At 45.1% G+C, this 288358-nt stretch overlaps 2 protein-coding genes across 3 annotated transcripts in view; both read right to left on the bottom strand.

Moving 5' to 3' along the window:
• Positions 1-39933, bottom strand: part of LOC147122387 (sterile alpha motif domain-containing protein 1-like) — a 138727-nt gene extending 98794 nt beyond the window's left edge. The window contains exons 1-2 of the mRNA XM_085978316.1: positions 39076-39933; positions 15353-15488 (exon numbers count right to left, since the gene is read on the bottom strand). Coding sequence (XP_085834442.1) covers positions 15353-15488; positions 39076-39780 — 841 coding nt within the window. The 5' untranslated portion in view covers positions 39781-39933. The remainder of the gene's footprint in view (positions 1-15352; positions 15489-39075) is intronic.
• Positions 39934-97744: 57811 nt separating this feature from the next.
• LOC147122386 (cAMP-dependent protein kinase catalytic subunit beta) lies at positions 97745-269664 on the bottom strand. 2 transcript variants are annotated; one of them, XM_085983507.1, is made up of 10 exons: positions 269176-269664; positions 131203-131264; positions 126883-127011; positions 122491-122589; positions 115468-115550; positions 109615-109741; positions 107397-107492; positions 106896-107018; positions 102970-103134; positions 97745-100192 (listed from the first exon to the last, which is right to left on the bottom strand). In XM_085983507.1, the coding sequence occupies exons 1-10, from the start codon at positions 269219-269221 to the stop codon at positions 100067-100069; spliced, it is 1056 nt and encodes a 351-aa protein (XP_085839633.1). In that variant the 5' UTR covers positions 269222-269664; the 3' UTR covers positions 97745-100066. The 2 variants fall into 2 exon arrangements, with proteins under 2 accessions (XP_085839633.1, XP_085839632.1); XM_085983506.1 differs by lacking the exon at positions 269176-269664 and adding an exon at positions 176432-176694.
• Between the last annotated feature and the right edge of the window lie 18694 nt (positions 269665-288358).

Below are 288358 nucleotides of genomic sequence, written 5' to 3'. Positions count from 1 at the left end.
TGTTTGGTAAAGGAACTAGCAGAATGGAAAACGCTTCTATGTTTTAAGCTCCAGGTCAGAAGTACCCAGCACAAAATTACTGTCTTGCTTCCTCCTCTTCATTTCATTTAATGTCTAAAGTTGCTGCGACCAAGTTGTCCTGCACCATTCACGTAAACACTTTAGACTCTCCATAAAACTGGTTAGTGCCCTAAACTCCAAGAAAATCTCATCTTTACCTTCTACTCACTCGTTTCCTTGTACATCACTCACTTGCATTCTTTCTCTGGTGTTTGTTGGCTTCTTGTGTCTTTCTCATCGGTGAGCCGTCTACCTCATTTGTCTAGTGTCTTTTGCTTGCCTTTCTTTTTGCTTCACTTTCTCTCTTCTGGTCCTTTACATAATGGTTCAAGTGCCTTAAATCATAGAATGATACACCACAGGAGGCCATTCAGCCCAGTGTGCCTATGCTAGCTCTTTGAAAAGAGCGCTCCAATTAGTCCCACTCCCCTGCTCTTTCCCCCTAGCCCCTGAAAATTTTCCCACCAAGTATTTATCAATTTCCCTTTGGAAAGTTACTACTGAATCTGCTCCCACCACCTTTTCTTCAGCAGGACATTCCAGATCATAACTCGCTGAGTTTTTTAAAAATTGGCATCTCCTCTCTGGTTCTTTTGCCAATTACCTTAAATCTGTGTCCTCTGGTTACCGACTCTTCTGCCACTGGAAACAGTTTCTCCTTATTACTCGATCAAAACCTTCGTGATTTTGAACACCTCTATTGTATCTCCCCTTAATCTTCTCGGCAGGAATGACGTATGAGGAGAGATTGTGTCGATTGGCTTATACTCACTGAGTTTAGAAGATTGAGAGGGATCTCATCGAAACCTATAAAATTCTGTCAGGCCTGGACAGACTAGATGCAGGAAGGATGTTCCCGATGGTCAGGGAGTCCAGAACCAGGGGTCATAGTCTAAGGATAAGGGGTAAGCCATTTAGGACAGAGATGAGGAGGAATTTCTTCACCCAGAGAGTGGTGAACCTGTGGAATTCTCTGCACAGAGGGCGGTGGAGGCCAGTTCATTAAATATATTCAAGAAGAGTTGGATATATTTCTTAAGGCTAAGGGATCAAGGGGTATGAGGAGAAGGCAGGGACAGGGTACTGAATTTGGATGATCAGCCATGATCTCATTGAATTGCGGAGCATGCTCAAAGGGCCGAATGGCTACTCCTGCTCCTACCTTCTATGTTTCTATGGAGAACAATCCCAGCTTCTCTACCCCCTCCACATAACTGAAGTTCCTCATCCCCAGTATTATTCTAGCAAAGCTCCTCTGCACTCTCTCCAAGGCCTTCACCTCCTTCCTAAAGTGTGGAGCCAAAATTGGACACAATACTCCAGCTAGGGCCCAACAGTGATTTATAAAGGTTCAGCATAACATCCTTGCCTTGGTACTCTTTAAATAAATAGCGATAAATGCACAGAAAACAGCTCTTTTCTGCTGAAGCCGTCCATCTCCTCAAATACTATGAGACTTCTACACGCTGATGCTCGGTTGCTCTAACTGCAGTGTGGCAGAGGCAGAGGCAATCAGCAGTCCAACATGAAAACCAAATGGTGGGGATGGGGAAAGACAATTACTATTTCCATTCCATTCCTTTATTTCACCCCCCCCCCCCCCCAAATAAAACACTACTGTAACTGCTTAGCAGCATTAACACAACCACTCACCTGAGCATTAGCGATATAAGGGACTGGCTGCTTGGTAAATATTTTGGTGATTGGACACTTAACAAGCCCAAATTCAACGATTCACCTGCACTTTGCATGAAACTCGGGAGTAAACAGGATGGAGTCGGAGACTGGGAAGGAGCCATTTTCTCTGTTTAATTGGCACCAGAATGATACCACTGGAATACTGATAACACGTCGTCATAGTTACTGCCCCAGCTGTTTGCACTTTACAGGCCTCCACATCTGCAAACTGTTGATTACTGGCGGTTTACCAGTTCAGGTTTTTAGGGAAAGCGAGCCTAAAGGTATCCCCTCCCTCCCGTTTTCATATTTGAAATCTTCCGCCAATCTCCCCCGGGCCTGTTGAAGTTTCATTGAGTGAGCGGAGATTTGCACTGGCACAGACTATTCCAAAATTATATTTTCCCCAAAGATAGTGACAGCAAACCTGCCACAAACTCAAAATACCCAACTCTTGCAAATCGATGATAGTCATTTTGATCTCGTCAAGAAAAGCTGGACTTAGCACGTTTAGACTCATACAAGGATACTCAGCACAGAAGGAGGCCATTCGGCCCACTGTGCCTTTGTCAGCTCTTTGAAAGAGCTATCCAATTAGTCCCATTCCCCTGCTCTTTCCCCATATCCCTGCAAATATTCCCACTTCTAAGTATTTATCCAATCCCCTTTTGAAAATTAGTATTGAATCTGCTTCCACAGTCCTTTCAGGCAGCGCAGTCCAGATCATGACAACTTGTAAAATTGTTTCCTCATCCTCGCCTCTGGTTCTTTTGCCAATTACCTTAAATCGTGTCCTCTGGTTACCGACCCTTTCGCCAGTGGGCTGTTTCTCCTTATTTACTCTATCAAAACCCTTCATGATTTGAACACCTCCATCAAATCTCTCCTTAACCTTCTCTGCTCTAAGGAGAAAGCTGACAGACCCAAGAAAGACCCAGGTCTGCAATTCTGCCACTGGTATAAAGAAACCAGAATGTTAGTGAGTCAGCTTATTCCTCTTTCACCTCTAGGACCAGAGGTTGAATCCAGATTGATTTGAGAGTGGTATGGCGGAGGGGGGGGGGGGGGTGGGGAGGTAAAATGAGTTTTTCCAGCTCCAACTATGGGGGCGATTTTGTCAATGGGGGTGCGTTGGGGGCGGGACTGCTGCTTGGCGGGTTGATGTCCCGCCTCCATCGATTTGTGGCCAACCCACGCTATTTTCCCTTGATTGACCTTGTTAAGCCCACCCAGCAGGCTTAGCAGGCCAATTAAGGGAAAGCCGGTTGCAAAGAGCATCAACGTAATTTTTGACAGATGAATTGTCATCGTTTGACAGCTCTGTGAAGCTGTCAAACACTGACATTCTCTGTAGTTCGATGAGGTCTTGAATTCAAGACCTCATCAAACTTTCTTTTACAGAAATTAGATGGTTGTTGCATCTGAGATTGCAACGGCCATCTGTCATCTGCAACACGGAGGTGCGAGACTCTCCGCATACACACTGACTGAAGCCTGCAGGAAGAAACAAAGGTAAGTACACTTTTACTAACACTTTCCACTTACCTCAGATACTCACCTCTCCACACTTGCAACCCATCACTTACCTTCACAGCACACTTTTGCACCCCTCGGGCCCCCACAGACCCAGTACTCGCCTCGTTGAGCTGGCAGGTTTTGGAGCCTTCGGGAAGCTCGCACTTGAGGGCAAAAGGGGATAATCCTATTTTCTGCCTGTTAACTACCTGTTAACAGAAAATTAATAGGCTTTAATCCCTTCCCGCCTCCAAGGAGATGGGACCCGGCGCGGGTCGGCTACCCACCTCCTGGGAAGATGGCATGGGGGCGGGTTGGGCACCCGCCCCCAAATCCTGCCCATTTTTCCGGCAGTCCCGCCTCCCCAGGGCTGGCAAAATCGCCCCTAAGTTTCTAGCATAAAACTAGCCACAAATGGCAATCTTACCGAGAGTGCTCCTTAGAAAGCCTGAAATATTTACACTGGTGCAGTAGGCGGCGCTCTTGGGGACTGGGTTCAGGCACATTGTTGGGGCAGCTTTACTCTCCACCTGTTCTGTACTATGCCCGACCTGGAAGTGCTTGATGCAATCACCAAATGTCAAAACAGAAACAGTTCCATTTCCCAACACCAACACTGATGAGCATTACATTTAAATAAAAAGAAATATTACTCTTATTCCTTCTTGCCATGTACTAATTCCGGCCGAGTGTTAGGCTTCAAGCGAGCGGTAGGCCTCAAGCGAGCACACCACACATCGAGTTTGAATTAAACAGCTTCCTGTTGGGGTTGCTCGCCCAGCGAGTATGGCTTTTAACGCCACCTTGTAAAAACCGCACTGTAGGTTAGCGGTCGCGCTTCACGCTCAGCGATGTGGAAGTCCCCATCCCACTTCCAAAACCTTTCCCTTTGTCTGGCTTTGGCCCAGAAGACCACCGTAGATAAACCTTTCCCAATGGTGTTCCACGGCTACACCGCCCGAGCTTCGTGTCCTCCATGCACCCAGAGAGCCTCAGGGGCCTTGTGTATTGGTTAAATCCATGCTCCCATTAATACACATGTAACTCCAGTTGCTGATGAAAACGGATCTTGGTGTTGTGATTGATGCACCAATGAGATAACAAGCTCCAGGCCCACAAATAGGTCAAACCAGCAAAGAAGAACTGAAATAACAACAAAATGCTGAAAAACTCAGCAGGGCCAGGCAACATCCGTGGAGAGAGAAACACAGTCAACGTTTCGGGTCGAAACCCTTCGGTTGCCTGGCCTGCTGAGTTTTCCAGCATTTTGTTGTTATTTTGGATTTCAGCATCCGCAGTATTTTGCTATCAAATAAGAACTGAACACTGTTATAGGGATGCATTGGACCCGGCACGTAGCCCACAGGCTGCAGTTTGGAACCTCGACTTATGGGACTTCTTAATGTTCTTCTGTTTTCCTTCCTTGTAGGGAAATATCTGACCTCCATGCTTTCCCTTTCCTCACAGCACACCCAAGATCACGGGCTCGATGAGTGGATAATCTTTCTGTCCTTTGGCAATGTACAAATATGGGAGGCCCCATAATGAAGCCACAGGAATTTCAATTCTCCAATGTCATGGTAGCAGATGATGGGTTTTTTTTTTTTTAATTTATTCATTCACGGGATGTGTGCGTCGCTGGCAAAGCCAGCATTTATTGCCCATCCCTAACTGCCCTTGAGGAGGTGGTGGTGAGCTGCCTTCTTGAACCACTGCAGTCCGTGTGGTGAAGGTACTCCCACAGCGCTGTTAGGTAGGGAGTTCCAGGGTTTTGACCCAATGACGATGAATGCGATATATTTCCAAGTCAGGATGGTGTGTGACTTGGAGGGGAACTTGGAGGTGGTGGTGTTCCCATGCGCCTGCTGCCCTTGTCCTTCTAGGTGGTAGAGGTCACGGGCTTGTGAGGTGCTGTCGAAGAAGCCTTGGCGAGTTGCTGCAGTGCATCTTGTAGATGGTACACACTGCAGCCACGGTGCGCCGGTGGTGGAGGGAGTGAATGTTTAAGGTGGTGGATGAGGTGCCAATCAAGCTGGCTGCTTTGTCCTGGATGGTGTCGAGCTTCTTCAGTATTGTTGGAGCTGCACTCATCCAGGCAAGTGGAGAGTATTCCATCACACTCCTGACTTGTGCCTTGTAGGTGGTGGAAAAGCCTAGAGAGTCAGGAAGTGAGACACCCACCGCAGAATACCCAGCCTCTACCTGCTCTTGTAGCTGGTCCAGTTAAGATTCTGGTCAATGATAACCCCCAGGATGTTGGTGGTTGGGGGATTTGACGATGGTAATGCCATTGAATGTCAAGGGGATGTGGTTAGGCTTTCTCTTGTTGGAGATAGTCATTGCCTGGTACTTGTGTGGCACGCATGTTACTTGTCATTTATCAGCCCAAGCCTGAATGTTGTCCAGGTCTTGCTGCATGCGGGCATGGACTGCTTCATTATCTGAGGCATTGCGAAGATAACTGAACACTGTGCAATCATCAGGGAACATTCCCATTTCTGACCGGGCTGGGGAGTCTAAAACCAGGGGTTTAGAATAAGGGGTCAGCCATTTAGGACTGAGATGAGGAGAAATGTCTTCACTCAGAGGGTGGTGAATCTTTGGAATTCTCTGCCCCAGAGGCTTGTGGAGGCTCAATCGTTGAGTATGAGATCGATAGATTTTTAAATATTAAGGGAATCAAGGGATATGGGGATAGTTCAGGAAAGTGGAGATGAGGTAGAAGATCAGCCATGATTTTATTGAATGACGGAGCAGGCTCGAGGGGCCAAATGGCCGACTCCTGCTCCTATTTCTTATGTTCTTATGTTATGTTGGAGGGAAGGTCATTGATGAAGCAGCTGAAGATGGTTGGGCCTAGGACACTGCCCTGAGGAGCTCCTGCAGCAATGTCCTGTGGCCGAGATGATTGACCTCCAACAACCACCTTCCTTTGTGCTAGGTTTGACACCAGCCAGTGGAGAGTTTTCTCCCTGATTACCATCGACTTCAAAATTACTAGGGCTCCTTGATGCCACACTCGGTCAAATGCTGCCTTGATGTCAAGGGCAGTCACTCTCACCTCACCTCTGAAATTCGGCTCTTTTGTCCATGTTTGGACCAAGGCTGTAATGAGGTCTGGAGCTGAGTGGTCCTGGCGGAACCCAAACTGGGCATCGGTGAGCAGGTTATTAGCGAGTAAATGTTGCTTGATAGCACTGTCGGCGACACCTTCCATCACTTTGCTGATGATTGAGAATAGACTGATGGGGCAGTAATTGGCCGGATTGGATTTGTCCTGCTGTTTGTGGACAGGACATAACTGGGCAGTTTTCCACTTTGTCGGATAGATGCCAGTGTTGTAGCTGTACTGGAACAGCTTGGCAAGAGGCACGGCTAATTCTGGAGCACAAGTCTTCAGCACGATAGCCAGGATGTTGTCGGGGCCCATAGCCTTTGCTGTATCCAGTGCGCTCTGCCGTTTCTTGATATCACGTGGAGTGAATCAAATTGGAACCTAGACATCATTTGTAGACAGACTGACAAAAAGCTACACAGTAACATTGTACAGCAGATCACCTATTTACGCTCCAATTAGCTATAGGACAAAGTCCCACCTCCTTGTTGCACGGTCCGCTAAGACTAATCTCCTCCTACCTGGTATAAATCAATCTCAGGACGCGAGGACGAGCTGTGGCCGAAGCCAGTCTCAAAGAGCACCCCTTTCCCCACTGCAGCAGTGTAAAATATTTCTACTTCCCACATCCGCCTTTCTAAAGAACTCTTTCAGCAAGACTGACAATGTGCAGCTAGTTTTATGCTACACCTACTAGGAACTCAACAGGGACTGCAAAAATTCAATATACGTACCACCCATCAGTTATTTGTGTTGTACTCGTCTTATCTCTGTTGCCCTGAATATGGATGATCCATACAAGTAAACCCAAAATGTGGCCACTCTGATTACTTGTCAATTACCATGATCCACACCTCCCGTGGAAGGAAGGGGGGGGGGGGTGGGCGTGGAAGAGAGATTCCACTATTGCAGATAACGACGGCCCTACTGTACTTAATAAATGTTGCGCTGAACTACAATGTCCACAGACCATTACCATGTAGTGGCAGGAAACAAACTTGTACTGAAACCCAATCTCTGGAATTCCCTCCCTAAACCTCTCCGCCTCGCTTTCCTCCTTTAAGACGCTCCTTAAAACCTACCTCTCACTTGTCCTAATATCTCCTTATGTGGCTCGGTGTCAAATTTTGTCTGATCACGCTCCTGTGAAGCGCCTGGGGCCGTTTTACTACGTTAAAGGCGTTAAATAAATGCAAGTTGTTGTTGTTGTTACACACCACAAAGACACACAATTCAAGTGGTAATTTTGTGAGATAATTGCATTTCACCGGCCTTCCACTCAGAAGTGGTTATAAATGATTTCCTTTGACCGAAAGGATCCTGAGCAGAATCTAAACTCCAGGCCGCAGCTCTCTTCCAAAGGACTGACAATGAGACTCTTGGGTCATTAACATCCTGCGATGTCAAGGCACCGTGCAGTCTGAAGGAGTGCTGCATTGCAGGAGGTGCCAGGGTTTAGGCGAGGTATTAAACCGAGGTCCTGTCCGTCTGTTCTGGAAGACAAGAACCATCCCACAGCACAACTCCAAGAGCACACAGAATTCTCCAAACAAAATAAAAGCACAAAATGTTGCAAACACACAGGCAGGTCAGTCAGCATCTGTGGAAATAACAGACGTGTGAGCGTTTCTGGTACGGACCCTGCTTCAAAACGGAATTCTCCTAATGTCGTGGCCAACGTTCCTCCCTCAACCAACACTCCCAAAAACAGACTCGCTGGTCATTTGAAATAAAAACAGAAAATGCTGGAAATACCCAGGTCAGGTAGCATCTGTGGAGAGAGAAACATTTTATAAAATTCAGACATTTCAGGTCGACGTTGCCATGGTTGCTTACATAACAGTCACTCTCCTTCAATAGAAAGCGTTCAACGACGGGATTAGGATCTATATTCTTCAAATATTTCTTTCACTTGTAATGCTCATCAAGATAAGCTGATGCCAGTGTTGGAGAATGGAACGCTTGCCCAACTTTTGAAAATCAGCATCAAGCACTCCAAGATCAAATATAACATGAGCCAGATGCACAGTAGAGCTTCCCCCTCCCCCACATCTCCCCGGAATTGCTATTCCACCCCCCTCGCCATTACCGAAACAGCCACCAATGGTGATTGGGCGATAGGTCGACACCATTATAACTCACTTCACGCAGGACCCGTACAGTTAACGAGAGAAGACTTTTTATCCAATTGGCCCGGGATTGAATTGAAACTCAGATGAAAGAGCAGTGATACATGACACTGCCCTTCCTGCTTCTAGTGTGTTGGCAAAAGTAAATTACTGAAAGATGGAATTCTCCATTTGTCAGCCAGATTCGTACAATCAAAACTTTTAGCACTACACAGTTTTTAAAATTCACTTCACTAAATAACCCTAGCTTGAAGGAGGTAAATCAAAAGAGATGAGAATCATCTGTTTAATTAGTAATGTAAGGTTTGCTTCATTAATTCCCCTCCTTGGGTTTGGAGTGCCCTCTGCGGGGTCCATTATGTTGCTTCAAAGAAGTGACCTTTACATGTGCGTACTTGAAGTGAACAGTGTCATACGGGCACAACTTGGGCTTCAGCCCATCAGAGTGAAGTCGGTGGTTGTAATCAGACCTATATTCGGCCCAGAAATTCGGGTCTCCACGGGTGAGTACACACGGGGTACTCACCCCTAAGCGCAATGGAAGTGCCGGTTTCCTGCATGCACCGCGTATGCGCGAGAAACCGGCACTTCCGTTCCCCTGAAAGAAGGGGTTCAGAAGTCGAACGCGTACGCCGGAGAGGCAGCGCGTGAGGATCGAACTTAGGTTTTTTTTGCAGGTTTTCCCGGGAGGGTAAGTCTCCAGAAGTTAGATATGTAAAAAGCAGTCGCAAGGCCTACTTTTTACAAGGTAAGTGGTGAATTAATTAAAATTAAAACATTTTTTCCACAGGTTTATTATTTTTAAATACTTTAAAGAAAGGTAAGTTTATTTTTAGCCCTGTTAGAAAATGTAATTAATTTTTTCAAAAATTTAAATTGTTTAAAATAGTTATTTCATGTAAGTTATAGTTTATTTTAAAAATGTGATTTTTTAAAAATTTATTTGAAGATTTAGTGATGTTTTGAGGCTTATAGTATTTATAGGTTTGACAGGTCCTGTCAAACTTATGAATGAAGCATTCCCTGCTACCATTGGCTCTCCATGGCTCACGTGATCCCAGGGGACACATCGAACTAACTGCGCCCCTGGGATACGCAAGCACTGCGCGCTGGCAGTTGGAGGAGGCCCAGGATCAGAATCCCACACGGGCCCACAGCTCAACGGCCGGCGCGGTAGTTAAGTGCAGGTCGGGGGCTTGCACCCGCGGGAAGCCGCCAACCCGAATTTCTGGGCCATTGTGTGCGCATGCACACACATACATACATGCTCGCTCTCTCTCTCTCTCTGAAGGAATCCAAATGCTGGCAACAGACACATTCCATTCCAAGGCACCTTGTATCAACATCAAGCACTCACACATCGGTTCAGCACATTTTGATACACAGCATAGCTTCACCTACTTTGACCCAACAGGGAGTATAAACTCTAGAAGAGGACCACCTACTACAACATAGTCTACGCCCCACAAAATCCATCCTGGTGGCATCTCCGATTAATTTAGCACCAATTAGTATAAAACTCAGGCCCCTGGGCTGAAAATGGCCAAAGCTGTTTCATGTAGGACCATTACAGACAGCAGACAGCAATAAGCCACCCTGTCAGTTGGGGCTACATTCAATCCTAGAGTTGAATGGCTAGTGCCCGGCCCAGTGGGTCGCACAGTGCCCGGTCCAGTGGGTCGCACAGTGCCCGGCCCAGTGGGTCGCACAGTGCCCGGCCCAGTGGGTCGCACAGTGCCCGGCCCAGTGGGTCGCACAGTGCCCGGCCCAGTGGGTCGCACAGTGCAATCATTCTCTGGCCTATTGTGCCACATACAGGAAACTTTGTGATATCCGGCACCGACGGGACCGGCGTGTTGCCGATCTATCAAAACTGCCGGGCATACAAAGTTAATGTTGAAGCATACGGAGGTTTTCATCTCCGTATCTGACAACAAACACTGTTGCTTAGCAACAGCTTCTAAAGAGTCGGCTGCAGCTGCAAGCGTCTCTAGCTGAAGCTGTTGCTATAGTTACAGACCGTGCAGTGCCTGACTGGGAAAAAAAAAGAACGAGAACTAAAAAAACTTATAGAAAACGGCTCCTGATTTTTGCCGTTAGATCGAGTATTCCGGACATACAACCTCCGGATAAACCAAAGTTTCCTGTACCTGAATTTCGATAACGCCTTGTCTCATCCTCAGGACATCCAAAAGCTCTTTAGAATTAATGGTTTGGTATCTTTGGGTAAGTACAGTCACTTTTATGCAAAAAAATGTGGCAAGTAATCTGGGAACAGCAACGTCGACAAGCAGCAATGAATAATCAGTTAGTCTGTTTTTGGTGATGTTGCTTGAGGGAGGAGTGTTGGCTAGGACACTGGGAGAACTCCCTGCTCTTTCTCAAATAGTGCCGTGGGATCTTTTACGCCCACTTAAACAGGCAGAAGGGGCCTTGGTTTAAATCTCTCATCCGAAAGTTGGCACGCCCAACGTTGCAGCACTCCCTCAGTACTGCACTGAAGTGTCAGCCTAGATTATGTGCTCAAGTCCTCAAACCCGGCACTAAGCTCATGGTCTACAGAGCGGTAGCGTAGTGGTAATGTCACGGGCCTGAACTAATGATCCGGAGACGCGAGTTCAAGTCCCACCACAGCAGCTGGGGAATTTAAATTCAGTTAATTAAATAAATCTGCATAAGTAATGGTAACTGACATGAATCAGTCATTCATGATACAAAGACTTATGAAATATTACTGAGCGGCCTGCGGGTGGCGCTGTCCAGGGAGAGTATAAATACTCGGGCACGGGCCCAGCTTGTGCAGGACATTCTTAACAGGAACTAGTGAAGGACACAACTAGACCTCCATGTTGTAAACCAGTTGATTAAAGCTTTGTTTAACGCTTAGACCAAGTGCCGAATAGTTTTCTTACGTCAGTGACCATGAAACTACCGGATTGTCGTAAAAACCCATCTGGTTCACTAATGTCCTTTAGGGAAGGAAATCTGCCGTCCTTACCCGGTCTGGTCAATATGTGACTCCAGACCCACAGCAATGTGGTTAACTCTTAACTGCCCTCTGAAATGGCCAAGCAAGTCACTCAGTTGGAACAAACTGCTACGAAATAAAATGATGAAACCGGACGGATCACCCGGCATCGACCTCGGCACCGGCTATGGACACGGCAACGGCACACCCAGCCCAGTCCACCCTGCAAAGTCCTCCTCACCAACATCTGGGGACTTGTGCCAAAATTGGGAGAGCTGTCCCACAGACCAGTCAAGCAACAGCCTGACAGTCATATTCACAGAATCATACCTTTCAGCCAATGTCCCAGACTCCTCCATCACCATCCCTGGGTATGTCCTGTCCCACCGGCAGGACAGACCCACCAGGGGTGGCGGCTCAGTGGTATAGAGTCGGGAAGGAGTGGCCCTGGGAGTCCTCAACATTGACTCTGGACCCCATGAAGTCTCATGGCTTCAGGTCAAGCATGGGCAAGGAAACCTCCTGCTGATTACCACCTACCGCCCTCCCTCAGCTGATGAATCAGTGCTCCTCCATGTTGAACACCACTTGGAAGAAGCACCGAGAGTAACCAGGGCACAGAATGTACTCTGGGTGGGGGACTTCAATGTCCAACACCAAGAGTGGCTCGGTAGCACCACTACTGACCGAGTCCTGAAGGACATAACTGCTAGTCTGGGCCTGCGACAGGTGGTGAGAGAACAAGAGGGAAAAACCTACTTGACCTCATTCTCACCAATCTACCTGTCGCCGATGCATCTGTCCATGACAGCATTGGCAGCAGTGACCAACGCACAGTCATTGTGGAGACAAAGTCTCGTCTTCACACTGAGAACACCCTCCATCATGTTGTGTGGCACTATCACCGTGCTGAATGGGATAGATTCAGAACAGGTCTAGCAGCTCAAAACTGGGCATCCATGAGGTGCTGTGGGCCATCAGCAGCAGCAGAATTTGTATTCCACCACAATCTGTAACCTCATGGCCTGGCATATCCCTCACTCTACCATTACCATCAAGCCAGGGGACCAACCCTGGTTCAACAACATGTGTAGTAGAGTATGCCAGGAGCAGCACCAAGTGTACCTAAAAATGAGGTGCCAACCTGGGGAAGCTGCAACACAGGACTACATGCATGCTAAAAAGCAGAAGCAGCATGCTATAGACAGGGCTAAGCGACCCCACAATCAACAGATCAGATCAAAGCTCTGTAGTCCTGCCACATCCAGTCGTGAATGGTGGTGGACCATTAAACAACTAACGGGAGGAGGAGGCTCCAAGAATATTCCCATCCTCAGTGATGGTGGAGCCCAGCATGTGAATGCAAAAGACAAGGCTGAAGTGTTTGCAACCAACTTCAGCCAGAAGTGCCGAGTGGATAATCCATATTGGCCTCCTCCTGAGGTCACCACCATCACAGAAGCCAATCTTCAGCCAATTCGATTCACTCCACGTGATATCAAGAAACGGCTGAGCACACTGGATACAGCAAAGGCTATGGGCCCCGACAACATCCCGGCTATCATGCTGAAGACTTGTGCTTCAGAACTAGCCGCGCCTCTAGCCAAGCTGTTCCAGTACAGCTACAACACTGGCATCTATCCGACAATGTGGAAAGCTGCCCAGGTATGTCCTGTCCACAAAAACCAGGACAAATCCAACCCAGCCAATTACCGCCCCATCAGTCTACTCTCAATCATCAGCAAAGTGATGAAAGGTGTCATCGACAGTGCAATCAAGCGGCACTTACTCACCAATAACCTGCTCACTGATGCCCAGTTTGGGTTCCACCAAGACCACTCGGCTCCCGACCTCATTACAGCCTTGGTCCAAACATGGACAAAGAAGCTGAATTCCAGAGGTGAGATGAGAGTGTTGCCCTTGACATCAAGGCAGCATTTGACCGAGTCTGGCATCAAGGAGCCCTGGTAAAACTGAAGTCAATGGGAATCAGGGAGAAAACATTCCACTGCCTGGAGTCATAACTAGCACAAAGGAAGATGGTTGTGGTGGTTGAAGGTCAATCATCACAGCCCCAGGACATCGCTGCAGGAGGTCCTCAGGGCAGTGTCCTAGGCCCAACCATCTTCAGCTGCTTCATCAATGACCTTCCCTCCAACATAAGGTCAGAAATGGGGATGTTCGCTGATGACTGCACAGTGTTCAGCGCCATTCGCAACTCCACAGATAATGAAGCAGTCCATGCCCACATGCAACAAGACCTGGACGACGTTCAGGCTTGGGATGATAAGTGGCAGGTAACATTCGCGCCACATAAGTGCCAGGCAATGGCTATCTCCAACAAGCGAGAGTCTAACCCCTTGACATTCAATGGCATTTCCATCGCCAAATCCCCACTATCAACATCCTGGGGGTCACCATTGACCAAAAACTTAACTGGACCAGCCACATAAATACTGTGGCAACAAGAGCAGGTCAGAGGCTAGGAATTCTGTGGCGAGTGTCTCACCTCCTGACTCCCCAAAGCCTTTCCACCATCTACAAGGCACAAGTCAGGAGTGTGATGGAATACTCTCCACTTGCCTGGATGAGTGCAGCTCCAACAACACTCAAGGAGTTCAACACCATCCAGGACAAAGCAGCCCGCTTAATTGGCACCCCATCCACCACCTTAAACATTCACTCCCTCCACCACTGGCGTACCGTGGCTGCAGTGTGCACCATCTACAAGATGCACTGCAGCAACTCGCCAAGGCTTCTTTGGCAGCACCTCCTAAACCCACGATCTCTTCCACCTAGAAGGACAAGGGCCGCAGACGCATGGGAACACCACCACCTCCAAGTTCCCCTCCAAGTCACACACACCATCCGGACTTAGAAGTATATCGCCGATCTTTCATCGTCGCGGAGTCAAAATCCTGGAACTCGCTCCCTAACAGCACCGTGGGAGTTCGATTACCACACGGACTGCAGCGGTTCAAGAAGGCGGCTCATCACCACCTTCTCAAGGGCAACTAGGGATGGGCAATAAATGCTGGCATTGCCTGCGACGCCCTGATCCCATAAACAAATACATTTAAAAAAAAGTAGTGATACCCACCCTCCTGTATGCTTCAGAGACATGGACCATGTACAGCAGGCACCTCAAAGCACTGGAGCGGTACCACCAACGCTATCTCCGCAAGATCCTGCAAATCCAGTGGCAGGATAGGCGCACCAACGTCAGTGATCTCGCTCAGGCCAACATCCCCAGCATCGAAGCTCTGACCACGCTCAATCAGCTCCGATGGACGGGCCACATCGTCCGCATGCCCGATACGAGATTCCCAAAACAAGCGCTCTACTCGGAGCTCCGACACGGCAAGCGAGCCCCAGGTGGGCAGAGGAAATGCTTCAAGGACACCCACAAAGCCTCCTTGAAAAAGTGCAATATCCCCACCGACACCTGGGAATCCCTGGCCCAAGACCGCACAAAGTGGAGGAGAAGCATCCGAGAAGGCGCCGAACATCTCGAGTCTCTTCGCCGGGAGCAAGCGGAAGCCAAGCGCAAACAGCGGAAGGAGCGCACGTCAACCCAAGCACCCCACCCACCCGCCCCTTCAACCACCGTCTGCCCCACCTGTGACCGAGACTGTAGGTCCCGCATTGGACTCATCAGTCACCTGAGAACTCATTTTTAATGTGGAAGCAAGTCATCCTCGGTTCCGAGGGACTGCCTAAGAGGAAGAAAAAAAGAGTGGGGAGGTGAGCTTTGAACACAAACTTGTGACACGGAGGCGAAAGTGCTACCAACTGAGCCAATCCATTTGTAATTCTAGCCCCCCCCACCGCCATCCCCCCCACCATTCAAACCCGTACTTAAAAAAACAGACAAACTAAAAACTCAACCTAGAGTGCTCCATTCTTCAATTTCTTTCAGTTCCGGTTCCATACACTCGCTGTCTGGAGAGGCTGCAACTGCCGCAGGGTCAATTAACGAGGCATTCGCTTCAACTGTTTTCTCTTTCCGAGTCCTCGCATATCCCTAGGAACAAGACACAAGAACCACAAAGGCAAGAAATCAGTGAAATACAGTTTCTCTCTGATTCTATGCTATCTCCTCATCTGCTTAAGCTCGCGATTGCCAAACCATCTTGAGCAGGCTGATGAATGTGCACAAACTGTGCACTGCATTAAGAATGAAAGATTTGCATTTATAAAGCGTCTTACATGAAATCAGGACGTTCCAAAGCGCTTTGAAACCAATTTTTGAAGTGCAGTCACTGTTGTAATGTAGGGAAGCGCAGTGGTCAATTTGCGCACAGCAAGCTCCCACAAACAACAGTGTGATAATCACCAGATAATTTTTCTTTTAAAGTGATGGTGGTCAAGAGATAAATATTGGCCAGGACACCGGGGAGAACTCTCCTGCTCTTCTTCAAAATAATGCCCTGGGATTTTTTTTTTTTTACGCCCACCTGAGAGAGGGGGAGAGGGGACAGGGCCTCAGTTTAACGTCTCATCTGCAAGACGGCACCTCCGGCAGTGCAGCCCTCCCTCAGCACTGCACTGGGAGTGTCAGCTTGGATTTTGTGCTCAGGTCTCCGGAGCAGGGCTTAAACCCAGAACCTTCTGACTCAGAGATAAGAACGCTACCCACTGAGCCACGGCTGACACCTTATCGTGAGATTTAATTGCAAACCTATAGTTTTGTAAAACCGCAAATGTATTTTTAAAAAGTCAAATCATTTGATAACTTCATTGGGAAAAAAAAAATCACTTCAGTTTTTTTTTTAAATATAAATCCAATGGAAATCAAACGCCTACTGTCATCGAAACATAGAAGATAGGAGCAGGAGTAGGCCATTCGGCCCCTCGAGCCCGCTCCGCCATTCAATGCGATCATGGCTGATCATCCAACTTCAGTACACTGTCCCTGCTTTCTCCCCATATCCCTTGATCCCTTTAGCCTTAAGAAATAGATCTAACTCCTTCTTGAATATATTTAATGAATTGGCCTCTACTGCCTTCTGTGGTAGAGAATTCCACAGGTTCACCATTCTCAGGGTGAAGAAATTCCTCCTCATCTCTGTCCTAAATGGCTTACCCCTTATCCTTAGACTGTGACCCCCTGGTTCTGGACTCCCCAGCCATCGGGAACATCCTTCCTGCATCCAGTCTATCTAGTCCTGTTAGTATTTCACAAGTCAGTTATATATACACACACAGACACATACAATATGTATACTCAAATACAAGGTGAATCACAAATGAAACAAGGCACCACCGCAAAAATCCATAACTTTCGTACAAGGTGAGGATCAAACGTTTGGGAAAAAAAATCCTTTCAACCCAAGTTCTCAGCTTGGTCTTAGTTGCGGTGTACAAATGCATTTTCTCCATCTCCTCACTTTAACCAGCAGATCCCTGTTGCTACCCTCCTCCAGTGCTGGGATACTTCTCCCGACCAGTTCTAGGTCCTGCTGGGGGCTTTGAAATATCCCGCTCTTGATATCTACCCTGCTCAGCTGTCTCCAATGTTATAGAAACATAGAGATAGGAACAGGAGTAGGCCATTCGGCCCTTCGAGCCTGCTCCGCCATTCAATGAGATCATGGCTGATCTTCGTCTGAGATCTTAGCTGATCTTACCAGTTCAGTACCCCGTCCCCGCCTTTTCTCCGTAACCCTTAATCCCCTTAGCCTTCAGAAATATATCCAATTCTCTCTTGAAAATATTTATTGAATTAGCCTTCACAGCCCTCTGTGGCAGGGAATTCCACAGGCTCACCACTCTTTGAGTGAAGAAATTCTTCCTCATCTCTGTTTTAAATGATTTGCCCGCTATTTTTAGACTGTGGCCCCTGGTTCTGTGCTCCCCTGCCATTGGAAACATTCTCTCTGAATTCAGCCTGTCCAGGCCTGCCATAATTTTATATGTTTCGATGAGATCCCCTCTCAATCTTCTAAACTCCAGTGAGTACAAGCCCAAACTATTCAATCTCTCCTCATAGGTCATTCCCGCCATTCCAGGTATCAGCCTGGTGAATCGCCGCTGCACTCTTTCCATGGCAAGAACATCCTTCCGCAGATGGGGCGACCAAAACTGTACACAATACTCCAGATGCGGTCTCACCAGCACCTTGTACAGCTGTAGTAAGGTATCCCTATTCCTATACTCGAACCCCCTTGATATGAAGGCCAACATACCATTTGCCTTCTTAATCGCCTGTTGCACCTGCATGCTCTCCTTCAGTGACTGGTTATATCGGCAGGAAGTTGGGCATCGAGAAGGAGAGCTGCCATTTGTCATGAATCTTAGCATTCATGGAGAAATGACTCATGAAGTAACACTGGGCGGCCAGCTGGTGGCGCCGTCCAAGGAGTATAAAAACTCGGGCGTGGGCCCAGCTTGCTCGGGACGTTTCTGTAACCAGGAACTAGTGATGTAACTAGAATCTCATGGTTGTGAAACAGTTGATTAAAGCCTTGTTTTATACTCAAACCAAGGGCTCAGTAGTCTTTTTACATCAACATTTAAACCAGTGCCTGAAGAGCAGAGCGGGGCAACAACTGGTTCTGTGCTCAGAGCAAAATCTCAAACAAGGCACCCCAATCCTTTAGCTCCAAACGGGAACATAAATTTCTAGTCTTATAAGCGAGCATATATGGCAGCATCTCTTTTCGGTCAGCCGTGGCTCAGTGGGTAGCACCCTTGCCTCAGAGTCAGAAGGTTGTGGGTTCAAATCCCACTCCAGAGACTTGAGCACAAAAATCTAGGCTGACACTCCAGTGCAGTGCTGAGGGAGCGCTGCATTGTCAGAGGTGCCGTCTTTCAGGTGAGACGTTAAATGAGATCTGCCCCATCAGGTGGATGTAAAAGATCCCATGGCACTATTTCGAAGAGGAGCAGGGGAGCTATCCAATGTGTCCTGGCCAATATTTATCCCTCAATCAACATCACTGGAAAAAAAATTATTTAGACATTATCACATTGCTGTTTGTGGGAGCTTGCTGTGCGCAAATTGGGTGCCGCGTTTCCCACATTACAACAGTGACTTCACTTCAAAAAGTACTTCATTGGCTGCAAAACGCTTTGAGACGTCCAGTGGTTGTGAAAGGCGCTATATAAACGCATGTATTTTTTTTCTTTCTTTCTGTTCCGGCAAACTTTCCCAAAAGACTTCATGTTGATTCATCTAAAGGAATACAGCTTTTATTTCTCTCTTCCACTTTTCCAAAGATGTGCGGGTTAGGTTGATTGGCCATGATAAAAATTGACCCTTAGTGTTAGGGGGGATTAAATACGTGGGGTTACGGGGATAGGGCTTGGGTGGGATGGCTGTCGGTGTAGGGACCGGGTGCTAGGGTTTGGATGATCAGCCATGATCTCGTTGAATGGCGGAGCAGGCTCGAAGGGCCGAATGGCCTACTCCTGCTCCTATCTTCTATGTTTCTATGTTTCCCAGTCAATTATCTCCCTTCCCTGAGGGCACTGACCTTTTTTGGGTTGGGGTACAGCTTCAAGGTGGCCTCCAATAACCTGCCCAAATAGCCAAGTGAGCCCAGATAGTGGGCTTTTCAACCCCAGAGAGCATCAGATCCAGATCGGATTCGGTCCTCATCGGACATGCACATTTCCAACAATCCAGGAGTGGGAACACTGTCTGACTTTCCCCTTCCTAACCTGGCAGGATTTTGGACAACTGCAGTGACCCTACTGCTGCCTGGGCTGAAATCAAAGGATCGAACTCGGAGATCTTCTCGCCCTCTACAGCTCAGCAATTCGCTGTTCACAGAATGATACAGCACAGAAGGAGGCCACTCAGCCCATCGTGTCTGTGCCGGCTCTTTGAAAGAGCTCTCCAATTAGTCCCACTCCCCCTGCTCTTTCCCCTGCAATATTTTCCCCTTCAAGTATATATCCAATTCCCTTTTGAAAGTTACTATTGAATCTGCTTCCTGCCCTTTCAGGCAGTGCATTCCAGATCATAACTCGCTGTGGAGGATTCTCCTCACTCCCCAATTCTTTTGCCAATTATCTCAAGTCTGTGTCCTCTGGTTAGCGCCCCTTCAGCCACTGGAGAGTTGCTCCTTATTTACACTATAAAAACCCTTCATGATTTTTGAACACCTCTATTAAATCTACCCTTAACCGTCTCCGCTCTAAGGAGAGCAATCCCAGTTTCTCCAGTCTCTCAACGGAACTGAAGTCCCTCATCCCTGGTACCATTCCAGTAAATCTCCTCCGCACCCTCTCCAAGGCCTTGACACCGTTCCTAAAGTGCGGTGCCCAGAATTGGACACAATAGGCAGCTGAGGCTTCTTTCTGTCCCTTAGCTAATTTCATATCCATGTTTAACTAACTTAGCATTACATAGAAACATAGAAGAGAGGAGCAGGAGTAGGCCATTCGGCCCCGCGAGCCTGCTCCGCCATTCAATGAGATCATGGCTGATCATCCAAATTCAGTACCCTGTCCCTGCCTACTCCCCATATCCCTTTAGCCTTAAGAATTACATCAGCTTATGGTCTCCCTCACACCTCAATAGAGAATATAAGATCATATTCAATTACTGCCTAGAACCGTAAGCTCGCGTACTCTTTTTGGGAAAAAAATTAGGATCATAAATTTGTTTCTCTGCATAACATAAGAAATAGGAGGAGTCGGCCATTTGGCCTCACGAGTCTGCTCCGCCATTCCATAAGATCATAGCTGATCTTCTACCTCACCTCCACCTTCCCACACTATCCCCATATCCCTTGGTTTACTTAATATCCAAAAATCTATCGATCTCTGCCTTGAATATACTCAACGACTGAGCCTCCACAGCCCTCTGGGGTAGAGAATTCCAAAGATTCATAACCCTTGGAGTGAAGAGATTTCTCCTCCGCTCAGTCCTAAATGGCCGACCTCTTATTCTGAGACTGTGACCAACGTTCCCTATAAGGTGCGTAGCCGCACACCTCTCTGCCGGTCCCGCACAGCCCAGGACTGGCTTTTTCCATGTAAAGTTTTGTGCGTACCCAAAAAGAGAGGGGGAAGATTGACTGTGACCCCTGGTTCTAGACTCCCCAGCCAGGGGAAACATCCTTCCAGCACTGACCCGGTCGAGCCCCTTAAGAACTTTATACGTTTCAATGAGATCACCTCTCATTCTTCTAATCTCTAGGGAATATAGGCCTAGTCTACTCAAATCTTTCCTCATAGGACAATCCCACCACCCCCCCAATCCCAGGAACCAGTCTGGTGAACCGTCGTTGCACTTCCTCGAAGGCAAGTACAGGAGGCTTTGGTTTATCCGGAGGTTGTATGTCCGGAAACCTCGATCTACCGGCAGAAATCAGGAGCCGTTTTGTTAGGTTTTTTTTCTTCTCGTGGCTTTTTTTTTTTTCCAACAGTTAGGCTCTGGAAAGTCTCTCTGAAGCTGTTGCTAAGCTACAGAGACGCTTCCAAGGTACGGGCCGACTGTTTGAAGCTGTTGCTAAGCAACAGTGTTTGTTGTCAGATACGGAGCTGAAAACCTCCGTATGCTTCAACATTAACGCTTGTATGTCTGGCAGTTTTGATAGATCGGCAACAGCTCGGTCCTGTCGGTGCCGGATATAACAAAGTTTCCTGTATATCCTTCCTTAGGTAAGGAGACCAAAACTGTACACAGTAAGTTTCATTAAAATATTGATTAAGCATGGATAATAGATTCCATACATCAAACTTCTGTGGTGGCAACCATTACAGAACCACTGTAATGGCTGATGCTATATATCTGCTCTCTCTCTCTCAATACCCAATTAACAATTTTTATTTAAATAACAAAAGTTTTGAAAACATCCTACACATTAAAGTGTCAAAAAGATTAAAAACAGAAAGCCAGTCATTTCAAGCTATTCTTTTCTGACTTGGAGCCCGTGGTAATCTGTAAACTTCCCTCACCGTACAACAATAAAACTCTGACTGACTCTCAGACCCTATTTAGGCATCTTTCCCATTGGGAATCCCCTCGTAGCGGCCAGGAAGGAACAAGTCAGCTTAGCATCACAATCAACAATTTGCATTTATAACGTAGAGAAAAACATCCCAAAGTGTTTCTACGGAGGTGCAATAATAAAAATAAAATAGACACCCAACCAAAAAAGAGAAAATATTAGGAGGGAAGCCCAAAAGCTTGTGGATTTTAAGGAGAGTCTTTAAAGGAGGATAGGGAAGAGGAAAGGATGAGGGGGGGAATTCCAGGGTTGTGAAGCACAGCCGCCAATGGTGGGGTAAAGAGAGGGAGGGGGATGGACAAGAGGCCAGCGTCAGAGGCATGAAGGGTTCAGCGGGGGAGTTCCAAGGCCGAAGGAAGGTACAGAGATAGGGAGGGGCGAGGCCATGAAGAGATATAGGCGCGAGGATGAGAATTTTCCTTGGAGCAGAGAAGGCTGAGGGGGGACCTGATTGAGGTGTACAAAATTATGAGGGGCATAGATAGGGTGAATAGAAAGGAACTTTTCCCCTTAGTAGAGGGGTCAATAACAAGGGGGCATAGATTCACGGTAAGGGGCAGGAGGTTTAGGGGGGATTTGAGGAAAAACTTTTTCACCCAGAGGGTGGTTGGAATCTGGAACTCACTGCCTGAAAGGGTGGTAGAGGCAGGAACCCTCACAACATTCAAGAAGCATTTGGATGAGCACTTGAAATGCCATAGCATACAAGGCTACGGACCAAATGCTGGAAAATGGGATTATAGATTAGATAGGGCTTGATGGCCGGTGCGGACGCGATGGGCTGAAGGGCCTCTTTCGGTGCTGTATAACTCTGACTCTATCATTTTAAATCTGAGGCGTTGAGGATCCAGGAGCCAGTGTAGGTCAAGCAAGGACAGGGTTGATGGGGGGAGTGAAGCGTGGTGCAGGATAGGTTTCCAATGTGCAAAGTTTATACAGGAAACTTTCGATTTACCGGCACCTAAATAACCGGAAATCTCGGTTAACCGGCAAAATTCAGGAGTAGGTTCAGGTAACTTTTATTACTTTTTTTTACTCCATTTGTTGCTGTGCAAGGGTGTGGCTCCAGCTGTTGCTAAGCTACAGAGATGCTTGCAACTTGTGGCCATTGTTCTGAAGCTGTTGCTAAGCAACAGGGTTTGTTGCTTTATACGGAGCTCTCCGCTCCGTATCTTTTACTATAGCGTTCGGTTATCCGGAATTTTTGATGAACCGGCACCACGTCGGTCCCGTCCGTGCCGGATAAAAAAAAAAGTTTCCTGTACAACGCCTAACGCAACTCTTGTACTGACAGTAGAGTTCTTCCATCTTCCTTGGGGTAGGCATTCAAAAACGTATTGATTTGCGTTTCAGAAATATTACAAATTATGATTTAAAAAATACACTGTCATAATTCTGGCAGCAAAGCTGCCAATCTATTAATGTATTTAAATTGCATGTAAACCAGTTTTTTTTTTTAAACTCTTGTGTGGGCATTCTTTCTACAAATATCAACACAACCCTGCCCTAACTCCCAAAGGACATCATCAGAGGAAAGTAATACAACAGAAGACATGTGGTAGTAAGTCAGCAAATATAGAAATATCACATCCCTGTGGAATCGGTGGGCTCCCCTCTCAAACCTGCTGCAGTCCGGGGACCCCATTAGAAAATCTATGAGGAAAACAGAAAGTCCAATGTCGAAGTCAAGAGGGTCATTTTGCAACCGCAGTTACAGAGATTAAAAAACAACCGAGATTCTGGAAATCTAAAATAAAAAAAAAAGAGGGTAAATGCTCGAAATGTGCAGCTCAGTCGACATTGGAAAAGGAAAGGAAACATTTCAGGGAAGCTGCCTTTATCTTTCTGACTAACCCTGCTGGGACATTTGCTGCATTTTATTTCTGTCCCAGAGATGGCTGAACGGGTCACACGTTCTCCGCTCCCTTCTCTTCAAAGCAATGCTGCCTGAAGGGGTACCCGCTCTGCAGGTGTGGGGCCTCTGCCAGTAACCACCCCTCCCAGAGGGGCCATGCTCAGGTGAGACTCCAGACAATGAGCATTGGCAGGGGTATTGTGTGCAGTTTTGGTCACCTTATCTGAGGAAGGATGTTCTTGCCATGGAGGGAGTGCAGCGAAGATTCACCAGACTGATACCTGGGATGGCAGGAATGACGTATGAGGAGAGAGTGGGTCGATTGGGCTTATACTCGCTAGAGTTTAGAAGAATGAGAGGGGATCTCGTTGAAACTTATAAAATTCTGACAGGACTCGACAGACTAGATGCAGGAAGGATGTTCCTGATGGTCGGGGAGTCCAGAACCAGGGGACACAGTCTAAGGATAAGGGGTAAGCCATTTAGTACAGAGATGAGGAGAAATTTCTTCACCCAGAGAGTGGTGAACCTGTGGAATTCTCTACCACAGAAGGTAGTAGAGGCCAATTCATTAAATATATTCAAGGAGTTGGATATATTTCTTAAGGCTAAAGGGATCAAGGGCTATGGGGAGAAAGCAGGGACAGGGTACTGAATTTGGATGATCAGCCATGATCTCATTGAATGGTGGAGCGGGCTCGAGGGGCCGAATGGCCTACTCCTGCTCCTATCTTCTATGTTTCTATGTCATGGGGGGGTGCATCAGAGCCGAACTCGATCCTGCCCATCCTTCATCAGCTGCCCATGCATATGCTGTTGTCAGCAGCATTCACTGAAGCGCAATCAGGAACAGGAAGGAAAGACTTGCATTTCTTTAGCGCCTTTCAGGACCACCGGACGTCCCAAAGTGCTTTACAGCCAATGAAGTACTTTTGGAGTGCAGTCACTGTTGTAATGTGGGAAACGCGGCAGACAGTTTGCACACAGCAAGCTCCCACAATCAGCAATGTGATAATGACCAGATCATCTGTTTTAGTGACGAGCCTTGGCTAATTTTCCCCCTACACCCCCACCAAAGGCTCTGAAGCCAGTTGCAACATCTCCACTGTCACCACAGCAGAGATCAGTTCAAAAGACCTGCATTTCTACAGCGCCTTTCGGGACCACCGGACGTCCCAAAGCACTTTACAGCCAATTAAGTTATTTTTTTGAAGTGCAGTCACTGTTGTAATGTATGGAAACACGGCATCCAATTTGCTGACTAATTTGCTGTATAAAACACTGGTTAGGCCACAGCTGGAATACTGTGTGCAGTTCTGGTCGCCACACTACAGGAAGGATGTGATAGCTTTGGAGAGGGTGCAGAGGAGATTCACCAGGATGCTACCAGGGCTGGAACGCTTCAGCTATGAAGAGAGACTGGGCAGATTGGGTTTGTTTTCCTTGGAGCAGGAGGCTGAGGGGGGACATGATTGAGGTGTACAAAATTATGAGGGGCATAGATAGGATGGATACTAAGGAGCTTTTTCCCTTAGTAGAAGGGTCAATAACTAGGGGGCATAGATTCATGGTAAAGGGCGGGAGGTTTAGAGGGGATTTGAGAAAGAACTTTTTCCACCCAGAGGGTGGTTGGAGTCTGGAACTCACTGCCCGGAAGGGTTGTGGAGGCTGGAACCCTCACAACATTCAAGACGCATTTGGGTGAGCACTTGAAATGCCATAGCATACAAGGCTACGGACCAAATGCTGGAATATGGGATTAGATTAGACAGGGCGTGATGGCCGGCGCGGACACGATGGGCCGAAGGGTCTCTATCCGTGCTGTATAACTCTATGACTCTATGCACACAGCAAGCTCCCACAAACAGCAATGTGATAATGACCAGATAATGGATTTTTGAAGTGATGTTGGTTAAGGGATAAATATTGGCCAGGACACCGGAGACACCTGCTCTTCTTCAAAATACAGGAGACTTTGGTTTATCCGGAGGTTATATGTCCGGAATACTCGATCTAACGGCAAAAATCAGGAGCCGTTTTCTATAAGTTTTTTTAGTTCTCGTTGCCTTTTTTTTTCCCCCCAGTCAGGCACTGCAAGGTCTGTAGCTATAGCAACAGCTTCAGCTAGAAACGCTTGCAGCTGCAGCTGACGGTTTTGAAGCAACAGGGTTTGTTGATTCACACGGAGCTTTTCAGTTCCGTATCTCTCAACATTAACGCTGGTATGTCCGGCACTTTTGATGGTACGGCACCAGCTCGGTCCCGTCAGTGCCGGATATCAGAAAGTTTCCTGTAGTGCAACAGGACTTTTACGTCCACCCGAGAGGGCAGACGGGGCCTCGGTTTAACGTCTCTTCCGAAAGACGGCACCTCCGACAGTGCAGCACTCCCTCAGCACTGCACTGGGGAGTGTCAGCCTGGATTTCTGTGCTCAAGTCTCTGGAGTGGGACTTGAACCCACGACCTTCTGACTCCGAGGCGAGCGTGCTGCCCACTGAGCCAAGGTTGACACCTAAATGAATTCATTTAATTCACGAACAGTTCATTCAACACAGCCCAATCAAACCTGGGAGCTTGTGGTCTGCGCGGCTCAGCTGCCCATCACCCTTGACAATGGAATCGTCAGTGGAGGTTGAAATCCAGCCCTGATTGCTGGAATAAATTCTCTCTCTGGTGATTAAATGACTCCACATTAGGAACAGGAGTCAGCCAGTGAGCCTGTTCCGCCAATCAATTAGATCATGACTGATCTGCATCTCAACTCCAGTTACCCACCACGGTTCCTTATCCCTTAAAACCCTTGCCTGACCTAAAAAGCTATCAATCTCAGTTTTGAAATTTTCAACTGACCGCGATCAGTCCAGTGCGCTCAAGTTCAGCAAAGTAAATAGCTCGCAACCGAGCATCAGGGAAATAATACCTGAAAACTGCGCTGCGCATTCCTCTGCTGTTCTCGCTCAATTATCTATCGTCAGCACGGCTGACTCCTCACAGCACAACAAGCTGGGTGGGTGTGTGTGCTGTGAGGAGGATGCCGAGAAACTACAGTATGATTTGGACAGGTTGGGCGACTGGGCAGATGCAGTATAATGTGGATAGATGCGAGGTTATCCACTTTGGTGGCAAAAACAGGAAGGCAGATTATTATCTGAACTGCAATAGATTGGGAAAAGGGGAAGTGCAACGAGACCTGGGTGTCCTTGTGCACCAGTCGCTGAAGGTAAGCATGCAGGTGGTTAAGAAGGCAAATGGTATGTTGGCCTTTGTAGCGAGAGGATTCGAGTACAGGAGCAAGGATGTCTTGCTGCAGTTGTACAGGGCCTTGGTGAGACCACACCTTGAGTATTATGTGCAGTTTTAGTCGCCTTATCTGAGGAAGGATGTTCTTGCCATGGAGGGAGTGCAGCGAAGATTCACCAGACTGATACCTGGGATGGCAGGAATGATGTATGGAGAGAGATTGGGCCGATCAGGCTTATACTCGCTGGAGTTTAGAAGAATGAGAGGGGATCTCATTGAAACTTATAAAATTCTAACAGGACTAGACAGACTAGATGCAGGAAGGATGTTCCCGATGGCGGGGGAGTCCAGAACCAGGGGTCACAGTCTAAGGATAAGGGGTAAGCCATTTAGGACTGAGGTGAGGAGGAATTTCTTCACCCAGAGAGTGGTGAACCTGTGGAATTCTCTATCACAGAAGGCAGTTGAGGCCAATTCATTAAATATATTCAAGAAGGAGTTAGATATATTTCTTAAAGGCTAAGGGGATCAAGGGGTATGGGGAGAAGGCAGGGACAGGGTACTGAATTTGGATGATCAGCCATGATCTCATTGAATGGCGGAGCAGGCTCGAGGGGCCGAATGGCCCACTCCTGCTCCTATCTTCTATGTTTCTATGATTTTGCAACCTGCACATACAGCATCAGTTATCAAAGCACAGCTTAATTACAAGGAAAGTGCAAGACATGCTGTCTTCTGCACTCCTGCTACTAAGGGTCTAGAGACAGCTAAAAATGCTGGATAAGCTGCAAATGTGTTACAGAGGCAAAAGAAAACATGTTAACATTCATGAACCAATTAGAGGGATTGAGAGGATTGGTTCCGTTAGTTTGAACACCGGTTACTTTTCAGAATTATATGTAACATACGGTTCCAGCCTGCACCAATTCTCCGCAGTAGCTTAGATTGCATTAACTTGAACATGGCTGACAATTCACACCCAATTAGAAAACAGAAGCGGTTGCTTCTTTCGCCACCAAGTAGAAAAGCTGCTTTTAAATTTGTGCGCGTGTTTCTCTTTCCTAGTTTTCTTCTCTCTTACTTTCCTAAAGGCACCGACTCCTGCTGGGGTAAAGTTCTACAGGTGCACCATGCCCTGGTAGCTATTCTTTGTGCCTGAGCTTACACAATGATTGCTGGCAGGCTACGCAAGCACCACCGCCCATAGCTGTTCCCACCAGACACCCATTTTCCCCAGCAGGGGTCAGTCAGGTCACTGAACTGTAATCAGGAGCAGAAACCCTCTGTGCTTTTTTTCACCTTTTGAACTCAAGGGCACTGAAGCCAATTGCAGCTCTGGCTGATGCCAGCTAATACAACACAAGCCAGGAATGGTAGCTGTGGTCTTCTGGCCCGCGCGGCTTAGTCTGTAGTGCCTTTACCCGCGAGGCCATCGAGAGCCACATGTTTCAGTTTCTACATGTACGCTGACGACACCCAGCTCTACCTCACCCCCACCTCTCCCGACCCCTCCACTGTCTCTAAATCGTGAGACTGCTTATCCAACATCCAGTACTGGATCAGCAGAAATTTTCCCCAATTAAATATTGGGAAGACCGAAGCCTTTGTTTGCGATCCCTGCCACAAACACCGTTCCCTAGCCACCGACTCCGTCCCTCTCCCTAACATCTGTCTGAGGCTGAACCACACTGTTCGCAACCTTGGTATCGTATCTGACCCGGAAATTAGCTTCCAACCATAGATCCGCACCATAACTAAGACCGCCAATTTCCACCTCTGTAACATTGCTCGTCTCAGCCCTTGCCTCAGCTCATAAGAACGTAAGAACATAAGAAGTAGGAGCAGGAGTAGGCCATACGGCCCCTCGGGCCTGCTCCACCATTCAATAGGATCATGGCTGATCTGAATCTAGACTCACGTCCACTTCCCTGCCCTCTCCCCGTAACCCCCAATTCCCTTATCTGCTAGGAAACTGTCTATCTCCATTTTAAATTTATTTAATGTTGCAGCTTCCACAGCTCTCTGGGGTAGCAAATTCCATAATTTACTACCCTCTGAGTGAAGAAGTTTCTCCTCATCTCAGTTTTGAAAGGGCAGCCCCTTATTCTAAGATTATGCCCCCTAGTTCTAGTCTCACCCATCAGTGGAAACATCCTCACCGCATCCACCCGATCAAGCCCCCTCACAATCTTATATGTTTCGATAAGATCGCCTCTCATTCTTCTGAACTCCAATGAGTAGAGTCCCAACCTACTCAACCTTTCCTCATACGTCAACCCCCTCATCTCCGGAATCAACCGAGTGAACCTTCTCTGAACCGCCTCGAGAGCAAGTATATCTTTTCTTAAAATATGGAAACCAAAACTGCACGCAGTATTCCAGGTGTGGCCTCGCCAATACCCTGTATAACTGCAGCAAGACTTCCCTGTTTTTATACTCCATCCCCTTGCAATAAAAGCCAAGATTCCACTGGCCTTCCTGATCACCTGCTGTACCTGCATACTAACTTTTTGTGTTTCATGCACCAGGACCCCCAGATCCCTTTGTATTGTAGCACTTTGCAGTTTCTCTCCATTTAGATAATAACTTGCTCTTTGATTTTTTCTGCCAAAGTGCATAACCTCACACTTTCCAACATTATATTGCATCTGCCAAATCTCTGCCCGCTGCTGAAACCCTCATCCATGCCTTTGTTACCTCTAGACTTGACTATTCTAACGCACTCCTGGCTGGCCTTGCACGTTCTACCCTATGTAAACCTGAGCTCATCCAAAACTCGGCTGCCCGTGTCCTAACTCGCACCAAGTCCCGTTCACCCATCACCCCTGTGCTTGCTGACCTACATTGGCTCCCGGTTAAGCAACACCTCGATTTCAAAATTCTCATTCTTGTTTTCAAATCCCTTCATGGCCTCGCCCCTTCCTACCTCTGTAATCTCCTCCAGCCCCACAACCCTCCCCGCCCCCAGAGATCTGCGCTCCTCCAATCCTGGCCACTTGCACATCCCCGATTTTAATCGTTCCACTATCGGTGGCCGTGCCTTTTGTTGCCTAGGCCCCAAGCTCTGGAATTCTTCCTGAACCTCTCTCTTCCTTTAAAACGCTCCTTACACCTCTTTGGGCAAGCTTTTGGTCACATGCCCGAATATCTCTTTATGTGGCTCGGTGTCAAATTTTGTTTTATGACACTCCTGTGAAGCGCCTTGGAACGTTTTACTACGTTAAAGGCGCTATATCAATACAAGTTGTTGTTGTCGAGAGCATTGCCGCCTAAGATCTAGGTTCCATGTAACTTATGCTGCACGTTAACAGGGCGCATTGGAGACAAAATAAATACAGAAAACGTTGGAAACACACAACAGATCCATCAGCATCTGCAAACAGAACAGATGGGTTAATGTACTGGGTGCGAATCCGTCACCATGACAGTCAGTTGGGCTCGGCTGGTAGACCCGTGCCTGAGCAAATTGTGAGTTCAAGCCCCACTCCAGGGTTCGAGCACAGAATCTCAGCCGATGCATCAGTGCAGCACTGACGGGAGTGCAGCGCAGTCAAGAGATCCCGTCCTTTGGATCAGCTGTCTAAACCGAGGCCCTGTCTGCTTGCCCCAGGGGTTCCGACGGACCTTAAAGATCCCGTGGCACCAGCCAAGGAAAAGCAGCGCGTACGTCCCGCGCCCCGTAATTTCTGTCAGCACCTACTCGACAACTGAAACATTAACTTGGCTCTGCTTTATAAAACCCTGGTTAGGCCCCAGCTGGAGTATTGGGTCCAATTCTGGCCACCACACTTTAGGAAGGACGTCAAGGCTTTAGAGAGGGTGCAGAAGGGAATTAGAGAAATACTTGCAAGGGCAAACATTTTGCAGGGCTATGCAGAAGAAACACAGAAGATAGGAGCAGGAGTAGGCCATTCGGCCCCTCGAGCCTGCTCCGCCATTTAATGAGATCATGGCTGATCATCCAAATTCAGCACCCTGTCCCTGCTTTCTCCCCATATCCCTTGAGCCTTAAGAAATATATCCAACTCCTTCATGAATATATTTAATGAATTGGCCTCTACTGCCTTCTGTGGTAGAGAATTCCACAGGTTCACCACTCTCTGGGTGAAGAAATTCCTCCTCATCTCTGTCCTAAATGGCTTACCCCTTATCCTTAGACTGTGACCCCTGGTTCTGGACTGCCCCGACCATCGGGAACATCCTTCCTGCATCTAGTCTGTCTAGTCCTGTTAGAAGAAGCAGGGCAGTGGGATTAATTGGACAGTTCTTTCAAAGAGCCGGCACAGGCACGATGGGCCGAATGGCCTCCTTCAGTGCTGTATCATTCTATGATATTTCCATTTCCATTTCCATTTCAGATTTCCTGCAATTATTTTTTCCTTTCTTTAAAAAAGAAAGACGCAGTAAGATATTTAGTTCAGACTAGCTTCCATTACTCAGCCCGGTTATTCTTCACACGAAAACAAGGGCTTAGCAGCTCCTCAGGGACAGGTCGGGGGCAGTGTTAAAGGAGGCTGCCCTGGCACATTTTGGTTGAGCACTGCTGTTAAAATCATGAAAAAGCAAGAATGCACCTAGACATGTCAGAGAGACTGGAGGCAAGCCCACAGGCTGCAGCTTGGCTTTCAAGTTGTGAAGGAAAATAAGGAAGATGCAGGATCTCTATTCATAACATTTATTTTATATTAAACGGTTGGGGGCAAGGTGGGGCGGGGGGGATGGGGAGATGAACATTAACTGCACCGCTCCTCCAGTATCTGGTCCAAATGGCTCTGCAATTCAGCAAAACTGGGATCAATTTAAGCAGCTTGGGAAATAAACAACAACAACTTGTATTTATATAGCACCTTTAACGTAGTAAAACGTCCCAAGGCGCCTCACAGGAGCGTTATCAGACAAAATTTGACACTGAGCCACATAAGGGGAAATTAGGGCAGGTGAGGTAGATTTTAATAAGCATCTTAAAGGAGGAAAGAGAGGTAGTGAGGTGGAGAGGTTTAGGCAGGGAATTCCAGAGCTTAGGGCCTAGGCAACAGGAGGCACGGCCACCAGTGGTTGAGCGATTATAATCAGGGATGCTCAAGCGGGCAGAATTAGAGGAGCACAGATATCTCGGGGGGTTGTGGGGCTGAAGGAGATTACAGAGATAGGGAGGGGCAAGGCCATGGAGGGATTTAAAAACAAGGATGAGAATTTTGAAATTGAGGTGTTGCTTAACCGAGAGCCAATGTAGGTCAGCGAGCACAAGCGCTCTACTCAGAGCTCCGGCACGGCAACAGAGCACCAGGTGGGCAGAGGAAACGCTTCAAGGATGCCCCTCAAAGCCTCCTTGAAAAAGTGTAACATCCCCACCGACACCCGGGAATCCCTGGCTCAAGACCGCACAAAGTAGAGGAGAAGCATCCGGGAAGGCGCCGAACACCTCGAGTCTCTTCCCCGGGAGCAAGCGGAAGCCAAGCGCAGGCAGCGCAAATCAACCCAAGCACCCCACCCACCCGCCCCTTCAACCACCGTCTGCCCCACCTGTGACAGAGACTGCAGGTCCCGCATTGGACTCATCAGTCACCCGCGAACTCATTTTTAATGTGGAAGCAAGTCATCCTCGGTTCCGAGGGACTGCCCAAGAAGAAGAAGAAGGATGGGCGAACGGGACTTGGTGCGAGTTAGGACACGGGCAGCCGAGTTTTGGATGAGCGAAAACAATGGTTTCAGTCTTCCCAATATTTAATTGGTAAGATTATTAAATTTCTCAGCACTGACTAGGTCATTCAGGTACAGAAAGTCTTGCATTTACACAACCGCAGGACGTGCCAAAGCATTTTACAACCAATTAAGTACTTTTGAAGTGCAATCAGTGGTGTAAATGCGCCAGACAATTTGCGCACAGCAAGATCCTGCAAGTGATCAGATTATCTCATTAAAATTGGTCAGGAAGCAGAGTACAACTCCCCTGCTCTTAGTGTTCTGGGATCAGTAATGTCCGCCTGAGACTGCAGTCCGAAAGGCGGCACCTCCCACAGTACTCCACTGAAGTCTCAGCCTCGATTTTGCACTCAAGTCTCTAGAGTGGGACTTGAACCCACAATCTCCTGACTCCAAGGCAAGAGTGCTCCCAACTGAACCACGGTTGACACCTAAGGTACAATGTCACGGTAATGCACGAGAAGCTATGAATTTTATCTGACCCATCCGTCTCCAGACCTGGCAGCTTTTAATGTCGCCAAAGGGTCCAAAGTGGAAGAGCATTAAGTTTTCTCATCATATTGTTCAGGTCGAGGGCGACACACTGAACACAGTCTGGTGAAAACTGCGGGCAATTGCAGGGGCAAAAGAAAATAATAAAAATAAACCATGTCTAAAACTAGAAGCATGAAGTAGTACATTTTAGAATTGGGAAATCCATCTTAAATAATTAGACTTAAAGAAAAAGTAATCTTGCGGGGCATTATAGATTTTTTTTTAGTTTATTCATTCACGGGATGTGGGCATCGCCGACAAGGCCGGCATTTATTACCCATCCCTCATTGTCCTAGAGAAGGTGGTGGTGAGTTGCTTGCTAGGCCATTTCAGAGGGCAGTTAAGAGTCAACCACATTGCTGGGGGTCTGGAATGACATATAGGCCAGACCAGGTAAGGACAGCAGATTTCCTTCCCTGAAGGGACATTAGTGAACCAGATGGGTTTTTTTTTAATGATAATTTGGTAGTTTACTAAGCTTTTTATTCCAGATTTATTTAATTAACTGAATTTAAATTCCCCAGCTGCCGTGGTGCGATTTGAACTCACAGATCATTAGTCCAGACCTCTGGATTACTAGCCCAGTAACATAACCATTATGCTACCGTACCCAATAGCAGCACAAGTAGATTAGACCATAAAAAAGGCAAACTGAATGCTTGATTTTTTTTTGGTATCTCGAGGCACAGAACACAAAAACAAGGAGGTGATGTTGTACGTGAACCAGGCCTTAATTAGGCCGGAGTTGGGAGCATTGTGCAGAGTTTTGGGCATTGTTTTATAAGGATATAAAAGCGATGGTTCACCAGGATGATACCAGGGGAAAATGTCTTTTCACAGAGAATGGTTCGAGAGCAAGCAGGAGACTGGGATAGGATTAGACTAGGGGAACGGTAACATAGTGGTTATGTTAAATAACAGAAAATGCTGGAAAAACTCAGGTCAGGCAACATCCGTGGACAGAAATTTGAGTTGACATTTCGGGTCGAACCCTTCTTCAAAACTGGAAAGAAAAGATGGATCGGAGGCAGGGCTGAGATCGGACAAAAGAATAAAGGAAACAGAAGAAGTAAAAAAGAGACAATGAAAGGTGTTAGAAGCTAGACGAGATGGTAATGGGCTGAGATTGGGTGTAAAGTGTACTGGCAGGGCAAGAGATAGCTGCCAGGTGTGAGAGTGAAACAAAAGGAAAGGGGGGGGGGGGGGGAAAGGAGTGGAAAAATTACAAGAAAAAATGAAATAGGGGCCGAGGTTATGGTCTGAAATTGTTGAACTCGATATTGAGTCCGGAAGGCTGTAAAAGTGCCTAATCGGAAGATGAGGTGCTGTTCCTCGAGTTTACGTTGAGCTTCCGTGGAACAATACAAGAGGCCAAGGACGGTGAGGTCAGAGTGGGAATGGGGCGGTGAATTAAAATGACAGGCGGCCGGAAGCTCGGGGTCCCCCTTACGGACTGAACGGAGGTGTTCCACAAAGCGGTCACCCAATCTGCGTTTGGTCTCCCCAATGTAGAGGAGACCGCATCGTGAGCAGCGAATACAGTATACTAGATTGCAAGAAGTACAAGTAAATCGCTGTTTCACCTGGAAGGGGTGTTTGGGGCGTCAACTCAAATTTCTGTCCACGGATGTTGCCTGACCTGCTGAGTTTTTCCAGCATTTTCTGTTGTGATTTCGGATTTCCAACATCCGCAGTATTTTGCTATCGTAATAGTGGTTATGTTACTGGATTAGTAATCCAGAGGCCTGGACTAATGATCTGGAGTATGGGAGCTCAAATCCCACCACGGCAGCTGGGGAATTTAAATGCAGCTAAATCTGGAATAAAAAGCTAGTGACCATGAAACTACCGGATTGTTGAAAAAACCCATCTGGTTCACTAATGCCCTTTAGAGGAAGGAAATCTGCCGTCCTTACCTGGTCTGGCCTATATGTGACTCCAGACCCACAGCAATGTTGAATGCCCTCTGAAATGGCCTAGCAAGACACTCAGTTGTACCAAACCTCTACCAAGTAGTATCATGGACTGCAGCGGTTCAAGAAAGCGGCTCACCACCACCACCTTCTCAAGGGCAACTAGGGATGGGCAATAAATGCTGGCCTTGCCATTCGCCAGCAAACAAATCTTTTAAAAAATGGTTCAGGTAGAGAAAAGCTCTTGACGGCCTCCTTCTGTGCTGCAACATCCTATGATACTGTACTGGCAGGGGCTATCCGACTCTGTAGTCCTTCAGGCACCTCCCGCCCAACGCTCGAGGAGGTGACATGATCAGTTCAGCCACAACTACAATGCTTTAGAAAATTCCATTTATGGATTCTACAATTGGCCTCAGTGCCTCTAGATGGGGGAGGGGAGAAACACAGAAACATAGAAGATAGGAGCAGGAGTAGACCATTCGGCCCCTTGAGCCTGCTCCGCCATTCCAATGCGATCATGGCTGATCATTCAAACTCAGTACCCTGTCCCTGCCTTCTCCCCATATCCCTTGATTCCTTTAGCCTTAAGAAATATATCCAACTCCTTCTTGAATATATTTAATGAATTGGCCTCTACTGCCTTCTGTGGTAGAGAATTCCACAGGTTCACCACTCTCTGGGTTAAGAAATTCCTCCTCATTTCTGTCCTAAATGGCTTACCCCTTATCCTTAGACTGTGACCCCTGGTTATGGACTCCCCGACCATCGGGAACATCCTTCCTGCATCTAGTCTGTCCAGTCCTGCCAGAATTTTATAAGTTTCAATGAGATCCCCTCTCATTCTTCTAAACTCCAGTGAGTATAAGCCCAATCGACCCAATCTCTCCTCATACGTCATTCCTGCCATCCCAGGTATCAGCCTGGTGAATCTTCGCTGAACTCCTTCCATGGCAAGAACATCCTTCCTCAGATAAGGCGACCAAAACTGCACACAATACTCAAGGTGCGGTCTCACCAAGGCCCCGTACAACTGCAGCAAGACATCCTTGTTCCTGTCCTCAAACCCTCGTGCTACGAAGGCCAACATACCATTTGCCTTCTTAACCACCTGCTGCACCTGCATGCTGCATGGAGGGGAGAGAAAAATGTGAGGATGCAGAATACGAGCCATTTGAAACGTGACATATAGTACGTGTGGTGTAACAACAGAAAATGCTGGAAATACTCAGCAGGCCAGGCAGCATCCGTGGAGAGAGAAACAGAATCAACGTTTCAGGTCTGGGACCCTTCATCAGAACTGGAAAAAGCTGGAGATGTAACCGATATTAAGCAGGTGCAGAGACGGGGGGCGGGGGGGGGGGGGTTAGGAGGGGAGGAAGGAATTGAAAGAACATCCTGTACTTTTGTAAGAGGCAGGAAAGATAAAATGTTGCAAATGGGAATGGCAAAAATCATACTGCATGAAAAATGGGGGCAGGGATAATTATCTGATATTGTTGAACTCAATGCCGAGTCCGGAAGGCTGTAAAGTGCCCAATCGAAAGATGAGGTGCTGTTCCTCGAGCTTATGTTGAGCTTCATTGGAACAATGTAATAGGCCGAGGACAGAGAGATCAGTGTGGGAGTGAAGTGGTGAATTAAAGTGACAAAGATTTCCAGCATCCGCAGTATTTTGCTATTATATTAGTACGTGTGGTGTGCTTGGGTGGGGAAGGAAAGTGACTTTGAGTCCCACCATGGGGTTTTCCTCATCATGTCTGTTGCAGACGAATCGTTAAGAGATTAATTGCCAAGATCTGTCAACGACTCCATTATCATTGCATCCCGCGATGGTACAAGGCAAGACTCGATGGACCTTTGGTCTTTTTTCACCTAGCAATCCCTACGTCCCAACGGTCCAGCCAGCATTTCCTCTCCAAACTGCTCGCCAGTGCTTTTGGCTGGAAAGTATATATCGGGATATCAGGCAAAGCCTCATGCACATGTCTCACACAGTCAAATAGCATGCCGACACTCATGGTCTGGTCTACATCGGAGCAGGAGGAGGCCATTCAGCCCCTCGAGCCTGTTCCGCCATTCAGTTAGATCATGGCTGATCTGTACCTGAACTCCACCTACCTGCCTCGGTTCTGTAACCTTTAACACCCTCGCCTAACAAAAATCTATCAACCTTAGTTCTGAAATTTTCAGTTGACCCCCCAGCCTCAACTGCTTTTTTGGGGAAGAGTTCCAGATTTCCACTGCCCTTTGTGTGAAGAAGTGCTTCCTGACATCACCCCTGAACGGCCTGGCTCTAATTTTCAGGTTATGCCCCCTTGTTCTGGACTCTCACACGTAGAGAGCGGTAAATGGAGGGCAGGCCACTGCCGTGCAACCATAAAGTACGTGTGAAAAGATAGAAAATCGGGGTGAAAAAAACATTTTAAAACATAAATCAAGGGCTGCTAACTCCTGCACCATGGGAATGTTAGCTGATGATATATATTTTCTATCTCAACTCTGCCCGCTTCCCGCAGACATGGTTGTGGATGAGTTAGTTTTTCACATCACCTGTCTGTCTACATTTCACCCCTCACCACAAATCAATGTAATCTATGCACAAAGGGGATTTGTTCCATGTTAGAAAGATACAAGCGCCCTACTCGCCTCATCACAAGAAAGCTTCAGTTTATGGAGCACCGATTCACAATACAACCAGTAGCACAACTGGAAGGCAAAGACTAATTTCAGTCAATGTACTCGAACCAAAAAAATTCATACAAGCAAAAAGGAAAAGCAATCAAAGATTGTGCATTCCAAACGTGACTCTCACAGCAGCTTCTGCACAATTTCAAGTGTGCAAAAACGTCAGACATAAAACATAACTCAAAACACTTGCAACTGCCACAGCCGTAAGCAGGAAAGGATAACAGAGACAAACCAATTTGAGAATGGCTGCAGTTAATGCTGCAATGACGAGAGCTGGCGTGCTCTCATGGCAAAATGCAGCAATCAAACAAACAGCCATGAAACGTTCCTGTTCCTAGGTCTCATTTTAGATTGTGTGAGAACATCCACAATGTATGCATCGCAGTAGAATGTCATGCAATGCAGGAACATCTACTCAATTATTGTAGCATTTAAAAAAAAAGAAAATTGGATATAAACAACCTTGACCTACAATTGCAACCTATGGGTAAGCGACTGTTCTTTTAACCAAATATATAAATGCAATTAAAAAAACAACCCCACTGTCTCTCCCCTGTCAGGATGCCCTGATTTAAGCTGCTCCAGCGCTTACTGCCTCACACCCACCTTGTCTCAGTTCCACAGCTCTCTCTCTCTCTGACAGGCCAGCCAGCCAGCTGTCAATCAAGGGCACCTGTTCGGCGCGCTGCCATCTGGGAGTTGTAGTCCGGCTCGCCATTTGATCCCACGTTAACGATGCAAGAAAAGACTACAGCCCCCAGCGAGCCCCGGGGGGAGGGGGGGAAGAAATACACGCAGCAATGGCAAAGGCTGCAAACGTCTCCTGCGCGACGTTTTACTTGCAGATAACCAGGATGACCTAAAGAATTCCTATAACGCTTTAGATTTTTTTTTTGCAAAAATGCATGCGTGATTTTTTTTTTAAATCATCCCGCGCGCACCCAATTTAATGCACATTTGAACCTCCGCGGTCCCGCAATATCGCGAATCCGGCACCGAGCGGGGATTCTGGGATCTGTAGTCCCCCCCCACCACCACCACCACCACCTCAGGTAGCAATGGGAGGTGGAAAAACTCTGGAGCAGAGTGCGTGCCCCCCCCCATCCGCCCCCACCCAACAAAGTGGCCCATTCCGGGTGAGAACATGATTTGTAAAAAGTGTCGGTGCAATTGCATTTAATGTTTCCTACCTGGGTCTCAGCCCAGCCTCCCCCTCCTAAAAAAAAAGTTTTCTGTTCATTGTGCAGTTTGTCTGGATTCGATACAAGTCCATGTATCTCGGCTGATAAACAAATGTGGAGTGGACGGTGCTCCGAGACCCCGCAAAATTCCGTGAATCTGTCCTGCGCTATCTCCTGTACCAATCCCATTATATCACTCGTTTCTATATTATTGCAACTGGATCGATGCAATGCAAATATATATATATATAGCTATTCTTCTAAATGAGCATATATATATATAATCTGGAGTTTAGTGGGTGTGTGCAGAATGTGAACTGATTTGTGTTGCTTGTTCCCTTTACTTCTCTGGCTCGCATCACTGAATGTCTGGGCACAGGTCACAGTGCGCTGCAATGCAAAGAGAGGCACAAACACAGAGACTGGCGGAAAATAAAATGCAGTGGTGTGTGTGTGGGAGGGTGGAATAAATGCAACAACACGCACAAAACACACTAAAATAAATAGAGAGAGACAAAAATGCACCAACCTTGTGGCCGGCGAGAGCCCGGGCGGACGCGGCTGCCACTTTTGCATCCTGTCTCCCCGCCACTTGCGGTAGCAAGTAATTGCCGGACGCCGTCTGGATCAAGGCGCCGCGGTTGATTTCTCGCTTCAAGGCGAGCCGCAGCCTGGCTTTGCCGAGTTTGCTGCCGGGATCCTGGGCGCCGATGTACTTCTCGATCTCTCGGATGGCCACCCCGCGCCGCCGGTCACTTTCACCTTGCGGCTGGGCCGAGCGCTGGCTGCTGCTACCGCCGCCGCTACCGCCCAGCACCGCCAAGTGTTGCTGCTGCCTCTGTCTCCGCTGTCTCTGGCCCCGCTGTCGCTGCTGCTGCTGCAGGAGCCCTTCCACCGCCCGCACGATCCCCCCGCCGCCGCCGCCGCCGCCACCGCCAGCGCTGCTACCGCTACCGACCTCCAAGTTAGCAGCGGCCGCCGCCACCGCTGGTTTCTTGCGCTGCTTGTTCTTGTACCACTTGGCCGCGTTGCGGTAGCTGTTGGAGCCTTTGTAAGCCACTTTGATCACCAGCTCGGCCCGCACCAGCTTCTCCAGCTGCTGCTGGGTCTCGGCCGGCGAGAGCCCGTGTCTGCGTTCAATCATCCGGCAGATCCGCTCCACGTCGGGTCGGGCTTTGCGAGAGCGCAAAGAGTCGATGGTCTCCAAGATCCACTCTTTGTATTTCACCTCCATTCCTAATCCCAGCCAAGAAAAGAGAAAAAATTGTATTTTTTAAAAATATAAACACAGCCAACTTAGGGGAAAAAAATGATGCCTAGATCCGTTGCTTTTGTAAAATGATGAAACAACTGAATCTTTTTTATTTTGCCCTTTCCTGCTCTGTTCTTCCAAAATAACTGTCTCCAAAAAAAAAGAGAAAGAGAAAGGCGGAAGATCAGTTGTACGCCTGCGTATCCGACCCCCCTTTCTAACGCACAAGGCAAATCTTCAGCGGAAAGAAGAAAAAAATTCCAAACGGGGTCTTGTTGTCAAAAAAAAAAATTCTTGTTACATTCAACAAGGAGCGCCGAGTCCCGGGAACAACTGCACGGCAGGGTTGACATTGCAAAAAAAAATGTATATATATATATTCCAGAGGTGAAAAAATTACTAAAAAAAAAACAAACTTGCAAACCAAAAGAGAGAGAGAAAAAAGTCTGCATTTGGGTAGGAAAGTCTGAGCTGGAATGAATGAATGAATGAAGCAAGGTCCGATGCGAGTGAGAAGTAGAGAGACTCTCACACACCACACACAAAAAGCGCAGCGCCTCTCGCATTGTCACCGAGACACCGGCCGGCGGCGCTTCAGCCTCGCCGACAGCGGCTGCAGCAGGTTCAAAATCCACAGAGAGACTTTCACCGACCTCGTACTATCCATCCCTCCATCCATCCCGACCCGGTGTTACCCGACACCGGGAGACCACATGCGCAACAACAAAACAAAAAAAAAATCCGCTTTCCCCCTCTCTCTCTCCAACCACCCGCCCTCTTCTTCTTGTATGTTGCAACATGATCGAAATTTGCAACAATTTTTGTACCTTTCGCCAGCTTTTTTGTTTAAATCCACGATTCTTCTCCCCCTCTCCAATATGTGCTCGCACAAACAAACCCCTCTCTCCAACACTCCTGTTGATCACAGAAGCTTCGACTTTGAATATTTGCTGGTCTTTTGTCAGAGATCTTCTAGTTTTCACGCTGAATTTGCTGGTTGCGATTTCCGCGCTGTTGGAGAGATTCAAGGCACACGCACACACAGACAGACAGACAGACAGACAGAAAAAGGGGGAGCTTGGTTACAGGCGGCGATGGAGGCGCCGCTTCTCAACACTTCCAATCCAGTTACCTTTTCATTGTCTCCGGCTAAAAAAAAATCCAGACAACTCTCTTCCCCCCCCCCTCACCCTCCCCAAAAAAAAGCTTCTCTGTAATGCGAGGGTGTTTATACACACATTCACGCACCGTATTCCCTCTTCAAGCTGCTGTCCACACAGTTTGCCGATCCAGATGTTTAAGTACTTCGGGAAATCGACGCGCATCACTCGCCCGGGTACTGTGTATGGATCACACACAAAAAAACCGTCTAACAATCACATCAGGGCAAGGGGATTTCAACAACAAAATATCACCCAGACGATTTTTTTTTACTAGCCTGTGTCTCTATATTAAAACAATGGGAGGAGGGTGGACAAGATGTGCACTAACGTGCATTTATATATTAAAAAGGAATTTCTATAGCGCCTTTCACAACCTCGGGACGCCCCCAAAGTGCTTTGCAACCAATGAAGTACTTTTTTTTTTGAAGTGTAGTCACTGTTGGAATGTAGGAAACAGGGCAGCCAATCGGTGCACAGCAAGCTCCCACAAACAGCAATGACCAGATCATCTGCTTTTTAGTGATGCTCGTTAAGGGGTACATATTGATACTGTATTATGTCCTCACCATGCCCCAAAGCATCTTCGCAACCAATTAATTACTTTCCAAGGGCAGGCATTGTGATGGCATGTTACAGAGCAAGATCCCACAGGCAACAACTAGGGAGGAAGTACCGGTTAATTGGTTTGTTTTGGTGGTGGTATTTGAGGCAAGAATGTTGGCCAGACTCACCAGGAAAACTCCCTGCTCTTCCGGAAACATTGTCTCAATCCGACAGGCGCGATCTCTGCCAGCGCAGTGCGCCCTCGGTACTGCACGGCAGCGCCAACCGCGACCCCGGCACTGAACTGGAGTGGGGCCTGAACTCGCAGCCTTCAGAAGAAAGAGTGCTACCAGCTGAGCCAAGCTGACATTCAAAAAGCAAGAGATCTTTGTGTCATTCTCATCCAAACGGCATCAGGTGTAGGCGATAACATACTTCAACGTCATTTAACTCAATGTTTTCGTAAACAAACAAAAGTTAGTCACTCTTTGATGAAGGTGGTGCCCATTCAAAGTGAGCTCCAGAATAAGCAAATATTTTGTACTGAGAGTAGATATTGATGCTTGCCCCACAATGCAGGTGATTGGGTGTTGCCAGGCATCAGTTTCGTTCTGGCCCTGATAACAGAACCACTGAACCTGGTGGTGCCAACTAGTGAGGGAGTTGGTGGATCGCCCCACCAGTCTCTGAACAATCACTCTTGCCCTTAATTTTTTTCTCACGTGCTCTTCTCCGTATTCACTCTCAATCCACTTCAAACAACTGTCGGCCTTTGTTCTTCTAAGTTGCCTTCCGAAGGAGCTCCCAATCCATGCCCCCACAAATCCCTGACACCCTTTCAACCCACATCTCTGCACTCTAAATCAGCAGCTTATCTTTCAAGTGCCTCGTCTAATCAAAACTGTGTCGTTGCATATATCTTTAAGTGGCTAAATGTGATTTTAATTAAGTTATGGAAATATACTTTCTGAAACCTCCTGCTAACATTGCTTACAATGTATCATAGAATCATAGTATCTTACAGCACAGAAGGAGGCCATTCGGCCCATCATGCCTGTGAAGAGCTACCCAATTAGCCCTACTCCCCCTCTCTTCCCCTATAGCCCTGCAAATTTTCATTATCAAGTATATATCAAATTCTCTTTTGTACTTTCCTTAAACTAGAGAACAGGCAAAAAGAAAACACATTTAAATGTCAATATACAGCATCTATATATTAAAAGATTTACATCGGGCTTACTTCCATTGTTAATTCCTATGTCCTCATTTAGAATGGAAAGTGCCCATGCAAACTTGTCACCCTGCCCTGTACTTAAACTCGCTCAACAGTGGAAGTGCTACAGCACCCCACTGGTGGGATGGTGTAACTACAGTGTGACAAGTTTACATCGGCTGTTTCCATAATAAAGGAATTTTTTATACAAATAGAAAAATAGGGACAGAATGTATGACTTTAAATAGGGACTGAATTACATCTGCATTCCCTTGAGCAATTTTTCCCCACCTACCAACTCTGCTTCACCAGAAGATGATATTTAGTTTTGACTCCCCATGTGCAATGCCACAGGACATCAACTTAATGAGATAAAATCATCTCTGGAGTCAATACTAATTATTGATTTTAGTTTCAAGAATACGGTGCTCTCTCAATTTAACATTTTTAATAAGCTTTTCATAATAGGGAGGGCTACAAGACAACAAAGTCCCTTTTCTTTTTAATTTTTTTTTACTTTTTCTGTCAAGCTTGAAGACATTGACTCCTTGTTGGCTACAGTTCCACAGGTACCTATTATCCTTCAGAATCTCACCCAAATTGCCTATGTGTGAACTTAGATAATAAGGGCAGGGTATTCCATTGTAGGGGTCATCAAAGACAAACCCAATTCCGTCCTTACCTGACATACACCTCCCAGCAGTGATCACTGGACAGATATCTGGAGAAAGGCGGCGGCCTACAGTGACACTACTATTCCCAGCCAGAATGGAGGTGATTGGGTAATTTCCCTGTCAATCACACCTGGAGACCGCACTGTTGAAAGTGACTGGGGTTGATTTAATGCACATAATTTGTATTGGCCCAGAACTTGGTGTCGGGGGCTTGCCGCGCGTGCAAGCCCCCGATGTGCACTTACCCGGCGCGCCAACATCTGAAACCTGGCCCGCAGTGGATTTCCTGTCAGTGGCCCGGCTCTGATGTCGGTGCGCTGTGCTAACCTGACCCAGCGGCGTAGTTAGTGCGATGTGCTGGCTGGGATCAGGTGAGCACTGTTCAGCCAATCAGGGGAGGGGAAACTTCATTCATAAGTTTGAGAGTAAGAACTCATGAAAAGTACTGCACCCCAAAACACTACTTAAACTTTAAATAAAATTTTAAAAAACATCCCAATCATTAAATTAAGTATAAATAAGTTTTAAAAAATAATTTAAACAATAATTTTTTTTTTGAAAAAAATAAATTTTTAATAAAAAGGGTCTAAAACTAAACTTACCTTATTGTAGATTCTTTAAAATAATAAACCTGTGGGGAAAAAATGTCTAAATTGCACTAAAACACCACTTACCTGTAAAAATACTTACGTGTGCTTTTTACAAGCGTAAAGACCAGAGGCCTTTACACATGCGCAAATCCCCTAAAACAGAGGAAATCCAAGACGCACGCGCTGCCCCCTACAGCGCACGCGCTAGCCTCTTCACCTCTTGGGTTAGAGGAGAGGAAATGCCAGTTTTCAGCGCATGCGCTGTGCATGCTGAAAACCGGCATTTCCTCCGGCCAGACGCGTGAGTACCCCTTCCGTACTCACACGTTTGGGGAGGAATTACTGCCCCATTATGTAACTATCCTCCACTCACTGCATTTTGCTGGAGAAATAATCTTGCTTTTATCGGGAGCCTCTGCTGCAGTTTTGGTCTTGAGTTCTGTTTGCTGTGGTTCATAGAGACCTTTTATATAGACTCTGTAGACTGTTTGCTGTAGTGCGCTGTTTAAACAGACTCTGTTTGCTGAGTAAATAGACTTTGTTTGCTGAAAAATACATTGTTTGTTGAGTCCTGCCAGAAGTCCCACCCCGCATCTAACTCATTGGCTGCTACAGTGGTGTCAATCGGCCAATTGCGACTCGAATGTTGATAGGGACAGATTGGGGTTTGAAATTGAGACCTTCTTAGTCTGTGTTAACCCAACTACTCACTGCTTACTTAGCTGAGCCATCAGGGCATTTTTAGCACCCTTCACTCAGAGGAGATAGTCATAGACCTTACAAAGATGCATCTGAGCTGATCGATGACAAATCAATTTCAATATAAACAGAGTTAAAATATTGCATATTGGAAGTAAAAGTAGGAGACGCATTTAATCCATGGACGGGATTGAAATTGCCAAAGGGGAAGTTGAAAGAGTCCTGAGGCATAAGCTGACTTACATAGTTACATCGAGTCTACAGCACAGAAACAGGCCATTCGGCCCAACTGGTCCGTGCCGGCATTTATGCTCCACATAAGTCTCCTCCCACCCCTCTTCATCTCACCCTATCAGCATATCCTTCTATTCCTTTCTCCCTCATGTGTTTATCTAGCTTCCCCTAAAATGCATCTATACTATTCGACTCAACCACTCCTTGTGGTAGTGAGTTCCACATTCTCACCACTCTCTGGGTAAAGAGGTTTCTTCTGAATTCCCTATTGGATTAAAAAAAAAATGTTTTATTCATTGATGGGATGTGGGCGTCGCTGGCTAGGCCTGCATTTAGTGCCCATTCCTAATTGCCCTTGAGAAGATGGCGGTGAGCCGCCTTCTTGAACCGCTGCAGTCCATATGGTGTAGGTACACCCACAATGCTGTTAGGAAGGGAGTTCCAGGATTTTGGCCCAGCGACAGTGAAGGAACGGCAATACAGGTCCAAGTCAGGATGGCGTGTGGCTTGGAGGGGAACTTGTAGGTGGTGATGTTCCCATGCGTCTGCTGCCCTTGTCCTTCTAAGTGGTAGAGGTCGCGGGTTTGGAAGGTGCTGTTGAAGGAGCTTTGGCGAGTTGCTGCAGTGCATCTTGTAGATGGTACACACTGCAGCTATAGTGCGCCGGTGGTGGAGGGAGTGAATGTTGAAGGTGGTGGATGGAGTGCCAATCAAGCGGGCTGCTTTATCCTGAATGGTGTCGAGCTTCTTGAGTGTTGTTGGAGCTGCACTCATCCAGGCAAGTGGAGAGTATTCCATCACACTCCTGACTTGTGCCTTGTAGATGGTGGAAAGGCTTTGGGGAGTCGGGAGGTGAGACACTCGCCGCAGAATTCCCAGCCTCTGGCCTGCTCTTGTAGCCACAGTATATATATGGCTGGTCCAGTTCAGTTTCTGATCAATGGTAACCCCCAGGATGTTGATAGTGGGGGATTCAGCGATGGTAATGCCATTGAATGTCAAGGGGAGATGGTTAAAGTCTCGCTTGTTGGAGATGGTCATTGCCTGGCACTTGTGTGGTGCGAATGTTACTTGCCACTTGTCAGCCCAAGTCTGAATGTTGTCCAGGTCTTGCTGCATATGGACACGGACTGCGTCAGTATCTGACGAGTCTCGAATGGTGCTGAACAGTGTGCAATCATCAGCGAACATCCCCACTTCTGACCTTATGATGGAGGGAAGGTCATTGATGAAACAGCTGAAGATGGTTGGGCCTAGGACACTGCCCTGAGGAACTCCTGCAGTGATGTCATGTGATTGAGATGAATGACCTTCAACAACCACAGCCAACTTCCTTTGTGCTAGGTATGATTCCAACCAATGGAGAGTTTTCCCCTTGATTCCCATTGACTTCAGTTTTGCTAGGGCTCCTTGATGCCACACTCGATCAAATGCTGCCTTGATGTCAAGGGCAATCACTCTCACCTCACCTCTTGAGTTCAGCTCTTTTGTCCATGTTTGGACCAAGGCTGTAATGAGGTCAGGAGCCGAGTGGCCCTGGCGGAACCCAAACTGGGCTGTCTTATATTGATGGCCCCTAGTTTTGGTTTCCCTTCACAAGTGGAAACATCTCTGCGTCTGCCTGTCGTTCATAAGGACTGAAAATCCGCAGGCCACGATCCCAGCAGTTATGTCAGGATCATGCCCACCAGTGCCTTCGAAAACCTCTCTCATAAAGGCTGATCTCTCCTGGTCTGATCAGACAAATCAGATATTTTATTGGGTTATCAGCTCATCTGCTCCTTGTCCCATCACTAAATACTGGAAATACTGTGTGTTCAAGCTGACACCAAGGAGGAATGAAATGGTCATGAATCAGTGAGTAAAATTACAGTAGTACCTGTCCAGAGTGACTGCCTGCGTACCTGAAAAGCTAATTTAGTGCTGTTGACTTAAGGAACACTCCAGCCTCACCCGATAACCATTGTACATTGCTCAGTACAAAGGAAAATGACCGATTTCAGGTTGTAATATTTCTTCTGTTCATTTTGTTAAAAGATTTGTGAAATAAAAAACTGCTACCAATCTTAGTGGGGAGACAACACATTCCCCATGTTCTCCTTTGTGACTGTGACAAAGGTAAACTATCCCTCCTCGTCCTTCTTGACTTGTCTGCAGCCTTTGACACGGTTGACCACTCCATCCTTCTCCAACGCCTCTCCACCGTCATCCAGCTGGGTGGGACTGCACTCGCCTGGTTCCATTCTTATCTATCTAATCATAGCCAGAGAATCACCTGCAATGGCTTCTCTTCTCACTCCCGCATCATTACCTCTGGTGGCCCCCAAAGATCTATCCTTAGCCCCCTCCTATTTCTCATCTATATGTTGCCCCTTGGCTGATGACACCCAGCTCTACCTCACTACAACTTCTCACGACCCCTCCGCGGTCTCTAAATTGTCAGACTGCTTGTCCAACATCCAGTTCTGGATGAGCAGAAATTTTCTCCAATTAAATATTGGGAAGACTGAAGCCATTGTCTTCGGTCTCCACCACAAATTCCGTTCCCTAGCAACCAACTCCATCCCTCTCCCTAACATCTGTCTGAGGCTGAACCACACTGTTCGCAACCTTGGTGTCATATTTGACCCTGAAATGAGCTTCTGACCACATATCCGCAGCATAACTAAGACCGCCTATTTCCACCTCCGTATCATCGCCCATCTCTGCCCCTGCCTCAGCTCATCCGCTGCCGAAACCCTCATCCAGGCCTTTGTTACCTCTAGACTGGACTATTCCAACACACTCCTGGCTGGACTCCCACATTCCACCCTACGTAAACTTGAGGTCATCCAAAACTCGGCTGCCCGTCTCCTAACTCGCACCAAGTCCCATTCACCCATCACCCCTGTGCTCGCCGACCTACATTGTCTCCCGTAACGCCTCGATTTCAAAATTCTCATCCTTATTTTCAAATCCCTCCATGGCCTCGCCTCTCCCTATCTCTGTAATCTCCTTCAGCCCTACAACCCCCCCCCCCCCCCCCGAGATATCTGCACTCCTCTAATTCTGCCCTCTTGAGCATCCCTGATTATAATCGCTCAACCATTGAAGGCCGTGCCTTCTGTTGCCTGGGCCCTAAGCTCTGGAATTCCCTCCCTAAACCTCTCCGCCTCGCTCCCTCTCTTTCCTCCTTTAAGACGCTCCTTAAAACCTACCTCTTTGACCAAGCTTTTGGTCACCTGCCCTAATTTGTCCTTATGTAGCTCAGTGTCAATTTTTTGTCTTATAATACTCCTGTGAAGCACCTTGGGACATTTTACTACATTAATGGTACTATATAAATACAAGTTGTTGTTGTTAAGAGTCAACTTAATTGCTGTAGATCTGGAGTCACAGATAGGCCAGACCGGGTAAAGACAGCAGATTTCCTTCCCTGAAGGACATTAATGAACCAGATGGGTTTTTACGACAATCCAGTAGTTACATGGTCATCATTACTGATACCAGCTTTTTAATTCCAGATTTATTTATTAGCTGAATTTAAATTCCCCAGCTGTTGTGGTGGGATTATGAACTCATGTCTCCGGATCATTAGTCTCTGGATTACTAGTCCAGTAACATAATCACTATGCTACCATTCCCTATGAGTGGCCCACTTATGTAGAAAATTGTCTTTTCAGTGCTGGTAACTGGGCACAAATGTAACTCAAGTTAATAAATGAAAATCTCCTCTCTATAGTCACCTGTTTTCTTTTTATTCATTCACAGGATGTGGGTATTGTTGGCAGGGCCAGCATTTATTGCCCATCCCTAATTGCCCTTGAACAACTGAGTGGCTTGCAGGGCCATTTCAGCGGCCAGGTAAGAGTCAACATATAGACCAGACCAGGTAAGGTCCTATAAAGTGCAAAGAGACCTGGGTGTCCTTGTGCACCAGTCGCTGAAGGTAAGCATGCAGGTGCAGCAGACGGTTAAGAAGGCAAATGGTATGTTGGCCTTCGTAGCAAGAGGGTTCGAGTACAGGAACAAGGATGTCTTGCTACAGATGTACAGGGCCTTGGTGAGACCGCACCTTGAGTATTGTGTGCAGTTTTGGTCACCTTACCTGAGGAAGGACGTTCTTGCCATGGAGGGAGTGCAGCGAAGATTCACCAGGCTGATACCTGGGATGGCAGGAATGACGTATGAGGAGAGATTGTGTCGATTGGGCTTATACTCACTGGAGTTTAGAAGATTGAGAGGGGATCTCATCGAAACCTATAAAATTCTGTCAGGTCTGGACAGACTAGATGCAGGAAGGATGTTTCTGATGGCCGAGGAGTCCAGAACCAGGGGTCATAGTCTAAGGATAAGGGGTAAGTCAGTTAGGACTGAAATGAGGAGGAATTTCTTCACCCAGAGAGTGGTGAACCTGTGGAATTCTCTGCCACAGAGGGCGGTGGAGGCCAGTTCATTAAATATATTCAAGAAAGAGTTGGATATATTTCTTGAGGCTAAAGGGATCAAGGGATATGGGGAGAAGGCAGGGACAGGGTACTGAGTTTGGATGATCAGCCATGATCACATTGAATGGCGGAGCAGGCTCGAAGGGCCGAATGGCCTACTCCTGTTCCTATCTTCTATGTTTCTATCAGTGAACCAAATGGGTTTATTTACAACAATCCGGTCATTTTTTTAAAATTCCAGATTTATTTAATCAACTTAATTAAAATTCCCCAGCTGCTATTATGGGATTTGAACTCATGTCCCATCAAAAGCATTAGTCGAGGCCACTGGGTGAATAGTCTAATAACATAACCACTACACTACCATTCCCATTGAATGGTAAGCTCGTCCTGTTTTCTGATATTCTGATAGAGGGGACAGCTTTAAGTTCCTCGGAGTCCACATCACGGAAGACCTCTCCTGGTCCCTCAATACCTCCTCTCTGGTGAAGGCGGCCCAGCAGCGCCTATATTTCCTAAGGAGGCTGAAGGGATGTAACCTGGCACCCCTGATCCTCTCTAACTTTTACCGCTGCACAATAGAGAGCATCCTGACAAACTGTATCACAGTATGGTATGGCAGCTGTAGCTACTATGACCGGAAAGCCCTGCAGCGGGTAGTCAAAACTGCCCAACGCATTACCGGCACCCGGCTACCGACCATAGAGCACATATACCAGAAACGCTGTTTACGGAGGTCACGGTCCATCGTCAAAGACCCTACCCACCCCAGCCACAGTCTGTTCACCCTCCTGCCATCTGGGAGACGCTACAGATGCATTCGCACCCGAACGACCAGATTTAGGAACAGCTTCTTTCCCAGGGCTGTCATCCTACTGAACTCCACAAATAAACTCTAAAGCCTGCACATCTGCCAATGCACTTTATTATGTTTATGTTAATATACTACAAGCCAAATGTATGTTGAATGTTTAAATGTCTTAATCCAAATGTACACTCTCGGGAGCCGCAAGCCTACATTTCGTTGTACTGCACTTGTGCACTAACAATGACAATAAAAGTTGATTTGATTTGATTTGATTATAACAGGGCTTAGTCGATCAAATACAAAAGGTACCTCTGGAAATCAGGGTGCCTAGATTTACTGTCTCATGTGTAAGGAGTAATGATCGACTCTCCCTGCCAGTACAGTAAGAAAATGAGTGTCTTGCAATCACATTGCAGAACAGACACCCCTTCTTAGATTTGCGTGGATGGGTAGAAACACGGTACCACAACTTACCAAGCCAATGGAACTCTGACCACCTGTGTTCAGACAGGAACTTAAGTTGCGACTGAAGGCCTGCTCCATCCTAAGGTTAATGAAATAAAGTGACTCTCATATTGAGACACATGGTTAACTGGATCTATGAACTGCAGTCAAAACTGAGAGCAGTAGGAATCTAACAGGATAGGAATGTTAAAGTCCAAGGTGGCCATAAGCGCCAAAGGAAAGTACTAGTGTTTGTGTATTATGAGTTTTGGGTTGCAGATTTGAAGGGATTTGAAGAGTGATCAAATTCCTTTCACAAAGCAGGAAATGCTGAGTTGCTCCACTAAAGACCCTCTCCCCACCCCATCTATGATAAGTGGGAAGGTCCACGGGAACAATCTCATGGAGCTGGATTTGGTTCTCTCCCCTTGCTCCACAGAGCGCATCTTGCAAGCAGTATTATATGTTTTCCATCTTATACACAGTCAGGTTGAAGCCCTGACCTTGACACTACTGTGCGATTATTTTCCACTTGCCATCAGTCAGTGTCTTTGTGGAAGGTAACCAATGAGAAGTTAATTTAGTCCTCTGAATAGTTAGGCAGTCAGCCATGACATGGCTGTGGCCGAGAGCCAGCAATCCCCTTATTTCTGGGACAATAAGTGTGCCCTTTCTGGGGAACGGGAAGAAAAGTCAAGGCTTCACGAGTGCTAATCGGCCTAGAATCTGTGGCACTTGGGTCTAATAAAGTCCACAGGGATAACAGTGGACCTTTTCTTCCTGTGTTTTTGAAACCACCTTGGGGATTGGGGAGAATGGGGCAGGAAGGAATTATAAAGGTCTAGCCTTTTTTATAGCTTAATTCAGGTGGCATAGAACTGAAACTGAGATGAGAAAGGAGACAAGTCTGACTGAAAGAGCAAGCAAGATCCAATAGGTTTCAGCTGAAAAGTCTCTTAAAGGGACAGGCATCTCTCTGAATTTCCTGATTGCATACCTTAGGGTATTGAGTGGAAGAAAATTGTTTTTTTTTCCTAGCTATCATGTGTGAATCTTTATGCTAGTTGGAAAATCATATTTTATTAGGGTAGCAGGCAAATGGGGAGGGCTGAAAAAACACACAAGCTAAGTGGCTGATTTAGTATTCAAATATTAAGAATTTTTCAAAAATAAATTGGAGAAAGCAAAAAAGCCTTGAAAGCTTGGATCCCCCCCACCCCCCCCCCCCCCCCCATCCACTGCCTTTGGGGGCAGGAGAATTTCAGATTTCTACCCTCCTCTGTGTGAAGAAGTGCTTCCTGATTTAGGATCATAGGAACAGGAGGCGGCCATTCAGCCCCTCGAACCAGTTCCACCATTCAATGAGATCATGGCTGATCTGTATCTGAACTCCACCGACCCGCCTCGCTTCCGTAACCTTTAATACCCTCGCCTAATAAAAATGTATCAATCTCAGTTCTGAAACTTTCAATTAAGCCCCAGCCTGAACAGCTATTCGTCGGCTGTAAAGCGCTTTGGGGTCTTCTGAGGATGTGAATTACGCTACATAAACGCAAGCTATTTCTTACCAGTCGGTGTCTGCTGTGGAATTTTTTTCCCCCCCGCATGAGATACCACTATCAGGGCAAAAGAAGTAAAGGAGAAAGTTTTTTTTAAAAAACCATCAGGAAAGCAGTGAAAATGTGGAAGAAAAGCTTGGATCCCAAATTACAGTAATACAAAATTACACAGCACAGCCTAGAAATTACAGCTGCACTAGAACATTTGGTACAAGGACAGGGCAAGAAGTGTAAATCACATCTGATGGGAGGTTGGTATCTCATTCCAATTGGCATCGTAGTGTTCAGGAAAAATAATGGAAATTAATTTAATTGAAAGAAATCCTGTTTGAAGCTGCACTGGACAAAAGAAGCCAACAAAGTTATTCTTTTCAAAGTTTCAATCCCTAATAGACGACGAGCAATTTTAATCTTCCAACTAAAATGGTTTTCAGTGAGAATATTAGGTTTGTGTCTGGAACGGATGGAGGTGGCGGGGGAGCAGGGTTGCTAGGGAGTGAAATTGGGTCAGGAAGATGTCAAGTCAGGGCCGAGGGAGGGGAGTGAAATAAGGCTGCTGAAATGTGATATTAGGCTGAGAAAGCAGCAGAAGTGGACCGGGATAGGCCTTTAGACGTTTACTTTTTAGCTTTGAAGCCCTTGTGGAAATGGAAAAAATTCAAAGCTCTATGGCCGCATAACACCACTAATTATATTCCACTGACTATCACGTAGCAGCAGGTAGAGTGAGGAGCACAGAGGCCCAGCAGTCTGAGAATTTCATTCACGTATTACTGGTTTAAATACATACAGTAAATGAGGGATAAAAGACACACTGAATGGTTATAGACAGTTCCATTTTTGAAACCCAATTACTTTAGTACTTCATTTATGTGGTACGCATGTGTGGCCATTTAACACGCTCCCATCAACTGATCCAAACAATTACTTCATTCCAAATACAGAGGATAAGAATAAAGTTCATTTGTTTTTGCATTTTGTTAAAATTCTCCACAACACTTGGTGGCTTATTATCATTAATTTATTCAGGACGCACCAATATTACCTGCTGCCAGAAATTGTAACCATACTATGATGGAACCGGGTTCAGTTGTTATAACATTTTCAAGTCAATTAGGCGTACCTGTGTCCCAAATTTAGATTTCAGTGATTTTTTTCTGTTCTCCATCACTGAGGCTTTGTTCCGGCAGCCATGATGTGGCAACAGCTGTTGCTATAGGAACACAAAGTTAATAGAGTCAGGGCTGACCCTTTTCTCCTTTTAGTGGAGGCCCTGCTTGGTACGGTGGGAGTTATAATCAGATTGCTGACCTCCCATTTTAGGCCCGTAAGCAGGTTCATTTTCCCACCACGCACAACAAACTTCAATTGACCACAAACAGGTCGTATGAAGAGTCGGAGCCCAGTTGCAGCATTTTAGTATTTAACAGAAAGATTTGGGGCAATCGAAAAAGTGATTTTGTTTCTGAAGTAAATGACATCAATAGTGAAATGGAAATGCTGTGGCAATTATGACATATTCTCTGAGGTAAATGTTATTGAACCAAATTAATCATTTTTGTTTTTGCTGGTTTTTTGGGGGGGCCTTTGTTAAGCAATGCCATTAAAACATAGACAGCAGGCTATTGGTGATAGCAATTTGCACTGAACTAAAAGACAGGGCAGTAAGAGCTACCAGGGACTATGTCTCTCATGCCAAACCTGCACATGTTCATATAGAATTACTGCTGGGCTGAATTCTTCAATTTAACAAACCATTTCTATTCCAAAATCACTTAACGCTTTAATAGACACAGCTGCTGGAATTGTTTCACGTTTCCGGAAAAAAAACAAGCTTAAGGGAATCAAAAAGTTAGATTACTCACCGAAACTGCAGTCTTTATGAAGAAATAGGATCAATGCCAAGTTGAAACCAACTGTGCCTCAACTGAAACTCGAGGGTGAATTTTGATGCCGTTTTGGTTTCATGGCCACAAACAGCCTTCTGGTACCCCACCCAAATGCAATCTCTTGAACCTACAGAGTGAGGTCCTGAAATTCATAGGACTGGAGAGGTTTTTTTAAATTCATTCACGGGATGTGGGCAAGGCCAGGATTTTTTTTTTGTATTCGTTCATGGGATGTGGGCGTCGCTGGCAAGACCAGCATTCATTGCCCATCCCTAGTTGCCCTTGGGTAGCCACCTTTTTGAACTGCAGTCCGTGTGGTGAAGGTACTCCCACAGTGCTGTTAGGGAGGGAATGGTAGCACAGCGGTTATGTTACTGGACTAGGGCCTGGACTAATGATCCAGTAGATGTGAGTTCATAATCCCACCACAGCAGGTGGGGAATTTAAATTCAGTTAATTAAATAAATCTGGAACAAAAAGCTAGTATCAGTAATGGTGCCCATGAAACTATCGGACTGTCATAAAAACCCATCTGGTTCACTAATGTCTTTTAGGGAAGGAAATCTGCCGTCTTTACCTGGTCTGGCCGATATGTGACTCCAGACCCACAGCAATGTCTTGATGGAGGAGTTTGACTTTTCCTTGAGGAGGTGGTGGCTTTATCATCTTTCCTATGGCAGTAGCAAAGCAAATCAAATGTCAATATCTAAGTCAGATATCCAGGCCAAAGCTTCTTGTGTAACAGCGTGGATATCTTGTAGGCTGCCTGCGAATTTCCTCTGAGGGGAGTGCTCAATGATGTGCTCCAGGGTCTGATCAGGAGCTCCACAGTCGCATGATGGGGATGCTTTGATGCTTTAATCTTCCATCTCTGGAGAAGGGGGCAGCATCTACCATGACTGGTTCTGAGGCGGTTGATGGTTGTCCACTGTTTGCGAGGAAGGTTTGATCCTTCAGGTTGCACTGTGGTTTCCTCTATAAGGAAACCATTCCGTATGTCACAGTCATTCCAAGCATTTCGCCATTGGTCATCATGGCTGAGGGGAGATTGCTGAAGGGCTTCGGCGACAGTCCAAAATGGTCTTCTAGATTGGAGACAGGTTGGTGGTAGGTTGTTCAAGTCGGCCTGAATCGGCGTGTCTTTGCTGGTGTAGCGGTTGTATTCTCTGGAGACTGCATATTCGCGGTGTAGGTGTGGTGGTGCGATGTTTGCAAGCACGGGCAGCCAAGGTGTTGGTGTCAATAAAAACATACCGGTGGTAATTCTCATAGTAGAATTCAGCTGGACAGCAACGGATTTGACCTGCGGACTCAATAGCCATGCCGGAGAGCAGTACTCCGCTGTAGAGTACACCAGGGCGAGTGCTGCCATACGGAGGGTTTGAGCGTCTGCTCCCCAAGTGGATCCAGCGTGTTTCTGGATCAAGTTGACCCTACTCCTTAGTTTCTTCCCAAGGTTCTGGAGATGTTGTCTATATGACAGGGTGCGATCGAGCGTGACTCCTAAATAGGAGGGTTTTTTGGCCTGGTTTACCTGTGCGCCGCAAAGGGAGACTTTCAAAGCTTGGTTTGCTTGATGGGTGTTGAGGTGGAATGTCGAGGTGACGGTCTTTCGCGGGTTTGGCTGAAGCCACCATTGGCAGAAGTAGGCCTCCATCCTCTGTAAATCACTGGTCAGGGTCTCCTCGGTGATGGACAGATTCATGTTTTGTGTGGTTAAGGCAATGTCATCAGTGTATATGAACTTGCGGGACTCCGTTTCGGGCAGGTCACTGGTGTAAACGTTGGATAACATGGGTGCTGATGTGCCAAATAACTGCCTGAATCCATGAGGTAAAGCTTAAAACTAAAGGCTTTTTATTAAGTAAGAACATGGCATCAAGTTAACACAGGGCAACCATCATTCATCACCAACCCAGCCCTTGGTAGAACATTCCAGAAGAGGGGCGGGGCTAGGGAGGAGCATTAGTGGTTACACCGGTGGAACATTCCAGACATTAACAAGTACAACAACAACAACAATACAAATGCCAGAACACAGAGTTATTTCATCACATTCACCCCCTGCTATAGATTCAGTCTGTCAGGAGGTCTGATAATCCTCTGGGAATGACGTAACCCTTGCTGAGGCTCCTCCCGGAGTACTAACTCCGGTTCATTCGAATTCCCAGAATCATCAGTACTTTCCACACTGAGGGTTTGTGTCTCTGAAGGTCCAATACCACGATTGAAAACTCTACTCTCAGAGTCGAACTCTTTTCGAGCTCCAGCAGGTGCAAGATCTTTAATAGAGACCGTATCCTCTCGCCCATCCGGATATTGAATATACACATACTGGGGATTAGCATGGAGGAGTTGTACTTCCTCCACCAGTGGATCAGTCTTGTGGCCTCTCATGTCTGCGCAACAACACAGGGCCCGTGGTCATCAACCATGTGGGTAACATTACTCCATTAGTAGCTTTTCTTGGAAAACTAAACATCCTTTCATGAGGGGTGGCATTCGTCGCTGTACACAAAAGAGACCTTATGGAATGCAGCATGTCTGGCAGGACATCCTGCCAGCGAGAGGTCGGCAGGCCTCGCGACTTCAGAGACAGTACGATAGCCTTCCACACTGTCGCATTTTCTTTCTCGACCTGCCCATTACCACGAGGGTTATAGCTGGTAGTTATACTCGTTGCAATCCCTTTCGATAGCAAAAACTGTCGCAATTCTTCACTCATAAAGGAAGAACCCCTATCACTATGTATATAGTTCGGCATGCCGAACAAGGAAAACAGTTGGCAGAGGCATTTAATTACAACAGCACTAGTCACATCCGGACAGGGGATAACAAAAGGGAACCGAGAGTACTCGTCTATAATATTAAGAAAATAGACATTACGGTCGCTCGATGGAAGGGGACCTTTAAAATCGAGACTCAAACGCTCAAATGGTCGAGTTGCTTTAATAAGATGAGCTGGCTCAGACGGCTTATAGAAGCGGGGTTTGCATTCAGCACAAACACGACAGGTTCTGGTCATTGTCCGGACCTCCTCAATAGAGTAGGGTAGATTGTGAGACTTAATGAAGTGGATCATTCTGGTAACCCCAGGGTGGCAAAGTGCATCGTGGAGACTTTGAAGCTTATCTATACCTAGACGAGCACACACTCCTCGTGACAAAGCATCCGATGGCTCATTAAATACTCCAGGCCTGTACTGAATATCATAGTCATATGTTGACAGTTCTATTCGCCATCTTAAAATCTTATCATTTTTGATCTTGCCTCTCTGCTTAGTGTTGAACATAAAGGCCATGGATCGCTGGTCAGTAATGAGCGTAAAACGTTGGCCAGCGAGATAATGTCTCCAATACCTGACTGCTTCGATAATCGCCTGTGCCTCCTTTTCCACTGAAGAATGTCGAACTTCTGGTCCTTGCAATGTACGAGAGAAGAAAGCTACTGGTCTACCAGCTTGGTTAAGAGTTGCTGCCAACGCAAAATCAGATGCATCACTTTCCACTTGAAAAGGGATCTTCTCATCCACGGCACATACCACTGCCTTCTCAATGTCCCGTTTGATATTAAGGAAAGCCTCCTGAGCTTCCGCCGATAGCGGAAAAGACGTCGACTTAATCAGTAACTAGTGGTGTTCCGCAGGGGTCAGTGCTGGGTCCCCAACTCTTTACAATCTATATTAACGATTTGGAGGAGGGGACCGAGTGTAACATATCAAAGTTTGCAGATGATACTAAGATGGGAGGGAAAGTAGTGAGTGAGGAGGACATAAAAAACCTGCAAGGGGACATAGACAGGCTAAGTAAGTGGGCAGAGATTTGGCAGATGGAATACAATACTGGAAAGTGTGAGGTTATGCACTTTGGCAGGAAAAATCGTAGAGCAAGTTATTATCTTAATGGCAAGAAACTGGAAAGTACTGAAGTACAAAGGGATCTGGGGGTCCTGGTGCACGAAACTCAAAAGGTTAGTATGCAGGTGCAGCAAGTGATTAAGAAGGCCAATGGAATGTTGGCTTTCATTGCTAGGGGGATAGAATATAAAAATAGGGAGGTATTGCTTCAGTTGTACAAGGTATTGGTGAGACCGCACCTGGAATACTGCATACAGCTTTGGTGTCCATACTTAAGAAAGGACATACTTGCTCTCGAGTCAGTACAAAGAAGGTTCACTCGGTTAATCCCGGGGATGAGGGGATGGACATATGAGGAGAGGTTGAGTAGATTGGGACTCTACTCATTGGAGTTCAGAAGAATGAGGGGCGATCTTATTGAAACATATAAGATTGTGAAGGGGTTGGATCGGGTGGATGCGGGGAGGATGTTCCCGATGATGGGTGAAACTAGAACTAGGGGGCATAGTCTTAGAATAAGGGGCTGCTCTTTCAAAACTGAGATGAGGAGGAACTACTTCACTCAGAGGGTGGTAGGTCCATGGAATATGCTGCCCCAAAAAGCTGTAGAAGCTACATCATTACATAAATTTAAAACAGAAATAGACAGTTTCCTAGAAGTAAAGGGAATTAAGGGTTACGGGGAGCGGGCAGGAATTTGGACGAGTCTAGGTTCAGATCGGTCATGGCCCTGTGGGTAGTGGAGCGGGCCCAGGGGCCGCGTAGCCTGATCCTGCTCCTATTTCGTGTGTCTAATTCTGTTAGATTCAGGAGATGGTTCTGTGATAGTGGATTGGCGGTTAGGATCAGATCAGCCATGATCTTATTGAATGGCGGAGCAGGCTCGAGGGGCCGATTGGCCTACTCCTGCTCCTATTTCTTATGTTCTAACAGGTCAGACTTTATCTGAGTAGTTAGCCACCCACTGGGCATAGTACGAGAAGAATCCCAGACACCTTCTTAAAGCTTTTACAGTGTGAGGTAAAGGTAATTCCTTAAGTGGGCGTAATCTTTCAGGATCTGGCCTGATTACCCCATTCTCCACAACGCAACCAAGAATACACAAACGTGTAGTATTGAAGGTACACTTGTTTTCGTTGTAGGTCAGGTTTAACCTCTTTGCAGTCTCTAGGAACTTCGCGAGATTTTGATCATGCTCCCGTTGGTCGCGCCCACAGATAGTAACATTGTCCAGGTACGGGAATGTTGCTTCCAACGCGTATTCATCCACCATACGATCCATCTCCCGTTGGAAGACGGATACTACCCCATTCGTCACTCCAAAGGGCACCCGAAGGAATTGGAACAGGCGCCCATTAGCTTCGAAGGCCGTATAAGGTCGGTCTTCTATTTTAATGGGGAGTTGATGGTAGGCAGACTTTAAATCAATGGTGGAGAACACGCGGTACTGAGCTATCTGGTTCACCATCTCAGAAATACGAGGCAAAGGATAGGCGTCTAATTGGGTATACAAGTTTATAGTCTGGCTATAATCGACCACAAGTCTTTTCTTTTCATTAGTTTTAACCACCACCACCTGGGCACACCACAGGCTATTACTGTGTTCGATGATTCCCTCCCGTTGAAGCCTTTCCACTTCCTCTTTTATAAATGTTTTATCTTCTGAACTATACCGTCGACTCTTAGTCGCTATAGGTCTACAATTAGGAGCAAGGTTCACGAACAAAGAAGGCGGACTTACTTTTAAAGTAGAAAAGCCGCAGACTGTGAGTGGAGGCTGAGATCCACCATACTTAAGGGTAACGCTCTTATGCTGACACTGGAAGTCCAAGCCTAAAATTAAGTTCACACACAACTGAGGTAATATGAGGAGTTTAAAGTCCTTATACTCCGTATCCTTAACGGTCATTGTGACTTTACAATATCCAGTTACCTCCGAAGTAAGGGACTTGGACGCCATCACAATTTCACTTCGAGTAGGATACACCTTCAATGAACAGGAGTTAACAAGGTTGGGGTGTAGAAAACTTTCAGTACTGCCAGAGTCTATCAAACACCCAGTAGGACGACCATTAATCTTGATGTCCATCATAGATTTCGACAAGGAACACGGTATGGTCTGGTCAACCGTAGCCGAGGCTAGAGTAAAACGATAGGCGGCAGCAGAGAAGACATCGGGTACAGGTTTACCCTTACACACTTTACTAAAATGTCCCCGTTTCTTACATTTAAAACAGGTAGCCTCTCTGGCTGGGCATCTTTGCCTGGGGTGTTTAGATTGGCCACAAAAATAACACTTAGACCTATGGGGTACAGCCGCAACAATAGGATTAAGTGGAGGCTCCATTGGTGTTATGGATGCCTCCATACTCGGAACACACGAGGCTGAGAGAGATGCATGGGCTAATGCATACACTTCTAAATTCTTCTGGGCTACATCTAACGATTGAGCAGTAGCGACGACCGTTTTTAAAACTAACGAGTCGTTCTCGAGGAGTCTCTGTCTAATATAATTAGATCGGAGGCCAGATATGAAAGAATCGCGATGGCTTCTTCCTGATACGCTATGGCAGAGACAGCCTTGTAGTTGCAATCCTTAGCCAAAGCCTTAAGGTCCTGCAGGAAATCGTCCAGAGATTCCTCGGGTAATTGCCTGCGAGTAGACAAAAGATACCTGGCGTATACTTCGTTAACCGACTTAAGGTACTGGGCCTTAAGGGCTGCGAGGGCCTCTTCATATGTAGTAATATCTTCAATTATAGAGTAAGTTTGATGACTTACCAAGTTGGTTAGAAGACCCAACTTGTTAACCGTCAAATCGACCGATGCGATGAAGTGTTCAAAACATTGAAGCCAATGTGTAAATTTCTTCGACGCGTCTGCCAAATGGGGATCGCTATCCAGACGCTCTGGTTTCAAAAATCGATCTATCTTCCAAAATAACTGCCTGAATCCATGCGGTAAAGCTTAAAACTAAAGGCTTTTATTAAGTAAGAACATGGTATCAAGTTAACACAGGGCAACCATCATTCATCACCGACCCAGCCCTTGGTAGAACATTCCAGAAGAGGGGCGGGGCTAGGGAGGAGCATTAGTGGTTACACCGGTGGAACATTCCAGATATTAACAAGTACAACAACAACAACAATACAAATGCCAGAACACAAAGTTATTTCATCACAGGTGCCAGGACAGAACCCTGTGGGAGTCCGTTGTTCAATGTTCTATATCTGCCCCTCTGGGTGCCAGAGTACACACGGAAGCGTCGGTTGCTAAGCATAGAGTTGAGAAGATGGATTGTGGTTCTGCAGGGTAAAATGGCGGAGAGCTTGAAAAGCAGTCCATGCTTCCATACCATGTCATACGCCGCTGACAGGTCTACGAGTGCTACGGCGGTCTTGAGCTGGCGCTGGGAGCCTGCTTCAATGTGCGTTGTTAAAGCTACCACTTGGTTGCAGCAGTTACAGCCACTCCGGAAGCCCGCTTGCTCCTTAGGGATGATTGGCTCGATGTTGGGGGCTAGTCTGTGTAGTAGGAGCCTCTCCAGCACTTTATAACAAGTGCAAAGTAAGGAGATCAGGCGGTAGCTGGAAGCTTCATAAGCATTCTTCCCCTGCTTCAGGATGGCAATTATTTTAGTCTCCCTCCAAATAGATGGAATTTTACCGGTCGCCAGTACCTCAGACAAAAGGAGGTCAACCATCTCTTCGCTTTGGGTCCCAGTGCTTTTAAGAATTCTGGGTAAACACCATCTGCTCCAGCAGCTTTTCCAGATTTGGTTCTCGACAGGACTGCGTTTAGTTAGTCGAAGGTGAATAGATCAGACATAGTTGATGATCTTGGTGCCGCCATCAGGTTTATTGAAAGCTGCTGCTTCAGCTGGTGTTGAAATTCTTTGTCCACCGGAGCCTCGGATGTTTGTATCAAGTGGGATGCAATGGCGTCCGCTCTGATGGACGGTGGTGATGAGCCGACTTCTTGAACCGCTGCAGTCCGTGCGGTGAAGGTACTCCCACAGTGCTGTTAAGGAGGGAGTTCCAGGATTTTGACCCAGCGACGACGAAGGAATGCTGATATATTTCCAAGTCAGGATGGTGTGTGACTTGGCGGGGAACCTGGAGATGGTAGTGTTCCCATGCGCCTGCTGCCCTTGTCCTTCTAGGTGGTAGAGGTCATGGGTTTGGGAGGTGCTGCCAAAGAAGCCGTGGCGATTTGTTGCACATCTTGTAGATGGTACACACTGCAGCCGGTGGTGGAGGGAGTGAATGTTTAAGGTGGTGGATGGGGTGCCAATCAAGCGGGTTGCTTTGTTCTGGATGGTGTCGAGCTTCTTGAGTGTTGTTGGAGCTGCACTCATCCAGGCAAGTGGAGAGTATTCCATCGCACTCCTGACTTGTGCCTTGTACATGGTGGAAAGGCTTTGGGGAGTCAGGAGATGACCTGCTCTTGTTGCCACAGTATTTATGTGGCTGGTCCAGTTAAGTTTCTGGTCAATGGTGACCCCCAGGATGTTGATAGTGGGGGATTCGGCGATGGTAATGCCGTTGAATGTCAAGTGCAGGTGATTAGTCTTTCACTTGTTGGAGATGGTCATTGCCTGGCACTTGTGTGGTGTGAATGTTACTTGCCACTTATCAACCCAAGCCTGAATGTTGTCCAGGTCTTACTGCATGCGGGCACAGGCTGCTTCATTATCTGAAGAGTTGCGAATGGAACTGAAAACTGTGATATCATCAGCGAACATCCCCACTTCTGACCTTATGATGGAGGGAAGGTAATTGATGAAGCAGCTGAAGATGGTTGGGCCTAGGACACTACCCTGAGGAACTCCTGCAGCGATGTCCTGGGGCTGAGATGATTGGCCTCCAACAACCACAACCATCTTCCTTTGTGCTAGGTATGACTCCAGCCAGTGGAGAGCCTTTCCCTTGATTCCCATTGACTTCAGTTTTACTAGAGCTCCTTGATGCCACACTCAGTCAAATGCTGCCTTGATGTCAAGGGCATCACTCTCATCTCACCTCTGGAATTCAGCTCTTCTGTCCATGTTTGGACCAAGGCTGTAATGAGGTCTGGAGCAGAGTGGTCCTGGCGGAACACAAACTAAGCATCAATGAGCAGGTTATTGGTAAGTGCCGCTTGAAAGCACCGTCAACGACCCCTTCCATCACTTTGCTTATGATTGAGAGTAGACTGATGGGGCTGTAATTGGCCGGATTGGATTTGTCCTGCTTTTGTGGACAGGACATACCTGGGCAATTTACCACTTTGTTGGGTAGATGCCAGTGTTGTAGTTGTACTGGAACAGCTTGGCTAGAGGCGCGACTAGTTCTGGAGCACAAGTCTTCAGCACAATAGCCGGGATGCTGTATCCAGTGCGCTCAGCCATTTTTTGATATCACATAGAGTGAATCGAATTGGCTGCAGACTGACTTCTGTGATGGTGGGGACCGCAGGAGGAAGCCAAGATGGATCATCCACTCAGTACTTCTGGTTGAAGATGGTTCCAAAATCTTTTGCACTCACTTGCTGGGCTCCGCCTTCATTGAGGATGGGGATATTCATGGAGCCTCCTTCTCCCGTTAGTTGTTTAATTGTCCACCACCATTCACGACTGGATGTGGCAGGACTGCAGAGCTTTGATCTGATCTGTTGATTGTGGGATCACTTAGCTCGGTCTATAGCTTGCTGCTTCCACTGTTTAGCATGCATGTCGTTCTGTGTTGCATCTTCACCAGGTTGGCACCTCATTTTTAGGTACACCTGGTGCTGCTCCTGGCATGCTTTTCTGCACACCTCATTGAACCAGGGTTGTTCCCCTGGGCCATGAGGTTACAGATTGTGGTGGTATAAAATTCTGCTGCTGCTGATGGCCCACAGTGCCTCATGGAAGCCCAGTTTTGAGCTGCTAGATCTGTTCTGAATCGATCCCATTTAGCACGGTGGTAGTGCCACACAACACAATGGAGGGTGTCCTCAGTGTGAAGATGGGACTTCATCTCCACAAGGACTGTGTGGTGGTCACTCCTACCAAAGCTGTCAAACATCAAGGGGGTTTGGTGAGGGGAGTTCCTGGACTAGTCCTTTGGTGAAGTAACAGAGGGTTGATGAGGGTAATGCGGTTTATGTTGTGTATATGGACTTTCAAGAGTAGCACATAATAGACTTGTTAGCAAAATAGAAGCCCATGGGATTGAATGGGCAGTGGCTACGTTGATACGGAATTGGCTAAGGGACAGAAAGGAGAGAGTAGTGATGATCAGTTGTTTTTCAGACTGGAGGGAAGTATACCGTGGTGTCCCCCAGGAGTCAGTATTAGGACCACTGCTCCTTTTGATATATATTCATGACCTGGACTTGGGTATACAGGGCATAATTTCGGATTTCAGGAGGACAGACAGATTGGTAAAATGGGCAGATACATGACAGATGAAATTTAATGCAGAGAAGTGTGAAGTGATTCATTTTGGTAAAATGATGAGAGGCAATATAAACTAAATGGTACAACTTTAAAGGGGGTGCAGGAAGAGAGTGTCCTGGGGTGTACATACACACATCTTTGACAGTGGCAGGACAAGTTGAGAAGGCTGTTAAAAAGGCATATGGGGTCCTTGGCTTTATTAGTAGAGACATAGGGCTGGATTTTCCAAGCCCCGAGGAGGCGGGACAGCAGGTAAAATCGGAAAATTGGGGGTGGGTGACAAACCTGCCCCCATCCCGCCTCCGTGCCCTTTTGCCAGGAGGCGGGAGGATGTGCAGCTTCGGGTCCCGTCTCCTGGAGGCGGGAAAGGCTTTTAATCCTTTTAACTGCCTGTTAACAGGTAGTTAACAGGCAGAAAAAGGGATTAGTGCCATTTTACCTTCACAGGTGAAGGCATCCCGACCTCGGAGAACCCCACCGGGTTGGAGGAGACGCGGAGGAGGTCTGTGGCAGTCGGAGGCACCTGGAAGTAAGGTGTAGAGGTGAGTGATGGGTGCAAGTGTGGAGTGGTAAGTATGCAAGGTGAGTGATAAGTTTTTAAAAAGTGTCCACTTACCTTTTTTTTAAACTTCTGTAGCCTTTAGCCGTGCTGGATCGGGAGAGCGGACATCCACCTTGTCAATTTCAGGTAATGGCTGATGGACCCTCCGATCCATCAGACATCTGAAATTTACTTTTTTACAATGTTTTTTCAGTCCTCACCACAAAAACGGATCAAACTCAGGAGAATGTCAGTGTTTGACAGCTTCACAGAGCTGTCAAACGCTGTCATTTCTTCTTTCAAGAAGTCTTGACAGATAGCACGTCTGACGTTGACGTGATCTGTCAGTGACTTCTTCCCTAATTGGCCTGCTGAGCCCGCAGGGCGGGCTTAACAAGATCAATCAGGGGAAAATCCCTCTGAATGGTCAGGCGAGGGTGGAGGCGGGACATTGACACGACAAGCAGCAGTCCCGCCTCCAGCTCGCCTCCATTGACAAAATCCAGCCCATAATGTACAAAAGCAAGAAAGTTATGCTAAACCTTTATAAAACACTGGTTAGACCTCAGCTGGAGTATTGTGTCCATTTCTGGGCACCACTCTTTAGGAAGGGTGTCAAGACCTTGGAGAGGGTGCAGAGGAGATTTACCAGAATGGTGCCAGGGATGAGGGAGTTCAGTTATGTGGAGAGATTAGAGAAGCTGGGATTGTTCTCCTTAGAGCAGAGGTTAAGGGGAGATTTGATAGCGGTGTTCAAAATCATGTACAGTTTTGATAATTGTAGATAAGGAGAAAATGTTTCCAGTGGCAGAAGGGTCGGTAACCAGAGGACACAGATTTAAGGTAATTGGCAAAAGAACCAGAGGTGATGGGAGGAAAAATAAATTATGCAGCAAGTTGTTGTGATCTGGAATGCACTGACTGAAGGGGCAGTGGATGCAGATTTAATAGTAACTTTCAAAAGGGAATTGGATAAATGAAGGGGGAAACATTTACAGGGCCATGGGGAAAGAGCAGGGAGCGGAGCTGATTGGATAGCTCTTTCTGAAACTAATGAATACAATGTCAGATTTTGTTTTGGAACACTCCTGTGAAGCGCCTTTAGCGTAGTGACACGTCCCAGGGCGCTTCGCAGGAGCGTTATGGAACAGAATTTGACACCGAGCCACATAAGGAGATATTAGGGCAGACTTGGTCAAAGAAGTCGGTTTGAAGGAGCGTCTTCAAGGAGGAACGTGAGGCGGAGAGGTTTAGGGAGGGATTTCCAGAGCTTAGGGCCCAAGCAGCTGAAGGCACGGCCGCCAATGGTGGAGCGATTAAAATCGGGGATGCTCAAGAGGCCAGAATTAGAGGAACGCAGATATGTCGGAGGGTTGTAGGGGCTGGAGGTTGTTGCAGCGATAGGGAGGGGGCGAAGCCATGGAGGGATTTGAAAATAAGGATGAGAATTTTAAGGATGAGACACTTAAGGAAAAGCAGGGAGTGGGGGTGGGTCAAGCCCTTAAAGGGACAGGGTCTCTAATTCTGTTCTGCGACAGTTATTGGGACAGACTGCATCTCACCATCTGAGGGGGATTGACACGAGTAGATGCTGGGAGGTTGTTTCCCCTGGCTGGAGCGTCTAGAACTAGGGGGCACAGTCTCAGGATAAGGGTCAGCCATTTAAGACTGAGATGAGGAGTATTTCTTCAGTCTTGAATCTTTGGAATTCTCTACCCCAGAGGGCTGTGGATGCTGAATCGTTGAGTATATTCAAGGCTGAGATCGATAGATTTTTGGACTCTAGGGGAATCAAGGGATATGGAGATCAGGCGAGAATCTTAAAAGGCATTAGCGGAATTCACACCAGCTGAGAGCGGCATGAGTGCCTTTGAGGCCTTTTGAAAGGCCCCAAAACTTGACTGAACACGGGTAATGGCTCGGGACTCAATCCAGGAGGTAATCAAACCTATGACCCACTGTAGTGTGACACCACACATTCCAAAGGCTGCCCGTGAAAGAATCATGGCCAGGAAATTACAGTATCAGCATAAACAAACCTCATGCGTTTGCACCGAACCCTCTTCCTGCTATTTTAACTGAGGCAATTAACCAGTTTATTTTAAATGGGTTAATGCCTCCACTAAAATAGCAGAGAGGGGGATTTTGTACAAATAATTTACACCTGGAAATAACGCTGTGTGGCTTTACTGGACCCTGCATATGAAATCATCGCATAGCAGGAGCCCAGCCTTTTAAAATAAAATCACCCTGTACAGAGTCTGCAGTATCAATAACAAATAGATTATTGATGAGTTGAACCCTCAGGAAGACCATCTGAAGGTTGTATATATTTGAAACCAGAGAGTCCCATTGCCTGTAATCCAATTAAAAGTCAAACCATTAACAAATATTTCGAATGAATTCCAACATCCTTTTGTCCGCACATTTCATTTTATTGTTGGTTTAAAGCATTGAGTGTTGATGTCTTGGAAGAGTTATCAAGCCTGACGAGTGTAAAGGAGTAGAATTAACATCAGTTGATGAATCCGGGATGTGTTATTTCAGCTCCATTATAGCACATCATCTCCCTCATGTTGGCACTCATAACTCTTCCAACTCAGATTCTCTAATGAGATTATTAACATTCAATGTCTTAAAATAAATATTTTTTAATAATACAATCATCATTTTAAGTGATTTGATTTCTAAATGGGATATTGATGTCAAGACTCCCCTCTTAATTCCTCTCGCTTCTTTGTGCGTTTTCTGTGCTAAATTATTCCTAGATAATGTCATTTGCCATTTCGGAATGAGAGTTAATTCATGCAGAACTTGACCCTTGGAATGTCAGCCACGTGATCAGAAAAGGGACCATCCTGAAAATGTTTAAACGGTATTCTTGTTGACAATCAATTTAGGATATACTGATGCAAATCACAGTTTATTTAATATTTTGCTTTTCTAAAGGAATAATTTCTTGTGCTCGTCAAGCTGAGGGATATTGTTGCCTGGAAATGCATCATCTTAGGTTCCCAGTGTTACCATCAAACCATCTCTGTTTAGGTGTAGCAAATAAAGCTGCCTTGATCTCCAAATTTTCAAAAGGGGGAAGAATGCAGGGCTCTGGGGAAAGAGTAGGGGAGTGTGACTAATTGGAGAGCTCTTTCAAAGAGCCGGCACTGGCACGATGGGTCGAATGGCCTCCTTCTGTGCTGTATCATTCTATAATGGCCATTTCTCATTTCGTAGACCAGTCATGTGGCGAGAGCGTCAACATAGTGAATGAGTTTTGTGTGAGCCCGTCCCTTACCAACTGAACCAAGGCTGCCCAAATTGATTTAATTTTTAAAAATTTGTTCATGAGATGTGGGCAAATCTGTCGCCGTCAAGGCCAGCATTTACTGCCCATCCCTAATTGCCCTTGAGAAGATTCTGGTGAGCCACCTTCTTGAACCACTGCAATTAGGGAGGGAGTCCAGGATTTTGACCCAGCGACAATGAAGGAACGGCAATATATTTCCAAGTCAGGATGGTGTATGACTTGGAGGGGAATGTGGAAATGATGGTGTTCCCTTGCACGTGCTGCCCTTGTCGTTTGAGGTGTCAAATTTTTTGTCTTATAATACTCCTATGAAGCACCTTGGGATGTTTTACTACATTAAAGGCACTATGTAAATACAAGCTGTTGTTGGTAGAGGTCGTGGGTTTGGGAGGTGCTGTCGAAGAAGCCTTTGCAAGGTGCTGCAGTGCATCTTGTAGATGGTAGACACACAGTCACAGTGCGCCAGTGGTGGAGGGAGTGAATGGTTAAGGTGCCAATCAAGCAGGCTGCTTTGTCCTGGATGGTGTTGAGCTACTTGAGTGTTGTGCTACTTGAGTGTTGTTGGAGCTGCACTCATTCAGGCAACTGGAGAGTATTCCATCACACTCCTGCCTTGTGTCTTGTAGATGGTGGAAAGGCTTTAGGGAGTCAGGTGGTGAGACACTCGCCGCAGAATACCCAGCCTCTGACCTGCTCTTGCAGCCACAGTATTTATGTGGCTGGTCCAATTAAGTTTCTGGTCAATGGTGACCCCCAGGATGTTGATGGTGGGGGATTTGGAATGGTAATGCTGTTGAATGTCAAGGGGCGGTGGTTAGACTCTTGCTTGTTGGAGATAGTCATTGCCTGGCACTTGTGTGGCGCGAATGTTACTGCCACTTATCAGCCCAAACCTGAATGTTGTCCAGGTCTTGTTGCATGCGGGCATGGACGGCTTCATTATCTGAGGAGTTGCAAATGGAACTGCACACTGTGCGATCATCAGTGAACATTCCCATTTCTGACTTTATGATGGAGGGAAGATCATTGATGAAGCAGCTGAAGATGGTTGGGCCTAGGGCACTGTCCTGAGGAACTCCTGCAGAGATGATTGAACTCCAACAACCACCTTCCTTTGTGCTAGGTATGACTCCAGCCAGTTGAGAGCGTTCTCCCCGATTCCCATTGACTTCAATTTTACTAGGGCTCCTTGGTGCCACACTGGGTCAAATGCTACCTTGATGCCAAAGGCAATCACTCTCACCTCACCTGGAATTCAGCTCATTTGTCCATGTTTGGACCAAGGCTGTAATGAGGTCCTGACAGAACCCAAACTAAGCATCGGTGAGCAGGTTATTGGTAAGTGTCGCTTGATAGCACTGTCGCCGACACCTTCCATCACTTTGCTAATGATTGAGAGTAGACTGATGGGGCAGTAATTGGTCTGATTGTATTTGGACTGTTTTTTGTGGACAGGACATACCTGGGCAGTTTTCCACATTGTAAGGTAGATGCCAGTGTTGTAGCTGTACTGGAACAGCTTAGCTAGAGGCGCGGCTAGTTCTGGAGCACAAGTCTTCCAACACGACAGCTGGGATGTTGTCGGAGCCCCTAGCCTTTGCTGTATCCAGTGCGCTCAGCCGTTTCTTGATATGACGTGGGGTGAATTGAATTGCCTGGCTGCTGTGATGGTAGGGCCCTCAGGAGGAAACCGAGATGGATCATCCAATCGGCACTTCTGCCTGAAGGTGGTTGCAAACACTTCAGCCTTGTCTTTTGCACTCGCATGCTGGGCTCCGCAATCACTGAGGATGAGGATATTGTTTAATTGTCCACCACAATTCACGACTGGATGTGGCAGGACTGCAGAGCTTTGATCTGACCTGTTGGTTGTGGAATCACTTAGCCCTGTCTATAGCATGCTGCTTCTGCTGTTTAGCATGCATGTAATCCTGGGTTACAGCTTCCCCAGGTTGGAACCTCATTTTTAGGTATGCCTGGTGCTGTCCCTGGCATGCTCTTCTGCATTCCCATGTTGACTTTGTCCAATCCTGTTACTGTTTTCCAAGTGCTCTGCTAATACATCTTTTATAATGGACTCCAGCATTTTCCCCACTACCAATGTCAGGCTTACCAGTTTATAATTCCCTGTTTTCTCTCTACCACCTTTTTTAAATAGTGGGGTTACATTAGCTACCCTCCAATCCATGGGAACTGTTCCAGAGTCTATAGAATTTTGGAAGATGACCAGCAATGCATCTACTATTTCTAAAGCCACTTCCTTAAGTACCCTAGGATGTAGATCATCAGGCCCTGGGGTTTATCGGCCTTCAATCCCATCAATTTCCCTAACACCATTTCCCTACAAATGCTGATTTCATTCAGTTCCTCCCTCTCATTAGACCCTATGTTCCCAGACATCTCTGGGAAGTTATTTGTGCCCTCCTTTGTGAAGACAGAACCAAAGTATGTATTTAATTGGTCTGCCATTTCTTTGTTCCCCATTATAAATTCCCCTGATTCTGACTGCAAGGGACGTACGCTTGACTTCACCAATCTTTTTCGCTTCACATATCTATCGAAGCTTTTACAGTCAGTTTTTATGTTCCCTGCAAGCTTACTCTCATACTCTATTTTCCCCCTCTTAATTAATCCCTTTGTCCTCCTTTGCTGAATCCTAAACTGCTCCCAATCCTCAGGTTTGCTGCTTTTTCTGGCCAATTTATATGTCCTCTCCTTGGATCTTATGCTATCCCTAATTTCCCTTGTTAGCCACCTTTTTTGTTTTATTTTTATGCCAGACAGGGATGAACAAATTCTGTAGTTCATCCATGTGATCTTTAAATGTTTGCCATTGCCTATCCACCATCAACCCTTTAAGTAACGTTCCCTAATCCATCCTAGCCAACTCGCGCCTCATACCATTGTAGTTTCCTTTATTTAAATTCAGGACCCTAATCTCTGAGTCAACTACTTCGCTCTCCATTTTAATGAAGAATTCTATCATATTATGATCGCTCCTCCCCAAGGGGCTTCACACAAGATTGCTAATTAATCCTTTCTCATTACATAATACCCAGTCTAAGATGGCCTGATCTCTAGTTGGTTCCTCGACATATTGGTCCAGGAAACCATCCCGTATACACTCTAGGAATTCCTCCTCCACAGTATTGTTACTAATTTGGTTAGCCCAATCTATATGTAGATTAAAGTCACCCATGATAACTGCTGTGCCCTTATTGCACGCATCTCTAAATTCAGTTTAATGCCATCCCCAACCTCAGCATTACTGTTTGGGGGTCAGTATACAAGTCCCACTAATGTTTTCTGCCCCATGGTATTTCTCAGCTCTACCCCTACAGATTCCACATCATCAGAGCTAATATCCTTCTTTACTATTGTGTTAATCTCCTCTTTAACCAGCAATGTTACCCCACATCCTTTTCCTTTTTGCCTCCCCTTCCTGATGTTGAATTCCCAGCCTTAGTCACCCTGGAGCCATGTCTCGGTAATCCCAATGATATCATATCCGTTTACATCTATTTGCGCAGCTAATTCATCTACCTTATTACGAATGCTCCTCGCGTTAAAAAAAACAAGCCTGAAGGCTTTGTGTCTTAACACTTAGTCCTTTTAGAATTATTATTTACTGAGGCCCTGTTTGATTTACACCCTTGATTTCTCTGCCTTCCACTTTTGCTTTTCTCCTTCCTGTCTTTTGCTTCAATCCTTGCTTCCCTTTCCTCTGCCTCCCTGCACAGGTTCCCAATCCCCTGACATTTTAGTTTAAACCCTCCCCAACAGCACTAGCAAACACTCCCCCTAGGACATTGGTCCCAGTCCTGCCCAGGTGCAAACTGTCCAGTTTGTACTGGTCCAACCTCCCCCAGAACCGGTTCCAATGTCCCAGGAATTTGAATCCCTCCCCCTTGCACCATTCCTCTAGCCACCGTGACTGGAGCTGGGATAATGAAAGAGAGAGTGAGAGAGATAAACTGAACATTTCGCTACTCTGTCAATCCTCTGTGAAATTATATTCCTCGTTGTCTTGACAGTTTTACGTGTGAGCTTAGGCGGAGAAGGTCACTAGGCTATTTGATAGTGGAGGGCATCACAGATAAGCTCAATCCAGCCAGGATTTTTAATGCATTTCATTCTTTTTGCCCTGCAACAGGAAGTAAACAGAGCTGGATTTAGAAAGTGAAGCTTTATCTGAAAAATATCACATTGGAATAGAGGTGCTGATGTGATCTAAATGAAGTGGTATTTATTTAACTCAAACAATTGTAATCTTGGGAAATCTAAAGCAATAACAATTTAAAGAGTTTTTTTTTATAAACAGAACACTAAGCAATGCTCTAATTAAAAAGACAACTGCAAAATATATGGACACTGGACCAGCACTGGCCGGGATGATATCTGCAAGGGCCTACAATGATCATCAACCACTAATCAGGAGGATGCAGAATTTAAAAAAAGTAATTCTCAGGATGTGGGCATCGCTGGCAAGCCCAGTATTTATTGCCTACCACTAGTTGTGAGAAGGTGGTGGTTAGCCTTCTCCTTGAACCACTGCCATCCGTGTGGTGAAGGTGATCCCACAGTGCAGAGAGGTTTGGAGTTCCAGGGTTTTGACCCGGCGACAGTGAAGGAACATGTCCAAGTAATGATGCTCTGTGACTTGAACTGGAACTTGAAGGTGATGGTGTGCCCATGCACCTGCTGCCCTTGTCCTTCTAGTGGTGGAGGTCACAGGTTTGGGTAAAAGAAGCCTTGGAGACTCGCTGCAAGTGGACCTTGTAGATGGAGAGAAACTGCAAAGTGCTACAGTACAAAGGGATCTGAGGGTCCTGGTGCATGAAACACAAAGTTAGTATGCAGGTGATCAGGAAGGCCAATGGAATCTTGGCTTTTATTGCAAGGGGGATGGAGTATAAAAACAGGGAAGTCTTGCTGCAGTTATACAGGGTATTGGTGAGGCCACACCTGGAATACTGCGTGCAGTTTTGGTTTCCATATTTAAGAAAAGATATACTTGCTCCAGAGGCGGTTCAGAGAAGGTTCACTCGGTTGATTCCGGAGATGACGTATGAGGAAAGGTTGAGTAGGTTGGGACTTTACTCATTGGAGTTCAGAAGAATGAGAGGCGATCTTATTGAAACATATAAGATTGTGAGGGGGCTTGATCGGGTGGATGCGGTGAGGATGTTTCCACTGATGGGTGAGACTAGAACTAGGGGGCATAATCTTAGAATAAGGGGCTGCCCTTTCAAAACTGAGATGAGGAGAAACTTCTTCACTCAGAGGGTAGTAAATCTATGGAATTTGCTACCCCAGAGAGCTGTGGAAGCTGCAACATTAAATAAATTTAAAATGGAGAGAGACAGTTTCCTAGCAGATAAGGGAATTAGGGGTTACGGGGAGAGGGCAGGGAAGTGGACGTGAGTCTAGATTCGGATCAGCCATGATCCTATTGAATGGCGGAGCAGGCCCGAGGTGCCGTATGGCCTACTCCTGCTCCTACTTCTTATGTTCTTATGTCTTAAGGGCAGTCAATCTAATCTCATCTTTAGAATTCAGCTTGTGCTCATCTTTGGACCAAGGCTGTAATGAGGTTTGGAGCCAAGAAGTTTTGGCAGAACCGAAACTGAGCATCAGTGAGGAGGTTATTGGCAAGTGCCACTCCAAAGCACTGTTGCCGGTTCCTTCCATCACTGCTGATGATTGGGAGTAGACTGATGGGGTGGTAACTAGCTGGGTTGAATTTGTCCTCCTTTTTGCAAAGACAGTTTTCCACATTGTTGGGTAGATGCCAGGGTTATAACTGTACTGGAACAACTTAGTTAGGGCGTTGGCTAGCCCAGTAAGAAGTATGGCTTGATTTAATTCTTGGAATTTAACGGGGCAAATAACTGATGTAAGAGTAGGAGAACAATTGAGAAATAGTGACCACAATATAGTTAGGCTCAATGCAAGAGAGAAAGATAATGAAAAATCAAAAGGTACTGGACAGGAAAAGGGCAAAGCTCAGCTAGATAAGAAGGGAACTGTCCCAAATCAACTAGGCAGAAATGTTAGCAAACAGGTTGACAGGCCAACAGTGGGAAATCTTCAAATATGAGATAGAGTAGAAAATAAATATATTCCTACAAGGCAAAAATTAAGTGCATCAAAGTGTTATGTAAAGAACTAGAGATTAAATCTCAACATAAGCTAATAAAAGGCATAGAAAAGAAAAAGACTTGCATTTATATAGCACCTTTCATGACCTCAGGACATCCCAAAGCACTTTCCAGCCAATGAAGTACTTTTGAAGTGTAGTCACTGTTGTAATATAGGAAGCACGGCATCCATTTGCACGCAGCAAGGTTCCACAAACAGCAATGTGATAATGACCAGATAATCTGCTTTTAGTGATGTTGGTGGAGGGGTAAATATTGACCTGGACACCAGGGATAAGTCCCCTGCTCTTCTTTAAAATAGTGCCATGGGATCCTTTACGTCCACTTGAGGGGGCAGATGAGGCCTCGGTTTAACATTTAATCCGAAAGATGGTGCCTCCTACAGTGCAGCACTCCCTCAGTACTGCACTGGAGTGTAAGCCTAGATTTTTGTGCTCAAGTCTCTGGAGTGGGACTTGAATCCACAACCTTCTGACTCCGAGGCGAGAGTGCTGCCCACTGAGCCACAGCTGACAGATATGTGACAAAAGTTAGGACCAATACTGAAGATAACCATGAAGATTATAAACAGTGTAGTTGGGAAGTAAAAAGGGAGATTAGATTAGATGAAAATGCTGTGCGTCACCTGAAACTGTACCTGGGCTGGAGCGCTTCAGCTATGAAGAAAGACTGGACAGGCTGGGGTTGTTTTCCTTGGAGCAGAGAAGGCTGAGGGGGGACCTGATTGAGGTGTACAAAATTATGAGGGGCATAGATAGGGTGGATAGAAAGGAACTTTTCCCCTTAGTGTAGAGAGGTCAATAACCAGGGGGCATAGATTCAAGGTAAGGGGCAGGAGGTTTAGAGGGGATTTGAGGAAAAACTTTTTCACCCAGAGGGTGGTTGGAATCTGGAACTCACTGCCTGAAAGGGTGGTAGAGGCAGGAACCCTCACAACATTCGAGAAGCATTTGGATGAGCACTTGAAATGCCATAGCATACAAGGCTACGGACCAAATGCTGGAAAATGGGATTAGACAGGGCTTGATGGCTGGCGTGGACGCGATGGGCCGAAGGGCCTCTTTCTGTGCTGTATAACTCTATGTAATATAAAAGAAAATAGTAAGGGCTTTTATAAGCATATATAAAAGGAATGGTTAAAAGGAGAGTAGAACTGCTCAAGGATGGAGAAGGGAGTCTAATTGTGGAAGATTAAGGTATGGTAGCAACATTAAATATTTCCATCTGTTCTTACAAATGATGGTGGGAGTGAGAATGTAAATATACCAGGAGGAGAATTAGGCATTCAAATACATAAACCCCTGGAGTTGCGAGTGTAGGCAAAATCAAAACAGGCTAATACATCTTTTGGGTTTTATAAGTACAAGAGTAAAGAAGTAATAATAAATTTGTAATAACATTGGTTAGGCCACAGTTAGAGTACAGTGTGCAGTTCTGGACATCCCATTATAGAAAGGACATTAAAGCCCCAAAGAGCATACAGCCTAGACATGCCCAAGCAGTTCTGTACTCTCTTACTTTTTTATATGCTAAGGATGGGAAATTGCAGTTTTGACAAGAGACTTGATGTATTGGGACTATTTCCACTGGAGCATACAAGCTTAAGAGGAGATTTAATAGAGTTTTTTTTTTTATTTTTTTAATTATGAAGTGTTTTGATAAGTGAATAGGAAAACATTATTTCCTGTTGTTGGGAGTCAATGACCAGGGGTCATCAATTGAACACAATCACTAAGAGAGTGAGGAGAGAGGTTAGGAGAGATTTATTTAGAGGGTTATTGAAGCATGGAATGCTTTGCCACGGGGGAGAGCTCTGCATCTTTTAAGGGGGAAACCGGATGAATATTTGAAGAGAGGAAGATACAGGGCAATGGTGAGAGTGTGGTACAGTGGGATTCAATGTTCCCTTTAAGCTGCAAGGCCATGTGGCTCCTGCACAGCCGGCCCACCGGCTTTTAAATGGGGAAAAACGCACACGTGCGGTATTTTGAAGGGGCCGTGTACCTTTCAAAAAAATATTAACGGGAGCATTGGTGGGATGAGCTTTGGATCATTCCATCAAAGTGCCATTATTGATGGGTTTAATGACTTCCGTCTGTGCAGTAAACTTCTATTGTTCTATGTGGGCGTGTGGGATCAGAAAGGGAAGAGAGAAAAATACCTTCCTGAAAAGTAGGGGAGTATGAATAGGTCTAGAGGTTAGTGGCAACTACTAGAAGGGTTCTACATGAACGTGTCCAAAATGAAGGGCTTCAAGCTACTAAGAGTCTGATAACATAAGAAATAGGAGCAGGAGTAGGCTATTTGGCCCTTCGAGCCTGCTCCGCCATTCAATAAGATCATCTCCACTTTCCTGAACTATCCCCATATCCCTTGATTCCCTTAATATTCAAAAATCTATCGATCTCTATCTTGAATATACTCAATGACTGAGCCTCCACAGCCCTCTGGGGTAGAGAATTCCAAAGATTCACCAGCCTCTGAAGAAATTCCTCATCTCACTCCTAAATGGCTGACCCCTTATTCTGAGACTGTGACCCCTGGTTCTAGACTCCCCAGCCAGGATAAACATCCTCCCTGCATCTACCCTGTCAAGCCCTGTAAGAAGTTTGTATGTTTCAATGAGATCACCTCTCATTCTTCTAAACTCTGGAGAATATAGGACTGGTCTACTCAATCTCTCTTCATAGGGCAATCCCCCCCATCCCAGGAACCAGTCTGGTGAACCTTTGTTGCACTCCCTCTATGGCAAGTATATCCTTCCTTAGGTAAGGAGACCAAAACTGTACTCTGTATTCCAGATGTGGGCTCACCAGGGCCCTATATAATTGCAGCAAAACATCTTTACTCTTATACTCAAATCCTCTTGTAATAAAGGCCAACATACCATTTGCTTTCCTAATTGCTTGCTGTACCTACATGTTAACTTTCAGTGATTCGTGCTCAAGGACACCCAGGTCCCTCTGAACACCAACATTTCCCAATCTCTCACCAAATAAAAAATACTGCTTTTCTATTTTTCCTACCAAGGTGGATAACTTCACATTTCTCCACATTATATTTCATTTGCCATGTTCTTGCCCACTCACTTAGCCTTTCTACATCCCCTTGAAGTCTCCTTGCATCCTCCTCACAACTTGCATTCCCACCCAGCTTTGTATGATGGCAGCAATGATCATATCCACAGAACTTCAACAAATGGATGTTTTGTGAAAGTTTTTATTTAATATGTAAACAAAGCATATCAGATAGGACAGCCCCATGTTTCAACTGACATTGGTGGGAGGGCAAAGAAAGCCTGGAGTTAACACATAAATTAAATGGTTTTGTCAATGTAATAGGGGAAGGCCCCCCTACAAATGCTGACACACTCCTTGGGAACCCCTGCAAATAATGACACACTTCCTTGTCCTAACTTCTGAAAGGCAGCGCCAGCTAATATGGGAACATAGGAACAGGAAGTAGGCCATTCAGCTATTTGAGCCTGTTCCACCATACGGTTAGATTATGGCTGATCTGTATCTTAACTCCATCGACCTGCCTCGGTTCCGTAACCCTTAATATCCTTACCTAACAAAAATCTATCAATCTCGGTTTTGAAATTTTCAATTGAACCCCCCCCCCCCCCCCCCCCCCAACCCACAGCTTTTGGGGGGGGGGGGGGGGGGGAAAGAGTGTTCCCGATTCCCACTACCCTTTGAAGAAGTGCTTCCTGACATCACCCTTGAAGGATATAGCTCTAATTTTAAGGTTATGCCCCCTTGTTCTGAATTCCCCCACCAAAGGAAAACAGTGCTATCATTGTAGATTTAAAAACAAAATGTATAGTAACAGCAATAAGAAAGAAAGACTTGCATTTATATAGCACCTGATGTTTCAAAGCGTTTTACAGCCAATGTAGTACTTTTGGAGTGTAGTCACTGTTGTAATGTGGGAAATGCACAGCAAGCTCCCATAAACAGCAATGCAATAATGACCAGATAATCAGTTTTAGTTATAGGGATAATAAATATTGGCCAGGGCACCAGAGATAACTCCCCTGCTGCTCTTCGCAATAGTGCCATGGGATCTTTTACGTCCACCTGAGAGCAGGCGGGGCCTCGGTTTAACGTCTCATCCGAAAGACGACAGTGCAGCGCTTCCTCAGTACTGCACTGGAGTGTCAGCCGAGATTCATGTGCTCAAGTCCCTGGATTGGGACTTGAACCCACAACCTTCTGACTCACGAGGCGAGAGTGCTACCCACTGAGCCACAGCTGCCACTGTACTAGTAAAATCTTCACCGCACGGCAATTACAGGAGAAATGCAGGGAACAGCACCAACCGCTGTACATGGCCTTCTTTGATCTCACAAAGGCCTTCGACACTGTCAACCGTGAGGGATTATGGAGTGTCCTCCTCAAATTCGGCTGCCCTCAAAAGTTTGTCACCATCCTCCGCCTGCTTCACGACATGCAAGCCGTGATCCTGACCAACAGTTCCACCACAGACCCAATTCACGTACGGACCGGGGTCAAGCAAGGCTGTGTCATCGCACCAACGCTCTTCTCGATCTTCCTTGCTGCAATGCTCCATCTCACCCTCAGTAAGCTCCCCACTGGAGTGGAGCTAATTTACAGAACAAACGGGAAACTGTTCAACCTCCGTCACCTCCAGTCCAGATCCAAGGTCGTCCCATCCTCTGTCGTCGAATTACAGTATGCAGACGATGCTTGCGTCTGTGCTCACTAGGAGGTCGAACTCCAAACCAGTCAACATCTTCACTGAAGCGTACGAGAGCATGGGCCTTACACTAAACATCCGTAAGACAAAGATCCTCTACCAACCTGCCCCTGCCACACAGTACTGCCCCCCCGATTATCAAAGTCCACGACAAGGCCTTGGACAACGTGGACCACTTTCCATACCGTGGGAGCCTACTGTCAACAAGGGCAGACATAGACGACGAAGTCCAACACCGCCTTCAGTGTGCCAGTGCAGCCTTCGGTCGCCTGAGGAAAAGTGTTTGAAAACCAGGTCCTCAAATCAGCACTAAGCTCATGGTCTACAGAGCAGCAGTGATACCCACCCTCCTGTATGTTTCAGAGACATGGACCATGTACAGCAGGCTCAAAGCACTGGAGAGGTACCACCAATGCTGCCTCCGCAAGATCTTGCAAATCCATTGGCAGGATAGGCGCACCAATGTCAGTGTACTTGCTCAGGTCAACATCCCCAGCATCGAAGCTTTGACCACGCTCGATCAGCTCCGATGGACAGGCCACATTGTCTGCATGCCTGATATGAGACTCCAAAAACAAGCGCTCTACTCGGAGCTCCGGCACAGCAAGAGAGCCCCAGGTGGGCAGAGGAAACGCTTCGAGGACACCCTCAAAGCCTCCTTGAAAAAGTGTAACATCCCCACTGACACCTGGGAATCCCTGGCCCAAGACCGCACAAAGTGGAGGAGAAGAAACATAGAAGATAGGAGGAGTAGGCCATTCGGCCCCTCGAGCCTGCTCCGCCATTCAATGCGATCATGGCTGATCATCCAAATTCAGTACCCGGTCCCTACTTTCTCCCCATACCCCTTGATCCCTTTAGCCTTAAGAAATATATCCAACTCCTTTTTGAATATATTTAATGAATTGGCCTCTACTGCCTTCTGTGGTAGAGAGTTCCACAGGTTCACCACTCTCGGTGAAGAAATTCCATCTGTAGAGAGAGAAAGAGAGTTAACTTTCAGGTCAATGACCCTTCGTCATCGCTTGACAGGCCTGTGGACACCAGTTTGAAGGGGCCGGCATCATTAAAGTTTCCTCAGCTGCATATTTTACCCTGCCCATATCACAGACCTCCAACTGAAAGAGTAATGTTTAAAAAAAATTAAAAAATCCATACAATAGACACATAGGAGGATGTTAAATGTTGTAATCCAATCTTTGGCTTTAGACAGTGGTCACTCGCGCCTTGAGCTGTGCTCCAGTACTTTGCGGTGATGTGTGAGCCCTTGATTGCGGTACAGACAATACACACCCTACCAGGTGCTGTTTCCTAGGTAACTGAAATTAACGTAAAATTGGGAGAGAACATTGTCTGATGAATTCACAGTGGCGGCTATTTAAAGCTGCTTTGACCATTTACAGAGTTTACATCAATAGCCATAAATACAGAGACTTGATTATCAATGTTTCCCTCCCCAAATTCAGCACCACATTGCATCTTAAAAGTTGCTGCCCTCCCCATATAGGAAGTCTGCATTCCACAAACTCACACGCACACAACAGAACCGTGAGGTGTTGACCTGGAATCATAGAATGGTTACAGCACAGGAGGAGGCCATTCGGTCCGTTCCGGCTCTCTGCAAGCGCACTTCAGCTAGTCCCACTCCCCTGCCCTTTCCCCATAGCCCTACAATTTTTTTTCCTTCAGGTACTAACCCTTTTGAAAGCCACGGTTGAATCTGTCTCCACCACCCTTTCAGGCAGTGCATCCCAGATCCTAACCACAATTATGCTGTCCTTACAGCCACCAATCCTTGTTTGAAACATATTTATTTATCTGCTTTTCTAAGCAGTTCATTGATTCAGCCTCAATTGCTTTCTCTGGCAGTCTGTTCCATAGCCACATATCAACTACTCTCCTTGAACTGCTGCTGTCCTCGCGCTAACAGTGCTCCCACAATGGTATCAGGCTTGTTAACTTTGTACCTGTTCTCCCCATTTCTGTGCTCATAGCTCTAACTCACATGGTTTGCTTACATCTGCAATATCTATGCCTCGATTTATCTCAACACCCATAAGAAATAAATAAGAATGCAAGTCTGTGTTTTCTACTTGGAAAAGTAAGACTTCATTTTATGTGTCTACATGATCTGGCAGATCAACTGAGCAGGAGGCAGTTGACAGACTACTGAACACACTGAACTTACCGTGTACTTTTCTTTTCCCCCCTCCATCTCCTGAAGGTGCTGACTCCTTACAGCCACATAGATGTCGAGATCACCCTCTGGTACCTCACCCAGGTGGATAGCATTATCCATGTGTCACTGTTTGCAGGCCATCTGACTGTGGGGGAGGGGGGGGGGGCTTCACTGCCAAGCCCAATCCTGTCCTCATCAGTCAGTCAGTCAGTCATTCAACATACTTCCGAGGAGGGGGTCACTGGATCATGATTAGGACTCAAATATGGAGGGAAAAACTGCAAGTGCTGGAAATCGGGAAAAAAAACACTAAGTGCTGGAAATACACAGCAGGTCAGTCTTGAACCTATAAGAGAAAGAGACAAGTTATGGCGTTTTACACCCTTCGTCAGAACCCTGGTTAATCTTTCCCTCTCTCTAACTCAAGGTTACCTTATCTCAATTTTAACCCTCAGCCATATGCTGTAGTCATTAATAAGCGTCTGAACATGACAAGACAGCTCCTCCAACGGCCATGTTCGGACTACATTTTGAAAGTGAGCAGGTCGAGAACCAGCCTCAAACATTCCAAGACCGGTGCCTACCAGCAGTAAAAGTCACCCCTAATTGACCAGGAGCGACACAGTGACTTATAAACACACTGGCAAGTCTCCCTTCTAAATCAAGCTGGCTTTGTGGATCACTGAGACTGATTTTTCATGTGTATAATTGACTTGAAAATGACAGGCTTACCATTGAAAAAGATCATACTGCAAGCTCTGAAAGCATCAAAAGTACAAGTCATTTGCATTTCAATAAAAAGGTAGTGTACTTATTTTTCTTTATTTATTTCTGTGCAAGCCAAGATGTCTGTCCTCAGTTAGTTTCCTATTCATTGATGCTAAAAGCTTTCAAAAATCTGTTCCTCTCATCAAACACTGCAGCACAAGGTGCTGGGAAGATATTAATCATTCCTACACCACACCATCAGCAAGGTTAAGGAACGGTACCAACTAGGTTTGTGCTGATTTAGTGACTTCACCATAATGTTCTGAAATCGTTTCCGCAGCTTCCAGATTAAGATTCTCAACAGAGGGTCTTTCTATAAATAGCTACAAAATTTAACAATGTCACACTACCAGAGAATGGAGAAGTGTTTTCTCATCTCCCCGCGCCCCCCCCCCACCGCCCCCTTTCTCCGGAAAGCACTGTATGCGGTTGGGTTACTGGCCTTGCAATAACCTGTCCACGAGGTTGTTCTTCATGGGTAGACAGAGATTGTTGGCAGGCTATTCGCCCAACAGAGGGCAAGACAGAGGATGAGTGTGATTCAGTTCTTATCTGAAGTTCACACACACACACTTTCAGTAAAGGGCAGGGTGGGTTGGGTCACTGGATAGCGATCAGGAGCTGCAAGCCTGGCTGACTGCTTTTCCTCTCCCGAGTCCAGGAGCACGGAGATCAATTGAGGCACCGCTAAACTCCTGCCTGGCTGAGATCAGCTAACTCACGAGACCAGAAATTCAACCTGGGGACTTTCTGGTTTAGTGCTACATCAGGCAATGCTCACCTACTTAGTACATCAAACGAGTGAATTAAATGGATATGCTTTACTTTTAGATGCAGTCAATTGAGAACTAAATAGAACAACTTGCATTTATATAGCACCTTTAATGTAGTAAAACATCCCAAGGCACTTCACAGGAGCGATTATCAAACAAAATCTGACACCGAGCCACATAAGGAGATATTAGGACAGGTGACCAAAAGCTTGGTCAAAGAGGTAGGTTTTAAGGAGCGTCTTAAAGAAGGAGAGAGGGTAGGGAGGCGGAGAGGCTTAGGGAGGGAATTCCAGAGCTTAGGGCCTAGGCAGCTCAAGGCATGGCCGCCAATGGTGGAGCAAAGAAAAAAAATTAATCGGGGATGCATAAGAGGCCAGAATTGGAGGACTGCAGAGATTTGGGAGGGTTGTAGGGCTGGAGGAGGTTACAGAGATAGGGAGGGGTGAGGCCATGGAGGGATTTGAAAACAAGGATGAGAATTTTATTGAGGGAGTTATAGAAATAAATTGTGAAATCGGATGATCACACCACTTGAATGTGTCCACATCTCAATGCAAGTAGAGCCATTTTTGTCAAGTAGCAGCAATTAAAAACAAAAACTAATCTCTACTCACCAATCCTGTAATTTAAAACTTAGGCTAACACTATATTGCAGTGCTGAGGAAATGATGCATTGTTAAAGTTGCTGTCTTTCAGATGAGATGTTAAACCAAGGCTAAGTTAGCTGAACTCGTGGAGACGGCAACACTCTTGGACTAAAGGGAAGCTGGAGACGCGAGTGTGAAATCAGACAGAAGTTCCACTCATGATCACGACCCAGTGACGCCTGTATGGCCTTGCTGTCAACAGAGGGGGAGGCAAAATTCTGGCTCTACTGGAATGCCCCGGCCCAGTTGAACAGCTTGCTGAGGTTGCAGGTTCTCAGAGGTATGCTCACTTGGTGCAACACTGGAAGGCAGCCAATGTTTGTGAACTATACGCCCGTGTGCATCACTGCCTCCAGGAACAGAGAAACAAACAGGGTGGGCAAAGAAAAATAGAACGTGTCAATACAATGTAGATAAAAGTTTCATTTCAAAATATGAAATCAATTCCCCAAAACTGTTGTATTACACACACACAAAGGGTGCATTCAAACTACAACTGCAATGTCAGTACAAAGTGTTCTCCTTTAAACTGATGCTGCAGAGAATGCAGCCTGATTCCGCTGCCTGGTCCCAATCAATTTACATTTAGAGGAAGCTAAACTTGTAGTTTACAATAACCTGGAATTTTAAAGCATTACAGTTAGAAGATATGAGAGTGAGCGCACACCATTGAATAAATTGAATTAAATGGGATCTAAAATGATCAATACATTTAACTGCACGCTATTGGACTGAATGCATTTAATTCTTTCTCCCCTCCTCCTGTCATGAGGTGGAGGTACAGATCCCGGTGGCGGTACAGATCCAAGGAAACCAGATTCCCTTCAGTGCCTTGCCCATCTGGTTATTCTTTACAAGGGAGCAGTCAGTGTCAGGCTATTCAATGACAGCCAGTCTTCACCTGGTGTTCACACAGATACACATGGTCCTCAATCTGGAGTGGGAACCCGAGCTGATTCTCTTCCCTAACCCGAACAAATCCAATAAGGAATTCATAGAAACATAGAAGATAGGAGCAGGAGTAGGCCATTTGGCCCCTCGCGCCTGCTCCGCCATTCAATGCGATCATGGCTGATCATCCAAATTCAGTACCCGGTCCCTGCTTTCTCCCCATATCCCTTGATCCCTTTAGCCTTAAGAAATATATCCAACTCCTTCTTGAATATATTTAATGAATTGGCCTCAACTGCCTTCTGTGGTAGAGAATTCCACAAGTTCACCACTCTCTGGGTGAAGAAATTCCTCCTCATCTCTGTCCTAAGTGGCTTACCCCTTATCCTTCGACTGTGACCCCTGGTTCTGGACTCCCCGACCATCGGGAACATCCTTCCAGCATCTAGTCTGTCTATTCAGGGGAAACTTCTTTACTCAGAGTGGTGTACCACAAGGACTGGTTGAGGTGAATAGCATAGATGCAGGAGTAGGCCATTCAGCCCCTCAAGCCTGTTCCGCCATTCAAGGGAAACGAGATAAGTACATGAGGGAGAAAGGAATAGAAGGATATGTCGATAGGGTTAGATGAAGAGTGGTAGGAGGCTCATGTGGAGCATAAACACCGGCATAGGGTTGGGCCTAAAGGCCTGTTTCTGTGCTATAAATTCTATGTACTACCACCAGTTCAGCTGACATCAGTTAACTGAGCACAGACTGGGAATCGCACCCATGACCTTGCCAGTATGCATGCTCCAGTTACTAACTGCCTTAGCCAATTGAGCCCTTGAGGGAGTGGACTTGTACCAGAAAAGTAGGGGGCACCTTCCCGATGTAAAACAACCAACTACTATACTCATGCAATGCTCTAAATTTGCAGTGGGCTGGATTTTTCTGTAGAAATAACAGGGAGGCTAACAGCGCTCACTGTTATTGATGAGCAAATCAGACAGCGACTTCTGGCGACTGCACATGCGCAGTTAAAAGTGGAAATCCGGAAGTTGTTGTCCGAGATGCCCAGCTCCTCCAAAATAGGAACACAGGAGCAGGAGGAGGCCATTCAGCCCCTCCAGCCTGTTCCCCCATTCAATGAGATCATGGCTGATCTGCGACCTAACTCCATATACCCACCTTTGCCCCATATCCCTTAATACTACTAGTCTCGCTGTCTGACTCACCATTCAAATTTATTGAATGGCATGAAGTTGCTGTACTTAACCTCATAGATATGGACTAAATTTGCCAGAAAAAGTTAGGACTTGTTCATTCCAATCCAAAAGTTAGGGCTTGTTCATTCCAGTCTAAGTACCCTTTTAATGTTGAGGCAAGTCTTAATTACTGAAAATTAACTTTTTACAAGCGTGGAGTCTCATTCCTTCAAGCTTTTAATTATTGTTGATTTAAAAATCAATTAATTTTTAAAAAACTTTTTCTTTGTCTCTTAAATGTCTTAATCCAACCTTTCTTTCTCTCCATTTCGCTTGCTGTGCCTGATGTGACGTTGAATTCACTATTCCAAATTATACTTCCTGGTTCAGACTCTGCGCTGCTCATTAAGGATTCTTCAATCTGATTGGTTTCCATATTTAAGAAAAGATATACTTGCTCTCGAGGCGGTTCAGAGAAGGTTCACTCGGTTGATTCCGGAGATGAGGGGGTTGATGTATGAGGAAAGGTCGAGTAGGTTGGGACTCTACTCATTGGAGTTCAGAAGAATGAGGCGCGATCTTATCGAAACATATAAGATTGTGAGGGGGCTTGATCGGGTGGATGCGGTGAGGATGTTTCCACTGATGGGTGAGACTAGAACTAGGGGGCATAATCTAAGAATAAGGGGCTGCCCTTTCAAAACTGAGATGAGGAGAAACTTCTTCACTCAGAGGGTAGTAAATCTATGGAATTTGCTACCCCAGAGAGCTGTGGAAGCTGCAACATTAAATAAATTTAAAATGGAGATAGACAGTTTCCTAGCAGATAAGGGAATTGGGGGTTATGGGGAGAGGGCAGGGAAGTGGACGTGAGTCTAGAATCGGATCAGCCATGATCCTATTGAATGGCGGAGCAGGCCCGAGGGGCCATATGGCCTACTCCTGCTTCTTATGTTCTTATGCACAGTTGCTTGCCCTATTCACACTGGTCCCAGCTGCCCTGTAGAGGACGCTGCACTTTTTGGATGGTTGGCTGCCAACAACTTGCCGCGCAAAAGCCCACAGAAAGTCTATGGGCAAGGGCGAGTGTATTGAACAGCTGGCCCAGTTTGTTTGCCGCTCAGAGCAAAATCCAGACCATCGAGTTTCTTCAATCAAAATCTAATTCAAATATAGTAGTGCGGATGTCAGACAGCAGGAAGAAAATATAAAAAGAAAAAGTTGTTTTGCTTTATATTAAAAAATACATTGCCAAAGATTAAAAACATGCTTTAAAAGACAATTAAAATGCAAACAGGCAATTCACAATATTTCTCATTTCCTGCATATTTCCTTCAAATTAGAAATATTTATTTTCCAATAGAAATTATACAGCCAACAATTACACAAAATACACCAGGAGAGGCAGTAAATAATGGAAAGTTTTTTTTAAAAAAAGGAAGAGTTTTGATGCGTCTGTATTTTGGTAATTTCCTCAAAGGTCTAGAGTATACAATAAACTGATCAATACGGAGCCCAGCTAGGGAGAAGCTCAAAATCAGAAATGAACAAGTGTCCCTGCACTCGTTACACTGGGGAGAAAACATTTGTAACCTTTGAGGGCTAATGGTAGCGCTCACTCCACCACCCTCAACCAAATCACAGCTCAGCTCTAGTAGGTGGAATCCTGGGCTGAACCAAGCAGATCTCAAAATTTTAATCAGTACATGGCTTGCTTGTATGCAGGTATTGCTCTTAAAATAGCTATGCCCTCCCATCCCAACCCTAAAACAACAGTGCCATAGTCCAAGTGTTCATGGTGCCAAGGATTATATAAAAAGCTTCCTAACAATGTAACATGGAAAGGGGGGGGAAAACACTCACCAAATTCAATGGCTATGTTATTTTACGGAGGTGTTGCTCCTGAAGTGCAGTTACAAAGACCAGAATTTTGTTGGGATAATGGAGATGGAAGAATCAATCAACAAAAATAGCATGTCAAAGTGAGCATAAGCCAATCTCCAAGATACAGCGTTGCTCTAAGATTTATTTATTGGGGCGCTTCCATCTTTCTAGCTAATATAATTGTACTGCTGGCCATTTATCGCAGCTCAAGTGGACACAAAGACAATATCACATTTCACTGAAATCCCAGTAACAGCAGAAATCAGTTCAGTTACAGCGACATTACTGCAAGGCATAAATCAGATCGCCATGATTACTTGAGGCACGAGCGGGTGTTCATGTGTAAAGGTAGTTTCTCAGGCATTTAATTAACCCCTCAAAACATTAGAATTTCACTCGGTGAATAAACTATTAATTGAAATCTAGCCAGTGACTATAGCTTTGGGGAATTCCGAATATCATGCATGCAGTTTCTTTCACAGGCAGGAATTTTGCAGTAGAGCTTGCAGATATTGGTTTTAACCAAGTTTTATTGATTAAAAAACCCTGCAATCAACTCTTACAACCAGCCAGTTTTCACTCCCCCGTGGCCCCAATCCTAAAAAAAACCCATTTTCATTGCACTATTTTTAATATCTGAAGTGTTAGAAATGGGGAAGGGGTTGGCAATTATATGGTTTCCTCGATTAGAAATAACCATTTAAAAAAAAAGCACATTGCCTGAGCATGATCAAGGAAGGAGGCCAATTTCAATGATTAAACTAGACTCAGTTAAAATGGAAAAAAGGCTTGCTTTTTCATAGCGCCTTATGTCTCAAAACATCTCATAGCACTCCCGCACACAATTATTTTGAAGTGTAGTGACCGTTAGGTAGGGAAATGGGGCAGCCATTTCGCATGAAGCAAAAATCCCACAAACAGCAATGAAATGAGTGAGCAGTTATTGGCAGTGATGGAGATCATTGTCCAGGGCCGTTTTTGTGACTTAAGGTCAAAATTTAAGAAAATAAGTTAAAAGCTGACAGTGTATATGTTTGGAAGTCTATTTTTAAGCACTCATGCCCATTTTGGGGGTGGGGGGGGGGGGGGGGGGTGGGGGGGAGAAAGGAAATACTCACCAAGCTCCCAAAAAATAAATGTCATCACAACCAGACAGAAAGAGTACTACTGACAATATCTAATTCAGCTTTGATCCAAAAACAAATCACCTGTTCCAAATGCAGGATGGTTATTGGCTGCCGAGTACCAAAGCTCCTCGGAGTCCAAAATTAACGTGCATGCTTTGTGGAACAGCATGCGGAATCTTCCCTCCTCATAAGCTTATTTTTTATGCCAACATCAATAAGCTGATAAACCTACACATCCTTGAAATGAAATCAATTTCAGAATTCGATACATACGACATTTATACCGGCTTAGAAGAGCACTTTGTATTGCAATAATTGTAACGTAGTAAAACACTGGACAACAGATGCCAATAAAACCTCCTGCCATTTCACGCAGCATTGAAGTATTCACACGGGTTAATTACGATCAGGCAAAAATTACAGTTCACAGCCCTTAATTTCCTTGAGTATATCCCAGGGGAGGGGGGGGGGAAAGAGGGGATCATTGTAGTGGAATTGAGAATTGGTGTTTTCTCCTCCAACACTCAAACATTTTGAAAGCATTTCACACAATTTCTGCTGCAACATTTGCTGACTTTACTGGAGGTTTCAATTTTGTTTGGAAAAAGTTGAAAAAAGTTTGACGTGAAATTAGCTCTCAATTTTCAAAGTTTCTTTCATTGCACAGAGTTTTCAGATATGTAAAAGTAGTTGAAATTCATGGGAAATGACACCTTTTCTCCAGTAAAGAGCTGACATAGACATGGTCAGCCAAATGGCCTCATTCTGGGCTGTAGACTTATGGAATGTGTAAATGATTCCAGTGAGTCTTTCTACTTTTATGGTGCTCACCAACTAGAAAGGACGAGACCTCCCCCATGTTGTAAATTACATGAAATCCTATTTTGGTCTTACAGCCAAGCCTACTAACATGGGCTAAGGCCCTTTTTATATTGGCATAGTGGGGCAGTTGTGCTGCCGGTTCTCAAGCATGGGTTTTTGCCCAGCCTCCTGAAAGCTGAAGGCAAAATTGCCAGCATTCGCTAAGACTAGCAGCCTGGAAGCTTTCAGTGGGGCTGTCACTGTGGAAAGTCTTGCTGATTGTACATTGCAGCTGGCTGTGAAAGGCCTGCGCTTTGCAAACTGGCAGTGCAAACATCCCACTGACACCAATATAAAAGGGTCTTTAATCCTCAAAACTTTCATTACAATACCTGTCTTAGCTTACTGCAAATGAATGTTTCGACATTACTACCGACTGGCAAGACACCAGATTTAATAGTTACTGAACTTGTACTTAAGCTTACTATTGCACTCTATACAGAGCAAGCTTTTCCCTGTACTTTTGCTCATTTTCCACCCTACCCATTGACATGCAATTCAAAAATTTGGGGAAAAAATGCAAGTTGGTGAAATCAGGTTGCGCGATAATTGGCACAAATGCAGTCATATGAAGTTCCTGTGTGTTATGTTAATGGAGGTGCTAACCAGTTATCTCATTGAAACTTATAAAATTCTGACAGGACTGGACAGACTAGATGCAGGAAGGATGTTCTCGATGGTCGGGGAGTCCAGAACCAGGGGTCACAGTCTAAGGATAAGGGGTAAGCCATTTAGGACAGAGATGAGGAGGAATTTCTTCACCCAGAGAGTGGTGAACCTGTGGAAATCTCTACCACAGAAGGCAGTAGAGGCCAGTTCATTAAATATATTCAAGAAGGAGTTAGATATATTTCTTAAGGCTAAAGGGATCAAGGGATATGGGGAGAAAGCAGGGACAGTGTACTGAATTTGGATGATCAGCCATGATCTCATTAAATGGTGGAGCAGGCTCAAGGGGCCGAATGGCCTACTCCTGCTCCTATCTTCTATGTTAATGCCTTTGTCGAACTAGCAGATAAAGGAATCTCATATGAACAAATTTAGTAATATCAGACAGTGAGGTTTCAACCCAAAATGGTTCAGTGAGTTTTCGAAAGGCGGTGTGGGGGAGAACCATTCATAGTTTTAAACCTGCTCTGAAGCCGTGTTTATATTACGCTAGTGCCACCGGCTCCCAACACTCAGGTCTTGTGCAGCCAACACCAAAGTAGATTAGCCAAGCCTGGTGCTTGGGAAGATCCAGTAAGAATGACTAAACAAAACTTACGATACTCCGTTTTAACTAACATGTTTGAGAGTGTTAAAGTATGGTGGGTTGCAAGCTATTTGCCCAACTTAATCTCCTTTACAATCATAAAACATTCAAAGCCTCAACAGCAGCTCCTTATATAAACAAGTGTCAGCTGTGGCCAAGTCAGAAGGTCGTGGGTTCAAGTCCCACATCAGGGACTTGAGCACATCAATCTAGGCTGACACTCCAGTGCAGTGCTGAGGGAGTGCTGCACTGTCAGAGGTGCCGTCTTTCGGATGAGAGGTTAAACCGAGGCCCCCGTCTGCTCGCTCAGGTGGACATAAAAGATCCCAAGGCACTATTTGAAGTGGAGCAGGGGAGTTATCCCCGGTGTCCTTGCTAATATTGATCCCTCAATCAACATCATAAAAACAGATTATCTGGTCATCATCACATTGCTGGTTGTGGGAGCTTGCTATGTGTAAATTGGCTACCACGTTTCCCACATTACAACAGTGACTACACTCCAAAAGTACTTCATTGGCTGTAAAGTGTTTTGGGACGTCCAGTGATCGTAAAAGGCGCTATATAAATGCACATCTTTATTTTTTAAACAGCCTGTAAATGTACTATTTTCAGATTATGGTGACTAAAATTATGTAACATAGATGCTCCTTAAAGCTGCTAGTTTAACCAAGCTTTTGGTCATCTCATGTGGCTCGGTGTCAAATTTTGTCTGACAACTCTCCTGTGAAACGCCTTGGGATGTTTTACAACGTTAAAGATGCGATATAAATGCAAGTTGTTGTTGTTAGGAACATTAAGATACATTTACCTCCATTTTGCATGATTAGAAGGGAAGATCTTTGTCGTACAAACTTTTGAACCAGGAGTTGGATATCAAATGAAAAAAGTGTGTTCAGGCATTCTTGATAGCACCTTGTGTGCCTCCCAGCAGGTTAAATATTAGATTTTGAAAACTCCTTTCCTGTATAAAATGGGAGGGTACAGTCCTTACCACCTACACCGTCCACGCTTAGCATAGGCAGCCACCTAGATCGGGCAAATGGTGCCAACAATTACAAAGGTGCCACTTTGTAGGAAGCGACGCCTCCCTTCCGGAGGAGCTTAACAACTTCTACGCTTGCTTCGACAGGGACAACAAGGAGCCGGCTACCAAAGCCTTGCCACCCCCGGAAGACCAGGTGCTCACTCTGTCGACCTCCGACGTAAGGGGCGCTCTATGCAGAGTGAACACACGAAAGGCTGCTGGACCGGATAGCATCCCTGGACGGGTACTCAAGGAATGTGCTGATCAGCTGGCTGATGTCTTCACCGCCATCTTCAATCTGTCATTGGCCCAGGCAGTGGTCCCTACATGCTTCAAGACCGCCACCATCATTCCTGTGCCTAAACAAGCGGCTGTGACGTGTCTGAACGACTATCGACCTGTCGCACTCTCACCCATCGTAATGAAGTGTTTCGAGAGACTGGTCTTAGCCCACATCAAAGCCAGTGTTCCTGCCTCCCTTGACCAACACCAGTTTGCCTATCGTGCAAACAGATCAACGGAGGATGCAATCACAACTGCTCTACACTCGGCACTGAATCACCTAGATGGTAAGGAGACCTACATCAGAATGTTGTTTATAGACTACAGCTCAGCATTCAACACTATCGTCCCCAACAAGCTGGCCACCAAACTCTTGGCCTGAACACTTCCCTCTGCAACTGGACCCTGGACTTCCTAACAAACAGACCCCAGTCTGTCAAATTAGGTAACCACACCTCCCCCCACCCCCTGACCCTGAACACGGGGGCCCCACAAGGATGTGTGCTGAGCCCCCTCCTCTACTCCCTCTTCACCCACGACTGTGTGGCTGTTAATGGTTCCAACACCATCATCAAGTTTGCAGATGACACCACGGTAGTAGGCCAGATCACCAACAATGATGAGTCAGCCTACAGGGAGGAGGTCCAGCATCTCGTGAAGTGGTGCGCCGACAACAACCTGGCCCTTAACACCAAGAAAACAAAGGAAATAATCGTGGACTTCAGGAAGTCCAAAGGCGGAAGTCACACCCTCATCCACATCAATGGGGCGGAGGTGGAAAGGGTGGCCAGCTTTAAGTTCCTCGGAGTCCACATCACGGAAGACCTCTCCTGGTCCCTCAACACCTCCTCTCTGGTGAAGGCAGCCCAGCAGCGCCTATATTTCTTGAGGAGGCTGAAGGGATGTAATCTGTCACCCCATATCCTCTCTAACTTCTACCGCTGCACTATAGAGAGCATCCTGACAAACTGTATCACGGTATGGTATGGCAACTGTAGCTCCCATGACCGGAAAGCCCTACAGCGGGTAGTCAAAACTGCCCAACGCATTACCGGCACCCGGCTACCGACCATAGAGCATATATATCAGAAACGCTGCCTACGGCGGGCACGGTCCATCATCAAAGACCCTACCCACCCCAGCCACAGTCTGTTCGCCCTCCTACCATCTGGAAGACGCTACAGATGCATTCGCACCCGTACGACCAGATTTAGGAACAGCTTCTTTCCCAGGGCTGTCATCCTACTGAACTCCACAAATAAACACTAAAGCCTGCACATCTGCCAATGCACTTTATGGTCATATTTATGCTAATATACTGCAAGCCAAATGTATAAATGTATGTTGAAATGTTTAAGTGTCCTAATCCAAATTGTACACTCTCGGGAGCCGCAAGCCTACATTTTGTTGTACAGCACTTGTGCACTAACAATGACAATAAAAGTTGATTTGATTTGATTATAATGTATTAAGCGTGCTGACTATTTTGGGCAGTTCAGTAAGTACTTACTCTGTACTTAGCAATGGTTCAACCAGCTGGGTCGTCAAACAGTTTCAATGAGCGGTTCACTCCTCGTTAATCCCTATATTGTGTATACATCAAGTTCAACAATTTTAGACGACAACCTCGGCCTCTGTTTTTTTTCTCACATGGCAGCTGTCGATCATTCTGCCATCGCCATTCACACCTCATCTAGAGTCATCTTTTGTTTCTTAACTTGTCCCATTACCATCTCCTTTTGCCTTGCACCATCATCCCTTTCGTCTTTTAATCTCTCCTGCCTTCCATCCCATCACAGACCTTCCCTTTGATCTTTCCTCCCCTCCTCCCTTTCCCTGCCCCACACTTGCTTTAAAATCCATTACTTCTCCAACTTTTTCCGGTTCTGATGAAGGGGCATCGACCTGAAACATTAACTCTGTTCCTCTCTCCACGATGCTGCCTGACCTACTGGGTGTTTTCTGCATTTTCTGTTATTTCCTATATTGTCTTTACTGAACTGATTTCAACCAAAGTTGGGTCTTCAAGCAATTTTAATCAGTTATTTGCACCTCGTTAAAGTGCGACTAATTTAACAATGACATTTTTGATGCAACTGCTAACAATTAGGGGAGACAGTTGCTAAATGAATTTCCCGTTTAAAATTTTTTTTGGTTACTTACCTTTTTAATCGCCCAACGCGTTTAGCAGGGAAATCGCGTTAACGCCAACACGCCTTCTATAAGCAGCGGGGACTGTACTTTGAAAAATCTCCACTAGTCTCAAGTCTTTTGGCTTTGAAAGTGGACGGATCTTATTTCCAAAGGCCTTTTCATGAAGTTATCCGTGGCTTTCAAAAAGGGAAAATAAAAACTGGTGCATTTCTTCTGAATAAATTACTTTCAATCCTAAAAGAGAAATGGTCACTTCTGCCAATAAATAGCCAACTGATGTAGCTTATTTTGCTGATGTATTTTCATATCTGAACAATTTAAAGACAGCTTCAACAGACAGCCACAAGCGTTTTAGCATACAGAATGGAGCACGCTTCCAAAAAAGTTAACTTGGGCAAAACCAGCAAACTTGAATGAAGTTGAGGTACAGATCAGCCATGATTTAATTGAATGGTGGAACAGGTTCGAGGGGCTGAATGACCTATTCTTGTTCCTATGTAACAGGTTATGCATTCTCAACACCAGCCAGAGATTGTTGACCATCGATAAAATGCTTGGTAACCACTTATCCACGTTGTTGCAACAAATCACCACATATTTTCCGTCAGACACAACTGAATTAAGGATTACAGTCGTAGAATAGTGTTACATTTACCACTGCCATAAGACAATGGGCTGTCCTCTGACATTTCTCCAAAAGGAAAGGAAAGCACATCACTGATCATAAATATCCCCAAGCTTGCACAGGCAGCAATCAGTGTCATGACTTGGGATTTCCTATTTGTATGAATCTTCATTAATCAGGACACTAGGGAGGAAAAAAAAGTGCAATTGACCTCAAGTCATAGGTCATTTGCAGCTAAGCAAGATCGCTCCACAAGGTGATCAAATTGCTGCCATGGGACCCCTCTAAGCTCCCCATGCAGCACTTGTTCCTGTTGTACATGGTTTGGGTTATTAATCTATTAAATGTTAGATGTACAACATTAAAGCCAGGTTCTGACATTAACCTACTCAGGCTCACTTTTAGTTGTGATGCATAAAAGGTCGTGAAGCACTGTTTTATAGCTGAAGGCAAAGTAATTACCTGTATTGCCGGATGTGTCCATTACCGGTCTCCATGAGTATTTGCTACAACCCAAAACAAATAACAGTTACCCTTTCATTTAAAAAAGGTCATTGCACTCTGCCTTATTCTAAGATAACACTATACAACAGCAATGCAGTATTAAACCCTTGAAATTACCCCAGCACATCCACACGTTTGCTTATGGTACAGAGGACATACAAACCTCCAGAGCAGATAATGTAGCAAAAATGTATACTTAATCACTAGTTCCTCATAGATTTACAAGATGGTGATACAATACTAGAAACTGACCAGAAAGTACTCAGAGTTGCAGCAGAGCTAAAAACAAAGGAAAAAGACTCCAAAATTGAAATGAAAAGCTCATGCGATTTGTAATCCAAATAGCTAAATTATTACATTTTGCCAGAAATAGCACAGCAACAGTACCAAAATAAAAACAGAAAATGCTGGAAATAATCAGGTCAGGCAGAGAGAAACAGAGTTAACGTTTCAGGTCGATGACCCTTCGTCAGAACTGGACAAAGTTAGAGGTGTAACAGATTTTTAAGCAAGTGCAGGGGTGGGGAAATGGGGAGGGGAGGAAAGAACAAAAAGAGAAGGCCTGTGATAGGATGGAAGGCAGGAGGGATTAAAAAACAAAAGGGATGATGGTGCGAGGCAAAAGGAGATGGTAATGGGGCAAGTTAAGAAACAAAAGAGTCGTCGAGATGAGGTGTAAATGGGAATGGCAGAATCATCAACAGCTGCCATGTGAAAAAAAAGGGGCCGAGGTTAAGGACTGAAAGTGTTGAACTAATTGTACAACAGCACTGATCAACAAAAAGTGAAAACTTTGGTGCCAGAACTTAACACATTTTTGACAATGACCAAGGAAAGCAACTTCAAGAAGAGTAAACTTCACCACCAATAGCAGGACAAATTAAATTATTGATTCAAAAATCCATGTATAGCTGAAACGTCACAAAAATTAACCATCACAAAACAGGACTGAAGTTTTTATTTTATTTTTTCTCAGGATGTGGGCATTGTTGGCAAGGCAACTAATGTCGAGATGCCTTTTCTAGCGGTCTGATGCAACTGAGTGCCGTGCTAAGCCAGAGGGCGGTTAAGAGTCAACCACGTTGGTGTGGGACTGGAGTCACATATAGGCCTGGCTGGATAAGGACGGCAGGTTTTCTTCCCTAAAGTAAATTAGCGTCAAGCTTAAATTCTTTGGTTTTATTTGACCTGCAACTCCAGGGCCAAATTTGTGGGTGCGAAAGAGCCTCGAGAATTAAATATTAGGCTTTAAAAATTTTAAACTTTCATATTTGCTACTTTGGAGTTATGATACAAGCTGGTCTATATCTAATCACTGCATATAATTTTGAATAAAAGTTGTTTCTCAATTCCTTTACACCATCTGCCTTAAATTCTGAATGCTGAAACCTTAAGCGCTATGTTCAGATCAGAAACTTAATTTCCTAGTATCCAAAGATCAACCCTGTCTTGGCGATTTAAATGATGTGCCGTAATACTGGATTTGCAGTCACTTCCCCAGACTGAGTTCTTAATACCAGCTGGATCGCTGAAGTAGAGGGATAAATACGGCAAAAAAATGTAGCTAGGTCATTCCGGCGTAGCAGCGCCAGCAGAGGCCTGTGGGTAGAGGGACTTAAATTAGACTTTAAACATGCACGCTATCTCCCTTTCCCACCCCGATTTCAGATAGCTGTAAAATAAACCAAATCTGAAGGGGGCTAAAGTTACAATAAGAATTTATCCAGCGAGTAGACCAGCGAGGTCTTCGGTTCAATTTCCAGTTTGTGCTGAATTAGTTGATCTCAACTAGAATGGCAACACTACAATAGGCCCTGGTGTCTCCAGTTAGAGAGAATGGGGGAAAAAAGTTAGTCAGTCAGTGTGAAGATTCTTCAACTGAACCCCGACTTAGAATTACATCGAATTCTACGTCAGGGTTCAGTTGAACATTCTTCACAATCACGATCAAGGGTCTCGCAGGAATAATGGTCACCGGGACAAGTTACAGAGGGAGCCAACACACATGGAATCATACCCCAGGAAGGAATCAACACCTCTGGAGGGGAAAAAGGAGGTGGGAAAATTGGCAAGAAAAGAAAATCCACTATGTGGAACTCTTTAGCATCTATGGAAAGTGCACAAAGTTGTGAGAGAGATTTGTTGAAGCTCTGAAGGAAATCTAGTGTCAGGAAAACCAGTACCATGTAGGAGTCTGGCAGGGCCTTTCACAATACTATCAAGCCGACTCTCAGTTTTCTTGGATTATCCATAAACAGAGCTACACACAGTGATCTCTTAATTTTTTAATATAAATAGTAAACTAGAGCTGATGTAAACAGGCGTCCACCGTACATCCACACAGTACTGGTCAAAACTGATCCATTACACAAAAACTTGCACCATGCTCCCTTTAAAGAAAGCATTAACAAAAAAAAACATTCTGGGCAATACGATTTTAGAATTCTTCTGAAGAACAGAGGCTTACAAAGGCTGTAACGCTTTAAATACAGTATCAGATTGTCAAATCTTTAATAACATAAGCCAGTCAGAAATGTGATCTTCAGCGTTTATTAAAACCTTTAAGTCCATAAACGACAACAAAGTTACTGTAGAATTTATCGCATACAGCTAGCATACAACAGCATGTCCTCAATCTAAATGAAATACAAAAGATTTTAACTTTTTCATACAAAGGAACTTTTAAATTTATTAATGTGACCTTACATTTCTTTAGTTACATAAAATCTGCTACAGCAAAGTATCTTATACTTCCCTTGCACATACAGGTAAATACGGGTGGATGAAAAAACTGCTGTCGGTGTCAGCCTCATAATGGACATTGTTGTGCAAATGTTTTGACAGCCAAGACGACAAACAGAATGTTTGATATTACAGCTCATACTGGTAATGCAAATGTCTACAAAGGCCTTACTTCCATGAGTGCCCTTCAGGTTAAGAGGACATTGTGTCAATGTTTCTTTAGTGCTAACACAAGCAAATACACTGGTTCTATGCCAAATCAAGTTGATTTATTAAAACTCATTGCTTTCCTTTCCTGTATATATTTGAACCAATCTGAATTCAGCCTGCTTCTGTACATAAGAAACCACTTCAATTTCAACCGTTCGAGAGGTTTGTTTCATATACATACATAAATATATAAATATATAGATATATATATATGCGAGAGAAAGAGATCAAAACTGTGTGCCATAATTGTACAAATAAAACTAATTTGATTAAAATGAGTTGGTTAAAAAATGTTAGCGTGTACAGATCCACTGAATCCATAACCCATGATTTAACAACACCGAGATACATGAGGAAAAGTGCTTCAGCTAGCACGTGAAAGCACTAGCCTTTTCCGTAGCAACAGATTATGTCATTATATGACAATGCATCTACCTAGTAGCTGAGCCTAATAACTGCAAACTCTACGTTCTGTTCCCAGGGAGACAAACTTATATCTTTAAAAAAAATTGTAAAGATAGTGGAAACATGGCAGTTGTTACCTGTGTTAAGTATTTCGCAATGCATGAATCAAAGCACTAAAAATTAATAGTCTGTAAAGCTAGTTATGGAGTGATTAATCTTTTAGCATTTGCCCAAACATCATTTTAGCGTCACAACACTGTGCCTCGGAATCAAACACAATCCTGGCAGTGACCTTCTTTATTTTTGCAGCATCTTAAAACAAAAATGGAGGACTGCAGTCCCACTGCACGCGCAAATAGTGCGCCTGCTCACTACGTTGTATACAGTTAGCGACGGAGTTCGTGCGCAAGACCATTTACCACGCCTTTTAGGATTTCCGATGTCAAATCGGCATGATTAAAACTATTTCACGTCGCCATTCCCCGACAGTATCTGACGCTGCTTTGTTATTTTTTTTTCCTTTTGAAGTATACCACTTGTAACAGGACCCCCTCCACCCCGCCCATCATCTGCTAATGAACACACAATGGAGTTGGAGTTGTGCAGGAGAGTAACCCCACAAACTGACTATGCTTTGACACGCTGGTGCGACATAGCCACAAATGACAGGGAGACAAAGCTAGTCTGAAGATTACCGGCTGGCAGCTTTACTCTGATGGTGTTTAGCAGGCTGCAGCACCTGGTGATGTTAGGCCTGGATCCTGCCCAGATGAATATAAAAAAATTGGGACGGGCAGCTGAATTTGATAGTACAGGAGTATTCAAGGCACAGGCTCTGCATACCCTGCTCCAACCATCCAATCAATTCTACTTCATTTTGGTCATGTCCAGGAGAATTTGCTTTTGTTCAGTCTATATATAATAGACAGAGAACAAGTACTACTTCCAAAAAAAAATGCTAAAAATGCTGTCTAGGTTCTAAGAGTCTGATTCTGAATTTCTACAAGGTAAGGTTTCTACGACTGTGACCTCTCAGACACGACAGACAGGAATTGTGGCTGGCGAACACGAGAAGCAACGTTCAGCTTTCACTTTGGGCTAAGTCACACCAAGTGCAAAAAAATCCTGAAACACTTGCTCTATCTTTACACTTAAACAAAATGTTTCACTCTCTGCAAATTGCCATTTTTTTTTTTTTAAAGGGGTAAAACAAACTACATGACACAAAGGCAACTGCTGTAGAACATAAAGGAAGGAAGGAAGGAAGGAAACAATAAGAAAGTGGTCTAGTTTGTCGTAGCACAGGTAGTGCTTTGCGTAAATGTGCCTGTGTATGAGGGCTGTGCTAACTGCACACATGAATTATGGCAAGAAGGATCTCAGCCTTGTGGAATGAGGAAACTAAGTAATTGTTTCGACGAATAAGATGGTTTCAGCTCCACCCCATCTGTTAGCAGAGTACAAAGATCCCAGTACAAGCCCTGACGGTCTCTTTCTCTCTAAAAATCAGCAAATTCTTTAGCACATTTTTCAGTTAAAGAGACACGGATGTCCTCCTCTTCATAATCATCGAAATTGCTGGTGTCGCCTGGGCCTCTGCACTTTGGTATGAATGGAGCTTCCACCTGAAAACAATTATCAGAGAGTGTAAGATGAAGAGATGGACAAAGGTCGCTGAAAATGATCTCTCTGGGGCAACAGTTCGACTGTGACACGTGTTTTAAAAAAATTCATTCATGGGATGTGGGCGTCGCCAGCAAGGCCGCCATTTATTGGCTGCCCCTAACGGCCCAGGCGGTGGCGAGTTGCCTTTTTGAAGACGTGGCTTGCTAGGCCATTTCAGAGGACAGTCAATCATATTTCTGTGGGTCTGGAATCACATATAGGCCAGACGGCAGATTTCCTTCCCTAAAGGACATTAGTGAACCAGATGGATTTTTGACAACGATCCAGCAGTTTCATGGTCACCACCACACTAGATTTTTTATTCCAGATTTATTTAATTGACTGAATTTAAATTCCCCAGCTGCCGGGGTGGGATTTGAACTCGCGTCTCCAGATCATTCATGCAGGCCTCTGGATTAATAGTCCAGTAACATAACCACTCTGCTACCATACCCCCTAAATGTGTGAACCCACTGTAATCACCAAGCAAATATTCTTCAAACAACTGTCAAGCTGAAAAGCAAATACTAAAACACAGGAATAAGAACACTAAAAGGAGAACTTCAATTAACAAAATGTAAAATGTGCACAATGGTGTGGAAATGAACACACCATTTTTACATACAGGAAACTTTCGATTAACCGGCCCCTAAATAACCAGAATGCTCTATCCACCGGCAAAATTCAGGAGTCGGTTCAGATAACTTTTATTGCTTTTTTTACTCCATTTGTTACTGTGTAAGGGTGTAGCTGAAGCTGTTGCTAAGCTACAGAGACGCTTGCAACTTGTGCCGATTGTTTGAAGCTGTTGCAACAGGGTTTGTTGCTTTATACGGAGCTCTGAGCTCCGTATCTTTTACTATAGCGTTCGGTTATCCGGAATTGTTGATGAACCGGCACCACGTCGGTCCCGTCTGTGCCGGATACCAGAAAGTTTCCTGTAGTGCCCGAATTCTCTTAGGTTATAACTTGGATTATATGCAGTTAAAGCTCCTTCCACCCTGCTCCAAACAACATGGCACACATCAATGCAGTCCATTTATGTGAAGTAACATTTTCATTTCCTGTACCAGTTACATAATTGTGGCTCTGACTGCGATTACCTGAACTCTCAAATTAAGGGCACCTGCATTCTGTGTACTGAGGCAGTCCAAACCCATTCCATTTAAGAATCCCAATAACATCCAGGGAGACAAATCCTAGCAAGTGGAGGGAGAGGAAATCAAATGTGTTGTACAAAAGGTCAGGCACTTCTTGGCCTTTGCTGCAGTTCAGGAACAAGCAAACTAACCAGAAGCTACTTTTAAAGGTATTTTTTTTTTAAATTCAGATTTGGAGATCCCAGTACCCAGGAGCTGGCTCCCAGCACATGCTGTTAAATTGGTTTTCCATGGCTCACACAGCAGACTTGTAGACCTACAAGTCTCATCACTGGACGCCAGACACCGAATGAAGGGGATAAAGGCCGAGTGCTAGCTCCTGGACTCCAAATTAAAACACAAAAGCAGCTAGAAGTTGGGGAAATTGAGTTGAGAGTTCCTTGTGGAATCAGATCAGAGACAAGTAACCAATGATGAAATGCCTGACCTTTTCTGTGACGAGCTCTTGGTTCCCTCCAATTCCTGGGATTGGTTTCTTGACTATCAGGAGTCCCAAGTGAAATGGGTTTGGGCTGTCTGCCAGTTTCTATCCCTGCCACATTTACTCGTTCAGTGTAGAAATCTACGGTCCAGATCTAAACTAGATTCGCTTCAAGCCATTTGTTATCTGCTTGTACTTGGAAATAGAAGACGATTATTGCAAGATGCAACATTGATGGTGACCATATCTCAATGGGGTGGTGCTGGTAATAAAAGCGTGGCGACAGAGCTTTTGGTGGTCTGAAGTACACGGAACATCACTTAGTCAGTCGTCTGAATTTTACAACTCAGCTTTGACACAAAAGCACTTCTTGGAATTTTTAGTAGAATTTATTTGATACACAGACACATGGGTCAAAGGGCAGGAATCAGTTGCAGACTTCAGCAACTGGAAAAGCTTTCCTGTAAATGTAAGAGTTCGAACTTGCCAAAAATATCAAATATATTTTCTATAAATTATTTCAACAAAAACTTAAAAGCTAACTCAGTTGGGGTCACGTTAAAAAAAAAAAATGGATGTTGTGGTGTACACAAGAAATAGGAGCAGGAGTCGGCCGATCGCCCCTCGAGCCTGCTCCGCCATTCAATAAGATCATGGCTGATCCAATCTTGGCCTCAACTCCACTTTCCCGCTCTCTCCCCAGACCCCTTGTAGTTAAAATGTTGGTCAATCTCCGCCTTGAATATATTCATTGACTCCGCCTCCACAGCGCTCCCGGGTAGAGAATTCCAAAGATTCACGACCCTCTGAGGAAATTCCTCCTCATCTCCGTCTTAAATGGGCGACCCCTTATTCTGAGACTATGCCCCCCTTGTACAACGAGCACCCTCTTGTCCTCAACCGGGCGACGTGAAGGCAAGACTTCCAATGGGAGGAAAGAATAAACTTAAAACAGAAATACATGGGACGACCCAATAGGTCACTGGAAAAGGCAAGGCCACTTAACTGTAAACTACCTTTAATGATGCAGGTTGCATCATGAGAATTAATGTAGAATTCTCATTCATTATTATACAAATATCTTCTGCTAGATTTTCCAATCTAGTAAATCATTTCAAAACATCTACTCATTTAAAGATCAGAACAAAGCACGTACCTTCCTCTGATAAATGGCAATCCAATCTGTAGTGGCAAACCACTTGTGGTTCTTAATGTCATTCACACCATTTTTGAGATTCCCATATCGTTTGGTCAGATCTACCTGAAGCAAATTTCGCAGCAGGTCTTTCAGGTCTGAACTGAAGTGAGAAGGGAACCGTACCTGAAATAAGGGAGCAGGTCAGTCTTTTGAGAATAGGGGCCTAAACACAAGTTTAAACGGCAGGTCTCACCAACACTTGTTAAAATTTTAGATTACCAATTATATGGTCTTCTTCACTAATTGAGAGAAGTTCAACTTCCACACCTAGGAATAGCTGCCATCCCACAGTGGAAAAATCTAGCTGGGACAGCATTCCTTTTAGAAATTGCATCCTGGGAGGTCACGTAATCTTGCCCCGTGTACAAGGCCTTGTTCTGATGTGCCTTCAGCTCTCCACCCATAGGTGGCAGCAGAGACTCCCAGTAACAGCAAGAGTACTGAAACATAAACTGAAGGGTGTAGTTTACACTGTAGCACTGGTCTCAGATCAGCAACCATACCATCAATGTGCAGCCAGCAGTACTCTGGTTAACAGAAAGTGCTGGAAACACTCAGCAGGCCAGGCAGCATCCATGGAGAGAGAAACAGAGTTAACGTTTCAGGTCTGGGACCCGGTTAAACTGTCTAGCTAGGATGGAGATTCCAAGATTTCTGGGTGCCTCAAAGCACTTCAGATGAATTAATGTGCAGTTACTGTTTCTGCAGGCAAACATGGCAGCAATTAGCACACAGCATGGTCCCACAAACAGAAAGTGACCAGTTAGTCCATTTAGATGGTACAGGAAACTCTCTTAACCGGCACCTAAACAACTGGAAATCTTTCTTAACCAGCAAAATTCAGGAGTAAGTTCAGGTAAGTTTTACTTTATATTAGTGGCCGTGTAACTGGGGTTCCTGCACCTGTTGCCGTGCAACAGGGACTCCTGGATCTGTGGCCGTGTAACCGGGACTCCTGCACAAGTGCCGTGTAACAGGGACTCCTGCACCTGTGGCCGCGTACGGGGCTCTCGTACCTTAGTAAGTATACCTCTGTAATCCGGACTTTTTGATCAATCGGCACCACGCCAGTCCCGTCGGTGCCGGATAAAAAAAAAGAGTTTCCTGTATTTCTTCAAGGCCGAATGTCAGCCAGGGCACCAGGAAAATTCTTCTACTCTTAAATAGTGCCATGGGATCTTTTATATCCACCTGAGCAGGCAGATTGAGGCCTCGGTTTCATGTCCCATCTGAAAGACAGCACCTGGGACAATGCGTCACACTCTCGGCAGTGCAATGATGTTGTGCAGTGGGGTTTGATCCCACTAACTTCTAAGCCAGAGGTGGCATGCTGCCAATTGAGTCAAGCTGGCCTTCAATGGACTTTAGCACTTTGTAAAATTGGTTTGACATCACATTGGAATTACATTCCACATGGTTTAAAAGCTTGGCGGGGGGGGGGGGGGGTCTTCTACAGTCTGGTCTGGGCCCAACTCCATGGTAATACCTTCAATTTTGCATTAGAGAGGTGGAAACTACTTTGCAATGATGCAAAAGGAGTATAATTGCACACAAAAGCACCTCAAAGCTGCATCAGCTCAAAGAGAAACCGGGTGTGTCCAAGACAATAGCTTTGTTTCTTGGGTGAAAGCTAAAACATCTTTCAAAAGAAAGGAAAACTATAACCAGTGGTAGGTCATCAGGACTCCGAACCAAAAGGGAAATTGCACTGAGCCAGTTCTTTTAATCTTCTAAGTTTGTCTGACTGAATTTTCATATTATTTAGAAGTAACAAGCTTATGTTATACACTCTCAAAACAGTAATACAGGAAACTTTGGTTTATCCGGAGGTTGTATGTCCGGAATACTCGATCTAACGACAAAAATCAGGAGCCGTTTTCGATAAGTTTTTTTTAGTTCTCGTTCTTTTTTTCCCCCCAGTCGGGCACTGCAAGGTCTGTAGCTATAGCAACAGCTTCAGCTAGAGACGCTTGCAGCTGCAGCCGACTCTTTAGAAGCTGTTGCTAAGCAACAGTGTTGTTGTTGTCAGATACAGAGATGAAAACCTCCGTATGCTTCAACATTAACTTTGTATGTCCGGCAGTTTTGAGAGATCGGCAACACGCCGGTCCCGTCGGTGCCGGATATCACAAAGTTTCCTGTACCTGGGATACCAGTTTATAAAAGGGATTACTGTGAACAGGAGAAAATAATCTTCCAAGTTTAGTGGAACTCTTACATTATTGAGACTGTTAAGTCACTTCTTACAATTTTGTGAACACGATCATCATTGTCCCATCTACATCAATTTGTGAAAGCAGCCCATTCAACCTCTGGTCCAGGTGAATTAACTGACCTCAGTGGGTGTGGGGCAGTGGGTGCAACAGTTGGCAAGTTTTGGGGTGGAGGAGCACCAATTCAGAACACTTCCCTTCCAGTAACCAAGTAAACATTTTTTCATGTGCAAGGCTGGACAGTGATTCTTTGCTCCCGCATCGTTACCTCTGGTGTCCCCGCAAGGATCTATCCTGGCACCACCCCCCCCACCCCTCCTATTTCTCATCTACATGCTGCCCCTCGGTGACATCATCCGAAAGCACAGCGTCAGTTTCCACATGTACGCTGACGACACCCAGCTCTAGCTCACCACCCCCACCTCTTTCGACTCCTCCACGGTCTCTAAATTGTCAGACTGCTTATCGAACATCTAGTACTGGATGAGCAGAAATTTCCTCCAACTAAATATTGGGAAGATGGAAGCCATTGTCTTCGGTCCCCGCCACAAATTTTGTTCCCTAGCCGCCGACTCCATCCCTCCTCCTGGCAACTGTCGAGGCTGAACCAGACTAATCGCAACCAGTGTCATATCTGACCAAGATGAGTTTCCGACCGCAGATCCGTGTAGACCATCTATTTCCACCTTGGTAACATCGGCCGACTCCGCCCCTGCCTCAGCTCATCCGCTGCTGAAACCCTCATCCATGCCTTTGTTACCTCTAGACTTGACTATTCCAATGCACTCCCGGCCGGCCTCCTACGTTCTACCTTCCGTAAGCTTGGTTATCCAAAACTCTGCTGCCCGTGCCCTAACTCGCACAAGTCCTGTTCAGCCATCACCCTTGTGCTCGCTGACCAGCAGGCTCCCGGTTAAGCAATGCCTCGATTTTAAAATGCTCATCCTCGATTTCAAATTCCTCTATGGCCTCGCCCCCTCCCCATCTCTGTAATCTCTTCCAGCCCTACAATTCCCCCCCACCCGAGATATCTGCGCTCCTCCAATTCTAGCCTCTTGAGCACCCTGGATTTTAATCGCTTCACCATTGGTAGTCGTGCCTTCAGCTGCCAAGGCCCCAAGCTCTGGAATTCCCTCCCTAAACCTCTCCGCCTCGCTATCCTCCTTCAAACATACCTCTTTGACCAAGCTTTTGGTTATCTGCCCTAATATTCCCTTATGTGCCTCGGTGTCAAATTATGTTTGGTAACGCGCCCGTGAAGCGACTTGGGATGTTTTGCTACGTTAAAGGTGCTATATAAATAGGAGGAGTTGTTGTTGTTGTTGAGTGTTGACAAGCGACCACTGGCAACTGTGGGAAGAGCAAGAAGCTTTCTTCTCCTGAACACCTTCCAGCAGGAATCATTGAACAGCCATTAGGAGTGGGAACCCTGGAAGATTTTTCCTCATCGCAGCCAATTGTTGCATCCACTGCAATATACCCAGTCAACCACTGGAGGGAACAGGAGAAGACCCCTGAAGTTTAACAACTGGTGCAGCAGATAGGGACTAAAGAATGAGGTGATACATGAACACCCAGAGACAAATCTCTTCCAACCCAACAAAACACAGAATGGAAGTATAAACAAAATATGCATTCTTGAATAAAATTGTTAAGATTATCACACTTCACCTTTCCAGAGACAATCTTTTCATAGATCTGTATAGGCTGGTCTGCAAAGAATGGAGGATATCCAGCTGCCATTTCATAGATTAGAACCCCCAGTGCCCACCAATCCACTGCTTTGTTGTAACCCTACAAAATGAAAACACATATGCATTCAAGCATTCTATACAAAGAATGCAGTCCATAGCACCAATTTCATTTGCCCAAAAAGATAAAAGGACAGTTAGAACTTTTCTATGAGTGTTTGGACTTTGAAAAACCACCACAGGTTACACTGGCAAAGTTTCCTGTTCAAGTGATGGAAAATTACCGAGCAGGAAAACACACCCATCTGAATGGAAGCTTATAAAAGAAATACTTGAATTTATATAGAGCCTCATCACATCTCTCAGAAATTACTCCAAGTGTTTCCTATGTAGTTAAGTTAGAACGTTGTAATCCAATGTGAATGACAATACCGAAAGGCAGGTTTTCTTGTGTACGGAGGTCCATCCCTCTCAAGCTTACCTTGCTGAGAATAATCTCTGGAGCCAAGTATTCTGGAGTTCCACAAAGTGTCCAAGTTCTGCCCTTTACCCTTTTTGCGAAACCAAAATCTGTGACCTACAAATATATGAGGTTAACATGAAATTGTTTAACTTCTATTCTGAAACAAGCTTCTCTCCTCAACTTAGGTTTTTTTTTTACTAAAGGTGTAAGCAACACAAAAACAGGCAACAATCACACAAAATATTGGGGAATAGCAGGCCCGTTGCATATTATAGACAAGGATCTCTTTTTTGTGGCTGTCGCTGGCAAGCCCATCCTTAGCTATCCTGAGGATGTTAAGAGTCACATATTGGCCAGACCGGGTAGGGGCAGCATGTTTCCTTTCCTGAAGGACATTAGTGAACTAGTTGGGTTTTTAACGACAATCCGGCATCTTTTATGGTTATTTTATCTGCTGCCAACCCACTAATCACCAGATTTCTTAATAAATTCAATTTTCCAGCATGCCATGGTGGGATTTGAGCTCTCAACTTGTGGATTGCCAGTCTAGTACCATAACCACTAGGCTACTGTACTCATACAGAAGAATGGAAATGAAGTGGAATGGGATCCCCCAAAACACTGGTTAAAAAAAAAATCCTGGAATTGTACCCCAGCATGAGCCAGTTCATTCAGGAAAGGAGGGGTGCGGGTGTGGGTAGTGAAGGACAGGAAGAGAAATACAGGAAACGTTGGTTTATCCGGAGGTTGTATGTCCGGAAACCTCGATCTAACGGCAGAAATCAGCAGCCGTTTTGTTAGTTTTTTTTTCTTCCCCTAGCATTTTTTTTTTTTTTTTTATAAAGTCAGTCTCTGGAAAGCCTCTCTGAAGCTGTTGCTAAGCTACAGAGACGCTTCCAAGGTACGGGCCGACTGTTTACAAGCTGTTGCCAAGCAACAGTGTTTGTTGTCAGATACGGAGATGAAAACCTCCGTATCCTTCAACATTAGCGCTGGTCTGTCCGGAAATTTTCATAGATCGGCATCACACCGGTCCCGTCGATGCCGGATATCGCAAAGTTTCCTGTAAGTTGGTGCACAAATAACATTCCTAAGAAGACAAGTCATAAAAATCTGTTTGAAGCTGAGACTTGTGGACTTGATTTGGCTGGGCATGGCACAGCACAAAAGAACACCATCAGGCTGACTGCAGTTTTACTTTACGGCTTAAACACTTGGTGCAATTGGTAATTGTCTCGGGGACAAAAGCCACTATTCCTAGTTTATACCCATGATATAAATAAATCAGCACTGTGAAATCCCCAAAAACTGGCAACTAAATATCATAATGTAGTGTGGTGCTTATTCAGCATCACAAGTCCATTTTTATGTTCTAATGTTAAAGCAATTTTCCAATTTAACTGGACAAATTTATTTCCAAGTCGTGGAATGCGTTACCTTGCCACTAATTTGTAGAATTAAGAAACGTATCTATAGAGACATAACTATATATATATATAAAAATCTCATGCGTGTGCACCACTTGTCGGTAAAACTTTTGGTCACCCTTTTATGATGTTTAACTTTAAAACTTATGTAACATTTAGGATTGAAATCTGTATGTAAACAGTTGCCTGCAACAAGGTAGGTGTAGTTTCTCTCCCAACTCCACCGCCATCCTATATACATGCACACACACTATTATATATATATATCTACATATATTTTTTATTAAAAAGCTTGTATTTATCACCTGACCATGGCCAACACCTCTGGGAATTTATCAATTAAAAAAAAAAATTGTTTTTATTAAAAAAATGTTTTAACTCAAGCAACTACAGTTCATCTCTCAAGTTAGGGTTGCCATCTTACTTTAGAGTCAGCAGATACTGTAACAGATCTTTTACACACTCCCAACTGAACGATTTAATAAACTCTGCCCTTGAGGAGGTTGGAGGGGGCGGGGCAGGGGGGAGGGGGAGGGCAGTACAAAGGCTGCTATGGTGGCCTGTGGCTGGTTGAGCTCGCACTGCAATAACAGACATTAAATTAGCTTTTCAAAAAGAAAACCGAAGAAAAATAAGTTGCAAGTACAGAAAGTGCTAAAGGAAAGTCTCAATGCAAAAGTACTTTCCTTGTTTTTAAAATATGTTAATGCGCAGATGATTATCAAAAGATTATTTTGAAAGTTTGTCAGTTTGAGCTTCACATAAATTACAAGTATATCAGAAATTATTCCTCACTACAAACACCATACCTGGATATACCCTTGTTGGTCAATTAAAAGGTTTTCAGGCTTCAGGTCTCTGTAGATGAGGTCTAGTGAATGGAGGTACTCAAAGGTCAGGACTATCTGAGCTGCATAAAACCGTGCGTGAGGTTCACTATAAAAGAACAATTATGTTATAATACTCAGTGATTAATTGAATAGAAAAATCTAATAAATCAATTCGTAGGTCAATGCCAAAAAACGCTGTACATGAATACATTTACTAATTATTGACATGAAGATCAAAACACTTGCAGTCATTTACTGCATTTTTGGAAATGGCGACATTTAGTTGTTTAAGTACTCGCCTCATAACAATTACAATTACACAATTAAGAGTTCAAACATTGCCTGTGAATAATTGAAACTTGAACCCTCCTCCCCAGTGACTTAGTGTCCTGCAGCATGAAGGTGGTCTTGGTCTCGGCAAGATCAAGTGAAATCAATTACAAATACAATGGAGGTACGATAGTTGGCCTAGATATCCAGAAATAGCAAGGAAAATCACAGAATCTTACAGCACAGAAGGAGGCCATTCAGCCCATCGTGCCTGCGCCGACTCTTTGAAAGAGCTGTCCAATTAGTCACACGCCCCTGCTCTTTCCCCATATCCCTGTAAACTTTTCCTGTTCAGTATATATCCCATTCCCTTTTGAAAGTTACCATTGAATCTGCTTCCACCACCCTTTCAGGCAGTGCACTCCATAGAAAACACTGAAAAATAGAAGCAGGAGTAGCCCATTCGGCCCTTCGAGCCTGCTCCGCCATTCAATATGATCATGGCTGATCCTCTATCAATACCATATTCCCACTCTCCCCATACCCCTTGATGCCTTTTGTGTCTAGAAATCTATCTATCTCCTTCTTAAATATATTCAGTGACTTGGCCTCCACAGCCTTCTGTGGTAGAGAATTCCACAGGTTCACCACCCTCAGTGAAGAAATTTCATCTCATCTCAGTCCTAACTGTCCTACCCCGTATCCTGAGACAGACCCCTCGTTCTAGACCCCCCCAGCCAGGGGAAACATCCTCCCTGCATCCAGTCTGTCTAGCCCTGTCAGAATTTTACACGTTTCCACGAGATCCCCTCATTCTTTTAAACTCTAGTGAATACAGGCCTAGTCAACCCAATCTCTCCTCATACGACAGTCCTGCCACCCCAGGAATCAGTCTGGTGAACTTTCGCTGCACTCCCTCTATGGCAAGTATATCCTTTCTTAGGTAAGGAGACCTAAACTGCACATAGTGCTCCAGGTGTGGTCTGACCAAGGCCCTGCACAACTGTAGTAAGACATCCTTGCTCCTGTACTCAAATCATCTTGCAATGAAGGCCAACATACCATTTGCCTTCCTAACTGCCTGCTGCACCTGCATGTTTGCTTTCAGTGACTGGTGTACAAGGACACCCAGGTCCCTTTGTACATCAGCATTTCCCAAACTATCACCATTTAAATAATGCTCTACCTTTGTTTTTCCTACCGAAGTGGATAATTTCACATTTATCCACGTTATACTGCATCTGCCATGTATTTGCCCACTCACTCAACTTGTCTAAATCGCCTTGAAGCCTCTTTGCATCCTTCTCACAACCCCACCTAGTTTTGTGTCATCAGCAAACTTGGAAATATTACATTTGGTTCCCTCATCCAAATCATTGATATATATTGTGAATAGCCGGGGCCCAAGCACTGATCCCTGCGGTACCCCACTAGTCACCGCCTGCCACCCTGAAAAAGACCCATTTATTCCTACTGTTTCCTGTCTATTAACCAATTTTCAATCCATACCAGTATATTACTCCCAATCCCATGTGCTTTAATTTTGCACACTAACCTCTTATGTGGGACTTTATCAAAGGCCTGCTGAAAATCCAAATACACCACATCCACTGGTTCTCCCTTATCTATTCTACCAGTTACATCCTCAAAAAACTCCAGTAGGTTTGTCAAACAAGATTTCCCTTTCATAAATCCATGTTGACTTTGTCTAATCCCGTTGATATTTTCTAAGTGTCCTGTTATCACATCCTTTATAATAGACTCTAGCATTTTCCCTACTACTGATGTTAGGCGAACCAGTCTGTAGTTCCCTGTTTTCTCTCTCCCTCCTTTTTTAAATATTGGGGTTACATTTGCCATCCTCCAATCTGCCGGAATGGTTCCCTAGTCTATAGAATTTTGGAAGATGATAACCAAGATCAGAACAACTCACTGCGTTGAAAAAATTCTCATCTCCCCTCGAGTTCTTTTGCCAATTAGCTTAAACCCTCCTGCCAGTGGAATAGTGGAAACATCTGCTCTCAAACACTAAGCTTCATGTCCAAACCTAGAATTGTTAGATTCTGTATGTGTGACCATTTTAAAGGCATCCCAACTCTCAGTACTTTGTGGTGTAATAAAAATGTAACTAACGTGGCTCAATAGCAAAATGCACTATACAACACAGCCTCGAGCCATATGGACCAGTATCATCTCTGGCCTAATGTCAGGTTAGGTGTTTAATTGGGATGGCAGTCGGGGCACTACAACTGGCTGATCCAGCCTTCCCAAACCGGGGAGGAGTAAAATCAGCTAGACTTCCCAATGCTTATTATCTCGTCATCCATGGTGGAAACTTCATGTGTGGAGAAGTCACATGAGGAAAGGATTAAGTCTTGGTAAATTATCAGCTATAATCAAATGGTCATCGTTCAGGCTTAGAAAGTGAATGCGGACATGCTCTTCTTCGAATAGTGCCACGGGATCTTTTACATCCACCTGAGAGCGCAGACGGGGCCTCGGTTTAATGTCTTATCTGAAAGATGGCACCTCCAACAATGCAGCACTCCCTCGGCACTGCACTGGAGTGTTAGCCTGGACTTTTATGCTAAAGTTTCTGGAGTGGGACTTGAACCCACCACCTTCTGACTCAGAGGCGAGGGTGCTACCAACTGAGCCACAGCGGACACCAAGAACTATAGAGCAGGGGCAAATGCTGAGAAGTGCAAGTACCCACTTGGGAAGTGTTGAGGATTCTTCCTGCTAAGCCAGTCACCATTTAAACTTTCATTACAGAACATAGAAAATAGGAGCAGGAGTAGGCCATTCGGCCCCTCGAGCCTGCTCCGCCATTCAATGCGATCATGGCTGATCATCCAAATTCAGTACCCTATAGAAACATAGAAGATAGGAGCAGGAGTAGGCCATGTTTACAGAGTGCTTGGTCCCTTCTTTGCAAAGAAGGGGCTGATTTTGAAGGTCAATTGAAGTTTTCTGCCTTTTTTCTTAATCTCAACTGTTTTAACCAAATGTTCAACGAGGAGGATCCGTTTCCTTCTGCACCCCTCCCCTCATCTACCCAGGACATCTGTCGACAGACAATAAATCTGCTACTCTGGTTGACACCAATGCTCCAGTTAAACAAGCTAAACTATGATCCTTTTGCTCTATATCATTCGATTCTGGCCTTGTAAGAGACAGATACAGGGCTCCACTGTGGAACTCAACAGCTAGTATTTACACTATGACTAGCTTGGAAATACTGGCAGCACTAGGAGTTCTCAGTACTGATCCTCTACCCTACAACTCCCTTTTAAGAGCACCCCTGCGTCACCCTGTAATTCCCCTACACTCTGTACATAGAACCCCAAAACACAACCAAATGCATTAATAAGGGCTCAATCTTAGATCTAGGAGGAGAAGACTGCACCATTCATAAAGGGAGGCTAAATTGTCAAACAGATTTTAATTTAATTTATGAAGAATTTCCTTTATGGGTTCAGTATACTAAAACCAAAACACGTGTAAAACACTGTGGCCTAGAAATTCACTTGGGCGCGGGCAGCTCGCTCGCGCCCAAAAGTTAGCGCTGGGCGGGGAGGCATTAGCGCACGCCGTATATTCGTCTTCTGCGCCCCAATTCGGAAGCGGGCGCTATACCAGGGTGTGCCCGCCTCCGTTTGGGGCGCTGCAACTGAATATCGGCGCGCTAGTTGCCGCAGCGCCACCCGATGCGGTGCGGCAGGCTGCGGTACTGCAGGCCTCCCCCTTCTCTTAAGGGGGAGGTGCCTGCAACGGCCGGAGCCCCGATCGCGAGTGCCGGCAAAAGAGCCCGGCACAACGGAGAAGTGCCGGGCTCCACGGAAACCAGCCGGCAATGCCGCGGGGGGGGGGGGGGGGGGGTGGTGGTGGAGGAGGCCGGGGAAGGAGGTGCGGGCAGGCGGCTGCCGAAAAAGCGGCCGGCCGCACCTTCAGCTTTAAAGCGCCCCACTATGGCAGCAGGATGGCCCCGTTTTCTGTTCGCTGTTTGCGCCCGCTTCGGAGGAGGCGGGCGCAAATAAATATGGGGATCGGCACGGTTTCGGGCCACCACGCACACCGATGACGTCATCGGTCCCGGCGCAGCGCTAACGGCTACCGCCGTCAATACCGCTGCACTCAATTTCAGCGCTACCACCCCGCCGGCGCAAAAGACCTCTTTAGGCGCTAAGTGGGCGCAAGGCCCACTGAATTTCTAGGCCTGTGTACTTAACTGCTTTTGGCCTGGGGAGAGAGGCCCAACAGCAAGGAGAGAAGATGAGACTCTAAAGGAATGCGCTCTCTCCACATCCCAACACTATTGAAGCCCTAATATTGTCCTCAAGGGCCCAGTCCTACCATTTGCCCCAATAGTGTATAAACGCACAAAACTGTATCCACAGCTACTGCTTCTATAGACTGGAAAAGTGAGTTGACAATCAAAATGCAGTGCAGAAATTAAAATACGAAAAATTTATAAATATAATTTGGGTTAAAAGACCAAAATAAAATGCATCATCATAGAATGGTTACAGCACAGAAGGAGGCCATTCGGCCCCTCGAGCCCGTGCCGGCTCTCTGCAAGAGCACTTCAGCCAGTCCCACCCCCCTGCCCTTTCCCTGGAGCCCTGCAATTTTTTTTCCTTCAGGTACTTATCCAACTGTGTTTTGAAAGCCACGATTGAATCTGCCTCCACCACCCCCTCAGGCAGTGAATCCCAGATCCTAACCACTCGCTGCGTAAAAATGTTTTTCCTTGTATCGCCTTTGGTTCTTCTGCCAATCACATTGAATCTGTGTCCTCTGGTTCTCGATCCATCCGCCAATGGAACAGTTTCTCTCTATCTACACCCCTCGTGATTTTGAGCACCTCTATCAAATCTCCTCTCAACCTTCTCTGCTCTAAGGAGAACAACCCCAGCTTCTCAAGTCACGTAACTAAAGCCCCTCATCCCTGGAACCATTCTTGTAAATCTTTTCTGCACCCTCTCCAAGGCCTTCACATGTACTTGGTCACAATGATGGGATAATTTAGCTCTCAATAATTTAGTCTTTCGGATGAGACGTTAAACCGAGGCCCCGTCTGCTCTCTCAGGTGGATGTAAAAGATCCCATGGCACTATTTCGAAGAAGAGTAGGGGAGTTATCCCCGGTGTCCTGGCCAATATTTATCCCTCAATCAACATAACAAAAATCATTTATCTGGTCATGATCACATTGCTGTTTGTGGGAGCTTGCGGTGCGCAAATTGGCTGCCGCGTTTCCCACATTACAACAGTGACTACACTCCAAAAGTACTTCATTGGCTGTAAAGCGCTTTGAGACGTCCGGTGGTCATGAAAGGTGCTATATAAATGTAAGCCTTTCTTTTCTTTTAATTTACAGGTGCCTGGAGGAAAATTTTCCAGTGAGGTCAGGTGGCCTGAGAAACACTCGCGGTATGTGGTGAACGAGAGAATACGTATTAGTCTAATGGCTTAAAAATCATATTTTTGGCCCATTTTTAAGTTAAAGATGAACAGTAACAAATTTTATCCATCAAGTCACACGTGAGCTAAACCTTACCTAAACCTTCCGATTCTTCTAAGATGTGAAAACATTTCACCGCCTGGCACGTACTCCATCACCATATATAAATTAGAGTTGTCCTAAAACACAGCGAAGAAAGGTATTTTATAAACTTGATAGTAGATATGAACATCAAGAGCCAACTATTTCCACTTTTTAAAGAGCAAGTATTACAAGAATGTTTTATGTAAACATTCTTTATTGAATATCTTAAATAGAACAAGAGTTGCAGTTTGACTTTACCACAGCTTGTAATAAATAAGCAGCTACACCCATTAGCTCAGGGCGTGCTTTTTCAGCAGTGTACTAATTGAAGTCCTTTTAAGGGAAGGCTCTATAACTTCTCCGAGTCCTGCCCCATAGTGGCTCGTTTTAAAAGGATTACACATTGTGGGAGGGGGTAGTATTCTTCTTCCATACTTTATGTTGCTATAATCTCAAAGTTAAGCAAGGGCAATTGGGCAAGATAAAGCTATGAACCATTTCAGGCGAGGTGAACGTATGAATAATTTAACAGATATGGTCACCGCCCACTTAAGACAGTGAAGCAGAATAGTACTGGTGCTAGATTAGCTTTATTAGTAGTAAGTGGCCCATCAGAAACAATTAGTAACCTGGAAGAGCGACAACAATTGAGTAACAGTCATCAAGCAGTTCAAAGTGAAATGAAAGCTCAAAATAATTATGTTTGTGCAAGCCTTAGAACAATTAACTTGACAACTATGACAAGAAGTCTAGGAGAAGATTAAGCAGGAAAAAAACCTAAAAAATAAAATAACATTTTAAGCTGTGTGGAAAATAAGTCTCTCAGAAGGAATATATAGCAGGATTAAGATCACAATAACTGAAAAAGATGGTTAAAAATAACCTGAAGGTCAAAAAATATATTTTTAAAAAGTGAGGACTGGACAGCATAAAGGTGCACTGTAAACAGCAACGAGGTATCTGAAGAAAATAAGCAGCTAGGTTCTTAGAATTAAATGCCAAAGACCATTGGGATAAAATGGGATAAGCCATAGATTCATTAAGGAACAGTAAGGAAACAGGTAAGCCACACGATTGATGGTTTTAGAGGGTCCATAAATCTAAAGCAAAAATGATCCTGATGTTCAAAAAAAACCCATGGCACTGTGAATTATAGATCAGGTGGCCGAACATCGGTCGTGGGGAAAATGTTTGTGCATTGTACAAGGATGCTATCAACGCTGATCCACGAGTAGAATTCAGCCGATTTGGTTCTCCCTATTACTCACACTATTCATCTATAACATGGAGGAGATAACGGTCATGTTATGAAATTTGTAGATGACACCACAAGCTTGTCCCGTGAAGAGATTTCGAATCACTCAAAAGAATCGGGATCAAGTGGATGGTCTGATGGCAGATGGATTTAATGTGGATTAACAGAGGTTGTGCACAATAGAAGGGGATACAAATATCTGTACAGGATTACATAGCGCCTACAGCACAGAAACAGGCCATGCGACCCAACTGGTCTATGCCGGATGAACGGATGTCAGTTTTCAATGGAGCAGAAACAAAAGACTTGAGTTTTTAAATAAAATTTTCAATGCGAAGCTGTTATCAACAAAGCTAATCATGTGCTGGAATGATCTCAAGGGTGTTTGAAGTGATCGGAGCAAAATGGATGTATGAGAATAATCTAGTTAATAATCATCAACCAACTTGGCTTTTTAAAAAATTTGTTCATGGGATGTGGGCGTCACTGGCAAGGCCAGCATTTATTGTCCATCGTTGCCCTTGAGAAGGTGGTGGTGAGCCGCCTTCTTGAACCGCTGCAGTCCGTGTGGTGAAGGTACTCCCACAGTGCTGTTAGATAGGGAGTTCCAGGATTTTGACCCAGCGACGATGAAGGATCAGCGATATATTTCCAAGTCAGGATGGTGTGTGACTTGGAGGGGAACTTGGAGGTGGTGGTGTTCCCATGCGCCTGCTGCCCTTGTCCTTCTAGGTGGTAGAAGTCGCAGGTTTGGCAGGCGCTGTCAAAGAAGCCTTGGCGAGTTGCCGCAGTGCACCTTGTCGATGGTACACACTGCAGCCACGGTGCGCCGGTGGTGGAGGGAGTAAATGTTTAAGGTGGTGGGTGGGATGCCAATCAAGCGGGTTGCTTTGTCCTGGATGGTGTCGAACTTCTGGAGCTGCACTCATCCAGGGAAGTGGAGAGTATTCCATCACACTCCTGACTTGTGCCTTGTAGATGGTGGAAAGGCTTTGGGGAGTCAGGAGGGGAGACACTCGTCGCAGAATACCCAGCCTTAGAAGGGGAAAAGCTTGCATGACACTGGCGGCAGATACAGAGTCCAGAGGTAGGACAAAGCAGTTTGCTTGAATGCCGCCCCTGCCACAAGACTCAGTATTCATTCCCTCCTGTACTGGTGCACTGTGGCTGCAGTACACACTGTGGCTGCAATATCTACAGGGTGCACTACAGCAACTCATCAGCCTGCTTCAACAACACCTTCCCCGCCCCAAGGACTCTTAAGGACAAGAGCAGCAGCATCATGTGAACAGCATGATCTGCAAGCTCTGCTCCATCATCAGAGTTAATATCCTGGAAATCCTTATCTAACACTGCTGTAGGAGCAACATCACTACAAGGGCTCCAGCAGCACAAGAAAGGCCCATCAGCTTCTCAGGGTAACTAGGATGGGGCAATAAATGGGGCCTTGCAAGAAAAAAAAGTGGAAAACCACTTGACAAATTTGTTTAGATTTCCAAAAAGGCCATTACTGAAACTGAAAGCAATGGGAATTCAAGTTAAAATGAGCACGTTGGAAAGGAATTAAACAGCTGAAGAGAAGAATCCAGCAGATACTTGTCGGGAGAATAACGTCAGGGCGGAGGGAAGTACTGGGTGCAGTGTCCCAGGGAACCCTGGCGCTGATCTAACTGTTCCTAATCTACATGAATTAATCTGAAGCAAACTGCTCAATTTTGCGGATGATACTAAACTAGGGGCACAGTTGAATCAGAGGAAGGAGCCACAAACCTACAAATGGAGTTACTTTAAATCTGCAGATGGGCAAATCAGTAGCAGATGAAATTCAACACAGACACATGTAAGGTACTACATCTTAGAACAAATGGATCTCACAAGTGTACTATGAATGGTGTGGCAACAGTTAAAAGGTGAAATGGATCTGATGGCAATAGCGAATTTGACACTTAACTTGTCAAATCACTGTGAAAGCAGCAATAAACAAAGCAAACCGAATACTAAATTATATCGTTAGATCAGTGCAGTACTTGTCATGCTAAAATGATTTCGTACCCTGTCCAGACCACACCTCGAGTGCCATGTTCATTTTTGGTCACAATGACACAAGGGAAAGAACAACTGGGATTAGAACGAATTAACCCCCACCCCCAAACACAACCTCGGCACTGGGTATGTGAAAATGAAGGGTCTGGCAGAATCCTTCACCAGGAGATTAAATAGTTGGGTAAAGTGAATTGTACATGGTCTGTAGAAGAAATAGCTTGAGTGACTTTCTCATTCATGCTTCTTGATGTCATTTTTATTAATTTTAGACAGGAAATGCATCTTTGCTGATAGTGCCACTTTCTGCCGACAGAGGGCTCTACTGCATAATGACTAGCAATTTATGATATATTTTAGAGTACATGGGACCATTTTTAAGTTAAAATTTGGTTTCTTTTGTTATACTTATTAAATAGTTACCTCATTAAAAAAAAAAGCTTAAATTGTACAAAGCTGCAACTACTTTCTATCCACCTCCCTGTTACATAGGAACAGGAGTAGGCCATTCAGCCCCTCAAGCTGGTTCTACCATTCAATTAGATCATGCCTGATCTGTACCTCTACTCCATTTACCCACCCTTGTTCCACATCCCCTTATAACCTTACCTAACAAAATACTATCTCTGTCTTAAAAATTTCAATTGAACCAGCATCCACAGCCTTTTGTGGAGCCAGTTCCAGATTTCACTACCCGGTGTGTGAACAATTGATTCCCGATTCATTCTGGTGAATCTCTGCTGTACCCCCTCCAAGGCCAATATATCCTTCCTAAGGTTTGATGCCCAAAACAAAACTCTTGCTTTCTAGCCACACAAATCAGACCTGGGTTGAAGGCAGGCAACTGTGGTCATTTCCTTTGTCTCTACCAACGCTGTTCAGCAGCCAGCCAACATGAAACGCTGAAGTACGGTCTAATAGTGTTTCCTCGCACCCACCAAGAAATCAAAGGGAATTCAGAAGAAACTTCTTCTACTAGAGAGTGGTGAGAATGTGGAACTCGCTACCACAGGGAATGGTTGAAGCGAGTAGTATAGATGCATTTAAGGAGAGGCTAGATAAGCATGTGAGGGTGAAGGGAATAGAGGGTTATATGCTGACTGAGTTAGATGAGGAAAGATGGGAGGAGGCTCGTGAGTGGAGCATAAACGCTGGCATGGCCTGTTTCTATGCCGTATATCCTATGTAATCCTAGGCTCGTGGTTGGAATGTGGAACTCAATGCCTGAAAGGGTGGTGGAGGCAGGAACCCTCACAACATTCAAGAAGCATTTGGATGAGCACTTGAAATGCCATTGCATACAAGGCTATGGACCAAATGCTGGAAAATGGGATTAGACTGGACAGGGATGGATGGGCGGCGCAGACACGATGGGCCGAAAGGCCTCTTTCTGTGCTGTAAAACTCTATGACTATGACTGATGACTTCAATTCTATCCAGTGGTGTGGCGGATCTAGAAACCAGTAATCTTGGGGAAGTTCCATAACAGAGTGCACAAACTCAGCCTTTAACTCAAGAAATATCTACCTTGTAGGGTCGGTCTTCTTTCTTTGAACAGAAATCATCCTCCAAACACTAAATGAGTACTGACACCCTTAAAGTACATGTTGCTGAAGGGGGAGGAGGGTATGGCGAGGAGGAATAACTATTTAAGAGAGTGATTTGTGGTTTTATAATGAAGGAAAGTGTGTGTTGGGGGGGGGGGGGGGGTGAGGGGAGAAAAGACCAAGAACTGCAGTAAACGAACAAAAAAACACCGTTAAGGTCAGACACACTGACAGATCAGTCAATTGGTTTTAGCTGTCTCCGAGGAGGATGCAACAAGACTGCAGTGTGCTGAAGGAGACAAGGGTCTCAAGACAGACACTGGATTGACCAAAATAGAATGACAGAAATTTCTCAGAAGTCACTATGGATTTCACCAACACCTATTTACAGCAACTGGCATCTGCAAGGAGCTTTGCCACTAGTGCGGATGACAAACTGAGAATTGACCAGTGTTTGGGTATAGACAGACCCATTCCGCTCAACATGAACAAGGAAAGACAGCAACCTGGGTGTCTCCAGATTGAATATCATCCAGCCCAACTAGAGCTGACCTGGCACACTGGGTAGAACGTGGATTGCGGATGCTACTAGGAGCATATTTGGGGTCCTTGTAGTCTTCAAAGTCTCCAGACGCTTCATGGAGCCTGGCAAATAATGACATTTTTAGTATTGGACCATTTGGTGCCAATTGCACACCTTGATAGGTGCTGGTGGACCCAGTCTGCGTCAGAAAAGATGGGTCTCCATCTGATTTTTTTCAATAATTATCTGCATCCTTTAGTTCTGGGCAGGAAAATCTTTTCAATGATGGGCATAAGAAATGATAATGGCCATCAGTGGCTAGAACACAACAATTTCATTTAATGCAATCTTTAAAACTGCATTTCTGAGACCAATTTGCAGTGTTAAGCATGTTGAAAACCTGACATGGTAGATGAATTTGGATATTATGGAACAACAATGAAAACCACACAAAAACTACATATGCATTACTTAAAAAAATTAAGTGCTGAAAGTAATTGGAGTGAAAACCGTGAGGGGCCACACTGCACGAGTGTAGCAATCTCATTTTACAGATGAGGAAAAAATAAATTGCCCTTTTGCAGATGGATCGCTTCTTATACAGTGCACAGTAATGAGAAGGGTCACATTGGCGACATGTCCAATGTCATCATAGCATTGCCATTGCGCCATCGCAGCCTTTCTCCTGCAAAAAACCTACCTGCCAATGCTGGTACAGAGAACTGTGTAGAGGATGCCCGGAATAAAGAAAAACATTATAAATACTGCCACCCACGTTGCAAAACATACCTTGCTGTACCATTAAAATCCAACTGGGCAAGTCATATCAAGTCTTCCATAGACTGAACAATGCCCTTTTCTTCCATGCAAATTAACATACTTTTAAGTTTGCAATAAGGTGATCATTCACAGGATGTGTCATACATCAATTCTTGTCTACTACTTTTAAATGCAACAGCGTTGTTCAGTTTCATCTATACCTTATGCAGGTAGCAAAGCACACTTCAAAACAGAAAATAAGTGAATTGTGCATGAGGGGGGATTAATAATGCAGCTTTAGTGAATATCCTGTGGGCAATTTATTAAAGGTTAATGAAGGGATTGGTTAATATTCATGGTCATAACCAGTACTGAAACGTCATTCACAGATTTAGCAATGGAGGGGAAATCAACATGTAATAAAATCAATTGTCTTGTCTGTTAAGTCCTAATGAAGAATCAATAGTGGCAACACATCCTTTAATAGCTTACAAACACACTGTACTTAAGTCTACATATTTATATCAATGTAAAACAATAGATTTTCAGACACATCAGAAATGTATCAAAGCACATGACAGTCCATGACCATCTCCTCTCTCCCCCACCCCACACACAAGACAAGATGCAAAATCAGGTTTTACACAAGTTTATGGCTCTACAGTAGCAGCCACATGTAGTTTCTTCAATTTACCATCGAGCAAATGGTGGGATAACATTCAGGATTTGCAGCAACATTCCAACGAACAATCTTATTCAGTCCCTTTCAACAAATTAGAGTTTACAATTCTCCCAGCTGAACAAGTGGCCGATGAGCACGAAGGATTCAAAAAGCATTTAAACGTATATGGACACCGTGAGGGCAGGTGTGCAACACTGTCCTTCCAAAGTCTGAAGTTATGAATATTTACCTTGAAGGAATACTCCAATTTCACCAGAAATGGGAAATTAACAGCCTGCAATATTCTCTTCTCATTGAGTGTGTGTTCTATTTGCTTCAGTTTGACAACCTAAAGAAAAATGACATTACTTAACATTCCTGTTGAAGGGATCACCATGTTAAATTGTCCAACAGCCCTTCACTTCATTGGAACTACATGGATAAGTCTAAACATGTCAATCAAATTAGGGACAACCAGCAAATCTCAACTCAACAGTCGCTCTCTAACAATAAGAAGTTTGCTTTAAATGTGATTTGTCCCCCTTTGGGAGTGGGAGAAGAGAAATGAGTCTTGTCTAATGCGTTCCAATTTGGGTCAAATTAGTATGAACGGATAATGAAAATGTGGTAAAGTTTAAGTCCACACATTACTTCATTGTTGTCTTCTTTCCTTCGACTTTCCTCTGCTGCACATGAAAAGGCATAATCATGTTGAAAACAAGACTCATCACACTGTCTCCTACTCCAAGCTCACTATTTCACAGGACCTCAAAGCTGTGGAACTCCTTACCTCTCAGTCGTCCCTTCCTTCTATAACCTACAGGCTTTTTAAAACGCAATCCTGGCATCACCTAACCACTGCGTGTTGATTTATCTTGTCTTCTCTACTACTCTTTCCAACAATGGTCCTGCATGGTGTCCTGCACTATGGGCCCTGGCCTTTCACATTTCACCTAGGTTTCTCAATAAAAAAACAAATGAATGAGAAAGTTAAGTATACAAACATTAACTCTGAAGATACCAGATGTATTTAGCAGATACACCATGTGTATACAGCATTTACTATTAGAATTATTGGCCCAGAAATTCGGGTCGGGGGCTTCCCGCGGGTGCAAGCCTCCGACCTGCACTTACCTAGCGCGCCGGCCGTTGAGCTGTGGGCCCCCGTGGGATTCCGATCCTGGGCCTGCTCCAACTGCCGGCGCGCAGTGCTTGCGTATCCCAGGGGCGCAGGTAGTTCGACGCGTCCCGTGATCACGTGGGCCATGGGGAGCCAATCGGAGCAGGGAATGCTCCATTCATAAGATTGACAGGAAGAGCTGTCAAAACTTATAAATACTACGGCCCCAAAACAGCACGAAATCTTCAAATTTTTTTTTTTTTTTTTTAAATCACATTTTTAAAATAAACTATAAATTACATGAAATAACTATTTTAAACAATAATTTAAATTTTTGAAAAAATAATGTTATTTTCTAACGGGGCTAAAAAATAAACTTAACTTGCTTTAAAGTATTTAAAAATAATAAACCTGTGGAAAAAATGCTTTACTTTTAATTAATTCACCACTTACCTTGTAAAAAGCAGGCCTTACGCCTGCTTTTTACATGTCTAACTTCTGGAGACTTACCCTCCCGGGAAAACCTGCAAAAAAAACCCCAAGTTCGATGCGCATGCGGAGCCTCTCCTCAGGGGATCTGAAGTGCCGGTTTCCCGAGCATGCGCAGTGCATGCAGGAAACTGGCACTTCCATTGGGCTTACAGGTGAGTGTCCCGTGCGTACTCACCAGTGGAGACCCGAATTTCTGGGCCATTACTTTTTTTTTTATAAAAGCCCCATGTTGGCCGATTTCCACCAAAGTGACTGAAAGTGCCATACAGTGTCAGTGCCCATGGATTTTGGGGGTGGGGGATATAAGGCAAGGTCCCATTTCAACAACTCTTGCTGGGAAGTGCATGTGTGGATGGGACTGACTGTGGCTATGATAACCCCTACATACCGATACTGCATATGAAAAATGGCAACTTGGGAGAAGTACCAAAGGGTTAGCAACGTTCATTAGAACTCCATCCCAGCACGCTTCAGCACCTTCTGGAGACTTGAGGAAAACCAAAACTACATACATACCATATATATTTTATATAAAGTCCAGTCCCTCTGAAAAGTTACACAAGTAACAATATTTTAAATGAAAGAATTCTACTTGTTGTCCAGCCGCAAACTGCCACAGTAAAGAGTAGTCAGCAACTGGCTTGCTCTATACCAGATCACAAAGTGGTTCTATTTTCCTGTCTGTGTGCTCAGAATGCTACCTCGTGCTGGCTTAATGCTGGATCATGTCATTGACAACAGAACAGGGCAGGGATAACGTTAGCAAGATTACTGTTCATTTTGCACAGACATATTGTTCCAATTTAGTCCCGCTAGCATTAAAAAAACACTATTTATAAGAAAGCAAGCTGTATTCCCCTTGATTAATGTGGAAATACTTGGACTTTCATTGTGTGACGTGAATCATTTAGCACATGGTCTCCCCCTCGTCCTCCGCCCCCTCCCAATTTTTCTGTTGTCGTTAAGCTTATTTAGCACATTGGTGCTGATATGCTTTAGGAAAAGAGTTGTACTTGAGCCAATGCATTTTAATGTGCCAATATAATCGTTGTGTATTACTCTTAATTTATCACCTCAAATTGCTCCTGTCAAAGAGGTAGGCTTACATCCAGGAGTATGTCATTCTAGTGATGCAGAACTGAAAATACCTTTTCCAGACACAATCCAAGTTTGGAAGGACAAAAATGTACAACTGCACTGCTAAGTGTTTCTCAATAGGAAAATTGTACACGCCCACCATTACGCTCTACTGAAAACAGTGACAACATTCCATTCCATAACTCAACTCTAAGCCCACCTCTAAGAAAGCAACTGTTCCTACATATAAACTGTAACTGGAGATTTAGTCCAAGGTCCTGCTGCCAGTGTGTCTGTTTGCGATTAAATGTGGCAAATTCCCTGTAATGTATGCAAAGTGAGATACCCCTTTCTGAAATTCCTTATGTAAATACTCCTGTGACATGTATTTTTTTTTCAAACTCTTGAATTACATTTGTACAATCAGATCTTGAAATGTTAAACTCTAATCTGCTCTGTGTGTTCTGACATTTACCTTTTGTCGAATTGAAAGTTATTGATCCAAATCACACCAAAATGTGCAATAAAATAGTTACCAGTATCTGAAAGAGGTACTTGCAGGGAATGTGAGGCTCCTAATTTTGCCATGGTTCTGGCAATTACCTTAATTTTCAGAAAATACCAAATCTATTCTGAATATGGCTGATTTCTACATGCTATATCAAGTTCATGTTAGCAATTTCTTCAGACAGCTAGAACCATATAAAGACATGCTTCAGATTTCTACATTGGTCATCGCAAATGTCATTCGCCTGCAAAACATGGAATATTTTAAACATGCCAAACTCATAAAAATCAAGAGCATTCAATAATTGCAAAACAAGATTCTCAAAGTGCATCAGAATTTAACTACCTTTCACTGCTAAATGCAATGAATTATAGCGATAGGAGTTTTACCCAGGGAACGTGTTTAGCAACGTTCCCGTTAAGCTGCGACCGCACAGCAGTCTGGAGGTCCCGCGCAAGCCGCTCATCGGTTTTCACATGGGAGAAACCGTGCATGTGCTAACGTTTGAATGGGACATGCAGCCAATTAAAGGGGCCGTGCACGAAAAAGAGAGAGGTAACATTGGTGCTCAGCATTGTTTATAGCCCTAAATTGCAGAAGCACCGCCTTCAGAGGGGGCGAGACCCACAACTGACTGGCTCAGTGCTCTCATACAGGGCAACACTGGTTTCCTGCTCACTGGCTTGTTTTCAGCTATTTGGCTGCAGGGGCCATATTAGTCATTAAAGTTGTAGCTTGTGATTTTAAAACTACATATGCATAGTTGTCTTGAGGTTGTTCTGGTGTGGTCAAGTCCACCCTGATAACATTGTGGGGTGAATGCCACAAAATTGGGAGACCCAGGCATTATGTTTTTTTTATAAATAGAGTTGCTTCTTGAAACAAGCCGTAGGTTTTATGTGCAAAGAATTCAAACTGTATCGATTGCAAAGTTAATTCAAAAGTGCTTAGCTTACAAATATGTAGTGAATGGTTTGATATTGTTAAACCATGTACTCGAGACAGTTGTGTTGATTGAAACTTTAAAAGGAAATGGTCTTTGAAGCTTTGCTGTATTTCTGACGCATCTCAAGCTGACCTTTTCACCATCTCTGTAGTTAAGTCGGTAAAAGGCCAAAAGCCAGAATTCACAAAAGGCACCTCTGCATTGACTAATCGGTAATATTTCTCCTGTGAAAATCAAACCAGTGCGTTGGGGCAGATCTTTCCAAGCAATAGTTTCAGATAATTCCAAATGGACAGGCACTGCTCAGCATAGTAGAAAACACAGCATAGCTATCATACTGTTACCAAAATTGGCACGAACAGTTCTACAAGTCCCTACCCACACATCAAAACACGTTTTGGTACAGGGATGTTAAGAATTTATGAATAGCTTCGCAAAAATAGCCTCAATCTACTTCTGCATCTCTCCTCTGTTACCAAACATGGAACAGCACACTTACTTTCTGTTTATCCAGTATCTTCATGGCATAGTACTGTTCTGTGCCTTTATGTTTCACCAACATAACTCTTCCAAAAGAACCCGTTCCAAGTGTTTTTTGCCTTTCAAAATCATCTAGGCCTGCCGTGTTCTGAAAGAAATAGAACGATAATTTTACTTCCTCCCAGTGTTATTCCTGCACCACGTAATATCCCTCCACATCCACACAGCCCAATCCAGGTCCTACCTACAGATTTGACTGGATGATTCCTTTGTTGGCCCTGTAGGGGTGCATTGGGGCCGGGGGGGGGGGGGGCGGGGGCAAGAGAGGAGAGACATCCCCCACAGCCAAAGCACAACTCCCCCCCACCCCCATCTTTTTCTTCTCCCCAATTTGCACCCTATGAAGCCACTTATTCCTCGCTGGACTACAATTCCCAAGGTGCAGGTACCTTTGCTGTACCTTGCCCAAGCATCCGTTATTCACGTGTGAACTCTTACTGTAGTGTTGGCATGTTATTTGATTGGATCAGATTCATCTGTGATGCCTTGCACAGTCTTTGCTTGGTGTCCATAAACAGGAGAGGGAACTTTATTTAGCATCTATACATGTTACACTAGCAAATGTGGCCTGGACTCAGGTTGCTGTACGGCAGGACAATGGTGAAAGCAGTCTTGCGCTGCATCCAAAACAGTTCCAAGATGACGTTCAAAATATTTCCAACAGGGATCACTGGATAGTAATAAAGGAACAATTTATCCTCCCTAACCCAGGAGGCCAATTTTAGCGCCCTCACTACCAGCTTGGCTAACAAAGCTGTGTTGCAACTCCCAGTCCATGCAATAATGTAAATCTCCCATTATGACAGCTTTGCCTTTGCTACATGCTACCCTGATCTTTGGATTTGAGTATCAGCAATAAGGAATCCTAGTATAACATGTATAGTAGTGCTAAATAAAGTAGCCTCTATCTCCAGCACCAGCATTAGTTTTTCAATGTTCTGCATCAGTATTCCTTCATGCCTGCATGAGATTTTAATTTACCCCTATTGGGGAGTAGTTCTGTGCTATGGACCAATGTCCACTAGGCAGCAGTGATCCCCAAACTCAAGCACATAGAACTTGCACAGGCAGCGAAGGGAGATTTTCATCTCATCACTTTGGGCTGGATTTAAATGCAGAATTCAGAAATGAAAGGATATAATTCTGATCTATTGCACAAACAGTCTCCCTGTCCAGTTTATTATTAGATGATGTCAGGGTAGTTTACACAAATTGGGTTACAGAGATCTAACACATGAAAGCTGGAGTTGCAAATGTGGCCTGGATTCAGGTTGCTCTACTGCAGAACAGTGGTAAAAGCACTGCATCCGAAAAAGTTCAAAGATGGCATTCAAAACATAAAAAAATTAACAGCACGATCATAAAGTTATGAAAGCAATACTTATTGTTCACTCTAAACAGCCACCATTGCAAAATGGATTTCACCAGCTGAACATTCAAACTAGAAGTAACACAACAAAAAGGAGCAAAAAAATGCCACAAGCAAGGCAGAAGGGTGTACAAAATTTCAAAGAAATAATTAGCAAAATAGATGCATAAATGTCACTACAAATTGAAGATCAATTAATGCTTAATGATGGAACATTTTGTCCACTGGCTCTTCAGACTTAAGGCAATGAATCAACTGGTCTAATTTCAGTGTCAATTGACTTAAGCAAAATCAGAGTATGAATGGCCTTCAATTGGATGCAACATCCGATTATAACCCCAATGAAAATTCCAGACCTTTGTGTTGAACTCCTGGAATGAGGATTGAACCCACAAGCTTTAGCTGAATACAGCTCAGGTAGCAGCACTTGGGTTGTTCACAGCATCATCCCAGGTCTAGGGAGGGGAAAATCCACCGGGTTCCTGCTCCTAATTGCGATTGAATCACTCTGCTGAAAACTAGGCATGTGTGGGCACCGATTAACGGCAGAACTGGGTTCGGCTTTATTGCTCTCTTTTAGTGGGTCACTTAATACATGGTTATATAGCCTGCTTACCGCCTCAGCTCATGTGAAAATGACTACTTTAAGCAAGGTAGCTAGATGACAACTGGTACTTGTGGAATCATAACCCAGTAACGGTCAGTGTCTTCAGGTGAGAAAACAAAGGAAAGTTGGGGAAAAAAAGCTTACATATTGAAAGGTTTAAGAAATAAAAGTTACAACTTAATGTTTGGAGTTTCTACTTGGGAAAACCCAGTGACTAATGATTAGATGTGAGAAAAATGCACCGACAAATCTGCTTGTATTGTACCCAATTTAGAATTTTAATACTGCTGCGCTTCCTATCCGGTTATTAATACAGCCCAATTGCTTAAAATCGAGAAAAAATACAGAAACCTGACCAGAATATCTTTGGTATTGATTTCAGTGGGTCACTCAATACAGGTCCCACGGCCAAATCAAGTGCTGGGGTGTATATCAAGTACGTTGGACACGTCATAGGAACTCAGGAACAGGAGAAGGCCATTCAGCCACTCGAGCCTGTTCCAATGAGATCATGGCTGATCTGCAACCTAACTCCATATACCCGCCTTTGCCCCATATCCCTTAATACCTTTGGTTAACAAAAAGCTATCAATCTCAGATTCAAAATTAACAATTGATCTAGCATCAATTGCCGCTTGAAGAGAGTTCCAAACTTCTACCACCCTTTGCATATAGAAGTGTTTCCTAATTTCATTCCTGAATAGTCTGGCTCTAACTTTTAGACTGTGCCCCCTAGTCCGAGACTCCCCAACCAGCAGAAATAGTTTCTCTCTATCTACCCTATCTGTTCCCCTTAATATCTTGGAAACTTCGATCAGATCACCCCTTAACCTTCTAAATTCTAGCGAACACAACACTAATTTGCGTAATCTCTCCTTGTAACTTAACCCTTGAAGTTCAGGGATCATTCTGGTAAACCTCCATGGCCAATATATCTTTTCTACGGTGTGGTGCCCAGAACTGCTCAGTGCTCCAGGTGTGGTCTAACCAGGGTTTTGTATAGCTGCAGCGTAACTTCTACCCCCTTGTATTCTAGTCCTCTAGATATAAAGGCCAGCATTTCATTAGCCTTTTTGATTATTTTCTGTATCTGTTCATGACATTTTAATGATCTATGAACCTGGAACCCCCCGCCCCGCACCAAAGTCTCTTTGGACCTTCACTGTTTCTAGCTTTTCACCATTTAGAAAGTGCCCTGTTCTATCATTTTTAGGTCCAAAGTGGATGACCTCACATTTGCTTACATTGAAATCCATTTGCCACAGTTTTGCCCATTCACTTAATCTATCAATATCCCTTTGTAATTTTATGCTTTCAAGTACACTGCCTACAATGCCGCCTAACTTTGGGTCATCGGTAAATTTGGATATATGACATTCTATGCCATCATCAAAGTAGTTAATAAATAGTGAATAGTTGAGGCCCCAACACAGACCCCTGCGGGACACCACTAGTCACATCCTGCTAATTTGAGTACCTACTCTCTGTCTCCTGCCGCTCAGCCAATTTCCTAACCAGCTCAATAACTTGCCCTCAATTCTGTGGGCTTCTACCTTAGGTAACAGTCTCTTATGTGGGACTTTATCAAATGCCTTCTGGAAGTCGACATAAATAAAATCCATAGACATTCCCCTGTCCACTACTTTAGTTACCTCTTCAAAACATTCAATCAGGTTTGTCAGGCATGACCTACCTTTCACAAATCCATGCTGGCTCTCTGATCAACTGAAAATTTGCGAGGTATTCAGTCACCCGATCCTTATAGACTCTCGCAATTTCCAAGGCTAATAAGGTCACTTTTAACTTTTATTATGCTCAAGGTGAAGAATACACCAAGTAATCAAACTTTTTTTTCCTTGCACTGTGTGGGCATCAAGCACTTATAGCTATATACTGTAGCCAGCTGCAAAGTAAAGCTCTCTATCCCATCAATCTGCTTCAGCCTCAACCTGCACCAGTGTAATATTTGCCATTATGTACACCAGTCATTCTTTTATCTGGTGAGCAAGGCTGCTTATTAAATAGCAGTTTTGTGCAATGGACTATAAAGATATTGGGCTGATACTGGCCCAAACACACTTCATGTGTGGCTTACAGCTGGAGATACTTTCATCCCAACATCCGAGATAGATTTGATCCCATGTCTCGAGTGGAAAGATAGTGTACAACAACACCAACACACATTCCCTCTCATTTCCCTCTCCCTGCTCCCATCCTACTGAGGCAAGTGGCCTTTAAGACTGTTATGCAGAACATTACTTTTCTATAGCAGTGACATACAAGTGCAGTAATCAGACACATACCTGTGGTGGACTTTCCCATTTTCTTAAGAAATCTTCTTTGGCTTTGGCTAAGAACTCTTTCACTATAAAACAAAGATAGATACAAGGTTAAAAAGAATACTGGAGATGTAAAAGCATGGCTCATGAAGATAACAATAATTAAAGTATCATGTGTATAAGTAGCATATCATTGCAAAAATAAATATTTAAAATCAAACCTGTTTAAAGATGACCAAATATGTAAAACTACTTATACACAAGATATCAAACTACATTTTTCAATATTTCTGTTGCACAAACTTCAAGCTTCTCAGTGGAGTACTTTGATCAGAACTTGTAGCTATTGCTACTAGTTCGCAACACACAACTTAAAAAAAAACAAAGTAAAAAACCCAAAAGCAACAGCTAGGCAAGCAGTTTTAATGTTACGCAGCTACAAAGCTATGGATTGGAAGTGCAAAATGACCACAGGCAAAGACACACGATAGCGATGAAACAATGCAAACCAAAGCTGCTCATAGTCACAGAAGGTTGAATTTTTGAGTTCTTTAAAATATTTTTTTTTTTTTTTTTTAAAAAAAGGTCAACCTGGCTTCCTGCTGGTCTGTTGCAACTTTGAAGTCAGGAAACAAATCACCATCAAGAAATGATCTTTCGGTATGTTTTAGTCAAAGCACATTTACTTTTTGTTATACAGATCTTTCGACAATATATAGATAGATAGATAGATAGATAGATAGATGTAATTTCCTTTTGTACTCGTATTTCAAAAATCAGTTTTAAATGCAGAACCCCTAGTTTTCTCAAAACTATTTGCAAATACGTATTAACTTCCCGAGATTGGATAAAACATGCACTTCTATTTGGAAATAACTGACAGTTTATTCATACTGTACTATGCAAATGGAAAATTATAATTTATTTTGCGCTCGGCAACTCTCGTGTTAAAGCACCATTGTTAGTCTTTCATTTAGTGTATTTGTGTTACGGTACTTTCGTTCGAATCTAATTTTGTCTTGTATAACAATCTGAACTTTTTTTTCCCCCCTTAAAAAATTGACTTTCTGTGACTTTGGGCTTCTTGTGAAATAACGCGCATACCAAAGGTCTCTACAGTTCATCAAGGGTTTTCAGGACAATTCACCCCAAGTAACCAAAGGGATGAGATGACGAGAAGAAAAGGAGAGAAAAAAGTTTATGAATTTAACCACAGTAGAAAGGATGAAATACAAATACAACATATAGTACACTTCACACGCCGAAAATTAGTATCAGCTTAACTTTCTCACTTAAATTAGTAACCGATGACCATATCCAACCAGGGAGTGGAAAAAGTGAGAATCTGGGAATACTACATAATCCCTGGAGAGCCATTCAATCTCTGGAGAGTTATCCTATGGTCACTGGACGAGAACTTCTCAGTTTTATGGGCTTGTTGTTGTCTTGCCTTGGACTGCGCTTGGTGCAACATAACCACCGTCACCTTAGGAAGGACTGAATGATTCATTGGCAAGGTGGCTAATTCAACAAACTCGCGCTCAGCCAACAACAGTTGTGGCTGCTTCAAGGTCTAAGTATAAATCATTTGCACTCTTTGAGGAAAGGAGACCCCTCGCTGCTGCTGTGAAGTATCCCGATCGCGAACAAATGAATCTCATCCTTGAATGCCTTTTGTGCGCTGCGGGCACTTAAGCCTACAACTTCAAGGATGTGAAATAAAAAGAGTTGGAACGGCCTCAAATCTGAATACAGGAAACTCTCGCTTAAACGGCACCTAAATATCCGGAATTCTCTATTAACTGGCAAAATTCAGGAGGTTCAGGTAAGTTTTACTGTATATTAGTGGCCGTGTAACCGGGGTTCCTGCACCTGTGGCCGTGTCACCGGGACTCCTGGATCTGTGGCCGTGTAACCGGGGCTCCTGCACCTGTGGCCGTGTAACAGGGACTCCTGGATCTGTGGCCGTGTAACCGGGACTCCTGGATCTGTGGCCGTGTAACCGGGACTCCTGGATCTGTGGCCGTGTAATCGGGACTCCTGGATCTGTGGCCGTGTAATCGGGACTCCTGGATCTGTGGCCGTGTAACAAGGACTCCTGGATCTGTGGCCGTGTAACAAGGACTCCTGGATCTGTGGCCGTGTAACCGGGGTTCCTGGATCTGTGGCCGTGTAACAGGGACTCCTGGATCTGTGGCCGTGTAACCAGGGTTCCTGCACCTGTGGCCGTGTAACAGGGACTCCTGGATCTGTGGCCGTGTAACCGGGGTTCCGGCACCTGTGGCTGTGTAACAAGGACTCCTGGATCTGTGGCCGTGTAACCGGGGTTCCTGCACCTGTGGCTGTGTAACAGGGACTCCTGGATCTGTGGCCGTGTAATCGGGACTCCTGGATCTGTGGCCGTGTAACAAGGACTCCTGGATCTGTGGCCGTGTAACAAGGACTCCTGGATCTGTGGCCATGTAACCGGGGTTCCTGGATCTGTGGCCGTGTAACAGGGACTCCTGGATCTGTGGCCGTGTAACCAGGGTTCCTGCACCTGTGGCCGTGTAACAGGGACTCCTGGATCTGTGGCCGTGTAACCGGGGTTCCGGCACCTGTGGCTGTGTAACAAGGACTCCTGGATCTGTGGCCGTGTAACCGGCACTCCTGCACAAGTGGCCGTGTAACCAGGGTTCCTGCACCTGTGGCTCTGTAATGGGGCTCTCGTACCTTGGTAGGTATACATCTCCGTTATCAGGAATTTTTAATCAACCGGCACCATCCCGGTCCCGTAGGTGCCGGATACCAAAGAGTTTCCTGTACATTAGACTATTAATAATGGGAAGAACCAGCAACATTTTTTCAATGACCAGGTAGATTAGAATGCAAGTCGTGGCTGGGCTGGGTTTTGAATTTGCAGCTCTCTCAAGACCCTCAAGAATCTCACCTAATGGAGTGAACCAAATGTAGATGGCTCGACAGGGTTCATTCCCAGGAAAACAATTTTTCCACCCCTGCACTAAACAAGTTACGAATGGAACTCCAGAAAAATAACACCTACACAAATAGGTGCAAAAATAAGATAACTTGTACAACACCAAACACAAGACTTTTGCAGGGTACGGTCAGGGCAGATTCAGCAGAAGCAGACTGATCATTTACTATAATCCACAATGGTACAACAAATTTCAAAACGGTTGTGTTGCAGTTTTCAGTTTCACATGCTGACCATGACAAAAGCGTGCAGTTACCTACATCTCAGTTTCTTTCAATTATCAAGCACAAGTCTATGTTCGGGTTCAAAGTAGGTTTTTTGCCAACAAATTAGAAGCTTTTTCATTTCCACCAACTCCCCCTCCCAAAAAAGTGCCACTCATTTAACTGAAAATGTGGTGCATGTTTGTTCAGACATTAACAAGTGGCAAGATTCAAACCCCAACCTCACAAACTTAAATATCCTTGCGTTTTAAAAAAAAATATGGGCACAATGGGCTGGTGAAGATGCGAACAATGAAAATAATCAAATTCAGACATTTAAGAACTAGCAACATTGGGGCACATTGGCTGAAATAAAAGTACGTTTATCATACTGCATTTGAACATGTCAAATAAAATATCCAAAGTCTTATAATGGAAGTTCATGTATTTTGGGTCTTTGTACATTTTAATTATCTGTCACCACCATTCAGTACCTTTTATGTAACAAATCAGGACAGTTAGTAGCCACCTGCAGAGTTGCAGGCAAGGCAAATTAGCTTGTATGGCTCAGTTTTGCGTAGAATTTTAAGTAATTATCGGATTACACATCAGGCCACCCAAGATGATCTTTGGCAAGAAAGCTTGTGGCTTCCTTGGTGCTGCTTCTCATGGGTCATTTGGTATAGTCTACAAATGTTCTTCCACTAGTTTAATTGAACAGATTAATCATTGCAATACTGGATGGGTTCTGATGAAGCCTGTAGCATATGGAGATACACAAGTTTTGGTCAGTATTTGACTCCACACACAATCCAATAGCAGACAGTAGCATAACTGTTCAGCCAAGATGCAAGGTTTTATACAAGAAATCTCAGCTCTTGCAATGAAAATATTAAGGAACAGAAGATTTTGAAGGTGCTAAATTTAAAATGAGATATATTTTGATTATGTTTTTAATCCTTAAGGTGGCCATCCAATGCAGAAACTTGCATTTTCTTAGGTGCTCAGTTGATACCAAACGTCATGGCAGTGTTAAAGCTTTAGAAGTTGAAGTTGTGCTTCATTCTGGCTGTTTACTTGGCCATCTATATTGCGAGCAACTTCATTCAGCCTCTTAGACTCTCGAAGGCAGCGTGTAAAGCCATAACCTAAATAAGTTTCAATTATCTAGTTAGATGATAGATTAGTGGAGTCATAGAATCATACAGCACAGGAGGATGCCATCCAGCACATCGTGCCTGCTCTTTGAAAGAGCTACCCAATTATTCCCACTCCCCTGCTCTTTCCCCATAGCTATGCATCTTATCCCCATGAAGTATCTATCCATTTCTCTTTTGAAAGTTATTAAATCTGCTTCGACTATACTTTCAGGCAGTCCATTCCAAATCATAACCCTAATACAAAAGCAAAATACTGCAGATACTGGAAATCTGAAATAAAAACAGAAAATGCTGGAAATACTCAGCAGGTCAGGCAGCATCTGTGGAGAGAGAAACAGAGTTAACATTTCAAGAAGGGTCATCGACCTTCTTATCGTGTCCACGGACAGTCTATACATAGCCCAGCCAGAACTGGACACATTTTTGCGCCTTGTTGAATTCGGCAAGATGTGCAACAGTGCAGGTTCCTCTAACGATGGGCATTGCAGGAGATGTTGCATGGTCTATGCCTCAGTTCCACATTCACAAGTTGTCGGGCTGGTTGAATATCCCCATTTGCTTAGTGACACCTTTGAGCAACCTACACCGGTCCTAAGTCTGTTAAGGCACTTCCAGGTTGCCCAGTTGCAATTATCTCCTGGGGGAAGGCTTTCATCAAGTAAAATTTCCATCGCTGGGGGTTGTTCAAGACTGGCGAGCCGGTCTTTCCACAAGGCGATGCGGGCTTCAGATGAGGTTGATTGTAATGGAACAACACTGTTCATGAAGCTCTTCCTTGACTTTAGGCGGCTGGGTGTAGGTGTATGACAATGCAGAGGGTGCCTCTCATCTGATGTTTGACGGAGTTGCTCTTTCTTGCTGGCTACCATCGTTCTTATATCAGGGGGAGCGATACCCGCCAGGATATATAGGCTGTTGGTGTTTGTTGGTTTTAAGCAACTTGTGATAAATCGGCAGCTTGCATTCAGAACGACCCGAAACGTTAACTCTGTTTCTCTCTCCATAGATGCTGCCTGACCTGCTGAATATTTCCAGCATTGTGTTTTTATTCCAAATCATAACTCGCTGCATTAAAAAAAAACTCATCTCCCTCTGGTTCTTTTGCCAGTTACCTTCAATCTGTGTCCTCTGGTTACTGACCCCCTCCTGCTAGTGGAAACAGTTTCTCCCGATTTACTCTATCAAAATCCTTCATCATTCTTTGCAACACATCATCTTAAAAGAAAATGGCCATCTATGAAAACTACTGACAGCAACAGAGAAGACAGACCAACTCAGTTAAAGCAGAAGGGCACCAAAAGCAGATAATCCAAACACCAACTTTTCTTCGACCCAAGGAAAGAATGTCAACACAACAGCTATTCAAAGCCTTCAATACTTCCACTTACTTTCAAGTTCATTCACTTTATAAATAAGGTACTAAAACAATACACTGAATAATGCTTTGGGCTCAAGGAAATCCATTTCAATTGCTACAGCAAATTTTGACTACGCTGAAGTTGTAGATACAAATACACTGCATAATGCCTAGTTCATGCGGTCAAATGAAAACCTGAGCACGGCCAAAGGTTTGGTACAACCCAGTTTGTAATAGAATTGCTCCCAGATGGGAAAACAAAGCTGTAGTGATATTACTGTATCTATTTCCCCACCATGTAGGAATTGATAGACGGAAAAAGCCCAAGGTATATCTAGTTCGCCTTCGATCATCGTCACATGATACAGTGGGCCAGAATTTGCTGAAAAAGTAACGGCGTGAACGATGCACACGTTATTAATGTGCAAATTGGCCAGCAGCTTGTGGCGAGGAAGCGATACCCAATGAATTGCCACAAGTTGGTGGACGATTTGCGTCACTCCGCCATTAGGCTAGTGAAAACGGCAGCTCGCCCATAACCTCCCCACAAGTTTCATGAAGTTGTTGAATTTGCACATTAGTTGCCCATTGAACTCACCGCAAAGTCAAGTCTAATAATTAATAGCACAAGTAACCTTTTAACAACTTGCTCATTGTTAATGACTGCCAATCAACCTCTCTAGTTCAGAAAGTGAACAATTCAAACTGTGGAGTCTCATTCCTTTAGGTAGTGAATTGTTGTTGGAGATTTCCCCACTTTTTTCCATTTTGTTTCTTTACTCTCTGTGGTAAACCACTGTTTGTATTCCTGTTTGTCCTGTTTGTATTCCACTGTGTACATGCCTGGACATGCCTCGGCTGACTCCTCCCACAGGTCCTAGTATAAAGGTGACTGCTCCCCAGCCCTTGGTATCCTGGACCGGTCGACCACTCGAGGCAGACCTCCATTCTGTTGTTAATAAAAGCCTTCAGTTACTCTTCTAACTCTCAGTCTTTTATGAGTAATTGATAGCGCATCAATTTTATTAACAACATTTTTATAATGGAAAAGATCCTCACACCAGCATGCCTGGACTTAGATCATCGGGAGGCGGACTCATCCACCAAGTTTACTCACTGGCTTAAGTGTTTCGAAAAATTCCTGACCGCCTCCGAAGCAATCAAATCGGACGAGGACAAACTGGATGTCCTGACCTCCAAAGTGAACCACCGAGTGTACTCGGTCATCCAAGACGCGACCTCGTACGCGGATGCTATCAAGCTCCTCAAGGACCAGTACACGCGCCCAGTGAACGAAGTGTACGCCAGGCACCTCCTGGGGAGTCGTAAACAACAACCTGGGGAATCGACCGTGGAATACCTTCAGGCACTGTCTGTGCTTGGCCGGGCCTGTGGTTGTAAGGATGTAAAGGCCGCCGTGTACACAGAGGAACTTATCCGGGACGCTTTTGTAGCGGGCCACAGATCCAATTACACACGACAGCGACTGTTGGAGCAGAGTAACCTCGACCTCAACAAGGCCTCTGAACTCGCACTATCGTTGGATGCAGCCTACCAGGGCATGGATGCCTACTCCTCTGCACCGTGGACGCCGCGGGGAATGACAGCCTGGGACACGGTAGGACCGCCTCATAGCGCCGTGCCACCCCAGCCACACCCCAACAACGGCCCAACTACCGCAGCAGTGTCCCAAGGCCAGACAGCAGTGCCCCAAGGCCAGAAATGCTACTTCTGTGGCCAGGCAAAACACCCCAGAGCGCGCTGCCCGGCGAAAAACGCGATCTGCTCGGGCTGCGGGAAGAAGGGACACTACGCTCGCGTCTGCAGGGCCAAAGCCACCCTGAACCCCAGCAGCGCCGCGTGTGGGCCATGCGGGCCGCCATCTTGGACCTCCCCGGCCATGTGCGAATCACCGGTACAGCAGCCATTTTGGACGCCTCCAGCCACATGGGGATCATGGACGCCGCCATCTTGGACGACAGCCGGGACGCAGCAGGCCCCCGACACCGCCTCATCTGATACCCGCAGCGACACACCGACCCCTACGCTGGCATCCGTTACACTGGACCAAGCGAGACCGCACCAACTGGCCAGTTCCACAATGGACATTAAGGTAAATGGTCACGATACAATCTGCCTTTTTGACTCTGGGAGCACGGAGAGCTTCATCCACCCCGACACGGTGCGGCGTTGCTCTCTCCCAGTCCTGCCTGCGCAACAGCGGATTTCTATGGCCTCCGAGTCCCAGTCGGCGGACATCGGCGGCTACTGCGTGGTGACACTCGTAGTAGACGGGACCGTGTACGATCATTTTAAACTTCTGGTCCTGCCTGACCTCTGCGCTGCCGTCCTGCTGGGGTTAGATTTTCAGTGCCACCTTAAAAGTGTTACGATGGCGTACGGTGGACCCCTACCCCCACTCACAGTCCGCAGCCAGCAGCTTCCAAATTGCCCGCCGCGCACCAGGTGCAACCTCTCCACACTCACAGTCACCCCCCCACCACTGTTTGCTAACCTCACCCCCGACTGTAAGCCCATCGCCACAAAGAGCAGGCGATACAGTGCCGGGGACAGGGTTTTCATTAAAACCGAAGTGGAGCGGCTCCTGAAAGAAGGGATTATTGAGGGCAGCACCAGCCCCTGGCGAGCCCAGGTTGTGGTCGTTAAGACCGGCGAGAAGCAGCGCCTGGTCATCGACTACAGCCAGACAATAAATCGCTACACCCTGCTGGACGCCTACCCACTCCCCCGTATAGCTGATATGGTCAACCAGATCGCGCAGTACCGCGTCTTCTCGACCATTGACCTGAAATCAGCGTACCACCAGCTCCCCATCCGCCCTGAGGACCGCCAGTACACTGCCTTTGAGGCAAACGGCCGCCTCTATCACTTCCTTAGGGTTCCCTTTGGCGTCACCAACGGGGTCTCCATCTTCCAAAGGGAGATGGACCGGATGGTAGATCAAAATGCGTTGCAGGCCACTTTCCCATATCTGGACAATGTGACCATCTGCGGCCGTGACTTGCAGGACCATGACGCAAACCTCGAAAAATTCCTCCGCACCGCCCAACTCCTAAACCTGACATATAACAAGGAGAAGTGCATATTCCGCACAAACCGCCTCGCCATCCTTGGCTGTGTTGTGGAACACGGAGTCATCGGCCCCGACCCCGACCGGATGCGTCCCCTTATGGAACTTCCACTGCCCCACTGCCTCAAGGCCCTGAAGAGGTGCCTAGGGTTTTTCTCCTATTACGCCCAGTGGGTCCCCTACTATGCGGACAAGGCCCGTCCGCTGATCAAGTCCACCTCTTTTCCCTTGACAGCAGAGGCCCGCTTAGCCTTCCACCGTATCAAGGAGGACATTGCCAAAGCCACCATGCACGCAGTGGACGAATCCATCCCCTTCCAGGTGGAAAGCGACGCGTCCGACTTTGCCCTGGCCGCTACCCTCAATCAGGCGGGGAGACCCGTGGCCTTCTTTTCACGAACCCTCCAAGGCCCGGAGACCAGACACTCCGCTGTTGAGAAGGAGGCCCAGGCGATTGTGGAGGCTGTGCGTCATTGGAGGCACTACCTGGCCGGAAAACGATTTACCCTGCTCACTGACCAGCGTTCAGTTGCTTTTATGTTTAACAACAAGCAGAGGGGCAAAATCAAAAATGACAAGATCTTGAGGTGGAGAATCGAACTTTCCACCTACAACTACGAGATCTTGTACCGGCCCGGGAAGCTAAATGAACCCCCGGATGCGCTATCGCGTGGCACCTGCGCCAGCGCGCAGATCGATAGACTGCGGGTCCTCCACAACGACCTCTGCCACCCGGGGGTCACCAGGTTCTTCCACCTCATCAAGGCCCGCAACCTGCCTTACTCTATTGAGGAGGTCAGGACCATGACCAGGAACTGCCAAGTCTGCGCTGAGTGCAAACCACACTTTTATAGACCAGACAGGGCCCACCTGATAAAAGCCACTCGCCCCTTCGAGCGCCTGAGCGTTGATTTTAAAGGGCCTCTCCCCTCCTCCGACCGCAATGTGTACTTCCTCAATATTATTGATGAGTACTCCCGTTTCCCGTTCGCCTTCCCCTGCCCGGACATGACCAGTGCCACGGTCATTAAATGTCTGAACAACCTCTTCACCCTGTTCGGCTTCCCCAGCTATATCCATAGCGACCGGGGCTCATCGTTTATGAGCGACGAACTCCGTCAGTACCTGCTAACTAGGGGTATTGCCACAAGCAGGGCCACCAGTTACAACCCCCGGGGGAACGGACAGGTGGAAAGAGAAAATGCGACAGTTTGGAAGGCCGTCCTGCTAGCCTTAAAGTCTAGGGGCCTTCCAACCTCCCGCTGGCAGGATGTGCTCCCCGATGTGCTCCACTCTATTCGGTCACTGCTCTGCACTGCCACTAACGCCACCCCTCATGAGAAAATGTTTGTCTTCCCAAGGAAGTCCACATCAGGGACATCGCTACCGCCATGGCTGACGTCCCCAGGGCCGGTCCTACTGAGAAGACACGTTGAGGACCCATAAAACGGACCCCCTGGTCGAGAGGGTCGACCTCCTCCACGCCAACCCCCAGTATGCTTACATCGCATACCCGGACGGGCGGGAGGACACAGTCTCCATAAGAGACCTTGCACCCTCGGGGACCACAGTAACCCACTACCCACTACCACCCCCCCCCCCCACGATCCGATATCCAGCCCCAGCAGACGGCAGGCCTGGGCCCCGCGACCCGCTCGACATCTACGAGGACGACACGCCTGTGCCACAGCCTACGCTGGACTCGACGCCGGAAGCTTCACTACCCCTGCCGTCGCCACGCCGATCACAGCGGCAGACAAGACCTCCGGAGAGACTCCAATACACTAACTTTTAATACACTTCACCCCGCCGGACTCAATTTTAAACAAGGGGTGAATGTGGTAAACCACTGTTTGTATTCCTGTTTGTCCTGTTTGTATTCCACTGTGTACATGCCTGGACATGCCTCGGCTGACTCCTCCCACAGGTCCTAGTATAAAGGTGACTGCTCCCCAGCCCTTGGTATCCTGGACCGGTCGACCACTCGAGGCAGACCTCCATTCTGTTGTTAATAAAAGCCTTCAGTTACTCTTCTAACTCTCAGTCTTTTATGAGTAATTGATAGCGCATCACTCTCCCTCTCTATTTCTCTTTCTGTACCTGATTTGACATTGAAGTCACCCACTCTAATTCACCCTCCCACTCAGTCGTTCCTCTGCTTATTTCTCAATCCTTAAATCTCAAAAGGTTGAGATACACTGTTGGCCTCGTCGTTCACCAAGGTCACAGATGCCCTGTTTTCCTTACCACACCGTTATCACCAGCAATTTCCTCCCAAGCATGCTACACTAACCACACATCCTGTCTCAAATTACTCATATATACTGTATCAGAACTGTGGCCAGCAAATTTCTTTGGGTCTCTGTCAGACTTTCCTTCATCAGAATAAAGCAGTTAAATACATTTAGAATTTTTTCTTAAAATGGGAGGTATTTAGGTAGACTCCACTACTCTGTCTGCCTGATCTAATGTCTGGAGCTAAGGCAGGCACACAACCTGAAATCAGACACCCGGGAGTGCCAAGAGATGGTCCATGTATTACTCCTGCCATCTGAATCACCCTCTCAGACCTTTACAAGACTGCCTCAGAGTTACAGCTGTTGTCCGGTACAGCAGTGCAAAGTCAAGTTAATGAGGCAGTACTGAGGCTCACCTAAAGATGTGTGCTTCATGGGTATCTCCAGAGGCGGCAGCAGCAGCACCCACAGTAGCAAGTATAAGCAACGGTACTGGAGCAACACCTCTTCAACTTCTGCTGCCTACGGTTGGTTTAGTCTGTCCATATATGCAAGCTACACCGTTGCTCACTCTCTGATCTGGACAGATGTCTCAGTCAGCCATCAGAATAGCACTTCACTAATTAGAATTTCTACTGCACAAATAATTCATAAATCCTCAATTAAATGTTTTTTGGACACATTGGGTTTGGTGTCGACTTGGTCAAACATTGCTGTGTACTCATGGAAATTACCGATCAAAATTTTGATATTGGCATTAGGAAACGGATGACTCAGTAAATGCACCACATAATGAGCCATACAGACCAGACCAAGGTTGTGCAGAGCTAACTGATCTAAGTCAAGGTACCTAGTAAGCTAATATAATTGCATTATTTGAGCTAAGGAGGCAGAAAAGTGTGTCCAGGTCTCATTGATGCTGATCACTGTCCAGTGATTCCTTCCTGAAGGGTGTGAAAGTGCAGATATTGGATGACATGATCTGGCTGAGCTTGTGCAGGGTATCATGGCGATTAGCCCCCTGCCTGCAACCCTTGTAAATCTCTGTTAGAACCCTCAAACTGGAAGTGACCCCGTCTCACCATTCCTGCCCTAGCAGTAGTTAAAGCTGTCTACTGGAGGATAATGCACAGTTGTTCGGCTGTCATACCAGACCAAATTAATTAAAATTAAGAAAGGGACTGAGAGAAGCTGCTATACATCGGAGACTCACAAAAGCATTCAAGCTACTGATGCACTTCAACAGGCCAAACAACCCTCCAGGATTTGGTGGAAGTCTCATGCAGCAGATCTTGGTCTCCTGCCTCAGAATCACAATGTCCCACCTATGCTTATGCCAAGTCTTAGCTTTGCAGTATTCTTTAGCCATCTCTTTCTGGACATCAATTATAGAAAGAAAACACCAGGAGATTAGAGCAAGTGTCCCTGTTAAATTGCGAGCCATGATGGGTAGAGCTTATTGCTTTTAACGACATTTTATTTTCTTGGCTGACTTGCGATTGAAATTCTCACCCTCAATATTTATCCAATATCGACAGCAGTGGGCTCAACCTTGGTGTCCCAAGTGGCTAATAAGAGTGGCCACTGACAATGTCACTGCTTGGGTTTGTGGTCTGTAACTGAAACATACAAGACCAAGGCAAGAATGGTAACTTGGAAGAGGTACTGGAGGGCTGCTGACACTGCCTGAATGAACACCTTCTGAAGAGTAGGAAAGAAAAAGGGTTGGGGGGGGGGGGGGGGGGGGGAGAAAGAGAGAAAAGAGAACATACCCCAAATGTCTTGTGTTCTCGATTTCACATTATTTAAACTTCTATTAGTTAGCTCCAGTTTCATTATCTTATTTTGAGATTTTACATTATTAAAAATATGCAGCTGACTGTAATTGGCATCAAATCAAGAGGATCCTTCATAGTACAATGCTTCCGAGTTGGGTGGGTGCCAATAAGGCTAAATTTAGCATCAGATCACAACATTCCTATTTGTACATATATAAAAAAATAAAGTGACTGAGCATTAACACGAGGGCGTAACATTCACAGCAAGTTAGCTGAACCTCTCGAACACTTTATTGTACCACCCAAACATTCCAACCATCTGTTAATCTCCTGAATCCTACAAGGATTTCAGAGTTGTCACCAAGATTTCAGTAAAGTACAATGATGGGCATGTCATATTTTGTTCTAGGCCCACTCGAACTGCCAAAAAACAACCATTCAGCAGTACAAGTAGATTGTACTTGCAAGGTTCAGTTGCATCTATGGAGATGATTTTGAGCCCTTTAACACTAGGGTTAAGCACTGCTTGTTACAAGTCTGTCACAGTAGTTTTACTGGTGGGAGCAATTTGAAGTGGTGAATTAAGCATAGATCACAAGATTGAAGTGGGATTGTTCCCTACAGCAATAGCATAGCTGTATCAAAAGTGACAACACTGGATTTATTAATCTACAAACTAACCTGACTATCTACCCCTAGAACAGAAAACCCCCTTTCAATCCCTGACACTATTTAAATTACTGACTCACAGTAATACATCACGACAGATTGCTTGGATGTGTAATTGATTTCCACTTAGTACAGCTTTTAAGTGTTGAGGTATCTATACAATTCATTATGCTCCAGTATAAAAACAAACTTCCACAATTATAGGACAGTTTAGGACAAATTGTACAGTGCTACCAATTAAACAATAAATAATTGCAAACCTCTATGTTTAAAAGAAATTACACTGTATAGATGATGAGCGCATACCATATAGATTCAACAGGTACACCCTGAGAGTCAAACAGCCTAGGCAGGCCCCACCCTTGATCCCCAGCTAATTTAGCTGATTTCCCCCACGGAGGGGGGGGGGGGGGGGGGGGGGAATTACAACTGGCCTTTGTGTCCGAGTAAGGAAGGGACCAAAAAAAAAAAGGCTCGAATTCATACTCCTGCTCAAAGAACACACGTATGGACAGATGAGCACAGACGCAAGCTGGTCTGTGACAGCCCCCATGATGGAATAACCTGCCAACACTCGATGCCAAGGTTGTGTGAGTGTCAATGAATCGGACAGGTAGTGCTGACTGCATAACCAATGAGCCCAGTCATACAAGTGATTTATTCTCCATAAAACCACCAGTTCCAATGCAACATTGACTCATTGGTCTTGGTATGTCCCGAGGCAAGAGAAAAAGGGTTGAACACTTCAAACCAAAACTGTCTGAATCTGAAACTACAAGACGCAGAGCTAGATTTAAACGCACGGGTTTTTTCTGACCCCAAGTGGGATTTATTAGCTGTAATGCAGTGATGGTTTAAGGATACATTTATACTGCACCTACCCATCAGAGGTCAGCCGCTATAGAATTGGTTTCAGCCAGGCTGTACCTGATTTACACTGCCTAGGTCCAAAACAAATTCTCAGAGGCAGGAGAGAGCTCTAGGTATTCTTGTACAGCTCAAATCCTAGCAGAATTTTAAAGGTTTTGAAAGAAAGAGTGGAGTGTATTTCACAAAAAAATTTGGACAATTCCGCTAGAGCTGTAAAAGGGACCTCCTAACCACTTTGTAAACCGAGTTTGACAGTGCACTCGAGTTGCACCCTAGGTGGAGTCAGACCCAAGCGGCTACTTCTTAGGCAGTCCCTCGGAACCGAGGATGACTTGCTTCCACATTAAAAATGAGTTCTCAGGTGACTGAGGAGTCCAATGCGGGACCTACAGTGTCTGTCACAGGTGGGGCAGACGGTGGGTGGGGTGCTTGGGTTGACGTGGTGCTTGGGTTGACGTGCACTCCTTGCACTGCCTGCGTTTGGCTTCCGCTTGCTCCTGGCGAAGAGACTCTAGGTGTTCGCCGCCTTCTCGGATGCTTCTCCACTTTGTGCGGTCTTGGGCCAGGGATTCCCAGGTGTCAGTGGGGATGTTGCACTTTTTCCAAGGAGGCTTTGAGGGTGTCCTTGAAGCGTTTCCTCTGCCCACCTGGGGCTCTCTTGTCGTGCCGGAGCTCCGAGTAGAGTACTTGTTTTGAGAGAGTCTCGTATCGGACATGCGGACGATGTGACCCGTCCATCGGAGCTGATCTAGCGTGGTCAAAGCTTCGATGCTGGCCTGAGCGAGAACACCGACGTCGGTGCGCCTATCCTGCCAATGAATTTGCAGGATCTTGCGGAGGCAGGGTTGGTGGTACCTCTCCAGTGCTTTGAGGTGACTGCTGTACATGGTCCATGTCTCTGAAGCATACAGGAGGGCGGGAATCACTGCTGCTCTGTAGACCACGAGCTTAGTGCCGGGTTTGAGGTCCTGGTCTTCAAACACTCTTCCTCAGGCGACCGAAGGCTGCGCTGGCACACTGAAGGTGGTGTTGGACTTTGTCGACGTCTGCCCTTGTTGACAGTAGGCTCCCAAGATATGGAAAGTGGTCCACGTTGTCCAAGGCCTTGTCGTGGATTTTGATAACCGGGGGGCAGTACTGTGTGGCGGGGGCAGGTTGGTAGAGGATCTTTGTCTTAAGGATGTTTAGTATAAGGCCCATGCTCTCGTACGCTTCAGTGAAGGTGTTGATGATGGTTTGGAGTTCGACCTCTGAGGGAGCGCAGACGCAAGCGTCGTCTGCATATTGTAATTCGACGATAAAGGATGGGACGACCTTGGATCTGGACTGGAGGCGACGGAGGTTGAACAGTTTCCCGTTTGTTCTGTAAATTAGCTCCACTCCAGTGGGGAGCTTACTGAGGGTGAGATGGAGCATTGCAGCAAGGAAGATCGAGAAGAGCGTTGGTGCGATGACACAGCCTTGCTTGACCCCGGTTCGTACATGAATTGGGTCTGTAGTGGAACCGTTGGTCAGGATCACGGCTTGCATGTCGTGAAGCAGGCGGAGGATGGTGACAAACTTGAGGGCAGCCGAATTTGAGGAGGACACTCCATGATCCCTCACGGTTGACAGTGTCGAAGGCCTTTGAGAGATCAAAGAAGGCCATGTACAGTGGTTGGTGCTGTTCCCTGCATTTCTCTTGTAATTGGCACGCGGTGAAGATCATGTCCATTGCGCCCCTTAGTGGGCGGAATCCGCATTGCGACTCTGGGAGGAGCTCTTCAGCCACTGGGAGAAGGAGATTGAGGAGGATTCTTGCGATGACTTGCCCTGTGGCAGACAGCAGGGAAACTCCTCTGTAATTACCGCAATCGGACTGGTCACCTTTCTTGAAGATGGTCACAATTACGGCGTCTCAGAGCAGTGAGCGACTGACTCCACCAACAAGTCACCTTTGCAGAAAGTACTTTGCAGCAATGCACCTTAGAGCAGTGGTTCTCAGCCCCTCGGGGGTCTGTAGAGACTTTCCAGGAGGTCCGCAAAACAATGCGATAATATTCCTTGTGCAAACTTTTCCCGAACCAGTTGCTTGGGATAATCTTGGATCATTAATGTCGGCGAGTTGAAACCGTCGCTGGGCCAAATCAAGCCGAACTCTCGTTACTGTGATAGCACTGATTTATGGGCCGGTAAGTTCTGGAAAAGCTGCGTGGTGGAGGGAGCAGGGCTGGTGGAGACCCGGCCAGTCAGGTTGCACGGCTGTTGTTTTTTTGGAAGAGGAGTGTTTGGGTTCGTGTGTCACTAGCTGGAGACGGTATGATTGCGGACTGGCTGAGAGCAGGGAATGCAAGGGCTTGTTCCTGACCCGCTGGCAACACCTTGACCATGAAAAGAACAAGTTTGTTTGATGTGGATGTCGGCGGAAGGGTGTGAAGACAGCGATCCCAATCACTCAAGCAGCTATCTGTTTTGGGAGGTTTTTCTGGTCTTGAGTTCTTTAGCATTGAATTATAATTGAGGCTTCTGCCAATTTCAAGTTATGTTAAAAAAAGGTTTGTAATTAAAATTCGTAGATGAGCAGTTTAAGGCAGGCACACCCATCTCACTGATATCTGTAACTAAATACCTGCTTTTTTAAAAGCATTATTAAAACACTTTACATGCAGTACTTAAAATTAATATATTAAGTAGGAAAGTGGACAGCAGGCGTAGCTTTAAATAAATTGTCAAACATCACACCAAGGATTGACAAGACTCTGCAGTGAGAAGCAGGCACGCCCATCTCACAGATATCGGTGAGTAAATACAGTTTCCTTAAAAGAATTATTAAAACACTTTACATGCAGCACTTTCATATTAGGAGTATTATCATTTAGATTGGGGGGGGGGGGGGGCATGATTACTAATGCATTGGAAAAGGGATCCTTCAACTAAAAAAGTTTGAGAACCTTAAAGGGCCTATTCTGCTTCACTAGTACATACACAATCACTGATAATGTGAAACCAGCAAATGGAAAAGAAACCAAAACCCGCTATTCGTTAGTCATCAGCAGGGCGCTTCTGTTTGATGAACAGTAGCTTGGGAGAGCTACAGCTACATGTTAGACCAGCATTCTGCTCCAGTGACCACCAGACTCAGTCATAGTGTGTTAGGAAGTGCCAGGCAATGACTATCTCCAACAAGTGAGAGTCTAACCACCTCCCCTTGACATTCAACGGCATTACCATCGCTGAATCCCCACCATCAACATCCTGGGGGGGTCACCATTGACCAGAAACTTAACTGGACCAGCCACATAAATACTGTGGCAACAAGAGGTGGTCAGAGGCTGGGTATTCTGTGGCGAGTGTCTCACCTCCTGACTCCCCAATCTACAAGGCATAAGTAAGGATGTGATGGAATACTTTCCACTTGCCTGGATGAGTGCAGCTCCAACAACACTCAAGAAGCTCGACATCATTCAGGACAAAGCAGCCCACTTGACTGGCACCCCATTCACCACCTTAAACATTCACTCCCACCACCACCGGTGTACTGTGGCTGCAGTGTGTACCATCTACAAGATGCACAGAAGCAACTCGCCAAGGCTTCTTCGGCAGCACCTCCCAAACCCGCGACCTCTTCCACCTAGAAGGACAAGGGCAGCAGGCACATGGGAACATCACCACCTCCAAGTTCCCCTCCAAGTCACACACCATCCTGACTTAGAAGTATATCGCCGTTCCTTCATCGTCGCTGGGTCTAAATCCTGGAACTCCTACCTAACAGCACTGTGGGAGCACCTTCACCGCACGGACTGCAGCGGTTCAAGGCGGTGGCTCACCACCACCTTCTCAAGGGCAATTAGGGATGGGCAATAAAAATGCTGGCCTTGCCAGTGACGCCCACATCCCATAAACTAATAGAAAAAGGTACAGGAGGCCATTCAGCCCATCAAGTCCATGCCGGCTTTCTGCAAAACAATCTGGTCAGTCCCATTCCCCCGCTCTATCCCTGCAAGTTTATTTCCCTCAGTGTCTATCCAGTCTCTTTGAAAGCATTGAGCGTCTCCCTTTCCACCACTTCCGTTGGCAGCGAGTTCCAGGTCCTCACCACTCGCTGCGTAAAAAAGCTTTTCCTCACGTCCCCCCTGTATCTCTTGCCCAAAACCTTAAATCTGTGTCCTAGTCCTTGTACCAATGAGAGAAAACAGTCTTTTCCCCATCTAACCTATCCAAACCTGTCATAATCTTGTACACCTTTATCAAATCACCCCTCAACCTCCTTTGCTCTAATGAAAACAAATCCAGCTTCTCCAACCTGTCCTTGTAGCTAAGATCCCCCATCCCCGGAACCATTCTGGTAAATCTCCTCTGCATCCTCTCAAGTGCCTTCACATCCTTCCTAAAGTGTGGTGACCAGAACTGGACACAATACTCCAGTTGTGGCCTAACCAGCGCTTTATAAAGGTTCATCATAATCTCTCTACTTTTGTACTCAATACCTCTATTTATGAAGCCCAAGATCCCATATGCTTTGCTAACCACTCTCTCAATATGTCCTGCCACCTTCAGGGACCTATGCACATTAACTCCCAGGTCCCTCTGTCCCTGCACACTCTGTAAAACTGTGTCATTAAGTGTATATTGCCTCTCCTTGTTCCTTCTGCCAAAATGCATCCCCTCACACTTCTCTATTAAATTCCACCTGCCACTTGTCTGCCCATTCTGCTAGCCTTTCTATGTACTGTTGCAGTCAATTGGTATCATCCTCACTGTTTGCCACACCCCTAAGTTTGGGGTCATCGGCAAATTTAGAAATTCTACTCTGTATTCCAATATCCAGATCATTTATGTGTATCAAAAAAAGCAGTGGCCCCAGCACTGACCCTTGGGGAACACCACTGTCTACCATCCTCCAGTCTGAAAAACAGCCATTTACCACAACTCGCTGTTTTCTGTCCTTAAGCCAATTCCTTATCAAAGCTGCCACTGACCCACCTATTCCATGAGCCTCAATTTTGTTAACCAGCCTTCCATGTGGTACTTCGTCAAACGCCTTCCTAAAGTCCATGTAGACAACATCCATTGCATTTCCTTCATCAATCCTCTCTGTTCATCAAAAAATTCGATTAGATCCACGCCCAAACCAGTTTAAAGTGTTTGGATTAAATACAAATATCAATTCTTGGAAGTTTAAATTATATAAAATAAATTTATAAATCCAAAGCATTGCAAGAAATCAGTATTTGGAAATGCATCATAAGTTTGCATAGAAGCTGGATTCCTTGAATTTTGGATGTAAAGCAATCAATGGAAGGTCCTTCTTTACTGGAACAGCATTAACTGGGAAATGAAAATCATTCTCTTGCTCCAACAACTATAACTGTACATAGGTTGAAACCCTGCAAAAAGCACAAAGTACAAGCATCAGAATTAAGCTATTTAAAACTGAGATCACTACACTTTGTAGGATATCTATATAGTAGCAGCTGCAGGTTTCTACTGTAATCTCCTGTAAAAATCTTGTCTCGGCACCCCATGGAATTTTACCTTTTTTTGCTAACAATGAAAGGCAAAGCCCACATATAACATAAATAGCTTGTACAAAACCACTTGGCTATGTTTACTTTGCTGAAACATGGCACACTCCTACATAACTGGTAGAATAGATGGGGGGGAGCCAGTAGATGTGGTGTACCTGGACTTCCAAAAGGCCTTCGATAAGGTCCCACATAAAAGATTAGCATGGAAAATTGAGGCTCATGGGATAAAGGGGAAAGTTTTGGCGTGGATAGGGAACTGGCTGTCAGATAGAAAACAGAGAGTTGGAATAAACGGCTCATTTTCTGAATGGCAGGCAGTAACAAGTGGGGTACCACAGGGATCTGTCCTGGGCCCCCAGCTGTTCACAATTTACATTAATGACCTGGATCAGGGAGTCGGATGCAGCATTTCCAAATTTGCAGACGACACTAAACTAGGAGGGGGGGTGGGCTCAGAGGAAGAGACCAGGAAGCTCCAGAGCGATTTGGACAGACTGGGCGATTGGGCGGATAAATGGCAGATGCACTATAATGTGGACAAGTGCGAAGTTATCCACCTTGGGTGCAGGAACGGGAGGGCAAATTATTATTTAAATGGCAATAGATTGGGAGAGGGGGAAGTACAGAGAGACCTGGGTGTTCTTGTACACCAGTCACTGAAGGCGAGCATGCAGGTGCAACAGGCGGTCAAGAAGGCAAACGGTATGCTGGCCTTCATAGCAAAAGGGTTAGAATACAGGAACAGGGATACCTTGCTGCAGCTGTACAGGGCACTGGTGAGACCACACCTCGAGTACTGTGTACAGTTTTGGTCGCCTCATCTGAGGAAGGATGTTCTTGCCATGGAGGGGGTGCAGCGGCGATTCACCAGGCTGATACCAGGAATGGCGGGAATGACCTATGAGGAGAGACTATGTAGTTTAGGGATGTACACACTGGAGTTTAGAAGATTGAGAGGGGACCTCATAGAAGTGTATAAAATTCTGACAGGTCTAGACAGACTGGATGCAGAAGGAATGTTTCCCTTGGCGGGTGAGAACAGAACTAGAGGACATAATTTAAGGATAAGGGCTAAACCATTTAGGACAGAGATGAGGGGGAATTTCTTCACTCAGAGAGTGGTGAACCTGTGGAACTCATTGCCACAGAGGGCAGTGTACGCCAGCTCATTAAATATATTTAAGAGGGAATTAGATATATTTCTACGGGCAAAAGGGGTTAAGGGTTACGGAGAGAAGGCGGGGACGGGATACTGAATTAAAGGATCAGCCATGATCTCATCGAATGGCGGAGCAGGCACGAAGGGCCGAATGGCCTACTCCTGCTCCTATCTTCTATGTATCTATGTATAACCTAATTACAACTCAATTACATAAAACTCCATTTATATAGTAAAGATTTGCTAAAATGTTTCATTTATGATTCCTGCATCCCACAAAATTTTATTACTGTCATCCCTCTTAAAGCTGTAAAAGATAACGCAGATTCATGCAAAACCAGAACATTTAGCTTTTGTATTCATGTAAAACCAGTTGCCCAGGCAAAGCAGAAGTGTTTCTCATGTTATAGTTTCCATTTCATTAGCTTTTCTGGTGATCAACATCTACACACAATAGTTCCTTTAATCTCTCAAAGTATGCGAAAACCTTTATAGTTTCAGAGAAAGCTGACCACCTGATCAAAAGTATTTTACACCAAAAACTTATTCCAGTCAAATCACATTTTCCATTAGCCACGAATCAATTCACCAAGTGAATAAGGGCTTTACGCTTGCAAGTCATTAACACTAGCACAGCAACCCTGTTAATTACTTTATCAGTGTTTATATTATCCATTTCAAATGCTGAAACAAATATTCCAATCAGAGTTTTTTGTTCCAGGTAAACATTTACGGAGATTGTGAAGATCCAAATCTCAGTGGAGACCAATTATGGAGCCACTGGACAATGCACCAATAGAAATATACACAGTGGCTACCATCACATGGCACATTCCAATGCAAAAAAACTTCTGTTGAAATTGAATTATAAGTAGCTCCTTTTCAGCTACACTAATGAAATTATACTGGCATAAACACTTCTTAAATGCAATTTAGCTAGGCAAAGTTATCCTTAATATTTTCAATTAAACCAAAAAAATTGCACCGTTTCAAATGGTGCATAGAACGTCTAAAACTGTACTCCGCACCCATGCTCAACCACAGCCCTTCAAAAGATGCATACTCATCACAAAAGCTCAAATAACCATTGCTGAAGAGTGACCACAAGAAGTGGCAAGATGCAAGAATACAAGTGTTCCCAGTCGCAATTTCCAGTTTTCTATGCTTCACAAAATGTCAGTTCACTAGTGCATATGGATAGCGGTCAGGATTTTGGAAAGCCCATCTCGATGACTACCACTCAGTATGTTTTCTGGGAAGTACCTAAATGAATTGCGTGAAATAAAATTTAGTCCAATGCGAGTCTCAACTATTTTTAAAATTTTTTTTTTTAAGCTATCCAGATGGCATTCTAGGAGCTAGGATTGTCGAGGCAAACAACTTGAAAAGCATCGGAGAATGCCACATCCCCAGGATATAGTGGAATATTTTCCTTACATCAGGCATGGTGTTACCATAGCAACATTACTGATGGTTCATTCACCACAGGTGTAGTGGTCGTTTCCCCAAGAGTTCTTCTCCACAAACCATAGGAATTTACTGAATCCAGTAAACCCTCTCCGGAGGTGGGGGTTGGAAACTTTCATATTACCCCATAATTCTCCATTCTTCAGTGTTCTCCCTCTGACAGAATTTGAATACCAGCAGGTAAAAAGTATACAAGTGGTCTTTTTGCCCAATTACATTACACACATTAATTACACAAATATAAATTTATTTAAGAAGGAGTTAGATATATTTCTTAAGGCTAAAGGGATCAAAGGGTATGGGGAGAAGGCAGGGACAGGGTACTGAATTTGGATGATCAGCCATGATCGCATTGAATGGTGGAGCAGGCTCGAGGGGCCGAATGGCCTATTCCTGCTCCTATCTTCTGTGTTTCTATGTTTCCAAAATTACACAAAAAACGTTAGTGTGCTGAAGGGAAAGTTTTGGTGCTCACCTTAACGAGATCATGTGTACTATGTGTGTTCTTAAAGTGAATCTGATTTTTGATCCTGACCGTGGCCCCGTACAGGAAAACTGACACACGGGAGAAGTTGAATTTCCTACTTCACCAGACTCCATCTTCTCTTTCTTCATTCTCCTTTGTATATACTTCATGCAACAGCCATGTGTATAAGGAAATTAAAACTAAAAAGAAAGAACCCTGACCAGGTTCCAGTTTTTTCAGACAATTACCCTTTGAGGAAGAGGACCGTATTTTTTTTTTTTTTTTAATTAAAGTAATCCAAAAACAAACTTTTTTTCTTCTACATATTTTTAGACTAGTGTTTCAGACTACACTCAAAAGGTGAGCTCTAGCTCATCAACCCAATGTTTTAACTGGTCCCGATATGGAGGTAAAATTGATAGCATGCCGAGTAATGAGCAGCAAACTCGTTTTCAAAGAGATCAGTGACTTGTTTTAATCATGTAATCCCCTCTGTGAAGTAGTCAATTAATATTACTAGATCCTGTTTTAGGCTTTAACCGCCAAACAAATTTATTAAATAGCAACAGAACAGAAAAGTAGCAGTAAGACATCATTTTACAGCTATTTTTAAGCTAGCTCCTTTTAATAGAAATAGTGTGCAGTTTAGCAGAGTTACAAATTATGATTGAGCACTTTTTCTTGGTGATTCTTTTTCTTACCAACTACAGAAGCTACCTGCCCTCGCTAACTCTCTTCAAAGGCTTGCAGAAGACTCAATTCCAGAGAAATACATTTCTCTGAAAAAGATAGGCTGGAAATTTAAATAACTGTTTGCTAATTTAAAAAAGCCACCACTCAAAAAAATACATTTGAACAAATCACAGAACTTTTGTAATTGAAATGAATTGAGTGACTTGGCCTCTCCCTCCGACAAACCAAATAAACATTGTAACAAAGTATATTAAAAATGAACAAGTGAAACTGGACATTAAACATTTATATATGACAGAATTAAAACTTATACCAAGATAAGTCTTACAAGCAAATACTAAATTGGAGCTACAGTACAATGGTGCCAAAGAAAGCTTTTACAACTACAATGGTTGGCTGAGGTTTTTGGATTTTTATGCAGGTGGAACAAAATAAATTATTTTAGGCGAGGTGAAAGTTCAATACCAACCCCTGACAAGAATTTCTGATAGACTCAAAGCATTGCTCCAGTTTGCTGGCGCATTGTCATGATAAAACAAGTTGGAAATGCTGGAAAGCAAATAAAACAGCAAGTGTTGGAAGTGCATAATGGGCGTCAGTATCTAAAATGAGAAAACAAGTTAGTTTTTCAGGTGAAAATTCTTGATCAGAACTGGAAAATGGACAATAAGTAAACTTCAGAGACTGGAAGAGAGAGAAAGGAAGACAAAATGGCAAAAGCCAAGAGTCAGATCTGCTCACTGGTCACAAAGAAGCAGATAATGGAAAAAAAAGGGGGGGGGGAAACGGTTGGAATTGTATCGTTCACATCCTCAGGCATTCCAAAGCGCTTCACAGCCAATGAACTGGGTCAGATGAAAGTTTTGAAGCGGAGTCACTGTTATGTAGGCAAATGCAGCAATTTGTGCACAAGGTTCCACAAACAACACTAAATGACCAGTTAATTAGGTTTGGTGGTGCAGGTTGAGAAAAGAATGTTGGCCAGGACAGAAGTCAAACGCCCCACTTCCCTTTGAATACTGGCATAGGATTTTTCACATTCACCTGAACAGGACTCCGGTTTATTGTCGTATTCAAAAGACAGCACATTCAACAATGAAGCACTCCCACATTGCTGCACTGAAGTACCAGCCTGGATTATGTGTTCAAGTCCCTTGGAGTGGGCGCTGAAGCCACCGACTCAGCCAAGCTGACACACAATGGGTTTAATAGCATATAAACAGGTTAGTCTTTTCAAAAAGGTACTGGAGAATGTGCAAAGATCTCAGACAGTGAAAATGTATAAAAAAGACAAAAATAGAAAAACTGCTTCAAGAGGGAAGGGGATGAAAACGGTGAGAGAAATAAGCACAAAAATGAAGTAAAACAGCCAAGGTCTAAAGTTGAGAAGTTTTGTTGATTCTCTCAAATGGGATCAGGCTGTGCTCAAGGTTAGGGAAATGTACTTCAGAGGAATCCCGATGGCACAGATTCCTGTGTAGTTCACATCTTGGAGTCACTGTCCACATTTGCAGAAGAGAGATGGGGCAGGAGATTGCCAGCATGAAATGGATGCTCCAGCATCATGACCGTGGAGAAAAGGGCGGCGGCATTAACTGGGAGGAGGGGCGAGTAGAGGGTGCCAGTGTGATCTGGGGTGGTTGAGAGAGTGCAGGCCTGAACTGAGAGAGTGCAGGCCTGAACTGAGAGGGTCAGTGTGGTGATAGCAACAGGGTACAAATGCCTATCCCCAATTTCTCTGCAAAAAAATTAGGGAATTTTCTACAATTTTTCACCATTAGTGCTGGATTTTTGGGTACACCTGCTGGTTAAGTTATGGGAAGCCCGTACATGTCGTACACCCATATCCAGGTTTATTTGAGGCTGTCTAGCATTTCCTATTTTCCTAGGTTGCATGTATGCATTGCCAGCTTTAAACTGCACCATGGGAGTTGTAGCTATTTTTTGTCTGTCTTGCACAAATTTGGAAATTAGGACCCAATTTACCATCGACCGTCCGCCATCCCACAATCACTCCTATTAATTTATTTTTGGCAGAGAGAAGAGGAAGGAATCCTATTATATGGAAAGAACAGCGCTGATAGTGTCTGTGCAATTTTTCAACTGAGATAAGTCAGCAGAAAGGCCATGGCCCTTAGCGAAGTACACAAGGTCCCACCTATTCAACAGCAGTCAGATGTGACTCTCCATTAGAGTTTCTGCCAATGTGAGGGGGCAGAAACAATCCAAGTTATTGCCCCAGATTTTCCTTTTCCTGTTTACCTGTGATCCATCCTATCTAGACTGGCCAAAGTCTCCTCTGACCCAAAAGGAAATAAAGCCACCTTCAGATGCAGCAACACGGTATAAGTACTGTCAAAACACAGTTCTATTCAGTGTCAGTTTGGCTCGGTTGGTTGCATTCTCGCCCAAGTAAGATCAACTTGTAGATTCAATGTCCACTATAGACTTGAGCACATAATCGACACTAGCACTTTAATGCAGTATTAAGAGTGTGCTGTATTGTTGAAGTTGTGATCTTTGGATGAGACGTTAAAGGGGGACCTCAACTGCCACTTAGATGGGTGTAAAATATCCCATGGCAATATTTGAAGAGGAGCAGGGAGCTCTCCTGGTGTCTTGGCCAACATTCCTCCCTCAACCTGCAAAACCAAAACCAATTACTGTACTTGGTAATTTATCTAATTTGCTGTTTCTGGGATGGGGCCTTGCTACGTGTAAATTGGCCACAACATTTGCCTATATAACAGCTGACTTCACTTCAAAGGTAATAAGCACTGGTAGTAAAGTGCTTTGGGATGTCATGAGGCAAGGTTCAATGAGTACAGAAGAGCATGTCAGGAGCAGCACCAGGCGTACCGAAAATGAGATGCCAACCTGGGGAAGCTGCAACACAGGACTACATGCATGCTAAACAGCAGAGAAGCATGCTATTGACAGAGCCAAGCAATCCCACAATCAATGGATCAGATCAAAGCTCTGCAGTCCTGCCACATCCAGTCGTGAATGGTGGTGGACAATTAAACAACTAATGGGAGGAGGAGGCTCCATGAATAGCCCCATCCTCAATGATGGCAGAGCCCAGCATGTGAGTGCCAAAGACAAGGCTGAAGCGTTTGCAACAATCTTCAGCCAGAAGCGCCGAGTGGATGATCCATCTCAGCCTCCTCCTGAGGTCCCCACCATCGCAGAAGCCAGCCTTCAGCCAATTTGATTCACTCTACGTGATATCAAGAAACGGCCGAGCGCACTGGTTGCAGCAAAGGCGATGGGCCCCGGCAACATCCCGGCTGTTGTGCTGTAGACTTGTGCTCCAGAACTAGCCGCGCCTCTAGCCAAGCTGTTCCAGAACAGCTATTACATTGGCATCTACCCGACAATGTGGAAAACTGCCCAGGTATGTCCTCTCCACAAAAAGGACAAATCCAATCCGGCCAATTACTGCGCCATCAGTCTACTCTCAATCATCAGCAAAGTGATGTAAGGTGTCGTCGACAAGTGCTATCAAGCGGCACTTGCTCACCAAATACCTGCTCACTGATACTCAGTTTGGGTTCTGCCAGGACCACTCGGCTCCAAACCTCATTACAGCCTTGGTCCAAACATGGACAAGAGCCGAATTCCAGGGGTGAGGGGAGTGACCGTCAAATGCTGCCTTGATGTCAAGGGCAGAGTATGGCATCAAGGAGCCCCAGTAAAATTGAAGTCAATGGGAATCAGGGAGAAAACTCTCCACTGGCTGGAGTCATACCTAGCACAAAGAAAGATGGCTATAGTTGTTGGAGGTCAATCATGTCAGCCCCAGGGCATAAGACGTAGGAGCAGGAGTCGGTCATTTGGCCCCTCGAGCCTGCTCCGCCATTCAGTAAGATCACGGCTGATCTGATCTTTCCCTCCATCATAAGGTCAGAAGTGGGGATGTTCGCTGATGATTGCAATGTTCAGTTCCATTCGCAACTCCACAGATAATGAAGCAGTCCATGCCCAAATGCATCAAGACCTGGACGATGTTCAGGCTTGGGCTGATAAGTGGCAGGTAACATTCGCGCCACGCAAGTGCCAGGCAATGACTATCTCCAACAAGCGAGAGTCTAACCACCGCCCCAACATTCAACGGCATTCATCGCCGAATCCCCCACCATCAACATCCTGGGGGGGGGGGGGGGGGGGGGCCACCATTGACCAGAAACTTAACTGGACCAGCCACATAAATACTGTGGCTACAAGAGCAGGTCAGAGGCTGGGTATTCTATGAAGAGTGTCTCACCTCCTGACTCCCCAAAACCTTTCCACCATCTACAAGACACAAGTAAGGAGTATGATGGAATATTCTCCACTTGCCTGGATGAGTGCAACTCCGACGACACTCAAGAAGCTGGACACCATCCAGGACAAAGCAGCCCACTTAATTGGCACCCCATCCACCACCACCGCAGTTTATACCATCTACAAGATGCACTGCAGCAACTCGTTAAGGCTTCTTCGGCAGCACCTCTCAAACCAGTGAGCTCAACCACCTAGAACAACAAGGGCAGCAGGCGCATGGGAACACCATCACCTGCAAGTTCCCCTCCAAGTCACATACCATCCTGACTTGGAAATATATCGCCGTTCCTTCATCATCGCTGGGTCAAAATCCTGGAACTCACTCCCTAACAGTGGGAGTACCAGCACCACAAGGACAGCAGCTGTTTAAGGCGGCAGCACATCACCACCTTCTGAAGGGGAAGTGGGATGGGCAATAAATGCTGGCCTTGCCAGCGTAGCCCACATCCCAGGAACAAATAAAAAAGTGTGGATGTCTTGAGAGGGGGGGGGGGAAAAGAAGCATCACAGTTGGGCCTACTATTACATTTCAAGATGACTGCTGCTAGGCTGGCAGTTCCATAGGTGAGGTGATCATTGCTTCACCTCGATCCATGGGAATCTGCGCCATTCTCTCCCAAACTGCCTCACTTCCACTGTTCAAGTTCCCCCGGCTCCATCAGTTGGTGCATTTTGGCCCCAACTACAGGTTAACTGTTTTAAACCACCATTACCCACCCTAACCCCTCGCTCTGCTTTTCACTGAGCTGCTGAATTCCTTTCTCAAATTGGTTTCTTAATTATGGATTTCTCTGGATATCAAGACTGCGCTTCTACACTGGACTACACTTGATTACACTCATCTGCTGTATCTCGGATTCTGCTGCTAAAATTAATTTAAAAAACCCTTTTAATCTGCGTCCGTTCCTCTGCCGAGCTGGTTTGACTGTTTTTTCAGCTTTGTTGGCTTCTGGCTAGCTGCTACTGTTTCACTCCTGACCTGGATAACTCATTCTATGGGTTTTTCAGCTTTGTTGGTCGCTGGCAAGTGGTTTTACATTTTCTCCGCCGCTTCTGAACTACGGTGACCTCCAACTTGCATCAACTTCGCCATCATCTTTCTGCACCACAGTGATTCTTATTCCTACGACAATAACCTCCCTCATCCAATTCCCTACCCTTCAACTAGCTTCTGGATTTCACTCGCCTCCTACACCGGTCTCTGAACTTGGACAACAGTTTGTCGATGCTCCATGCCGACTCCATCCTACCTACATCAACTTTTTTCCCTCCACGGAACCTCTGACTAACTCTGGTCTCCCTACTAATGTCTGCATCCTATTCCCAGGAAATATATACCCCATTAATTGCTACATAACCAGGCCTGTGTAACCTGAGTTCTTCCGTGTTCATTTGCGTGTGCATTTTGGCTGCTGCTCAGAGCCGTTCACTTCCATTTCCACTTTTTCTCCCCCCGCCCCTTTTCCTTTTCTCTCCCTCCCTCCCTGACCGCTCTCTCCTGTCGTCACGCCTCCTTTCATCTCCTATCTCGGATACTCTGCCCTCCCAAATCCCAACCCCAATCCTTCATTACTCTTAGACCTTCCTACTCTCCTGCTGCTGTCCCAGGCTTGACTGCCTCGTAGGTAAGCCTATAGTTTCCCCCTGTGCCTCTATTGGCATCCTCCAAAATGGACCAGTAATCCAGAGGACTGGACTAATGATCTGGAGACACGAGTTCAAATCCCACCAAGGCAGCTGGGAATTCAGTTCAATTTAAATTCAGTTAATTAAATAAATCTGGAATAAAAAGCTAGTATCAGTAATGGCGACCATGAAACTACCGGATTGTCGTAAAAGCCCATCTGGTTCACTAATGTCCTTTAGGGAAGGAAATCTGCCGTCCTTACCGGGTCTGGTCAATATGTGACTCCAGACCCACAGTAATGTGGTTGACTCTTAACTGCCCTCTGAAATGGCTTAGCAAGTCACTTAGCGGTCAAGAAGGAGCTCACCAACACATTCTCAAGGGGCAATTAGGGGTGGGCAATAAATGATGGCTTTGCCAGCGATGCCCACATCCCGTGAATGAATTTTAAAAAGGCCCACCGTGGCACTCATCGCTGCCATCTCAAGAGCAGCAACCAACTGTCCCATCCTACTCTCTCGCCGACCTTCCTGCCCAGCGGGCCTCCTCCTATTTCTCATCTACATGTTGCCCCTTGGCATCATCCAAAAACACAGCGTCAGTTTCCACATGTACGCGGACGACACCCAGCTCTACCTCACCGCCACTTCTCTCGACCCCTCCACGGTCTCTAAATTGTTAGACAACTTGTCCGACATCCAGTACTGGATGAGCAGAAATTTTCTCCAATTAAATGTTGGGAAGACCGAAGCCATTGTTTTTGGTCCCCGCCACAAACTTGTTCCATAGAGTCATATTGCACAGAAAGAGGCCCTTCGGCCCATCGTGCCCGCGCTGGCCATCAAGCCCTATCTATTCTAATCCCATTTTCCAGCACTTGGTTCGTAGCCTTGTATGCTATGGCGTTTCAAGTGTTCATCTAAATGCTTCTTGAATGTTGTGAGGGTTCCTGCCTCTACCACCCTTTCAGGCAGTGAGTTCCAGATTCCAACCACCCTCTGGGTGAAAAAGCTTTTCCTCAAATCCCCTTTAAACCTCCTGTCCCTTACCTTGAAACTATGGCCCTGGTTATTGACCCCTCTACTAAGGGGAAAAGTTCCTTTCTATCTACCCCATCTATGCCCCATATAATTTTGTACACCTCAATCAGGTCCCCCCTCAGCTTTCTCTGCTCTAAGGTAAATAACCCCAGCCTGTCCAATCTCTCTTCATAGCTGAAGCACTCCAGCCCAGGTAACATCCTGGTGAATCTCCTCTGCACCCTCTCCAATGCAATCACATCCTTCCTATAGTGTGGCGACCAGAACTGCACACAGTATTCCAGCTGTGGCCTAACTAGCGTTTTGTACAGCTCCATCATAATCTCCCTGCTCTTATATTCTATGCCTCGGCTAATGAAGGCAAGTATCCCATATGCCTTTTTAACCACCTTATCTACCAGTCCTGCTGCCTTCAGGGATCTATGTACATGCACACCAAGGTCCCTCTGATCCTCTGTCCTTCCTAGGGTCCGACTATTCATTGTGTATTCCCTTGCCTTGTTAGTCCTCCCAAAATGCATCACCCCTCACTTTTCAGGGTTAAATTCCATTCGCCACTGTTCTGCCCGTCTAACCAACCCATCTATATCGTCCTATAGCCTGAGGCTTCCCTCCTTGCTATTTACCACTCCACCAATTTTCGTGTCATCTGCAAACTTACTGATCATACCTCCTACATTCATATCTAAATCATTAATGTACACTACAAACAGCAAAGGACCCAGCACCGATCTCTGCAGTACACCACTGGACACAGGCTTCCAGTCACAAAAACAACCTTCGACCATCACCCTCTGCCTCCTGCCACTAAGCCAATTTTGGATCCAATGTGCCAAATTAGCCTGGATCCCATGGGCTCTTACCTTCTTGACCAGTCTCCCATGTGGGACTGTGTCAAAAGCCTTACTGAAGTCCATGTAGACTACATCAACTGCACCACCCTCATCCACACACCTAGTCACCCCTTCGAAAAATTCAATCAATCAAATTGGTTAGACATGATCTCCCCCTGACAAAGCCATGCTGACTATCCTTGATTAATCCCTGCCTCTCCAAGTGGAGGCTAATTTTGTCCCTCAGAATTTTTTCCCAATAATTTCCCTACCACTGATGTTAGGCTCACTGGCCTGTAATTCCCTGGTTTATCCCTACTACCCTTCTTGAATAGTGGTACTACGTTAGCTGTCCTCCAGTCCTCTGGCACCTCCCCTGTGGCCAGAGGGGTTCTGAAAATTTGTGTCAGAGCCCCTGCAATCTCCTCCCTTGCCTCACAGCAGCCTGGGATACATCTTGTCAGGGCCTGGTGATTTATCCACTTTTAAGCCCGCTAAAACTGCTAGTACCTCCTCCCTCAGTGCTAATTTGTTCAAGTATATCACAATCCCCCTGCCTGATTTCTATGCCTACATTGTCCTTTTCCATAGTGAACATAGATGCAAAATATTCATTTAAAACCTCACCTACATCTTCCAGCTCTATACGCAGATTGCCACTTTGGTCCCTAATGGGCCCTACTCTTTCCCTGGTTATCCTCTTGCCCTTAATATACTTATAAAACACCTTGGAATTTTCCTTTATTTTGCCCGTCAGTGTTTTTTCATGTCCCCCCCCCTTCGCTCTCCTAATTTCTTTTTTAAGTACCCCCCTGCACTTTCTATACTCCTCTAGGGCTTCCACTGTTTTTTGTCCTTTATCTGCCAAAAGCCTCCCTTTTTTTCCTAATCCATTTTCGTATATCCCTCGACATCCAGGGTTCCCTGGGCTTGTTGGTCCCACCCTTGACCTTTACGGGAACATGTTGCCGTTTTACTCTCTCTATTTCCTTTCTGAAAGGCTCCCACTGCTCTGATGTGGATTTTCCTACAAGTAGCTGATCCCAGTCCACTTTGGCCAGATCATGACTACCTTAAATCTCACCGAATTATGGTCACCGTCACCAAAATGCCCTCCTACTAACACTTCTACCACTTGCCCAGCTACATTCCCTAGAATTAGGTCCAGTACCGCCCCCTCTCTTGTAGGACTTTCTACATGCTGGCTCAAAAAGCTCTCCTGGATGCACTTTAAGAATTCCGCACCCTCTAAGCCTTTCACACTCTGGCTATCCCAGTTAATATTGGGGAAGTTGAAATCCCCTACTATTATTACCCTATTATTTCTACACTTCTGAGACTTGCCTACATATCTGTTCCTCTATCTCCCCCTGACTGTTTGGGGGCCTATAGTACACTCCCAGCAAAGTGCTTACCCCCTTTTTGTTTTTAAGTTCTACCCATATGGCCTCATTAGATGAACCTGCTAAGATATCATCCCTCCTTACAGCAGTAATTGACTCCTTGATTAATATTGCGACACCCCCTCCTCTTTTACACCCCCCTCTGTCTCGTATACCCCGGAATATTGAGCTGCCAGTCCTGCCCCTCCCTCAACCATGTCTGTGATAGCAACAGTATCATACTCCCATGTGTTCATCAATAACTTCAATTCATCTGCCTTACTCGCAAGACTCCTTGCATTAAAATAAATGCCATCCAGCCTTGCCATACTCCCCTGTGCAGTTACATATTTGCTCTATATTTTCCCTCTATATTTGGCTGTGCATCACCCCCCTACTATAGCTCCACTCCGTATCCCATCCCCCTGCCAAGTTAGTTTAAACCCCCCCCCCCCCCCCCAACAGTACTAGCAAACCTCCCTGCAAGGATGTTGGTCCGGTTCCGGTTCAGGTGCAACCTGTCCGACTTGTACTGGTCACACCTTCCCCAGAAGCAGACCCAGTGATCCAGGAAACTAAAGCCCTCCCTCCTGCACCAACTCTTTAGCCACGCATTCATCTGTTCTATCCTCCTATTCCTATACTCACTAGCACATGGCACCGGGAGTAATCCAGAGATTACAACCTTTGAGGTCCTGCTTTTTAATCTGCTACCTAGCTCCCTAAATTCTTGCTGCAGGACCTCATCCCTCTTTCTACCCATGTCGTTGGTACCAATGTGAACCATGACCTCTGACTGTTCGCCCTCCCCCTTCAGAATGCCCTGCAGCCGTTCAGTGACATCTTTGACCCTGGCGCCAGGGAGGCAACATACCATCCTGGAGTCACGTCTGCAGCCACAGAAACGTCTATCTGTTCACCTTACGATAGAATCCCCTATCACTATTGCTCTCCCACTCTTTTTCCTCCCCTTCTGTGCAGCTGAGCCACTCGTAGTGCCACGGACTTGGCTCTTGCTGCATTCCGCTGAGAAACCATCTCCCGCAGCAGTATCCAAAACGGAAAATCTGTCGGAGAGAAAGATGGACCCAGGGAACTCCTGCACTACCTTCCTAGTTCTTTTACTCTGTCTGGCGGTCACCCATTCCCTGTGCACTCTTTACCTGCAGTGTGACCACCTTGTTAAACGTGATATCCACGAAGATCTCAGCTTCGCGGATGCTCCATAGTGACTCCAGCCACAGCTCCAGCTCCGATTTTGAGTAGCTGCAGCTGGAGACACTTCCTGCACGTGTTCGCCCTGGACACCAAAAAAGTGTCCCTCACTTCCAACATAGCACAGGAGGAGCACTCCACGTTGCAGAGCTGCCCTGCCATGTCCTACCCTTATTTTACTCCCTTTAGACTATTAAATACACTCGGGATTTTACTTCCCTTTAAACACTACTTACTCTAAACTAGAGATTTAATTTTACTTCAACGACTGGACTGTAGAAATACTCACCGCTGGTTCTCTGTCCCCTCTTTTGCAGCTTTTTAGCTCCTGCTCTCCTGGAAGCTGACAAAGATAGAAAAAGAAAGGAACACCTCCCTCCCCGAACTCCCTCACTCACCAAACTCGCAGCTTAACACTGTTCCGATCTGCACTCCGTGGCGTTCCCCAGCCACTGACTCCATCCCTCTCCCTAGCATCTGTCTGAGGCTGAACCACACTGTTCGCAACCTTGGTGGCATATTTGACCCTGAAATGAGCTTCCGACCACACATCCGCGGCATAACTAAGACCGTCTATTTCCACCTCCGTAACATCACCAGTCTCCGCCCCGCCTCAGCTCATCTCCTGCTGAAACCCTCATCCATGCCTTTGTTATCTCTAGACTTGACTATTCCAACGCACTCTTGGCTGACCTCCCATGTTCTACCCAACACAAACTTGAGGTCATCCAAAACTCGGCTGCCAGTGTTCCAACTCGCAAAATTCTCATCCTTGTTTTCAAATCCCTCCATGGCCTCGCCCCTCCCTAGCTCTGTAATGCCCCACAACTCCCCAACTCACTCCTCCACTCCCCCCTAATTTCTCCTTATCTGGCTCAGCGTCAAATTTTTGTCTTATAACATTCCTGTGAAGCACCTTGGGATGTTTTACAACATTAAAAGGTGCTGTATAAATACAAGTAGCTGTTGTTGTAAAAACTGCTGACAGACACACTGCGCCAAGGGTCGTATGTGAATGTCACTTGGGCAATACCAGTACTCACTGAATCATTCCTAGTAAGAGTCTTCTGTAGACAAGAAAACTGGCTAAGGAAAAAAGTACCTTTTGCAAGAACTAAAAAGAAGCCATATAAATGAAAGTCTGTCTTTCTTTTTACAAAGTCTGATTGCCACACCATCAAATACTACCCTATCTGAGCTCCGCACAAACCAGTATTTCAATGGTCACCACAACAGAACGTCTGTCATATGACACCACTGTAAATCAGGAAGTTTTTTTAACAAATGGAGTTACAAAAAAAAACTAGTACATCTATGATTTTGCATACAGATCATATCCAGGGTGCTGTTTAAACTGCGACAATTTGGCACTTAAGGAATAGCTCCATTCTTCAAACTTGGCCACGCACATTTTAAACTGACAATAAGCATCGTATTGCTTGTCCCAAGTGCTTTCCAGTAATTTCATAAATCATGATTTTATTTTTAAAAACTAAAAATACCATTTACTGCAGTGCTGCACTAAATCAATGCTGGAATATCCTGGCATTACGCTGTGGGGATGATTTCTTTTGCTTGCTATGTCATAAAAGACTTGCATTTATATAGCGTCTTTCACGACCACCGGACGTCTCAAAGTGCTTTACCGCCAATAGAGTACTTGTGAAGTGTAGTCACTGTTGTAATGTGGGAAACGCGGCAGCCAATTTGCGCACAGCAAGCTCCCACAAACAGCAATGTGATAATGACCAGATAATCTGTTTTTGTTATGTTGGTTGAGGGATAAATATTGGCCCCAGGACACCGGGGATAACTCCCCTGGTCTTCTTCGAAATAGGGCCATGGAATCTTTTACATCCACCTGAGCGCGCAGACAGGGCCTCGTTTTAACGTCTCATCTGAAAGATGGCACCGCCGACAGTGCAGCACTCCCTCAGCACTGATAAACATCATAAACAAAATGTAGGAATATTTTCCATTACAATTGTCAAAAATACTGAACTGACCAGGGAAAATCTTCCCACGTTTGTTCATGATGTCACTACACAGTGAAGAAAGAAAGTCAGCCACAAACCTTTTCTCAGCCGTATTCAATGATCGAGCTCTCGCCTGAGTCAGTAGGTTGTGGGTTCAAGTCCCACTCCAGAGACTGGAGCACAAAAAATCCAGGCGGACACTCCAGTGCAGTACTGAGGGAGTGCTGCACCGTCGGCGGTGCCATCTTTCGGATGAGACGTTAAACCACCTGCTCGCTCAGGTGGATGTAAAAGATCCCGTGGCACTATTTCGAAGAAGAGGTGATCAGAAGAGTTCTCCCTGGTGTCCTGGCCAATATTTATCCCTCAACACACCACTATAACAGTATCTGGTCATTACCATATTGCTGTTTGTGGGAGCTTGCTGTGCGCAAATTGGCTGCTGTATTTCCTAGATTACAACAGTGACTACACGTCAGAAGTACTTTTAGCTGTAAATTGCTTTGGGACGTCCTGAGGTCATGAAAGGCACTATATAAATGCAAGTTTTACCTTTCTTTAGAAGTGAACAGAGAAAACTTGATATAAATTTAAGTACTCAGTACAAAAGCAGGAAGTCAACCAACAGAGGCAATTCTAAAATTTGAAGACAAACTTAAAATTTTTTTTAAAAAAAAATCGCATTAATGGCGAGCGCCAGCTGACAGCTTTTTGAAAAAGTTAAAACAGTTAACACACAAGGGAGATAAAAGAACCAATTAGTTAAAGTAACTAAAAAAGAGTCAGTCACTGAAGTGCCTTGCAGTGAATAACTGCATTCAAATCCCTAACATGATCAGGCTGAATGCAAGAAAAACGGCAAATGCTGAAAATTGAAATGAAAAAATGAAAATGTTGAATTATAGCAGTTCGATCAACATCTGACGAGATGGGTTAACGTTTTGGTTATGGACCCTCTACAGAACACAAAATGTAACTCAGGCAGGTAGAAGGGGAAAAATAGAATTTTAAAATGAACTTTAAAAAAGTAGGCGATTGACATGAACCACTGATGCAAGGTTCCTCTGTACCACCACTAAAATGAACCCAGTCAATCCTGCAAATGTATTTGCTTTGCGAATTGCACACTTGTGTATATTAACAGTCTTCACTAATAATTCCACTGGTAGATTGCGCTCATTTAATTACTTCTTTTTCTTCTTCTTGGGCAGTCCCTCTGAACCGAGGATGACTTGCTTCCACATTAAAAATGAGTTTGCAGGTGACTGATGAGTCCAATGCAGGACCTACAGTCTCTGTCACAGGTGGGGCAGACGGTGGTTGAAGGGGCAGATGGGTGGGGTGCTTGGGTTGACATGCGCTCCCTGCGCTTGGCTTCTGCTTGCTCCCGGCGAAGAGACTCGAGGTGTTTGGCGCCTTCCCGGATGCTTCTCCTCCACTTTGTGCGGTCTTGGGCCGGGGATTCCCAGGTGTCAGTGGGGTTGTTGCACTTTTTCCAAGGAGGCTTTGAGGGTGTCCTTGAAGCGTTTCCTCTGCCCACCTGGGGCTCTCTTGCCGTGCCGGAGTTCCGAGTAGAGCGCTTGTTTTGGGAGTCTCGTATCGGGTAGATTGCGCTCATTTAATTAACTATTTGATTAACTAACTGGTGTTAATCTCCAGGACTGCTTACAAGTGTACAGTCAAACCACAGCATCACAATCTTGGCTGTTTTTATAACCCAACTATGTGTAATTCCCATTATTTTGAACGATAATATAGAATTATTTGAGTTATACTATAATGACATTATTTGGGTGAGTAATGACATACCTACCTTGGAAAATCTAACGATCCAAGAACATAAGAAATAGAAGGAGTAGACCATTCGGCTCTTCGAGCCTGCTCCGCCATTCAATAAGATCATGGCTGATCTTCTACCTCAACTCCACCGTCCCGCACTATCCCCATATCCCTCGATTCCCTTAGTATCCAAAAATCTATCGATCTCTGTCTTGAATATACTAAATGACTGAGCATTCACAGCCCTCTGGGGTAGAGAATTCCAAAGATTCACAACCCTCCGAGTGAAGAAAGTTCTCCTCAGTCCTAAATGGTCGACCTCTAGTTCTAGGCTCTCGCCAGGGTAAGCATCCTCTCATCATCTACCCAGTCAAGCCCTGTAATAATTTTATATGTTTCAATGAGATCAGCTCTCATTGTTCCAAACTCTAAAGGAATATAAGCCTAGTCTGCGCAATCTCTCCTCATAGGCCAATCGCCCCATCCCAGGAATCAGCCCAGTGAACCTTTGTTGCACTCCCTCGAAGGTAAGAACATCCTTCCTTATGCAAGGAGACTAAAACTGTACACAATACTCCAGGTGTGGTCTCACCAGGGCCCTACATAATTGTAGTAAGACATCTTTACTCTTCCACTCCAATCCCTTTGTAATAAAGGCCAACATACCATTCCCTTCCCAATTGCTTGCTGTACCTGCATATTAATTTTCTGTGATTTGTGTACAAGGACACGCAGGTCCCACTGAACACCAACATTTTCCAGTCTCACCTTTTAAAAAATATTCTGCTTTTCTATTTTTCCTACCAAAAAGTGGATAACTTCACATTTCTCCACATTATATTCCATCTGCCATGCTCTTGCCCACTCACTTAACCTGTCTATATCCCTTTGCAGGTACTTTGTGTCCTCCTCACAGCTTACTTCTGCAGCTAAACTTGTATCATCAGCAAAATTGGATAAATTACACTCGGTCCCCTCATCCAAGTCATCGATATAGATTGTAAATAGCTGAGGCCCAAGCACTGATCCTTGCGGTACCACACCAGTTACAGCCAGTCAACTCAAAGATGACCCGTTTATTCCTACTCTATGTTTTCTGTCTGTTAACCAATCCTCAATCCATGCTAATATTACATCCCATTCACCCTAATTTTGACACCTTATCGAATGCTTTTTGAAAATCCTACATCCCCCTTATCTACCCTGCTCGTTACAACCGTAGATTTGTCAAACATTATTTCCCTTTCATAGATCCATGTGGACTCTGCCCAATCCTACAGGTGCCCTGTTACCACGTCCCTAATAGACTCGAGCATTTTCCCCACTACTGATGTTAGGCTAACCGGCCTATAGTTCCCTGTTTTCTCTCTCCTTTCTTGAATAGTGGGGTTACATTTGCTATCGCTCAATCCACGGGGACCATTCCAGAATCTAGGGAATTCTGAAAGATCTGGACGACCTGTACTGGACAAAATAAAAATGCCCTCTCTTCCTGTAACTGTCGCCATTCATTTCCCATGATCTAAATAATTCCAGCTCCCTTTCTCTGTATGCTTGTTTGGGGCTCTCCATCTTTCTCCATGTCCTTCCTTCCATCTCTACAGGTCTCAACACTGTTTGTACGCCTAACATACTTCATCGCTGTGTCTCATCTCCCACTCTGTCTCATACAGATAATGAACTGTTCCACATTTACAATCTGCTTTTAGATTAATCAATGCATAAAAACTGAAGTGGAAGCCAAATACAGTATACTGGTTCGTAAACTGGGCACCCTGACTCAAGTTTATCTATTAAGTGGCTGAGCCATAAAGACCAGATTCAATCTGCAGTCTGTACTGAGTCTGCTCATCCCAGTTGGAGTGGAGGTAAGGCACAACTGCCCCGAATTGAGGAGGGGAGAGAAAACAAAGCGCATTCAGGGGTTTCCATTCCTGATCACTGTCCAGCATCTTCTGCACAGGTGCACATCCTGTGAAGACCGGATTTGGGCCAGTCCCTCAACATATGACGCAGTTAAAGAGCCTGCCGACACGCAAAATGTCAAGACTCACACAAATAATGACCATTTCAGCAAGTTAACAGAGGGCACCTGGCACTCTTGGAACCGTATCCCAGCGAGAGAAGAGGGAAAGGGACAAAACTAGTTCGAAAAAACTCGGCAATGTCAAACTGCAGTGTTATCCAGCAGGGAATGTTCAACTTTGAAAGAAATACTTCTGAAGCAATTATACCAAAGAACTTCAACATTTCTAATACTGCAGTGGGTTAAGAAATAATTCTTTCCCACAAAAAATATTAATGGATACAAGGTAATAGTAACTGAGACCAAAGTGGGAATAAAAGACTTGGACAAGTCACTGCTGCTACTAATGTGGTTGGTATCCTAAAACAGGAGATGAAGCAGATATCTTCAAATCTAAAGACTTTTTTCCTGTCAGCTCCACATTTAGATTTCCACAGCCCACATAAGCTTTTCTAGGAGTGCCCTTTCAACCAACATTAAAAACAGATGAACTGGTCATTCCTCTCATTACTGCTTGAGATTTTGCAATGTGCAAAATGGCTGCCTTGGTTGCCTCAACAGCAGTCTTTCCATTTCAAAGAAATTCATTATCGGTCAAGTGATCAGACGTTTGAGAAATACACCAAGCCACAATATAAACTCAAGTCTTTCTTTCTCGCTACACTAAACAGAAGACCCATTAGCCACATCTAAATAAAAATCTAACGTGGCAACATCAATATTAGCAACCAGCAAAACACTGACTAACTAGTGCGGTCCATGTAAATGTTCTTCATAGATCTACATAAAAAAGTCAAATGAAAGAGCATTCTATTATCAAGAAATAAGAAATGATCTCAAAGTCAATTAAAGCAATTAAAAAAGCAAATGGCATGTTGGCCTTTATTACAAGAGGATTTTGTACAAGAGTAAAGGTGTCTTACTGCAATTATATAGGGCCCTGGTGAGACCACACCTGGAGTATTGTGTACAGTTTTGGTCTCCTTACCTAAGGAAGGATATACTTGCTATAGAGGGAGTGCAACGAAGGTTCACCAGACTGGTTCCTGGGATGGGGGGATTGTCCTATGAGGAGAGATTGAGTAGACTAGGCGTATATTCTCTAGAGTTCAGAAGAATGAGGGGTGATCTAATGGAAACATACAAAATTCTTACAGGGCTCGACAAGGTAGATGCAGGGAGGATGTTTCCCCTGGCTGGGGAGTCGAGAACCAGGGGTCACAGTCTCAGAATAAGGGGTCGGCCATTTAGGACTGAGATTTCTTCACTCAGAGGGCAGTGAATCTTTGGAATTCTCTACCCCAGAGGGCTGTGGAGGCTCAGTCGTTGAGTATATTCAAGACAGAGAGCGATAGATTTTTGGATACTAAGGGAATCAGGGGATATGGGGATAGTGCAGGAAAGTGTTCTTATGTTCTTAAAGCATCATTGAATATGATATTAATTGAAGTTAATTTGTGTAAAGAATAAGTCAGATGCCCATAGAGGATCCCCTCCATGAGCTATGAGAATCAGTGTGGACTTGGGAATGTATTCCCACACTCATTAGAAGGAAATAACTTGCATTTTATATAGTGCCTTTCACATCCTTAGCATCTTACAAAACACTTCATGACCAATAAATTACTTTTGAAGTGCAGTCAATGTTGTTAGGCAAACATGGCAGTCAATTTGCACAGAAGGTCCCACAAACAGCAAAGAGATAGATGAATAATTAATCGGTTTTTGATGGTGTTGGTTAAAGGATAAATTTTGGCCAGGACACTAGGAGAGCTCCCCAGCTTGTCTTTAAATAGTGCTGTGGGCTCCCTTACACCAATCTGAAAAGGCAGCTGGGTCCTTGGTTTATCATTCCATCTCCGAGGGTACAGAACTCAGTACTGCACTGAATGTCAGATAGATTATGTGCTCAATCTTCTGAATCCAAAGCAAGGATGTCGCAATTGAGCCAAAGTGACACTTTGGTTCTCCAGTTTTGTCCTTTTGTGCACCCTTTGCCCACCATTGGTGGAAGAGTCTTCAGCCATCTTGGCCTGGCTTTCTAAAATTCCCACACTAAACCCCTTCGCTTATCCTCTCTCCACTTGCCTTAAAACATCTCTTTTAGACCAAGCTTTTGATCAACTTCAGTGTCTGTTCCTTTTTATTTTTCCCTTTGTTTATCCACTTTGAACGTGCTATATAAATACAAGCAACTGCTGTTATGTCTTTAATCCATCCCTCGAGATGGGTGTTCTTCCGTTCTCATACTTGACCCTCCCAATTTTACCCTACTTTGATCAGTCAGCTGCTTAGAATTTATTTGTTTGCTACGTACTGCAGAGTGTTGTTTTTTTTCTGTGTTTATCTCTTCATGTGGGGGGGGGGGGGGGGGGGGGGGAAGAATCCCAGTGTTTGTTTTATACGTGGAGCTGCGCTTTGGGTTCTTAACCCCCCAAAAAACAAAAAGATTGTAAAATAAGGAGAATGTTGTATACCAGTCAGATCAGAGATAAAAATCATGGACTGTGGCAGGCTGTGAAAATCTAACCAATGCAAGGCTAGTGTCCAACTCCTTCGTAATACCCAGTTGAGGGCAAGTGTTTACATTCCTGATTTAACTTTACATTTCCCAGAAAAGGTTTGACCTTAAAAGTTCTTCAGTTCAACACAAGTTCTCAATTTAATATTTAGCACTAGCAGCGGAGAGAAAAAATTGTTGTGGTTGCTCTTCGAATGTTTTCAAGGCTAGAACAAATATTAAACACTCTCAAGAGGTAGTATTAAATTTTACCTCTGTCCCTCTCTCTCTGCCCACCCCGTGCTGATCTCAGAAGCAGCAAGTGGTTGATTGAACTTCTAATGAACCAAAAGAATTCACAGAATTAGTGTGGAATACTGTAGTTCAATGTGAATTAAAGCAGGATCCACCAATATTCCAGCATCTGTTTCCCCTTAAATAACTGCAAAATAAAATTTGAAGCTCTAAAGCTGGATGTGCTCAGAAATGCTTTTCTGTTCGAGAGGTGCACTACAGAAATCTCAGCTGTTGAAGGTATTGTCAGGATTGGGCAGGGGAGGCAGGAAGGAAATGAGCAATACCATTAATAAACTTCTGAAGGGTCCAAAAGAGTTGACTCAGTATTAAACAGCAATAGATTTTGGTTTTTAAAATTCATTCTTGGGACGTGGGCCTCACTTGCAAGGCCGGCACTTATTGCCCATCTCTAGTCGCCCCGAGGAGGTGGTTGCGGCCGGTCTTCTTGAAACGCTGCCGTGTGTGCGGTTCCAGGATTTTGACCGTGTGATGATAAAGGAACAGAAATAAATGGCCAAGTCAGAATGGTGTGCAGCTTGAAAGGGTACTTGGAGATGGTGATCCCAAGCACCTGCTGGGGTCGCGGGTTTGGGTGGTGCTGCCAAAGAAACCCTGGAGAGTTACATCTTGTAGATAGTACACACACTGCAGCCATGGCATGCCGGCGGTGGAGGGAGTTGATGTTTAGGCTACTGTGGGACAAATCCCACTGTACACTTTGAGTGAACTAACATTATAACCTTTAATGAGAGTCTTCACCAAAAATGGCAAATCCCAACCTTAAAAAAGCACAAAATGACGGTGTAAATTTCACTGGAATACATCAGGACACCTGTATGTGATACAATCCTGATGAAAATTACACCCAGGTCCACCCTCTCCTCATAAATCTTTTCATAAAGACAGCATCCGTTAACTAGAGACATGGAACCAAAGAAGCATCGGTTTATACTATTTACTAGCTGGGGAGCCCCGCGTTGCGAGGGCAATTTTGGGGCGCTTGGTCTCCCTGCCCCTGTGTGTCCCCCCTCTCCCAGTCATGTCCTCTCCCTGTCCTATCCCTCCCCTCCCCCACACCTACCCTCCCCCGCTCCCCCCTGCCTAGCGCCCGAGGTCCGGTGCCGTTGTGATAGCGGCCGTGCGGGGCCTAGCGCTTAAGGCGCGGTCGGGTTCTGAGGCCGGGACGGACCAGAGCTGAGGTCCCGCGCGGCTGATGGACGGCCGCTGCGGGCGGGCGGCGCATGCGCGGTCAGTACGGGCGGTGCGAGGTGGCCCGCGGGGAGCAGGCAAGGGCGGCTTGGCGGCCGTTAGCGAGCGGGAAACTTCGGGCGGCCCGCCCGCGACACCGTGAAACCTGAGAGGGGGAAGTAGAGAGAGACAGAGAGGGAAGAGGAGAAGGAGAGAGAGGGAAGAGGAGGAGAGAGAGGGAAGAGGAGAAGGAGAGAGAGAGAGAGAGAGGGAAATTTTTTGAGCTTCAGGCCCCGAGTCCCCCCTGCGCGAGGGTGAGGAGGAGGGGGGGGGGGGGGGGTTGCTAAACACAATATAAAACTCAAATAAATTGTTAATTAATTCCCTAACACATAATTCAAATATTTACCTTACTTCCCTAACACACTGAAAGTGTGGGGAAAAAATCGTGAAAAATCAAGATGGCGGCCACTCACCTCGGTTCAGAAGGATAAGGCCCGCCCACACGCACCGATTGGTCGACCGGTCAGGTCACCGAAGCGTAGGATTGGTCAATCGTCGAGTCACTCGACACTCAACTGTAGGAAGGAACCCGCCGTCCGATTGGTCGACCTCGACGTCACACGGTCGCTAATGAGATGCTAATGAGCGGAAGGCTGAACGTTTTTCGGATACCGCGGGCGGGATTTTTGTGCGGCCGAAACGTAAATACGCCTATGACCGGTCCGGAATCGCAAGCTTTCTTTTGAGGCGACGCGCGCGTCGGTACGCTCTGTAACTTTCAAACGTATAGAGAACGGACAGACAGACAGACATCGGGACAGACAGAAGAGCTCTTTTATATATATAGAAGAAGAGCTCCCAAATGGCTAAATTGGCAAATGCACCTCAAAGTGTGGAACGGAGCCATGCTGACCAGACAGGTACCAGATTGGAGTTAGCTAATTGCACCCAGGATGCCAATAGGGGCACAACTGGCCAGTGTCCAGAGTCAAGAAGGGAGCGGTTAGTGATCTCTACTGAAAACGTGTGTATATACAGACAGGGTTTGATTTGACTGCGACGTACCTCACAGTTGATCAGCCTACCAACCATCACAAACATACCTGCAATAAGGCCACTTCGGAAGTCAGCCTTTAAGAGGAGAGGAAACTGAAATTGGAAGGGGGGGGGGGGGGGGGAGGTATTGGGAGAACATGGTTTTTTTGAGAGCTTCCTAGTATAGATACTGTAGAAATACTGTGGCTCTTTCCCCAGTAGAATAAATCTATTTATCTTAGTACAGTAAGATTGCTCTGAATAACTTTGCTCACCAACAAATCTAAAGGGTAATTTAGCAGCAGCAAGATTTAGCCACTGTTAGGTAGCATATTCCTGGCAATCTTATAAAAAAAAAACATTTGACTGAAATGTACAGTAAGTAAACTTACTGTAATTATCCCAAATGATTGCGTATCCAGAGACCAAGACACCTTCGTGTTCCACAAGCAGACTTTGCTCGTTAGCAGTCACCTTTGGTTGTCTATGAAAAATTCTGCTCGCTAAGACTTCCAGTTTAACCAGAGCGGAAGAGGTTTTGGAAGATTCTGGCCCTGTGGACTGGTAACCGATTAGATCCTTTTGTTGGGCCATCTGCCGCTTTGGGTCACATTAAAGACTTTTATAGTAATTAATAAGTCTTGCAAACGTGTCGCACAGTGATCTTCTTCGAGTAGCTCGGGTCTGTAGATTGAGCAAACTTCCTGTTTGCAACCAAAAAAGGCTGCCACCCCAATCAGCAGTTTGACCACGGATTGTAAGCTACTACTGTCGTTTCCGGTCGACATGAAACAGCACATTTCACAATCTTCACTTAATATCATTTGAAAACCAGTTACTTTACCAAACAACTTCAATATTTTTTAAATTTTAAAACTGTTCTGACAATTTAATTGTGTATTTCAACTGCTTAAAAAAAAAATCAGCTTGAATGTGGAAAAGTTTAAACCAAAATAGTATTTCCTGTAAGCGAGTCTGTGACAAACCACAAAAGTGTCTGAAAATACTTGAGAAATATTCACAGCCCACGCATTTTCACTAGTCAAAAAGGTTATAAACTGCAAATTCTTCTTTGCCAGTTTTCTCCCCTCCTGAAGGCACCGACTCCTGCTTGGGTATCAGGAGCCCTCCTGCATTCCCCCCCCTGCCTCCAATCTTTACGTGACCTAAACAGAGTGAGTCAGCAGGGGACTTCAAAGCAGAGTCCAATCCTAGCTTCATCTGTGGTTCTTGCAGCATGCAGGCCTAAGCAGATGTCCCTGAATAGTGATGAGCAACAAGAACCCTGGCTGATTCTGTCCTCCCTCCCTAGCCGAGTGGCACGGAGGCCAAATGCAGTGCTCAACGAAGATCAGCTCATCGCCCAGAATGGGAGTGGAGCTTAGGACCTTCTGGTTCGTATACCTAATGGAGCTTTTTACCCATTAGCTATCTGGGGGGTGTACTCGCCTGACAATTGTACAACAAGTCTACTCTAGGAAAATGGATTGTCATTTAAGTGTGGACACCAAATCCTAAATTAATGTCTATGGAAGTTTTTTTTTAAAGAATGGAAATAGCTACTGTACATAACTCTTCATTCCCCAACATTGTGCATATTTTAGTAGATTAGCATTTTCAAAACCCAAGAATAAGGATCAATCAATTATTTGTTCAGCTCAACAGGTCTGTAAAACATCTCTTTGCTGCTTACTATTAGTGATTTAACCTCAAGATCTTTTAAATGGTTCTATTAATATAAAACAGCTTTTACTGAACAAATTAATTTTAGCACTACAGCATACTTTATCCTATTACAATGCAGATAAGTGCATTAAAAAGTGGCTAGTTATATATCAAACAAAAAGGCACATTATTAGTTGATATGTTACGCTGAATAAAGGCTGAAAAATCAACTGGTTAGTCAGTTTATAGAGAGAAAAAACAAGTCATGATGTTTCAGATGTGTACCCTTCATCAGAACTGAAGGTTGATGTCTTTAGTTCTGAATAAAGTGCCATAACCTGCCTTTTGTCTTTGCAGTTGCTGACTGGCCTGTCTAGATCCAGCATTTTGTTTTTTATTTCAGATTTGCAATTTTTCCTTTCTATTTTGTTGCAAAAAGACTGTTCAGTAAGTGTGGATACTGTAGTTGGGAGCAGGGGAGAAGGAAGAGAACATATACTGTATTTTAACACTGAAACAGCAGTACCCCAAATAATTAAACTTTCTTCAAATTGAGCTAGAAGCCAACTTGGGGTGTAATGGGGAAACAGATTACATTTTTGCAGTGGAAAAATAGATCAGTACATGGCGAGATACTTGTTTTAAAAAATAACATGCATCCAGTTACTTGAAGCAAAACAATGTGATCGTCCACTTCCTTTCTTATTATGCATAGCAGGGGGTGCCCGGCGTTGCCAGGGCAATTTTGGGCCGCGCGGTCGGCCTGCCGGTGTCTGTCCCCTCTCCCTCTCCCCAAGCTGAGCTTCCCAGGGGATGGCGCGGTGGACGGACAGCAGCTGCAGCTCGCCCGCCCGTTGGGTGTCTGGGGCCTAGCGCTCGAGGCCCGGCCGGGCTCTCGGGGAGAGACAGACCAGAGCTGAGCTCCCCCGCGGATCACGGTCGGCCGCTGCCCCGCCCACTGTGCGTAAACGGACCTGCAGCTCCCGGAGTCGCAATGTTGGGGTCCGTTTGGATGGTGGTGGCCCTGTGGGGGGGGATGAAAAAAATGGCGGCGAAGTTTAGGGAGACTGGAGGATTAGGACCCGCCCGTGATGCACTGATTGGTCAACCATCAGGTGAGTGAACTGTAGGATTGGTCAAGCAGCACGTCAGTCAACGCTAATGACAGGTAGGATTGGTGAACCGCTAATGAGTGGATTTTTGAACCTTTTTTGTATACTGTCCTAACAATTTTTGACTGACGAAAAAGCAAATACGCCTACGAGAGTCCCCTAACGATGAGCTTTCTTTTGATATAACATATGTGTAGGTACGCTCTATAACTTTTGATTGTATAGATATATCATGGAACCGATATCTTCAGTTCTTTCACCACCAGAGGCAACACGGAACTTGGCATCGTTGCAGCACAGAGAAGTAAAACGACAAAGAAAAAAAACCTGCATTTATATAGCAGCTGACACGCCATCAGGAAGTCTCAAAGAACTTCACAACCAATTTAATTACTTCTAAGTGCAGTTACTGTTGGTTTGTAGGCAAATGTGGCAGCCAATTTGTACACAGCAAGGCCCATTAACAGCAAATGAGATAAGTGACGAGTTAATCTGTTTTTGGTGGTGGGAGGAATGTTAGCTAGGACACCAGGAGAACTCCCTGCTCTTCCTCAAATCTTTTGCATCCATCTTTAGTGGACTAAGTATTTTTATCACGCAACACAGATAAACGGCTTTTAAGGACATTAAACAAAATGAGCAATTTATAAACGCGAGTAGATAAAATTATATACACCAAATAGACAAGACTTACAAATAGGTAAATAAAACCAATAGTCCAAAGAAGAGTGAAAGGTAAGCAACATAGTATCAGTTACCATAACATCGTTAACCACGAGTGTTTTTAAAGAGTTATCTTTCCCTCCCTCCAAGGTGCCGACAGGTACCGGTCGGTCACCTTTGAGTACCTTGCCTAAGTGTCAATAACATTCAACCACACTGGCAATCTGAAGTGACCCCTGCCTGCATCAGTCCAAATCGTTCATCTCACTGCCGGTGCAAACTCACCATAGCCTCAATCCACACAGATCCTGGCATAAAAGAAAATCCACTTCTGGAGTAGGTTTTATGACAGTACCAATTCAAAGACAACACAATGCAAATGATCACACATTTGCTGCTGCATTTGCTCCATCTTGTTAAGTGTAACAGTGAAAAAAGGGTATGTAGTTGTGCAAAAACATTCGGATATGCATAGATGTTAAAATATTATCCGTAAGACAGTTTGCAAAGAGCCAAATAGCAGCTCAAAACTATCAATGAGAATGCAACCAGTTCAATTAGAGTTACAACTCTAGGAACCCTTAATTCTACACAACACTGGAAGGGGGTACATCATCGCTCTCTTGATAGGATATGCACCTATGCATGCCTGCCTGCCACTCAACACACCAGATGTTGAAGCAGTCTATATCAGAATGGAACCCCGAGCCCAGACACACTGCAGTGTATGCCCCAGCAGATACAATGCTAAAAGATTACAACCATAGCCATATGTAAGCCTGTGTTTAATTTTGTTTGGTTAGAAAAGTCTGAAGTGGACAAACATTTGAGAGACTTTTTCCACAGGTTGTGGGTGACCGACCTATGTTGTCCTAAATAGATTAAAATCAGGCTTCTCGTTAGCCACATGAAGCTTTTCTACTCTGCTTTGCTTAGCTACAGCTACCCACACACTTATCCCAGCAAAAGAGCAAACTGGAAGAGACGCTGCAGCTTTTGGCACAAGCATAAAACTTCAGTGAGTGAATTAGCAGCAGAAAACAAGCTAAATGAGTGCAAGCACCCACTGCCAAGACATTCATGATAAATGTGGACTTTAGACATGAAGTTTTAAAATTAAATATAGAATTACACAATGTACAGCACAGAAACAGGCCATTCGACCCAATCAGTCGATGTCAGCATTTATGCTCCACTCTAGCCTCCTCCCATCCTTTCCTTCCTCGTCTAACTATCAGCATAATTCTCAATTCCCTTCTCCCTCATATGCTTATCTAGTTTCCCCTTAAATAATAGTTATGATGCCGAACGGATCCCGAGGATCATATGCGAGTTGGTGTAAGGAGAGGAAAAGCAAAGGAGGCAGAGATAGGGAGGGACATGAGGAAATTTAAACACAAGGATGAGAATTTTAAATTGGAGACTCTGGTGAGATCGTGAACGAATGCAAGTCAGCGAGAACCAGGTGATAGGCGAGCTGGACAGCAGAGATTTGGATGAGTTAAGTTTTAAGGATGAAGGATGGGAGGCCAGCCAGACGAAGATGGGAATAGACAGATCTGGAGGTGACAAAGGCATGAATGTGGGTTTCAGCAGCAGAGGCGGGGGATGTTTCAGAAGTGGAAGCAGTCTTTGTGACGGAGAGCGGAGCTTGGAGGCAAATAGTACGCAGAGATTGGGGAAAGTCCGGTTCAGCCCGAGACACTATTCAACATGTGTGAAAACATCGGTGAAGTCGATCTGTAGTCTGTGCTGAGCAAACACTAAGCTCAGCATCCCTGCGAGCAGAGGAGATAACCAGCTATGCTTCCTCACAGCTGATCCTTAGGCTTTTCTGGGAAGTACACGCATGAAGGTCATGGGAGGACAAGATCAGAAGCTTGCCCGCAATGCCAACCACAGCCAATTACCAGTCGCCTGTCTAGGCTCACACATGAAGAATGACTAGCTCAAAGGTGGGGTAGCAGTACTGATTAAGGAGAATATTGAAGTGCTGGAGAGAGAGGATGTCCTGAAGGGGTCAAGGACAGAATTTATTTGGTTAGAGTTAAGAAACAATAGAGGTGCCATTACACAACTAAGTGCATTCTATAGGCCACCAACTAGTGGGAAGGATATAGGAGAGCAAATGTGCAGGGAAATTACAGAGAGGTGCAAGAACTATAGAGTAGTGATAATGGGGGACTTCAATAATCCTAATATAGACTGGGATAGTAATAGTGTAAAGGACAGAGAGGGGGAGAATTTCTGAAGTGTGTTCAGGAGAACTTTCTTGATCAGTATGTTTCTGGCCCAACGAGGAAGGAGGCGTTGCTGGATATGGTTCTCGGGAATGAGGTGGGTCAAGTGGTGCAAGTGTCAGTAGGGGAACATTTAGGGAATAGTGATCATAGTATCATAAGGTTTAGATTAGCTATGGAAAAGGACAGGGAGCAATCTAGAGTAAAAATACTTAATTGGAGGAGGGCCAATTTCAGTGGGTTGAGAACTGATCTGGCCCGGGTAAATTGGAATCAAAGATCGGTAGGCAAAACTGTAATCGAACAATGGGCTGCCGAGAGGAGATGGTTCCGGTACTAGTCGAGGTACATTCCCACGAGGGGGAAAGGTAGGGCAACCAAAGTCAGAGTTCCCTGGATGATGAAAGAGATGGGGAGTAAGATGGAGCAGAAAAAGGGAGTGTATGACAGAGGTCAGGTAGAGAATACAAGTGAGAACCAGGCTGATTATAGAAAATTCAGAGGGGAAGCGAAAAAGGAAATAAGAGGGGCAAAGACAGAGTATGAGAATAGATTGGCAGCTAACATAAAAGGGAATCCAAAAGTCTTGTTTGGCATATAAATAGTAAACAGATAGTAAGAAGAGGGGTGGGGTCGATTAGGGACCAAAAAGGAGATCTACGCATGGAGGCAGAGGGCATGGCTAAGGTACTGAATGAGTACTTCGCATCTGTCTTCACCAAGGAAGAAGATGCTGTCAAAATCCGTGAAAGAGGAGGTACTTGAGGATACAGGATGGGATAAAAATTGAGAGGAGATAATAGAAAAGCTGGCTGTACTTAAAAGCAGACAAGTCACCAGGACCGGAAAGGATGCATCCTAGGATGCAGAGGGAGGAAAAGGTAGAAATTGCAGAGGTACTGGCCATAATCTTCCAATCCTCCTTAGGATATGGGGGTGGTGCCAGAGGACTGGAGAATTGCAAATGTTACATTCTTGTTCAAAAAAGGGTGAAAGGATAAACCCAGCAACTACAGGCCAGTCAGTTTAACCTCGGTACTGGGGAAGCTTTTAGAAATGATAATCCGGGACAAAATTGTCACTTGGACAAGTGTGGATTAATTAAGGAAAGCCAGCATGGATTTGTCAAAGGCAAATCGTGTTTAGCTAACTTAATTGAGTTTTTTTGATGAGGTAACAGAGGGTTGATGAGAGCAATGCGGTTGATGTGGTGTACATGGACTTCCAAAAGGCGTTTGATAAAGTGCCAAATAATAGGCTTGCCAGCAAAGTTGAAGCCCATGGAATAAAAGGGACAGTGGCAACATGGATACGAAATTGGCTAAGTGATAGGAAACAGTATGGGATACTTGCCTTCATTAGCTGAGGCATAGAATATAAGAGCAGGTTATGATGGAGCTGTACTAAACGCTAGTTAGGCCACAGCTGAAATACTGTGTGCAGTTCTGGTCGCCACACTATAGGAAGGGTGTGATTGCATTGGAGAGGGTGCAGAGGAGATTCACCAGGATGTTACCTGGGCTGGAGCGCTTCAGCTATGAAGAGAGACTGGACAGGCTGGGGTTGTTTTTCTTAGAGCAGAGAAGGCTGAGGGGGACCCGATTGAGGTGTACAAAATTATGAGGGGCATAGATAGGGTAGATAGAAAGGAAATTTTCCCCTTAGTAGAGGGGTCAATAACCAGGGGGCATAGTTTCAAGGTAAGGGGCAGGAGGTTTAGAGGGGATTTGAGGAAAAACTTTTTCATCCAGAGGGTGGTTGGAATCTGGAACTCACTGCCTGAAAGGGTGGTAGAGGCAGGAACCCTCACAACATTCAAGAAGCATTTAGATGAGCACTTGAAATGCCATTGCATACAAGGCTACGGACCAAGTGCTGCAAAATGGGATTAGAATAGACAGGGCTTCATGGCCGGCGCAGACACGATGGGCCGAAGGGCCTCTTTCTGTGCTGTATAACTTTGACTTGATGACTAGTGGTGAACGGTTGTTTTTCAGACTGGAGGAAGGTACAGTGGTGTTCCCCATAGGTCGGTACTAGGGCCACTGCTATTCTTGATATATATTGAAGACTTGAACTTGGGTGTACAGGACACAATTTCAAAATTTGCAGAGTACACAAAACTTAGAAGTACAGTGAACAGTGAGGAGGAGTGAGATAAACTTCAAGAGGACATAGACAGGCTGGTGGAATGGGCAGTCACGTGGCAGATTAAATTTAACGCTGAAAAGTGCGAAGTGATACATTTTGGTAAGAAGAACAAGGAGAGGCAATATAAACTACAGGGTACAATTCTAAAGGGGTGCATGAACAGGGAGACCTGGGGGTATATGTGCACAATCATTGAAGGTGGCAGGGCAGGTAGAGAAAGCGGTTAAAAAAGCATAGGATACTGGGCTTCATAAATAGAGGCAGAGAGTACGAAAGCAAGGAAGTTATAATGAACCTTTATAAAACACTGGTCCGGCCTCAACTGGAGTATTGTGTCCAATTCTGGGCACCGCACCTTCGGAAGGATGTGAAGGCCTTGGAGAGGGTGCAGGAAAGATTTACAAGAATGATTCCAGGGATGAGGGACTTCAGTTACGTGGATAGACTGGAGAAGTTGGGGTTGTTCTCCTAAAAACAGAGAAGGTTCAAAGGAGATTTGATAGAGGTGTTCAAAATCATGAGGGGTCTAGACAGAGTAGATAGAGTGAAACTGTTCCCATTGACAGAAGGGTTGAGAAACAGAGGACACAGATTTAAGGTGATTGGCAGAAGAACCAAAGGCGACATGAGGAAAAACTTTACGCAGCGAGTGGTTAGGATCTGGAATGCACTGCCTGAAAGAGTGGTGGAGGCAAATTCACTCGTGGCTTTCAAAAGGAAATTGGATAAGTACCTGAAGGGAAAAAAATTGCAGGGCTACGGGGAAAGGGCGGGGGAGTGGGACTCGCTGAAGTGCGCTTGCAGAGAGCCAGCACAAGCTCGACGGGCCGAATGGCCTTCTTCTGTGCTGTAACCATTCTATGATTCTACCAGAGGACTTCTGATGTGTTTGGTTCCAGGGTGGCAGCACTAAAGGACGAGGAAATAGGAGGGTTGTGGAATGCTCTAAAATTAATATTTTAAAGTGAACACAAAATCTTTCTTTGAAAAGCTTCAGGGATCAAATAAAATGGATTCACAAAATTTAATATCAAAACCTCATTCTGAAAATTTAGATAGTCTCACATTTTTATGATGCATTATTCGACATCACCTCTTCTCACCACACTATACAATTCCACTAATTACAGCAGGTCTCCCAGTCATAGTTCACTCCCTAGCACGCTTAACTTTAATTGTTCTCAGCCACAGTTTATCCATCTTCTTCCCCACAGCAACAAAATCTTGAAGCTTAGGCAACCAACTTTAATAGGATCCATTGGGTAATCCATAATGACTTTTCAAAGGAATGTAGAACAGTTGACGGTTATCTACGCTTTCTTGCATCCAGATATAGTGCGCAGTAAACTTTTACTCCGTTTTACCACAGTTGGAATTGCTTAGTACAGGAAACTCTTAACCGGCACCTAAATATCCAGAAATCTTTCAACCGGCAAAATTCAGGAGTAGGTTCAGGTAAGTTTTACTGTATATTAGTGGCCGTGTAACCGGGGTTCCTGCGCCTGCGGCCGTGCAACAGGGACTCCTGGATCTGTGGCCGTGTAACCGGGGTTCCTGCACCTGTGGCCGTGTAACCGGGGTTCCTGCGCCTGTGGCCATGCAACAGGGACTCCTGGATCTGTGGCCGTGTAACCGGGGTTCCTGCGCCTGTGGCCGTGCAACAGGGACTCCTGGATCTGTGGCCGTGTAACCGGGGTTCCTGCACCTGTGGCCGTGTAACCGGGGTTCCTGCGCCTGTGGCCATGCAACAGGGACTCCTGGATCTGTGGCCGTGTAACCGGGGTTCCTGCGCCTGTGGCCGTGCAACAGGGACTCCTGGATCTGTGGCCGTGTAACCGGGGTTCCTGCACAAGTGCCGTGTAACCGGGGCTCCTGCACCTCTGGCTGTGTACGGGGCTCTCGTACCTTGGTAAGTAAGTATACCTCTCTGTAATCCGGACTGTGCGTTCAACCGGCACCACACTAGTGCCGGATAAAAAAGAGTTTCCTGTATCATGAATAAGATTACAGTCCAAAATTATTTTTCATGTCAAAGATGAATGAATTATCTACCAAGTATTTTTTAATGAAACAAAACCCCCTTTAATGCCACTTTTCATATTCACAATGCCATTTTCTTGCTCTCCAGCTTAATTTTGCATAACTTAATCATGCAGCACAGAAGGTAGTCATTCGGCCCACCGTGGTTGTGCTGGAAAAAAAAAATGTTCCCCTCTAGCCCTTCCTAGTTCTCCTCTTGCTCTTTATTAGTCCCTTACTAAATTCAGTTTTCTATTTCTCCTCTCTAGTTTCTCCTCATTCTCGATTAGTTTCTTTCAATCATTTATTTTGTAGTAACGTAGTAACAGTTTCAAGCAGAAGGCCTTCAGTCCCTCTAATCCGCCTATCCACCGCATTCCCTTGGTGCATTTCTAATAATGCTGAATCCCTTTGGCAGCAAGAACCTGTCCAGCTCCTTCTTGAAACCCATTAGGGTTTGTTGTTCCACCACTAACTATGTATAGCGAACAGATTAGCAGCAACAGTTTTCTAAGTTTCTACAATTTTAGATTGGTATCTCAGCTTTTTAAGATTGGTATCACAGCTGCTGTCCATATAGTGCCCTGTTAAACAATTAGTTAATTTGCACCACCATATGCATCAGCAAAATTTTTTTAAATGAAAAAAAAATGCAGCAGTGCCACCTACAGCACCGGAAGAATCCATGTCTTCTTGGCTCCAACACAAGCCTCAGGAGACGGGGGGGGGGGGAATATAGTGAGGAGAGTAAGGATGTAATTAAAATACATTTACAATTGAATAAACTTACAATGCAATTTAAAGTTATATTTAAATATCTGTTCAAATTATAATATAAATGCAATTTAATTCTAATACAGGAGCAAGAAGAATGAGGTGAGGCAATGTAAACAAAATGGTTCAATTTTAGAGGGAGTGCACGTACAAAAATCTTTGAAAGGTGGTAGGTCAAGTTGATCAGGCTGTTTGAAAAAAGCATATGGGATCCTTATTCGGCTATATAAAGAGGCATACAGTACAAAAGCAAGGAAGTTATGCTAAACCTTTATAAATCAGTGGTTAGAAACATAGATGATAGGAGCAGGAGTAGGCCATTCGGCCCCTCGAGCCTGCTCCGCCATTTAATGAGATCATGGCTGATCATCCAAATTCAGTACCCTGTCCCTGCTTTCTCTCCATACCCCTTGATCCCTTTAGCCTTGAGAAATATATCCAACTCCTTCTTGAATATATTTAATGAATTGGCCTCTACTGCCTTCTGTGGTAGAGAATTCCACAGGTTCACCACTCTCTGGGTGAAGAAATTCCTCCTCATTTCTGTCCTAAATGGCCTACCCCTTATCCTTAGACTGTGACCCCTGGTTCTGGACTCCCCGGCCATCGGGAACATTCTTCCTGCATCTAGTCTGTCCAGTCCTGTCAGAATTTTATAAGTTTCAATGAGATCCCCTCTCATTCTTCTAAACTCCAGCGAGTACAAGCCCAATCGATCCAATCTCTCCTCATAAGTCATTCCTGCCTCAGCTAGAGTATTGTGTCCAATTCTGGGCACCGCACTTTAAAAAGGATGTTACGGTGTTGGAGATGCTGCAGAGGAGATTTACCCGAATGGTACCAGAGATGAGGGACTTCGGTTACATGGAACGACTAGAGAAGCTGGAACCATTCTCCTTAGAGCAGAAAAAGTTATGGAGCGATTTTATCGAGGTGTCCAAAATTATGAAGGGTTTTGATAGAGCGGTGGAAGCAGATTCAATAGTAACTTTCCAAATAAGAAACAGTAAGGTATTAGGTGGGGTCAGACTAAGAGAATACAAGAAGGTCTAAGAGAGGTTTACAGTGCATGTGTGTAAACGCACAAACTGTGGTAAATAAGGTCGGGGAGCTGTAAGCGCAAATAACCACATGGGAAAATGATGTTGAGGTGATAAGAGAGACCTGGCTCAAAGAACGAACAGAATTGAGTTTTAAATATTCCTGGATATAACGTGTTCAGGAAAGATAGGGAAGGAAAGAAAGGAGGTGGGGTGGCAATATTGGTTAAGGAGAATGTTACAGTGCTGGATAGAGAGGATGTCCTGGAGGGGTAAAGGACAGAATCCATTTGGTTAGAGTTAAGAAATAATAGAGGTGCCATTACACTGCTCGGTGTATTCTATAGGCCACCAACTAGTGGGAAAGATGGAGGAGCAAATTTGCAGGGAAATTACAGAACTATAGAGTCGTGATAATGGGGGACTTCAATTATCCCAATATAGACTGTGATAGTAATAGTGTAAACGGCAGAGAAGGGGAAGAATTTCTGAAGCGTGTTCAGGAGAACTTTCTTGATCAATACGTTTCCGGCCCAACGAGGAAGGAGGCATTGCTGGATCTGGTTCTGGGGAATGAGGTGGAGCAAGTGTCAGTAGGGGAACATTTAGGGAACAGTGATCACAGTATCATAAGGTTTAGATTAGCTATGGAAAAAGACAGGGAGCGATCTAGAGTAAAAATACTTAATTGGAGGAAGGCAAATTTCAGTGGGTTGAGAACGATCTGGCCCAGGTAAACTGGAATCAAATATTGGCAGGTGAAACTGTAATCGAACAATGGGCTGCCTTTAAAGAAGGGATGGTTCGGGTACTAGTCGAGGTACATTCCCACAAGGGGGAAAGGTAAGGCAACTAAAGCCAGAGCTCCCTGGGTGAAGAGATAGATAGAGAGTAACATGAAGCAGAAAAAGGGAATGTATGACAGATGTCAGGTTGAGAATACAAGTGAGAATCAGGCTGAATATCGGAAGTTCAGAGGGGAAGTGAGAAAGAAAATAAGAGGGGCAGAGAGAGTATGAGAATAGATTGGCAGCTAACAAAAAGGAAATTCAAAAATCTTCTATAGGCATATAAATAATAAACGGGTAGCAAGAGGAGGGGTGGGGCCGATTAGGAACCAAAAAGGAGACCTACACATGGAGGCAGAGGGCATTGTGGATGTACTAAATGAGTACTTTGCATCTGTCTTCACCAAGGAAGATGCTGCCAAATTCAGTGAAAGGAGGTATTGGAGATACTGGATGAGATCAAAATTGATAGAGGTACCAGAAAGGTTGGTTGTACTTAAAAGTAGTTAAGTCACCAGGACCGGAAGGGATGCATACTAGGATGCTGAGGGAAGTTAAGGAGGAAATCGCAGAGGTACTGGCCATAATCTTCCAATCCTCCTTAGATACGGGGGTGGTGCCAGAGGACTAGAGCATTGCAAATGTTACACACCCAGCAACTACAAGCCAGTCAGTTTAACCTCGATAGTGGGGAAGCTTTTAGAAACGGTAATCAGGGACAAAGTTAAATCACTTGGACAAGTGTGGATTAATTAAGGAAAATCAGCACGGATTTGTTAAAGGCAAATCGTGTTTAACTAACTTGATCCGAGTTTTTTGATGAGCTAACAGAGAAGGCTGATGAGGGCAATGTGGTTGATGTGGTGTACATGGACTTCCAAATGGCGTTTGATGAAGTGCCACATAATAGGCTTGCCAGCAAAGTTGAAGCCCATGGCATAAAAGCAACAGTGGCAGCATGGATACGAAATTGGCTAAGTGATAGGAAACAGAGTAGTGGTGAACGGTTGTTTTTTGGACTGGAGGAAGGAGGAAGTGGTGTTCGCCAGGGGTTGGTACGAGGACCACTGCTTTTCTTGAGATTATCTCTATCCCTATATATGGTGGACAGGGCACAATTTCAAAATTTGCAGATGACAAAACTTGAAAGTATAGTGAACAGTGAGGAGGATAGTGATAGACTTCCAAGACAGACAGACAAGCTGGTGAAATGGGCAGACACGTGGCAAATGAAATTTAACATAGAAAAGTGCAGGGTGATACATTTTGGTAAGAAGAACAAGGAGAGGCAATATAAACTAAAGGGTACAATCCTAAAGGGGTGAATGAACAGAGAGACCTGGGGGTATATGTGCACAAATCATTGAAGGTGGCAGGGCAGGTTGAGAAAGTGGTTAAAAAAGCATACGGGATCGTGGGCTTCATAAACAGAGGCAGAGAGTACAAAAGCAAGGAAGTTATAATGAACCTTTATGAACACTGGTTAGGCCTCAACTGGAGTATAATGTCCATTTTTGGGCACTGCACTTTAGGAAGAATGTGAAGGACTGAGAGTGCAGAAAAGATTTAGGAGAATGGTTCCAGGGATGAGGGACTTCAGTTACGTGGATAGACTGGAGAAGCTGGGGTTGTTCTCCTTAGAGCAGAGAAACTTGAGAGGAGATTTGATAGAGGTGTTCAAAATCATGAGGGGTCTAGACAGAGAGAAACTGTTCCCATTGGCGGAATGATCGAGAACCAGAGGACACAGGTTTAAGGTGATTGGCCAAAGAACCAAAGGCGACATGAGGAAAAACTTTTTTACGCAGCGAGTGGTTAGGATCTGCAATGCACTGGCTGAAAGGGTGGTGGAGGCAGATTCAATCGTGGTTTTCAGAAGGGGACTGGATAAATACCTGAAGGAAAAAAAAATGCAGGGCTACAGGGAAAGGGCAGGGAAGTGGAACTAGCTGAAGTGCTCTTGCAGAGAGGCAGCATGGGCTCAATGGGCCGAATGGCCTCCTTCTGTGCTGTAACCAGTCTATGATTCTATTCTATGATTCAAAGGGAATCGGATAAATACTTGAAAAGGAATAATTTGCAGGTCTATAGGGCAAGGGCAGGAGAGTGGGACTAATTGGAGAGCTCTTTCAAAGAACTGGCACAGATACGGTGGGAAGAATAGCCTTCTTCTGTACTGTGCGATTCTAGGAAGTAGCCAGAAAAAAGGGGGAAAAATCTGATTCAATTACTAGACTGTTACCTTAGTTGATGGCGTGACAACAAAAATTTCATGGAGAGCCTTAAATGTGAAACCCTCATGCATGATGCTTCAAAAAGCTCCATTTAAATTTTAAGTGAAAATAAAGTTTTAAAAAAAAATAAAAGGGATAATTGATATTCACCCAATCTGCAACACCCCAACAGTAAAAAGACGAGTGCTTCGGGTCCAATGGGGTCTGGTGCTATTCGGTTCATTATCTTTTCTCAGTCCTTAGTTTGCATTAAACAAGGCCCCGATATTTACTGGGGCAGGATTTGCAGAGGGTGGGGAAGGGGTGGGAGAGTTCTGGTCCGGCGAACGCCTTGGGCGTGCATGAGTTTTTTTTTAGAAACAGCCCGGATGTCAGGCTGATTGGGTCCCTGTCAGGCATAGAACGCTGCAGAAGAATCTGCAGCCCAGGAACAAGGAGGAGGTTTCCTACTGCTCGGGGTAGAGGGGAACAGTGTGGTTTGGAGGGGTATTGAGAGGTGGGAGAGAGGGGGGTTGGGAGGTGGGAGAGGGGGGGGGTTGGGAGAGAGAGAGAGGGGGGTTGGGAGGGAAAGGGGGGGTTGGAGGGAGCGAGGAGAGGGGGAGAGAGAGGGGGTTGGAGTTAGGTGATTACTGGGGAGGTTAACAGGTTTGCTTGGTGGGCCGGGCCGGGCCGAGCCGGGGGGGGGGAGCACTCCTGCTCTTTCTGGCCCACAAGCAGTGCTGGAGAAGCACTTACCTGTTACATACAGCAGTCCTCATCTCCCTTTAGCTGCTGGGTTTCCTGAGGTCCAGAAAACGCGGCCAGCCAGCAGTAAGCCTGAAATGTTGAAAATCTTAGGCACGCAGCCTCATTAAAATATTTAAATGAGGGACCCGCCTCCTGGGAGCAGGTTGCTTAACCACGTCCGTCCCCCCACCACCCCAGGTCCAGTCTGCGTTAAACCTGGAAGTGGGCAGGTTGGGTTCAGGCTTGAGATTGTTTACATTTAAACATCCCACTCGACCCATATCCACCTGTTTTGGGGGGTTAAAATTACCCTGAAGAATCTGACGTCCATTATCCGATTAGCAGAATTAATGTAACTACTTGTTACGACTGCACAGCTTGCACCATTTTTGTAGAACTGGAAGTGTTTCATCACCAGAAGCACTCCAGCAAGAACAGGCAGCAAACATCAAAGGAGGATTTGTTTTTTTAAATTGCAGGTAGGTTGAGGGCGTCCTTCCAGTAGGCGTGTATATTGGCCGCAGCTCTGAAAGGTCACTTCACACGCCCAAGAATCTTTACCAAAAACACGCAGCATACTCACTTCTCACAAATAAGCATCTGCATCGCTTTGCACTACGTCTAAAAGTCATCACTACTGTGGAGCGTTCATCTATTTCTATCCACTTCTCTCCACATGGCAATCTTTCACATCTATGTTTCATGTCCAAGGCTTTTTCAAATCCTAGTTGTTTTCTGGCAACATTTTGGTGGAGAATGTCAGTTTATAGGAATTATAAACACTTATCCCCTTTTGGCATCCACCATCAGTATAAAGAACTTCTAGAGGCAAGGAGAATTATTGAAGATAATCTATTTGTGCAATGAAAAGGTGGATTTAATTGACTTGGATATTCGGTTAAGAGTGGAAGATTGGCACCACTTCAAAAAATTACTTTGTTTCAGTGGCGTGGGAAAAACAATTTTTTCCCAAACAAGTAGACGACTGGCGAAACGAAGGCTGTGCTGGAGTTATTATTTAGCATTCAGTTTAATATGAAGAAAAATGTAAGGGAAAACAAACACCAGTGACCACATGATGCTTAGACTGGACATTATAGCACAGGTAGAATCTTCTGCTCTCAAGTGAACAAAATAAATGCACCAGGTTCACAAAAACTGATTTAATAGGTGAGGATCAAAATAGGTGGGATAAATATCAAAGAATGGTTACAGCACGGAAGGCGGCCGTTCGGCCTGTCCCAGCTCTCTGCAAGAGCACTGCATCTAGTCCCACTCCCCCGCCCTTTCTCATCGCCCTGCAAACTTTCTTCCTTCAGCATGTACCAAAAAAAAGTGTTTTAATGAAATCCTAAAGGATACAATTTTAACATTGCAGATATCAAATTAAAAGAAAGTTAAAACCAAAACCTAAATAATTTTTAAAAAGCAAGAAAAAGAGGGATAAGAGAATGAAGGAGACGGATCAGAAAATATACAAATGTTAAAACTGTTAAGATAAACCAGAATGAGTAGAGAGAATGTCAAAGGTTTATATGGACTGGTTTGATATTTCTTCAGTGAGCAAGTGCGAGCACTTTAAAAGACATGGCTCTTTTCTACTGTAGAAAATACATTTTAGGAACAGGAACAGGGCATTCCTGTTTCATAGATCAACCCCACCTATCCACTTGATATTTCACTTCCTTCTTGCTCTACAAGCTGTTTCTTGAACTACAGCACTCACTTAAACTAAGTGCTTAGGAAATTTATACAGGTCCATGAAATAAAAACGCAGGAATTAGTCATGATGACGACCATTTTAAACTGGAAGCTTGAATATTCACCGGGAAACTGGAGCACATTGGAGAGCACTTAAGGAAATATGGGTAGAGGTAAGAAGAGCTGCAACTGAAAGATTTTGCACTGTCCTGTATTTAATGAACTGCAAGATAGCAACACAAGCAACAACAAAAAATGGGGGGGAAAAAGTCAAACACATGCCGAGGATTTCTTATCCCTGGTAGCTTCGACGTTTAGAAGGAAAACATTGAGAGCTAATATCAAGCAAACAGAGTAAGAACACTGCACTAGAGTTGAGACAATGATTCCAAGCTGGAACAAGTTTGTGAAAGGCAGATCATGCATGAAAAATAATCTGTTGTAGTCAAGTTGGCGGAGGTTGTTGTATGTCTGGACCTTCCAAAGGGATTTGCTAAAAGTGCCTCACACTGAAGTGATTATCTTATGAGAAATCAACTAAGAAACCATGGGCAGCAATCAATGGTAGCAATTCTAACTCAACAGCCATACCCAACAGAGCTGCTAGTGTCAAATTGTTGGGCATCTAATATTTACAATATTAGAATCTCAATCAAGTAAAATATCTGTCTGCAGATGGTATCAAATTATGTGAGCAAGATGGATGGAGGAAATGTAGTGCATCTTGGTGCTAAAAATAAGACAAGATTACAAAATAAATGGCACGTTTTTACACAAGGCAAGTGAAGATAAAGAACTAGGTGCAATAATTAAAACACTAACGGCATGACAGTTACAGTTGCAAAGACAAATATTATTTTGGGATGCACAAGTAGATCTAATTTAACCCAACAGTGCTAGATACCCTCTGAAACTTCTGTCACACAATTCATGGAGTACTGAATCCAAATGTGCTCACTATATTGAAGAAACCGAAGTGGCAGTAAGCGGAATTGGAGAGGTTTGTTTTTTAATTCACTCTGAGTTAAAAGCAAATCTAGCCTGAAAGAACAAGAATTGATGGGGAACTCAAAATACAGTAATGAGTGGAAATTGGTTTAGCAGATTTAGGGCTATTTTGTGGGGGTGAAAAACAAGGACCAAAGAACTTTACATTACAGCCTCACTAAGTTGACTAGCAAAGGGATTGGTCGGAAGTTGTGAACTTGCAGGGTAGTCAGGTCCTTGTGTACCAACCAATTGCATGGCAGGACTGCCTGTAGGTAATGTGGTGCTGGATGGATGTACATGTCTGTTTGATGTGATCCCCAGTTTCTGAATTTTCAACATTAACAAAAATTGCAAAAGGTTTAAGCAAGTTGTCAACTTGGAGGCATGTGTTGACTTGCAACTATAATAAGCGGTTGGCATCCTGGGTGGTGTGGTAATTGAGTTAGCAGGATAACATTTGTATGTCCAACAATGATTTTAAATCTGGACTTTAAAAAAAGACTTGATGTTCTACTCGGTTAGCTGTGGCTCTCAGTTTATAAAACTTCTTGAACATTAAATTATGCTAGTTGATTTATGGAGTAGATCATCACCTAATGCAGAGAATACTAATGCATCCAAAGAAAGTGAACTCCTAATGAATACAGATTTTACAGGGAGGAAACTGAAACATAACCTGAGCAACAGAGTAAACTAAAATAGGCTTTAAGCCTCTTTCGGTTCTACACCATGCTTCTAAAAGCCCCCCCTGCTCCTCTGCAGCAACAAAGCACACCTTATTGCTCTAGTGTGAACTCTGCCAGTCCCCACAACAGCCATCCTATGGGCTTTGAGGACGATTGCGCCTAACTATGGAAAGTTCTGTGCTGTAGGCCCCTGCCCAACCAGACTGAAACTATCCAAACTCATCTCACATCCCCCAAAGAGAATATTCACATCAGTGTGGAGGGGATTAGAACCAATATCCTGGGGTGAAAGAACAGCTCAATCAACTTTCAGCTCTCGAATACCTCACGTACAATGGAACCTTGATCAGCTGCCAGTGAAGATGATTCCCCCTAGCAGATCATCTAGAATTCCCAAAATGACTACACTGCTAATCACGACACCTCCCCCTCACCGGTCTGCTTCAATCCTGTCCAGTAGCATTCACCACTATTACCAATTTTGGCAAGATTAGCTGATACAACAGCCGATCAGTCAACTGGCCTGCTGGCTTATGGGTTCTCTCACCTACCAGCAGCTCAACCAGCCAGAGAGATGGAAAACACCACAAAATGCTCAGTCGATGTAAATCATGGACCCCACACTATGTAGAGGTGTCATGATGTGGAGATGCCGGTGTTGGACTGGGGTGGACAAATGTAGGAAGTCACACAACACTAGGTTATAGTCCAACAGCTTTATTTGAAATCGCAAGCTTTCGGAGCGCTGCTCCTTCGTCAGGTGAAGGAGCAGCGCTCCGAAAGCTTTAAATCTTTAGTATGTCCTTGTAGTGCCTTTAATATCGCCCTGCTTTCATCCACCAACTCTCCATAAATCACTTGCTTCAGCAACTGTACATCATCCATCCTAACATGTCCAGCCCAATGGAGCTGAATTATCATACGCTTAATGCTGGTGCTCCAGTACTTTGTTGTTAGTGATCTTCCGTTGCCATATAATAGAGTACGGCAGTGTGTTTGGTGAAATCTTTCAGCTATTGAGTGTGTCTTTTACAAGAGTCCGTGTTTTGCATCCATACAGGAGATTGGTAAGGACAACCGCTTTATGAGCCTTCAGGTTAGTGGCAACCTCAATAATGCGTCAATTCCAAACATGTGCTCGGTAGGGACTTGAGGAATTCCCTATATAACACCATCAGGACAGCAGCATCACAAGGATTATGGTGCTTCAAAAAGGTCACTTGCACCGGGCATCTGGGCATGAGCAGTAAATTCCAGCATCACCCACATCCCAAGAACAAATTTAAAAAAGCTTACACCTAATGTTAACTCAATTGTAAGCTAATTGTGTGTCTGAGATTTTCTGCCTGCTCAGGAGGTGATTGGAGACTGTGTTGCATGAGGTTGTGCTGATGTGCCTGATGGCCTTTTCCTGTCCTTTTCGCATATTTGTACAAAAGTTTGTTTAATAAATTCAAATCTTACCTCTTTGCTGTAAATGTGGATGAGATTTTATCTTCAAAGGGTGGTGAATCTTTGGAATTCTCTACCCAGAGGGCTGTGGAGGCTCAGTCATTGAGTATATTCAAGACAGAGATCGATTTTTGATACTAAGGGAATCAAGGGATAGTGCGAGAGAGTGGGGTTGAGGTAGATCAGCCATGAGCAGGCGCGAAGGGCCAAATGACCTGCTCCTGCCCCTATTTCTTATTTTATGTTCTTGGATAAGGCCACTGAGCCCATCCCTTCAACCGCCAACATTATTGGCCCCATTATGAATGGTTATTTAATCTACTAAGGGAGGTGATTACCCATAAAAGTTAAAAAAAACTTTCAAGTTAAAACTCTGAATTCATGACCTTTCAAGGTAATCTAAAAATTGTCATATCATTAAACATTTAAAACTACATTATTCAACACTGACTAGTTACTTTATGGTATTATTTCATAGATTGCTGAAAGTCACCTAGCAACTATACAATTAGATATAATAGCAAAATACTGCGGATGCTGGAAATCTGAAATAACAACAGAAAATGCTGGAAATACTCAGCAGGCCAGGCAACATCCGTGGAGAGAGAAACAGAGTTGTTAAAGATAAAGGCCCAGAAATTCACTGGCGCCCCGCAGTCTCGCCAGGGCGCCGGAAGTACCGCCCCGGAAGGAGTCGCGAGCGCCCGCCGGAAATTCAGTTTCAGCGCCCCAAAAGATGCACGGCGCTACTCGAGGCGCCCTGCATCCCTCTTGGGGCGCTGCAACTGAAAATTGCAGCGCAACGTGCCGCAGTGCCACACGCTGCGGCACAACGCGCTGCGGTACTGCAGGCCTTCCTCCCCTTCTTAAAGGGGAGGGGCCTGCTGCAGCGCGATCGGTGATCGCGAGTGCCGGCAAGAGAGCCCGGCACCGAAGAGAAGTGCCGGGCTCTTGGGATACAACCGGCACAACGCGGGGGGGGGGGGGGGGGGCGCTCAGGAGGCCGGGGACGGCGGCGCAGAGAGGTACTGGCAGGCGGCCAGCAAAAAAAATGGCCGCCGCGCACCTCAGCACCTCTACCGCCGCAGGTAGGCCCCCCTGGCGTTAAAGCAGGGGGCGCTACTAAATTTTACGATCGGGGCGGTAGCAGGGCGCTTGCCACACCAATGACGTCATCGGTGGCGGCGCAGCGCTAACAGTTAGCGCCACCATTAGCGCCCCACTAAATTTAGCGGGAGGCGTGGCCAGTGGCGCAAAACCCACTAAGTGCCCTCTTTGGACGCAAACGGGCGGCGCAGCCCACTGAATTTCTAGGCCGAAATGTTGCAAATGGGAGTGGCAAAAATACTTCTTGCAATTTAATACACTGTATTCGCTGCTCACGATGCGGTCTCCTCTACATTGGGGAGATCAAACGCAGATTGGGCGACCGCTTTGCGGAACACCTCCGTTCAATCCGTAAGGGTGACCCTGAGCTTCCGGTCGCCTGTCACTTTAATTCACCACTTCACTCCCGCTCTGATCTCTCCGTCCTCGGCCTAATACATTGTTCCAATGAAGCTCAACGTAAGCTCGAGGAACAGCACCTCATCTTTCGATTGGGCACTTTACAGCCTGCCGGACTCAACATTGAGTTCAACAATTTCAGATAATTATCCCTGCCCCCATTTTTCATGCAGTATGATTTTTGCCATTCCCATTTGCAACATTTTATCTTTCCTGCCTCTTACAAAAGTACAGGATGTTCTTTCAATTCCTTCCTCCCCTCCTAACCCCCCCCACCCCGCCCCGTCTCTGCACCTGCTTAATATCTGTTACATCTCCAGCTTTTTCCAGTTCTGATGAAGGGTCCCAGACCTGAAACATTAACTCTGTTTCTCTCTCCCCGGATGCTGCCTGGCCTGCTGAGTATTTCCAGCATTTTCTGTTGTAACTATACAATTAGCTTTTAATTCAGTGGTAATAAAGTACATATATTTCTGCTATGAAGAGCCAACAGGAACATGAAGTGAAAACACAATTCTATACCTTTTTAAGAGATCTAAAAATTGAGCTCTAAACGACCTCTTGATCCAACCACAATACCCATTGCTGCTGCCAAGTTTTGCATAGCAGTACAAAGACAATAGGAAAAACTTTGACGTAAGAAAACTACTAGGCACTTGGTTAAGCATTAAACAAAGCTTTAATCAACTGTTTTACAACACGGAGATCTAGTTGTATCCTTCACTAGTTCCTGTTAAGAATGCCCTGCACAAGCTGGGCCCGTGCCTGAGTATTTATACTCTCCCTGGACAGCGCCACCCGCAGGCCGCTCAGTATTATTTCATAAGTCTTTCTTGCATGAATGACTGATTCTTGTCAAACTTCTTACTCTTGCAATAAATTTCTGTTTGAAGGGAATCCCTGGTTACAGGCCAATTACACAAAGCAAAGTTACCCACCATCGCACCAACCAAGTGCTTCATTTTCCCTATTTAATTTACATTAAAATGTCAATTTTTTTTCCAACCTATGAGATTCGAGTTAGATCCCCTTCTATTTGTGTACTCTGATGACATCATGACAGGTAGTGAGTGACCCCTTAGGAAACAGGAAGCTGCAACTTTGGACAAGCCCGAGAACCATGGCACCCTGGGAAACTACACCACCATCCAGGGATGTAGATTATTTTACTGCACAAAACAGAAGAACTATGAACAAAAAGACACTCTAAGACTTCCCTTCGCCTTTAAGTTTCCACTATTCTGGAAGCTAGCCCTAAAAGCTAGCTCTTGCCATGGCATCTCATTACCGGATTCAAAATGAGCCTAACTCGCAAGTTGGTGACACGATTAAAGGGGTCGAGACTTCAGAACCAACATACATCCAACATGAAAGGAAACGGACATTTATATGATTCTATAAGCTTGACTATGGCATAGTTAGGCAAGAAAATATTCTCTTAATTCTCCTCTCCCAATGATAAAATTTACTGATATGACTAGAAACTGAGTAATCAGGGATGGCTCAGATGAAGTAAAAAGCACCTGAAAAATAAAAAGTTAATGAGTGTTAATAAGCACTTACTCTCTTTTCCCCACTCCAATAAAAAGAACACAGACAGGTCTTACTGGGGGTAAGGTGCGAATACTACAAAAAAATTCACACGTTCATATTTTGGTCTGAGGGTTAAGCTTATTGCAACCTAGGTTTCAAGCAACTATCAAGAAACCTGCTGGCAAGTACATTCTTTCAAACAATTTCATCTTTAACTTAAAATAGGCTATTTACTGAAGTGAGGTCACAGAACAAGAAACAAAATTCAGCAGACTAATGACTGCACACAATCAGCATGATGAGTTGAGAGATGCATTTCTGCCCATTAGACACAAGCGTTCAACTACTATGTGACAAATGATTGTGTAAACTAACCCAGGTACAGGTTGCAAAGATAGAATATATGAAAAACAAAGTACTTAACCATTCTCTCTTTTAGGGATGCAAATGCAAAGCCAGTACTGACAGCATAGCAAGATTTCTTCAATCTTTAACCCCAAATATATTCTATACCCAGCCAAGTGGAGGAGCCATTACTGCAATGCAGGGGTAGGAGCTGTTGTTGAAGACCCTCGAGCTACAATCAGACAGGTCAGAATGGAACCAAGCAAGAGCCGTCCCCCTGAACTGGGAAATAGAAGATGGGCAGTGGATTGAGTGTTGTCGACTGTGTCAAAGGTTGCAGAGTTAGAGGAGGAATAATGAACCATGGTCACAGTCACAAAGGTTGTCATTTTTGACTGATTAGGACTGTTTCATTGCAGTGGCAGGGGCAGAAACCGGATTGCCAAGACTAAAATATGGAGTTGTGGGGAAGATGGACACAGTTTTGAGAGGCAACATATTGAAGGGCTTTGGAGAAGAACGCGAGGTTGGAGACGGGCAAGGACAGAGGGGTTGAGGTTGGGTTTTCTGAGAAAGAGTGTGTTGACTGGAGTTCTGAAAGGAAGGGGAAAACAGTACTGAAACTAGACTGCAGCAGTTCAAGAAGTCGGTCCACCACCACCACCTGCTTCTCAGGTCAACGAAGGATCAGCAAGAAGTGCCAGCAACACCTACATCCAGAGAATGGAAAAAAAAATACACGTCAACTAGCACAGCGTACTGGCAGGGAAGTTGGATCGCCAGATTAGTGGAAATGGAGCCAAGGAGATGGGTCTCATGAACAAGATGGGCTCGGAGAGTGCATGGAGGAGGAGATAGAGAAAGACACGAGTTCAGTTCTGGGATAGGGGGAGCCTGGGTGACTTGTTGGGCAAGGGAAAGGGGTGGAAGCAGCTGAAGAGAGGGTCTTAATCTTAATGACAAAAAACCCCCAACACAATTTAAATATCATTGCCACAGATTTCATCCCCCCTTAACACATTTTGTTAACTAGAGCGTGTGAAGACCACGATGTAGCAGCTGCAGAACAAAGCTTCTTCACAAGAACAACTTGCTTTCATATAATGTCCTTAACCTTAAAAAAAAGTCCCAAAGTGCTTCATAGAGGCACGAGGAAAACAGATGCCAAGCCACTAAAGATTTGGAGGGTGAAGAGCCAGGTTTTAAGGAGTGTCTTAAAGGAGGAAAGGAATGTGGAAAGTAAGAGGAATTTAGGGAGGGAATTCCAGAGTGTGCAAGCTAAGCACAGGAAACTTTGGTTTATCCGGAGGTTGTATGTCCGGAATACTCGATCTAACGGCAAAAATCAGGAGCCGTTTTCTATAAGTTTTTTTTAGATCTCCTTTTTTTTCCCCCCCAGTCAGGCACTGCAAGGTCTGTAGCTATAGCAACAGCTTCAGCTAGAGACGCTTGCAGCTGCAGCCGACTCTTTAGAAGCTGTTGCTGAGCAACAGTGTTTGTTGTCAGATATGGAGATGAAAACCTCCGTATGCTTCAACATTAACTTTGTACGTCCGGCAGTTTTGATAGATCGGCAACACGCCGGTCCCGTCGGTGCCGGATATCACAAAGTTTCCTGCAGTTGAAAGCAGCGGTGGGTACAAGGGAGGGAAAATACACAATAGGCCGAAGTCAGAGGAAGAGAGAGCAGGAGAGGGAGGAGGCTGCTTGCAGAGATGAAGGAGGTTATGAGGATATGAAAATGGAAGCAGGGATCAAGGCTATGGAAGGCTTTAACGACAGGGTCAATTTCAAATGCAGCATTGGGGGACCGTGGGCCAACATAGATCAGCAAAGATGGGGCAATAGGCAAGCAAAATAAGATACGAGCGGCAAGACTTTGGGTGACCTGGAGTTTATGCAGGGCAGAGAATCATAAATTAAAACAATCCTGTCCCCCCCTTACTCAAATGTCAGCTTAATTTCAGATTACATATGAAAACTCAAACTTAGTATAATGATGAGTATTTGTCCGCAACTGAGAAATATATACCAAAATATTCTGATTGTGGAAGTTAACAAATTGGTTGGGTTTAGCAGTAGAGAAAGAAAAGGAGGGAAGTTCAGGGGAAGCACTTTTAGTTCAAAATACTCTCCCTTGCTATTGAAGAAAATAACCACCTCCCTTAAAGTTGGGGTATCCAGGATAACTATAGCACAGTAGCCTCCATCCCTACTTACTGCCATCATGTGCACAGAGCTCTGCTTTCCCCCATTTTACACATCAGACCACCGTTGTATGTTCTGTTCATATTTTGATTGTGCTGCTCTGTACTCAAAGCCAGACAGACTTTTTGTCGTCAATTTATATGGCACATACCCTGTACTCGACTTCTGCCTAGTGGACAGCCATCTGTAAGAAAGGTGTAGGCCATCAGGATAAAAGCAGGGCCGAGAGAGTCCAGTGCGAATGTAAGTTTAAACTGCAGAGACCACATAAAATAGCTGTGCAAAAGGCACCATGAAAATGGTGCATGCCATCCGTTCTAGTACATTTACCTACTGCAGAACCTGGAGTTTGCTCTCAATACTAAGTGTGGAGCAAACCAGCCCAATGGAAGGGATACACCTCCTGTTGCCATCTGGAACTTGATCCTATGAAATGGCAAGGAATACGTTGGCTGCAGCGGAGGTAACATGGTCGAAGCGGTGTCGGTCAAGAACTGAAGACACTCGAAGCACCTAGTCAAAGATAACTCCAGGCTCCTTTGCTCAACTACCAACTGCCTCCTTAAACCCCCTCGCACCTCCAACAAGCGAGAAGAGTTCATAAATGTTTTCGGTAGCAAGATCGAGACCCTGCTTTCAGATGCTTTAACATTTCCCCTTGACCCTCCCCAAGCCAACTCCTCCAGTGCTGCTTCTGCTCACCTCCTTTGCCCTCAAGTGCATCTTGCCCCTGCTCCCTCCATTCCATTCCCACTAAACTCGTGACCACCCAACATTCCTTCTTGGTACACAGTTCAGCTGACACTGTGAAGAGTTCCCTCTCCTCAGGTACTATCCCCCACCACCATTCCTTCCTCAAAAGCCCGAGGCCACTCTGCCTTGACTAACTGCCGCCTTATCTGCAACGCCACTTCCTCTCCAAGGTTCTTGAATATGTTGCGGTGTCCCAGCTGCTTGTCCAACGCGTGTCTTTGTGAAGCATCTTGGGATTTTTTTAAATGTTAGTCATTATAAATGCAAGCTGCTGCTGTCATTTAGATATGGATCCCTGGGGAGGCTCGCTTGCCTCAGATACACTGCAATTGATGAAAACCATGGGAATTGATGGCTGGCCAAAATGCAATGCTTTGTACTGGTAGCTCACTCAACCTCCATTGAGCTGAAGCCATTACGTAATCTCATCCCCTTCAAGAGAGCAGCAGCTGGCCAAATTGCCTGCTTACATCAGAGCAACCATCCTCAAGTCCAGTGTTGTGGCTGACTGATAACTTAAGACGTAGGAGATGGGGTAGGTCATTGGCCCCTTGAGCCTGCTCCGCCATTCAGTAAGATCATGGCTGATCTGATCTCGGCCTCAACTCCACTTCCCTGCCCGCTCCCCATAACCCTGGACTCCCTTACCTTTCAAAAATCTGTCCATCTCCACCTTAAATATATTCAATGACCCAGCCTCCACAGCTCTCTGGAATCCCAAAGATTCACAACCCTCAGAGAAGAAATTCCTCCTCATTTCTGTTTTAAATGGGTGCCCCCTTATTCTGAAATTATGCCCCCTAGTTCTAGATTCACCCACGAGCGGGAAACATCCTCTCTGCATCTACCTTGTCGAGCCCCTTCAGAATCTTATATGTTTCAGTAAGATTCCCTCTCATTCTACTAAACTCCAATGAGAATAAGCCCAACCTGCTCAACCTTTCTTCATAAAACAACCCCTTTATCTCTGGAATTAACCGAGTGAATCGTCTCTGAACTGCCTCCAATGCAAGTACAGGTTGCCGGATTCGGGACGTTCAACCTCGGGACCGAGACCGAGCCGGTTTTCGGGTTTTTCCAGACTTCGCAACGTGTTTGATGCCCGAAGTCTGGAAATATCGCAACCTGTGCTCGGGCATTTCTGGACTTCGGATATCAGAAACACGTTCCGAGTCCAGAAATGCCTGGGCCCGGCTGGCGGCGGAAACAGGGTGTCCGGATTCTGGAACATTTTACGGATTCCGGACAAACCTGCCACCAATTGTCCCGGAGTCCGGATTCTGGGCGCTCAACCTGAATATCTTTCCTTAAATAAGGAGACCAAAACTGTACGCAGTACTCCAGGTGTGGTCTCACCAACACCCTGTACAGTTGTAACAGGACTTCCCTACTTTTATACTCCATCCCCTTTGCAATAAAAGGCCAACACTCCATTTGCCTTCCTAATTACTTGCTGTACCTGCATGCCAAGTTTTTGTGATTCATGTACAAGGACCCCCAGATCCCTCTGTACCTCAGCACTTTGTAATCTCCCCATTTAAATAATAATTTGCTTTTTTAAGTTTCCTACCAAAATAGATAACCTCACATTTTCCCACATTAAACTCCATCTGCCAGATTCCTGCCCACTCACTTAGCCTATCTATATCTCTTTGGAGATTCTTTGCATCCTCCCCACAATTTGCTTTCCCACCTATCTTTGTATCAGCAGCAAATTTGGCTACAGTACACTCGGTCCCTTCATCCAAATCATTAATATAGATTGTAAATAGTTGAGGCCCAGCACTGATCCCTGTGGCACCCAACCAGTTACAGTTTGCCAACCTGAAAATGACTCATTTATCCCGACTCTGTTTTCCGTTCGTTAGCCAATCCTCTATCCATGCTAATATATTACCCCCAACCCCGTGAGCTCTTATCTTGTGCAGTAACCTTTTATGTGGCACCTTATCGAATGCCTTCTGGAAATCCAAATACATGACATCTACTGGTTCCCCTTTATCCACCCTGCTCGTTACCTCAGGTGGGATGGAAAAGATAAGGTAGCCTCGCGGTTATGGCACTGAACTAGCAACTCAGGTTTGAGTGTTCAAACCTCAACACAGCAAGTTGTGAAATTGAGTTCAATAAAACTAGTAATTTGTGCGTTGGCACCAAAAAAAAAAATGACCATAACAAAATCCAACTGGTTCACTAATGTTAGCTATTTATCAAGCCAGGATCATGTCTTATATTTCCTTTTCCATCTCCTCCCATTCCTAGCCAAAGATAGGGAAATCTGATCAGCTAATTGGTGAAGGGCAGCTGCCTCAGGTAACTCAACCAATACACTGATTTGCAGTGCAATGAACAACATCAGTATCTCCCCAACACTGGCTGATGCACGGACATCACTATGACTTTGGGAGAAATTGCCCTGGCCATCATGGACCAAATCACTTACTTACTGCATGAGCAACTCCATGGCCAAAGAAATGCAGCCAAGTTTTGAGTTAGCCGACAAGGATTAAAATATTACTGCTGGATGGAATGCAGCCAAGACTAGCATTGTTGGCAGCAATAAACACCAACATTCCATGTCACTGTACAGATTTTGAATCCAGGTGCCGATATTGAACTCAAAGCCCAACAGATCTAAAACGGTGCCAAATAAGGATTTGCTTCAAAAGCTTCTTATATTTGCACCTCTTTAGGTCAGATTCCATCAGTTAGTTCCCTGCATTTACATGACGAAATCCATCGCCTTTATCTTGGTAGCATAAACACACTCAGTTTTTTCTGGGTCCACTATTCTGGCACTGGGATAAGGGAACTGGATTAGATAGCGTTCGTGTACACAGCCAGCTCACGATGCCAGTCTCCTGGAATCCAAACTAAACAAGTGCCAGTTTAAACATTGCTTTTACATTCCTCAGCAGCTTGGATTTATAAACTGCATAGGGCACTTCAGAGATATAATTATACAGAAATGGATGTCAAGTGCGAGAGTGATATTAGGAGGGATGTCTAAAAGCCTGGTCGAAAAGGTAGGTTTTAAGGCTGATCTTAGAGGAGGACAGGGATGTGGAGGAGGTTAGGGAGGGAACTCCAGAGGGTGGGCTACAGGGTTGCTTGCACTCCCAGTTCCCACCCTGCAGATCTCATACCTCTCTTCCCTTAAGCCCTCCTCAAAACCCACCTCTTTGACCAAACTTTGGTCACCCATCTCTTTTTGATTCCACATCCATTTTTGTCTGATTATGCTTCTGTGAAGTGCCTTGGGATGTTTTTCTACATTAAAAGCAGTCATTGTTGTTCTCTCCAGAGTCACATCTGAGAAGTTTAAACTGGGGTTGCTGCCATAAAGAAAGAAAAGCTTGCATTTATACAACGCCACTTACAACCTCAGGACATTCCAAAGCGCTTTACAGCCAATGAGGTACTTTTGAAGTGTAGTCACTGTTGTAATAAAGGAAACGCGGCAGCCAATTTGTGCACAGCAAGCTCCCACAAACAGCAATGTGATACTGACCAGATAATCTGTTTAAGTGATCAGGGATAAATATTGGCCCAGGACACTGGGAATAACTCACTTGTTCTTTGAAATACTGCCATGGGATCGATTACATCCACCTGAGGTGCTCCAAGGACACTGTAAAAGCAGCTTAAAAGTGGCTAACAGGGAGTGGTGAGGTTATCTGACAAAGTTTGAAATTTTAGATGGATAATGTTTCTAAAATAATTTTTTTCTGATGGGGTGGAGTTATTTATTACTAAATAGGATGAATGTGAGGAAAAGTTTGAATTAAACCAGACTGAAAACTACAAGTTTCAAATTCGAATATCTTGCTTACACTGGGACCCAGTGCCATAACTCCTGCTCAGTAAAATAACCTGCAAGTGCAGCTCAGTTCAGACTGCGCCATTCTTTTTAACTGGGCGCACAGCCACACAATTTGTGCCCCCCATGAGGCAACTGTGAAAAGTTGGACTGATGGGAAAAATATTTTTCGGGGCTAAGCAAGAGAAGTCTGACAATTTATTTCAACAGGTGGCCACTGTCATGACAGCTATCCTGGCGGTTCAAACTTTAAACTCAAGCTGCTTTTATACTGAATGAGACCTGCGCTGGCAACACCAGCTTCTGATGCGTGACCAGCTGCAACCCAAAAGTAAACTTGCCAGAATTCTCCAAGACGGGCGGCCAGTGAGACCCATTTGCTGTGCGAGACTAGAGTGCCAGAATCTGGCGCCACTAGCACGGGTCTTGGCTTAATATAAAGGCAGCCACACACCTATTATTATGGGGTGCCAAGAGGGACATGACGAAACAAGCCAGTGGGATAGCTGTTTTACAGTCAAAGGCTGCAAGACATAACATCATTCTCCGTGACCAATGAGGCATCTTCACTTCACAAGTCTGACTGAAATCAAAAGATACTTTGGGGCCAGGGAGATATTTCATGTCATTTTCTTCAAGCTTTCAACCGTAGTTGGTCATCTCCTTCACAGATTGAATGGGCTGGCTGGAGTCCACGATATGGCAAATCGTACATAGCCTGCCTAAGGAATGGACTTGAGAAACAGTCTCTTCTTGTTCCATACTTTATGTTCTTATATATCACCACTCCCTATGTCACCTGATCACTATCAAAACCAGTTCAGAATTAAAAGAGGTTTGAAATAAAGCTTTTCCTTCCCCAACTCTTCCAGGTTATTTTTCTTCAATATTTTTACAACTGGAAAAATTACTTAATATTGTACATCCTGAAATGATCAATCCCAGGAATCAGTTATTGTAAGTAAGGCACCTGACAGATTGGAAAGAAGCTTTTGGACCTGGTGTAGTCATGGGATTTGGGTAAAGATGAGAGTAGTGTGTGTGATCGGTGTTCCCAGGCTGGCACACAAGAGATAGAATGCTCCGGATTAGAAAAATTGTTGTTAAAATATAGCCTGCATTTCATGAGAATTATATTTGGGAAAAAAACAATGCCTCAGCTGCGATTCACCCAAAGTTCTTTTGGATGCAAAGTAAGTATTGGAATTATAGAATCAGAAAGCTTTATGGTTTTGAATGAATAAAAATCATACAATTTTAAAAGCAGTGCTTTTTAAATTACTTGGGTACTAGCACAAAAGGGCTTCAGTGCTTGCCTATATAACAGCAGCTACTCTGCAAAGAAATTCACAAAGTGCTTTGGGATTCATTGTACATTTAACACTTTGTAATGATTCCAAGACTAAGACACGACACTACATAAATGCAAAAATAAACAGAAAATGCTTGAAACACAGGTCAGGCAGCATCTATGGAGAGAGAAACATAGTTAACTATTTTTCAGGTCGTCAGAACTGGAAGATAAATGCAAGTTGTTTCTTTTATAGGGATGATGCATCGAACCACTAGAGGGCACCAAAAAGGTTATGAAAAGTATATTGCAAGTGAGGAAAATACCACAAGAATATTATGCGCAATCCAGGACCGCCATCGATGTTGCGTAAAATCAATTTTGCCAAAATAATTGTGTGAGGTATTTTGCTGAGATTTGAGTCAACACTTAGGGCAGTTGCAAAATAGTTGCTGTCGTGCAGCACTTCTCAGCATACAGCACAACAGGAGCAGAACAGATTAGGTTCACTACTCGTACAGCATGATCAGGTAAATTTACACCAAACAAAGCAAGACAAAGGCCTTTTAAAATTTACCACACAAGGAGGTATAGTTTAACACCACCTTTATACTGTTCTTATGATTCTGCTGGGTGTGTGACTGGATTTAGTACACAGATGCTGTTCCTCTGCAATGAGAAGTACCCATAAAACACAGCTCAAGAGAAAGCTGGAAAATAGGCATATGTGGGCGATCAATAAGGACAGGATAAGACTTGATTATGATGCTACATTTTGGCCCAGAAATTCGGGTACTCACCTGTAGGCCCAACAGAAGTGTCGGTTTCGTGCACGCACTGCGCATGCGCGGGAAACCGGAACTTCCGTTCCCTTAAAGGAAGGGGTTCAGAGGTCGACGCGTACGCCGGAGAGGCAGCGCGCACGCCTGGAACTTATGTTTTTTTCCCCAGGTTTCTCCGGGAGGGTAAGTCTCCAGCAGTTACACTTTTAAAAAGCAGTCGCAAGGCCTGCTTTTAACAAGGTAAGTGGTGAATTAATTAAAATTAAAACATTTTTTCCCCCCACAGGTTTATTATTTTTAAATACTTTAAAGGTAAGTTTATTTTTAGCCCCGTTAGAAAATGTAATTAATTTTTTCAAAAGTTTAAAATAGTTATTTTATGTAATTTGTTATATTAAAAATGTGATTTAAAAAAAAAATTTATTTGAAGTTTTAGTGATGTTTTGAGGCTTATAGGATTTATAGTTTTGACAGCTCTTCCTGTCAATTTTATGAATGGGCATTCCCTGCTACCATTGGCTCTCCATGGCCCACGTGATCCCAGGGGACGCATCGAACTAACTGCACCCCTGGGATACGCAAGCACTGCGTGCCGGCAGTTGGAGCAGGCCCAGGATCGGAATCCCACGCAGGCCCACAGCTCAACGGCCGGCGCGCTAGGTAAGTGCAGGTCGGGGGCTTGCACCCGCGGGAAGCCCCCGACCCGAATTTCTGGGCCATTGTGAATAGTTTGTCAGCACTCACCATCTGCGTTCACATGAAGAATGTCTATTTGGGCAAGGTACGGGGGTGCTAATTGTGCCCATGGAATGAAACTCTGCCACAAGTTGGAAACAGATTCAGTAATAAATTTCAGAAGGGAATTGGATAAATGTGAGAAGGGGAAACATTTGCAGGGTTTGGGTGAAAAGACAGGGGGAGTGGGACTAATTGGACAGCTCTTTCAAAGCACCAGTACAGGTATGATGGGCCGAACGGCCTCCTTTGGTGCTGCATCATTATTCTAAACAGTGCAGTGGGTTACACAATGTCCATTACACCTCAAGTCCTGAATCTAAATCCAACCCAGATTGATAAAATGAAAGTCTTGTGTCTGCTGGAGTTTGGATAGTCTCAATCCAGTTTTTGTAGATGCATGTCTTAACGGGCAATCACACCCTCGCCACAGGAGGCTGGTGTGGGAAACAAAGTTGTGATGCTGCTGCAGAGAAGGGCGCTTTTCCAAGGCGGAGGTATATTGCTGGAGCAGAGTACAGGGTGTTTTACTCTGTGCCTAACTGCTAGATCTCCGACCTGGAATGTTTGATAACAATGGGTGTGCAAAATGGAAAGGGCTCCATTCTTCAGCACTAATACCCCTCAATCTAATGAGGGCAAAATTCACAGAAAAAGGAATGTCAGAAACAATTTAAGCCTTTACAGATATATAATTCTAAAAACAAGTTTTAAATAAGGTTAGCTTTTAACTCTGGCACAACCATGCATGCATTCTTAAATAATTACTCCAGTCTTTGATTTAAATTACATGGTCAATATCGATATTGTTGCATTAAAATCTATTTCTGTAATGCACTTCTTGATTATATTCAATGCTAATTATTAACCAAGTTAAGGTTGTTTCTAGGAAAAAAGGGAATGGATTGAGACAAGAATGTGGAACAATATGTTCTGGATAAATGTTTAAATCCTATTATACTATACACATTTATAGAATACTGCAGGATAAGGAACTGCTGTAACCTCATCCTCAAGTAGTTATCTGAAAATGATCCTCCCACCCCTAGTGGTCCACAGATGGCGTGCACATTGTGTACAGAGGATCAATGAAGGCAGAGGTATAGAAGCTGAAGTTCTCAATACACTACACAAAAAAAAGTCGCTACTTTAATTCACCTTTTCCCACTTGCAACGTGCCATAGTATACAGCAATTATAATGAAAGAGGATATGTTGCAACCTCAAAAAATTGCTATCTGATCTGTTTGATTTCAGAATAATTCAATCAATTAGGGACACTATCTTATGGTTCAGAAATTACATTCCCTATCCTTCCATAAAATATTACATCCATGCCATAAGAACTGGCCTTTTGTGGAGCATTTGAAGTTATTTATCCAGTTCAGCAGCAATGTCTGATTACAGTAAATGGGTGTTTGCCTTCTACATCTGGGATCCTTGTAAATGTGGTTTACCCACTCTTTCAAATTCATTGGCAACCTTCTGGATGCCGTGACTCCTATATACAAAGGCGGCAAACTTTCTCCTCCCACCCCCAACTAAAAGGACAAGCAGTAACTGATTGGCTAAGAGATTTAAGCCAAATTTGAAAGGCGGCAAACAAATGGCCTTAACTTCAGAACTAAACAAAAATTCCAAAACAAAGTTATGAAAAATACAAGGGGAGATAACACTGCAGTATTTGTTCATCATTCAGGAAGATAAAAGTCATGAGCATCACATCTTGCAACGGTACTAATTGCCACACAAAGCAAAGTTATGGTGTGGTACCTAATGGAGATGCATTCAATGCCTTTGCTGCAGCTGATGTAGGCATTGAAAGAGAAATGGGGCCTGATGAATTCAGGGCTAAGATTCAGAATTACCAATCACCTTAAATCAACACAATGGCCCAGAAATTCGGGTCGGAGGCTTCTCGCGGGTGCAAGCCCCCGACCTGCACTTACCTAGCGCGCCGGCCGTTGAGCTGTGGGCCCGCGTGAGATTCCGATCCTGGGCCTTCAACTGCCGGCGCGCAGTGCTTGCGTATCCCAGGGGCGCAGTTAGTTCGATGCATCCCCTGGGATCATGTGGGCCATGGAGAGCCAATGGTAGCAGGAATGCTTCATTCATAAGTTTGACAGGAAGAGCTGTCAAACTTATAAATACTATAAGCCCCAAAACAACACTAAAACTTCAAATACATTTTTTAACATCACATTTTTAAAATAACTATAAATTACATGAAATAACTAAATTTAAATTTGCAAAAAATTAATTACATTTTCTAACGGGGCTAAAAATAAACTTCCCTTTCTTTAAAGTATTTAAAAATAATAAACCTGTGGAAAAAATGTTTTAATTTTAATTCATTCACCACTTACCTTGTTAAAAGCAGGCCTTGCATCTGCTTTTTAAAAGTGCAACTCCTGGAGACTTACCCTCCCGGAGAAACCTGCAAAAAACACGCAAGTTCGATGCACACGCGTTCCACTGGTCAACCCCTTCTTTCAGGGGAACGGAAGTGCCGGTTTCCCCGCGCATGCACGAAACCGGCACTTTCGTTGGGCCTACGCGTGAGTACCCCGTGCGTACTCACCCATGGGGACCCGAATTTCTGGGCCAATATGACGACTGCCTGAACGGTCAGCTGTGCTGATGTGCATGGTTAAGAGCCAGGACTTGATGCCCAGTGCAGATCTTCAGGGGTTGAGAAAAGCGACACAGCCACCAATAAAATATTAAACGGCAAAACTGCAAACATTAGAGGTATGAAATAAAAACCAAAGAAAGCAGGTCAACATTTCAGGACGAGGTCCTTCATCAGAACTAATCTTCACCCAGAGAGTGGTGAACCTGTGACATTCTCTACCACAGAAGGCAGTTGAGGCCAATTCATTAAATATATTCAAGAAGGAGTTAGATATATTTCTTAAGGCTAAAGGGATCAAGGGATATGGGGAGAAAGCAGGGACAGGGAACTGAATTTGGATGATCAGCCATGATCTCATTGAATGGCGGAGCAGGCTCGAGGGGCCGAGTGGCCTACTCCTGCTCCTATCTTCTATGTTTCTATGTAAGAGATTCCAGCCGAAACATTAACCAGTCTTCTTTCAGTAATGCTTCAGTGTGCTTCCAACATTTTCCATTTTTACAGTCATCAATAAAGGCCAATGTCCATCATGGAAAACTGCCCCTCAAGGGGATCTCAGTGGTTTGACTCTGTTCAGGCGAGACATGAAAACAAAGGACTGGGAGTGTACTTGGTCAGAGTCTGTTAGTCACCCCTGCATGAATCAAAGCAGAAGAATTCAATGAGGGCATGACCCAGGTGACCAGTAGATATTTGCTATGGCCCACTGGTAGGGGAAGCTGCTAATGATTTACATAAATTAAGAACTTTGCATCTGCCTAATCCAGAAAGTTTAATGGACACTATTTCCACAGACAAATGAAAACCATTTGGAATTAGTACTATTAGAATGAAAACAACTTACATTTATATAGCACCTTTAACATTGAAAAACATTGCAAAGTACTTCACAGATGCATAATGAAAATGATATGTCAAAGGATTTAGTAGGAGGGGGATCAAAGGCTTAGTCAAATCGGTTGGTTTTGAGGAAGAGAGGGAGGTGGAGAGACAGAGAGGACTCAGTGGGTAAAAATGACAAATCACTGAGCACGTGATCGAGGCAGCTGAAGGCAAGGCCGCCAATGGTGGAGGGGGGGGGGGGGGGGCGGGGGGAGTTGCATGAGGCCAGTTGGAGGAACTCTAATTTCAGAGGTTTAGGACTGTAGGAGGCTTAGAGGTTGGGAGGGGCGAGAACATGAAACGATTTAAAGACGAGGATAAGAATATTAAAATTTAGTACGTTTGGGTGGGTGGGGCTGAGGGAGTGCCAATGTAGGTCAGCGAAGGGAGGAGTAATGAGTGGGTGGAACATGGTGCAGGATCAGATACGGGTAGCAGACTTTTGGGTTAGCTGAAGTTTATGGAGGGTGGAGGATGGAAGGCTGGCCAGGGGACCATAGTTGAGTATCGAGATTACCACAGCATGGAGGAGAGTTTCAGCAGCAGATGGGCTGAGGTAGGGGCACAGACAGACATTGTTAGAGAGGTGGAAGTAGGTGGGCTTTGTGGAGAGGATATGGGGGCGGAAGCTCAGCTGAGGGTCAAATAAGATGCTACAGTTAACAGTCTAGTTAAGCAAGAGAGAGTGGCCAGGGAGGGGATGGAATTGGTGGCAAGGGTATGTGGGGGTTGGGAAGAAAAGCCATTGCTGGAAATGCTCGAGCTACAATCGGAAAAGCAAGAGTGAAACCAACCGAATACTTCTCAATGTGGGTACAGGACAAATCTGCATCTGTTACTAAATGGTAGCAAAAAATAAATCCTGGTTGTCATAAAAGTTAGAGATAATTATAGTGAAGGGTTAGTAGCTGAGATTATAAATCTGGGTTTGTTTTCTTTTTTAAAAACGGAGAGAATATTGTCTGGAACTTTCCATAGTACAAAGAGCAGAAGGTGGACACACTGACATATCACTCGCGCTGTAGCAAAGGAAGGATTTTTTTTCCAAAAAGCAGTGGAAATGTAATTACAGGCTAGGTTTTTTTGCAGCAGTATATGGTTAATATTCAGCAGAGGATCAGGATTGTGAGCATACTCTTGAAAAGCTTATTTAACAGGCTTAAGATTCTGGAGCGGTCCCAGAAGATTGGAAGGTAGAAAATGTAACCACGCCATTCAAGAAAGGCGGGAGAGAGAAATCAGGGAACTGCAGGCCTGACATTAGTCGTCAGGAAAATGCTGGAATCCATAATTAAGCAAGTGGTAATGGGGCACTTAGAAAATCATAAGAAGATTAGGGAGAATCAACATGGTTTTATGAAAGGGAAATAGTGTTTGGCAAATCTATTAAGAGCTTTTTATGGATGTAACTAGCAGAGTACATAAAGGGGAACTCGTGGATGTAGTATACAGGAAACTCTTTTTATCCGGGACCGGCGTGTTGCCGGTTTATCAAAATTTCTGGATGATGGCGAGGGTTATCTACCGAAGCTATTTTTAACAACAAAAAAATAGAAAAAATCAAGAAATGTGCAGTATACAGTAATTGGGTACTCACCTACAGAATGTTGTGTTAAATGGATGGTGGAAGATGCTTGATTAAGTACAGTACTGCCAGTTGAGGGTAATGCAATACAATGACTACCAGCAGCGTGGGAGACACACGGTACCCCTGTAAAATGGCGGATCAGAAGAGACTACCAGCAGCGCGGGAGAGTCAGACTCCTGTTACAGGGGGTATTGAGGTGTTCCGACTTCCGACAGCGCCAAGAAGCCGAGTAGCGGCAGTTTGGAGAACTACCCCCACTGACTAACTCGGCCACCGTGGGAGACTCGGACTCGGCAACATTGCCGGTTAATGCGGTGTTGTTTTCGGAGCGAGAATTTGCCGGTTAATAGAGAATTCCAGATATTTAGGTGCCGTTTAAACAAAAGTTTCCTGTATTTGGATTTCCAAAAGGCATTCGATAAGGTGCCACATAAAAGGTTGCTACACAAGATAAGGGCTCATGAGGTTGGGGGTAATATATGAACATGGATAGAGGATTGGTTAATGGACAGAAAACAGTAGGGATAAACTGGTAATTTTCTGGTTGGCAGACTGTAACGCGTGGGGTGCTGTAAGGATCAGTGCTTGGGGCTCAGCTATTTACAATCTATATTAATGACTTGGATGAAGGGGCCAAGTGCAATGTATCCAAGTTCGCTGATGATACAAAGCTAGGTGGGAAAGTAAGCTGTGACGAGGACAAAAAGAGCCTGCAAAGGGATATAGACAGGTTAAGTGAGTGGGCAATAAAGTGGCAGATGGAGTATAATGTGAGGATAGAAAAACAGAATTTTTTTTTTTTTTTTTTTTATAAATGGTGAGGAACTATTAAATGTTGGTACAAAAACTGCTTTTTTCCCAGTTCTGACGAAAGGTCATCGACCTGAACCGTTAACTCTGTTTCTCTCTTCACAGATGCTGCCTGACCTGCTGAGTTTCTCCAGCATTTTCTGCTTTTATATTAAATGTTGGTGTTCAGAGAGATTTAGGTTTCCTCGCATAGGAAACACAAAATTAGCATGCAGGTACAGCAAGCAGTTAGGAAGGCAAATGGTATATTGGCCTTTATTGCAAGGGGTTTGGAGTGCAAGAGTAAGGAACTCTTAAATTGTACAGGGCTTTGGCAAGACCACACCTGAAGTACTGTGCAGAGTTTTGGTCTCCTTATCTGAGAAAGGACGTACATGCCTTAGAGGTGGTGATTCCTGGGATGACAGGGTTAAGAACATAAGAAATAAGGACAGGAGTAGGCCATACGGCCCCTCGAGCCTGCTCCGCCATTCAATAAGATCATGGCTGATCATCGACCTCAACTCCACTTTCCTGCCCGATCTCCATATCCTTTGATTCACCTAGAGTTCAAAAATCGATCTCTCAGCCTTGAATATACTCAAAGACTCAGCATCCACAGCCCTCTGGGGCAGAGAATTCCAAAGATTCCACAACCCTGAGTGAAGAATTTCCTCCTCATCTCAGTCTTAAACAGCCAACCCCTTATCCTGAAACTATGCCCCCTAGTTCTAGACACTCCAGCCAGGGGAAACAACTACCCTGTCAATCCCCTTCAGAATCTTGTATGTTTCAATGAGATCACCTCTCATTCTTCTAAACTCCAGAGAGTATCGGCCCATTCTACACAATCTCTCCTCATAGGACAACCCTCTCACCCCAGGAATCAATCTAGTGAACCTTCGCTGCACCGCCCCCAAGGCAAGTATATCCTTCCTTAGATAAGGAGACCAAAACTGTGCTCAGTACTCCAGGTGTGGTCTCACCAAGGCCCTGTACAACTGTAGCAAGGCTTCTTTACTCTTATACTCCAACCCCCTTGCAATAAAGGCCAACATGCCATTTGCCTTCCTTATTGCTTGCTGTACCTGCATGCTAGCTTTCTGTGTTTCTTGTATGAGGACACCCAAATCTCTCTGAACACCAACATTTGAAAGTTTCTCACCATTTAAAAAATATTCTGTTTTTCTATTCTTCCTACCAAAGTGAATAACCTCACATTTCGCTACATTATACTCCATCTGCCACCTTACTGCCCACTCACTTAGTCTATCTATATCCCTTTGCAGACTCTGTGTTCTCCTCACAGCTTACTGTCCCACCTAGCTTTGTATCATCAGCAAACTTGGATACATTACACTCGGTCCCTTCATCTAGGTCATTAATATAGCTTGTAAGTACCCGAGGCCCCAACACTGATCCTTGCGGCACCTCACTAGTTACAGCCTGCCAACCTGAAAGAGATCTGTTTATCCCTACTCTCTGTTTTCTGTCCATTAACCAATCCTCTATCCATGCTACTATATTACCCCCAACCCCATGAGCCCTAATCTTGTGTAATAACCTTTTATGTGGCACCTTATCGAATGCCTTTTGGAAATCCAAATATACTACATCCCTTTATCTACCCTGCTAGTTACATCCTCAAAAAACTCTAATAAATTTGTCAAACCCGATTTCCCCTTCATAAAACCATGTTGACTCTGCTAATCATGTTCTGATTTTCTAAGTGCCCTGATACCACTACCTTAACAATGGATTCCAGCATTTTCCCCGACGACTGGTGTCAGGCTAACTGGCCTGTAGTTCCCTGTTTTTTCTCTCCCTCCTTTCTTGAATAGTGGTGTTATATTTGCGACCTTCCAATCCGCTGGGACCATTCTAGAATCTAGGGAATGTTGGAAGATCAAAACCAATGCATCCATATCTCTTCAGCCACCTCTTTTAGAATCTTAGGATGCAGGTGGTCAGGTCCAGGGGATTTGTCAGCTTTTAGCCCCATTCGTTTCTCGAATACTTTTTCTCTACTTATATTAATTGCGCTGTCCTATGGGGAGAGATTGACTAGATCGGGCCTATATTCTGGAATTTAGAAGGACGAGAACGAACAAAATTCTGAGGGGGGTCGACAGGTTGTTTCCCCTGGCTGGAGTCTCGAGAACTAGGGGCACAGTCTCAGGATAAGGGATCAGCCATTTAAGACTGAGATGAGGAGGAATTTCTTGACTCAGAGGGTTGTGAATCTTGGAATTCTCTACCCCAAAGGGCTGTGGATGCTGAGTCTTTGAGTATAGTCAAGGCTGAGGTAGATAGATTTTTGGATTCTAGGGAAATCAAGGGATCTGGGGATGGGGTGGGAAAGTGGAGTTGAGGTCGATGATCAGCCCTGATCTTATTGAATGGTGGAGCAGGCTCGAGGGGCCTTATGACCAACTCCTGCTCCTAATTTTTATGTTCTTCCTTCACTAATGGATTAAAACCAATTTAAATTAATTTGGCCTACCAGCCACTAGAGGTCACCTTGTCCACTCAATGTAGATGGCTGCAGTGATAGAACAGTTTGGTTGGTAACCTTTAACCGCACCAGGTAAGTATCCTTTAAACTGTCATAATTATTTTTTTTGAAGGCCATTATCGCTTCCTGATACAAAAATACAGGATACAGCAGAATTTTAATGGCTGTAATATAAACACAGCAAGCAATGTGTGCTATAAGTGACCCACCAAGAGGGTCATCCCTTTGGTGGTTTAATGATATCCGCTGAACCTGGTTAAGTTATGTCTTTGAAAACCTCAATCCGTCCCCGTCGAGATTTTTTAAGTTTTAGAAGTGGTTGTATTCCATTTTCAGTATCTTATTTACTGGCAGGGAGCTTCATGGTAGGCAGCACACTCCTTTGACTGAAATTGTTCAGACCTTTTGAAGTGAAGTACTAGTACATAATAGCAACTGAATATCAAGTTTTATTTCCCTACTTGTTACAGAAGAAATTGCTTCTAACTTTGCATTTGTATCCAGTAATTCAAACAAAGTAAAAAAGTCAATTTGATTGTAACAAACTTAAAAATATAGTTCACACTGAGACACACTGGTTGAAAGACTAGTGGTAAGAATCCACAGTGACAGATTACGTTTGCAACTTGGATTCTTACTTGAAGGCCAGTTTTACAAAATGGACGGGCAGGAAAAGACCAGCTGGTCCATCAAATCTGAATTTTCACTGAATCATATACAAGTAATGAGTGCAATAACCAATTATTACCAGCCACATTCAGTACGCCACATTCAGTACCCTTGTGACAGCTGTAGCAATATTTGAATGGTTTCATATAAAGATCAGATTGTGCTTTTTGATCAAAGGCGTTAGCAACACTGTTGCTTTCAAGTAAAAGAAATGGTTTGTGCCATTATATAGATTTGTATATTTGATAGTTATGCAAATAGGTTCACATTTTCAATGATTGGCTTTCTATGGTTAAGTGTAAATAGGTACGAGATATTGTTTGTCTGAGAAATTGCATACATAGGAATTAATAGCATTGGATTTGACCTCCAAGGAGATAAAAGCAGAGCTTCAAAACAGGAACTGTTCCAAACTCTGGGACTTGCTCAGAACAAAAGGACTGCTTTCACTCGCTACTTAAGGGATCTGATACAAAAAGTTTGATAAACAGAAGAAACTGACTGAATTCACTGTGCCAGGAACCAGAACTACTTAAATAAGCTGCAAACTCTTGTGTTCAATCCACAGGCATCACCAGGAAGGGTAGTGGACTCATTCTGAACACAGTTATTGTATGTATATTAATTCTACTTTTAGTGTTTAGCATTTTCTGTGTTTGATATTATTAAAACATTATAAAATAATTACCTACACATTACTAAGATATTCTTTAGTTTGTAACCCTCTGGTCTGTGTTGTAATAGCCACCATTTTGAAGAGAGATTGGTATCGAAGCCTGATATTGCACTAAATCATTAAATAGATCATTACAAGTGAATAATCGTTAGTCCCTTGGCTATTCATTGCTGCAAGGGACGAGCATAGAAAAGGTACAGCTTTCTGATCGTAGGGGCAAGGTCTACTTACAGGAATTACTGTCATACCACTCGGAGAAGGTAGTCTATAAAAACCCAAACTTGTAACCACAATTGTGTGTGTCCTGGCATAATAAAACTGCCTAATTATTGAAGTTAAGCAATGTGAAAGTATTACTAAACATAACTTCTGGTAACATGCAAGCGGAGGCTTCCTCTCAGCATTCACTCTTCTGGATTGTCACTCTTTTGGCATAACTGTGATCTCAATCCAGAAGGAGCCATTCTGTACAATTGAAGCCTACTACATATATCCACTAGTGCATGGTTTCTTCTCTTGTACATTCAGCAGTGTACAGAGCATTGCACCCAGATTACTGAAATATTCAAAAGCAAATCTGCTTTTACGGCTCGGATTTTGCGGTGGCAATGACGGCGAAACTGTCAGTGTTTGCCGTCATTATCCCTCTGAGACTGACAGCAACTTCAGGATTTAGCGCATGTGCAGATAAATGCAGAAATCCAGAAGTTGCAGTCAGTCATTCATTCATTCCCTGCTCTGTAGAACTCCCCAGAGCAGGCAATCAATTCAAATCACACTGAAGGACAAAATCTTCTCCCCTTCCCCCGCCGAAAGTTAACCTTTGTTGAAAGAGGTGTAACTGGGTTTTTGAACAGCATAATCACTGCTGAACAATATTTGTGGAATGTCAAATTTTTCCATTAATATTACAAATTACATGGTTTTTAAATAATTTTTTTATTTTTATTTTTTTTAATTTGTTTGATATTTCAGCTTCTACCTTATTCCTATGTGTATGTCCCAATCTTTATTTCGCTCTGTAGAATTTATAAAAGTAAATTGGAATCTGTACATTTTACTTCCTGGTTTGCCGCCCGAGAATTCTTCAATGTGATTAGCTGCTCGATGACATCACGGTTTCTGGACGCTGGAGATTCGCTTGCTTTGGTGCCAGATTCCAACGAAAAGGTCGGAAGAGCCAAAATGGACACCACAGAGATTGCGAGATCTTTGTGGGCAGCTTTCTTCGCGTCAGCAGAGAGCGCTGTCCCTTCACCGCTGACCGCAAATTCTGGGCCAATATTGTTCTGGTGTTGCGTTGTGCCGCTGGCTTCTGGCGAGTGGTTTGCAAACAGCTGGTAGCAGTATTACAATAAATGTGCCATATTCACTAAAGCTGGCAGATCCTTTTTTCCCCCCCAACTGACCTTCACAAATCCAGCTTACTTTGGCATCGTCGCCAGTTGCACGAGACCCACAGATTTAGAAGCAGCTAAAAACTATAGACTTAAGAAAAAAAATTCCAAATTAAAGAATTGCTAAGCGCTAGAACTTCCATTTCCTATACAACGTCATTTACTTTAGCTTTCTCCAAAAATCACAAATTTCACGAAGTGCAGGTTTTAAAATGCCCTTTTCGGAATTGCAGATGTAAGATTTAGTAAAAATCCCCCAAAAGCTGTGCCGGTTTAGCCAGTGATTAAGCTCAGATACACAACCAAGATCACCGCAGGTTCAAACTTAAGTCTTAGTTGTTGTAGCTGATCTTCAGTGGGATGGCAGTAGGGGCATCTCATTTTTAGGTACGCCTGGTGCTGCTCCTGGCATGATGGTAATGGTAGAGTGAGAGATATGCCGGGCCATGAGGTTACAGATTGTGGTGGAATACAATTCTGCTGCTGCTGATGGCCCACAGCGCCTCATGGATGCCCGGTTTTAAGCTGCTAGATTTGTTCTGAATCTATCCCATTTAGCACGGTGGTAGTGCCACACAACGATGGAGGGTGTCCTCAGTGCGAAGACGGGTCTTTGTCTCCACAATGACTGTGCGGTGGTCACTGCTACCAATACTGTCATGGACAGATGCATCGGTGACAGATAGATTGGTGAGGACGAGGTCAAGTAGGTTTTCCCCTCCTGTCGCAGGCCCAGACTGGCAGTTATGTCCTTCAGGATTTGGCCAGTAGTGGTGCTATGGAGCCACTCTTGGTGATGGACATTGAAGTCCCCCACCCACAGTGAATTATTTGCCCTCGCTACTCTGTGCTTCTTCCAAGTGGTGTTCAACATGGAGGAGTACTGATTCATCACACTACAACAATCTGCATGTCCTCATGAAGCCTGTTACTATCCTCCTCACTGCTTACTACACATATCTCTCACCTATGGTCCTCAGCAAAGCTGCTTCTCCATACGACTGAGTATCCATTCATAACCCATCCACCTGTGCAAAGTTGCAAGAACCAATATTTATTACTCGCCTCTCTCCTCTTGTGATCCAGTGAAGGAAAGCAACATGAATTATGTTTAATAATTGGGCTACAAATGTAAAGGGTCTAGGAATGGTCAGCCGTGTAGTTTTTTCCCCCTGCATCGTCCTGCAGTAAAGTGCCTAGCTCTTCGGTGACAACTGTCCATGCTGCTACTTTGGAGATCAGAAGTTTAGTGAGGAACTGCAGGCACAGCACATCACTAAATAATACACCATGTTAAAGAATTTCTGGGAGTGGCCTTCAAGCAAAACGCGACCTGGGATAAGTGGGCCACCAGCAGGCCATTCTTCAACCAGATTTTTCATGGCTGGGGCTTTAGGTGTGCCTCTAATGACACAGGAGTCTGCTATTGCCATGCAAAGCAGGGCCCTCACCCTGAACTATCGAAAAATGATGCAGTAAACATCGGAGGTCATCTCACCATTTAGATCAGGATTGGAGACCAATACCTTTTATATCCATTTACAGCAACCAATCTTAAGAATTCATAAGCTGAATACTAGATCTTACTTGGATTTTTTTTTTATTTTTTTTTTATAAATCCTTGGGTGCCAGAATCCACCTGAGCGAAGTGACGGGCAATCTCAATGAGTGAAAGCAATCTTTGAAGACAGTATTTATAACTAAGCGTCTATTGTAGTCATAGTCTAGTGTGGAACATAAATTATCAGTGTTTGAGAAAGTCAGGACCAAGGAGACTGTCCTCACACCAAATCTTTCGATGGCCTTTAGTACTGTAGGTCCAGCTTAGTGCCGGGTTTGAGGTCCTGGTCTTCAAACACTCTTTTCCTCAGGCGACCGAAAGCTGCACTGGCACACTGAAGGCGGTGTTGGACTTCGTCGTCGACGTCTGCCCTTGTTGACAGTAGGCTCCAGAGGTATGGAAAGTGGTCCACGTTGTCCAAGGCCTTGTCGTGGATTTTGATAATCGGGGGGGGGGGGGGGGGGGGCAGCACTGTGTGGTGGGGGCAGGTTGGTAGAGGACCTTTGTCTTACAGATGTTTAGTGTAAGGCCTATGCTCTCGTATGCTTCGGTGAAGGTGTTTACGATGGTTTGGAGTTCGACCTCCGAGTGAGCGCAGACGCAAGCATCGTCTGCATACTGTAATTCGACGAGAGGATGGGATGACCTTGGATCTGGACTGGAGGCGACGGAGGTTGAACAGTTTCCCGTTTGTTCTGTAAATTAGCTCCACTCCAGTGGGGAGCTTACGGAGGGTGAGATGGAGCATTGCAGCAAGGAAGATTGAGAAGAGCGTTGGTGCGATGACACAGCCTTGCTTGACCCCGGTTCATATGTGAATTGGGTCTGTGGTGGAACCGTTGGTCAGGATCACGGCTTGCATGTCGTCGTGAAGCAGGCGGAGGATAGTGACAAACTTTTGAGGGCAGCCGAATTTGAGGAGGACACTCCATAATCCCTCACGGTTGACAGTGTCGAAGGCCTTTGTGAGATCAAAGAAGGCCATGTACAGCGGTTGGTGCGGTTCCCTGCATTTCTCTTGTAATTGACATGCGGTGAAGATCTTGTCCATTGTGCCTCTTAGTGGGCGGAATCCGCATTGCGACTCTGGGAGGAGCTCTTCGGCCACTGGGAGAAGGCGATTGAGGAGGATTCTTGCGATGACTTTCCCTGTGGCAGATAGCAGGGAAACTCCTCTGTAATTACCGCAATCGGACTTGTCACCTTTCTTGAAGATGGTCACAATTACGGCGTCTGAGATCCCCTGGCATGCTCTCCTCCTTCCAGATAAGAGAAATGAGTTCATGAATTCGCACCAGTAGTGCTTCTCCGCCATGCTTTAGTGCCTCGGCGATGATTCCATCTGCTCCCGAGGCCTTGTTCTTCAGTTGTCAGATGGCCTTTTCACCCTCCTGCCGGGCTGGGGTTGTGCTGAGATGGTGGCGGGTAGCATGCTGTGGGATGGAGTTGAGGACACTCGTGTCGAAGACAGAGTCGTGGTTAAGATCTTTGAAGTGCTTCTTCCAGCGGGCACTGACTGCTTCCCTGTCCTTGATGAGTACCTCTCCGTTCTTGGCCCGCAGTGGGGAAGGGCCTTGGGTGCTTGGGTCGTAGATGGTCTTGACTGCACTAAAGAATCCACGCACGTCATGGTTGTCGGCTAGCTGCTGGATCTCCTGCGCTTTCTCCACCCACCATCTGTTCTTTAGGTCGCGAGTTTTTTGTTGGACCTCAGCCTTCAGGCTTCTGTAGAGCTGCTTTCTTGCTCTCGGGTTCTGTTGCTGTTTCCAGATGAGAAATGCCTTGCGCTTGCAGCTTATTAGCTCCTGGATCTCCTGGTCATTCTCGTCGAACCACAAACCCGGCACTAAGCTCATGGTCTACGGGGCAGCAGTGATACCTGCCCTGCTGTATGCCTCAGAGACATGGACCATGTACAGCAGGCACCTCAAAGCACTGGAGAGGTACCACCAACGCTGCCTCCGCAAGATCCTGCAAATCCATTGGCAGGATAGGCGCACCGTCCGTGTTCTTGCTCAGGCCAACATCCCCAGCATCGAAGCTCTGATGGACGGGTCACATTGTCCGCATGCCCGATACGAGACTCCCAAAACAAGCGCTCTACTCGGAGCTCCGGCACGGCAAGAGAGCCCCAGGTGGGCAGAGGAAACGCTTCAAGGACACCCTCAAAGCCTCCTTGAAAAAGTGTAACATCCCCATCGAAACCTGGGAATCCCTGGCCCAAGACGGCACAAAGAGGAGAAGCATCCGAGAAGGCGCCGAACACCTCGAGTCTCTTCGCCGGGAGCAAGCAGAAGCCAAGCGCAAGCAGTGCACGTCAACCCAAGCACCCCACCCACCCGCCCCTTCAACCACCGTCTGCCCCACCTGTGACAGAGACTGTAGGTCCCGCATTGGACTCATCAGTCACCTGCAAACTCATTTTTAATGTGGAAGCAAGTCATCCTCGGTTCCGAGGGACTGCCTAAGAAGGAGGTCCAGCTGTGGCATATGAGTTAGACTTTACATGTAGAATTATTTTGTGATTAGCTAGACTGGCGATATGGCAGATACTTCCCTTAGCTATTAATTCCCTTGTCCACATCACTTCAGAGTCGTTGGAAATGGCCTTCTGGACTCTTATCCCAAGAGGTACTTGCTTTTATACAAACCTAAAAAAATCTTTGAGCTTAAAGCCAAAGGTCATTTAAAATACAGAGAGACTTCTTTGGACATCAGTGGGGAAAAATTCCAACACCTTGGATACTTGGTAATGAAAGCTGCCTATTTATTACATTCCAAACTGCTGATTTAGGAATTGCTGGTACAGGTAGACTATCCTTTATCCGAACTTCCGAAAACCTCTAAAAACCGAAAGTTTTTTCGTTCAGCGTAAGTCGTGCGCACGACGCCGACCTCCGCCCCCGCGCCGACGCCAGACGCCGACCCCCGGCCGACCCCCACCCCCCGACGCCAACCCCCCGCCGACCCCCACCCCCGCCGACCCCCACCCCGCCAAATTTCCCAGTCTTATAAAATACCTTCTGAAATCCGAAATTTTCCGAAAACCGAAACACGGCTGGTCCCGAGGTTTTCGGATAAAGGATAGTCTACCTGTAGTTCCAACTGGGTTTATAGCTCCCGTGAAAACCAAGTAGATATTCCTTTCACCTTGCCACTTAATTCAAAATTGGCTATTTTTATCTGCAAAACTAACAAAACATTAACACCTAACAAGGTCTCCTTTTCTCACTTCACTGCTTGGTGGCAATGGGGTTTGGTACTACCTTGCCACAGCGTAGCTTTAGGCAACCACCATGGATTCAGCACAAAGTTTGAGATCAATACCTTGAAACATAGCTTTGGAGATTACATTGGTCATCAATCCAGTTCTCGTGTGCAGAAATGGTCACAGGCCACAACTCCTTTGTCAAAAAAGAGCCATGTTTACTGGTAATGTAGAATATTCTGTAACCTAGATACACTGGAAAAATAATTTAAACAAGCAAGCCAAAAGATTATATTAATAAACAGCACACGAATGTTGCTTAGAAACCCTATTTAAAAATAGTTCCCTGGAGTTCATTTATAAAAAAAAGGGATGCAATATGATTAACTGACCTACGAGTTTGAAGGCACGGAGAAAGTGCAGAATAAAAATCAAAATGTCTGCATGTGGTATCTTGAGTTATTAAACATTCATGATTCTCCAACCCATGCTGCGTATCTTCACACGAACCCACTGTGCGCAGCTTCCAATTCAGGTTAACTTTTACTGTGCCGGGAGAAAAGCAATTTAATCAAGAAAATGCCCAAATGTAAAATTGCTAATCCTAAATTGTCTAAACACGTTACCATACACAAAGAAAATATTGTATTTTTCAAATTTTATATACAGGTGGCAGAAATCCATTTAAAAACTGGCGCCCAAAAACCAGTCACCCATTGTCTGCAGGACTGTCAGTTACCACAAAAGGAGCTGTAACATCACATGCAAATAATGCACCTTCATTCTGAAAAGGCTATTTATCTCTCATATCTGGGGAGGCTCGAACATCTTTCTCATAATCCCAAGCAGGATACAAGAAAAAAAAAACTGGCCACATTATAGATGATTCTTCTCTCAAGGTCTCCTACCTCTCTTAATTTTATTGATACAACAATGGTCAATGCTCCTTCAAAATTCCTTCTTGTTCATTCTATGCTCCAAGTAATTTATCTACACACACTTCCTCATCCACCTTCCCATCAATATCCTCATGGTGTTGAAATCAAGACTCAAGGGGAAAAATTCACTATCGCCCCGTTTGGGGCGCCATTATCGGCCGTGCGCAAAGTTTAGCGCCTGGCGCTAATTATCGCCTCCGACAGCAAACTTGGCTTTTATCGCCCCTGGAGGTGATTGGAGCGCTAAATCAGGCGCTTCACACCTGTCTTAAGGCACAAAGGCCGAGGAGCGAGGCGCTACCTCAGAGCGCTGGTGAAGCAAGGAAGGGCAAATCAAAATGAACCTGCAAAGTGCTGCTCAGTACTCAAAACACCTTCACACAGCATTAAATCTCTCCAGAAGTCTCTCTCTCTCTCTCTCTCTCTCTGAATGCGTGGTGCAAAAAGGTCACCGACAAAAAAAGGCAGGAAGCGGTCGCCTTTAAATAGCGCTCCCCTAGTCCCTTCCTGACTGCAAAACGCTCCCCTCAACCTGTCGTTGCTAGCGGCAGACGGTAAGGCAGGGGGCGCCACTCAATATCCGGTCCGGGGCGCTACGCACTCGACTGACGTCACAATCTGCCGGCGCAGGAGATCGTGGCGGTAATGTTTAGCGCCGCCGCAAAATGTCTAGTTAATTTCGCGAGCGGCGCAAACACCGCCGCGCCCGGGCGCTAGTTGCTTTGCGCCCCATTAGCGCCCTCTTAAGGCGCTAATGGGAGGCGCAAACAAGTGAATTTTTCCCCCATTGTATAATCGCCCACTCTTCATTTCTTTTTCCAACTCTCAAAACTCAGGAACACATTTACCTTCCATGCTCTCCTCTTCCTCCTACTTATAAAACACAAGCTTGGCATCACCTCATCAGGACTTCTTGACTGACCTTTTCTCTTTTCAACCTTGGTAGTATTCTGCGCCATGGCCTGTCATCTTGTTTTCTCAAGTTCATAGAATCATAGAATGGTTACAGCACGGAAGGCAGCCATTCGAGCCCGTGCCAGCTCTCTGCAAAAAGCACTTTGACTAATCCCACTCCCCCACCCTTTCCCTGTAGCCCTGCATTTTTTTTCCTTCAGGTACTTATCCAATTCCCTTTTGAAAGCCATGATTGAGTCTGCCTCCACCACCCTTTCAGGCCGTGCATTCCAGATCCTAATCACTCGCTGAGTAAAAAAGTTTTTCCTCATGTCGCCTTTGGTTCTTCTGCCAATCACCTTAAATCTGGGTCCTCTGGTTCTCAACTCTTCCGCCAATGGGAACAGTTTCTCTCTATTTACTCTGTCCAGACCCCTCATGATTTTGAACACAAAGTTAAAATACTTAATCACTCCTATTGCTCTCTAGCTCAACAACAATTGCATATGTTGCTGGGACGCTGGCCTGGCTTGTAGTTGGAGGAGTGCACAGCTGCAACCTGGCCACATGCACAATGTGTGGATATTTGCCACTGCCATTCAAAGTAAACATCTAATAGCATTGGTCACGAATTGCACCATTTTGTTCTTGGTTCTACCATCTATTCCGTGTTACTACCAGGGTATATGTATATCCTAATAATTGCTACGTAACCAGGCCTAAGTAACTTGCGTTTTCCCTGTGTCCATTCGTGTACGCATTTTGGCTGCCACTCAGACACAAACCCATCACTTCTATTTCCACTTCTTTTCCTTCCCTTTTTTAAAAAACTTCTCTCTCCCCCTCCAAGGCCCCTCTCTCTCTCGTTGTCACACCTCCTTTCATTTCTGCCCTCTTGGGTACTCTGCCGCCCCAAATCCCTACCCCAACCAGTCAGTACTTCTTGACCTTCCTCCTCTCCTGCTGCCGCCCCAGGCTCGACTCCCTCTTAGACAAGCCTACACAGCTTCCTACTGTGCCTCTATCGGCATCCTCCATAGGGCCCGTTGAGGAACTCGTCGCTGCCTCCTTACGAACAGCAACCCCAACTGCCTACTCTCGCCAACCTTCCCGCCCAGTGCGCCCACTAGAAAAGAAAGACTTGCATTTATATAGCGCCTTTCACGACCAGATGTCCCAAAGCGCTTTACAGCCAATGACGTGCTTTTGAAGTGTAGTCACTGTTGTAATGTAGGAAATGTGGGAGCTCCTACAAACAGCAATGTGATAATGACCTGATAATCACTAGGGTCTAATCTTGCCACTCTCCTCCCCATCCAACTCACCCCCCCTCCCAGTGCTGACCCTGTGGACTCTGCCAGTGGATCAGCTATCACCGCCCCTCTCCGCATTTCCCTCCAGAATGTCCATTCACTTGAAAACAAGGCCCTTGCCATCCATGAGCTTATTGTGGCTGATTGGATCAACATAATGGCCCAGAAATTCGGGTCTCCACGGGTGAGTACGCACGGGGTGCTCACCCGTAAGCCCAATGGAAGTGCCGGTTTCGTGCATGCACTGCGCATGCGTGGGAAACCGGCACTTCCGTTCCCTTGAAAGAAGGGGTTAAGAGGTGGAACGCGTGCGCCGGAGGCTGCGCGTGCGCCTGGAACTTATGTTTTTTTTGCAGGTTTTCCCGGGAGGGTAAGTCTCCAGGAGTTACACTTTTAAAAAGCGGGCGTAAGGCCTGCTTTTAACAAGGTAAGTAGTGAATTAATTAAAATTAAAACAATTTTCCCACAGATTTATTATTTTTAAATACTTTAAAAGGTAAGTTTATTTTTAGCCCCGTCAGAAAATAAAAAAATTTCAAAACTATTTTAAACAATAATTTCAATTTATTTCATGTAATTTATACTTTATTTTTAAAATGTGATTTAAAAAAAATTTTATTTGAAGATTTCGTGATGTTTTGGGGCTTATAGTATTTATAGGTTTGACAGCTCTTCCTGTCAAACTTATGAAGCATTCCCTACTACCATTGGCTCTCCATGGCCCACGTGATCCCAGGGGACGCATTGAACTAACTGCGGCCCTGGGATACGCAAGCACTGTGCGCCGGCAGTTGGAGGCCCAGGATCGCAATTCCACGCGGGCCCACAGCACAACGGCCGGCGCGCAAGGTAAGTGCAGGTCGGGGATTTGCACCCGTGGGAAGCCCCCGACCCGAGTTTCTGGGCCAATGGCCTTGACTGAAACCTGGCTGAAGGGTGATGACACCTTCCCCCTAAATGAAGCCTCCCCGCCTGGCTATACATTCCACCACTTGCCCCGCCCAGACTGCCACGGTGGCATTGTGGCTCTCATCACCAAATCACACCTTGGTCTGCTCCCCTGACACCTTCTCCTCCTTTAAGCACCTCACCTTGTTCCACCCCTCACCTCTCATTTCAAAATCTTCGTTCTCTACTGCCCACCCAAGTACCATAAAACTTGTCACCGAGATATCTTCACTTCTTTCCTCCCTCAGCCTCTGCACCGTGCGACTTCTCATCCTCTCTGATTTCAACCTCCATCTCAATTCAGCATGCTCTCGCTCCAGAGTTCACTGCCCTCCTAGCCTTCCTTAATTTCTCCCTCCATGTAAACTCCCCAACCCACATTCACGGGCACCCACTTGACCTTGCCATCTCACGTGGCTTCGCTACTCCCATCGTACCCATCACAGATAAGGCCATCTTTGATCACTTCGATGTATCGCTCTCCATCCACATCCGAAGACATTGTCATTGGTCCCTGCCACAAACTCCATCCCTCTCCCTGGCAACCGTCTAAGGCGGAACCAGGCTGTTCACAACCTTGGTGTCATATCTGACCCTGAAATGATCTTCCAACCAAATAACCGCACCATCACTAAGACTGCCTATTTCCAACCTCAGAACATAGCCGACTCCGCCCTGCCGCTGAAACCCTCATCCATGCCTTTGTTACCTCTAGACTTGACTATTCCAATGCACTCCTGGCCGGCCTCACGTTCCACCCTCCATAAGCTCGAGGTCATCCAAAACTCTGCTACCCGTGCCCTAACTCGCACCAAGTCCCGTTCAGCCATCACTCCTGTGCTTGCTGACCTATACTGGCCCCCAGTTAAGCAACGTCTCGATTTTAAAATGATCATTCTTGTTTTCAAATCCCTCCATGGCCTCACCCCTGCCCATCTCGGTGATCTCCTCTAGCCCCACAACCTGCAGATATCTACGCTCCTCTAATTCTGGCCTCTGAGCATCCCCGATTGTAAATCGCTCAACCACTGATGGCTATGCCTTCAGCTGCCAAGGCTCTGGAATTCCCTCCCTAAACCTAGTCACCTCTTTCCTCCTTAACAACTCTCCTTAAAACCAATCTATTTGACCAAGCTTTTGGTCATCAGCCCTAATATCTCCTTACGTGGTTCGGTGTCAAATTTAGTTTTAAAACGCTGTGAAGCACCTTGGGACGTTTTACGACGTTAAAGGTGCTATATAAATACAAGTTGTTGTTGTAGTAGTAATGGGAGCAATTTTGCCCAGAACTGAACTTCTGATCCAATCATTTTATTTAAGCCTTTTAGAGTTATTTAAGTTATCAAATCACAATTTTCCAGTACTTAGTGATCTAAGCACACGGTAATTGTAGTATCATACAACTTTAAAACATTAAGGATTCAACAGGAAGAAGTTTCAAAATCTGCACTTGAAATTTCAGATATTTTTTGCAGTTGGCCAACAGCATCCATCACAAACACAGCGCTGGCCATTAGTGGGCCACTGTTGCAACGTGACCAAAAACGACACTAAGACACTGCAGAACAAAGCAAGGACATCTCCGGTACATCCACTGAATTGTAAGAAAATAATTTTGCATAATAAAATGGGTATTTGACAACGCTAGTTTTTCCAAGTTTGTGTACTATTTCAAACAAAGATATATCCTTCAACAGATATGCAGGGAAGACTTAAATCTGTTCATCGCCATCCTAGATTGGTCAGGAGAAGGGGTGAAAGAGGATAGAGAAAACTGACAACACCTGGAACATTTTTGCATTACCACAAGCAATTTTACACAAGATTTTTATTAAACCTGTATTTTCCATCCTAAATATGTTTCACTCATGAATTTAAAAAAAAAACCCCAGCTGATGGAGTTTGCCACCATGAACATCAATAGCTAAATGAAAAAGCTAAATACAGTACTGTGGATGCTGGAAATTTGAAATAGCTAAATCACCCAAGTTATATGTGGCTTAACTCTAACAATGCAGAGTTTAAATTTTTGACAGCCTTTGCTTGTTTCATTCAACCTATTGAATGAATACAAGCATTTATCCTGTATTAAATGACCATTTCCTCAATCAGCCAGATAATGAGCATTGAATAATTTAATCCCCGATAATACTGTTGTGATGTCACTAAGAGAGGTTAATACCGTCTTGTAGATGTTAACAACTCAGTTATACAGCGGCCTCACATGAAAGCATATCTCAGAGCATTTTACAAGTGTGGTAAACCACTGTTTGTATTCCTGTTTGTCCTGTTTGTATTCCACTGTGTACATGCCTGGACATGCCTCGGCTGACTCCCTCCCACAGGTCCTAGTATAAAGGTGACTGCTCCCCAGCCCTTAGTATCATGGAACCGGTCGACCACGCGAGGCAGACCTCATTCTGTTGTTAATAAAAGCCTTTAGTTACTCTTCTAACTCTCAGTCTTTTATGAGTAATTGATAGCGCATCAATTTTATTAACAACATTTTTATAATGGAGAAGATCCTCACACCAGCATGCCTGGACTTAGATCATCGGGAGGCGGACTCATCCACCAAGTTTACTCACTGGCTTAAGTGTTTCGAAAATTCCTGACCGCCTCCGAAGCAATCAAATCGGACGAGGACAAACTGGATGTCCTGACCTCCAAAGTGAACCACCGAGTGTACTCGGTCATCCAAGACGCGACCTCGTACGCGGACGCTATCAAGCTCCTCAAGGACCAGTACACGCGCCCAGTGAACGAAGTGTACGCCAGGCACCTCCTGGGGAGTCGTAAACAACAACCTGGGGAATCGACCGTGGAATACCTTCAGGCACTGTCTGTGCTTGGCCGGGCCTGTGGTTGTAAGGATGTAAAGGCCGCCGTGTACACAGAGGAACTTATCCGGGACGCTTTTGTAGCGGGCCACAGATCCAATTACACCCGACAGCGACTGTTGGAGCAGAGTAACCTCGACCTCAACAAGGCCTCTGAACTCGCACTATCGTTGGATGCAGCCTACCAGGGCATGGATGCCTACTCCTCTGCACCGTGGACGCCGCGGGGAATGACAGCCTGGGACACGGTAGGACCGCCTCATAGCGCCGTGCCACCCCAGCCACACCCCAACAACGGCCCAACTACCGCAGCAGTGTCCCAAGGCCAGACAGCAGTGCCCCAAGGCCAGAAATGCTACTTCTGTGGCCAGGCAAAACACCCCAGAGCGCGCTGCCCAGCGAAAAACGCGATCTGCTCGGGCTGCGGGAAGAAGGGACACTACGCTCGCGTCTGCAGGGCCAAAGCCACCCTGAACCCCAGCAGCGCCGCGTGTGGGCCATGCGGGCCGCCATCTTGGACCTCCCCGGCCATGTGCTAATCACCGGTACAGCAGCCATTTTGGACGCCTCCAGCCACATGGGGATCATGGACGCCGCCATCTTGGACGACAGCCGGGACGCAGCAGGCCCCCGACACCGCCTCATCTGATACCCGCAGCGACACACCGACCCCTACGCTGGCATCCGTTACACTGGACCAAGCGAGACCGCACCAACTGGCCAGTTCCACAATGGACATTAAGGTAAATGGTCACGATACAATCTGCCTTTTTGACTCTGGGAGCACGGAGAGCTTCATCCACCCCGACACGGTGCGGCGTTGCTCTCTCCCAGTCCTGCCTGCGCAACAGCGGATTTCTATGGCCTCCGAGTCCCAGTCGGCGGACATCGGCGGCTACTGCGTGGTGACACTCGTAGTAGACGGGACCGTGTACGATCATTTTAAACTTCTGGTCCTGCCTGACCTCTGCGCTGCCGTCCTGCTGGGGTTAGATTTTCAGTGCCACCTTAAAAGTGTTACGATGGCGTACGGTGGACCCCTACCCCCACTCACAGTCCGCAGCCAGCAGCTTCCAAATTGCCCGCCGCGCACCAGGTGCAACCTCTCCACACTCAGAGTCACCCCCCCACCACTGTTTGCTAACCTCACCCCCGACTGTAAGCCCATCGCCACAAAGAGCAGGCGATACAGTGCCGGGGACAGGGTTTTCATTAAAACCGAAGTGGAGCGGCTCCTGAAAGAAGGGATTATTGAGGGCAGCACCAGCCCCTGGCGAGCCCAGGTTGTGGTCGTTAAGACCGGCGAGAAGCAGCGCCTGGTCATCGACTACAGCCAGACAATAAATCGCTACACCCTGCTGGACGCCTACCCACTCCCCCGTATAGCTGATATGGTCAACCAGATCGCGCAGTACCGCGTCTTCTCGACCATTGACCTGAAATCAGCGTACCACCAGCTCCCCATCCGCCCTGAGGACCGCCAGTACACTGCCTTTGAGGCAAACGGCCGCCTCTATCACTTCCTTAGGGTTCCCTTTGGCGTCACCAACGGGGTCTCCGTCTTCCAAAGGGAGATGTGGACCGGATGGTAGATCAAAATGCGTTGCAGGCCACTTTCCCATATCTGGACAATGTGACCATCTGCGGCCGTGACTTGCAGGACCATGACGCAAACCTCGAAAAATTCCTCCGCACCGCCCAACTCCTAAACCTGACATATAACAAGGAGAAGTGCATATTCCGCACAAACCGCCTCGCCATCCTTGGCTGTGTTGTGGAACACGGAGTCATCGGCCCCGACCCTGACCGGATGCGTCCCCTTATGGAACTCCCACTGCCTCAAGGCCCTGAAGAGGTGCCTAGGGTTTTTCTCCTATTACGCCCAGTGGGTCCCCTACTATGCGGACAAGGCCCGTCCGCTGATCAAGTCCACCTCTTTTCCCTTGACGGCAGAGGCCCGCTTAGCCTTCCACCGTATCAAGGAGGACATTGCCAAAGCCACCATGCACGCAGTGGACGAATCCATCCCCTTCCAGGTGGAAAGCGACGCGTCCGACTTTGCCCTGGCCGCTACCCTCAATCAGGCGGGGAGACCCGTGGCCTTCTTTTCACGAACCCTCCAAGGCCCGGAGACCAGACACTCCGCTGTTGAGAAGGAGGCCCAGGCGATTGTGGAGGCTGTGCGTCATTGGAGGCACTACCTGGCCGGAAAACGATTTACCCTGCTCACTGACCAGCGTTCAGTTGCTTTTATGTTTAACAACAAGCAGAGGGGCAAAATCAAAAATGACAAGATCTTGAGGTGGAGAATCGAACTTTCCACCTACAACTACGAGATCTTGTACCGGCCCGGGAAGCTAAATGAACCCCCGGATGCGCTATCGTGTGGCACCTGCGCCAGCGCGCAGATCAATAGACTGCGGGCCCTCCACAATGACCTCTGCCACCCGGGGGTCACCAGGTTCTTCCACCTCATCAAGGCCCGCAACCTGCCTTACTCTATTGAGGAGGTCAGGACCATGACCAGGAACTGCCAAGTCTGCGCTGAGTGCAAACCGCACTTTTATAGACCAGACAGGGCCCACCTGATAAAAGCCACTCGCCCCTTCGAGCGCCTGAGCGTCGATTTTAAAGGGCCTCTCCCCTCCTCCGACCGCAATGTGTACTTCCTCAATATTATTGATGAGTACTCCCGTTTCCCGTTCGCCATCCCCTGCCCGGACATGACCAGTGCCACGGTCATTAAATGTCTGAACAACCTCTTCACCCTGTTCGGCTTCCCCAGCTATATCCATAGCGACCGGGGCTCATCGTTTATGAGCGACGAACTCCGTCAGTACCTGCTAACTAGGGGTATTGCCACAAGCAGGACCACCAGTTACAACCCCCGGGGGAACGGACAGGTGGAAAGAGAAAATGCGACAGTTTGGAAGGCCGTCCTGCTAGCCTTAAAGTCTAGGGGCTTTCCAACCTCCCGCTGGCAGGATGTGCTCCCCGATGCGCTCCACTCTATTCGGTCACTGCTCTGCACTGCCACTAACGCCACCCCTCATGAGAAAATGTTTGTCTTCCCAAGGAAGTCCACATCGGGGACATCGCTACCGCCATGGCTGACGTCCCCAGGGCCGGTCCTACTGAGAAGACACGTGAGGACCCATAAAACGGACCCCCTGGTCGAGAGGGTCGACCTCCTCCACGCCAACCCCCAGTATGCTTACATCGCATACCCGGACGGGCGGGAGGACACAGTCTCCATAAGAGACCTTGCACCCTCGGGGGCCGCAGTAACCCACTACCCACTACCACCCCCCCCCCCCCACGATCCGATATCCAGCCCCAGCAGACGGCAGGCCGGGGCCCCGTGACCCGCTCGACATCTACGAGGACGACACGCCTGTGCCACAGCCTACGCTGGACTCGACGCCGGAAACTTCACTACCCCTGCCGTCGCCACGCAGATCACAGCGGCAGACAAGACCTCCGGAGAGACTCCAATACACTAACTTTTAATACACTTCACCCCGCCGGACTCAATTTTAAACAAGGGGTGAATGTGGTAAACCACTGTTTGTATTCCTGTTTGTATTCCACTGTGTACATGCCTGGACATGCCTCGGCTGACTCCTCCCACAGGTCCTAGTATAAAGGTGACTGCTCCCCAGCCCTTAGTATCATGGACCGGTCGACCACGCGAGGCAGACCTCCATTCTGTTGTTAATAAAAGCCTTTAGTTACTCTTCTAACTCTCAGTCTTTTATGAGTAATTGATAGCGCATCAACAAGGGACAAAGGTTGCCCATGGCAAGGCCACATCTGGAGTACTATGTTCAGTTTTGGTCTCCATATTTGAGCAAAGATGTAGAATTATTCGTTGAACTCTAGATGAGGGTAACGAGACAGATTCCTAAATGGCTGGTTAATGAGAAAAGACATTCTACCCTGCGACTCGATTCTCTGGCGAGGAGGAGCTTGAGAGAGACTTGACAGAAGTTTAACATTTTCATGGTTCTGGAGAATTGAGCCAGGAAAGTTCTGGCGGGCACAGAATCTGAAGAAAATGATGCACAGTTCAACGATAAGGGTACCAAAAGAAAACTAGAAATTTAGGCAACATTTTCGAAGAGTGACAGAATTGTGAAACAGATCATCAGTAGGGGGGGTGTGACACAAAAAACTATGGAATGTGTTAATAAAGTACTTGACAAAGAAAGGGATACAGGAACATTACTGGCTCTAAGCTGCCAGTTAACAATTTGGGGAGACGAGTGATCAGATCACGAGTCTTTTGCATATTTAGCCCCAGTTCTTTCTGGTAGAACCCTAGTCTGTTGTCCAGTCTTTCCATGCTGAAATTTAACAAATAAGGAGCTCCTGACACCAGGAGGGTAATGTGTGTGTGTGGAGGCGGGAGACATCGGTAGGGTTCTTAATGAATACTTTGCGTCTGTTTTCACAAAGGAGAGGGGCAAAGCAGACATTGCTATTGGGGGGGGGGGGGGGGGGGGGGAGAAAAGAGAGGGAGTGTGAGAAATATAAGATGAAATAAACAGAGAGAGGAAATAATAAGGGGTTTAGCAGCTTTAAAAGTGGATAAATCCCCAGGCCCGGATGAAATCTATCCCAGGCTGTTAAGCGAAGCAAAAGATGAAATAGCAGAGGCCCTGACCATCATTTTCCAATCCTCTCTGGCTTCAGGTGTGGTGCTGGAGAACTGCTAATGTGGTACCCTTGTTTAAAAAGGGAGAAAAGGATAGACCGAGTAATTACAGGCCAGTCAGCCTAACCTCGGTGGTGGGAAAATTATTGGAAAGAACTCTGAAGGTCAGGAAAAAATCTTCATTTAGAAAGACACGGATTGATCAAGGATAGTCAGCATGGATTTGTTAAGGGAAGGTCGTGTCTGACAAACTTGATTGAATTTTTTGAGGCAGTAACAAGGAGGATAGAGGAGGGTAGTGCATTTGATGTAGTGTATATGGACTTTAGCAAGGCTTTTGATAAGGTTGCACATGGCAGACTGGTCACAAAGTTAAAAGCCCATGGGATCCAGGGCAAAGGGTCAAGGTGGATTCAAAATTGTCTCAGAGGTAGTGGAAAAGAGGGAAGTCATATGAAGTCAGAAATAGATGGTAGAAAGGTGAGAAGCAATAAGCAAAGGAGAGAAACACAAAGGGCCAAACTAATTCATAATGAGAGTGTGAAAAAAGCAAGCCTGAAGGCTTTGTATCTTAATGCTAGAAGCATTAGGAACAAGGTGGATGAATTAGTTGTGGAAATAGAGGTAAACAAGTATGATTTGATTGGGATTACAGAAACGTGGCTGCAGGGTGGGAAAGGCTGGGAACTTAACATCCAGGGATATACAATATTTAGGAAGGATCGGCAAAAAGGTAGGGGAGGTGGGGTAGCATTGCTGGTAAAGGAGGGGATTAATGCAATGGAAAGGAAGGATATTAACTCGGATGAAACGGAATCTGTATGGGTAGAAATGAGAAATAGCAAGGGGAGGAAAACGTTAGTGGGTGTGATATATAGGCCTCCAAATAGTAATATGGAGGTGAGGGAAGGCATAAAAAGGGAAATTAGAGAAGCGTGCGATAAGAGCACAGCTGTCATCATGGGTGACTTTAATTTACATATTGATTGGACTACCCAAATTAGTAAAAATTCTGAGGAGGAGGAATTCCTGGAATGTTTTCGGGACGGTTATCTGGACCAATATGTCGAGGAGCCGACTCGAGATCAGGCCGTTTTAGACTGGGTATTGTGCAATGAGAAGGGACTTATCAGCAATCTTCTTGTACGAGGCCCCTTGGGTCAGAGCGATCATAATATGATCGAGCTCTCAGTCGAGATGGAGAGTGAGGAAATTGAATCAGAGACTAAGGTCCAGAACTTAAATAAAGGGAATTACGAGGGTATGAGACGGGAATTGGGTAAGATTGATTGGGTGGTGTTTCTGGGGGGATTGACAGTGGATAGACAATGGCAAGCATTCAAAGATAGAATGGAAGAATTCCAGAACATGTTTATACCGGTTTGGCATAAAAATAAACCTAAAAAGGTGACTCAACCGTGGATAACGAGGGAAATTAGGGACAGCATAAAATTAAAAAAAAGGGCATATCAACTGGCAAAAAAAAGCACCAGACCGGAAGATTGGGGGCAGTACAGGATACAGCAAAAGAGGACAAAGGGATTAATCAGGAAGGGGAAAATAGAATACGAAAGTAAACTTGCAGCAAACATAAAGACAGACTGCAAAAGCTTTTATCGGTATATCAGGAGGAAAAGACTGGTAAAATCCCAAGTCGGTCCCTTGCAGTCCGATTCGGGAGAATATATAATGGAGAATAAGGAAATGGCAGACCAATTAAACTCATACTTTGGTTCTGTATTCACAAAGGAGGACACAAATAACCTCCCAGGAATATCGGCAAACATAGGGACTAATGAGAGGGAGGAGCTGACAGAAATTAGTATCTCTAGGGATATGGTGTTGGGTAAGTTGAGGGGACTGAAGGCCGACAAATCCCCGGGGCCTGATAAACCACATCCTAGGGTACTTAAGGAGGTGGCCCTGGAGATAGCAGATGCTCTAAGGATCATCTTCCGGAACTCCATTGACTCGGGAACAGTACCCGTGGATTGGAGGGTAGCTAATGTTACCCCAATATTTAAAAAGGGGGGTAGAGAGAAAGCAGGGAATTATAGACCAGTAAGCCTTACATCGGTTGTGGGCAAAATGCTAGAGTCCATTATTAAGGATAAAATAGCGGAGCACTTGACAAATGGGGAAAGGATCGGACAGAGTCAACATGGATTTACAAAGGGTAAATCGTGTTTGACTAATCTGCTGGAATTTTTTGAGGAAGTAACTGGTAAAATAGATGGGGGAGAGCCAGTGGATGTGGTGTACCTTGACTTCCAGAAAGCCTTCGATAAGGTTCCACACAAAAGATTATCATGCAAAATTAAGGCTCATGGGATTGGGGGCAAAGTATTAACGTGGATAGAGAACTGGCTGGCGGATAGAAAACAGAGAGTTGGAATAAACGGCTCGTTTTCGGAGTGGCAGGCAGTGACCAGCGGGGTGCCGCAAGGATCTGTCCTGGGACCCCAGCTGTTCACAATATATATAAATGATCTGGATCAGGGAATTGGATGCAATATTTCCAAATTCGCTGACGACACTAAACTAGGAGGAGGGGTGGGCTCTGATGAGGATGTCAGGAGGCTACAGTGCGATTTGGACAGGTTGGGGGAATGGGCGGATACGTGGCAGATGCACTGTAATGTGGATAAATGCGAGGTTATCCACTTTGGGGGTAAAAACAGGAGGGTAGATTATTATCTAAATGGCAATAGATTGGGAGATGGGGAAGTGCAGAGGGACCTGGGTGTTCTTGTGCACCAGTCACTGAAGGAGAGCATGCAGGTGCAACAGGCGATTAAGAAGGCAAATGGTATGTTGGCCTTCATATCAAGGGGGTTCGAGTATAGGAATAGGGATACCTTACTACAGCTGTACAAGGTGCTGGTGAGACCGCATCTGGAGTATTGTGTACAGTTTTGGTCGCCCCATCTGCGGAAGGATGTTCTTGCCATGGAAAGAGTGCAACGGCGATTCACCAGGCTGATACCTGGAATGGCGGGAATGACCTACGAAGAGAGATTAAATAGTTTGGGCTTGTACTCACTGGAGTTTAGAAGATGGAGAGGGGATCTCATCGAAACATATAAAATTATGGCAGGCCTGGACAGGCTGAATTCAGAGAGAATGTTTCCAATGGCCGGGGAGCACAGAACCAGGGGCCACAGTCTAAAAATAGCGGGCAAATCATTTAAAACAGAGATGAGGAAGAATTTCTTCACTCAAAGAGTGGTGAGCCTGTGGAATTCCCTGCCACAGAGGGCTGTGAAGGCTAATTCAATAAATATTTTCAAGAGAGAATTGGATATATTTCTGAAGGCTAAGGGGATTAAGGGTTACGGAGAAAAGGCGGGGACGGGGTACTGAACTGGTAAGATCAGCTATGATCTCAGACGAAGATCAGCCATGATCTCATTGAATGGCGGAGCAGGCTCGAAGGGCCGAATGGCCTACTCCTGTTCCTATCTCTATGTTTCTATGACAGGAAGCAGAGGGTAATGGTTGATGGGTGTTTTTGTGACTGGAAGGCTGTTTCCAGTGGGGTTCCGCAGGGCTCAGTACTAGGTCCCTTGCTTTTTGTGGTATTTATCAATGATCTAGACTTGCATATAGGGGGTATGATTTAGAAGTTTGCAGATGATACTAAAATCAGCTGTCTGGTTGATACTGAAGGAAGCTGTAGGCTGCAGCAAGATATCAATAAATTGGTCAGGTGGGCAGAACAGTGGAAAATGGAATTCAATCCGGAGAAGTGTGAGGTAATGCATTTGGGGAAGGCTAACAAGGAAAGGGAATACACAATAAATGGTAGGACACTGAGTAGTGTAGAGGAACAAAGGGACCTTGGAGTGCATGTCCACAGATCCCTGAAGGTAGCAGGCCAGGTAGATAAGGTGGTTAAGGCGGCATACGGAATGCTTGCCTTTATTAGCCGTGGCATGGAATACAAGAGCAGGGGGGGATATGCTTCAACTGTATAAAACACTAGTTAGGCCTCAGCTAGAGTACTGCGTGCAGTTCTGGTCACCACATTACAGGAAAGAGGTGATTGCACTGGAGGGTGCAGAGGAGATTTACAAAGATGTTGCCGGGAGTAGAGAATCTTAGCTATGAGGAAAGACTGGATAGATACACAGAAGATAGGAGCAGGAGTAGGCCATTCAGCCCCTCGAGCCTGCTCCGCCATTTAATGAGATCATGGCTGATCATCCAAATTCAGCACCCTGTCCCTGCTTTCTCTCCCCATATCACTTGATCCCTTTCGCCTTAAGAAATATATCCAACTCCTTGAATATATTTAATGAATTGGCCTCAACTGCCTTCTGTGGTAGAGAATTCCACAGGTTCACCACTCTCTGGGTGAAGAAATTCCTCCTCATCTCTGTCCTAAATGGCTTACCCCTTATCCTTAGACTGTGACCCCTGGTTCTGGACTCCCCCGCCATCGGGAATATCCTTCCTGCATCTAGTCTGTCTAGTCCTGTTAGAATGTTATAAGTTTCAATGAGATCCCCCTCTCATTCTTCTAAACTCCAGCGAATATAAGCCCAATCGACCCAATCTCTCCTCACACATCATTCCTGCCATCCCAGGTATCAGTCTGGTGAATCTTCGTTGCACTCCCTCCATGGCAAGAACATCCTTCCTCAGATAAGGCGACCAAAACTGCACACAATACTCAAGGTGTGGTCTCACCAAGGCCCTGTACAACTGCAGCAAGACATCCTTGCTCCTGTACTCGAATCCTCTCGCTATGAAGGCCAACATACCATTTGCCTTCTTAACTGCCTGCTGCACCTGCATGCTTACCTTCAGTGACTGGTGCCCAAGGACACCCAGGTCTCGTTGCACTTCCCCTTCTCCCAATCTATTGCCATTCAGATAATAATCTGCTTTCCTGTTTTTGCCACCAAAGTGGATAACCTCGCATTTATCCACATTATACTGCATCGGCCCAATCACCCAACTTGTCCAAATCATACTGGAGTTTCTCTGCATCCTCCTCACAGCACACACACCCACCCAGCTTTGTGTCGTCTGCAAATTTGGAGATATTACATCTAGTTCCCTCATCTAGATCATTAATATATATTGTGAATAACTGGGGTCCTAGTACCGATCCCTGCGGTACCCCACTAGTCACTGCCTGCCACTCGGAAAAAGACCCGTTTATTCCAACTCTTTGCTTCCTGTCTGCCAACCAGTTCTCTATCCAAGTCAGTACCTTACCCCCAATCCCATGTGCTTTAACTTTACACGTTAATCTCTTATGCGGGACCTTATCGAAAGCCTTCTGAAAGTCCAAATACACCACATCCACTGGTTCTCCCTCATCTGTTCTACCAGTTACATCATCAAAAAATTCCAGTAGATTAGTCAAGCACGATTTACCTTTTGTAAATCCATGTTGACTTTGTCTGATCCTGTCACTGTTTTCCAGATTTAAGGTTTTGGGCAAGAGATACAGAGGGGGATGTGAGGAAAAACTTTACGCAGCGAGTGGCGAGGACCTGGAACTCGCTGCCGATGCAAGTGATGGAAGCGGAGACACTCAATGTTTTCAAGGGGAGACTGGATATGCACTGGAGGGAAATAAACTTGCAAGGCTATGGGGATAGAGTGGGGGAATGGGACTGACTGGCTTGCTCTACAGAGAGCTGGCACAGGATCGATGGGCCGAATGGCCTCCTTCTGTGCCATTATGACTATGATTCTATAAGTATTACTTTGACATCTTGCTCTCTTTTCTAGACTGTAGTTGCTAGTTCTTGCATGGTATCAGAAAGATTAAACCGCTTCTTCAAAATGGAGTTACAGAAATGAGAATGGGCTCTGCCTATAATGAATTTCACATCGAAGATAGCCTGCACCAGGTATGAAATGCTTCCTGGGTCTAGAGAGCTCATTTACAATCCAACATATACTACAGTTTATCTTTTGTAACTACTGACAAGGGCTAATAGTTCAAGTGAAAATAGAGGTTTCAAAAAAAATTTGAGCAAATGTTATTTATGCTATAAAAAAAATCTATAGTAACATTGTACAAGACACTTACAAACAGTTCATTCTTAACACTATTGAAAGTTGGCTATTAGAGTTTTGCTCAAATTTATGCTATGAATTAACAGTTTAAGTGAGTTACTTTGAAAAGAGTTGGCTGAATTTAGGATTTTTACCCAGCACTTTCAGAAGGGATAATCCGTTTTTTGCAACATACAGCTGAACATACAGCTACCGCATTGGTGATGGCAGCATGTAAGGATGCCTTTCACGTGTGAAGAAACAGATAACTATCAGTAAGTAACTTACTGCTGTCTTTTGTGCTGCTGCAACCATACCTTGTTAAGGACTAAACCTCTCGGGGTGGGGGGGGGGGGGTGGGGTGGAAGAGAACGACCAAGAAAAAGCTTCAGCTAACAGTTAAAGCTCCCGGTTACAGTATTTGTTCCTCTGATCTGTTTACCTCATCCGAGTAGTCTCCTTTCCAGTGGGTTAGATGTACCTCGCAAAGAAGGAGAAACAAATGAGAAAGAATGGAAAAGGAGACAGGGAAATGCTGAAATACATCGTCCACACTTGCTCTGCTCGACTCATGTATCTTACTGGCTCTTACACACCAAATAATTTACAATAGACATCACTCAATAGATTTGAAATCCAAATAGTTAGCATATCCATTTAGAATAGTGTTAGAGAAAAGGCTCTATTGTGAATATGGTTAATATAAATAATGAGCTAATCCTGCAACGTGCAGTGAAATAAAGTGATATCACAGCTGTTCAAATCACTTGGTAGAATACTGCTTCTGTTTAAGGTGTATGATTTGACTGCAGGAGCTGTCCATCACTCAACACAAGTTCCATTCTAACTAAAAATAAAAAGACTAAACAACTTAAGTAATGCCATCTTGACACCACACTTTGAAATAAACCCCAAAACAGGAGAAGCATGAAAAACGGAGACAGCGCTGTTTGAGGTATTGAGCAACATCATCTCACTTTCCAAGTGTTGTACTGCTTAGGAATGAACTCTGGAACATGCGTGTCTCATTTTCATATTTTGCTGCCTGCTAATGCTTCCCTCATTTTCTCGGCAACCCCTGCCAACAAAACATGCCGTCATTGCTGCTGCTGGATTTTCAGTGCATTGAAAATTAACACTGTTTGCAGCAGCAACAGTCTGAAAGTTTCTGTTTAATGTGCTTCTGCAGTATGCTTATTATTGAGGAGTATGGCCAGTTTTGGGTGTTACCGTGTGCAGGTAGTGTAGGTAGCTTCATCATTAACCTCTTCCTGTGGTGAATAAGTCAGTGTTGGTGGACTTAATGTGTGTTGCTTTATTTGTGTCACCTTGTTGTGGCGACAATGTACAACAACAAAAATTGAAGTTCTCCTGTTTATGCAGTTTCTTTTCTCTGCACACCTTTCAATATCATGTTGTTGTCTACTGATTTAAGAGTCTTTCAACACATTCTTCTGCCGTATTAAGCCAAGATAATTCAACATTATACAAGTGTTTCATCCACTTATGCAACACAATCAATAAATTGATACTACTTCTCACTATAGAAAGAAGAGGCATGTTTATCTTGTGCTTTTCATGGCTTCCCAAAGCACTTCACAACCAATGAAGTATTTTTGGAGGGCAGTTTTTGTTGTAGAGAAACGCGGCAACCAACTCGTCAGTCAGTGGCTCAGTGGGTAGCACTCTCGCCTCCGAGTCAGAAGGTTGTGGGTTCAAGTCCCACTCCAGAGGCTTGAGCACAGAATCTAGGCCGACACGCCAGTGCAGTGCTGAGGGAGTGCGGTGCTGTTTCAGATGTGCCGTTAAACCGAGGCCCCATCGGCTCGCTCTCAGGTGGACGTAAAAGATCCCATGGCACTATTTCGAAGAGCAGGGGGGAGTTATCCCCGGTGTTCTGGACAATATTTATCCCTCAATCAAAACAACAAACACAGATTATCTAGTCATCACAGTACTGTTGTTGTGGGAGCTTGCCGAGCACAAATTGGGTGCCGCATTTCTTACATTACAACAATGACTAGACTTCAAAAAATGGCTTAATTGGCTGTAAAGCACTTTGGGACGTCCGGTGGTAGTGAAAGGTGCTATATAAATGCAAGTCTGTCTTTCTTGCACCCAGCAAATCCCACAAACGGCAATAGATAAATGACCAGATAAACTGTTTGTTTTAGTGATGTTGGTTGAGGGATAAGTATTGGCCAGGATCCCGGGAGAACTTCCCCACTCTCCTTCAAATAGTGCTGCAGGATCTTTGATGTTTACCTGAGGGGGTAGGACCTTGGTTTAACATCTCAGCCAGAAGACCACACCTCCAACATTGCAGCAATACCTTAAGGCTGAAAAATATTCCATCTGCTACCTCAGATCTTGTTTTTTGGATTTATATATTTGGTATATTTAAATGAATGAACTAGACAGCAACACCCACAAAAACTCAGGTGAAATATTGCCAGATTTGAAAAACTTTATTAATAATAATAATAATAAACTTTATTGTCATTGTTAGTGCACAAGTGCAGTACAATGAAATGTATAGCCAGATATTAAACTAAAAAATGCAACATACTGCTTTAGAACTACAAAATCTATACATACATGCTCTGGCTGCTAACCAAAATAGATTAACCTGGTCATTCATTTATTTGTGGGACCTTGCGGTGTTGAAACTGAGTGTCATATTTTCCTACATATGTCACTGCACTTTGAACGTAATCATTTATGAAGTGCTTTGGGACTTTCCCTGAGATGTAATAAACTGTTACACAAATGCAGAATTTTCTGTCTTACTATTGTCGTTATTGCTAGTCATCTCTGAAGAGTATGGATACATGAATGTCAAGTGAAAACAGGAATGAGCTCAGCCGCAAAGTCTTCCTTGTGATCAAATAGCCAGCCAACACTCGATCTGACCACATGAAAAATTGCCACTTGTACAAACAGTGGCCATGGAACGGAACCTAAAGCACGAGTCACCGACTTTGGGAAGGGGGAAAGAATGCTGCTGAAAGGAAAAGAAGTCTGTGTCTGAAGTGCTGGCATGCCATTTCTTTTAAAACTGTTCAAGCAATGTTCTTCTCTTTGTTATGCCCTGTCCTCCACTCAGTGCACTATACTTTGTGTGTCTGAGAGAAGACAGGCATGCTGCTTCCAGGATTGTGTCAGTGTTGCTGGACGATGTTCAAGAGGTGACTCATTTGACTTTCCTTCCCTGTAGGAAGCAATATGCCGCTACTCAGCATCTCCCCTGAAGGCCTACCTTGACACATATATCGAAGTGCCTGAAGACAAAAGTATTTTACTGGAACACCAAACAGGTTAGCAGTCAAACAAAAAGTACAAAAATGCAAATACTGGAAAACTAAAACAAAACCAGCAAATGCTGGACACATCCAACAGGTCAATCAGCATCGTGGATGTTGTTTGACCTGATAAGCGTTCCCAGCATTTTCTCCTTTTGTTTCAGAGTCACAGTTAAGAACAGCAGGCCTAGGATTGTCTTGGAGTCTCCAGGGATTCAAGATGAATCTGCTGCAAGCAACCCAGAAGAAAAATCACAAATTGATCCATCCCCCATTCATTTTCTTTGAACACTTTCATTTATTAGTTAGAAAAATATTGGAGCTGGGGAAAAAAAGGCTGTATGACTGGGTGGTTGGAGGCAGGTGGTCATGTGATAAACTTCCAGGAATACATCCAACTAGAGTTAGCAACCCTGCAGGCCACGTGCCCAGTCACAAGCAAACAATCGATGCAGTGAAGCCTGTTTCAGCAGGCCCAAGTTTGCAAATACAAATAACCATCATTTGGAGTTCAATTTCTAGTCTGTCTCCTGGACAAAACACAGACGGAGTTCAGAATTGTTCTCTCCATTCAACCTGGGTTTACTCCATAACATATTTCATGGAAACAAAAGTCACCTCTCAATTCAGTAAGTTTTCCCTAGTTACTAGGCTCCTATTTTACCCTACCATGGCAATGGTGAGTTCCTTCTAAATAAACCTATCAGACATGGTAGTTACATTACTTCACCGACTCCAGATGCACAAAGATCCGCCGCACTAAGTGGGTTTCCCAGGGTCCTTCAGTTAGAAACATTGCTGACTGCTGCAAATATAAATGCCCACCCGCCGGCTTTTCAGGCTCTCGGCCAGCTGCACTCAAGTCTCCCATGCAAGACAGTAATGCAGTTTTCATATTACTGGCTTGTACAGACCTTCGCCTAACAGAAACCAAAAGCCATCAACAGGATGTGAAGAAGTGCTAGTGCACAATTATATGCAGTTATTTGTGCTGCTGCCTGTGTGCAAATCCAAGCACATGTAAACAGACCCAATTCAGGAGTATCACCTTCACTGCAGGACCACTTCCACTAGAAACAGCCCTGCAATATAAAAGGTGCCAGATACCATGCAGACAACCACTTACCTTCAGCAACTCTAAACCCAGCTAGACACAATTAGCTGCCTTACACTTATCACATTGGCCAAGACATCGCTTCCTAATCCTTTACAAACCACATTTTTACAATATTTCTTGCACTCTTACACCCTTACCGACATTGTCACATCACTCCTTCCATATAATTTTATATTCCACAAAGTCTTTATGTTTCTCAATTCACAAAGCAATATTTTTTGATGTAATCAACTACCATTTTAACCCCAGAAAGGGCATTTGAAAACATTAACACATTACCATTTTAAATGCCATATTTCTCAACATCTTAAAATAATTCTTTAAGCATTATGTCCTCCTTCCCCACGTTACTCAAATGTTCTGGCAATGTGTGTGGATTAACAAATGGAGTGCTGGACGGACAGTGATCAGGGGCATCGCTCGTGTACTGTTAGAGAGACATAGCCTCACCTTAACTGAATAAGGGATGCACTCCATTGTGATTGCATCCCACAGTAGCTGTAGTTATATGAACATTGAAGATGCTAGAGCATCCAAACACTAATTCTCTAAATTCTGCAAACATTGCTTCCCCCTATCCCACTGGTGCCAGCAGCTCCTTTACAGTACTCCGGAGCAGTGGTCATTCTTTACACATCAGGGTAGATAACAAGCATTGGCAGGCCACTTGACCCTGGCATGGGGAAACTATCGCCAAGTCTTACTCAAAGCTGCATGCGTGTTCTAGCAGAAATTACTGGATAGCGATCAGCACCAGGACTCTGCTTTCTGCTCCTCCGCCCAGGGATACACAGAACAATTCTTGCATTTCGACTGCTATTCTGGTTACGATCACCTAACTCAGCACAGACGGAGAATTGAATCAGGGACCTCCCTGGCCTGCATGAATTAGTACCACATCATGCTGTTCATTTACCCACTGAGCTATCCAGCAAGCAAGGAACAAACATTTTTATCAATGTGGGTTGGAACCAATATATTATACCAACCAGCCAAAAAAGGTTAAAGAAATTGAAGAATGTGAAACAGAGTTTTTTCACTGAGGGAAAGCCTAGTTCGCACATCTCCTCCCAATCATTATCTTCTAGCTCATGCTCTTATTTTCCCCCCAAAGCCACATTAAAATTTTAAAATTCTCATCCTTTTGATCAAATCCCTCCACTGGCCTTGCCCCTCCCCACCTCTAATCTCCTCCAGCCCTCCAAGACCTCTGCGTTCCTCCAACCCTGGCCTTTTATGCCACTCCCTTTGTCTCAACATTGGCGGCCGTGCAATCAGCCATCTAGGCCTTCAGCTCAGGAATTCCCTTCCTAAGCCTCTCCACCTCCCTCTTCCTCTTTAAGACTCCTTAAAACCTGTCTCTTTGACCATGCTTTGAGTCACTCCTTCCAATATTTTTCTTGGATCTGTGTCAATTTTTGGCTGATTATGCTCCGGTGAAGCGCCCCCACCCCACCGAGATGCTTTCCTACATTAAAGGCACTATATAAGTACAAGTTGTTAACCTTGTTGTAAAATACTGCGTCTCATGGACACATTACGATCAGTCCTGTCAATTAGGATTTCAGTGAAGCATAGTTGTGTAAAATTCTCTCATTATGTCCTCTGGATGGAAAAACATTCCAAACTTGGATTGTATCCGAGCATCGTAACACTAGTGTGAAGTACTGCTGGTTACAACTCTCAACGGCATTGGTTGTGTCAACAATTCAGAATGATAAATTAAGGGCATCACAAGGGTATTAGCTTAACTGTGACTTTTCCTATGTTGTATTGACAACAATAGGTTTGATAGAGATCAGAAAGTTGAGAAGGATTTTTTTATTTTATTTATTAAAAAGCCTCCTGTCCTCCAATCTGCAAAATAAAGTGCCTAAAAGAAAGTGGGGGAAACTGCCCTCTGATGGAAATTAGTGCAGGATTTTAAAAATAGATTGTAAAAGTTTACTTCAAAGTTAAAAGTCAAACTTAGGCAAGTTATCATTTATTGGCACTCATTTGTGATATGGTTTCCAAGTTGCCCAAAATTGAAAAGAACCAACACTTTAGCAAGAAAGTCATTCAGATTTGTTGTTTGAATGGTCGGGGAGTCCAGAACCAGGGGTCACAGTCTAAGGATAAGGGGTAAGCCATTGAGGACAGAAATGAGGAGGAATTTCTTCACCCAGAGAGTGGTGAACCTGTGGAATTCTCTACCACAGAAGGCAGTAGAGGCCAATTCATTAAATATATTCAAGAAGGAGTTAGATATATTTCTTAAGGCTAAAGGGATCAAGGGATATGGGGAGAAGGCAGGGACAGGGTACTGAATTTGGATGATCAGCCATGATCGCATTGAATGGCGGAGCAGGCTTGAGGGGCCGAATGGCCTACTCCTGCTCCTATCTTCTATGTTTCTATGAATTAACAAGATGACAAGCTAGTATTCATGTCCAGAATGTTGGCACTTGTGTCAACATTTAGTTCCTAGCATTTTGGACTCAAACACGTCAATGAGCTCGTATGCTAGAGGGGATATGGGGCTCCCTACCAAAAAATCCACAAAACACAGAGCAAATGTATCCATTTTTTGAAAGCAGGCAGTGTTGAACGAAGAAATAAGACAAGAAATTTGGGAAAAAAATTACGAAAGCATAAAAGCCAAGTTGTTGAGCTCGGAAGTTCAAATTTGGATACAAAGTCTGATACCATAGGTGAGTTACACATGTAAGCAAAAATAACCCAAAAATGAACCCATTCGTTTTATGTATAGAACAAGTTTTGTTTGAGCACTAAATACTTTAAAGTACAACTGGGATTCTGAAAAACTATTAGCGCAAAAACAATAGCAAATAATGAGGATTTTCCATTTGAGAACACAATGATAGAGAAGTGACTTTCTCAAAATAATGTATTTACATAATCATTATTCCTGTGCCAAAACAAACGGCTGTGACGTGCCTGAACGACTATCGACCTGTTGCACTCACACCCATCATAATGAAGTGTTTCGAGAGACTGGTCTTAGCCCACATCAAAGCCAGTGTTCCTGCCTCTCTTGACCAACACCAGTTTGCCTATCGTGCAAACAGATCAACGGAGGATGCAATCACAACTGCTCTACACTCGGCACTGAATCACCTAGATGGTAAAGAGACCTACATCAGAATGCTGTTTATAGACTACAGCTCAGCATTCAACACTATCGTCCCCAACAAGCTGGCCACCAAACTCCAAACTCTTGGCCTGAACACTTCCCTCTGCAACTGGACCCTGGACTTCCTAACAAACAGACCCCAGTCTGTCAAATTAGGTAACCACACCTCCCCCCCACCCCCCGACCCTGAACACGGGGGCCCCACAAGGATGTGTGCTGAGCCCCCTCCTCTACTCCCTCTTCACCCACGACTGTGTGGCTGTTAATGGTTCTAACACCATCATCAAGTTTGCGGATGATACCACGGTAGTAGGCCAGATCACCAACAACGATGAGTCAGCCCACAGGGAGGAGGTCCAGCATCTCGTGAAGTGGTGCGCCGATAACAACCTGGCCCTTAACACCAAGAAAACAAAAGAAATCATTGTGGACTTCAGGAAGTCCAAAGGCGGAAGTCACACCCACATCCACATTAATGGGGCTGTGGTGGAAAGGGTGGACAGCTTTAAGTTCCTCGGAGTCCACATCACAGAAGACCTCTCCTGGTCCCTCAACACCTCCTCTCTGGTGAAGATGGCCCAGCAGCGCCTATATTTCTTAAGGAGGCTGAAGGGATGTAACCTGTCACCCCTGATCCTCTCTAACTTTTACCGCTGCACTATAGAGAGCATCCTGACAAACTATCACAGTATGGTATGGCAGCTGTAGCTACTATGACCGGAAAGCCCTGCAGCGGGTAGTCAAAACTGCCCAACGCATTACCGGCACCCGGCTACCGACCATAGAGCACATATACCAGAAACGCTGTCTACAGAGGTCACGGTCCATCATCAAAGACCCTACCCACCCCAGCCACAGTCTGTTCACCCTCCTACCATCTGGGAGGCGCTACAGATGCATTCGCACCCGTACGACCAGATTTAGGAACAGCTTCTTTCCCAGGGCTGTCATCCTACTGAACTCCACAAATAAACTCTAAAGCCTGCACATCTGCCAATGCACTTTATTATGGTCATATTTATGTTAATATACTACAAGCCAAATGTATGTTGAATGTTTAAATGTCTTAATCCAAATGTACACTCTCAGGAGCCGCAAGCCTACATTTCGTTGTACTGCACTTGTGCACTAACAATGACAAAAAAAGTTGATTTGATTTGATTTGAAAAGCCAGTGCAGGGGTGTAGCTGTGGCCCTTCAGGTACCATGTACAGGTCTATGCCTCATTCTCAGCACAGTGAACCCATATGTTTCAAGCACTTCCCTATAGGAAAGCAAAATGTGGTTGGGGGGGGGGGGGGGGGCAGTTGAGGAGAGAGAATAATTGCCCCCTTTACTGCTCTCAAATATATCTAAATTGGTTGGCTCAAGAATTGATTTGCTAGAGGTATGGATACAGGACACAGGTCTATCGCATTGAAGGAAGGTGCTCAAGGAGCCAGATGAGATGAGGCAATCCATTTTTATTTAATAACTCAAAAATGTTCTGTTGACTTTATGTATCTCAAAGTTATAGTTAAGAGTATTATCCATTAATTACATACTCTTAACAAAATAAAATGGCAAAAACTTAAGATTCAGTGGACTAGAATAGATAAAACTTCAACAAATAAGGATAGGGGGTTGTACAATTGGTAAAGTTCTTCAACCTGAATATGACAATCAACATGTCAAAGTCTGTACGTGGTGGTGGGGAGGGGTAGAGAAAGGGGTTAGTTATCACATTTCCTCCTTCCTATTAGTTTTTGGATCTATAGAACTGAACGCTCCAAATTGTGCTGTAAAGTATTCTCATCCACTGAATTTATTTTGGGGAAAACATTAACTTCAAAAACAAACAGACTACGGAGTTAAGCGATAGAGTAAAGTATGCAAATTGTTTAAGTGCTAAAACCTTAAAATTTCATACACCTTGGTGCTTCTCTCTTGCCTAATAAGATTGTAGTGATTTTTCAAATCATTACCAAAGCTTTTAGTAGAATCCAAAATTACCAATGATCTCAAGCTCAGACACCTCACCCAACAAGAATCCGGAACTTAGTGTAGCCTTTTAATGTGGTTTCAGGGATTGGGTTTACATTGCATTCAATTATGGTCAGTTTGAATTTTTAGCTGAACCCGTGCTTAATTTCAGTGAGCAAGTTTGTCATGTCAATTGCCTGATGTGCAATTCACATCTTGCTGTATTTTTCCACTCTACATTTTCATAGTGAGTTTACAAAGAGAAACTACACAAAATGTTGAGTTTTTTTTCAGTATGCAAGAGGTGGCTTTTACACAGCATACGGTGTAGGAGATTTAATTATTTGAAAATATGACAACTTGCATTTATATAGTGCCTTTAACATTGTAGAACATTCCTTTGTTACAAGGATTTAATGCTTCTTTGCTACATCATTGTAACAAAGCAAAAAAAGGTAGGGATTGCCCCAACAGCTCAGTTGATTACAGCAGTGAAGTGGTGAACCACACAGGCTAGACATTGCAAAGTTGGATCCTTGGTGTGTCCCGAGTTAGTTATCAGTAGGGTGCTACAATTGGCCTAGACACCCTATGGTTAGGGAAGGAAAACAGCCAGCATTCTTACTCCTGGTCATTATCCAGCAATTCGTACTAGAAATGTGTGTATGAATGTTGGTTGGGGACATGAGGAAGCTCTGCTGCAAAGCACCATCACAATGGAACACACACACACCACACACACACACACCACCACACACACACACCACCACACACACACACCACCACACACACACACCACCACACACCACCACACACACACCACCACACACACACACACCACCACACACACACACACACACACACACACACCACCACACACACACCACCACACACACACACACACCACCACACACACACACACACACACACACACACACACCACCACACACACACACACACAAACCACCACACACACACACCCACCACCACACACACCCACCACCACACACACACACACCCACCCACCACACACACACACCACACCTCTCTGCCCTGGAGGCAGCCCAAGGCCCACAGCAAAACAGTAAAGGAAATAAAGTGGCAGATATCACTAAAACAGGTAGTTGTAGCCCACGCTTCCAATGACAAACCAGAGGTAGCCACTCTCTTTTTTGGTCATGACAAGCTGAACAGCGTAACTGCTTATGTCCACTCCGATCGCAGGCTAGCAAAGAAACGTCTTGTTCAACCTGCAGTTCCCTAGCAACTAGGGAAAGGCAACAGGGTCAAATGCTTCAACTTTTGAACTCAACAAGCACAAGATTGCATATGCACAATTTATTTAAAAAAAATTGACCTAGTATTAAATAAATCAGGAAAAAAATTCACCAATATGGCAGGTTTACTTTTATTTGAATTTCTAAAATGAAAGACCCATCATTATCAACACTGGAAAATGTCACAAACTGTCAATGAATACAGCCACTTCCAACCTACTGTACTTTCCTCCCACTTCAAACCTAGCTGCCTTTGAACCTACCAGAGAACTGTTTTTTCTTACCATCAGTCTAAAAAGGAACAAAGAAAACAGTTTAAAAAATTGAAAATGTGCACTTATCCAGCACATTTCATGGATATGACTTTAAATTGAAGTATATTAACGCCTTAAAATGCAAGGCTGCCCAGTGATGTCCAATTCTACTAATTTACTCTAAGTACATATATGTACAGTATCGGTATGTGACATTGCAAGCGCCCTACAAACACAGTAAACAGTGATCTAGATTTAATCTAGAGTAGATGTGTGTTAATTATCTGAGTTATTTTGCATGCAAAGTGGTCATCCTCCTTTTAGACCAGTACCAGGGTAGACCCCAGAAAACCAGAGCAGAAGACAGTCAAGCACATAAGAAATAGGAGCAGGAGGAGGCCAGCCAGCCCCTTGAGCCTGTTCTGTCATTCAGAAAGGTCATGACTGACGATCTACCTCAACTCCACTTTCCCACCCTATCCCATAATTCCCTTTGTGCCCAAAAATGTCTCGATCTCAGTCTTGAATACACTCAACAGCTGAGCATCCACAGCCCTCTGGGGCTGCAATTAGCTTCATCACCCTGCGGAGGAAGTAACCCAAAAAAATGGTTATAGTTCCCACTAATCATTATTCAATAAAGTGCACAAGATGCCATTGGATAATGAGATGATCAAAATCAGCCACTCTCCCCTTGTGAAATGTTCTGCTGCTACTCCCCATACGTCAAGTCCCATATGCGAGTAGTAGTCATTTGGAAAAGGTAACAGAAGGTTAAGTGACACCTGTGGAAACGTACCCCAGCCAGGAATTACATTTATTTTAATTAAAACTTTTTTTTTTCTTAGTGTCTCTCTAGCCATCAGCAGCTCTATAGTTCTTAAAACACATTGTTCACAGCCTGCTCAATAGACATGGACTCTGACAACTTTATTAGTGTTTGTGGCATGGTAACCTGTGGTTCTTTCAAGTAACCATGGTTTGCAACTATAGTGTCCTTCAATCGATTGGGGGAGGGGGAAGAGGGAGAGGGAGGCCGCTCTGATGAAGATTACACATCTGAAACTTCAGTAATTCTTCTTTTCTCTTAATGCATTTTCTATCTTTATTTCATGGTTGCCATACTGTTGGAAATGTTCTCTGTGGAAACCAGCCAGCTTGAGCCGACTAATAAAGATGCAGGACAGATATTCCAAAGCCCTGCCCTCTGACCTTTGTGTTAGGGAAAGATTATGTAGGGCCTTCCCTCATATGATCAAGCTAGAATAATAATATATACAATGTGTGAAAGAAGTATGTTTGATAGGTCAAATAGCTTTTCAGATGTTTTATGTTCTTAAGTGAATCAAATTCAGGCTATACTGAAGTGTTGACTGTTTTCTCCAAAGCCAAAAGCTGTGGACCCAATGGGGGGGGGGGGGGGGGGGGGGAGAGAAAGGAAAGAGAGACAAAAACTCTAATTACTGCATGTACAAAACACAAAAAACACACCAGCGCCAGAATTCCAGAAGTAGTTGGCAGAGGTAGATAAGGCAGCACAACTGTGAGAAGCCATTTATTTACACTACCCTAATACTGCATTCCAATTGCTCTGAATCATGGGATTAAGGAGGTACGTTTATATGCTACAGCATTAGCAATTGCAGTTTAAAGATGGAACTTGCCTTTATAGCGCCTTAACGCATCTCAAATATCGCAAGATGCTCAAGGTATAACAAGCTACGTTGTGCACTTGCCGTTATGGGTACAAACAGAGCCATTTTACTCACAGCAAGATCCCACAAACAGCAATAAGATGACCAAGAAAGAAGAGAAAGAACTTGCATTTATATAGCACCTCAGGGGATCACAGCCAATGACGGGTCATAACTTTTGTTATGCAAGAAAACATGGCGACCAAGTTCCCACAAACAGCAATGAGATGACCAGTTAATCAATTTTTTGGTGGTGTTGGCCGAGATAAATTTTGGCCAGAACACTACAAGAATCCGCTGGCCTTCTTCAAATTATGCCATAGGATCTTTTACATCCACCTAAACAGCCAAACTGGGCGCTGGTTTAACATCTGAAAGACAGCACCTCTATTAATGCAGTACTCCCTCAGTGTTTCATGAAGTGTCAACCTAGATTATGTGCTGCAGTCTTGGAGTGAGGCTTTCTAACTCAGAGGACAGAGTGTTAGCAGCTGATCCAAGTTGACAGTACGGCTCAACTGATTTACACTAGGAAGGATCTCTTAGTAACTGTGCTTTATTGATGGTGCACGCTTCTGAGCACAAAGATGTTTTAGTTTATATTTTTTCTTTAAAAATGCAGCGCAGTAGCCCATTCATCTGAATAAAACAGTTGTTTGTTATTTTAGCTTTGAAATGTTACAACTAATAGCATTCATTGGCTCATATTAAACACCATCTGGAAAGACCCATCATGCCACAGAAGCTTTTGCAATAATACACTGTCAGAACTCTGCTATGTGGTGTTGTAGCTTTAGACACAATGGAAAAATGCCTAGTACAGAAGCTAGCTCGATCTGCCCCGAGAGCACCGTCACTGCACAGCTTTAGTTTCCAGCTGCTACACACAATAATCCTGGCCCATTATCAATTTAAATTGGAATTCTCCTGAAACAAGAGGAGAAAGTTAAAGCAGGTTGAGTGCGCTCATGCAGAAAGGTTACGTTGTGCGTTACTTAGTTACATAAATGTAGAACTCGCTACCACAAAGTAGTTGAGGCAAATAGCATAGATAAACACGAATGAGGAAAGGAATAGAAGGTTATACGCTCCGGTTTCCTCCCACAGTCCAAAGGTGTGCGGGTTAAGTTGATTGGCTATGATAAAAATTGACCCTTAGTGTTAGGGGGATTAAATACGTGGGGTTACGGGGATAGGGTGGGATATGTGTTGGTGTAGGGGTTACGGGGATCGGGTGGGATAAGTGTCGGTGCAGGCTCGATGGGCTGAAATGGCCTCTATCTGCACTGTGGGGTTTCTGTGATTCTGTGATAGGGTTAGAGGAAGAGGGGTGGGAGGAGGCTTGTATGGAGCTTAAACACCGGCATGGTCCAGTTGGGCCGAAAGGCCAGTTTCTGTCTATTCTATATATGTAATATGCAAGAGCCACAAATCCAATAGCCCCTGAAAAGGAAGTTGCATGGAGCACACTTTGGAAAATTTCATTGTAGCCTCAGTGTGAATGGAACAAGTGACTGACAACTGACCAATCAAGTATTCGCATATTGTGTGCACACCGGCAATTAGAAGAGAGACCAAGGCCAATTGCGTCAAACCTTTTAAAGCTTATTATGCTTATCCTCTGACGGATGCCTGATGACATGTCCCTATGTTCAATGACAAACGGGAGACCAAACAGACCTTGAAAACAGCACAGATTATCAGAGTACGAGAGCGGTTCAGTACTGTAACTGCAATATTTTAGTGTAACATTAAAGCATTAAATTGGCTGGACATTGTCTAGGAAGAATTTTTTTAATGCATTCCCCAAGGGAAAGACTTGCAATAGCATATTTTTGACGGTACCTCCTGAAGAAATGGTTGTCAAAAATTTATCAACAGGTGCTAAAAGCCACACCACAGGCAGCTAATTTCTACAGGGCAATTAGTCATCGACTGCTGAGACTCACTGCTGCAGCTTTCCATACATGACATTTCTGATCTGAACTTGCCGAGTGATCGGCATCAGTTCACCCATTTTAATATAAAGCAACGGAGTTACTATATTTAATCTACATTGCATTTAAGGTTACCTAATTGTATCTAAATATACATTAGACTGAACAGGGTATCTTTTTTCAACTTGTTTTAAATGCGATTGTTATAAATGTTTACTAACTGCCCTCACTAAGTCAACCTAAGAGGACAGACGAATGTGCATTTTAATCTGAAAGAATTTGTGAAACTGACAAATATACCATTAGAAAATATACTGGGGATGTACAAGCTAGAGTGTCAAATACAGGAAACTCTCGTTTAAACGGCACCTAAATATCTGGAATTCTCCAATAACTGGCAAAATTCTCACTCCGAAAACTGCAGTATACAGTCGTTTATAAGTTTTGTTTTACTGTTAAGTAATTAAAGAGTTATGGATTACCCTCAACTGGCATTACTGTACTTAATCAAGCATCTTCCACCATCCATTTAACACAACATTCTGTAGGTGAGTACCCAATTATACTGCACATTTCATTATTTTTTTGTTAAAATAGCCTCGGTAGATATACCTCTCCGTTATCCGGAATTTTTAATCAACTGGCACCATCCCGGTCCCGTCGGTGCCGGATACGAAAGAGTTCCCTGTACTTGTAATATCTGAGCTACCTTAAGCATGTATTGAATAAATTGGTCTTCATACCATAAAAAAACTAAGCTGAAAATTCAAGTGCCAGAAACTGCAGGGGGAAGTAAACAACAATCCATAGTTGTCCACTAATTAATTTTTTTTTTTTTTTTTTTATAAACTTAACTCGATTTGAAAATCTCCATTAGCCTATTAAGTCCGAAACTACTACCCAGGTATAAACATTGGTCTAAGATATGAAACTGGTTAAATACATTAAAAGTTTAGTTTGGGTTCTTATAATAATCTACTTTAGCCATCACCAAAGCCACATTCCGTAAAAAGTGCAAATGCATCAGAAGAAACTCAAAAACTTCACATAAATGGATTCCCTCTAAAGAATAATGTAGCGGAAGTAAAGATGCAATAAAAATTCTCAGATTGTATGTACAGTGAAGACAAACTACGAAGATGTAAAATACGCGCGGGTTCACAGTCATCTGTTTTGTGGAGCCCGAGTTTTAGTTTCCTGTTTCTGAGGTAACTAGGAATCCCCATCCTCAAGAACTCCATCGTCAAGAGTCCAATACAGAGTGGTCTTCAGCACACTGGGCAATTATTTTCCCAACATTACATCCAACCATGTTTTGCCCTGGACAGAGTTTCAAAATTGTGACTATCAAAACTGTCAACTACATTTTCTCAGAATATTAACTGTTAACACAAATATACTGTGCTTGTTACAAGTAATGTATTATTGGTTGCTGAATGTCAAATGGCATTTGTATAGACAAGTGATATTATTCTATGGAATTTTTATAGTCCAACAGATAATTTACCAAAAAATTTCTACAAAAAAATACCACCCACCAGCTCACACCATGTGTAACTCAGCTCCCAGACGCCTACAGAATATTGCACCATGCAAAAGTAGACAATTGTAATATTTGTTTGCAAAAAATCCTTCATAAGAGTGTGCCAGGTTAAAGATCTTTTATATGTATATAACAATTAAGAATGCAAGATTCCTACGCCAATATACTAGAGTTATTATTCACAAACAAGTGTGCAAGGGGAGGGGAATACTCTTATTAGCAGTACTTCCTTGTCTTGCTCTCTATCTTTTCCCCATAACTTTCCATTAAAGTAGTGTTAAAAGTCTAACTAGTAGGAAACATTCCTATTTTCAGCAGTATTGTTATCTCCCTTTGAGAGAGCCTTGCCTTTCAGTTTCCTCTGTTAACCAGGCAGCCTCTCCACAGACCAGTATCAATGCTGGCTGTGAACAGAGTTGGGGAGCTTTGCACCATTCAGCACCATTCTCTTTTACGATATAAAAGAGGCATATGCGGCAGGAGGAAATGGAGAAAATGTTTTAAGTCAGAACACATTTTACTAAATAGAAGACCTTTAAATTAAGTGTTAAAAATTTGAAAGTGAGTACTGTTAAAATTTTCCCCCTTGCACTTTTCTTCACAGCGACATAAGAAAGATGGACAAATGGCAGTGGTGCGGAGGTCACTAAACTCCAGGAATAAAATTGAAAAAGCTCCCTCCTCACCCGAGACTATTACGGAGCGAAAATGTTGGCCCAGAAATTCGGGTCTCCACGGGTGAGTACGCACGGGGTACTCACTCGTAAGCCCAATGGAAGTGCCGGTTTCCTGCATGCACTGCGCACGCGCGGGAAACTGGCACTTCCGTTCCCCTGAACGAAGGGGTTCAGAGTTCGAACGTGTGTGCGGGAGAGGCTGTGCGTGCGCATCGAACTTCGTTTTTTTTTTTTTTTTTGCAGGTTTCTCCGGGAGGGTAAGTCTACAGAAGTTACACATTTAAAAAGCAGGCGCAAGGCCTGCTTTTTACAAGGTAAGTGGTGAATTAATTAAAAGTAAAACATTTTTTCCACAGGTTTATTATTTTTAAATACTTTAAAGCAAGGTAAGTTTATTTTTAGCCCCGTTAGAAAATAACATTATTTTTTCCAAAAATTTAAATTATTGTTTAAAATAGTTATTTCATGTAATTTATAGTTTATTTTAAAAATGTGATTTAAAATTTTTTTTTTTGAAGATTTAGTGCTGTTTTGGGGCTGTAGTATTTATAAATTTTGACAGCTCTTCTTGTCAAACTTATGAATGAAGCATTTCCCTGCTCCGATTGGCTCTCCATGGCCCACGTGATCCCAGGGGACGCATTGAACTAACTGCGCCCCTGGGCTACACAAGCACTGCGCGCCGGCAGTTGGACCAGGCCCCGGATTGGAATTCCACGGGGGCCCACAGCTCAACGGCCGGCGCGCAAGGTAAGTGCAGGTCGGAGGCTTGCACCCGCGGGAAGCCCCCGACCCGAATTTCTGGGCCGTTACCTTTATGCTCTAAACACACAGATAGCACATGTTTGGCAAATGACACAAAGGAAAGTGACATATAATCTGAAGATAAAGGGCAGCACAAGACTGCATACTGCAAGGTGAGAGGAGGCACATATGGAGCATAAATACTGGCAGAGCGCTGTTGGGCCGAATGGCCTGTTTCTGTGCTGTAAAATCCTATGTAATATGCTGTAAAATTCTATGTGACATAATTCTCCACCCTCTTTGTAAATTATCAGAAAATTGGCACACTGGGGATTGGAAACTCTATATTCTCAAAAAATGCAGCTATTCCTATTTTCTTTCTACGTAAAAAGTATACAATAAAAATTCAGACTGAGCATAATAGCAACACATAAATCAATTTTAGTACACTTTTTAGTTCAATACCTTTTATAAATTGTGCAATTATCAGCTCACAGAACCGCTCTCCAAATTGTCACTACATAAATGTTAATTTAATTATGCAACTATAATCACACATTGTTACATAACATCTGTTCCCTTTCCTATGCAACAATAGGCAATTTATGCTGGAAAGTGAGCCTGCCACAGAACATGGAGAGTTAACTTCCCAAAACATGTAGTCAGCTTGTCTCAGTAGTTCATGGCCAACATTACAACTTCTAAACTAAAGTATTTCACTGGCTCCATTTCACAATTATTGCAATATAAACAAATGCAGTGCTTTTACATCCTCTTAATGGCAGTTTCATTATTCTGGAGTCCAATTTAATGGCATTTCATCTAGAAATCTGAACCATGAAACAGTCAATTCTGTATTTTGTAACTTGGTTACCAGGAATTCAACTTAAGTTCAGTCTCCAACACAAAGCTTCTAAGGCTCGGTTTCCTCTGCTGTATTTGTTTTTAAGCACAGTATCAATATATTTTGCAAAGTTACTAATGTTAGCATATCTACAATTCTACTTCTTCCAAATATTCAGCCTCATCAATTTTCTCCTTTGTTGAAGGATCTGCCTTATACTTGGGAGTGCCATCATCCCTCTAGTACTTCACCCGAATAGCCATTCTTCACCTATGAACGACAGTGAGCGTTCGCTATTAGACTATATAGGGTTTCATAGCCAAGTCCATCTAATCTCACCTGATGATATATACAGGAGTTATAAAAGTGACCAGGAGTAGGAAACCTGGCTTATTTCAACCCCTAGGCCACTCCATCCCACAGCCACTAACATCAGTTGTGGAGTCCCAACTACCGACCTGGTTGAGATCAGTTAATTCAGCAGAGACCCGAAATCGAACCTGGGTCTTCAGTCTGTATACGGCTTAGTACTGCAACAACATTTACTTTTACCCATTAGGCCATTCAGGGAGCCCCAAATACTTCTTACAGATCATTCCTTAGAGCCAAAATATAACAATGGGGGAATCCTGCAACTAAATATCCTTTATTTTAAACCCTGCTAGGTCAATAAAGAATAAAATACCACGTGCACCGTGCTTTCTGAATACTTTGATTAATGTTTCTGACAATGTAGCAAAGATAGTAAATGCCTTTTCTTACATAGGGATATAAGGATTTTAGTATTTTTTTCAAAATCAAAATCTCCTGGTAGGTCTCAAGGATAAAGTGAAATATCCCAAATAAAAGTAATCCACAATACAATATTAAAGCAAATGATTGAAGTATAAATCCAATAGTCAATGCATGCAGTGACCTAATGTATACAGTTCTGATGATGAAAGGTCATCGACCTGAAACGTTGACTTGCCCTTCCACAGATGCTGCCTGACCTGCTGACTGTTTCCAAGCACTTTGTTTTTATGCAGTAACCTGCTTCAACTAACTGACTGTGGAAGCTTAATGAGCAGGACGACGAGCTTATAGGGCCATATTAATAAAGGCAATAAAAGCATGTTAAAAAGCGTTTCTAACCTTAAGAAATACTTTCACACCCTTCTTTCATGGCAGTCTTTTTAATTCCAGAGTCCAATTTAATAGCATTTCATCCAGAAATCAAAATCATGCAATTACAAACAAGTCAATTCTATATTTTGTAAGTCAGTTACCATGAATTCCAATCAAGTTCACAGTATCCACTAGAAACCAAGTAGGGCTCAGTTTCCTCTGCCTTTATACAGTGTTTCATCATGACGGTCAGAGGTTGTATTTATATAGCACTTTGAAAATAATAAAATGCCCCAAAGTACTTCACTGGAGGTGAAGATGGACACTGGGAAGTAAGGGAGGTTGGGAACATGATGAAGGGCATGGTAAAAGGAGTTGGTTTTGAGTAGGTCTTTGCAGGGCAGAGATACCAAGATGGAACAATTAAGTACTGAATATTGTTATGTGGATAAATGCAGCAGGCATTCCAAGCACTCCAAGATCCCCCAGACAGCAATGAAACAAACAGTGAATCTGTTTTTGCCACTGTTGAGAGAGAGAGGAATGAGACCAAGATACCATAAAACTCCCTGCTTTTCTTTGAATAGTGCTATCGAATCTTTAGCTTCCATCTCAACAGAAAGATACATTAGTCTCATCTACCTAAAGCCAACAACACATTTTAATGGTGAATGAATTAAGGAAGATCTTCCACTCATGAATGATCAAGACTTGTTCTTTGCTACACATGACACAGGCATAACCCAGATTTTGAATGTTGCATCGTGAACTCATCATGGCTTCATAATTGCCATTTAAAAAGTTAAGAATGGCTGGGAGTTCAACACTGACCTTTCACCTTAGCACCTTGGTTTGAATGCAACCCAGACTGAAAGGATGAAAATCTCGTCTCCTACCTCTCAGTCACCATCAACTCCAAGAGCACTCATGACCTATCGAGCTGCCTACACAACATCAAGCCTACAGGGCAATTTTTCTGTCGTCTCCACCTCGTTTACATGACAACAGGTAAAAGCAGAGACATAGAAATCTCCTGTCTTAAGCAGACTGAAGTTTGCAAATATTGACACAGAAGTGATATAATAAATCCTTCCAATTACTTTTCTGGCTTTTAAACTGGATGCAAGCACTTCTAATTACCATCTATATAAATATATAAGCACCTACACTGCTAAGTGCTGAGCAGTATATGGAAGTTTAAGAAACTGCAAGATGTACTAGACAGTCTTTAGGCCACCCTTGCCCCATTTTTCTTCTGGCTGCCACTTCAAGCCTTTCTGCCAATTGTTTTTTTTTTACCCCAGTGCCATTAATGGGTTTCCCAATAACCCCCCTCCCAGGTGCTTGGAAGAGAATGAGAACAATGAAAGGACACAAGACAGATGAGGCTGCCTGAGAGGCAACTCCATGTCCACAAACTGGCACCTCTAACCTGAAATAGAGATAGAGGCAAACATACATTGCTTTGAAAGACGATTAGTGCACAGAAAGGCTGGAACTCTGAAGATTGGTTGTGACAGCAGACCCAAGGGCATAAACGTGAGAAAGCCTAACTAACTTATGCTGGTAGGTTCTTCAGAAGCATCCCAATCCTTACACATCATCCTTTAAATGGTACAACATAAAAGAAGGCATTCCACTATAATCATCTGCCAACAAAGCCCCATTAGCTGCACCCACAAGCCATATTTCTAGGCATTGTCTTGTGTACCTGGCAACAGCTATGGGGAACCTGCTGACAAGGGTGGTGCTGTTGTTTGGCAAACTGACCTCTACATAGCGGAGGCTGAACGCCAACTCTCCGACACCTCCTCCTACCTCCACCTGGACCATGACCCCACTACCGAACATCAAACCACTGTTTCCAGGACTGTCATTGACCTCATCTCCTCTGGAGATCTTCCCCCCGCGGCCACCAACCTCAGTTCCCCAGCCCCGCACAGCCCGCTTCTACCTCCTCCCCAAGATCCACAAACAGGACTGCCCTGGTAGACCCATCGTTTCAGCACTTCCACCCAACAGCCATGGGGAACTGTGTTCACAGAACCAGATGTAGAGCTGTGCCATCGTTTGTAAAAATATCTGCTGTTAATATGCAGAATTGGGCTAGCACAGACAATGGTAGCCGTCAGTTGTGGCCTCAAGCCTACCACTGCCTCCTTCCAGGCATGCTGCAATGCAGACGTTTGGGGTCGGCAATCCTCTTTCCAGTCATCTCATGCAGCACCACCTCAATCTCAACAGCCAAACAGTGGTCAGGTACTGGGCTGCTCAGTCACTTGCCCACTGAGCCATACCTGCATATATTTCCCTCCCCCCCTCTAACATCTTAGTTCCCTGCCTTTTTCGTCATGGCAAAGGCTGCTAATGGGTTGAGAAGCCTTTCTGAAGACTTAGAATTTTTCTCACCCTATTGCAACGCTTCCTTTTAACAGTCCTCTTCATTTAAAATTCACCAACACAGTTTCCTTCTCCCACTATCAGTGTGCTCCTTACCCTAATCTGCAACTGGATCTGCAAATGAGCTGACCCATTCAGCACTTCACCATTCTGTGCTCCCAGCAACGAGGCTGATATTTTTGATAGATTTGCCATTCTGGTGAAATCAGTTGGGATGTACAGGTGATAGATTTGCTATCAAAAAAGTTGCATCCAACTAAGCCATCAAATATTTTGCTGCGTTGCCCTCCCAAACAAGCTCTTACTCACCTCCTAGTGGCGAGTCAGAGCAGTACGAGTACAAATGTCTAGAACCAGCTCCTCTAGCAAACCTCTCGGCTTGAAAAATGGTGCGTAAAGAATGAACATTAAAAATAATTTGAATGTTTTACATTTTTAAGTATATAGAAATACAGGTCTCACCTTGGTACATATGTGCAAAGTTCACATACATTGAAAGGTTGGCATGAGGCTAAGCTACATATGGCTCTTAATACACGCAAATCAATCAGTGGTAACGCTTTGCAACTGGTGTATGTATGTTCTCCACACCATCAACAAGAATTACATCCGAGGTGGAATACTGCACTAAATTATGGACTAATATTTCAGCAGAGAGTATTTAAGATAATGTTTAGAACAGTTTATGGAGTTACTCAATGTGCAAAGTTGAGGTTTCTGGTTAACTTCTCTGCTATTCCCATGGGCTCCAATACTTCCAATGAACTCTATCTTCAGGAAGGCTTGGACCACATATGCAACTGAGCTGAGATACGGCTCATAGATTTTAATCTGGATTAAGTGTAGGGTAATACACATTGAAAGAGCTAACAGCAAACATATGTAGAACATGAAAAGGCTCTTATTTTTAAGATTCTACTGGTAGAGGCTGAAAAACAAAAAGGATTTGGAAGCAATTAATCATACTTTGAAAGCATCTGGTCAGTTCGAAGTAGTATTTAAAGTAAGTCGTGCACTGGCAGTATCTTCCTGGAAACAGGATTACCAGTCAGAACAAGTTATACAGGCACTGTGGAGGTCAGTGGTGAGACCAATTCTAAAAAATGTTTCGCAGTTTTGGTCACTCTACTTCAAAAGGGATATAGATTTATTAGAAAGCGTGGCACAGGGGTGATTCCAGGCTAGGGATGATGCTATGAAGACAACCCAAGCAACTAAACTTCTTTTCACTGAAGAAAAAAAAGTGGAGGGAAACCAAGACATGGGCCTTTAAAACAATGAAAGGTATAAATAAGGTTCAAATGAAGAAAAACCAAGAACAACGAGCAGAATACTAGAGGACAAGGACAAAATTCAAAAGCCTCGAGCAAAGTCAGAAGTTAGAAAAAAAAAAATCCTCAGGATAGTGGACATAGGAAACATTCTGGTCAATCAACAAGTTAAAATATTTTCTGAAAAGTGGAGTTGCCGGTTACGGCTTCCTCTTTTTCCACAATTGAATCATAAAAAATTACGGCACAGAAGGAGGCCATTCGGCCCATTGTATCTGTGCCAGCTGAAAAAGAGCCATCACCCTAATCCCACTTTCCAGCTCTTGGCCAGTAGCCTTGTAGGTTACGGCACTTCAAGTGCATATCCAAGTACTTTTTAAATGCGATGAGGGTCTCTGCCTCTCCCACCCTTTCAGGCAGTGAGTTCCAGACCCCCACCACCCTCTGGGTGAAAAAAGTTCTCCTCAACTCCCCTCTAATCCTTCTACCAATTACTTTAAATCTCTGCCCCCTGGTTATTGACCCCTCTGCTAGGGGAAATGGACCTATCTAGACCTCTCACAATTTTATACACCTCAATTAAGTCTCCCCTCAGCATCTGTTCCAAAGAAAACAACCGCAGCCTATCCAATCTTTCCTCATAGCTGAAATTCTCCAGTCCTGGCAACATCCTCGTAAATCTCCTCTGTACGCTCTAATGCAATCACTTCTTTCCTGTAATGTGGTGACCAGAACTGTACTCAATACTCTAGCTGTGGCCTAACTAGTGTTTTATACAGTTCTAGCATAACCTCGCTGCTCTTATAGTCTATGCCTCAGCTAATAAAGGGAAGTATCCCATATGCCTTCTTAACCACCTTATCTACCTGTCTGGCTACCTTCAGGGATCTGTGGACGTGCACTCCAAGGTCCCTCCATTCCGCTGCACTTCTCAGTATCCTACCATTTATGGAAGGCCATGATGGAATATTCGTGCATGGTCTCTGAATGGAGCGGGCTTGGTGGACTGAATAGGCTTTTTCTTTTTAATTCCTAACTTTAAATCGCCAGAAATCTTCTTGGGGGTTCTCCCAATTGGCTGCTGTACCTTCGGCAGAAACTCCGATTGGATATGTAAAATTACCAAGGAGCTCAGTTTCGATTAAGGCATAGGTACTACAGTATTATGGTGTTTCGAACCACTCAGGACTAAAGTAGCTATCTACCATTCATTCAACCGTGCTAGGATTGTTTTGACCTAAAAGAAATATATATATATCCAAATTACAATTTTATGTGGAGAATAATGCATTGCTGAAGTAATCCTGAAGCGATAACCAGCAATCACATTGAGAAGTCCAATAAACCACCATCTAAAGCTCAATGAGAGATTACTACCTGCTAATTACTCTGTAATGCATTATTTCTGTAACAGAGTTAGCGGAAGTAGTTTTATTTTGTTTTCACTACACTGTTTTCCACAGCAACAGAAGTTGTGATGACCACCAACAGCCAAGATGCACCACGTGTTTGATGCAGGATAATATCCTCATCAACAGATCAATGGCTAAGCCAGAATTACTGCAAGTTTAACTGCACTATTTTCAGCCAACTATCATAAACTATGCAGTAAATACACAGCAAGAAAATGCTTGTTTAAAAAACTCAATGTAATTTTCCCCTCAAAATGTTGGTAATGTACAAGTAGCGTCAGTGACATGTCAAACAAGTTGTAATTTAATCATTTCGGTAACAAGAGTATGAGTTACAATTGGGACTATTTATTTAAATCTCACTAAAGATCACAACTCATGATTTTGTGAATGTATCATGAAACTTATTAGGCAATTAATCAATAAACAAAGCTGATACACAAAAGTTCATTGCACCTCATTGCCCAACAATGAAACAAGTTACTGTGAAACATTTCAAAGATCATAACCATTCACCAAAATAAGTCTACACGTTGCAAAACCACATTCTGAAATTGGGTCACCACTTTTAACAGCCATCTCTTTTTCCATTACAATTAGATTACTACTGTACAGGTAACATTTAAAAAATGAAACTCAATGTTGCACAGTGAATCTTTCTAAAAATGGTACATGAAACATTTTATTGACTTTCCAAATACATTGCATAATATACTATATTAAAACCACAACAGTTCAATATCCAACTAGATTCAGCAATTTAAACTTCACAAAACAAGTTATGCATTGCCAGCTCACATCAACTGTTGCAGAACAAAACGTTCAGGTAAAAACATTTTTTTATAAAACCGCTCTTTGCACAAACCACCTCAAAACAATGTGTGCACTTTTGCAAATGACTGCTGACTTTCTAGCTGTCAGCAGAAGTTGACAAAATAGATTGACAGCAGCAAGCTAATGGACATATCTTGCAGAATTAGGCAATATAAATACAATGAGTGCAAAAGTGTTAGCAATGTAGATCTCCAAATGCTGCAGTAATAGTTGAAAACTTGACAAGGATTTTTTAAAATAATTATATATACACAGAAGAGGGGGGGGGGGGGAGAAAGAAAGATGTCTTTTTTTTTAAATAAAACTTTCCAGTTAAAGCAAAACCCTTGCCACGAAGCAAGGTGGGACAAGGCTGCCAGTCTGCAAACCTCTGCTGTGGTGGATAGTCTAGTTTGCAGGACTGGACAGGCCTCAAGATGCAGCCACTATTTCACCTGAAAAAACACCAGCCCATTTTGTTTAAAAAAAAACACAAGCGGCCCCACAACCTAACTAAAAGCTCCTGAAACAATTGGCATTTAAAAACTAAATTTAAAAATAAATGTTTTATAAAAAGAGAGATTAGTAATGAGGGCCAGGGTACGGATGATGGTCACAGTTCCAGTTGTGTGTGTGTGTGTGTGTGTGTGTGTGTGTGTGTGAGAGAGTGAGAGAGAGAGAGAGAGAGAGTGTGTATGCATACACACACACACACACACACACACACACACACACACACATATATATTTAAAAAACACACTGACTGGCTCAAGCCCGGCTGCACTAGGCCCCAAGCCGCCTGGCTGTAGGATTTAACAGGCGTCGAGAATGAATGAGCCCCAGGTCGGTCGGTCAGCCTGGCCTCCCTCTCTCCCTCCATCTCTTCCCCCCAATCGCACACTCACCGCTCTCGATCTCGTTGCCTTTTTTGGCTGTCGCAGCGTTTCCCATCCTTCGGAAGACACTGAGGAGACTCAATAGCTGAAACTTGTCCTGGACTGGGTAGGCTGGGTGTATTTTTTTTTTGGTTGCTGCGCCCCCCCCCCTCCTCCCTCTCCTCCTCCCTCCCTCCCTCCCCGCTTCTCTCTTCGGAAGAGTCAAAAAAGCCCAAAAAAATCCGGGAGGAGGCGCCGCTCCGGGTGATGGCTGCTGCCGGCGGTTGGAGAGAAAGGGGGGGGGGGGAAGGAGAGTTTGTTGTTGTTGTTTCGGTCGTTTAAATATTTATTTTAAATCTTTTTTTTGTCCTCTCTCTCTCTCTTGTATAATCTGATGCGGTTTCCGACGCTGGCGGACAACCCCCCCCCTCTCACCCTCCGTCTCTCTCTCTCTCTCTCTCTGACGGCAGCAACGGCCACTTCACCACGACGCCGCAACCCAACTTGACACCGGAAGTGACGATCTCTCTCTCTCAACAATAATAGTAATCGCGGGGCAGAGAGAGGAACGTCATGACATCAGCGCGCAGAGGTGGCTCTTTCGATTGCGCCAAGGCTGCCAGTGATGTCACGGGGCGGGGCCACGGTGATGTCACGGGGCGGGGCCTGGGGCCACGGTGATGTCACGGGGCGGGGCCTGGGGCCACGGTGATGTCACGGGGAGAAGGCAAGGCGGGGGCAAACGGTCCCCCCGTGACGTCACGCGCGGGGGGCGGGGCTTGGCTTTTTTTGCGGTTGGAAGCAGGTTCGGTTGCGCGTGGATTTCACTTTTTTTTGCTCACTGCGCTTTCCTCTCGTCTATTTATAGTCAGACGGAATACGTCGGCAGGCTTAATTGTTGGCACTCGGGAGGGGGAGGGTTCTTTTGGCGCCCACCGCGGTTTGTGTGTTTGTTTATTTTGTTGTTGCGTTCGACCTGATCGCTGGCGGTCAGCGCGCGGACGGGCACTATTTCGCGGCCGCGTAGGCAGACGCGGGAGCGGGGCGGGTCACTCTGTTGTTGTTGCCAGGTTAACGGCGCGCGAGTTATTTTAAGCTCTTCACCCTCCCACCCGGGATCGGAGTTAAAGCGCAACTTCCGCACTGCCAGCCTGGAGCATCCCAGCAGCCCACTGTCTGCCCCATCACCAGCCCACTGTCTGCCCCATCACCAGCCCACTGTCTGCCCCATCACCAGCCCACTGTCTGCCCCATCACCTCTCCTACACTTTACATCTATATATATATAGATATTTCCCACCAACTCCCTGTCTGCCCCTTAAACTCAAACAGAAAACCCTCCTACACTTTATGAATCTATATATATTTCCCACTAGTTCACTGTCTTCCCCTTAAACTCTCCCAGAAAACCCTCCTACACTTTATAAAAGAATTTTTATATATATATTTCCCACCAGCTCACTATCTGCCCCTTAAACTCAACCAGAAAACCCTCCTACACTTTATAAAAGAATTTTATATCTATATATATTTTTTTAAAGATGATTTTTTTTTAAGAGATGATCCCGGCTACTGTTTGGAGAAATTTTTTTTTTTTGCATTTCTATAGTGCCTTTCACGACCACTGGACGTCACGACCACTGGACGTCCCAAATCGCTTTTACAGCCAATGAAATACTTTTTTGAAGTGCAGTTTACTGTAGTAATGTAGGAAACGCGGCAGCCAATTTGCGCACAGCAAGCCCCCACCAACAGCAATGTGATAACGATCAGATCATCTGTTTTTGTAGTGATGTTGGTTGAGGGATAAATATTGGCCCCAGGACACCGGGGATAACCCCCCCTGCTCTTCTTCGAAAATCTTCAGTTAGGCAAACTGTTAACCAAAATAGGATGATATATAATCATCGAATGGTTACAGCACAGAAGGAGGCCATTCGGCCCGTCGAGCCCTTTATCTTAAAAAAAATTGAAATGCTGGAAACATAAATGTAAAGCATTTAAAAACCAGAAAAGATGTGTTAATGTATTGGGTTTAGACCTTTTTTTAAATCAGCACTTCTTACAATGGCCTACATTTTTTACAGATGTTGACAGGTCAGCTGTGTATATTTACATAAAATTACATAGAGCTTCCAGCACAGAAACAGGCCATTCAGCCCAACTGGTCCATGCCGGTGTTTATGCTCCACACGAGCCTCCTCCCACCTTGCAACATCTCGCCCTATATCAGCATTTTATTCCTTTCTCCCTCATGTACTTATCTAGCTTCCCCTTAATTGCTATTCACCGCAACTACTCCCTGTGGTAGCGAGTTCCACATTCTCACCACTCTCTGGGTAAAGAAGTTTCTCCTGAATTCTCTATTGGATTTATTAGTGACTATCTTGTCTTTATGGCCTCGAGTTTTGATCGCCCCACAAGTGGGAATGTTGTCTCTTTGTCTTCCCTATCCAACCCTTTCAGAATTTTAAAGACTAGATTTCCAGCACATCTGTTTTTCAATTATTCTCTGCCCACATCTCCTTCGATAAAAATATTTTCAATTCCAAAACAATTTATTTTGAACATGCCTATAATGATGAACATGCCTATAATGATCACTCCCTAGTTCTTTGTGGACCAAACTGATGAACTGGGTGCAATTAAAACCTAAGAGCAGCAGTTTGAATAGGACCTGGGGAGGTGGACTGTTGAAAATCAATTTAAAAAGCAGCTGCCATTGTCCGTGCCCTTTTTACCAAACTCTTACAGACCATTGTTGCTAACCACTTTTTGGTTTGTTTTTTATTCATTTTAATTATTAATTATTTATTAACTGTCAATTCCCCGAGCACCTTTCCAGAATCTGGAGACAGCAAGAAAACGACTTCAACTTCTGGCTAAATGAAGTCCCTCTGATCATCCCAGTTAAACTGTAGATCAGTGGCCGTCAAACTTTTTTGTGTGTTGACCCCTGCAAAAGATGACGCGTTCCTGTAACCTCTACAAGCACTGACGCAATCCTGGGGATTCACTATTCCGAAAGCCAGTGTCGACTGCCTAATGGAAAACAGTGCTATCATTGTCAAAAACATGTTTCAATAGTGTACAGCAAAATAAATAATGTGAGAGTAAGTCAACTAATACACAAAAATTCAGAAATCTACTAGATACGGCTTAACACCCAAAAGAGATACTCGGACTCGAGAAGCAAGACAATCTGGAAAGTGCTTATTCCGAGCGCCAGTATCTGTGACCCACTTGAAGAGGAAAGAAAGTCTGAGGGAGAGAAGTACTTCTTATTCAAATTACCCCTCTTTTCTCAAATTTCTTTTGACTTGTTAAAGAAATAATGCATCTTGCTACCATTATGGAGACTCTTAAATAGTTCTTCCTGGCTGTTAGGGCACTACATTGACACCAGTTACAAGGAAGGTCCTGAAGTGGCTCCATTGCATAGAGTGGAAATCTGCATCCGCCAAGTTTCCTGGAGTTGGGCAGGTCCTGAGTGGCTCAGAAGCCAGTTTGAATTCATAACAACCAGTGCTTGCAATGGAGATGCACAGGGACATGTTCTATAACTGACATGCCTGGACCTGTCCAACCGGGTAGGAGGCAGTGCGTGGAGGTCAATCAGTTTATCCATGTTCCCAACCATCCCAGTAATTTAGCTAATCTGTTATAGAATTTTTCCTCACATCCAACTGTAACTGTAACATTGTGCCTGTCTCCTTCAGATATTTCTGACTACTGTTTCATTGCTACCCTAAACAAATCACGCTTTATGAATTGTCCTTTTGGATAGTATAGGGGCCGGTTATATGAATTGTGTGCTTTTCAGCACAGAACCTCACATTCCCACTGAAATCCAAGTTTCGTAGAAAATCTCCATTATTCAAACTTTGTTGCGTGAAAAATCACAGGAAGCTCACCCGTGATTTCCCAACATGCCCGTACAGGGCAGCCAACTGGGATGATCAAGAGTTCATAGAAACATAGAAGATAGGAGCAGGAGTAGGCCATTCGGCCCCTCGAGCCTGCTCCGCCATTCAATGAGATCCTGGCTGATCATCCAAACTCAGTACCCTGTCCCTGCCTTCTCCCCATATCCCTTGATCCCTATAGCCTTAAGAAATATATCCAACTCCTTCTTGAATATATTTAATGAATTGGCCTCAACTGCCTTCTGTGGTAGAGAATTCCACAGGTTCACCACTCTCTGGGTGAAGAAATTCCTCCTCATTTCAGTCCTAAATGACTTACCCCTTATCCTTAGACTGTGACCCCCTGGTTCTGGACTCCCCCGCCATCGGGAACATCCTGCATCTAGTCTGTCTAGTCCTGTTAGAATTTTATAAGTTTCAATGAGATCCCCTCTCATTCTTCTAAACTCCAGCAAGTATAAGCCCAATCGACCCAATCTCTCCTCATTCTTCATTCCTGCCATCCCAGATATCAGTCTGGTGAATCTTCGCTGCACTCCCTCCATGGCAAGAACATCCTTCCTCAGATAAGGCAACCAAAACTGCACACAATACTCAAGGTGTGGTCTCACCAAGGCCCTGTACAACTGCAGCAAGACATCCTTGTTCCTGTACTCGAACCCTCTCGCTACGAAGGCCAACATACTGTTGTATCCGTGTGTTAATGGAGACACGGAATGCAGGAGTTGGTTTCACAGGTGTTTACTGAACAAAGTCTGGAGGTGAACTAACAGATACAAGACACTATACAGGCTTATATAGCCCGAGTGGCTATTACCGGCATTACAGTACACAGGGGCTCTTAAAGGCACATACACCACAATTCCTCCCCTTTTAGACAACCAGTACATAACATTTTAAGTAATCATTAATTAACATGTTACAAGATGTGGTAAACCACTTTTATCGTTACACTATAGTTATCACTGTTGTATTGTTATCACCGTTATCACTGTTGTATCACGATACGAGGTCGCCTCTTGTCGCGCTGTTATACCTGGGCTGACCACCTCCAACTCCGCCCATGGATCCACCTACCTGCCCAGGTATAAAGGTAGTCGACTGGCTGGTATTCCTCCTTGTTGGACCCGATCACCCACGAGGGTGGGCTCTGTTATTTAGTCAATAAAAACCTTTAGTTACGTTCCTAACTCGTCGCTTTTTATTGGACGAATTGATAGGTATATCAATTTTATTGACTAAATTTTAAAGATGTCTACTACTGGCCAGCCAGAAGCCCTCCCAGAAGCACAGCCACACCAGCCGGCTTGGCTGCAAGCCCTCAAACCACCGTACCTGGATCTAAACCCACAGGCAGCAAACGCAGCCCTCAACTTCAAACACTGGCTGGACTGCTTCGAATCCTACCTGGAAGAATCCGGCGCCCCGCAGAGATCCAAACTAAGACTTCTGAACGCCCAAGCGAGCCCGAGAGTATACGCACTCAATACAGGACACGACTACGTACGAGGCCGCTATCAACCTACTGAAACAGCAGTACCGCAGCCCGGTAAATTACATGTACACCAGGCACCTCCTAAGATCCCGCCCGCAACAGCCAGGAGAGTCTGTAGCTGAATTTTTACGGGCGCTAAGAGCACTCGGCAGGAACTGTGACTTTAAAGCGGTGACGGCTGTTGAAAATACGGAGGATAATATCCGCGATGCCTTTGTGAAAGGCCTACGGTCCGACTACTCACGGCAAAGACTGCTTGAAGCTAAAGACCTCGACCTGGACAAAGCTGAAGCCCTCGCTCTCTCCCTGGAGGTGGCCCATCAGGACCAGGAGGCGTTTTCCAGGTACTGCTCGCGACCCTGGGACTCGGGCCCAACCCCTACCGCAATACCCTTCGCAGCGCCGCCCCCGGGACCTACCTCAGCGTCGGCGTCCCGGACCCGACCGGGCCCGCCACCCCCGGTACCGGCTCCGACATCGGGCACCCGCGATCGGGCCGCCGGCTGCTTCTTTTGCGGCCAGGAGAAGCACCCGAGGTCGCGCTGCCCAGCCAGGAACTCTACCTGCACAACCTGCAGGAAGAAAGGCCACGTCTCTAAGGCCTGCAGGAGCGGATCTTCAGAGGCCAGCAGTGCCTCATGCGAACTGTGGGGGCGGCCATCTTCTTTCACGGCAACTGAGGCCAGTATCCCCACACGTGAGTCATGGGGCGGCCATCTTTGATCAAGGCAACCGACCCCAATAGTGCCTCATGTGAGTTATGGGGGCAGCCATCTTCTCCGCCATTTTGTCCTACCTCGTGGGTGACGCCATTTTACCCACCACGCCCGACTGCCACCGGGCCCCCGGACCCGACGACCGCCTCGCCCGCAGACGACAACGACTCGCTTACCTGCACGCTAGCCTCCGTCACTCTGGATCAAGCCCGCCCACACCACCTGTCCAAGTCGATGATGGACATCAAAGTAAACGGCCACGCCACGACCTGCCTGTTCGACAGCGGAAGCACAGAGAGCTTCATCCACCCAGACACGGTGAGCCACTACTCCCTCCCTGTCCTGCCAACGCGCAACCGAATCTCGATGGCATCGAGGTCCCACGCCACGGACATTAGCGGCTACTGTGCTGTGACCTTGTCGGTTAAGGGTACAGAGTATAAAAACTTTAAACTCCTCGTCCTCCCCCAGCTCTGCGCTGCCGTCCTACTAGGGCTGGACTTCCAATCCCACCTCCAAAGTGTAACCCTAGCATACGGTGGACCCCTCCCCCCACTCACAGTCGACAACCAGCGAAGGTTAAACCGCCCACCGCGTAACACCTGCAGCCTATCCACCCTCAAGGTGCCGCCACCTTCCCTGTTCGCTAACCTCACCCCCGACTGCAAACCCGTCGCTACCAAGAGCAGGCGGTACAGCGCTGGGGACAGAGCTTTCATTAGCTCTGAGGTGCAGCGTCTCCTGAAGGAGGGCATCATCAAGGGGAGCAACAGCCCCTGGCGTGCCCAGGTCGTGGTCGTTAAGACCGGCGATAAAAATCGCCTGGTCATCGACTACAGCCAGACCATAAACAGATACACCCAGCTGGACGCATACCCCCTTCCCCGCATATCTGACATGGTCAATCAGATTGCACAATACCGCGTATTCTCGACCATCGACCTTAAGTCGGCCTACCACCAACTCCCTATCCACCCCGAGGACCGCCAGTACACCGCCTTCGAGGCGAATGGGCGCCTATACCACTTCCTTAGGGTCCCCTTCGGTGTCACCAACGGGGTCTCGGTCTTCCAAAGGGAGATGGACCGGATGGTTGACCAGAACGGACTGCAGGCCACATTCCCCTACCTAGATAACGTCACCATCTGCGGCCGCGACCGGCAGGACCACGACGTGAATCTGGAGAAATTCCTCTGTACAGCCCAACGGCTGAACCTCACCTACAATAAGGAGAAATGTGTGTTTAACACCTCGCGCCTTGCCATCCTTGGCTGTGTAGTAGAGAACGGACTCATCGGCCCCGACCCCGAAAGAATGCGCCCCCTCATGGAGCTACCCCTCCCCCACTGCCCTAAGGCACTTAAGAGAACCCTGGGGCTCTTCGCCTACTATGCCCAATGGGTGCCCAATTATGCGGACAAAGCCAGACCCCTCATGAAGTCCACATCCTTCCCCCTTACGGAGGAAGCGTGCGCAGCCTTCTCCCTCATTAAGGGAGACATTGCCAAGGCCACTATGCACGCAGTGGATGAGTCCATCCCCTTCCAAGTCGAGAGCGATGCATCCGACTTCGCCCTAGCCGCCACCCTTAACCAGGAGGGGAGACCGGTGGCCTTCTTCTCAAGGACCCTACAGGGCCCTGAGATCCGACACTCGTCGGTCGAGAAGGAGGCCCAGGCGATTGTGGAGGCGGTACGACGCTGGAGGCACTACCTGGCAGGCAAACGATTTACCCTCCTTACCGACCAACGTTCGGTCGCTTTTATGTTTAATAACAAGCTGAGGGGCAAAATCAAGAATGACAAGATCTTGAGGTGGAGAATCGAGCTCTCCACCTACGATTATGATATCTTGTACCGGCCAGGTAAGCTGAACGAACCCCCCGATGCTCTGTCACGAATTACATGCGCCAGCGCGCAAAGTGATAGACTTCAGACCCTCCACAACGACCTCTGCCACCCCGGGGTCACCAGACTTTACCACTTCATTAAGGCCCACAACCTGCCCTACTCCATCGAGGAGGTCAGGACCATAACCAGGAACTGCCAGACCTGCGCCGAGTGCAAACCGCACTTCTTTAGGCCGGACAGAGCAAGCCTGATCAAGGCCACCCGCCCCTTCGAGCGCCTGAGCATCGACTTTAAGGGGCCCCTCCCGTCCTCTGACCGTAATGTGTACTTCCTCAACATTGTTGATGAGTACTCCCGTTTCCCCTTTGCCTTCCCCTGCCCAGACATGACCAGTACCACGGTCATTAAATGCCTGAACGACCTCTTCGCCTTGTTCGGGTTCCCAAACTATATACATAGTGACCGGGGCTCCTCTTTCATGAGCGAGGAACTCCGTCAGTTCCTACTAGCGAGAGGTATTGCAGCAAGTAGGACCACCAGCTACAACCCCCAAGGGAACGGCCAGGTGGAAAGAGAGAACGCGACGGTATGGAAGGCCGTCCTCTTAGCCTTAAAGTCTAAGGGCCTCCCAACCTCCCGCTGGCAGGAAGTCCTCCCGACAGCGCTGCACTCCATCCGGTCACTACTTTGCACTGCCGTTAACGCCACCCCCCATGAACGAATGTTTGTTTTCCCCAGGAAGTCGACTACGGGAACCACTCTACCAACCTGGCTGACCTCTCCGGGGCCCGTCTTGCTGCGAAAGCACGTGAGGGCCCATAAAACAGACCCCCTGGTCGAAAGGGTGAACCTCCTGCACGCCAACCCCCAGTACGCCTACGTGGCTTACCCAGACGGGTGGGAGGACACTGTCTCCTTACGAGACCTCGCACCCTCGGGCACTCCGGAGACACCACCTTTACCCCCCCCCACCACCCCCCCAATTCCAGCCCAGGTAGACGGCATGCCGGAACCCCACGAGCCTTCGCCGACCACGCAGACACCAGCACTAACACCGGATAATGCAGCACCGCCGCTGCGACGATCGGAGAGGCTTACGAGGCCTCCGGACAGACTGACATACCAGAACTGGTAGTACACTTCACCCCGCCGGACTCAAATCTAAACAAGGGGTGAATGTGGTAAACCACTTTTATCGTTACACTATAGTTATCACTGTTGTATTGTTATCACCGTTATCACTGTTGTATCACGATACGAGGTCACCTCTTGTCGCGCTGTTATACCTGGGCTGACCACCTCCGACTCCGCCCATGGCTCCACCTACCTGCCCAGGTATAAAGGTAGTCGACTGGCTGGTATTCCTCCTTGTTGGACCCGATCACCCACGAGGGTGGGCTCTGTTATTTAGTCAATAAAAACCTTTAGTTACGTTCCTAACTCGTCGCTTTTTATTGGACGAATTGATAGGTATATCACAAGAACAATAATCTACACATTTGCTGCAGTTAATCAATTATAAGTCAGTCTCTCTGGAGGCTTCCTGACTCGGTCCGGATAACGCCTCGGTGGTGTAGTAGTTTTTGGTGGTGTAGTAGGTTCTTTTGGCAAGGTCGATTCGGCTTGAAGGCCAGTGTCGGGTTCATCTGGTTCCAGTATCACCGGATCAGAGGTAGATACTATGGGTATCTCTGCTTCATCATTAGGCGTATAGAGTTGTGGTGTAGGTTGTCCCTTTTCGGATGACTCTATGATCTGGTCAGCATGGCGCCTTATTATGCTTTCTCCAATGTCCACGGAAAACATCAGCGGTCCTAGTCGTGTGCAAATAGTTCCAGGCTGCCATTTCTCGGTACGGTAGTCCCGGGCCAAAACTTGTTGACCTATCTGGAAGGTTCTAGTTGGCCTTTCATTCATGCCTTGAAATTGCCGGTTCTCCACGTCCCTTCTGATGTTTGGCTTGATCAAATCCAGCCGGCATCTTAGGCTTCTATTGAAGAACATCATGGCGGGAGTTTGGTTTGTAACCACATGTGTTGCATTCCTGTATGCAAACAAGAAGTTATCTACCTTATGCTGTAGATTTATGTCTTCATTACCCATGGCCTTCTTGAAGGTCTGGACAAACCTTTCAGCCAATCCATTGGTGGCGGGATGGTATGGGGCGGACGTGTAGTGCTTAACCCCATTGTTTTTTAAGAACTTCCTGAATTCTTCGGACACAAATTGCGGTCCATTATCAGAACAGATCTGTTCAGGCAGCCCATTCCTGGCAAATATGGTCCTTAATACTGTGATGGTTTTTTCCGTGGTGGTGGAGGACATCTTTATTACCTCCGGCCACTTGGAGTGTGCATCAACCGCGATTAAGAACATTGAGTCCATAAATGGACCAGCAAAGTCGATGTGTACCCTTTGCCATGGAGATGAGGGCCACTCCCATGGATGTAGAGGGGCTTGTGGTGGGGCGTTTTGGACCTTCTGGCATCCTAGGCAGCTCTTGGTCATTTCTTCGATGTCTCCATCGATACCTGGCCACCACACAAACACTCTGGCTAGGTTCTTCATTTTCACTCCACCCAGATGCCCCTCGTGAAGCTCCTTTAGCACTTTATCCTGGAGTTTGGGTGGAATCACCACTCTGGATCCACACATCAAGGTTCCTCGGCACACTGACAGCTGTTCTCTTCTTTGCGAAAATGCTGGCAACAGTGGTTCGCCATGTGCTGGCCATCCCTTCACCGTTAAATCGTAGACTCGTGAGAGAGTCGGGTCATTTCTCGTTTCCTTTTCAATGGCAGAATTTGTTACTGGTAGACATTCCACTATGGTTGAGTGGAACATCTCCACTGGGTCCACTGTAGGTGCCTCTTCTACCGTTGGCAACGGTAGGCGCGATAACCTGTCAGCATTCCCATGCTGTTTTGATCCTTTGTATTCTATGTCATATTGGTGTGCCCCTAGGAAAAGGGACCACCTCTGTAGCCTTTGCGCTGTCATAATGGGAACACCCTTTTTAGGGTTGAATATGGAGACGAGGGGTTGATGGTCAGTCAACAAGGTAAATTTTTGTCCGTGTAGGTAATGGTTGAATTTCTTCACTCCCCATACCAGGCTGAGTGCTTCCCTGTCGATCTGGGCATAGTTACGCTCAGCTGAGTTCAATGAGCGTGACGCAAAAGCTATCGGCCGCTCCGAGCCATCAGGGAATCTATGCGATAATACCGCTCCTACGCCGTAAGGGGATGCATCGCACGCCAGTCTGATTGGCAGTGATGGGTTGTAATGAGCCAAAACTTCCTTGGACGTGATCAAGCCTTTGCATTTATGGAAGGCACGTTTACAGTCTTCGCTCCATTTCCAAATTACTCCCGTTTGTAGCAGTTCGTTAAGAGGGTGCAGAAGAGTTGACAAGTTCGGTAAAAATTTATGATAGTAATTTATCAATCCCAGGAACGACCTTAATTGTGAGACATTTTCAGGTGCTGGGGCTTTTATGACCGCTTCAATTTTTTCAGGTGACTTATGCAACCCTTCCTCGTTAATTATGTGGCCACAATATGATATTTGTTTCTGGAAAAATTCGCACTTGGGGCGATTTGCTCGTAGGCCCCGTTCTTTCAGCCTAGTGAGCACCTGCTCCAAATTGGCAAGGTGCTCGTTGTCGTTTTCTCCTGTTACAAGGATGTCATCTAGGTAGCATTGAGTCCCCGGAATCCCTTGGAGGACTTGCTCCATAGCTCTTTGCCAGATAGCTGGAGCTGATGCTACTCCGAAAACCAGTCGATTGTACTGGCACAGGCCTTTGTGTGTATTTATCGTGAGATACTTTTTAGAGGACTCTTCAACCTCCATCTGTAGATATGCTTGTGCCAAGTCAATTTTGGTGAAATGTTTCCCTCCAGATAGTGAGGCGAAAATATCTTCTATCCTCAGAAGAGGATACTGTACCGTGTGAAGGACCGGGTTTACAGTCACCTTGAAGTCCCCACAGATGCGAATTTTTCTCTGTTCTTCAGATTTATCATTATTCAACGTTTTCTTCATGACCGGGACAATGGGTGTTGCCCACTCGCTCCAATCTATCTTGGATAATACGCCTGCCTTTTCCAAATTCTCCAGCTCTGCCTCGACTGCTGGACGAATTGCGTATGGCACCGGCCTTGCCTTAAAAAACTTGGGAATTGCCGCATCTTCTACTTTTATTGAGGCGGTGACGCCTTTCAAGATTCCTAGTTCCTGTTGAAACACTTCCTTGGCGTTGGCCAAGATGTCTTTTAATCGTTCAGGTATGACGTCATCATCATTTTTTTTCTTACTGGTCACCGTCAGTGCCTGAATGGAGTGCCAGTCTAAACATATCTTCCTGATCCATTCACGTCCCAACAGCGGTGGACCACCATCTTGCAGAACGTATAAATACAACTTCTGTATTTCCTTGCCGTTGTATACAACAGGCACCCTTATTTTCCCTTTGGGGTATACTTTCTGCCCCGTATATGTTTTCAAGATAATGGATGTGTCTTTCAAAGGTATATGCGGAAATAGCCGCTCGTAATCCCGTCGACTTATGACGGTCAGAGCCGATCCTGTATCTAGCTCCATTTTAACTGGGGACCCCGCTATCGTGAGGGTAACCCAAATGGTCTGGTAATCTTCTTTGGCAATTACATTATGTAATTTGAGACAGCTTAGTCTCTTGTTTGCGGAGTCGCTATCACTTTTCTGGTCTTCGGAGCTACTGTCCGTCATCATTTGTACCTTTCTGTACTTTTCCTTATTGATTTTTTTCCTGTCCGTGGATTTTTTGTTTCCAGATCGGCATACACGTGCAATGTGTCCAATCTTTCCGCATTGCCTGCATGCTTTGTCCTTGAACCAGCAGTCTCTCTGGTCATGGGTGGATCTGCCGCAGCGATAACATCTCTCGAAACCCTGTGTCATTTCATGGGTGCCGAAGTCCTGTGGCTGTTGCTGTATCTCTGCAGCTCCTCTTGCGGCTGCTTCGTATGATACAGCCACACTGAAAGCCTTGTCCAGTGTCAAATCTTTCTCAGAAAGTAGCCTTTTCTGTGTTCCTTCACTTAGGAGACTGCAGACGAATTTGTCTCGAAGAGAATCTGCCAGTCCTGCCCCGATTGGCAGTGCTTTGACAGCTTCCTTAATTTGGTGAGGTAATCAGCGTTACTTTCATTCTTGTGCTGATTCCTCCTGAAGAATTTGAATTGTTCCGCTATCAGCAGCGGTGTTGGGTTTAAGTGCTCCTGTAGGGTATCAACAATCTCCTTAAAATTCTTGTCCTTCGGTTTGGCTGGAGTGATTAAGTTTCGTAACAGCCCGTATGTCCTTGCGCCCATTAGATTTAGAAGTACTGATGCCTTTTTATCATCCTCTATTTCATTTGCTGTGAAATGTACCTCCACTCTTTCCACATATGTGGTCCAATCCTCTATATCGCTATCGAAATCAGTAATATTGCCAGTCTTAGGCATCCTGAAAAAAAAATGGCGCCTCCCGCGCTTTCCTTTCTTCCCCGCAGAAAAAAAATGGCGCCTCCCGCGCTTTCCCGCCGCTGCCGCTTCTGACAACGCTGTTCTCCACGGTTTTTATTTACATAGGTATTTTTAATAGGTGGAGACTCGTTCCCGCCGGACTCTCTGGGACTTTTCCCTCCCTCTGCTTGGTCCGAACGCTGACCTGCTTTGCAGCGCTGGCCGTCTCCCGAGGGCTCCACCCTCTGTCTCCGTTTGCCTCCGCCTTCGCTGCTTGGCCCCGCTGCAGAGCCAGCCGATGGAGCCCCAGCCCGCCGCCCAGGAAGGATTATTGCAGTACCTGCCACCAGCTCGGCTAGCTGGTGAAACCACAGTTTTTTTTCTTCCTTGTTTTTCTTCGACTTTCGTCTGAGGAATCGATCTCCTTGAGGTGCTGCCGAATTGCAGGTAAGTCCGTTTCCAATTCGTCGCCACTGTTGTATCCATGTGTTAATGGAGACACGGAATGCAGGAGTTGGTTTCACAGGTGTTTACGGAACAAAATCTGGAGGTGAACTAACAGATACAAGACACTATACAGGCTTATATAGCCCGAGTGGCCATTACCGGCATTACAGTACACAGGGGCTCTTAAAGGCACATACACCACAATTACCATTTGCCTTCTTAACCGTCTGCCGCACCTGCATGCTTACCTTCATTACTGCTTTTCCCTCGTCAATCTACTACTTTTACTCTCCTGATCCTTCTATCTGTGCCAGTGAAGCAACTGATATTATTCCAGCTGGCATAGAGGATTCCACACCTGGCTGTTCCCCTCCCCCCCCCCCCCCCCGTCAGATCTGGAACTGCGGCCGCAAATTTAATCGCACTGAGGGGGCGGGTTTGGAGGCGGGTCCGCTGTCAAAATCACAAAGATTGACAGCGGGTAGGAAACCCGCTGTCAACCCGCCTCCACGCAAGTCTCCCAGATGTCAGGTCTGTCAGCGCTGAACTGACCTGACACCAAGTAGCGTGGGATACAATTAGCTACTTAAATGGCTTGTTAAGAGCCAATTTAAGAGGATTTATAGGCTTAAATCTAATTTTACCTTCTCCGCTACTGGTGACCCGCTGTTCGGGGAACACGCCAGCTCAACCTGGCATGTTTTCAGTCTGCTCTGATGTTTGTGAAAAGCTGATAGCTGCAGAAGTGGTGTCAAGGATACCATAGAATCATAACGGCACAAAAGGAGGCCATTCGGCCCATCGAGTCCGTGCCGGCTTTCTGTAGAGCAATCCAGTCAGTCCCATTTCCCCACTATATCCCCGTAGCCCTGCAAGTTTATTTCCCTCAAGTGCCTATCCAGTCTCCCCTTGAAAACATTGAGTGTCTCCGCTTCCACCACTTCCGTCGACAGCGAGTTCCAGGTCATCACCATTCGCTGCGTAAAAAGTTTTTCCTCACACCCTCCCTGTATCTCTTGCCCAAAACCTTAAATCTGTGTCCCCTAGTCCATGTACCATCAACTAATTGGGAACAGCCTTTCCCTGTCTAGCCTATCCAAACCCGTCATAATCTTGTACACCTCTATCAAATCACCCTTCAACCTCCTTTGCTCTAATGAAAACAAATACAGCTTCTCTAACCTGTCCTTGTAGCTAAGATCACCCATCCCCGGAACCATTCTGGTAAATCTCGTCTGCACCCTCTCAAGGGCCTTCACATCCTTCCTAAAGTGTGGTGACCAGAACTGGATGCAATACTCCAGTTGTGCCTTTTACAAATCCGTGTTGGCTCTCCTTAATTAGCTTAAACGTCTCCAAGTGCCCGTTAATTTTTTTCTTGATTATTGTTTCTAAAACTTTACCCGTCACTGATGTTAAACTGACTGACCTAGGATTGTCCTTACGCCCTTTCTTGAACAATGGTGTCACATTTGCCACTTTCCAACCCTCAGGCACCTCCTCCGTGTCTAGGGAAGATTGGAAAATTATGGCAAGCCCTTCCGCTATCTCCTCCCCCAATTTCCTTAGCAACCTGGGATGCAAGCCATCTGGACCAGGCGACTTGTCCACTCTAAGCGTACCCAGCCTTTCTAGTACATCCTGTCGCAGATGGTGAGTTTCAGAGCACAGAAAATGTTGGTTACTGTATTTTTAATACATATAGAGATTTCTTTAGCTGACAAGTTTTTAGATTCAACTGTATGTCCAGTGCCATCTCATTGGGAGAACCTCTCTCACCAGTGACAGATCGCTTCTGTCATCTCACCTGCAGCTGCCATCTATTCCAGCAACATCAGAACCAATGAAACAATCAGACCTTGGTCCTCCGAATCCTTCCACGATCAGCCCCAAAACCAACATCATCACCAACCTTCTCCGCCATCATCTAATGCTGCACAGGACACAGGGCATCAGCCCCTGACAAATTTGCTGGCCAGGAGGCCAGTGATGGCATCACCATGGCCAGATTTTCTTCACTTGACGCTGTAAACCCTGGCTGCCACATGATGCGCCAGATTGACACCATCCCACACCAGCATCGTGAAGCATCCCTTTAATGTCCAAGCCATTCCATGCACACTCATCACTATGGTGGGGGGAAGAAGTTACGACTGAACAATCACTGGAACTCAGTAAGACACTGAGGTGTGCTCAGATCTGTCCAGTAAGGGGCACTTTTTGAAAAAGATTTCCCTGTATGACAACACACTACCAGAAACTTCACATGGGCATTGGCTAAACCTCTCACGTGCCTACCCTTGTGTGTTGTTAATTGGTATGCTTGCAGTAGGATAAGGGTGAGTGTGAGGGGTGGCTAGCGAGATGGGGAAGTGATAAAGTAGATAGAGAGGGATGGGTGGAGGTGTAAGGTAAGTTGGTGTCCTGGGGAGGTCTCTTCCGCCCTTGGAGAGCCTGGGTGGAAGCTTTCACCTTTGTGCAGTGATTGTCAATGTTTGCAGCACCTCAATGCTGTTAAACACTGTTAAACACTGACAGATCAACTGTCAAACTCCATGTAGACATGGTCCCTTTAAGGAAACCGGCTGACATCATCAAATGACGCCATCAGACCCGCTTCCTGTTAATTGGCCGGTGGGCGGACTTAACAAGGCCAATCAAGGTAAAATCCCGTCTGCAGAGCGGATGCAGCTGGGAGCGGGACCAGAACCCAGAAACCAGCTGTCCCGCCCCCATCCCGCCTCCTCATATAAATTCGCGGCCTGCATCTTAGTTAAATCATCCATGTCATTCTGCTATCCCTCATGAAAGTTTTGACTCTTGCAACCGGAGTCCTATATGTAAAGTCTGTGGGTTGTATAGCGAAGTAATACACAGACTACAAGAGTAACTTAAACAGGACTTTACTATTCGAAGGTCAGGGCGAATCTGCCCAATAAGTTCTGCCACAGCACTTATATACCGGTGTGGTCACCGTCGGTATTACAGTATACAGCAGCCAGGATAAAGTAGTGCCACACCTAAAATAGTTCTCTTAAAGGTGGACGGTTACATACAATAGTTCTCTTAAAGGTAGAACAGTTACATACACTACAATCCTCCCTTTTTAGCTTACAACATACTTATTCCCCATTAACATAACATCATAACATATCCAACTTCATGTTACAACAGTTCACAGAGGTAGTCTCTGCGGAAACAGTTCACAGATTCAGTCTCTGCGGGAAACAGTTCACAGATTCATTCTCTGATCTTCTTGACTCGGTCCGGACCACGCCTCCGTGGTGTAGTCGGGTCACCTTGCGAGAGGGACTCATCCCCTAGTCCTTCCCTAGACTTAACAGCTTTACTTCCATCACTTCTGAACCAGCATTGCTGACTTTTTAAAACAAACAAAAAACAGTTGGATTGCCTTGGGAAATTTTCCTACTTTCCAACTGATTTGGCTCCGTTCAGGGGACCACGTGTGTGATCGGGTATAGGTAATAATAGTTCAGCTGGTTATCATCTTCTGCTTCGTCTTTTCCTTTTTTGCTTCTTGGAGACTCTCGGGGCTCCATTATCAGCTGCCAGCTGTAACGCCACCATCTCCCTATGTTCCTTAGACTTTAAGTGATTCATCCTGATTTCGGCACTTTGGGAGTTCTCGGCACAAGCTGGGCAGACCAGGTCCTCGTAATATTCAGTGCCACTCAACAGATCATGGTAATATTCGGTGTCGTCCTGAGCTAGGCCAGCAAGAGGGTCTTCTATTTCCTCCTTACCCAGCTGGACGTTAGCCGACTTTTGTTCCAAATCCCGACATCTGTCCTGAAGAGACTTCATCATGCGTTCAGATTCATCCCGCTTTTTCTGGGCTTCCTGCAAGTCTTTTACTAATGACCTCATTTGTGATTTCAATACTTCAACTTCATTCGGAGATTGATTGATCGGACTATTCAATCCCTCTACTGAAGTAGCTGTTTCAGTATTCTGTTGTCCTACATTGCCATGCGTCAGCGTACGTTTGGCATCCAAGGGCTGTTCTGCTGCAGACTTCTCAGTCTGGGTTGCCACCTCAGCTCTTCCAATGACTTTTGAGAGCTCCCTTCCCTTTGAAGATTGAGGCTCGTATTTAAGTTTTTCCCATTTTAGAGTTTTATCCCTCAGCATTTGAATGAGTTGGTTGACTGTTAACTCTTCTGCCATCATCCCTTTTCCATTAACTACAGGGCTGTTTATAACCTTTCCCTGGAGGAGTTGGCTGACTGTTAACTCTCCTGTCCTCATCCCTTTTCCATTAGCTGCAGGGCTGTTTAGAACCTTGTCCTGGGGCTCCTTTGCTGCTTCTACTTCGCCATCATCCGCAGGCCCCATCATTCGAATTTCCACAAATGAATCGTCTGGTGATGCTGCACCCAACTTCAGTAGGAGCTCGGAAGTCATGTCGACCAACTCAGCTTTTTCTGCCTGCAACCTGCTAACCAGCGCCTTCAGTTGCGGCACATCTTGTTCCACCGGATTGGAGCACGCCCCTTCAGAAGCCGAATCCGCTTTGATTCGTTTGGCCTCCTCGTGCAGACGGTTTGTGTGCTCCTGCTCCCTTTTCTTCCCCAGCTGCTTCTGTTGTCTTTCCAGATTCTCCCATTCGGTATCATAGAACTTTTTCATTGCTTTCATCTCTTGCTCGAGACGGCAATTCAATTGTTCTAATTGCTGTCGTAATCTGAAATAAGTTTACGTTCGAGCTCGATGTTCCTCAGTAATATATATCTCTGTAACTTGAACAGACTCAGAATTCTCTGTCGAGCTATGTTGTTGTTGCTCAGAGGAATTCTGTTCTGAAACTTTGTTCTCCTCTGGAGCATAAGCCTTTAGGCCCACATTCGTTCTACCAACCTTAGTCAGCAAGTTCATTTTAGACTTGTCTTTCATGCTTGGGCTGGTCTTATCGTCATCTGTTTCAGAGTCTGAGCTGATTGTCTGCCCCGAGTCCTCACTCGTTATTGCTTTGAGGTAGTGCCATTCCATGTCTATTTTCTTGATCCACTCCCGTCCTAGAAGTGGTGGTCCTCCCTCAGGTAGTACGTATAAGTCCATTCCGGGGTGTTCTTTGCCCCTGTCTCTCACCTTGACTCTTATCTTTCCCATGGGGTATACTTTATGCCCCATGTATGTCTGCAATACGAACTTGGTATCTCTCAAGGGTATATGTGAGAATAGCCAGTTGTAATCCCTTCGATTTATGACTGATAGGGCTGATCCAGTGTCCAACTCCATTTTTACTTGGACTCCGGCTATTTTTAGC

The sequence above is a fragment of the Somniosus microcephalus genome, chromosome 3 (genome assembly GCF_052327205.1).
Source record: "Somniosus microcephalus isolate GS21.2 chromosome 3, FLI_Smic_1.0, whole genome shotgun sequence".
In the NCBI taxonomy this organism is placed as follows: domain Eukaryota; kingdom Metazoa; phylum Chordata; class Chondrichthyes; order Squaliformes; family Somniosidae; genus Somniosus; species Somniosus microcephalus.
Note: the sequence above shows the minus strand (reverse complement) of the source record. Positions and strands in the feature narration are given on the sequence as shown.

Bases quoted from the DNA above. Each gene is read 5' to 3' on its own strand.
- LOC147122386 (XM_085983506.1), bottom strand. From the start codon at position 176,633: ATGGCCCAACAAAAGGATCTAATCGGTTACCAGTCCACAGGGCCAGAA. The intron at 115,551-122,490 runs GTAAATATTCAT...GCTGTGTTTTAG, and splicing joins AATTGGAGTATTCCTTCAAG to GACAACTCTAATTTATATAT. The intron at 109,742-115,467 runs GTAAGGTTTAGC...GTTCTTTTATAG, and splicing joins AGAAGAATCGGAAGGTTTAG to TGAACCTCACGCACGGTTTT.